At 37.8% G+C, this 288,358-nt stretch overlaps 10 protein-coding genes across 11 annotated transcripts in view; 7 read left to right on the top strand and 3 right to left on the bottom strand.

The window, feature by feature from the left end:
* Positions 1–4,064, top strand: part of LOC102232352 (pre-B-cell leukemia transcription factor 1-like) — a 9,012-nt gene extending 4,948 nt beyond the window's left edge. The window contains exons 4-8 of the mRNA XM_005801828.3: positions 1–41; positions 692–827; positions 1,719–1,860; positions 1,977–2,065; positions 3,296–4,064. The exon at positions 1–41 is cut by the window's left edge and continues 150 nt beyond it. Of these exons, the coding sequence (XP_005801885.1) occupies positions 1–41; positions 692–827; positions 1,719–1,860; positions 1,977–2,065; positions 3,296–3,376 (489 nt within the window). The 3' untranslated portion in view covers positions 3,377–4,064. The remainder of the gene's footprint in view (positions 42–691; positions 828–1,718; positions 1,861–1,976; positions 2,066–3,295) is intronic.
* A 3,666-nt stretch (positions 4,065–7,730) lies between these two features.
* On the top strand, positions 7,731–8,626 carry LOC102218188 (transcription factor HES-7.1-A-like). The gene is made up of 3 exons (XM_005801858.1): positions 7,731–7,775; positions 7,903–7,995; positions 8,105–8,626. Exons 1-3 carry the CDS (start codon positions 7,731–7,733, stop codon positions 8,624–8,626), a joined length of 660 nt encoding a protein of 219 aa, XP_005801915.1.
* Positions 8,627–20,928: 12,302 nt separating this feature from the next.
* Positions 20,929–28,560, top strand: LOC102218446 (probable myosin light chain kinase DDB_G0282429). The gene is made up of 5 exons (XM_005801859.2): positions 20,929–21,015; positions 22,907–23,053; positions 24,423–24,561; positions 25,130–25,237; positions 26,651–28,560. Exons 2-5 carry the CDS (start codon positions 22,908–22,910, stop codon positions 27,476–27,478), a joined length of 1,221 nt encoding a protein of 406 aa, XP_005801916.1. The 5' UTR covers positions 20,929–21,015; position 22,907; the 3' UTR covers positions 27,479–28,560.
* Positions 28,561–36,666: 8,106 nt separating this feature from the next.
* LOC102218696 (tripartite motif-containing protein 16-like) lies at positions 36,667–38,768 on the top strand. The gene has a single exon (XM_023330402.1). It carries the CDS (start codon positions 36,673–36,675, stop codon positions 38,332–38,334), a length of 1,662 nt encoding a protein of 553 aa, XP_023186170.1. The 5' UTR covers positions 36,667–36,672; the 3' UTR covers positions 38,335–38,768.
* An 852-nt stretch (positions 38,769–39,620) lies between these two features.
* Positions 39,621–41,718, top strand: LOC102229991 (E3 ubiquitin/ISG15 ligase TRIM25-like). Its single transcript, XM_005817482.2, has one exon. The coding sequence runs from the start codon at positions 39,627–39,629 to the stop codon at positions 41,292–41,294; it is 1,668 nt and encodes a 555-aa protein (XP_005817539.2). The 5' UTR covers positions 39,621–39,626; the 3' UTR covers positions 41,295–41,718.
* Positions 41,719–67,165: 25,447 nt separating this feature from the next.
* LOC102218962 (neural-cadherin-like) lies at positions 67,166–212,064 on the top strand. The gene is made up of 34 exons (XM_014469793.2): positions 67,166–68,738; positions 125,748–125,936; positions 128,843–129,068; positions 132,430–132,634; positions 136,151–136,262; positions 136,810–137,059; positions 137,412–137,554; positions 142,548–142,720; positions 142,804–142,966; positions 143,664–143,834; positions 146,421–146,593; positions 147,417–147,584; positions 155,952–156,201; positions 170,562–170,689; positions 170,776–170,962; positions 171,122–171,265; positions 179,852–180,135; positions 182,959–183,588; positions 184,461–185,457; positions 188,492–188,585; positions 191,336–191,520; positions 191,793–192,031; positions 194,335–194,612; positions 196,065–196,279; positions 198,742–198,869; positions 199,252–199,379; positions 200,126–200,237; positions 203,419–203,599; positions 204,330–204,496; positions 205,484–205,748; positions 206,577–206,757; positions 206,898–207,148; positions 207,922–208,079; positions 208,639–212,064. The coding sequence occupies exons 1-34, from the start codon at positions 67,781–67,783 to the stop codon at positions 209,317–209,319; spliced, it is 8,814 nt and encodes a 2,937-aa protein (XP_014325279.1). The 5' UTR covers positions 67,166–67,780; the 3' UTR covers positions 209,320–212,064.
* Positions 212,065–216,089: 4,025 nt separating this feature from the next.
* On the bottom strand, positions 216,090–223,271 carry ccne2 (cyclin E2). The gene is made up of 12 exons (XM_023330407.1): positions 222,858–223,271; positions 221,032–221,071; positions 220,812–220,893; positions 220,678–220,728; positions 219,793–219,935; positions 219,422–219,557; positions 219,193–219,339; positions 219,019–219,114; positions 218,659–218,793; positions 218,472–218,583; positions 218,225–218,382; positions 216,090–217,526 (listed from the first exon to the last, which is right to left on the bottom strand). The coding sequence occupies exons 2-12, from the start codon at positions 221,043–221,045 to the stop codon at positions 217,416–217,418; spliced, it is 1,185 nt and encodes a 394-aa protein (XP_023186175.1). The 5' UTR covers positions 221,046–221,071; positions 222,858–223,271; the 3' UTR covers positions 216,090–217,415.
* Positions 223,272–224,820: 1,549 nt separating this feature from the next.
* tp53inp1 (tumor protein p53 inducible nuclear protein 1) lies at positions 224,821–239,795 on the bottom strand. Its single transcript, XM_005801862.2, has 4 exons — positions 239,400–239,795; positions 235,763–236,125; positions 230,409–230,934; positions 224,821–229,465 (listed from the first exon to the last, which is right to left on the bottom strand). Exons 2-4 carry the CDS (start codon positions 235,890–235,892, stop codon positions 229,243–229,245), a joined length of 879 nt encoding a protein of 292 aa, XP_005801919.1. The 5' UTR covers positions 235,893–236,125; positions 239,400–239,795; the 3' UTR covers positions 224,821–229,242.
* A 6,583-nt stretch (positions 239,796–246,378) lies between these two features.
* nagpa (N-acetylglucosamine-1-phosphodiester alpha-N-acetylglucosaminidase) lies at positions 246,379–265,934 on the bottom strand. The gene is made up of 12 exons (XM_014469796.2): positions 265,775–265,934; positions 263,450–263,655; positions 263,101–263,368; positions 260,572–260,711; positions 257,751–257,859; positions 255,098–255,226; positions 254,816–255,021; positions 254,660–254,707; positions 251,895–252,023; positions 250,563–250,694; positions 249,502–249,583; positions 246,379–248,622 (listed from the first exon to the last, which is right to left on the bottom strand). The coding sequence occupies exons 1-12, from the start codon at positions 265,855–265,857 to the stop codon at positions 248,370–248,372; spliced, it is 1,785 nt and encodes a 594-aa protein (XP_014325282.1). The 5' UTR covers positions 265,858–265,934; the 3' UTR covers positions 246,379–248,369.
* A 686-nt stretch (positions 265,935–266,620) lies between these two features.
* On the top strand, positions 266,621–285,851 carry ndufaf6 (NADH:ubiquinone oxidoreductase complex assembly factor 6). Of its 2 annotated transcripts, XM_005801864.2 has the most exons (9): positions 266,621–266,828; positions 267,793–267,892; positions 268,060–268,182; positions 268,268–268,324; positions 269,056–269,158; positions 269,654–269,787; positions 276,550–276,651; positions 281,052–281,108; positions 284,348–285,850. In XM_005801864.2, the coding sequence occupies exons 1-9, from the start codon at positions 266,638–266,640 to the stop codon at positions 284,474–284,476; spliced, it is 996 nt and encodes a 331-aa protein (XP_005801921.1). In that variant the 5' UTR covers positions 266,621–266,637; the 3' UTR covers positions 284,477–285,850. The 2 variants fall into 2 exon arrangements, with proteins under 2 accessions (XP_005801921.1, XP_023187312.1); XM_023331544.1 differs by lacking the exon at positions 266,621–266,828 and having other exon boundaries at positions 267,795–267,896; positions 284,348–285,851.
* Positions 285,852–288,358: the final 2,507 nt, after the last annotated feature.

The following is a 288,358-nucleotide window of genomic DNA, read 5'->3' as shown; positions in this document are numbered from 1 at the left end:
GAGGCCGTCATGATCCTGAGGTCCCGCTTCCTGGATGCCAGGTGAGCGGTTTGTGGCCACTTTTCTTTTGGAGTCCACCATACAATGGTCCTGATTCTCCATCATTTCTTTATATTTAATGTTCAAGCAGCCCTGTTTCAGTCATCTTTCATAGTGGTCTCACCTCACTACACAACTTCTTGCTAACTTGGTTCTGACCGCTTCTCATTGTGGCTTAGATGATACAATATCTAGATACTAGAAGAGAAGAGTTTCCAAGTCTGACTTAAAAGGGTTTTATGAAAGCATTGCCAATGATTATTTGATGTTTATAGCAGGATTTGTAATAAATGCATAATGTAAAGAGGTCTTTGAAATGTGCAGTCTGAAAAAATGTGAACTTTTAAGTGTTTTCCAGATATTGAAGAATATACCATTTTGTTGTATCCATCCATCTCTTTTTCTGATATATTCCATGCATTTATTGTGAGCTTTTGTATAAAATATGTTTTTCCATGAAAAATGTGTAGAAATCCTAGTAGTTAAACTTTGAGTACATGAAAAAAATGAGAATAATACAGGTTTGATTTGGTCAAAGATAAAAAAAAAACAGTCAAAGATGGCTTGAATAGTTATTTGTCCTGTTAGATTTTTATTTTTTAATTTCTTCAGTTTTTATTCCGTTAGAGCTCACATGTTTCTCTCTCCTCAGGCGTAAGAGGCGCAACTTCAGCAAACAGGCCACAGAGGTCCTCAACGAGTATTTCTACTCCCACCTGTCCAACCCTTACCCCAGCGAAGAAGCCAAAGAGGAACTGGCCAAACAGTGTGGAATCACCGTCTCTCAGGTCAGCCGCTGTCCGCATGGAAAGAGACGAGCTGGCAGGATGTGACGGAAAATTTGATCAAATATATTTTAAAAAATTGGAAAGTAAATTTACACCAAAAAGTCTGAAATACTGTGATGATTTCACATATTTACAAGAAAAATTTGGATATTCTTTAATGTTGAAAAGTTGCATATTTACAAGATGCAAATGAGCATTTTTTTATGATTAAAGGCTTAAATTGATCATGTTAAACAAAAAGTTTCTCTGTCATTTTATAGTCAGAAATTTGTAACTTTTATAATTATATTTAGAGTCAGACATTTGCAACAGCAAGATTGAGGTGATAAATGTCGAGATGAGCTCACAGCTGATGTGTTTCTGACCTTTCTTTTATCTTTAACACCTTAAGAAAGTGAACGTTCACAGAGGAGTCTGCTGAACTACATATTTTATTTATTTGGAGAATAAATCTGTGTAATAAATTTCTAATAACTGCCTGAATTTTCCAAACTTAACAGAAAATTATGTTGAAAATGGGTAAAATAGCAAGATTTGTTTGTCAGAAGTTGCACATTCCTTTCCTGTAGTGAGGTGTTTCAAACAGGATTCTATTCAGACATTGAGTTGAAATAATAGGATGATTTTTATTTCTTTGGTTTTCATGAGATTATAATGATGCTGCTGATACAAGATGCCAATTCCTCATTTCAATTTTCTTTCTGTTTTTGTTGCCATAAATCACAAACGTTTGTTATTCGGCAGGTTGTTAAAGTCTTCATGTATAAATAAACCAGCAGAGCTTTTTTAACAAATCTGTTATTCAACGCTCATAGCTGAAACCACGTTTTGTATTTTTATTTGTAAGAAAACTATAATTTGGGTGTTACTTCTTCAATCATTTTTACCCAGGTCTCCAACTGGTTTGGCAACAAACGAATCCGCTACAAGAAAAACATCGGCAAGTTCCAAGAGGAGGCCAACCTTTACGCCATGAAGACGGCTTTAGGAGCCAGACAGGGAGACGATTCTCCACACACTCCAAACTCCACAGGTACGAGACGGTAAACTTCCCACTGTTAGGGAGCTAAGCAGCTTCCTACACAGAAAAAAATCTACAGAGATGTAATGCTGTGGATGAAAACGAAAGATTTTTTTCTTCGTTTTCAGGGTCGGGGTCGTTCTCCCTGTCGGGCTCAGCGGACATGTTCCTCGGGGTTCCATCTGTGAACGGCGAGCAGTCCTCCTACCAGATGCAGGTGCTGCAGATCGTGTCTTTATTTTGTGACTTGCTTGTCAATCATTTAAAGATCAAAACCAGTAAAGTTGCATGCAGGCATCTCTCTCAAGGCAAAGCTTGATGTTACTCAGATCGATGTTGTCCATCAACCCGTCACAAGAGGGCGACAAAGATACATTCCTGAACAGACATGCATGTGAGCTGCTGCTTCATACATTTAGATGGAATGGGAGAGAAGTATTTTCTGTTGAGTTTTGGGATCAGAATTAGACATGGAGGGCATAAGGAACTGATCTGATGTTAATATTTGAAAATATTTTCAAGAAGGACCCAGATCTTGTCAAATCTGACACTGTGTGGCTGTTTCCATACCTATAGTTCCTACAGAAACATACTTGTTTCTGGGTTTTGTTTCAGGTAAAGTCATATGAATAGTAGTTCTGAGAAAGCATCCAGAGTTTGTTTTAAACTGACTGAACACCTCAGGTTTGAAAGCACCTGATTCAAACAAAAACAGTAGACTTTCTGATCACTCTTCCAGTAACTAAATAAGAAAGCTGTTGGAATATGATAAGGGGTATGAGTTTTGACAGAAATTGGGATTAAGTTTGTTATTAACACACTAATACATACATAATTTTACTTGACAAAAAACACTTAAACCTGTTACTGAACTGAGGGTTTGCTTAGCATTACGTTTCTCTTACTTCACTGCCAAAGTGCCAGAAAACCAATATTTTCTTCTTAGCGACATTGATATAAAAGCTTGTTCATACTTTCTTTTCATACTTTCCTTCTAAATATTGTCAGATCTTTTCATTTTACATTACCTTTTGCTTAGTGCCACAAGAAGAAGAAAAGAAAATGGCAGATGTTGACATTATCCAAAGTCCTTCACACCAAAGACATGCATTAATGTGCAGAGGCCAGTTAGACCAATCAGGATTTAAGTGATACCAGTTTCTAAATGCAATGTTTTAAAGGTCCGACCTGCAGAATTTTATTTTCTTTCTAAAATCAAACACCTAATAAAACTAATTGACCAGAGAGTAAAAAAAATGTTGCAGGTTCCTTTTTTACAGAGGTGGGAACTTTGAACCCAACAAGAAATGGAGGAAAAAGAGATTATATGCAAATTCATAGATTGATTTTCAGTATACTTGAAAATCAAGTATACCGATTTTCAAGTATACTTTTTATTGCACAATGCGGTTTGTTGATGTTGATTTTGTCTCTTTGGATCCCGCAGACTAACGGAAACTGGCAGGGTCGGACCTCGCCCCCCTCCGGCACTTCGCCCCGCACCGACCACTCGGATAACTCCGACTGATGGCCCCGCCCCGCCCCGCCGGCACAGAACGACAGAACGATTGACGAGGGAAAAGACAGACAGAATGATATCACCCTTCCCACTTGGCTGCAGTTGTTTTTGTATAATGTTTGGTTATTTTAAATGTTCGTTGTTTTTTTTTTTTGGTTTTGTTTTGTTTGGAAAGCCGCCCAGCGTAGGTCATCGTTATGTTTGTATGATTAGCTGAGTGCACAGACGGTAGAGTGAGTGTGTGTTGAGTGCATGTGGGTTTGGGTTTTATCATCGGGGCTCGTAGGGTTTGTTTTCCACTTGTTACTAAAATGTATTTGTGGTGGGGAAGATGTGACAGGTGGGATCGCATTATCTTTTGTTTTTAGCACACTATATCGTTTTTATTAATATTATTAATATTTTTATTAGTTTAACAAGTGTTTTGGTTTTAACAGCTCAGAGAGGGAGGTCATTTAGTGAATGAGAGGGCAATAGAGAAAAATCCAAAGATTTGTGTGTTTGCTTCTCTGTTTCGTGTTGTTTCGTTCCTCCTTTTCTCTTTTTTACTGGCCTGTCCCTGTAAATGAATGAGGCGTGTCTGAGTCCATATTATTGGTTTGACTGAGTAAAAACAGTGCTGTCTTTTTTCTGTACAGTGAAACACCTGTATTCTCTCTACCTCTTTTACAATAAAGACTCTCTGTATTCACAAGCAGCTGCTGAGCCACTCATCCTTTGTGCAGACCTTGTGGTCGGATTAGAAAAAGATACACCAGAGGTCATGAAGGCACATTTTCACAAGAGCAAAAAGCCTTAGAACAACAAGAATTTTGCTTTCAAGCAGTCACACCTTATGGCAATCTGTTAAAGAAGTTTGATTAATCCTGAAAATGTTTGATGTATTGTTTTATTCAGTTTGGATAAGACAGTATGGCTGAATAGAAAGGGAAAAAAAGAGTTCAATCAAGCTCTTTCTTAAACAAAACTGTAAGTCCAGGAAATTAAATAAAAGAAAGATATTGGGCTTGTGTTACGAACCCAAAGCTGGGCAGGAAACTGACGCATGATCTTTTGAGCTTGTAGCTTCACATGAGGTGTTTGTGCTAAAAATGCTTTGATTTCTGGGAACAACGTCTGCTTTATCATTTTTTAAACATTGCACAGTCTGACCTTGGGTATATTTTCCAGCAGGTTGACTCCCAGGTGTTTAATGGTGAATAATGTTTCTATCTAGAATGGTGGACATTTCATCAGTTTGAAGTGTTTTACTCTTCCCAGGTTGGTAAGCTGCAGCAGGTTTTTGTCTAATGTCTATTGCTAAGGTCTTTTCACTTTGGCATTGTGCTGATTGACACCACAAATTGCTAGAAGTTTAGCTTTTATATAAGTTTACAGAATGATTTTGACCAGCTAGTTAATTTCATTTTGAAACTAGTTTTTCACAAAGCTTATAGTTAGACATTATGCTGCCATAGGCTTAGGCTACTGGAGGACTAACTGACCACTTTTCCTCACTTTCTTCTTCTTCTATTATTTGCTATTATTTCAACTGTTAACTTTTTGTTTGCTCTCAGTCATTTTTCTCTCCGTAGAAACTACATCTGGTCTGGCGTTGCTTTTGGTTGTGATACCTTCCTGCAGGAGGGCATCGACTGACATAATGCTGCCATCGACTAATCCTTCTCCCTCCTCTGGTATTAACGTTGTACTTTAATGAACATCGAAAATGATCCTGCATCAGTTCATCTGTTTTGTCCGTCTTGCTCTGTCTTCTCAAACCTCCAGTCGGTCGTGGCAGATGGCGAAAAGTCGAAAAATGTTCGACTTTTGATAATTTGAGATTAATCAGGGTTTTTTTTTTCCACGCAAATTTTCGACTTTTCAAACTCAGAAATTTTCATGTTTTCTTTAAAGAAAATTTCTGAAATTAACTCAAAATTTCGGAGTTTTTTGTCGTACGAATACGACGTCGTACCCGGGTACTCCCAACCCACTTTCCTGTCAATTAACTGTCTAATAAACGTCACTAGAGCCAAGGAAGAGATACAGCCTAGAATATTCAATTCAAGTTGAAAAAATACTTTATTAATCTCAATGGGGAGTTAGATTAATTGTAATATTAGTATTTCTAAGTCTAAATTTGGGTTTCTATTATTTTTGGAACTTATATAATGTTCCAAAAATATTAAATCTTGTTACTTTCATACAACATTAAGTTTATTAAACGCAGTATTAAACTAGAAAGTAGGTAACTGTGAGCAGTGACGCGTATGATTGCAATGTGTCGGACTCCACGTGTTTGAATGTCGATCTGCATCTGCAAAGAAGTGCCAGGCTCACCGGTTAGGGAAGTAAGGGGGCTTCAAATGATGAATTTAAAAAAGGAGTCACGCGTGCATAATCACCTCCTCTGTTTTTCTCACGGCGATCCTCCGCATCATCAAAGGCGAACGTTAAACAATAGCGGCGCGCCAGCACGAGACAGTGGCGCAAACGGCACGTGTGCACCCCAGTGACACGGAGGCGCGAATGCAAAACCCGCATTTACAGCCTGCGTGCGGAAACGCAAAAGGCGTGAAAGGAGACGCGTCGGCACTCGCCGGAGGTTCGCGGACAGAGAGAAGTGAAAAGATGAAACACTCTGAGGAGTCAAAGGAAGAAAGAAGAAGAAAAATCAGGTTACTGTTGCATATTCAGACATGAGCTGCAGATATGGCCATGAAGTGGAAGGGAAGCTATTGTGTTTTTTCAAATGATTTAACAAGTTATTTAGAAAGTGTACCCACTTATCTCTAATTCGCCAAAATGAAATCCGGGACAGCTATTCACTTTCAGTAAAATAAGAAAGAGGACATACAAATTGCTGCGACAGACTGGCGACCTGTCCAGGTGACCCCGCCTCTCGCCCGGAACGTAGCTGGAGAGGCACCAGCACCTCCCGACCCCACTAGGGACAGGGTGTTAGATAATGGATAGACATACAAATTGCGATTTGATTCGCAATTTTTAGCCATAGCTACTTTGAGACATGGTGGTGGCATTAGAGTGCTGAGGGGATTCTTTTCTTTAGCAGGAACTGAGAAGCTGATGGAGAATTAATGGATTAAATAAATAAATATTTTGGGGAAAATTTAGTTAGAAGTTGCAAAAGATTGAAGATTTTCATGCAGCATGACAACAGCCCTAAACATACAGCCAGAGGTCAAATAGATGAAAGCATATTTATGTGTTAAAATGTTCTAGTTAAAGTTCAGGAGGTTTTTCAGTTTCTTTTTTTTTTTTTTTTTTGCAATTAAAGTCTCCAAATGTGCAAAGTTGGCAAAAGGTTTGCAGAAGTAACAGTAAAAAGTGGCTCAACAACACTTAGATTAAGAATAAGAGGATGACTGAAAATGCAAGCCACACTTTTAATATATTTGTTTAAAAATTTAAACTATATATAATTTCACTTCATCTTTACAAAATTATTTTTGTTGATCTGCAACACAAAACTCCAATAAAATGTGTTTAATTTTGAAGTTGTACCAACACTAAGCCAGTGTTAAAGTTTTGTAAACGTGTTAATTACACCATTCATATATAGAATAATTTACAAAAATAATTTCAGATTTAAAGTCATACTTAATGCGCAATGGTTTACAACATTTCCAAACCCACTGATGAAAATGAAGTCTTTTTTTTTCTTCAGCTGCTGAAACCACAAAGAAACCAGTTTGTGACAAACCTGAAGTTGTTTGTCACAAAGTGTCAGAATGAGAATGATGCTTATTTTTATTTTAACTGATTGCAAAATTGAAAAGCAGATGCATTTTGAACATTTTCAGCTTTGATTTAATGAAGAAATGGTCATTAAAAATGTTTCAGATACACAAATTCATGAAGTTTAGTTTCTTTCTATTCCACTTTATTGTCGTGAAGCAAAATGCTTTTGGTCAGACTGAAATGCACAAATAATTTGCAAAGGGGGAAAAATCGAAAACCTGAGAGCGTATTTCTTGTATTGCACTTTTCTTTTTCAATTGTTTGGTCATGTTTTCATATATTTATTTGTGCTCTTGTGTTTTGTGGTAAAAAGTTGAGATAAGTGGATTTTAATCTGTAGGATTTGCTTACGTTTATCATAAAAACAAAACATTGTGAGGAACTGGAATGTAACTTGACTGATGAGGAGTTGGTGGGTGTGGGGGGCCAGGGGCGGATCCGGGGGCTGTAAAGGTCTGCAGGGGCTGGAGGAAGGAGGGGCCTGAACAGGAGGCAGGGGCCTGCTGGGAGGTGGTAAAAGCAGAAGCAAGAGGCCTGAGTCTCAGTACCTGATCAGTCACAGACTGGGAAGGAAGCAGCTTTTCCTGGATTAGAACAGAACTTTGGGAGGTCCAGGAAAATGAAGCTGCTGCAAGAAACTGACGATGCAACAAGGAAGAGAAAGGTACCACTGAGAATGCATGCAACTTTTGCAGCAATACTAACATTTTTGGTTTTATTTACAGAGAGTTAAATGTAAGGATGTTTAAATGAGATCCCCAAACTTGGGTCAATCCTCTTCTTGCTTCCAGCTAATGAAATCTCAGGTGGAGAAACGTCGAAGGGAGAGAATGAATTGCAGTCTGGAGCGTCTGAGGACCATGCTGCTGCAGGAGCCTCAGCAAGTAAATAAGATTTAAAGTGGAGACATGTTTAGTTTCTGTATACAACACAAGAACGATCATGTTTTCTGCAGCGCTTGTTATTAAGTCTATTTAACTGTAATTGCTGCAGGGAGGGATGCAGCAGAAGGTGGAGAAAGCTGAGATTCTGGAGCACACTGTTCTCTTCCTGCAAAAAAATGCCAAAGAACGCAGGGAAAAGATGGGAGGCCAGAAATACTCCTTCCAGGACGGGTTCTCCAGCTGCCTGCAGAGGGCGTCGCAGTTCCTGGGGCCTGAAGGGAAAGGCCTCTGGCTCGGACCGGTCCTGGGCGCCACCTTCTCTGCCCGCTTCCCACGCTCACACAGCCACTCCGCAGATGCCCTCATCAGAACCTCCACCTCCATGACCCACACCAAGTCCCTGCTCCACATGCTGAGGCTGAGATCCAGGTCCAGTCAGCAGACGCAGGCCTCAGAGGCGAGCACCTCGGCTTGGCCGCGCAGATTCTCAGCCCAGCAGAGCTTCCCCACAATTCCCCAGCAGCCTCAGCAGGAAAGCGGGCTGGAGATGGGAGCGGAGAGGCCGGGGAGCAAAGAGAGCTCGTCCCAGAGCGGGACCCTCAGCCAGACTTTGTGGAGACCTTGGCCCTGATCATCAGAACCCTCAGAACTCTCAATAACCATCCACTCTCCATTAAAACTGCTTCTGTTTTCATGTTGCTCTCAAAAGAATATACTAACTCTCGTCTCTCTCTAAGCTCACACCTGAAATCCTGTAAATAATGTAAAAGAAACTTCATGTTTTGTAGTAGTTGTGCTGTAGTATTTTTTGATAAGATTGACTCCCTCCAGTAGCTCAGCCAGTGTGGCGGCCATGTAGGGATTTTCGTGGACCAGGACCGGATCTGGATCCTCTGGGTGGGCCGCCTGGCACCGCTGCTGTGCTGAAGAGCGACTGGATAGGTGAGTATCCCTGACATCCGTCCTCCCCGTGCCTTTAACTATCAGACCTGTGTGATTAGAGTCAGTGATACTAGTGTGAATAATGATCGAGTCTCCGTCCGTCACATTTCCAGGTGTGGAACCTGGAGGTTTGAGTTTGGGAGAGAGCCCCTCAGTTTTTCCAACTAAGTGCCGTCATATCTGCCGGCACGAGCGACATCTGTAGCTCTGAGTACAAAATAACACACACCCCGTCCCAAAGATATTCACATTTATCTTGTCTGTTTTGCACACTAATTTATTCTGCTGTTCTCCCTATGGTGAGCATTATTCTGTTTTTTTATATATAAAGAAACCAATAAAACTTTTTTTAAAATGTAAAAAGACATGTAAAGTGATTTTTTCCCCCCTCTAACATGGAGGCTTTTTGTCTGCAGTGGTAGATCTCTTTAGGTGTGAAGCAGAACTTCCTGCTCAGCTAAAGCATCCAGGTGTGAAGACTGTGTGCAATAAAAGCTCAGGTGAAGTCGTCACCTCAAGGACAACAAATAGTCTTCATTTTCTAATGATGAAGAATAGCAAAAATGTTACCATATATAGAGTCAAATAGAAAAACAAGTTAATATTTTCTCGTGACGAATCACTGTAGAAATAAGTTTCTCAGTTTGTAGATGAGACTGTTCAATTTTAACATTTATAATGGATTAGTGTCATTGTTAAAGGCGTATAACATCAAAAATAGAATTGTTAGTTGATTTCGGTAGATTTAGAAACCCTCAGTTCACAATAAAAGCCGTAACTGCAGGAAAAGCTACAGTAGTTCTACAAAGTGTTAACTCACAGGGGCTGAACTCAAATGCACCCCACACTTTTCAGATTTATATAAATAAAAAATTTAAAGAAAACCAAGTAGTAGTAAACTGTACAAAAGTGTTTGTCTCCTTACAAATTTGTCAGTTGTTTTTTTTTGTCACAAATGATCAATCAATAAATCCATAACACATTTTCCAAATTATGGTTTTGTTCATTAGGGAACAAATTCTGTCTGAATCAAACTCACCCTTGCATTAAATGCACTTATCTATTAAACTCCACAAAATAATGAATTTTTAAGTAGAATGAAAGTTTAAAAGTTTCACTTTTTTTAGCATATTTCTAAATTGAGTTCATTTAACTCATGTCTGGAAGTTGACTTTCATCAGTTTTGAGGCGACTTTTGTTTCTAGTTAAAGGACTAAAAATATATTACAGTGAATGGGAAACAATGTTTGTGTCAGCATGATTTATAGTTTATAAGTCACTGAATGGCTTTAAAGACCTGTTGTGCTCTAACTATGGATTCCATTCTGCTGTGTCCCCAGAACAAACCAGAACCAAACATGGAGAAGCAGCTTTAATTTATATGCTCCTCTAATCTAGAACAAACTTACAGAAAACTGGAAAACTGCTGAAACACTGAGTTCCTTTTCAATCAAGACAAAAACCCTCTTTTGCCTAGAATTGCCTTTGATTAATAACATGTAGCTGTTTGTTTGCTTGTTGTTTTATTTTCCTTGTAATCTTGAAAAGAACTTTGAATTGTTCTGTTGATGAAAATGTGTTAAATAAACTTTCTTTTCTCGTCTGAAGATGGCTTTGTAGCCCTTCCCAAACTGTTAGATTTCGTTGATTTTGTTTCTCATCTGTTCTTGGATTTCTTTGGATGAGGATCTGATGTGTTGCTTTTACCCTGCTTCATATTGTCAGACAGGTTCTTGATTTCTATATATATCTACTCAAGTTATCTTTCTCTGATTTTGTTTTCTATGAATCAAAACATTTAAGAGTGACAAAAAACTAAATTGGGATTTTTTTTATTGTACTTTCTTCAAAAGCTTATTTTATAAAACTTTTCTTTAATCTTTAATTATCTTCTTTCTCTTAAGATTAATTTTCTAAATTGCAAAGTTAAGTTTAAATCTTTTTATGGAACAGGCATCCTGTAAGGTACAAATGCTAAGCCGGTTTATTATTCTTCTCACTCTTGACTTATAATAAACATCTTAAACCCAAACAGCTTGTGTTTCATTTATTCATCAGCAGGGAACAGCTTCTATGTAGCAGAAACTGGTTAGGTTCTGTTTTCACATTTAGGTCAAACATGTTGGTGAACAGCAGAAAAGAGCCCATTTCAGCACAAGGAGCATAAATTTCATTGTAAAAAGTAAAATTGCATCGATTTATCTTCCAGCTGATTTATCAGAGTCTATTTCCTTCATTTTGGGAGCTCAGTGATTGGTTGATCTTATCCCCTGATTTTATCTTCTTCACCAAAGGTCTAAAATCCAACCACTGTCCTCTTCTGCTCTGCGGTGAGAGGTTTGACTGACAGATCATCATTTTGTTTCCACTTGACAATTGTTCTTTGCTTGGTGATGAACTATGTCAAAAAATATATAAATGGAATAGGAATATTAGTGGTAAGGATCAGGGAGTGTGAATACTTTTTTAAGACAATGTATTAAGTATAAGTTATAAACTTTAATACATTTTCACAAACATTTAGCTTTTAAACCAACCTGCTAGTCTGTGTCTAATTAAAGTCAGCAAATATATTTTTTGATGTACTGTCTTTATATCCAAATGTATAAATGGCTTCACTTCAAGGCTTTACATATGCAAAATAAACATTTGATACCAACATGTCAGTGGAAATGTTCGCCTTTGTTTCCATGGTAATCAGCCTCCATCCTAACATCAGATGTCTTTTAAGGGTCCGTTTGTTTTCCACTTGTGTCTGCTGACAACTGCATTTCAAAGGACATGAAATGTTGTCCTTAGTTTGGTGGAGAGCAGACTAAAGGCTTTAAGGCTTTAAAGTTTGAAAGATCTGCATGTAAACCTTCCCATAATTGTGAAAGTTTACTACTGAATGTAGCACAGTAGACTATGATAAAAATCATGAAAGCGAAACTTTATTATGTGATATTTTCAAAATAAAAAGTTGAAGAAATACTAAAGATCGCTAAAGTACGGAGCCCTCTAGGGGACATGGGGAATTTTTTTTCTTTTGCGTTCCCTCGCAATACTTTTGCGTTCCCTCGCAAAACTTTTGCGTTACCTCGCAATACTTTTGCGTTCCCTCGCAAAACTTTTGCGTTCCCTCGCAAAACCTTTTCCGTTACCTCGCAAAACTTTTGCGTTCCCTCGCAAAAGTTTTGCGTTACCTCGCAATACTGTACTGGTCAGTTATGCAGCATAATTGAATACTGTAAGCCTTTCCTACGGTGGGCGCCGTACTTTATGCTTTAATATAAGGTTATGTGAGGTTTTTCCATGAATTTTAATATCTTTTTGTGAAATATCTGAAGTTTTATATCTTTCTTTAGAAAGGCACCACAAACCTAAACAGAAACCTTCCGTAAGTAGGAAAGAAATAAAAATACATTATAATTTGGACTATTTCTGAGTTATTATCGCGGGTAATAAATCATCTTACAGTTTTGATTGTGTCTCTGCTGTGTTCGTAGTCTGAATGGTTTAAAGAGCTGCTTTCAGTGCCGCTCCATCTTAGCCTTAACAGACATAAACATGCAGTAAAAAATAAATCGATTTTCAATTTGTTTTTTGCACCAAGCAGTTAATAATAATAAACAAGTTTTCACTGAGGCTTTGTAAGAGCCATATGAATGAAATAAGTAATTATTGATATGACAGGAGCAGCGGCTTTGACACTTGGGTGTGTCGACGTGGGAGTGACGTCACCAGGTATGAATGGGAAGGATACTGGCTTTGTGTGTATTAGGAAGCGGTGAGTGGGGCGGTCAGTCCTTGCAAAGTTTGGAGCATAATCATCAAAATGGAATAAATTGATAATTGTGACAGAACAAAGAAAAGGTTTGGAGCTGATTGATACACGGACAGATGAGATTCCCCGAGTTAACCCAGTGCGGCCCTTTACCATCATTAGTTTGTCGTGTTTTTAATAATAAAACTTGTTAACAGTAAAAACTGCTTGGTGCAAAAAACAAATTGAAAATCGATTTATTACTGCATGTTTATGTCTGTTAAGGCTAAGATGGAGCGGCACTGAAAGCAGCTCTTTAAACCATTCAGACTACGAACACAACAGAGACACAATCAAAACTGTCAGATGATTTATTAACCGCGATAATAACTCAGAAATAGTCCAAATTATAATGTGTTTTTATTTCTTTCCTACTTACGGAAAGTTTCTGTTTATATCGTAGGTTTGTGGTGCCTTTCTATCCCAAGGAAAGATATAAAACTTCAGATATTTCACAAAAAGATACTAACATTCATGGAAATACCTCACATAACCTTATATTAAAGCATAAAGTACGGCGCCCACCGTAGGAAAGGCTTACAGTATTCAATTATGCTGCATAACTGACCAGTACAGTATTGCGAGGTAACGCAAAACTTTTGCGAGGTAACGCAAAAGGTTTTGCGAGGGAACGCAAAAGTATTGCGAGGTAACGCAAAAGTTTTGCGAGGTAACGCAAAAGTATTGCGAGGTAACGCAAAAGGTTTGCGAGGTAACGCAAAAGTATTGCGAGGTAACGCAAAAGTATTGCGAGGTAACGCAAAAGAAAAAAAAAATCCCCATGTCCCCTAGAGGGCTCCGTACTAAAGCACTTCGGCAGTCGTTTTTCAGTATTATTCCTAGTTTTATTTTTCCTGGAAGTTTCTCTCGGAACCTTTTCCTGCTTTTTTTTTCTCGTGGGAAAGCGAAACACCAGCTTCCATTTGCGCTTTGATTACCTGTTGGAACTGACGCATCGCTAACAGTCCTTCTGAAGCACACTTTACGCGCTCTGGTGCGAAGTCGGGTTCCGCTAAGTGCGCATCTTCATTTAGACCTGTGGGAAAGTCTCTGTTCGGTCCTTCCCAACAAAATGTCTCTCAGTTGGCTACATTCTCACACCTCTGGTTTTAAAGAAGAAGAGAACCTGTGTAAAGTCCTGCAGTGCTGACATTTGCTTCAGTGGAATCTGGGAACCAGATAGTAACACCTCAAATTGTTTTAAAAATGATTGAAGTAATGAATATCATTATTTGCGCACGAATGCGATTTGACATCTCTTTTATTTTATGGTATAGTTTTTATTTATTTTCTTTTCTGTTTTCATTTAGCGTTTTTATTCAATTTAAACATTTACGTGTCATTTTCTGCATATTACTTCATCGTTAGAAGGTTTTTCGAGAATCGGGTCATGACCTTAGATAAAACTGTAATTAAAAAATAATAAATAGAAACGTTTTGCCAGAATGTCAAGATATAAAGGAAAACATTGAGGTTAATGAAGAGTCAGAACAGCTGCCTTCCCTTCACAGTTGTTGTAGGTAACTATATGTTCTCGGTGCGTAAAAAGCAAACGGCAGAAACACTTTGCAACACGCAGACAAACGCCGCACAGGCTGGAAGTGTGACAGTGGGAGCGTGTCCTGCGGCTCTGTTCTCATCGTGGAAATGTGGATCGGGAAGCTTCAGCTTCACTTTTATTACCTGCTAAATCTGATGCATCACTGACAAAGTCTGTCTGCTGTGAAGAGACTTGACCCCACTTTCCCACACCACGCACACGCGCGATATTAACGGTATTGGAGAAAAGTTGTGATAATTTTTATTATTTTTAGGCGGACGAGAAAGATCGATGTAAACAGACAAAACAAAACAGATTTTTATGTTTGGCTTAACCTGTTAACTACTGATGAAAGGTTAACTTTGGAACCTTGCGCGTAAAATGACGGATTGTCTGACGTTTGACAAAAGCCAGCTCCTTTTTAAGCTAATTTACTTAAAAAGAAAAAAACCTAATAATTTTGTCGGATATTTTCTTACGTTTTTATGACACAGAATTCAATCTCAACTAAGTTTATCTATTCAATATTAATATGTAACATTTCTGAGGTCATTGTGATCTAGAATTGACACACGCCCTACAGGTTCACTTTCCATCCTCGCCGAACCAGAACCATATAAAGTCTCCTGAAGTTGTACTAGAAAAGAGATTCTAAAACACTTGATTGCTACCTTATCTATTTGATTTTGTATGTCTTTCATAGCGTGCCACATCTAAATGTATAGTAATATATATTTAGAAATATATAATATAATATATATTCCTGGCTGTGTCACTATCATCTGTCAGAACAATAAAAAATCTCCCCAAAATTTTAGCAACAACCTTAAGATTTGAAATGGCTGCGATTTGAAATCTGTTTTAAGTCGCTCTTAATAAAGAAAGTAATTAAAATAACCGAAGAAAACAAACAAAAAAATATTTCAAAACCTGCAAGTACATAATGAAAACGATACTAATATAAATTAAGAAAAAATACATGAAAAATAATAACATATTGATAATAATGAATTGAGTATTATGAGTTTTATGATGGTATATCTAATTACTACAAGTTTAAAACAACAAAACTGTTAAAATATATATTACATAACAAATGTGGTCATGTGAAGATTGAAATGAAAAGTTTTGTTTCCAGAGAAACAAAATCCTCACTTTTTGGTTTTACGCGCCAGTGCAGACGTCTTTAAATCCCTACAGTGCGCAGCTTTAACAGTCGGAAAACATCATGTAAAAACTGTGTTTTAGATGAGAACAGCTGCGCACTCGTTACCTGAACATGTTTTATATAGTTACATTTCTTGGAAATGTTCTTCAGTTCAGTCAGAACTGGGATCGTGTGAATAGAATCCTCCAGTTCCACATCTATCAGATTTCCCTAAAGATCTGAAGAGTCGTCTCCATTTATCTCGGAGCTCCCCACTGGGTTCACGGATGTTTGACATGCATGTAAATCAGTTCCGCACGAGCTTGTGACACCTTGGGGGCGCGTGCTGTTCACAGTTAGGGGTACCTGGACGCCACCAGCTCAACAGCGGGGAGTGGGAGGGGGGATTTGATCGGGGTCCTCCGGAACGACCGGTTGTTTGCATTCTTCCTCTGGATCTCCTCTCAGAATCAATTCTTTGTTTAATTTAGTTTTATTCTATGACAATGATTCATTATAAGCATTTACAAAGTCCACACCGAGCTGTTCAAGAGTTTAAAACAGTTCAAAAAGTTCTAAATACAGTTATCATCAGTAAAGATTTCCTTACGTCCTTCAACTATCTGCTCCTCTCCAGATGTGAGTTTGGACTGCATGAATTGAAAGCAAGAAGAAATAGTGTGAAAACAGTCAGTTTTATTGGTTTTAAATCTAAAAACTCAAAACTCCATGGTATGATTTTGTCAATCTCGATGCCTGGCTGTTTGCTGGCGCGAGTCGGAGCTGAGAGTGATTTGAAAATGACGTATTTCATACGCTGTAGCAAAACTGATAAATGCTGGACGATGTCCATCCAAAAATACTCATTCCGGGAAATTCACTCTTCTATCTTAACTACATTTGATCAAGTGATAACAAACTAAATACAATGAGATCCATTTCATTTTGTGCGTAAAATGTGCCATATCCGTGCGTAACGTGGGTTCTCCTCTTGGTTGGACATGAAATAAGAACAACTGGCATTAAATCAGCCCAAAAGGCATATGATTCTTGCCTTTGGATCCACAAAGCATGACTTTATCCGCAGCTTTTTGCAGCAGCTCTATACATTTGCATGTCACCTGCCGGAGAATGCGCGTCGGTCCGTGGGAAGCATTAGCACCTCTCTGTGCGCCAGCCTTTTGTCAACGACCTACCAGTTTCAGCAGCTAATAAAGCTGTAAACGAGACGCTGTTTTCTCAGTTCCCACGAGAAATTCACGTTTTTGTAATGATTGAAGGAGACCGAAATGTTCAGGCATGAACTCAAAATCAAACAATATAGAGATGTTTGAAATCAAAAAAGATTTTTATTGAATTCTTCAGATGTTTGCATTAGTGTTCGATATGCAAATGGTAAAGAAATGTAATCGCCTCTACTGGTTGCACTGAATCCTGGGATGGGTTGAGATAGCCACCAGAGTTCCAGCATCTCTGCAAGGAAAAGCGGGTTTTAGTTATATGGATAAATTAATTACATTAGTTATTAATCAATTATTGTAGAGAGTTGTTGGAAGCCACATTCAAGCAGCATCAGCCTCCCAAAAATATTAAACAAACACCTCTAATAACAAAAAAGCTGTTTTAAAAATCCAAACTATAAAATTCTCCAATCTGGCTGAATTTAACTAAAACACTGCAAAGGACAGTCCGCCAAAACTTCTTCTCAGTTACAAAGACAATAACAAAATCGTTAACCGACTTTGTCTTTATTTGTCTTTGAAGTTGCAGGTATATATCTATCACTACATCCAGATCTCAGGAGTTTCTGTAAAAACTGAAGCCTCGTGGTGACTCTTGATTATTCCTGTTAATATTTAAAGATAGTAAATTTTGTTTTGTTTCTGCTCAGACGGAGAAGGTTTTGGCACATTCACGCATTGATTATTGATTTTCTTGAAAGTTCAATCTCTTCTAACACAAAGATAACCAAGTTATAGAATAAATGCCCAACAGCTTAATCAAGTTCTGTTCTTTTTTTTTTTTTACCGTTGAAAACATTGTGTTCAAAAACACAAACACGACAAAAATACCGTGTATGAGTTTATATAATAACGTTTTCTTTTCACTTTTAACAAGTTTAAAATACTTTTTATTTGAAACTTGTTGACGTATTACCTGCAAGAGGAACATATTAATTTAAATACTTCAAATCTGATGTGACAATTACCGTTGAAGTTATATAAAAACTTTAATAAAAATAGATTTTATTTAATGTTTATTCTGATTCTCGGTTTTATATAGTTACATTTCTTGGAGATGTTCTTCAGTTCAGTCAGAACTGGGATCGTGTGAATAGAATCCTCCAGTTCCACATCTACCAGATTTCCCTAAAGATCTGAAGAGTCGTCTCCATTTATCTCGGAGCTCCCCACTGGGTTCACGGATGTTTGACATGCATGTAAATCAGTTCCGCACGAGCTTGTGACACCTTGGGGGCGCGTGCTGTTCACAGTTAGGGGTACCTGGACGCCATCAACTCAACAGCGGGGAGTGGGAGGGGGGATTTGATCGGGGTCCTCCGGACCGCCAGGTTGTCTGCATCCTTCCTCTGGATCTTCTCTCAGAATCAATTCTTTGTTTAATTTAGTTTTATTCTATGACAATGATTCATTATAAGCATTTACAAAGTCCACACCGAGCTGTTCAAGAGTTTAAAACAGTTCAAAAAGTTCTAAATACAGTTATCATCAGTAAAGATTTCCTTACGTCCTTCAACTATCTGCTCCTCTCCAGATGTGAGTTTGGACTGCATGAATTGAAAGCAAGAAGAAATAGTGTGAAAACAGTCAGTTTTATTGGTTTTAAATCTAAAAACTCAAAACTCAATGGTATGATTTTGTCAATCTCGATGCCTGGCTGTCTGCTGGCGCGAGTCGGAGCTGAGAGTGATTTGAAAATGACGTATTTCATACGCTGTAGCAAAACTGATAAATGCTGGACGATGTCCATCCAAAAATACTCATTTCCGGGAAATTCACTCTTCTATCTTAACTACATTTGATCAAGTGATAACAAACTAGATACAATGAGATCCATTTCATTTTGTGCGTAAAATATGCCATATCCGTGCGTAACGTTGGTTCTCCTCTTGGCTGGACATGAAATAAGAACAACTGGCATTAAATCAGCCCAAAAGGCATATGATTCTTGCTTTTGGATCCACCAAAGCATGATTTTATCCGCAGCTTTTTGCAGCAGCTCTATACATTTGCACGTCACCTGCCGGATAATGCGCGTCGGTCCGTGGGAAGCATTAGCACCTCTCTGTGCGCCAGCCTTTTGTCAACGACCTACCAGTTTCAGCAGCTAATAAAGCTGTAAACGAGACGCTGTTTTCTCAGTTCCCACGAGAAATTCGCGTTTTTTGAAGGAGACCGAAATGTTCAGGCATGAACTCAAAATCAAACAATATAGAGATGTTTGAAATCAAAACAGATTTTTATTGAATTTTTCAGATGTTTGCAATAGTGTTCGATATGCAAATGGTAAAGAAATGTAATCGCCTTTACTGGTTGCACTGAATCCTGGGATGGGTTGAGATAGCCACCAGAGTTCCAGCATCTCTGCAAGGAAAAGTTATATGGATAAATTAATTACATTAGTTATTAATCAATTATTGTAGAGAGTTGTTGGAAGCCACATTCAAGCAGCATCAGCCTCCCAAAAATATTAAGTAAGCACCTCTAATTACAAAAAAGCTGTTTAAAAAGAATGACAATTTCATTAATTAGTAGAAATACTATTTAAAAAATGCCAAACATACCAACATTTCTCCAAGAGTACATCAACAATTCATCCAAGACGTCAACAAGAGCCCAGATTACCATTCAAAACATTGCAGCTTGGCTTCCAAACCAGAAAATTCTCCAATCTGGCTGAATTTAACTAAAAAGCTGCAAAAGACAGTCGGCCACAACGTCTTCTCAATGATGGATTAATTTAGAAAGATAATAACAAAGTCGTTAATCGACTTTGTATTTATTTGTCTGCAAGAAGAACATATTAATTTCAGTAATTCAAATTTGATGTGACAATTGCTGTTGAAGTAATATAAAAACTCTAATAAAAATGGATTTTATTGAATGTTTTTCTGATGCTCGGTCGACCAACAGATGGCGCTGTTACACCGTTCATTTTTTGATGTGGCAGAATTTCTGAAACTTTCCAATTACTGCTGAATCAGAGCAATGCCATACAACATGGAGGGAACACGTCATTCACATTTCAGTTTGTGATTGAAAGCTACAGAGTGAAAGAAAAATTAAGTCTTGTGTATTTTGAGTTTTGTTTTCTGCAACAGAACAGCCTTACCAGTTTAAAAAGGAATGATTGTTTCCCCAGATTTATGTTTACATCCAGAAAAAAGATATTTGAAGAACTGTGGCTGGTGCTTCTGTTTTTACAGCCTATAAATATTCATACTTATCTAAATATTTATAAGCACTGTTGCCTTGTGTACACTATATTTCAATATTTATACCAACATACAATGTCTTGTTGTAATAACATGCATGATGAAATATTTAACAAAATATACCTGATCAAGTCTTTTTGTTTTTACATTTTAACAGACATATATAAATATAATCATATTTTCTGAACAGTGTAAATATTAATATTCTACTTAAAGTTTTTTTAAATAACCCTTTTTCACTCTCCATTTAGTTTGAACCCCTTTAAATTTGTCTAGATCCAAAAATGAAACAAGTTTAACTTTAATAATAAAAGATTTTGACCTTATAAACTATTATTCTTGCTCTTTTTTTATAAGGTAGCTTTGTTTCTGTCACACCAATTGTTTGCACAGTAATTCAAGGATGATTAAAACTGTGATATAATATAGAATATCCAATAATAATTGTCTATTTTCCCTCACAGTAATGCTCCGGTGGTATTTTTCTACCATATTTAGAAATGAAAGTGAAAGAAGAAAAGCTAATAGGAAGATCTGTGGAATATTTTTAGTCTTTGACCCAGAGAGTCTGGAAGTGGAGAGCAGAGTTTCGGTCTCAACGTGACTCAAACTCACTCAGTGAAACAAGTAGAAAACAACATGGAGGCCAAACACCAAAATAAGGAAACATCCAGACTGAAAATAAACTCTCCCAAAGGTAGAATCTGTTTGAAAACATGGGGGGAAAAGAGATGCATATTTTATATTTATATATATATACAAACTTTATCATCAACTTAATTTTATTTTCAAGCAAAATAATCTCACAAAAGGGGTGAAAAGGCAAAAATAAGACCTCCATTTATTGAGAACTGTACTTAATTATAAATACTGTTTTTCTCTAGGTGTATTTTCCATGAATCATCTCAGGGAAACTCACTCCTTTACTCACCTGACCGTGACGCACCTGCTTATCATTGGTTTAGCTTATTTACGGTCAGATCCTTTGAAAACCCGGTTACAGCGAGCAGGTATTTCTGTTTCAGGAAATGGGTCAAAAAAGAAGGTGTGGTTTGTCAGGGATAAAGAGAGACAGCTATGCAAAATCATGTTCAGACCTGACGGACCTTCTTCCCTTCAAGAGCAAAAAGGTAAGAGAAGATCAAGACCTGCATTTTTAGGACAAATGTTGAGAGAACAGTGGATTCAGTTTATTGTTCAGTACAAAATGTAGTTAAGTGTTTTAGATATTTCTGTTGTTGTAAAACTCCTCAATCTGGCCATTTTGTATAAATGAACTCTATTAGAAATTGTGTCTTTTCACTTTTATACCATGAAACACAGATCAGCACGTCAGCTTTTCCTGTATCGGCCTGTCCAGTGACAAACTTTTCATTTCTGGGTTTACCAGTTTGTCTGCTTTTTTTTTATGTTGATATGCACAACTGACTGTGTGAAATTTGCCACAGAAGACTGAAGATTTGTGTATTTTTAGATCACGGCTGATCTTATTTACACAACATTCAAAGATCTGGTTTCTGTTTCCCAGATGAAAAGCTTGACAACAATTTTATTTTTGAAATTTCTTTTGTTTACTTACTTTATGCTTGTGAACATTATTCTTAATGTTTTACATATTTATCCAGTTGTTTGGTTTCATATTCACCTAATTTTGAAATATTGTTTATTTAAACAAAAGTAGCTCAGGAAGATGTTTGATGTGTTGGACTTTACTTTCTTCTGTGCAGTTCCACAGAAACTCTGGACCCGTTTATCAGAAATGACACGCCCTTCTTTAAAAACTTGATCCAGTTCCTGGGAATAATCTGCTCTGTCAGCATATCTTACAGAATGTATATAATCAATTAATTATTAACAGTATTAATTAATCATTTATTAATTTTTATTTAGAAAATATTATTGTGATTGAAGGCTTGCATATATATATATATATATATATATATATATATATATATATATATATATATATATATATATATATATATATATATATATATATATATATATTTATCTTGGACAAAATTAATTAAGTCCGTCTGTATTTATTTTTTTAGTCATAGAACGTACAAAAAGAGAAAAATAAAGAACTAAAAAAATAAAAACGTGGAATACAAAAACGGATAGTCAAAATAACTAACAAAAAGAAATTAAGTTTTTAAATAATGTGTTATGCATTAAGAAGAAATTAAATATGCTGAAATGTGCAATGACACATAAGAGGTAGAGAGAAAAATTAGATAAACGTCAAGAATGTTTCTTTATAGATTCTAAAATCTATATAAAAAAAATTACTTAAAGTTTAAGTTGTAAACTTTAAGTTTACAACTTAAAGTTGTAAAATTAGAGTTAGAACTTAAACTTTAGATTAGAAAAAATGTGGAAATGAATTAAATAAATCTCTATCTCAAACAGCTGGCATTACAGTAAATACATCTAGACAATAAAGTTAAATAAATGGAATAATTTCAAATCAATAAAAGGCTACAGAAAAAGTTAACTGTAATGTAAATATTTATTTTACCTACGGTAACATTTGGTTAGGAATATCTAATAGTAAAAATTATAACTACTATGTGAAGCTGTTCCATGAGCATCTGATTGGCGTCTGTGATTAAATCAGATCTAATCAATATGTTGGATTAAGACCATTGATGCTATTAGATTAGAGTAACACAGACTCTGTTTCTGGTCTCCATCATCCTTCATGCAGCTGAATGTTGTGGCGTCTCCAGAGTCAAATGTCCGAATCAGAAATGTCCACTTCATTCTGTTTTTATAAAAATATCCTGAAAATTCCTGAAGGCATTGCCACCGCTACATGAACGCAGCTTTTCCACTTTCACAGCACGTGTTTCAATTTACACAGGAAATTACATCACAGTAGGACATACCATAGCATCAGAACATCGAATCAAATGAGACGGTGCAGCTTTCACCACATAGTAATTCTAGTTAGAGTATTTATTGAGGTTTTAATGGTGCTGCTCTGTTTTAACTCTCCCGTCTTGCCTGTTCCTCCAGCATGGCCTGGTCCACAGCAACGCTCGCTAAAGGCTGCTTTGGGAAAATCTACCGGCAAAAATACAATGATACCTGGGCTGCAGTGAAGAAAGTCCCTCAACATCTCATCGATCGGAAAGATCTGGAGAGAGAATGTGAAGTTTACAAGTAAGGACAAGATTCTGAGTTATAAAAACACATCCAGCCTCCTTTATTTCCTCAGGGGTCGATTCATGCATCACTTCCTATGATTAACTTCTTATCTTGATAAAAGTTTAGATTTATCATTGTCATAATAAAGTCCAGTTAATCATGCTTAAAAACTGTTAATTTGACTATTTTCTCCACTGTTTAATGAAAGCATTAAAAATACAAATATATTCAAAATATAGTTAAATACAGTTACTATGTGCAGTTCAATGTTACAAATCACACTTTTTAATGTGACTGGTGTCCTAAAGAAGCATATTAGGAAGGTTTTTCAAGAGAAATATTTGTGTTTGTGGGGCTATAACTGCAGTCAAAGTCATGCAGTTATAAAAAAAAGTAATGAACAATATTTATGGCGTTTTATTTAGCTGGACTGAGAGCAAAAATGGCTCCTTGTCTTGTCAAGGTTGCAGACTCCTGCCCCTTGCAAAACCAATCACCATTTTATGACATAATAACCATAAACGTCGACGTGTGTTCTTGAGATTTTATGTGGCTGACCATCACACAGTAGTGCATATTTGCACAATAGAAGGAAAATAAAACATGATTTCAAGTTTACAATATTCAATATTGGCTTTTTCTTTTGCTAAACATGGTGAGCTCAGGCAGAGTGGATGGAGATTGTTTCTGAACATCAGTCTTTAGGAATGCACCTTATATCTGTATCAACATTGTTATTGGCTGACATTAGTCATTATGTACCAACTCTGTTAAAGTCTGATAAGTAAACCTGGGTCCATCATTTGTGTCCATTATGTGTTTGTTTTTCAGGAGAGGCAGGGACCGGTTTGGAACTGTTTGTTCAGTCATGTGACAGAGATAGTGATGCAGCCTGGGAGTTTAGGGTGTTTAACTGAAGGAGAGAAGCAATGCTGGTGTTTCACAGTGTTGCAAGTGTGCAGAAATACACAGAGTTTATAAATAATATCAGCAAATACTGATTATCGGCAATAACAGTAGTATTTATATCGGAAAATGATATCGGCCCAAGTTTTCATATCGATGCATCCCTGATCAGTTTTTGAATCTCGCCTCAGAATCTAAACATGATTTAGATTTGAACAAAAGTGAACTCTGTTGATTAATGAACGTCTGCATTCAAATGGCTGTGCTGCATTTTAACTAAAGGGTTAAATAAATATGTAGGCCAAACATTTTAGCTTCAAACTGATAGAACAATTTGATAATTGTTTTTCCCTTCAGCTTCCCTACTGTGCAAAACTTTATAAACCAGATGATTTCCTGCCCTTTTGTCAGAGAATGTTTTGATTTTCTTTGATTTTCAATCTTCTGTTTCTTCTTCTCTTCTCCATTTGTTGTGCAGCAAAGCAGAACATCCCAACATAGTGAAGCTTCTGGGCAACATAACGCTCACTGATGGTAAATGGATTATTCCACTGGAGTTTATATTTGGAGAGGATTTGGAGACAACTATCTTCCAGGCAGCAAAATCCAAAATACAGGTAAAGATACTTTTAAAACCAAAACATACCTAAAGTTATTTTATGTCATTCAGTCACACACTGCTGCATCCTGGTTGCACAAAGAAGCAATGTCATAGATCCTTCCTCCCTCCTCAAAAAGTGTTTATAACCATGCTGACATTTGCAGAGTTGTTCTACTTTTATGTATATTTTGTGGAGTTATCTGTTATTTACATTTACATATCATTTTCTGGGTTTTTCTTTAGTCTCTCAGTGACCAACACCTTCAAATTGCTTTCTTCAATCCTAAATTTCTTTTAGCCTCGAGAGAAATACAAATGTGACACAAAATAAAAACATCCCACTGGAATTAGCTTCTGCCTTTATTATAAATTCCTGATCTAACAGTTTGTGTTCTTAAAACTGTGTTTATTTAATTGCTTCACTTGTGAAAGATGAAAGCTGTCTGGTTATTTTAGAGTTAATGTGTATTGCTTCACTACCAGTTTGCATGTCCTGGCAAATTCACATTACATTCTTCCAACATGCAGCTACATTTTGGCCTTAAGGTAATATTGGTTTGAACTTCATCTTCCTCCTTTTTTAGTTGACTCCATCAATTAGAGCCACCATCGTTAATGGTATGTGTGAAGGGTTGATGCACCTCCACATAAACGACATCGTCCATCAAGATCTCAAGCCTGAAAACATCATGGTGAGTCGACACTAAGATCAGCACCAAAAGTTAGCCCAACATGAGCACAGAGTTGTACAAAAGGAGGTGGAGTAAATACATTTTGTGGTTACTGTAAATGGTAAGAAAGATTTAAAAGCCACAATTACTGCTGTTGTTTTTTAACCTACTTCAAGTTTTGTTGAATACAATAACTACAATGTCGTTCTTAACCTCCTGAGACCCTGCATCCTCATATGAGGACATTACATTTTTGTAAACACAGATGTAAATAATAACATTGATTGAATGGTCTTATCGTCACACAGATAGACCCAATGTCCTCATCTGAGGACATTGGGTTTTGAGATAACCACTTATTGTAGAAAGCTAAAATTTAATTTTTAGGCTAATTGGGTCCTGACAAGGAGAAAATGTATATGCAAAAACAGACCCATTGTCCTCATATGAGGGCATTGGTTTTGACATAGTTCAAGAGCACATAGAAAGCTAAAATTTAATTTCAACTAAAGTTAGGTCATACTAATCCCAAATAGTAAGGAGACATAAAAAATGCACATCACACAAAAGCCCGGGTCTCAGGAGGTTAAAAAAATCCCCATTTTTAGCCTCGTTCAACAGGATGAAGTGATTTAATAGATGTGTAATAAATGTGCATTTTGAAAATTTGATATTGCATCAGATGACTCTCCTTAAGGTGAGTGAGATAAAAAGAGAGCAAAGGAGCCACTGGACTTTTATGCAAAGAGGATATGCAAAATTTAAAATAAACACAACTACCTTATTAGCCTGGCAGCAAAAACAATCTCCAGGCAGCAGAAAGTTGTAAAGCAAATATGATCTTTGGAGATGAACACAAAATACCATTGAAGTAATGAAAGAAGCAGCTAAGGAGACTTACAAAACCGGCACCCTCAAGAGAAATTTTAAAAGCTTTCTTTAATGCGTACAGGCCACCTAAAGAAAATCTGTAGCTAAATTTATTAAAATTCTGGCAGAATTCAGTTGTAGTTTCTGTAGCAGTTCTGACCAGCACTGTTACTCTGATACATGTTATATCAAATACTATCTTCTTTTACCGAAAAGAAAAAACCTCACCATACTTTATCCTACAAACACAGAAAACCATAAATAAAAATTCATATAACAAGGAATTTTTCACGATAAATGATAAACATTGTGATAAATGCCCCTCCTGTTTACAACTTATCCAAATGCACATTTAGAGCTTCAAAATAAACTTTAACACTATTTCAGGGAATTACTTAAATACTTTCAGGGTCGTTTATTTTCAAGATTAGGATATTTTTTTAATGCATATGTTGCTTTTTCACCAAAGTTTATTGCAAAGTTATAAACTGTATTTTTCATCTCATGAAGGCATTTTTAATTGAATTGATTTAATGTATGACTTCCTTAACTGTTTCCTGCCAGGTGGAACATAGCACAAACAGAGCAGTCATCATCGACCTGGGACTGGCAAAGTTTTTCAGACATGGCCTGAACTCGGCCATAGACATGGGGAACGAGGCGTACTCAGCTCCGGAGGTTCTCCGGGGGAGAAGCCAGCGAAGTCAGCGTTCAGATGTCTGGGCCATGGGGAAGATCATCGCTGAGCTCCACGGCCGGGTCCGGCTCCACACGCCCTCCGTCTGTCCTGCCAAAATCAAGGAGACCATGCAAGGTCAGCCCTACTGTGACATTGTGTGCAAGATGGTGGAGCCGGACCCCAGACAGAGGGCCACCATGGTTAGCATCATAGACGAAATTCGAGTAACTGGAAGAACATTAAGAGATAGCAGTACGCCGCCTAAACAAGACCTCCTGAAGCCACCATCACATGATCACGCCGCCAGACCCAGACCCAGATCTGCATCACCAATGAGAATGAGGGGAAATCAGTTACCAGGAAAACGAGATAATAAAGGCACAGATTTATTGAAATGGGAGCGGACACCCAGACCAGAAATCAAACCTCCTCGTGCCCAAATTGGACTACCCAAGTCTCCCGTCACAAAGCTGGCAGAGAACAGAAACAGACAAGCGGCTGCAGGCGGGGCGGACATCACGGCCGGCCTCACGAAGCTGAAGTTAAACCACGAACCCGCGAGGGATCTTCCCAACAAGTTACCGCAAACAGGGAAGGTGAAGGTCCAGCGCGTAGAAAGGAAAAACGGGAAAATTGAAACGTGGGAGCAGACTGTGGTGACTCAGGATGGAAAGATTATCAAATATGATGATATTAAGATTAGCAGCACATAAGATATTTAGGGTTGAAACTGTTATGAATCGATTATTGAGATAATCATTACAGTAGATTCAAAGATCAGCCCTTCCAATTATTTGGAACAGTTATTAATCCAAAACTGTACAAAATGTACACATTTATACTTAAAATAAAAAAAACAACAACAACATTATTTGTCTGTAAATATGCTCAACCCAGAACTTTATAAAAGGCCATTTTAGCTTCACTTGGTTAAAATGTAGTAAAAACAAAGAATAAAAACATAAAAAATCTTCCATATCCAACTTGAATATTCACTATAGATGCTATGTTTATAGTTTTAGGCAATAAATTATGTTCTTACTTAAAAAGAAATTTGTATTTTATAATACACTTCCAATATTATTTAAAACAAACTTAAGCAGTTAAATGGAAAATGTGCAGAATGTGTAATTTCTTTAGCAGACTAATCATCAAAATTATCAATAGAAAAATTGATTACTAAAATAATCATTAGTTACAGACCTAAATATCTTTAGGACAATCTGTATCTTTAAGGACAATTGACTTAAAAAAAAAACAAAAGAACTTTTAAGAAAACATGCAAGTGAAGCTTTCCCGTTAAATGTTTCTCAGAAACACGAATGTAACATGTGAGGGATAAATGTTTACAATATCTGCAGCCTTTTTATGACACAACGATGGTTTATAGAAACATAACCAGTAAAAGATCTGGACATAAAAAGAGTGAATTGTTGAAGAGGAGGAAACTCATCTGCATAGTTCTGCCCTTCAGTTTGTTCAAGCCTCCACAGTGAGCCTAATGTTTGTGAAAAGAAAAAAAAAAACTAAAATATGTCTTGTGATCTTTTTTTCCTCAGTGTGTCAACAAGAAGCTGTAATTTTTTATTTTTTATTTTCTACGGTTGTGTTTTTTTCATTTTACCTGTAGTACATCTACATGTGTCACCTTTGTCTCTTTTGTGTTTTATTTATTGTCTCTCATCTAAAACTTGTTCTACATGCTAGTTTTTTCCATTTATCTTACCTGGCATTTTTTTATTCAGTTCATTTGTAGTTGACTCACCTTTTCTGAATAAATGCAGTTTCGCTTTGACTAACACTTAACTTGTGAATGCTGTTAGACCTGTCAAACCTGACGTGTGTGTGTGGTCAGAGATCCTGCTACTGGTTTTGGAATAAAGTTAAATCTTTCTTAGCATATAGAGATTCACTAACCAAAAATAAGTTTATGTCTTGATAATAACTGTCATGGGGAATTGCTTTTAAAATAGGCAACATTTTTCAGCAGATAATCTTTGTGATGTTTTTTTAAATTTGGTCATAGTGTGCCCTCTACTGGATCATATGGTAAACTGCAGTTTCTCCTAGTCAAAAAAAAAAACCAAACAAATTTCAATGCCTTGCAAAATTATTCACACCTTTTCCCCATTTTGTCTCCTTATAAACACAAACTTTAGGGTTAGGCTATCACATGGAAATCACATGGTTTGACTTTTCCACAAGCCATGCATTTCAAACACATTTAAGAAGCCTTATTATGGCAAAATATAACAAATTAATCCTCACAGATTTTTAAAGATGCTCTCAGTCCAGTTTGACTGAGACTGAGATATTTTGCCTAAAAAACAATGGACAGAAGTTTCAGTCTTTAGAGGTATGCCTCTGCAGTCACACCTCTAAAGACTTTCACTGCAGCTGTAACTGCAGTGAAAGGCGGTTTGACAAGGTGTTGACTCAGAGGATTAAATATAAATAGATGCCACACCTTAAGAATTGTTCTTTGCAAAAAAAGAAAAAGAAATCAGGTTTCTTTTCCTTTAATTTCACAATTTAGCCCTGCTTAGTCACATGGAATCTAAATGAAATGCATTAAAGTTTTAGACAGTAATGACACAAATGTGGCATTTGTAATGGCACACAAATGCCACGGTAATGACTTTTACTAAATACTTATTTTTAGACTTCCATTTTTTCTTTTTTATTAATCGTTATAGCTGGCAGAATATCCTTATCATCTCTAATTTTTGTCCTAGTCAGGGTAGGCAGGGTAAACCCTGGATGCCACTGCCTTGCTCCTCATTTCTTTCTTTATTTTTACTTTTTCTGCTGCATGTTCAGTTGTGGACTAAGAGAAGCAATGGATTTCCTTCTTTTAAAGCAAAAGCGCGACCGGCCATCATGTTGCATCATCTTCAAACGCTGCGTTCAATAAGGTCGCGCCGGTCGTTCACTCAGCTGTGTAACCAGGGCCTGATCGGCTGCACGATAGGCCTGATGGGTAACAAGGGAGTGAATCATAGAGCTTCCTGGGACAGAAAGGCTACACAAACACACATCTTTATGCTCTGACTCACACACGTTCTTTTTTCTCCCAGCACACACACAAACTTTTCACATATTCCCTTTATTACTTATACATTCATGCAATTAGTGGAGACCTACATTGCTAAATATATGTATGTGCGCACAAATACATATAAACAGAATGATATATGACACAAGGTTTATGTTTTCAGGGTTTGATAGCTCTCTCTGGAAAAAATCTAGCATAAAAATTTTAAATGTTTTTCCTTTGGAGTTGCGTTCATAATCGTTTAAAAGCCGAAGCTCTTCTGACATACACCACAGTTTAAAGCAAACACACTCCTCTGCTGGTTGGGGCCACTAAGGTTTCTTAATGTCTTAATGCATGAAAGACATTGAGAAACAACATTGAGATTTATGCAGGAATTTGTAATGATTGAACTGAGAATGATTTAAACTGATAAACAACTTGCACATCTAATTGATTGTAAGTTTCTGAGTATTAAAAACACACAAAAAAGTACTTTATTAGTTGGTAATCCAAGAAATTTCATGGTCATCAAGGTTCATTATAATGGGATTTTCAGTAAGTCAAGTAAAATTCAGAAAAAGTACAGCTTCAAAATTTGGCCCAAATAAGATTCCATATAAATAGTTTTAAATTAAAGCTGTTAGATCTTAAAGAGACTTAAATTTAATGAATTTATAATAATATTACAATAATAGTCTGGAAAATAGCATGCACTGACACTGAAAATGACTGCAGACTGGGAAAAAAAATATTGCCAGCAGTAAGTCACACATGCACACCCACACCCAGTGTGGACCAAGTTCACAGCTGATTGGACACGTCTCCCTCTGGAACGGGAGTCTGCTAGAAAGTGTCAAATCGAAGTTCATCCTCCACGCGTTCACATCCACTCACACTCAGTCGATCAGGCGTCTACTTCAGATGCCTGATGTGACAAATGTGGGCAAGTGAGGAATGCGAGCTGCGTTCACCGTCTTTGTCACATCGCTGTGTGTCTGTTCAAACTGCGCGCCAGACGTCTGTCTTCTCTTATCGTGCAGATTTGACGTTTCTGCACTCAGATCCTTCTCAGTCTGCTCCTAAACATCTAGCTTTAGGTGAAGCTTTTGTAGATAAGCTGTTTGATTGTTTGGATGAGCAGAGTGTTCATATTTAGCTGCTTTGCTGAAATGATTAATCGTGATTAGTTGATTATTGAAATCATCGTTAACTATTTAGTAAATGATTAATCATTAACTGGAATATACAGACTCTAAAAATTGCCATTTGCTGAAAGAACAAAACACTCAGAGCAGTAATTAAAACAAAAATGTACAATATATATATATACATGTATATATACTGTATATACATTTTGCATTTCAGATGAAAATCTTCTTTGTTTGTAAATATGTTATACACAAAACTCCTCAAATGGTGGTTCAACTTCAGCAAACAAACAAACAAACAAACAAACAAACAAACAAACAAACAAACAAACAAACAAACAAACAAACAAACAAACAAACAAACAAACAAACAAACATTTCTATTAAGTACCTTTTGCTATCATAAAAGCATCAAACTATTGTTTTTGGCTGCAGATGCATTCTTCTCTACAAATTATCAAGCATACACTAAAAGAACTTTGTGTTATTGAAAATTAGGCTATCCAATTTCTTTGTTTTGTTATTTAAAAAAAGAAAGTAAATTATTTGCTTATCTGTATCTTTAATTTATTTCTAATATTGTGAAAAAAAGCCTTTAGTGGTTAAGTGAAAAATCAGCAGAAAGTGCCAAATCTTTCATACGATTAATCGATTAATCGTCAAACTAATTGATAGAATAATCATTCATTTCAGCTCTAATGGACAGATGGTAACATAGAAAACATGAGAACTTCAGTTTTTATATGTCTATCCTGAGTAAAAATTGTCCTAGTTTACAAAAGAAGTTCTAAATATCCTCTTATGACGTTTCCAGTGACCCAGAGAGCGATCAAAGTGTTTGGTTTATATCGACTCCTGCGGTTTCTTCTGCCAGCTCTGATTTAATCTGGTGTGTTATTAGATGTTTAAGGCAGAAATAAATTAGAAAAGAAATGTATTAACAGCAAAGAATTAAAGCTGTCAGAAGCAGTTTCATAAAGTCAGTCAGAAGTCTTGATCAAATCTTTGTGATTGTGGATTCAAAATGGCCTCAAGGCATGATGCCGCCGCCGTAATCTTCCTTACTGAGGATGCTGTTCTCTCACAGTACCTTACAATTCTTCTCTGCATTTAACTGTTATGGCTTTTGGTCATATTATTCAATTCAAGAACACAAATTTGACTTTTTATTTTCATTTAGGGCAAAATTACAATGAATTAAAAATATTTGTACAGTAGCATTAATTGGCTAGAACAAAAGGTACTTCATGTTTATAAATTAGGCTCAATCTGTAGGGTTTTTGTGCTCATTTGGTTGAGATTTTTATATTTATTCTGTAAGTTTAACACTTGAGGACTACATAATTCAATTTCACTTGTGTAAAACTATCGCTAAATTAAACAAAACATACATTTATTCTATGTCCACTATAACTGAATGTCTGAATAACAAAAAGAAAAAGTATTTTTCTATGAAGAACCAGAATATTTTGCTTTCTCCTGCAAATTTCGCATATATGTAACTTTTACTCAAAAGCAAACTTTGTTTTTATTTGCTGGGTGTATTTAGCCACTTTAAAAAATGGCAGAAAAGAAAGCGTTTTAAAGAAAGGGTGACCTAAATGCTTTTTTATATATTTTTTCTTCAATCAATACATAAAACATCTGAAAACTGGACACTTTTCTTTTAATGACGTAAACCTGACAAATCTTTTTAAGTTTTGGATTTACAATAACTTACATACATTCCAACCATAAAAATTAGACTAATTTATTTGCTTAATTAAAGTACTGCAGCTTAGTTTGTTGTTGAAAAGAAAGAAAGACACTTTTGTTTAGGCCCATTATTTTGATCCATGTGGTAAAAAGTTTGGACACTTCTGCCTTCCAAGGCCTCCCTTCCACCAGCATGATATTTTCTTTGTTGAATAAGCTTTGTGTGTGTGTGTGTGTGTGCGTGGGCGTGTGTGTATGTGTTTCATAGCAGGCTGCTTAGGATGAGGAAGAAGATGCAGTAAATCCTCATTCGCAACCGCTGCCTAACCGTCTCTGCCTCTTTTTCTTGAGATTAGACTACGTTAGGAAAGCATGTGCATGCGGCGTGTGTGTGTGTGTGTGTGTGTGTGTAGTTAACCCTTCTCATGTGTCAGTTTGTGTTTGTGTGTGCCACATGTGTGCTCAAGTGTGTGAGAAAAAAAACACTTTTAAGCTTTCTGCATGTGTGTATGTGATAATATTAATCCCCTTTTGTGTGTTTGTGATAACTGTGTGTGCTTGTTTGCAGTATCTGTGTATTTTTAAACGTATGCATATGAGTGTGAGTATTTGTAAGAAAGCTGCACCCATCTCAATGACAAAATTTGAGGAGAGAAATCCCTGGTATCATATTTACCCTGAGTGTGTGTCAATGTGTGCGGTCTTAACACAGTGTGCGATAAGACGCTTCATCGTATGCATGTGTGTTTGGGTAAGCACGCATGTTTGCATTTGATAAACACTCTCACTGACTCTCCAACTCAGTGGGAGTCTGAGTTGGAAAATCCTTGTGCTCCAACACTGAAATCCAGGTTTATTATTATGAGAATGCGAAAGAAACATAACAATGGACTAATCAGATGAGGTAGAGGAGGAGGAAGAGGTGCAGGGAACAACCAACACCTGGTGGATCAGAGAGTTTCTTGTCACTCAGCCATGTGTAATATATGGATATTTAGATTTTACACTAAAACACAACCACTTTCAATCACAAAGGAAACTTAAACGTACTTCATATCATCCATGTTTTTTGAAAGAGTTGCTGTAGATGTTGAAGCAGCAGTCTGTGTTACAGTGTAACTGAAGATGTCTCTGACTGAGGCGTAGCGCACGCAGCCTATAATATTTTATAGTGTCATATTTACATTCTGGGTTATTTGTAGCTCTACAGATTAGCAGGTTCATCTCTAAATTCTCAGCCTCTCCTACTGGCCAGACATTCATGTTGGCACAAGTAGTTTTATGCACCAATTTCAGAATGAAAATGACAGATTTATTGAGGTGCAACATGCTTTCATTCATAAATTCATTCATATTAGAAGGAGAATCAACTTTATCCTCCACGTTTCTGTACACAAACAACGAATTTGACTTTGGTTCTGCTTTGCTCTCAATATAGATATTTAAAATATATAAGTACAAAAATCAAAATAGAGTTTTTCTATTGTGGAATATGTACAGATGCAGAGCTTTTAAAGGAGGAAAACACAGTTGAATTTGTGCAACTATGCAAGGTATCAATCTGGGTATTAATATGCTTTTTATTTCATTTATAGAGACAATTTTAAATGTGTGACTCAGTCACTCTCACAGGATTACACATCTGGGTCAAAAGTTCAGAGAGTTTTGCTACTATGAAAAAATGGACATGTGGGCTAAAAATAAATGTTTTAAAAATTCCAAATCAGCAAATGTTTGGTGTATAAGCACCTGGAAACATGAATTTGGTAAATAATACAGGGAAAAATAAAATGGTAAAATGGTAATGAGGAATTTTTTTTTAACATTTTTTCATTGCCTCTAAATTTCCAGTTAAACCATATCAAAATATCATATCAAATATCCTAAAACCTTTGTTTTTGTTGCATCACCTCATGATTATTATTAACCTCATGATGACCCTTCCATCCCCTCAATTCACTAGTTTAATAAAGCTTATCATCCTTTCATTGTGTTGTGATCCATCTGTGTTTTGTGAAAAACAGAGAAAAACTGGTTGGTTATACTGGTTGTAAAAATCATCTGATTCTGTAAACAAAATAGCAGAATTCTCTACTTATTTAACCAAAAAATTAAATACCTTTGAAAATGATCCTGTTCATCACTCAAACACATTTCTTCTCTCTCTCTCTCTGTTTTGAGGCCCATTTGGAGGATGAGGTTGAGGTTTGACAAACTCCTGCGGGGAGCAGCCGGGTGGAGGGTGTGTGACGGGAGAGGCAGAGCTTGTAGAATAAAGAGCATGGTGACAGTTTCTGACAGAGATCTGACAGCTGCTGCAGGTTCACATCAGCCATCTGCAGCAAAGCAGTTCTGCCGAGTCTGCACACCTCGCGTCGCATCAAGTCAGCTTTTTACCCACAGATCCCAAAAGTTCAGGACGGGTCTCTCTGTATGTGTGTGTACCTGCATTTATGCATGTGTGTGTCTGTGTGTAGGAGTGAGGGAAGCAGAGGGAGCTTCTATATGCACATTTGCAAAGTGATAGTACAAGAGCTGCAGAGTGTGTGTGTACACCAGAGAATTAGAGATGGAGAGGTTGTGTCTGTCTGTTTGAGATGCTACTTTATACACTCTGGGGTGTGCGTGTGTGTGTGTGTGTCTGCAAGAGATACAGAAAGGAATCAACTCGTTGTGTGTCAGTGAGGCATTACTTTTCTTTTGTGCATGCATGCATAGGGGTGTGTGTGTGTGTGTGTGTGTGTGTGTGTGTGTGCGTGTGTGTGTGTGTGTTAGCTGTCGACCAGGATTTACCCTCACTGAGACGTAATCTGAGTGTCGGCAGGATTCTCTAAAGGTTAGACAGAAACAGAGGAGTGTGTAGTAAACGTTGGTACTGACCTCATTTCCAAACCTCAGCCCTTCCTCAGGTCTGTAATATTGAATTTTTATGGAGTGTTTGTGTCTCAGGGAAATAGGAAGAAAAAAATCAAAAGAAAATACTTTCTTCTTTGTTCTAGTGAAGTTGATAAAATGTTGTTTTGTTCTCATTTTATAGAAAAGAAAGAGGTTAAATACTTTATTACAAAAAGATTGGACAGTCATTTAACTCTTTGGAAACTAGAATCAGATGTTAATATTTTAAGAGAAATAACGGAATTGTTTATTAATTGTAATATTTTAAATTTAAGCTTTTCAAGTAATTCTAAAATTTTCCACATATATATAATTTGAGTGGGACATTAAAATTCACTTATCAGAGCTAGAAATGTCAAATATTTGGCTCTTAATGTTGCATCCAACATTTTTTTTCGGGGAAAACAATGCAGACAAAAAAAAAAAACTGAATGCACAGACATAAATTTATTATAGATTTTCTCTAATCTCATAGTGATTAAAATTATACAGACAGACTAAAATCTACATAGCCATAACACCTTGACTGTCCATATTTTAAACAAACTTCTGGTTCATTCTGACTTTGGCATCTGAACACACATCTTGGAGCAGCATCAGATTTAACTTAGAGTGGAAATGAAATATCTGCAGCAAAAGCAATCCTTAAGGATGGCTGAGATTTGGGATGTTGAAATGAAAATTTCTTAAAAGTGTTTTCCAAGTGAATTTTCAAAACATGAATCACAATATTTATTGTTTTCAACATTTTTGGGAAATTTTGACCAATTCTTGTCCAAACCCCATTTTTACTGTATCATTCCTACCATTTATGCTGCAAGATGACAAAATCTAGTTTCTTCAGGAGCAATGATTCTTCCATATTATTCTCTGAAGCTGCCTGACTCAGTCAGTTGTTCTTAAGAAAAAACTGTTATGAAGACAGTTAAACTTGACATTTTATTACTTTCAGAGCCCTCCTCTTCCTGGTCTCAAACAAACACTGAATCTGGGTGGAACCAGCAGCTGCTGAAGGACGAAGCTCATTGGCTGTAGCCTCTCTGCCCTGACATGTGATTGGTGGATCAGAGCTCAAGCTTGTTTCTCTTCTCAGGAAATGAAACTAACACAGTCAGTGTGACTGAGAGGAGAAATGGAGCAGCTGGACCCAGAAACCTTCTCCTGTTCCATCTGTCTGGATCTACTGAAGGATCCAGTGACTACTACCTGTGGACACAGCTACTGTATGAACTGTATTACTAACTTCTGGGATGAAGGTGAGAAAAAGAAAAACTACCACTGTCCTCAGTGCAGGAAAACCTTCACACAGAGGCCTGACCTGCAGAAAAACACCATGTTAGCAGCTTTAATGGAGCAGCTGAAGAAGACTGGACTCCAAGCTGCTCCTGCTGATCTCCACTATGCTGGACCTGAAGATGTGGCCTGTGATTCCTGCACTGGAAGAAAACTGAAAGCCATCAAGTCCTGTTTATTCTGTCTGGCCTCCTTCTGTGAGAAACACCTTCAGCCTCATCATGATTCAGCTACATACAAGAAACACAAGCTGGTGGAGCCCTCCAAGAACCTCCAGAAGAACATCTGCTCTCGTCATGATGAGGTGATGAAGATGTTCTGCCGCACTGATCAGAAGTGTATCTGTTATCTCTGCTCTGTGGATGAACATAAAGGCCATGACACAGTTTCAGCTGCAGCAGAAAGGACTGAGAGGCAGAGAGAGCTGGAGGAGAGACGAGGAAAAATCCAGCAGATGATCCAGGACCAGGAGAAAAATGTGAAGCTGCTTCAACAGGAGGTGGAGGCCATCAATCACTCTGCTGATCAAACAGTGGAGGACAGTGAGAAGATCTTCACTGAGCTGATCCGTCTCCTCCAGAAAAGAAGCTCTGAGGTGAAGCAGCAGATCAGATCCCAGCATGAAACTGAAGTGAGTCGAGTCAAAGATGTTCAGGAGAAGCTGGAGCAGGAGATCACTGAGCTGAAGAGGAAAGACGCTGAGCTGGAGCAGCTCTCACACACAGAGGATCACAACCAGTTTCTCCTCAACTACCCCTCACTGCCAGCACTCAGTGAGTCTACACACTCATCCAGCATCAACATCCGTCCTCTGAGACACTTTGAGGACGTGGCAGCAGCTGTTTCAGAGCTCAGAGAGAAACTACAGGACGTCCTGAGAGACTCATGGACAAACATCTCAGTGATGGTCACTGATGTGGATGTTCTACTGTCAGAACCAGAACCAAAGAGCAGAGCTGGATTCTTAAGATATTCATGTGAAATTACACTGGACTCAAATACAGCACGCAAACAACTGTTACTATCAGAGGGAAATAAGAAGGTAACAAGGATGAATCAGGATCAATCTTATTCTAGTCACCCAGACAGATTTACTTATTACTGTCAGGTTCTGAGTAGAGAGAGTCTGACTGGACGTTGTTACTGGGAGGTGGAGTGGATCGGAGAACATGTTTATGTAGCAGTGGCATACAAGAACATCAGCAGAGTAGGAAGAAGGAATGAATGTGTATTTGGATATAATGACAAATCTTGGGCATTAGATAGTTCCCAAAACTGTTTTAGATTTGGTCACAATAACATCTGGACCTCCATTTCAAGTCCTGGTTCCTCCAGAATAGGAGTGTACCTGGATCACAGAGCAGGTATTCTGTCCTTCTACAGCATCTCTGAAACCATGACTCTCCTCCACAGAGTCCAGACCAGATTCACTCAGCCGCTACTGGCTGGAGTTTGGGTTTGTAACACTGGAGACTCTGCAGAGATCTGTGAACCCAAATAGTTTTTATCTCTGATTTCTGATCAGGGTTCATTGTTCTGATGTCTCTGCTCTACTGTTCTGTTCTTTATGTTTCTGGTTTAAATGTCGTTCTCTTTGTTGTAAGAAAAATAAAGGAAATCACTGCTGTTTTCTTTCATTCTTATGGCACAAAAATATTTCTCCACATGAAAATTTAAACTTTTCTGTGCTCTAATATTTTTTTTGTATTAATATGGTTGTTGTTTTTCTTGTTAAATCAGTTTAGATTGAGGTGATCTGAACCTCAATCTCATCTGCTTGGGGTTACAATATTTTCTTTATTGTAATCCAAAGAATAAAAATTAAACTATCGTCGACATAGAACTAATGCTTTATTCTTCTAAATTTTTAGATTTAGATCATAAAATAAAGTGTCTTGTTCTGTCTCTTTGGTTTTGTTCAATAAAACAACTTGATTACAGAGAAATTTGTGGAGTTTTCTCTTCATTATTACAACTAATTGTGAGTATTGCTGTCTTAAGTACAGAAACATTTCCTTCAAAGCGTCTTGTGATGCTGGAGAAGATCAGATGTTTGGTGTCACCATCATTCATCAACAGCAATCTGCATCCACCACTGCAGAGAGATTACAGAAAGAAAACTGAGCTCGACATCCTGATAGCAGAAATAAAAAGGAGGTTAAAAATCCTCCATGTCAGCCTGTTGAAGATTTAGCGTTAAACATGTGAGCGAGATTGGAGACATGTCATAAAACACAGAATAGATGGTCAGATGTTGAACCTTGAATTAAATACTTTTTTGAAAATGAAAGGCAGAAATAGACTTGTGTCACGTTTGGCTGCAGAACCTCTGCATGCTGTGTTTTGTTAAAGTTTTACAGCTTTATACAACGATGCTTTATCAGCAACACCAAACAAACTGGTATGAATATGATGCAAACTTTCTGTGCCGTGTTGCCATTAAACAGCAGTGAGGAAACAGGCAAAAGACTTCAATGAGCAACTTAACACATCTAGTTTCTTCAGGAGCAATGATTCTTCCATATTATTCTCTGAAGCTGCCTGACTCAGTCAGTTGTTCTTAAGAGAAAACTGTTATGAAGACAGTTAAACTTGACATTTTATTACTTTCAGAGCCCTCCTCTTCCAGGTCTCAAACGAATACTGAATCTGGGTGGAACCAGCAGCTGCTGAAGGACGAAGCTCATTGGCTGTAGCCTCTCTGCCCTGACATGTGATTGGTGGATCAGAGCTCAAGCTTGTTTCTCTTCTCAGGAAATGAAACTAACACAGTCAGTGTGACTGAGAGGAGAAATGGAGCAGCTGGACCGAGAAACCTTCTCCTGTTCCATCTGTCTGGATCTACTGAAGGATCCAGTAACTATTCCCTGTGGACACAGCTACTGTATGAACTGTATTACTAACTTCTGGGATGAAGGTGAGAAAAAGAAAAACTACCACTGTCCTCAGTGCAGGAAAACCTTCACACAGAGGCCTGACCTGCAGAAAAACACCATGCTAGCAGCTTTAGTGGAGCAGCTGAAGAAGACTGAACTCCAAGCTGCTCCTGCTGATCTCCACTATGCTGGACCTGAAGATGTGGCCTGTGATTCCTGCACTGGAAGAAAACTGAAAGCCATCAAGTCCTGTTTATTCTGTCTGGCCTCTTTCTGTGAGAAACACCTTCAGCCTCATTATGATTCAGCTACATACAAGAAACACAAGCTGGTGGAGCCCTCCAAGAACCTCCAGAAGAACATCTGCTCTCGTCATGATGAGGTGATGAAGATGTTCTGCCGCACTGATCAGAAGTGTGTCTGTTATCTCTGCTCTGTGGATGAACATAAAGGCCATGACACAGTCTCAGCTGCAGCAGAAAGGACTGAGAGGCAGAGAAAGCTGGAGGAGAGACGAGGAAAAATCCATCAGATGATCCAGGACCAGGAGAAAAATGTGAAGCTGCTTCAACAGGAAGTGGAGGCCATCAATCACTCTGCTGAGAAAGCAGTGGAGGACAGTGAGAAGATCTTCACTGAGCTGATCCGTCTCTTCCAGAAAAGAAGCTCTGAGGTGAAGCAGCAGATCAGATCCCAGCAGGAAACTGAAGTGAGTCGAGTCAAAGATCTTCAGGAGAAGCTGGAGCAGGAGATCACTGAGCTGAAGAGGAAAGACGCTGAGCTGGAGCAGCTCTCACACACAGAGGATCACAACCAGTTTCTCCTCAACTACCCCTCACTGCCAGCACTCAGTGAGTCTACACACTCATCCAGCATCAACATCCGTCCTCTGAGACACTTTGAGGACGTGACAGCAGCTGTGTCAGAGCTCAGAGAGAAACTACAGGACGTCCTGAGATACTCATGGACAAACATCTCAGTGACAATCACTGATGTGGATGTTCTACTGTCAGAACCAAAAGCACAGCCAAAGAGCAGAGCTGGATTCTTAAGATATTCATGTGAAATCACACTGGACTCAAATACAGCACGCAAACAACTGTTACTATCAGAGGGGGACAGGAAAGTGACCAGGATGAATCAGGATCAGTCTTATTCTAGTCACCCAGACAGATTTACTTATTACTGTCAGGTTCTGAGTAGAGAGAGTCTGACTGGATGTTGTTACTGGGAGGTGGAGTGGAGCGGGACACAAGTTTATGTAGCAGTGGCATACAAGAACATCAGCAGAGTAGGAAGAGGCTATGAATGTAAATTTGGAAATAATAACAAATCTTGGGCATTAGAGTGTTACCAAAACAGTTTTAGATTTGGTCATAATAACATCTGGACCTCCATCTCAGGTCCTGGTTCCTCCAGAATAGGAGTGTATCTGGATCACAGAGCAGGTATTCTGTCCTTCTACAGCATCTCTGAAACCATGACTCTCCTCCACAGAGTCCAGACCAGATTCACTCAGCCGCTACTGGCTGGAGTTTGGGTTTGTAACACTGGAGACTCTGCAGAGTTCTGTAAGCCCAAATAGTTTTTATCTCTGATTGTTGATCAGAGATGTTGTTGATGTCTCTGCTCTGCTTTTCTGATCTGTATATTTCTGGTTTAAATGTAATTTTTTGTGTTCCAAGATCTATTAAGGAAATCACTACTGATGATTTTGTTTAAACTCATGACAGAAATATTTCTTCTCATGGAAATCTAATTTTCTCTGGGCTTTAATAGTTTTACTCTTATATTTGTGTTGCTTGTTTTTGGATGTTTTTGTTTTTTAAATCAGTTGAGTTTGAAGTGAACTGAACTTGATTCTGTTTTCCTTATTTTGATCCAAAGAAGAAAATTGATACTAACATTAACTCAAAACTGATGCTGTTTTTTAAAATGTTCATATTCAGATAAAAAAAATTATTTTGTTCTGTGTATTTTACCTTCTTCAATAAAACAACTTGATTACAGAGAAATATGGAAGGTCTTCTCTTCATTATTACAATTTGTCATCTAAAATTTAAAAATATTTCCTTCAGAGTCTCATGTGATGCTGGAGAAGATCAGATATTTGGTTTCACCTTCATTCATTAACAACACTTTGCTTCCACTGCTGCAGAGAGATGACATGAATATAGATTTTATTACAGGAACTGGTGAGTTAACCTGTCAATATAAACAAATATTTAATTAAAGATTTATAGTCTTGGTTGCCATAGTGATCTACTATCTGCTCAGTCAGCTCATTTTATTATTGTTGTGGCCCTTACATTTACTCCTGCACTCTCCTGTGTCCTGATAATCACAATATAGCTCTTTTTTCACACCCAGTCAAATTTTTGTTTAAATCCTGTACATGTCTCTCTGGTCCAGCACACCTAAATCAATGGCTGAATTACCTCCTCTTTACTTCACCGCCACCTAGTGGCGATTTAACTGTGTCAAACATGACCAAAAACAAGGACGATGGATGGACAGATGGACAGACGGACGAACAGATGGATGGACAGTCATTCAGTTCAATATGGCGACCTGGTAGAATCCAGACTGAGCTATGTGGAGCTTTACAAACATGAAGGAAATTTATATCAATGAAACTCACTGTGTCTATATGTGATAGTCTTAAAGACTTTTATCAGGAAAAATATGTCATATATGTCTGAAGAGACAAAATAACTGTCTAAAAACAAACTCATATTTAGGACAAGGGAAACCTGAAGAAGCAAACAATTGCAACATGACATAGATGTAAAATGTAATTTTCTGAAAAATGTTGCAGAAAGAAGAAGAAAATGCAGCAAATATGTTAATTTATGTAAAACTGATAAAATATAAAAACATGATTTGTAACTTTCATGTGTTGAAACAATGTTTACATACTTCACATAAACTCCGTGTGTATTGTGTCTTTGTCATATATAAGTTAAATTTTTCAAACTGAATTACAGAATAAATTAACCGTTTACTGAGGTTATAATTTACTGAAGTGCATTTGGGCATCTAGTTGAACTTTTCCTGTTGAGCAGAGTGATGATCTTCTTTTGTCTGAACCTTGGTGGTTTGGTACCCTTCATGTGTCCGTAACTTTGATGGGAAGCCAAATGGCTCAGCTCCCCCGATCTCATCCACTCTCCAAACAGTGAATATTAAAACGCATAATACATGCAGTTTCTCCTTACTTGCACTTTTCCCCCTGTAATTCTTTGTCGTGCACTGGTGCCTAATGTGCTGATTTAGATGTGGGGTGTCAGCCAAGCTGCCCTCAGGCAGTTCTACCCTCTGCGACCCAGTTTATGGTGGCTTCCGCTTCCCCCTGTCAGCCTGATGGCGTGCCGACCACGGAGCAGTCAGGTGGCTCCATGCGCCGAACCACAGGACTGAGGCCCCAAACGGTTCGCCTGCAAAGTGCTTCCACATTTACTCTACTTAACTTCCTCAACTTTCAGCCAAATTACTCTGATAATAAGATTAGGGAATTGTCAAAAAGTTATGGAAATGTATTGATAAACAAGCAGTGAGTGTGTTCTTTACTTTCAGCACAACCCTTTATTATCATTATATAATAATGACAATAATTTAAACAAATAGTGAGTGTTTTTGTCACTGAGCAAGCAACCAACCTTTTGCATGCTCAATTAAGTAACAAACAGTTTGTTCCAGACCACTTCTCTCGTCCCCTGCAGGTTATGAGTATCTATATTTATAGAAATACAGAAAATAATAAAACAAAAATGATTTACTTTGTTTGCAACTTTTGTTGTAGTTGCAAAAGTTTCCCCAAATTGTTTTGATGATTTTAGTAGCAACTTTACAAGGTAAAAACTGGCACAAATCCAGCCTCTATAAATAAATGTACAATCTAGCACCGCAAGAGAAGACTGAAGCCCTTATCAAATATTCAGCTATGCAAGGAATTTATTAAATCCACAGTTTTCTACCTGGAGCTTTCTTAAAGGAGGCTTATTTTATTATATGATTTTCCTTATGCATGTTCTAAAGAGCATCTCTGTCAGTAGCTCAGGAGACCTTATGTAATAGCTTTTTGCAAGAGTATTTTGTCTATTAAAAAATGTTTTAATTTATGGCACAAAATCTACATTTAAAAAACAAAACTAAAGTTATGTTTTTAAACAAAGTTAAGTGACAAACTAACAGTTTGTGTATACTTAAGGATCTTTTTTGCATGGCATCCATCCAATCTATACATTTAGTCCCTGCTGTGATTGGCTGATTTGATGTTTGATTTCATTTGAAAACATTTAGCCAATGTGACTAGTGAGCATGGGTTGTCTGTTGATTTCAGTTTTTGAACTGAAAAGTGATGAAAAATGACATCACTGTTGTTTTCGATTCAAAAAATATAAATACATGCAAGTATCAAATCTCATTTTTTGAAACTTTCCATGAATGAAACTGATCACATTTGATGCGACATCTGCAGTGACTTCTTAAATAAATTATCATGAATCTGAGCGCGCGCGCGTGTGTGTGTGTGTGTGTGTGTGTTGCAGTTATATGGCAGTTATGGCCGTATCCAGAGATTTCAGACGGTTCTGGGACTGAAGCATGCAGGACCGGTGCTGATGTGTTCAGGGACCCCTGAGTGTCAGTGTCACCCGGTCTGTCTGCTGCATTCAGGCCTGCTGCAGAGATGAAAGGCTGACTTCTGATAAAACAGACGGGCAGAGGGTAAGAGCGCGTGCACGCCCACACACACACACACACACACGCCCACACACACACACACACACACACACACACCCACACACCCCCACACACATTCCCACACCTCTACATTAATATATGCTGTAGAAAGGTGGCTTCTGTGCCATTTCTACCTTAAATTTAAGTTTGATTCTAATAACGTACAAGAATACATAAGTATTGACTATTTAAAAATCTCTACACATTAAACATTTAGAATCCAAAATGGTTCTCATGAGGAAACCACAGGCATACATGCAAAGTTAATACTGAGTCAAACTTTTTCACAGGCTAACGTCATTAAAGTTAGAAAAACAAAATACAAAACCCAATTTGCATCATAAATGCACTCAATCTATTACCTTTGTTTTTATGTAATTTTGCATTTTAATTACTTCACAAATATGAAAATCAACATTTCCTGATTATGCTGATTGAACATTTAATCCGGCTGCAATCATGTTTCCTTCTAAACATGTTTAACAAATTAGTCGTGATTGTTTTTGATTATACTTTTAGTTTTGTTTTTTTGCTTGTTGTTGCTCTGGGTGTTGATTATGTGCCTATCTGGGTAAATAAAGTTGGAAATAAATTACAGGAGGAACATGAAGATGACTGGAAAGCAGGAGGTTACACTCACTATTATTCTTCCTGTAGTGAAAGCAATAAATCATTTCTACAAAGATGAATCAGAATAATTAGAGAAGGCAGTTTCTCCCAGAGCTCTGGCTCAGTGTAGTTAAATGTATGGCAAGATGTTATACCTTTAATATAGCTACATTTTTTCAAGTATCTTCTCAGCCTTTTTTCATTGTGTTGTTATTCACTGTCACTGTAAATTAAAAACCATTTCAAATGTGTTTCCTAAAAACAGTGTTTTATGCTTATTGCCAAAAATTGGTTTATTTGGTGTATAAAAAGCATGTTTAATTTCCAACGGTTCATTAAACCTGGAGTGTGTCGGTGCTGGCAGTGCTTCTGTGTCTGTTTTCTGAGCAGCACGGTTCCTTTAGTGGGCATGGCAGTGAAGGCTGCAGTGTCCACACCTGACTGCAACCACTTCGTCAGCCTGCCGGGAAATAAAAGGCAGATTTCTGCTCTTGATGACTGAGAGTAGTTGTCTAATTAAGCCTACCTTTGTGCAAATAGATGACTTACCTTAGAGAAATTCAACATGCGTGTCTTCTGCTTCTCTCCTCTGAGACATCTCACCTGTTTTACCTGCGGAAGCAGAAGGGAAACAATAGTGTTGATAATGACAAAAATCTAGGTGGTTGTCATAAGTTCTCAGTATGTGGAATTGCTGCAAATTTAATGACTCCGTGCGATCAGTTATCATGAATTTATTGTGAATCAGCATTGTGTAAGTAAACTGAATGAAACTGAAAGCCCAACCCTGTAAAAGTTTACCACAGTTATATCAAGGACTTTACAAATTGATCATTCTTTCACCTTAGTGGACATTTTGATCAGATTTTAACTGTTTATGCATATTTAGAAAAATTGCAAAATGTAAATGTTTTCTTCTTTTATTGTATGCTCTGCCTTAACTTCATAGCTTTTACTTTCTTGTCTCACTAAATATTTCTGATCATCAAACACGTTTTAGAAGATAAAACATTTTAAATTGTGATTTTAAAGTGTTTGTGATAATTGGTAGTGTAATTGTTTTAATTCAGCCACACTGAAGTCCTGAAATGGTATCCTGCTTGGCTTTGATTTCAGGAGAAATCGAACTCAATGGGAGAAATTCAAGATGGAGCAATGAAGGGAGATGAGAATTGAGCAGATCTGCGTAGGAAGGCATCAAGGTCATTAGCTGCCTTCTGCCATTCCTGAACTCTCACCAAAGTCCATATTTCTTAATAAAGTCCTAAAATGCACTTCATCCTGTGTTGGTAGCCATTACAAGATCTGGGCATGATGTGCTTTCTAGTTCTTGTACCCTACTTCATGTTGTCAGAAAGGTTCTGTTTAAACGCTTTGTTGATAGTACAGGTTTGTTACAATTAAGTCATGATTTAACTGTGATCAGTAATTTAACTGATTACTCTTTCATACAGCACCAGATTAGTTTGGGACGTTTTTTGTTTTTTACCATGTTAAGTGAAATCATCATTTGAAAACCACATTTTGTATTTACTTTGTGATCTTTGTATTTGGGATCTGAAATATGTGGGGGGGAAAGCAAAAACAGAAGAAATCCACAACTTTTGACATGATGATATAGATTTTTCAACATTGTTCTATATTATTTACAAATAACTTGTTCTCATCTCTTCTTGCTTCCTTGTGACGGGTAGCAGAATAAGCTCCTTCAGATGTGAAGACAGCATGTAAAACTTCCAGCAGATTAATGAGAAGGTCTCCATGACTGAAAGCACTTCTGATATTGCGCTAATGAATATGTATTTATGCTGTTTGTGTGTTTGGAGAGGCCTGATTTTGTGTGTGACCTGCAGGGAGTAATGCTGATGAGCACTGACGGGGTGTGTGTGTGAGTGTGTGTCCTTGGTGGCATCGGTGTTGCACATGGGGGCAGTTTTCAGCCCCCGTGGCCTGCATAAATGTTTTCAGCCCAGTGCATCACCGTGACAACAGGTATTAGGGTATAATTTAAGCGTGAAGCTTAATGGAGCTTGAGTAACGAGGCCCAGAGCTGGTGTCCTGCTTGTCTCTCGCATCATGTCAGCCGGGCCGGTGGACTTCGTGGCTCCATCACCCTCAGACACCCACATCGTCTTCATAATGTGGTTGAAACGTTTCTGCTCTTCCACCTACTGACTGGAAACAATAGGGCAAATTTTAACTCACACACGTTACAGAAACCAAACCAGAGAGCGTCGTTTTTAATGCCATTAATGCAACGGTGATGAGGGAGTGCAGCCGGTCTAATCTTAGACAAGGAGATCCCAAGTAAAGAATGAAAGGACAGACAAAATAATTTGCAAAGTAGTGTGAATCTTTTAATTCTCCACATACATGTGAGTGATTATTAAAAAAAGATGGAAGGGAAATCCTTAAATCTATAAGCCAAAACTACGCTTAAGTAATGAGAAATAAATTTTGTTGCAGCCGGATAACAGAAGCTTAAAAAAAGATCTTTGAAGTTGTTGTTTTTCATCTGATTTTACTTTCAACAACTAAATGATTTATGAATCTTGTAAACATCCCAGAAGCCCGGTAAATGGCATCCATCGAAGAAGAAAACACTTGTACCATTAAATTTGCATAAATGACCTTCCAGAAGCTGATGATTTTATCTGTAAAAGAAAATCTACACTTCACTGGTGAACCTTCCAAACAAACATGATAAAAGTGGAAATCTTACATTTATCTGAATTCAAGTTGGAGTCTTGAAGCACAAATTAGAAAAGTTTGCAAAAGAAAGAAAACAATTGTGGATTTCAAGGAGAGCCCCAGATTTGTATATTTCTTGCTAAATCTTTCATGACCAACTCTCAATTAAATTCTTTAGATGTGTCCTGCTGCGACACTAGTGATTCAAACAACTGAATCACTAGTGACCAGAAAAGGAGCATGTAGGAGTATGTTCATAAACCATCGCTGGTTTCAGATGTAGTGGACCAGGGAAAAACCTAAAACATACAGGAGACTGGCTTTTGAGGACTGCAGTTGGTTACCTTTGTCCTACCTGAACTAGGAGAGTGTTGCAGAGCAGAGGGATGTCAGGATTTCCTTTCTGGACTTCAAATGAAAGACAATGGAGAAGAAAAAGAGAAAAATCGGAAAGTTAAGAACAAACGGACATGAAAAAGGAGCAGGATAGAAAATATAAGGATGTAAGGCATGTAGTGTAAATAAAAGTAAAAAGATTAAGACGAGAAGAAAAGTACGACATTAAGAAAATAGAAAATAAAATTACAAGAAGAAAGTCTTAATATTACAACTTTATTCTCAAAATATTGCTTTCTTCTCATACAAGTTTATTCTCGTAATTTTCGTTTAAACAAAGAGGACTGCAGGAGGAAAAGAAGAACGGCACAAGATACAGATAAAAATCAAAGGACAATATTCAGGACAACGATCTAAAAGACCTGCAGGAATGATAAAAAATTAGAGTGTAAAAAGAGAAAGCAGAAATCTCCAAACAGACTGAGAGGAGTGATCGAGGAAGAGGAGCGGGAGGGAAGAGACATGAGGATGAAGGTCCAGGAGGGAGGAGGGGGTGAAGGATTAACAGCCTGTCAGTCGCAAAGCTCTCACACATGTTGGTGATTCACTTAAACTCTCACTACAGGGTGGCAGGAAACAGACTGACAAGCTCCAAGTGTATCAATGTGTGTGTGCGAGGACAATAAACTAGATTGAGTTTTTATTTTAAAGCCATCTGACCATTGGGAAAAGTGGCACAGGGATTAAACAGCCTTAACAGTTTTAATTGAGGAAAAAGCACACACACATTTTTTCTCACAAGCCCATTAAGGCTATTGTCGACTTTCCTATTAGAAAATGTATTGACGAGTTTTTTAAGCCTCTACATGTGGTATTTACAGGGGATTTAGTTCATGTCTCCAGTTTTCGCCAAGATTTTCTCATTTCCAAGAGTTCGACAGAATTAAAACAACATTTATTTTACTCAGAGTGACTTAAGAACAGGGACTGGATAGCGATGCATTGGGTAGAACTTCTACCACATGATAAAAAGGTTTCTCCTTGTTCTCCATCTGGCTTCACCTGTACTCCAAAAACATCCAAAAACAAAAATGTAACGTTAATCATTGTGTACATACTGTATATGCCAATACAGAAAACAAATGAGTATGAATAGTTTGGTTAATAAGGCAGTTTCTAGGCCAGATGACAGACAGCCTGGTAAAAACCAACTGCTTGTTTTAAGCCTTCGTATAAAGGATCTGAACCCTCACCATTAAAAAACAATTGCTTCTTGGAGGCTTGAACTCTGTTGAAGTTTTAAATACAAAATCATGGTTTTGTAGCATAGTAACTGTTTGTGGGGAAATAACAGTAATCTAATTACCTTTTCTGGAATCATAATCCTTTACTCACAATTGGATTACAGTAACTTGTTACTACCCATCACTAGCTGTAAAAAAAAACAATTCTAAAACAGTGCAGAAATTTGAAGTCAGCATTCACGCCTTCACCTCCGGTCTGCTTATTGGGTCAGTTAAAATTCTACTGGACAAATCTAGATCAATGGGAGGAATCCTAGACGGAAAACTGAAGGGAGATGAGAATCAAGCAGAACTGCAGTGAGTTCTGGGTCTCCTCCCAGTGGGATGTTTCTGGAAATCCTCCAAAGGGAGGCACAAAGGAGGGATTCTGATCAGATACTTTAACCATCTCAACTGGCTCCTTTTAATGGGTATAAGCAGCATCTCTACTCTGAGCTCTCACCAAATGATGGAGCTCCTCACTCTGTTCCTATATAAACCCACATACCTTCAAACGTAGTTCATTTCAGCCATTTTTCCTTCTTGTATTGGAAACAGTAACAGTCTCTTTAAAATCTCAAGATCCTACATTAACCCTGGCTTTGATCCTTTATGCACTGCTGGTATCTTACTCTCCATCAAATCAGTCTTACTTGATCTGCTAGAGACGTAACGCAAAATACTTGCAGCTTTAATTGCATCAAAAGGTGGTTCAATAAGGTATCGACTCAGAGGAATGAAGCGCAGACTAACATCTAGGAAACAAAAACTGATGAGAGCAATAAATCCCTTTTAAATCACTGAGTCCCAACATTCTTTCAATCACATTAAGAGCTCTAAAGACTGCTTCACGTACACACATGCATTTATTAATGCAATGTAAGTTCATACCATAAATCTCTCTGCTGTGTCAGAAGGCATCCATATATAAAAGTGATGGTTAGTGAAGAGTGAAGCCAACAGCTCAGAGTTTAATCCCTTTATTGTGAGGGATAGACGCCCATAATCTTAATAGTCCTGGATTGAGGACATAAAACATATTTTTTATTAAACTCAGAACAACCAATTTCCACTAAACTCAAAAACTAAGTTGTGTAATCACTTTTATAGTCTGCCAGCATGCAAGGTGCTTTCAGATTCAGTCCTTTCACTCCCACCCATCCCCCCATAATGGCGAAACTAAACACTCCAAACAGAGCTGCCATAAAACAGGAACATTAATCCTTCTCCGGTTTGTTGGAAGTTATTGACTGAAAAGCGCCTGTGTTTGATTGTTTGAGCTTTCAACGTGAACGCTGAGGTTTATGTGAACATAACGGCCATCAGTCTTATCACACAGGGTAATAAAAGTCTACTGCAATAGCGCTGTTCTCTGATAGAGTGGAAACATAATAAGAGAGGAGAAGGAGTGAAGTGACAATTTCAGTTTTTCTGTTTCACTCAGCCATTTAACCTGTTGAGAGTTTAATGATCCCTGACTCTAGAAATTGTTTGAATCTCCATTTTATGTCCCCAAAATCCCCAGTGATAATATCCACAGTTTTCCATGCACTGTCTGTCAGATGAGGGTTTTTTCTCCGCTGGTTGACTACTGCAATTTCACAAAGTGCTGCACAGAGAACTTTATGACAGAGAAAGCTATCATTTGTATCCAGACGGTGAAGGTAAGTCTAACCAGACCAGTATATGAGTGTTGGTGTTAAGGATGTATTTTTTAGCAGGTCAAACAAGAAATCAAGAAGGTGCAGGTTGAAGGAACCCATGGCAAAAAATAGAGTGTCACAGACACATACTGGTTTTATTCACTCAAAGGTTCTTCATCCAGTATGTAAAAATGAGAGAAAAGATGCAATAAATACTTTTAGATTTAGTTTCACGAATTTATCACCCTGCAATGGAAAATCACATAGACTGCATAGAGAATGTACGCCCTTCAGATTTCTATTCTTTTTACCTCATAGTTATAGATTGGAAACAAATTTTAGAAAACAATAATAGTAGTAGTAAATGCAAAATGCAGCATTTAAAGGTTTTCATTAAGTAAGAGGAAAAAGGCTATCCAAAATCAACCTTAAAAAAGAGTTTAACAAACTAACCATCATTAACCAACATGTTTCTGGTTCAGTTTCAGTACATTAGACACTTTTCACATAAGGCTAACTGGTTTTCTTATCTAATTCTCTAATTTGCCAGAATTTCATGGGTTGTACTTATAAGATCATTTTCAAATCACCCATCTAATAGTTTATGTAGCTCATGATAAGTTTTTTTCCAGCTTCTGACAGATACATTTACGTTTAAGATGCTAAAGAAAGTAACATGTTTGTTTATTAGTTGAGATTTTACAGTAACATTGTTACTGAAAACTTTACTTGTGTATAATGTTTTTAATTTACAACATCGTTCCATGTAGCTGCAAGACCTGGCCATAAGATGGCAGTGTTTCAAAATCGCCAACCATTTTCCGAATATTTTCCCCCAAAGAATTTTGGTTCTTCCTGTTGTTTTGCTTGGACACGAATGGAGACACAATGTTTGTCCCACTGCAAGGAAGAAAGGCAAACAAAAGCTTTCACATAACGTGAGGAAATAATGAACTAAAATGAGAGGTAAGCAGTATCACTATAATCTAATGGTGCATTTCCTGGCTCAGCGGCAGCCATTTTCCAGGTGTTTAGATATAAAACATCTTTGTAGTTAAATTGAAACGATACTGCTGTGGAAGGTTAAAGTCTTGTAAAACTTAGCATCTCCCTTACATGTTTGTGGGTTTTGACCAATTTTGTGCTTTAATTCTGTTACAGTTCTTTGGATATTATTTGTCTATTTTGTTTCAGTGAAGAATAAAAGATGGCGACCCAGGAAATGGAAATTAATTTCCTTTGCTCCATAAAAAAGCCTACAAAGCTTTCAGTTACAATCAAGTGATTAATAATACAGAGGGATTTAGGGAAATCTGAAAACAGAAAGACAGTACTGCTTGTATTCAGAAGTGTTTGGGAGTATTTGGCTTGTGGATCCTTTGGCTTCTTCAGAGGTCTGAACTGATCAAGGACAGATGGTAAAAAATTATTGCTCAGACCAATGGCACTACATGTCAACGATAGAGATGTTTTACAGCTCCACAGCTGTGAAGGATGAAAATATTTCATGTCACAATAGAGGGGTGACTGTAGGTTGATGTAATCACCCATCAGGTCTTCAAGACAAACAGAAATGTTCACATGCAGCAGGTAGACGGTGTTTACAGAAGACTGAAAATATTCTGGGGGATCCAAACTTTCGTTGGATTTAAAATGTGATCAGATGTTTTTTTTTTGATAACTTCTCAATAAGCATGGTAAAAAGAAATTTATGGCTCTTTTTGATCAAATGGGGATTTATAGATTAGAAGTTTGCAAATAAGTTAGTTATTTTTATTTAGAGTTCAGTGAGAATGCAGTGGATATGTAATGTCGTATCCAGCTTTTGTGTGATTTACAATCAATACCTGATACAGATGTAAACAGAAAGAAATGCAATTTGTTTGTGTTAATGTGTTAGTATTTTTGTTAAAAAAGTACAATTCACTGTTCTGCTGCCTCACTAAGAAGGGAAGTTGCTGCTGCCTTGGCTTCACTTTCTAATTGTTTTATTTTGTTTTCCAGACTGACTGATTACCTGAACATTTAAGTATGAGAGGGCTGCAGACCATTTATGGACTAAAGTGGACTAAGTGACATCAGTTGAAGCTGCTCCAAGCATTTCACATGCTGAGGTGAGTGACTTTCATCTCTCACAGACAATTCTGTGAGAGAGATGTTAAAAGAAATCAGCTCATCTCCTTAATCCAAAGCAGAAGGATCAGGTATACCCTGGACTGGTTGCTAGTCCGTCACAGGGTCGACACAGAGACAAACGAGACTAAAACTGTTTTCACACCCAATGGTCTGGTAGACTTAATTCAAATTTAGACCAAAATTGCAGCATTTGCTACATTTTCAGCTGCTGCGGTTTTCTTTCACACTGCACTGTGTCAAAAAATCCAAACCAATTGCAAAACCTGTTCCACCAATCGCCTGTGGTGGCGATTCATCAAGAACCACTGAATGAAACAACACAAATGACTCTGACATGAGCAAAATGTCCTTCTTCACACTGTGTAAACAACAAGTAAAAATAGTCCCAGTAATGAAGATCTCTTCATTACACGGACTAAACAGGGCTTGTATGAATGCACCCTAGTTTCATAAGTTTACTGCCTGATTGATGTGAACTTGTTGAATCAAGTCAGCTGTTATTGAACATACAAAAATGAGCCACAGCACCTTCCTTTGTAAGAACGAATCAATGAGAAAGAAAGAACCTGGAAGAAACAGATTTATTTCTGGCTTCCCTCATTCCCATACCAGCTCTTCTGCTTGCGCTCCATCACGTTGTCACACTTGGCCCTTTTCATTCGGCCTCGGCCCCTGTGGCCCTCCGCTGAACCGAGCGGCAGCCTCATTACTGCTGCGGGCCTTTTGAGGAGCAGGAGCCGATGTTTAGAAGCTGAATCACCTCCTGCTGCTTGCGTTGGTTTTATTCTGTTGAGGCGGAGAATGTCATTCATCAAGAGCCGTCAGACCGTCAGTTTCAGCAGCCGGCAGGATTGAGAGGCCATTAAGCTTCCTGTTGGCTTCACACTCACCATGAACGTGAAAGAAAACTGGACTTATGGCTAGAAAGACAAATATTTTTAGAAATATAGCACATTGCTCGGCTAAAGTAATAATTTTTATAACAGAGAAAGTCACAGTTTAACCACAGTGTTAGTTTTTACTTTAGCAATTAGTCATAAAGTTCAGGTGTAACTGTAGTTAGTGTTAAAATGTTTGTAACAAAATTTCAAACTAACAGGCTCCTTCTTCCTGAATTTTATCATGTTCTTTCACCGATGCATTTACTTGTGTCGTTGACATTTGTCCATAGCAGGCAGTAGAGGCCTACTTTTTGTGTTTCTTTTAGCCTTGGTTTTGTCCTGTCTTCATAAACAGAAAGAAATAATGGCAGAAAGTCAGCAGAAGTTTTCTTTCTCAAAATAACTAAACATCTAAAGCAAAGTGACTATTGTGTCATCATGAAACACAGACATTCGCATTCAAGACCGTTTAAAAATCAACAGTCTTGTAGTAAATTGGACCAACCCAAATGTGTAGATGGATTGGAGTTGTATGTGTTTGCTGTTGTAGAGTCTGTAGATTCCCAGCAGAATGAAAATCACAGTTACCAACATAACGAGTGGAGAAATGGTTTCTCAAACGATGAGGATGTAGAGATGGTTCTGGAGTCCTGGAGATCACCGCAGAGAAAAGGAACAGAGCTCTTGGCATGAAGATGCAATTTGTGAATATGAAACATGAGTCGAAATTAAAAGGAATATATATATATATTTCTTTGCTATTGTTTGGTAAACAAATCAAATAAACAAAGTCCAGTGCAGTTCTGTAGGTATTCATAGTAAAAAATGCGTTTTTGTTTATGTGATTCATAAATGAGAAAGAAAAACAGAGAAAAAAGCATTGTATAGTAAGGAGAATAAAAAAATAAACTCATAAATGTCCTTGATGACATTATTGATGACAATAAAAATAAAAACAATAAAAATGAAAATAATAGGATTAAAGCTAAATGTATAATTTAGTTGTTCTTTAGCTGTTTCAGTAACTCCATGCTGATATTCTACAGTCGACAATATAATTTCTTCTACCAGTATTATGTTCTGATGGATAACAATGGAGCAGTTGTAAAATAAATGTAAAACTTAGCCGGTTTCTTACAATGTCCTAAAAAATGTGACTGTCTGGTTTGAGATTTCTGAAAGCCTGATATCTCATCCTGGCTTTGTGTTGACAGCTTCAGGATGCCCTGCAGCAGATAGAGGAATGACTGGAGAGATGAGATCTGTCTCTTGGAGAAGAAGATCTTAATATAGAATATATAGTAAAAATAGTCAAATCACGAGGCGGACTGTAGAGCTGCATTTCTGTTTGCTTCACTGTTTATCAGAGGAGACGTTTTTAAAAACAATTTCACTGAGATTTAAGTCATAGGTGAGGAAATCCTGCTCTGTGATCAGGATTATGGCTCAAGGTTAGAGTGACCACAAGATCTTCTAACTAAAAAGTGATTCTTCACAATGAAAGTTGGTAACATTTACAGATATTAAATCATTAAAGCCAGAACAAAGCAGCATCAAAGTACCATAACATTTAGCAATAACACAGACACATTACACTACGGACGATGTTTTCAGTTTTGATTTAACGAATCAATTAAGAAGTTAGGATAACGTCTTGAGGTATTTCTTTTCGTACGGCAAAACTGTCGCAGCAAATGTATACAAAAAGTTTCTCCATATGTTATACCAAAAATACAGGCAGGATAAATGTAGAAAATAGCAAATTATGACTTTCAAACTGAATTATGTAGCGAACCAAGGTTGATGTGTGCAGTTACAGTACTTTAGTTAAAAGTTTCTGTTAAATGAGGTGAAGGATAAATGATTTGTGTTTATAAGTCCTAAAGGAAGATCAGAGATCATACATTTGATGTAAGAAGGACCTTGAGACCTGACTTACAGATTAGTGTTCATGAAAGCTTTATTTGTGAACAGTTAATCGTCTTTTGTCTTTCCATAAATATCGTGTTTTTCACATTATGTGGGCTGGACTGACTGCAACCCCTCTAATAATTTTCTTAGTGTTCACACATTACATCATTTTGAAAGGAGCTCAGATAACTGGGTTTGATTATGTCAGCATTTACAAAACGAAAAAGAAAACATGTTTTGATCTTTAGGTTTTCACTCAGTCCATCTAAACAAGCTGGAAGTCTTTTTTTTTTTTATAGGAAACGAACATTTCACTTTTTCTTCTATCTGTAGGAGAACACTGTTTGATTGACAGCTCTTTCAAAACCACCGTTATTGGAGACAGAGTGGAAAGAAAGTTTCAAAACCCTGTGTGTGTGCATGGGGGGGTGTGTGAGGGAGAGAGAGTGAGTGAGTGTTTGGAATATTTCCAACTCTGAAAAGTTGAACAGTCATCAAGCATTTTGCCTCACAGCTTTCACCATTTTTTATTCTTTCCTCAGGCATAATTATGACTGCTGCTGGTCATAGGTGTGCATGTGTGTGTGTGTGTGTGTGTGTGTGTGTGTGTGTGTGTGCAATAATCACATAGTTTGTGTCTGTCAGAAACTCGTCACTCACATGTCACAGTGAGATTCAGCCGTTCACTTAAAGGGAAATACCTCTCATTTTAAAATGTCACTTGGAGCTTGTTATTCATCGGCTTCGCGCGCACACACAGGAACACACACACCGACTCGCATGTGTTCCCCACTTGTTGGTCAGGTTGATGGTTCTCAGATTGCTGCGTGACATTTTGGACAGATGGAGGGCGGTGGATAACTGTCACTCACCTTCTTCCTCCCGCTCGGCTCAATTTAAACCATCTGTCCTGACTCTGTGTGTCTGAGGATGATGATTCATTCAGACTTCACCAAGATGTACCTCAGTGTAGACGTCTCGCATTTCCAAGTTTGGTCAGACTGCAAGTTATTCAGTAAACTTGTTTTTCTTTTTGTATGTTTTATGTACCTATTTGTACCTGTGATTGAGCGAATTACAATGGAGTATTATACATTTATGGCTTGCTATAAAATTCTACCAAAAAACTCATTTTGAGATTAATCTGTTTGAAATGTCAACAGTTTTCTAGAAACAAACAAGGAAATGTCTGACCTCCAGAAGTTGAAAAGTTGGGAGAAGTTTTGCTAGTAAAAATGCAAAATGTTTGAGGTTTTCTAGAAAAATTTGGAAATTTCTGAATTTCAAAAGTAAAAATGATCATCAGAAAATTTTCAAAGATTTTTTCTATAAAATTTCTGAGATTAATCTTAAAAGTTATGAGTTATTACTAGCACATTTTTAACATTTCAAACTGAGAAATTTCCTAGTTTATTTCTTGAAAATTTCTGAGATTATTCTAAACATTTTTTGTGTTTTTTTTTCTAGCAAATATTTGACTTTTGGAGCTCATAACATTTCCATTTTTTCTGGAATATTTCTGAGATTAATATAAAAATTCCATTTTCTCCTTTTTTATCAAGAAGTATCTAATTGTGTGTTTTTCTAATATTAAAAACCAAAACCAATGGTGTCATTGTACTGCTGTGACTGTAAAAAAACAAGTTTTTCCATTTCCCCAAAAGTCAAATGATTGTTTAAGATGTATTTTCATTCCGCTTTTTAATTGCTAGTTCAACTCATCATTTTTGCTCTAAAGTTCATTTTGGTCTCTAGTTGCCGTGGGAAATCCACAAATGAACATAGATGGTGGGGGTCATTAGGGTCCCAATTACCAGCTTTAGCTCTGGGCCCTGCATGAGGTTCAGCTGGTGGAGAGCAGCCGGAGAAAAAGATGTGATGTCACAGTGTTAATGTGTGTTAATGTGAGTAATGCACACTTTTTCAGCTGAGTGAACGCGTTTTTTAGAGTTTAGAGAGTTTTTAGCCTACAAGCGACTCTAAACAAGCCCTCATTTTCTCAGTAACAACAAATTGAAATCAAAGGTCAAATATAATGTCAACCCTTCCATGTCTCGGATGTTTTTGTCATGTCATGAAAAAGGAGACAGGAGCATCAGATATTTACTCCTTGCAGGCTCACATTGTGCTTTGTCCTGTAAAGACTCATTGTTGGAGTAATCAGACTTTGTTGTGTTTTGTTGTTTTCTGTTCGGATGCAGCATCAATGAAAACAGACTGTTTGCTTTATTAATGCATTGGAATTTGCATTGATGTGACGCAGAGCATTTGTGCTTATGGGCAGGATGAGGAAGGAAAAAGCAATCCTGCTTATAAAAAACAAAGATCATGTAATGCAGTTCTCTTGGTCTTTATGAATCCCTGACTGTCTTAAAATCTGTTCACTCCTTTTTCTTCTAACACATTTCTGATATTGTTAATGGTTCGGGGTTGAACTAATACAGTTGTAGTCCATGTGGTGGACACATGTCAAGCTGCAGTCCAAACCTTATGACTCTTTCCTACATTCCTGAACAATTATTAAAGTTGCTTCTGCACCTTTTCCTACCACAGATTGCAGCCAAAGGCACATTACTAAATACTGACCTGAACATTTATGCAGTCACTTATCTTATGTTTTATATCTTTATCTAATTGAAATTGTTTTATTGAAATCAGTTTTCACTTTAATATTGAAGAATCTTTTTGTCATTTCTTTTGTCAGAAAAGCAACATTTTGCCACTCATTAATGATTTGTAAAACATTTTTATTTACACTGTATAGATATATAGTTTTTTGATCTACCTCATAAAGCAAAATACGTTAAAATCTGTTGGAAGGTGAGAAGAAGTGAGATGTTCTGGGTGTATAGTGTTGTGTTAATCTGATGTTGGTGTTCAAAACCGTTATCGCATAAACAATTCAGAGTTTTCACAATTTGGATATTGAAACCATTAACCTCTCCACCTCAGCTCCTCCTCCTCCTCTGCTTCGATCTTCTATGTTTGACAGATGTCTGAGGTCAAATCACAGCAGCCCAGGCCAACGCTGAAGTGGTGTGATGGAGCTGGTGGTGTCAAATTTCCTGTCAAAACCACTCACTGCACTCTTTCATCAGACATTGCTCACTTTCTGCATTCTCTCCCACCGGACAGAGAGTCTGTTCAGGATGAGGTCTTTGTCTTTGTGCAGGTTGAGATGAAACGTGTTGAGAAAAGTGATTTATTTTTCTAACGCCAACATGCTGGGTGAATTATCTTACAGGATCTAATCTCCCTTATCACGGCGACCCCCAAAGTAATCATATTTACATGGCGGTATCTATTTAGCGGCTAATGACATGCTGCAAGCTCACCATTGTGCTATTACACCTCTTTATCTTCCATCCTATTATACATGTGATCTGATTTCATCCGCGCTGCTGCACATTTACATATCCATTCAATCACACACCACTGACTAATAAGTTTCAGCTTAATTAAACTCGTTTGCATGTGGTGAAATCCCATCATGCGGTATAATAAAATGAGCCCAGTGTGATAGCAGGTTGTCAAGGTGTGTGTAGTACAACGGGTATATTTAGCAAAGACGCCTCTGGGTAAAAACATACATCATCATTGAGGGTAACAGAGCCACATTCTGCTGTGGACTAAATACAAATGACTACTGTATCCCTTCATACAATGTCTTAAATTGAAAAATTCTCCAATAGAAGATACAATTTCTTCTATAATTTATTTCAAATTGTTACATTTTTAAGATGGTGAATTTCATCATATTTTAGAACCAGAAAACCAAAAAACTAAGGAGCACAAATTATAAATGAATCACAATTGTTTTTTTTATTTTTATTTTATTTTTACAGGATAAGAGCTTAGCCTAAAAGGAGACTTTTTAAAACAAAATCAGCTTTATATGTTCCTATAAGAATATGCAACATCAGACTGGACAGATTTTTTAAAAACAAAATGTATATTTATGCACACTTTGAAGTATTGTATCAGAAAAAGTTGAGAAAAATAACTTCCTCAACTTCCCAAAACAAGTTGTACACTCTCAGGAGGTGGTTTGGCTTTTCCGAGAAAGAGTTCTTGCGCTAACAGGGAAAATATTTGCAGATTCAGTTCAACTTGTGGGTCTGTGCCTTACCAGGGGCCCAAACATCTGAGCGATTTCTAAGTTCAGCCCTCTTTCTGTTTTTTTGGGATGTATGGTCCATGCTAGTTTGGAAACGCTACTTCCTGTTTATTAGTTATGCCTCAACTTCTGGTGAAATTACGCTTTCTGTAGCCTGGTTGATTAGCTCCATTTGTGACATTTTAAAAGTTTGCTCAAAATTCACATAATAATTGGATGGAAACATAATCTGCATTTCCATTAAAAATGTTCACAAACCTTTGTCGGTATTCCGCTAATGTCAGAAAAACACAATTCCATCATTTTCTGTGTTTTCATTAATTACGAAATGCAGTTAAAATCACGCAAGAATTTATCTTTCTTCCATTTCTTGTCTTTGTCTTTTCCACAAGAAGTAACATCCGGTTGTTGATCACAGGACTTGCGTAAAGTGTTTCCATCGGAGTTTTGCGAAATACACGTCTTTCAATACAGTCGATGCACACCTCATCCTAGCGCAAAAATGTTTTGGTGGAAAACAGTGTTTTTTTCTGAATTGACGTGTTTCCGTTAAGATAATTTATTTTCATATTTCTGATTAGCACAATCTTAAGGTCAATGGAAATGCTATTAATTTGTTACTCTTTGGGTCTGGCAGTAATCATGCCTTGCTAAATTAAACCAAAACTATGGGATTAATTGCAGTAAATTCTTATTTAACAGTTTACCATTTTTATTGAGAACTGAATTTTGTAATTTTATGATCTAAACTATTCAAAAATGACATAGAAGAAATATGGATGGGGGTAAATATGTTTTTCACTACTCTATACAAAATATGCAGTACCCTTTAATTTAAAGTATGATTATTTATTTTTGACGTGGATTTTAGGTGCATTTTAAGTACACAGACTGCCTAATGCAGTAACATACTGTGAGAACATTTTCTCTCTCTTCTCTGAGCCTGTGTAGTGAGGTGGTGGAGGCTTTTTTCCCAGTTTAGTCTGCTTTGAAGGTTTTCTGATGGAAGGCTTGGAAAAGCGTGACCAATTGATTGGAGGCTGCAGCCAACATGTCGCCTGGGTGTAAGTGAGGGTACTTAGACAAATCAACAAGAAGAGGCACAGCCTTGAAGCAGTGGATCACAGCTTCATGAGCTGCAGAAACCCGAAGCTAAACCACAGAAGGAAAAAATGCTGATTCTCCTGACCTCGTCGACAAAGTTTGACCCATGAAAGCTGTCTTTAAAAGCAGAAAGATCTGCTTTAGTTCAAGTTGAAAAGAACACTGATTGAAAAATAATCCAGCATTGATTCATGAAGACAAATGTATTCAGCAGTGGGCTTCTCATTTTGCTGCCAATCATCTCTCATCATTTAAACATAATCAGTAGCTTTGGGAGGAATATTTCCTCCATCTGTCTTCTTTTTGTCTTGATTTTGTCCCTTTATAGAATCATATCTTTCATTAGCTGCATTTCCTTTACAAATGTGCACAAACCTTCATAGAACAAACACAAATTTTTAATTGCGGTGTCTCCAGAAGAAACACAATTAAAATCATGCATGAATAAGTTTTTTCATGTGATGTCATTAAAAAACATGCTGTGCCATCATCATCATCATCTTCCTGTCATCTTCTTTGTCTTTTTTGCCAGTAGTAACATGTGGTTGTTGATCAGTTGACTTGTGTGATGCGAAAAAATACAGCCGGAAAAAAACGCCTAAAAAAAACTTTTAATCAAAAAACTTCTTTTTTTTTTTTTTTTAAATTGCATGTTTCCATTAAGCAAATGTATTTTTGTTAATTGGACAATCATATGGTCAATAGAAAAACATTTGTTCAGAGATTAGCATTTGACTTGTTTTTATGCTAACCTCTGCTTGTGATTTGCAGCTTCTCAGATTTGCTGGTTTTTAATAAATTAACTTCAACATTTTATAATTTGCTAAAATTATAGGAAAACAAGATGGAGACTCTATTCCAACTACTGAGAAAATTTACTCAAACCTCAGATTTAGGAAAAGCCACATGGCTTTCCTTCCTGCTTGTGGAAAATTGGAGTAAGTCCTTACCTTTGCAGATTTGCTTTGGCAGCCATGTAAGTCAGGTTGTCTGATCCACATGAGCCTTATTCAGGCTGAACTCTTTGACAGGAACCACCACAAATCCTATCTGTTGTCTCCTTGGACAGGATCTCTCAGCGAAAGTCAGAACCTCTAAGCAGCGATGGAGAAAATACTGAAACACTCTACTTAAGTATACGGACAAATAAACTACAAAAATGAACTTCAGTGAACATGAAAGTATCACATTAACATTTGTAGTTGAGTAAAAGTAGTTCAAACTTGTAATGGGTCAATAGTAAACAATATTTTAATTCCTTGATACCAGTTCCTAAACTTCGACTCGAGGACTTGGACTTGAGCCACATGGTATTGTTTTTTGAACAATTCATTGATTACTTTTAAGCTCATAAATAATCACAATGTGTATTTCAACACATTGTAGTGGAGTAGAACGTAAAAGTACTTAATGTAAAATGCAGTAAAAGTCAAAGGTACCCACGCAAAAATCTACAGTAGAGACATGAAAAATGTACTTAAGTACAGTAATGAAGTATTTGTACTTCCCTACATCCCACCATTTCGTCTAAGCCTGAGGTCAAAGTTGAATTGTTCCGTCTCAATAAATCTCTGTTTAGGGAGAAGTTGAGCTGTCTAAGTCTGTGATTCTTCAGTGATAGTGGAATGGAGCAAGAGATGGAGAGCCAATCAGGGCCTGCAGCAACTCTTCTGGGATGTGGTGGTAAAAAAAATTAGCTGAGCTAAAAAAGTAAAGTGATCTATTAACCTAACATTGCAGATAAAAGCAGCTGAAATGAGACTGAAAGGGGCAATTGACTTTTTTAGCTTTACATTGTGTTATAATGTATTTCCCTCACCACAAACATACTTGGAGTGTTACCTTGATTATTTTATGTTTAAGAAATCCTTTAATCTCCATGGCAACCATTCAGCTCTTCAAAATGCCTGGGTGGACCTAGCCCCTCCTTCAAGGCACAGCTCCTCCTCAGAGCTACAGTTTCCAAGTTTCAGAGCTTCTGCTGTGCAGAACTGCTTCCCCAGTCAGCCCCTTCAGACTAGCCAGCAGCAGTTAGTAAACACCTGAAAACAAGCGAAGGTAATAAACTAGTTACCTGATTGTGCTATAAAATGACTCTGTGTGGTTGGAAAACACATAATGCAGCCCAAGATAAGGCAAGGTGCTCTGTCATCCAGGAGATTTTAGAGCAGGACCGCTGCTTCTCTACATCAAATGGAGTCGGTTTGGAGATTCGGGGATCTGATCAGGAAGCCTCTTTTTCCCTGGAGCAGACCTAGAACCTGCTAGAGGGACAATATACTCTTCGGGAATGAGAACACCTTGGGGACATGTGAATGAGCTGGACGGACAGAGATGTGTGGAGTTTCCTGCTGGACGTTTCCCCCAGAAATCTGATCATCGATATCTGGAAGACAGAGGATGGATAGAACTCTAAAACAAATTTAAAGCAAATGTAAAGCAAGCTATATTTGTAAATGTTTTATTCAAAGCCTGATTATTGGTGAATAACGCAGTTTTTTTTTGTTTTATATATATATTTACTATTGGAAAACAGGCAGGAAACAGATTTTAAGCAGAGAGAAACTCAAAGTTCCTTCCAGAACAAATTCACGGCAATCTTTGTGTTTCCTGATTGACGGGAGCAAAGTGCTGTTTTCTGCTCCAGTATTAAAGTGATTACTTTCATTCTGTTGCGGCTTTTTCCATTCCTTCATTTCAACCACTTCTTCTCCTCCTCCAGTCTCTGATCAAAGGCTTCAGACAGTTTTCACTCCACTTCTATGCAGTAATGAACAAAAACAAAAACCCAGGAAGACAATTTCTTATTTTAGAAAACTTCAGAGGGATTCCCCGAATTATAAAAACACACAGAGATGACATTTTTTGAAGAATGAAATCTTATATCGCTTTTAATCCTCGAAGCGGTAAGAAAGAAAAACATGGTGATCTCAACAAATTGTCCTTTTGTTAAACAGGTTCCAGAGGACAAATTACACTGCAGCTTCCCGCTATTATTACTGCATTCAGCAAAGAGAGAACTAAATGCAAAGTACTAGTTCTGTTAGTCTTAAAAATCTAAGCTTTGTTGACATTTTTATTGCACTTTCATCTTTTAATCGCTTTTATTATCTTTATTATCGTATCTATGTAACCTCTTTACGTCTTCCTCCCTTCATTGTTTAGATGTTTGCTTAAAAGAGAATTACTCTGGTTGTGTGGTGGCATAGTTGTTGTTAACACTGTTGTCTTGTAGCAACAAGGTTCAAATTTTCTCCATGAATTCCAGTTTTTCCTCACAGTTTGATAAAATATGCTGGGTAGATTTGTGGGAAACTCTAAATTGTTCTAAGGTGGTGAGTAAAAGATATGTGCAGGAAAACAAAGGAAAGACATTAGAATAAGAAAAATCCTTTATTGTTGCATAAAATGAGACCTGGATGTATACAACAGCTGGATATTAACTCATATTTTAATATTGTCCAACAGAAAATTTAAAATAGTACAATAATAAATCAGTTTTGACAGACCTGCTTCTCCTCTTACCTTGCAAATACACTGCTATTAAAAAAATTAAAACACAAAACGTAATTAGTTGCTTGATAATCCGTATTTTTAAAATAATACGTAACAAAATGTCAATAATTGACTGGCTGCTGAGAGGAAGCACTAACTTGGCTATTTAAAATATGAGGTTAACATAGTATTTTTGAATTTTTGCAGATGTTTCTGAATAAGAGAGCCTTAGTCCTGGCAGTCAGAGTGAAAAATTTAACCCCAGCCCAGCCGCAGTTCTCCAGATGTTAGCAGGTTTGATTTTCTTGCATGACTTCTATTCTGTGTGGAACAAAATACACAGTTTACCCATATTGTTGATGGGCTATTGACTCCTGCTATATACATTTTCTTATTGTGGAATTTTCTGTGAAGAAGAATTTCCTCTTTGCCTTCATTTTTGATTTATTTGCTTCCCTCCCATACATTTCTCCAAACCACCCTCATTTCAGAAAAAAAAAAATTCTTAAGTTAATTACAGAAATGTAAAAGTGTGAAGTATTTATAAAGGATTAGGAGTTTATTATGAAGATAATCCTGCGGAAATTTACTTTAAAGTGCCGTACGTTGCTGTTCCGTTGTTTTTTTCTGTTATATCTCCGCAGACCGCTGTTCCAAAATATCCACCTTTCATGCTAAAGTAAACAGGTTTATGACCTGGTACAAAACAAATGTTTTGGTCTCTATAGCTGTCACTCTGTATGACAGAGAAGTGCTGTGGCAGCTACCCAATGCTCCGCTTACATGTCAGTCTTGCGTCTGGAAATCCAAGATGGCAGCAGCCAAAGGACAAACTCAAGACTTCAAAACAGCAGTCCACAAGCTAGTGGCTGATGTCACATGACTTGTATCGGACTCCCTTATGTATTTTGTGACAGTGATAGAGGTCAAACCTATAGTAATTTGTTTTACAGATCCTGTTGTGCTGTTTTTTAAAATCATTTTGACTCTGACACTTATTCAGATACATATTTTATGCCAGATATGGGAACGATCTTGCCACCGGTTGCTGGTGTTTCTCTGCCATTATGCTGCAGCTGGCAAGTAAAACTGCAATGGCAGTCGTGTTCAGCTGACAGACATCAATCTCCATCAAAGCAGCTGTGAATAATGGAAGGACAGCGCTGCTGTAAACTGCACCTCTACAGCTGTTTTACTGAGATGCCACCACTGGACCGAACACTGTGTGTAGAAACATTGAATATTTAATGAATGCAGTGCCCTGCGAATGAATTCCTGCCCCGTCAAGTTGTTTACATCATATCACGTTAAAACAAACAAACAAACAAACAAAAATCAATGTCAGTAAGCAGTACATAACTATTAGTTGGAGGAAAATTGATCCAGGGATTTCAGAAATGTTTTCCATATACTAATCTGAAAAATGTTGTGTATAAATATTTATTAACTCTTTGCTGCTCCAATCATTTAAATTCAGTTTATTTCAATTCAAAATGTTCACAACTAATGTTATCTTGAGGCACTTTACAAAAAAATGAAAAAATGATTTCAATTTAATTACACAAGCATTACATTTGATCCTGATTATTGAACAGGTCATTTAATTATTCAAAGTTGTTTAAAAAGTTTATATCTAAGGAAACCAAGCAGATTGCATCACCTCAATGCAATTCAAAAACACTTTATTGATCCCAAAGGGAAATTAAATGTTGTTGCAGCTCAGAGTTATTTTAGATGGTAATGACAAGTCATTGACTTGCAGCCTTCAGTCCTTCTGGGTGAGCATATAGAGACGTAGACAAAAAGTCTAGACCTGGACTCGGATAATCGTGTTGAGTTGAAAAACAATGTTCAAAGATTCTCCCCATCCAACAAAAAATTAAGCGCATAGATGTGCAAAACTGCTATGGACATAATCCAAAAGGATAGAAGATCAGATTGTAGCAAAAATTGTTTTAAAGTATTTACTCTGAAAATTAAATATCTCAAACAAAGTATCTCTATAGACTCACAGCTTTACAAATAATATATCATATTAAATCTTATTTTGGGAAAAGAAAATGTTCAAGTCTGTGCCCAGAATAAAACGACTATGTTCTCTTTCATTATAGCCACTTTGTGTACAGAGTTACTGCTAAGGCTTCATAGATACCTTGGACTGGTTTTGCCTTAATAATGGATTTTTTCTTCCATTACTGGGAATTACTATTAAATTAATGCTTCAGTCCTTAATGACATATTTAATAATTGTTGCAATGATTTTAAATTTAGACTCTAAATGCAGCAACATTTAATTTTGAGAGCTAAGCTGCTTTTTTGCTATATACATAAATCACTTTGTCATCTTTACCATATAGAGTTTGATCTGCATCTGATTTTTGTGTGTTGAATGAAAGATAGAGATGATCACATCTGATCAGGGCTAATAAAAAAAATACCTTTTAAGCAGTTAACCCACATATAGAAAAAGATCTTGTCTCCTTTCCTCACCATCTGTAGACCCATTCTTCCAGAGGGCGGGCCTCGCACTGTCACTCATGTCAGTCCGGCGTCCTGATTGGTCTCTCTCCTGCGAGGGGCCAGTGAGCGGTGCGATGCAGCCACATGGAGCCAGCCTGATGCATCTGTGTCCGTTAGTCTGTTCCATCCTCCGGAGGAGTCAACCCGGAGAGTGTGGAACACTTTGGCGCATCATCAGCATCTATATGCTGGAACTTTCTTTTTTAAACTGAGCAGAGAGAAATTATACTCCAGAATATATTTTTCGTCACTGTTCTTTCTATTCATGCGTCTTTCGTGTCCCCAAGAAACGTTGGGAAATAGGACCAGTTTGATCCATGCGTAAAAGTCCTTGTTGGGTAATTTATCCAGAGGACTGTCGGATTCCGTCCTGCGCTCTAGATGGAGGTTTCTTATCCTTCATGACAGTGGATCTAGGTCTTTTTGAGCCTTTAAAAGGAATAATTTAATAAACTTAGCTGAAAAAGACTTGTGCTTCATCTAGAAAGATAATTCCTATTTTGCGCTGTTTTAAAGTGGATCTATGTGAGAGAAGTGCCCGTTTTTGTGGCTCCCGTGGACATTTTGCTGTCTTTTGTAAGTAAAACTGTTTTAATGGAAACATGAACAAAGGTGCAAGAGAAGCGGTTCTCCTGAACACCTTCCACCTGCTGCTGCTCCTGCTGCTGGTTTATGCTCCACCGGTGAGTCTCTCCGCGCAGCGCAGGCATCCAGCGCGCTACTTTGGCCACATCGCTGAGAACTCCCCGGCTGGATCGCCCGTTGATGGGGTCGCAATCCCGCTAGAAGCCGGAGTCTGCTCCGGTGCAAATCTTGACGGCAGCCTGTACGGGAATTATCCCTCTGATTTCCGGATCGTTTACGACTCTGAGCGTCGGGACCGTTTGATTCTGGTGTCCGCCAAACCGCTGGACCGAGAGTTTATAGCGATGTACGAGTTGACGGTGGAACTCCCGCCCATGTGCCAGACGAGACCGGCGGTCGTCCAGGTTGAAGTGTCCGACAGGAATGATAACATCCCCCAGTTCCTCAGCGGGAATAAAACGGTGGAAGCGGATGAGCTGGCGCCGCTTGGAACCGTCTTGGCTCGCTTTGACGCAAAAGACGGCGACGCGGAGAGAAATGGACGCACAACTTTTTACGCATCGCCACAGTCCCGTTTGCTTCACGTGGTGTCACAAACCGGCCAGGTGAGGCTCGTAGGGTCGCTGTTGGGGGTCAAGCAGCTCACCCTGCGGCTTTACGTGAAGGACGGCGGGGACGTGGAGCTGATCGGTGACCCGGTGTTCCTTCGCGTCGACGTTCGCGGCTCCGGCAGAGCGCGGCGCAGACCCCGTGCTCTGTCCGAGGATCTGAGCTACACAGTGACCGTACCGGACCACATCAGAGTGGGTGATCTGGTGTTCACTGTGCCGGACCAGAGGTTCGACCAGCGGTGGTTCGAGGTGATATCCGAGGCCGACTCACCCGTACAGATCGAAAGGGACTCGGGGCGCTTGTACCTTGCGCGCAGTCTGCGGGAGCCTGCGGAGGTGGTGGTGAAGATCCAGAATCTGCGAGGTAAGACACAGACCCTTCATTCGTCCCTGCGTAGAGACGCAAAAGTAGCTTTACAGGATTCGATTCAAGCTGGTGTTTTGGTTTCTGGCTCAGTTGGTTTCTTAAAATTCTGTGCTTAAGATCATGAACAGTGCTTTTATTGTTGGGATCTAATTGTTTCTAAAGTTTGTTTGCTTTAAATCGGTGTTTTTCTGGGCGTAAAGCAGGATCTGAAGAGAAATAAAATCCGGATGCTAAATGTAACTTTATCAAAAATAATCTTTTAATTTTGGAAGAATTCATCTTCTGATCGGAGGTCAAATGAACGTATTTGAGTGGCACAATTGCAGTCTGGATTTGAACCTTTGGAAGCAAAAAGATTAGGGTAATGGTTAGGTGCTCTTCCCACCATAAAGAGTTGAAGCTCATCACCAAAGATAATTTGGTTCAAAAAAGAGCAGAAACTCGCAAAAAATATGACAATAAATGCTTTTCAGCTGATTTTTGACAAGTAATTTATCATAAATAACTTTTAAACACCCCACTTTTGTTTACAATGTAAATTAAAAGCAATTCAATACTTTTTTTATTTCAAAATTGTGTCTGGCCTTATTCCGCCAGAGAACATCTTGATTGAATGAAAATAATTTCAAACCTATATCTGGAAAACGTTTGGATAATTCAGGGCCTGTATAACAAGCAACCATCGGCCACTTTGTTAGGTACACCTGCTTAGTTCTTCTTTTTCACAAGTGAAACAACAGATTACATGTCAGCAACTCAGAGCATTTAGGTGTGGTGAAGATGACTTGCTGAAGTTCAAAGCCAGCATCAGAATGGAGGGAAAAAAAGGAGATTTAAGCAAGTTTGCAGTTTTCAGAAACTGTTGATTTAATCGTAACCATCTGTCAGGTTTACAAAAATGCTTTGTTGTTGTCAGAGGTGAGAGGAAATGGGCAGACATGAGGAATATGACCGCTCCGAAAAGCTCAACGTGTCAAACGGTGAAGCAGATGGGCTAAAATTGGACAGTAACAATGGATGGTATCTTGTTTGTAGCTCTTGATTCAGACAGAGAGTAAAGGAGCATTGGAATTTAGCCAGAGGTTGTGAGGTTTCCATAAAGGAAGAGTGTAGAAACTCTTTACTAGAGTTATCCTTGTTCATATTTTAGGTTTCATGCAGCTTCAGAAAGTTTCCTTTCACAGTGCTGTGCAGATTTTTCCTATGTTGAGAAGTGAGAAGTGTTCATTCAGTCGGTGTGTGTGTGTGTGTGTAACGGCCCATGTGTTGGCTCTTCTCCAGCAGTTTGAATTGACCCCAACCGTCAACGGCTACTTTTCTGCTCTTTCATTCATTCTTCACAACTCTCCACAGATCCCTGCCAAGTGTGTGTGTGAGAGAATAGAGGGAGTGTGTTAGGTTGTGTGTGCTGCCAGCAGACTGTTAAAGGACAAACAGTGTTTAGTTTGTAAGGTGTGAGCAAGCACACCCCAAAACACTTCACACACAGATTTTAGTTTTCCAGTTAGGAGAGGAAAAGACACACACACGTCGCTCCAGAAGCTTTCACTGGAGCTGAATGTTCAGATGGTTAAAGGCTCCTGATAGAGAGGATTTATTTTTGCTGCATGTTTGACTTCTGCAATGCAGCAGGAATTCATTTGCATTGTTAACTCCACTTAATCTACACAACAAATTAAGTTATGAAGTACTTATCTCATCTGCCAGTGTTTATTGGAATCCAGATGGAGAGTGGGTAGTTATTATTTTTTTCATTCTTCAGTAAAAACATTCTCATTATATCACATGCAGTATGTATAACCTTTGACATTCAGCTCATATAACGAGGAATAAAAAATCTTTTTCTTAAGCATATCTTAAGTTAAGTATCATGTCAGTTTTTTTTAATTTTTTTTTATATTTTGTGAATTATCAGTTGTAACCATGAGCAGCTGATATGAGTGGCATGCTCCATAAAAATAACATATATTTCCAGTGTTCACTAGTAGTTTCCTACTAGTCCTTTTGTTTCCATTCAGTTAAGTTAAAACAGTTACACTCAGATAAATAAGGCTAGGTGGGGTGATCAAAAGATCATATTAATCAGAATATTTCCAGAAAATAAATCATGATAACATTCCAACATTGGCCTTTTTTCAGAGCGTGAATAAGTACAAATGTAAAGTTACTGACGAGGTTCATGTTAAATTTAACCTCCTCAGTCTGAAGAGCATGTTCTCTTCAGTTTATTCTGTATAATGACAAATATACTCAGCATAGAGCACAGCTTATAGTGGAAACTATACCTTTTTGTAGCTCATTTTGCATCTTTAGATGTTCAGCTATAACAGGAAACCAGCTAGTCTCATCTAAACTGGACAGGAACAGATTGAAAAAACTAACAACTCAATTTCAGCAGAAACACTGGAGTTTGATTTTCATATAATCAACATGAAAGACTTGATTTAGCCAAATTTCCTCAGCTTTTTGGACTGGTATCATGAACAAACTGTTGGCGGCTGGTCTTCTAATGACAGGGGATGGTAGTCTTACATTACTTCCTGTAATAAGAGCCCTTCATAAACGAGTGTTTGTTAATTATACTCTTAGGTTTTTGATAACAGTAATTTATTTTGTTAAAAAATATACTTTCTGGATATTTGTTTTAGTTGTCTAGATGTTTGGTTCTTGGAGATGTCAATTTATTGAAAGTTTCTTCTACTTTGCATGTAGAGTCATTAATTTTACACAGTCTTGTTTTCATCGTCTTTACACACACATTCCTCCAGTTTTGAACATTTTCTTCTTGGTCACAAAACTTATCTTTTGGTCTTTTGTATTTCACATGTACAGGAGGAAGATTGTTGAAATTGAGAATTGTATCCATCGTGATTCATCAACATACTTTATTTGACCATTTATGAATGAAAGTTGTGGTCAGAAGTTGCATGATGTAATGATTATTTAAATAATTGTCAACTAATTTAGTCAGCAGTTAATCATTAACTTGAATAAAGAGATTTTGAAAATGACCTTTTCCTTTCCTACTAATGGTCACTATAGGAATGCTGTTATTGCATTTTAGGTAATAAAATGTGGTTTCGTATTTTATTTGTATCTTTTAATGTGTTTCTAATATTGCATAAAAAAGGCTTAAGTGGTTAAATCATGACAATAATTAATAGACTAATTGATTACTAAAATAACCTTTAGTTGCAGGTTTTGTCCTGAATCACTTAAGATTAAAGTTTACAATATAATATACATGCTTTCCAAATCATTTGGGTAACTGTGGTGATGTCTGAATAAATATTTCAACTTTTAAATCAAACTTCTCTCCAATGCCTTTAAGAAAATCTGATCGTCTGTCCATCACAATAAACAGTCAAAATTTAGGATAATTAAAACAAATCAAGGGAAATATTTGGGAGCAGCGTTAATCAGAGCTGCTGGCCAATATTTAGTCAGTCTGAAGTGTGCTGATGGCCAGCAGCTCTGATCTGGTTGACGGGTTGAAATGTCATCCAGATGCTGCTGTGACCCCGTCACACTCAACCTAAAGTAAATGTTTAACCAAGAGCCTAAAGTCCTCACATCTGGACAGCCATGGTGGCAGCTTGATGTTCTGGTGAGGTCTGGCTAATCAGTCAATCCAAACAGCATCTTTGGTATTTATTTGTAAAAATTAGTTGTGTTTGCTCACCTGGAGCTCTCCCAGGTCTGAACACATGGACGGCAGCAGAACCAGAGCTCTGGACAGGAAGCTGTGTTTGTGTTAAAACAGAACGACAGGGCCCAGGTTGGCTGCGGTCTGTGGCCACAGAGGAAGAGAGTGGGATTTGGGCGGAGCGGGCTGTAAACTGTCCGGCTGATTGAGACGGCCTGTCTTTCGTCGGCTGCGGTGGAGATTTAGATGTGTGGGAACGAACTCCGAGCAGCAAACGTCTGCTTTGAATTGTCTTCAGGCATTCAGTGAGAAACATCGGGCCAAAGTTTGGACATCAGTGACTAAATCATTTTGGTAAAAAAAAAACAAACATATTTTGATATCAGTATCTTTCTCCTTCACATTCATCTGCTCTCACACCAATCACTTGCATTTATTCAGGCCTCTTAATTATTTAAAAATCAAAGTGGACTCTGTATGTTGTGCATCACTGCAGATTGAAATGAGTGGAATGATGCTGAATTGTTCTCGACTCTTTGGTAAATGAAAAATGTTTTTTTTGTTGTTTTTGATGTTTAAGTGAGCCTTAAATATTATTTATTACCTTAACACATAAATATATTAATGGGGGCAAACTGTTTGTGGGTCAAATGAACAGTATGTTTAATAACTACTTAAGCTTATTTTCATAAGGTACTTTTATCCCAACTAATGAGCGCATAATTTAATTTACTGAATATAACTGAATAATTCAGTTTTGTTAGATGTGCACTTAAAAATATGCTGTAGTTGTTAACAAATGGCCATGCAAAACTGCAACGCTGCCAAAGGAATCTGGAGCTTTTAAAAATAGAAAAATAAAATTCTGAATTCTGCTTTAAAAGTCAGGAATGAATGGAAACATTCTAATCATTTAGCTGGCCTCATATTAATGATTTTAAAGTGTTTTTTTTTTATTTGGACAGAAAGCCTTTTGCCTTGTTTTGAGCTGCATTGATCAGGTTTCACAAGGTCTACCAGTGTATAAACCTTGATCTACTTCAGATAATAGACTGTGTACCGACAGAAATGAACTATTAGAAATGTTTGAAAAACATTTTCACATCTAACTTCACTCAACTTTATTGTATTTAAGCAGACTACAGTTTTATTAAGGTCAAAACTAAACTTCAAGACAAACTGAGTGAGTTTAGATATAACTAAGGTAATTTTAGTCCAAATATAAAACAGTGCAGTTTTTCCTGTAATTAAGCAACTATACAAATGTAAATAATTATTCTTATGATGGCTTCTGTGAAGTTTTGGATGCGCTGTTTTGCGCTGTTTCTGCGCTGTTTTGGATTTAATGGCCATGTCGAATCATTTTCCAAATCTCATTCTGAACCCTTTATTTCTGTTTACCCGCTTCTCACTAATATATGAAACACAAAGTTAAGCATTTGAAGTTGTCTGAAGTCCGTGTTTTGTCTGCATGAATGAACAACCATGCATCTTCTGGGGTGAAAATAAAAGATTCACTCATGTTAAATCACTCTTGGGAGGATGCAACCCAAAGTTAAACTTTCATGACTGTATGGTCAAGAATTTTTCACTCTATAAACCGAAAAGCTGCATGTGTCAGATACTGTTTGTTGCTGCACTCTGAGCATCTCATGGATTGTCTTTGCGTTTTCAACAAGGCAAAATGTCTTTTAGATAATGTTCTTTTTGGCGTTTCTAGAAATATCTTTAACTGAAAAACTAGGAAACTAAAGGAAGAACTCTAAAAAAGGAGGATGAAGGTTTTGCAGTGAATAATGTATCACAATAAGTTTGTAGACAGTTAAAGAATAAGTTAGGCAGAGATTAAACCAAGAATCAAAGTGAGACAAATCTGATTCTTGAAAAGAACAACTAATTTTGAGCAAATCCTTGTTTTTTTTATAATTTACAACTTGAAAGCAAAATAATTTCCTTCTAAAAATTGAGCACAAAACTGACAGAAATCAAGGTTAATAAAAAATAACCTACATAAAAATCAATTTTCAACCACATTTATTGGAAACAATTAATGTTTTTAAGCTGTTAAAAGTCAACTCTTTGGTTATCTGTAAATGTTTTTGAAATAGAAAAAAGCATCATGAATGTTTTATTGAAAAGTAAATATTAGTTTTGCAGTTTTATTTTGGACAATAACTGATATCTTGTTTTTTTGGACTGTGCTGACAGTGTTTGCTCTTATTTATTCATTAATACATTATTCTTTCAGAGATCCACTGATGTTTTCTAACACTAATGACTTTGGTGTGTTCCATCAATAAATGATTGAATGATTGAATGAAAGTTTGATTTTAAGAATGGCTGCCCAATAGTCTTTAAGTTAAGAAGTCAATGACAGTCTAATTGTAACATGACAACCTCCACCACCAGTGCCGGGCCCTGGGGGATGACGTTCCTAACAGCATCAGGATGCTCATCTGAAGCCTATCGCTAACGCTGCGATAACCGTTATCCCCAGCCGGGGCCCGAGCGCCAAAGACTTTAAATTCTGTTTGTCAATAAACTCTTCTAATTGTCTTCTCATCTCCGTCTGAGTCTCTCCAGATTGAAATGACAGCATAATCTGCACATATCCATTATTTATAACTAGTATAACTTTTAACAAGCACTGCAATTGTTTACCCATCAGCATTTTGTTGATTTACTATGTTGATTTTTTTAAACTGTATTTTCTAAGGAAGCAAAGTCTCATAAAGGAATTTAAATTAATTTAGATTTATTAAGTAATTTAAATAACATGTTTAAAGGCAATGAAATAAAAAGACAAACAGACCCAGATTGTTTTTTGTTGTACTAAAAGAAGACTAAAAATATTCACACAGGGAAAAACACTGTCTCATTAAAGGTAATAAATGTGTTTATTTGCATATTTAAATGAGAAACTCGTTACTGTTGACTGCAATTAATTCATCCGCCTGCACACTGACGGGCCTTTTTTCCTCAGCTCCACTGTATTTAACTGTTATTAATTGTTTAAGTTTAATATGCGTTGAATACGCACAAACACACACATGGACACACAAGGCACATAATTACCCAGACATGGTCCTGTTCTGTCAGGTTTCCGTGCAGATCTTCGGTGCTTGGCAGCCCTGAGGTGACAAACACACTTACAGCTTTTTTTTCTGGTTTATTCTATTGTCTTTATTTCTGGATTCAGCCTGCGGCCCGAAGCAACCTGCCACAGCGCCACATGTTTGCATGCGTGTGTGTGCGTGTTTGTGCTTGTGTGACACCAAACGCAGTAGTATCCTCCAGGCTGCTGTGCTTCACAGCGGTTGTGAGTCTGTCAGCGTCACACAGATTGATCATAATTGTCTGATATTTAGTTGCAGTTATTTTCATTCTGCACACAGACTTTTAATTTCTTTATGAGGTTAATTATAAGTTACAATGTTAAAGTAAGGACTGGCCACTCAACTTATAAAGATTATTTCAGGTTAAATATTTAGTAAGTGTTGTGGTTTGACATGCTGTGGTTAAGGTGAGAGGGCTTGGAGCTAGGGAATGCATTAGATTAACGAATCCCCTGAAAAAAGGTGTTCATTCAAGCATATTTGTGTGCGTAGGCTGTGTTAGCGGCAAACACTGTGTTTGTGTAAAGAGCTGCAGGACAAATTATTATGACCAAACAGTGAAGCTCTCAAGCGTGGCCTTTTCAAGGCAACAAAACAGCAACATGCACATAAATAATGAACATTGTTGAAGCTATTTCAGTATTTTTGAATTTCATAAATGCTACTTTGATAAGGTCAAATGCACGGCTGTATCTTGAAGCATTAAGTTGTATATTTCACATATATTTGAGGCATAACTAGATTATTTAAAACAAGGTCGAGAAATAAGCTGATGCAAAACTATATTTAAAAGTTTTTGTAGAAACTGAAACTTAGCAAATTTGTTTTTGTTAGATCCAAGCCACCAAAAATCACTGAATTAATTTTCAGTAGAAAGCAACTGGACATTTAGTTTTCTATGTTAAATAATGAACACAACTTTATAAGAACCTTTCCAGAAACTTCTGAAAAACAGATAAAGACCAAAGAAGAATTTTTCAGTATCCATACAGTTGAATAGAAGGAAGGTTATTTCACAATAACACATCTGTTGCTGTCATCTCTGAAACCAACATTTCCCAAACTGCACTTTGCTCAGATGTTTGAGTTGTTAAAAGCAACAGAATATCCCAAAGTAAGGCTGTAAATAAACCCACAGCCTCTTGGGGGAGCTAATCATACGATAAACGTTATTTTTTAATTTCCACTCCGCTCTCATTCTCGCTCTGTAGCTTTCCATTACTCTCCCATCCAATTGTCTCTGTTTCTCCCTGTTGTCCTAATAGCTTATTGACAGCCAATCAGCTTTGTCCTCGGGCAACATTACTCACCGATCAACAACTAGGACAAGGTCACCTCATCCAAACTGCAGCAATAAACTCTCGACCAAGCAACCATAAGCAGAAGAATGCTGTAGCATTGAAATATTTTTAATATTTGAACTGTTTTAAATCCTACCTTTACTAATTTACTAAACGTTTAGATTCTGTACTTATCAAAATTAGACAAAAACTTTAACAAATGCTCATTGAACTATACTGACTTACATTGCAGAGTTCTGCTTACTTGAGTTTATGGTTGTACTTTGAATGAATATTTGGTCCATTTAAAGTTGTTCAACTGCAGCTCAATTGGATTTAAGTCCAGATTTTACTAGACCACTCCAAAACTTTCACATAGTTTTTTTTGTGCCTTTCAGAAATGGACTTGTTGGTGTTATTTGGATTTTTGCCCTGCTGCATAATCTAATTTTGTATGATTTTATGCCACTGAGCAGGATTCATGGTTCTATCGATTACAGGAAACCTTGTAAGACTGTTAATATAATGTACATTTTCCAAAATGCATTTTGCTGTTATTTTTAGTTTTGTTTATTCATAATCTTTTGATTAAAATTAATTTTTCCTTGCACAGTTAAAATATCTAAGAAAACAACCATAAGATGCCTTTACTGCTATCTCGGTGCCAGTAAGTGCCTACATGTAAAATTACATTTCAGGTAAGCATAAAGTTTAAGAAATTGAAAGCACTTTTTGGCACATCTAGTCCTCTCATATCTTATTTAGTACCTCTACCACTTATGGTTTCCTTCATTTGAGTATTTTTCAGATTTATTAATCATCTGACCATCTGAGGGTGATAGTTGATGAGTGCCCTCAAGTGGTCACATAATTGTTTGCCAGATTATTCAGAAAGTAAGTCAGACCACCATCAGTTGGAGCTCCTCCAAGCATTCAGCATGCCGATGTGAGTGAATCCTCATTAGTGCAGACAGAGCACCTGCTTTGGTAATTTCTAAGAGATTTGAGAACTATTTCTGGTGATATTTATGGTGTCTCAATGTTCCAAAAAATTTATGCCAGTCTGGCTTAGCTGGAGATAAAGTTGTATATACTAGAGTACCAGATGTGCAAAAAGTCAATTTTGGAGTGCTATTATGTAAAGTTACTGAAACACAAGGCAAATGCACATATATTAGACAAGAAATTAGTATGAATCAACTCAAAACCATCTCTTTTCTGACTATTTCTATTTTTTCTTCTTGGCTTTTCTGACCTTTCTAATCCAGACCCTGATTTTACAAACTGAGCTACTTTCTTGTGAGACAGACTGAAAACAGATTTAGAAGGAGTCTAGCAGAAGAATTTAATAATAAATCACATGATTATGTCTTTGTTCATTTACACACGGAAAACTTACACCAGTGCATAAAAAGAAAAGTGAATCATGAGCACAGTTTGACAACTAAAGTTCTTGAGAGAAGACACTGCCTGCTTTCTTCCCCATTGTTTTGATCTGTTTTGTTAGTTTAAAAAAGACAGAAATTTTATAGTTCATATTACATAAAAATTGTATGTCCATCTCCTCTCCTCTCGTTCATCTCTCCTGCCTCTCAGGTGAAGGATAGGATAAATAGAGGCGAAGTGAATAATCTGCAGTCAGACTTTATTTCTCCTTCAGTAACTGAATTAAACAACAAATCCATCACAAATGACCTGTGCATGCAGTCAGCTTGCACACATCAATGCAAGCAAAAACACACAAGCGCACGCCTGAATAATGACCTCAGTTTGGCGTGTGTGTTGGTGTGTTTGTGAGAGATGCTGCGTGTCTGTTTCATGCATGTCGACCCACTCCCTTAATGCAAACTCACACACACGCTCGGAGCCTCAGGGCTGCTACACGTCATTGTGTGTGTGTGTTTTGATGTGTCCTCGCTAATTGTCTCACATCACACTCTGTTGCTGCTCTTTTCTTCCAGCTCAGGACGGATGGGTGGTTGCACAGAAGGATGTAGCTGCTAATGCAATGTTGTTTAGTTTCAAAAATATATTCAGAGATTCTTTTATAGTTTGTGTTAAAGTTTTACCTGATATGGTTCCACTCTTGGTTAAAACACAGCTTTTTCTCCCTTCAGGCACCACATACTTGCTAACAGGCAGTTTTTATTAGTTCAGTTGGATATTTACACTGTACTTGATGCTATTGTATATGGTTAAAATAGAAATATTTTGTAAGAGGTTTGGGAAATCTTACAATACTTCTCTGATCACTGCCATGTAAATAGCTTGAAAAGAATGAAAACCCTGGTGAACAGAAGTGAGGACTGTTTGGACACTAATCATTGTGTCAGATTATGAGACAAGACAATGAGTGACAGTGGATTACGGTTCAGTACATTTAGATTGTTCTGTAGAACGTAACTCCAAACTATTGGTGGAAAATCTGCCTATTGGCAAATTTTTCATTAGAGCATAATTTGAATATCTAAAAGAAACCATAGTTGCTGGCAAGTGCTGCTAATCCACCTCACTTGCTTTTTCTTCTCCTCTTTAAATCTTTGGCTGGTCGTATAGAAAACCGTGCAGTGAGATGTTGTTCAATATGTTCAAGTTGTTAAAATTACAATGCAGTTGTTGGCATTCAAATCAATTTGATGTATTTAGGTAGCACCAACAACAGCAAATGTAAAAGACACAGCGGTCAAATTCATATTCAGTTATGTAGAATTAATCAGATCAGTCCAGGTCTTATTGACGCAATGTCAAAATCAGTTGAACATGAAATAGCAATTGGATAAAAGTTATCTGTCTGAGGAGGCAGAGCTGATTGCATTAAGTCATTGACTTTGCATCAGGAACTCTAGCAGAACAAGCATGTGTTCTGCGTGTTGTCACATTTCTATACAATAAATAGAAGGTCTAAGTTTTGTTTTATTGTTTTTTATTGTTTTGCAAGAATTACACAAACTGACCACATGGTGAAGCTTTTAGATAAGAAACACTGATAAAACCCAAGGAAATGTTCAGATATGCGTTGACTATAAATTCACAATGTCTTTGTTTTGTGCAGTAAATATGAAGGTGAATTATTATTCTAATCTTGAATTACCCATTTGCAAAATTTCAAAGGGATGCTGCTGCTCTCTACTTCTTTTTTCTGAATTAATTGATGGGCATCGATATTTTTACCAAAGCACCTTTGAACAAAATTAGATTTGAGTTTGACAGACAAGAGCAAGACCAAAGAATGCTAATCTTGGAGAAAAAACCCCGTTGTCTTCAAGGATAAAAGAGGTCGTTCCACATGTAAGTGATGAGGAAAACTTTTAAGGACCAAGATAAACTGTGGAACTCATCGGCTCTTAGAGCTGTGATTTGTCAGTTTCATCCATCAGCACTTTATGACCTTCACTGATCCCTGAAGCGTGGAGAATCACCTTAAAAACCTTGACGTCTCCTGAGCCCAGGCTTGTCCATCAATCCCCACCATGACACCACTTGTGCTCCCTTTGTCCTCCGCTTCCTGCTCTCCCCTGAGCTCTCCATCCCTCTCACCCTTGCAGTCTTCCCCAGGGGAGATCGGTTCTCCGTGGGCTCAAAAAACTTTCAGAGATGAAGGAACGCTCTTGGCTCACTCTTCATTTGCTTCCAGCCAAGGTCGCCCTGCTGATTTGAAAGTATGCTCTGCAGCTTATCAGCTCTTTGCTTGTCTCCTTAGGGGATGAGAGGAGGGGAAATGGTGATCCCTGTCCTCCCCATAAAATATAAAACTTTAGGGGTTACGTATTTTATTATTCATGGGCTGCAGCTTTCATTATGTCCTATATATGCTGCTCTATTTGCATGCACACCAAAACAGGTGCCTACATTGTTTTAAACTGTGTGATTGTGAGCGTGAGTGGGAATAAAAATAGCAATAGGTATTTTGTTCCAGATAACACAGTAGGAGTGTAACAGGTAAACCTTATATGGATGCAAACTCAACTAAAAACCCACCTGTTTAAGATTGTATTTGAAACGTAATCAATTACAAATTTATTGATGGAACCTGAATTAATGTCGTGTTGTGATTGTTGATTCTATATTGCATTGTGTTTCTGTGTTTGATATGATGTAAAGCACTTTGAAATGCCTTGCTGCTGAAATGTGCTATACAAATAAAATTTGATTGATTGATTGAAACAATACAACCCTCGAGAACCAATTTAATTTTTATATTATAATTTACATGTTTTACAATGCCTTAAATATTGTATTTATGTTTATATCAATTTCTCTAGTGTCTGTGTTTTATTTTGTTCTTGATTGTTTCTTGTTTGAAACCAAAGGAACTTCTACGTAAATGGTCTTTATCCACTTTAATAATATAAGAGCATGAAGATAAATGTCTAACTACCTGAAGAATCCTTAAAAGTCGACAAACAAACTTTATTGAACTGAAAGTTTATACAATATCCAAATAAATTTGTGCTTTAGAATTGACATTTTCAAATTAATAAAACGGTAAATAAAAAATTTGCTCTTACGCTATTAGCGTTTTACTGGATTAGCAGAAGAGTGCCCACCACAGATTTAGCTCTTCAATTCAATTTGATACAATTCAGTTTTATTTATATAGCATCAATTCACAATAAATGTTGTCTCGAGGCACTTTGCAGAAAAATGATTTCAATTCAATCCTACCTACAGTCGTGTTGATTCAAATAATCGCACTTGTAGCTTTAGCTACGGACTTAGGGGTCAAAGTTGAACCGTTACCCAAATCTGAAGTCTTGTGCAGCCTCTAACAGTTTATTTTTTCCCAATTAGCTTGAATTTAACTCTCACCTGCCAACCATGGGTGTCTTCATGTTGATGCACATTGTTAGTTTAAATCCTCACATATCACTTTGTACGCAGGCGAAGAAGTTAAAATTGAAGTCTCGTCTGAACACTTTGATCTAATCCAAATGATTTATGCATTTCCTTCATGGCTTGTAGCAAAACTAGAAACTAGACTTTTAATGGATTTCTTCTTGTTGTTCCATTATAAAGGTCAGGTCTGTGGAGAACATGGTAATCGCTGTCCTGTTGACAGATTCAGACACTTTAACTATTATTTATGCTGCTATATAGCAACCTCTAAGCACTGATTGGTTTTGTAGGTATGGATATCTGTTGTTTATACACTTTCTGGTGAACAAGGTGTATTTTCTTCAGATGTCTGTCCCTAATGACTGTTTTATTGAGGCATTTCTCTAATACCCAGCTAAACACTTAGCTGGAGCACAGGGGACCTGTGCAAGCAGTAGTAAATCTGTGCGCCGTCACAAAGTAGAGCTAATCTGTTTGTGAGTACTCTGCAAGGAAAACATCTAAAAGTCAGAAATCTAATATCAGAACATAAAATCAAGAATTTGTGATTTAAAACTTAAATATTTCATTATTGATGCAAGATTAAAATAAAGCACGGTAGAAAAAAAAATGTTTTTCTAAACTGAGCAAGTAAACATCTCGTGCAGAATGCAGCGGCAGCACTTAGGGAAGTGTGCTTTAAGAAGAGGAAGGGCTTTCATTATGGCCTCATCTGTGCACACACTCACTCACACATCTTGCTTAGTTACTACTTATCGCCTCTCGCTAAGCTTTGGGAGAGAAGATATTGGGGACATTCAACATTTTCAGGAGGCAGCTTGGTTTCCAGCATTAAAAGCACTTTTCTGCATGTGTAAGCAAGATTTGCAGTGAACTTCCTGTCACCTTCTTTTCCTGCTTCCTCCTCCCTCCACCTTCTGCGTGATACAACCTTTTTCTCATTAATGCACTGATAATGAGAAATGTTATAGGAATACACTCTTAGCCTAACAGTAAGCTTTTTTCTGACATTTAAGACAGGCATACAACCTTACTTCCTGTTTAAGCAGTTTTGAGTGTGAAGCAATATGTTTACATTTGCTTTGATTTACAGGAATACAAAGTGTAATGCTTTAATAACTAGGAAAATATTGATATACTACTTTTTCCAGTGCTTAACCATAGACCTGTATGAAATTAAATTATATATTGAACATTTTCTCCTTTACATCTACATAAGACTAAAACTCTTAATATTTTAGATGTTATTTTTTTGGTGATATTAACAAAAGTGAAGCATTTTAATTGTTTTTTATATTGATGTTTCAATATCAATGGAGATGTTCTTGTGCCGTGTTTGCTCTCATTCTTAAGAAATACAATTTTACCTGGAGATGCAAAACAAATTTATCAAGAACATCTGCTGTACATCTGAATATCTGTTATGATTAAAAACTAAAAATGGATTTCTGTTTCTTGGTTTCAGCATGCATATACTTTGACAGTAAGGACAGAAATACTGTTTTCAGAAGAAAGAAATTAGTTGAGTCAGTAATTTGCAACACCAAATTATTTGCAGAAGATTCCCTTGTCGTCCAGAATATGAAAGAAGACAATAAAGTAAGAAAGCAAAATATGGTAATGAATGTAAATGTGGTGTAATTCTTTTGATTTGAAGATCCCAAGTTAGTGGTGTAATACAGTAGAGTAATAGAATAATAAAGGAACGGTATGTGCTATTTTTAAAAACCATAAGTTCCAAAAATCTACATTTAGTGCACAAAGCTTCATTTTGTGGTTTATTTTATTGTAAGTAATGTGATTAACCACATTTCACCAGGTTTTACCAGCACAACAGTTTACTACCACTGACCTGTTGTACTTGATATTATTGCTGTTATCATAGCTTTTTCAGCAGGTGGCCACACTTTATGATTTACACACTTTATACTGTATATCCTCTGATCTTCCAGTCTGATCAGTCCATCTGCCGCACACGGCACAGACACCACCAGCTGTCGCCCGGCAGTCCCAGGGTACCTGACCCACATGCCTTCTTCAACACACATTCTGCAAATTATAATAAGACTAGAATCAGCACTTCACAGGGATATCCCACAGAAATCAGTCACCATTTACTTTGCATCACATTGGCTTTCCTTAATTAGGATTAAATAAATGCTGTGTAGAAAGAACCAGGATATTTTTTTATTCTGCAGAACATGGTGATAGCAAAAGAAGTTGATTTTGATGACATTTTTCACTTTTTCCTCAAAAATATATTGTATTTCAGGTTCCATAAAATCTAAATGTAAATTATTTAGAAAGCCCATTTAAAAACAGCAAGTGTACCAAAGTGCTTTATGTACTAATAAAAAAATATATGAAATATAAGCGAAACAAAAATACAAACATTCAACAGAACTAATCAAAAGAAAGGATTAGCTTTTAAAAGAGACTTAAAAACAAGAAGAAAAGACGTCTGTGTAATGAAGCAGTTAAGTACCGATTTGGTAAGAAATTAAGGCATTTTTTAATTTTGAAGTGAAGCAAAATTTATTGGAAATTGTGGTGTTTTTCAATTTTTTTGTATTTACTTTTTAGAACCTCTGTTAAAAACGAAAGGCATCTTGAATAATCATAAAATTGATAAAACTACGAACACTAAAAAATGATTAGATTTGAAGTGAATAGATATGTTATACTCCAGGAGTCAAATGTTTGGACAGAAGAAGAGACCTTTACTATGGCAGCATTATTTTTACATTTGAAGTAACTCTTGATATATTGAAAGGTTTTGCAGATTAAACTGATGCACACAGAGGCAGAAGAACAAGTGAACCACATGCAACTGTGACCCACTGACCTGACAAACGAGACTCTGTCAGGTGAAAACACTTTCACAGAGAAACATAACATGACAGTCAGCCTAACCCCTCACACACACCTAAAATCAGAGACACAACAGGAATGCACTTCGTCTCGAAGTCACATGGTGCAAAGTTTAAAAATCCACACAAGCAGACCTCTTCAGAGCGCAGGTAGTAATGCATTGTGAGTCAGCTTTGTGTTTGGAGCGCTGCAGCCTCCAATGAGCTCTGACAGGACGGGCGTCACTCGCGCTCACACACCCCGAGGGTCCGCCACGTTGTCGTGTGAAAGAAGCCACCATGGCCCCTGATTCCTGGCTGAGCTGTGTTTCTAGATTTTTCTATGTTTCATTTTGCGTCCATGTGCTCATTTTGTTTCGGTTCTACTTGACTTTTCTCTTTAGTAATGTTTGATATGTAAATGTATGGTAATCCATATATGATTACTTACTGAATCATAATCTTTTGTCCAATTTACTCTTGTTAGTCAATAGCTACACGTATCACAATAAGCAATAAATCAATTAATCGCATGAAAAATTAAAAGTAGCTCAATAATTTCCTCTTGATTTATCATTTTTCTTTTTTTTTCTCTATCTACCAAAAACTGGATGACAAGAAGTCTTCAGTCTGGTGCTTTGGTCTCAACTATTACTTTTTTTGAAGAACAATTTTGTTTACACAAACATCATAATTCATTATTTTGTTGTTTCTGTTGTTTTTTTTAATTTATTTTGGATATTTAAAATGTCTTCCAGTTCCAGTGTTGAGTGATCACCAAAATTTAAAGTTGATTGATCTTTGACAAAGTGATCTTGTATTATTATGCCATTACCTTTACATTACTTGAGAATGGTCTCAAAACAATAATATATATTTTTCTCTGAAGAGTTTTTGCGGCGCTAGTGGCTCGTATACTTTTTTGTGACAGTAGGCAGACAGGAAAGAGGGCGAGGACATGCGGCAAAGGTCACCGGAACCGGGGGTCGAACCCACGACGTCCGTGTCGAGGACTAAGGCCTCCAAACGTGGGGCGTGCTAACCCCCTGCGCCACCACAGCACGCCCCTCCAAACAATAATATTAACATTTATTGCAACAATTTCCGGAACAATTTATCGACCAGCAAAATTTGTTATTATGACAGGTCTATCTTCACATACAGATTCTCTATATTGGCAATTTACTTGAAAACAGTTTTTTGTACATTTTTAGTCATTGGAACATCCTCAAAGCAATACTATTAAAATCTGTGCCATCGGTTCGTATAAACATTTCAGTTTTGTGACATTTTTCTTCAGTTTAAAGTTCCTTGAGTCATTCTTGTCTGTCACGTTCTGTTAAATAATTTCTTTCTCTCCTTGTGTTTCTTTTTCTCAGCTGTACACCATTTGTAAACACTCACCTGTTTTCTGTCTACTAATCATCCTCCACAGTATATATACTCCCTGAATTTTTCAGTCACTGTCAGATCGTTCTGCTGCTGACCTCTGATATGTGTGCCAGTTTTCCTCTTTTTTATACGTTATCTTTCTTTGGTTTAGTTGTATTACTAATTAAAACACACGTTGCACTTGAACCCGTCTTACTACGTTTTGGTCCTCCTACACTCTGTATACAACAGGACAGTCATGGTGTGGAAAGTAAATGAGTGCCACCAATCTCTCTAATTAAAGTAACACTTAGAGCAAGATGTTTGTTACGCAGCCAAATGCTGGTTCGTATCTGCTTGGAATAATAAACACCTTATTATTCCAAGATAATAACGTTATTGGGGTGATAAATTTATGTGTAAATATTCTAAAACATTGGCCACATTTTTACCTCAAGGTTATATCGTTGGTCTCATTTCTAAAGCAAATATTCAAACTCTCCAACATTGCTGCAGTTTTCCATCCAGCCTGAAGAACTTTAAACCAGGGGTCTCAAACTCCAGTCCTCGAGGGCCACAGTCCTGCAGTATTTAGATGTGCCACAGGTACAAAACGCTGGAATGAAATGGCTTCATTACCTCCTCCTTGTGTAGATCAGTTCTCCAGAGCCTTAATGACCTAATTATTCTATTCAGGTGGTGCAGCAGAGGCTCATCTAAAAGTTGCAGGACAGCGGCCCTCGAGGACTGGAGTTTGAGACCCCTGCTTTAAACCCTTAGCTAAATTCTTGCTGTTTAGTGTCTTTGTTGGCCAGATTTAAGCATGTCGTGTGTGAACAGCAGCTCTGGTTTTACTCTTGTATTAACTATTAATAAAATATATGAATGGAGAGAGGGAGAACATGCGTGAAACACAAAAGTGGAACAGCTATGAACACGGGTGCACACACGCTCCCCGCTGAGTCCCAATGTGCTGGAGGTGCGAGGACATTTCTATCTACACGTCTGCTGACTTATTGATGCCACTTGTCAAATATAAATGCATCGCTGTGATCCAGGAGAGACAGAGTAGAAGAAATGTTTTTAAAACCAGAAATAAAGAGGAAGTTTCTCTGTTAGCTCTCCCCTCTGGAGCATGTTGGTTTTTCCGTCTGATGTTTAGGGGGCTGCAGGATGAAGAGGAGGAGGAGGTGGATTTCAAAGTGGCTTCCAGGCTAGAGAGTGTTTTACTGAAGATATGTGGCAGCCATTTTGTTGTTTTGTATGTTTTCCTTTTATTTTTGTGCTTTCAGGGCAGGAATTGTCATTTATTTGTCCAGACAAACATACACTTGTTTTATTTTAGGACAAAATGATTCATGAAAACCTTTTGGAGTTTTTTGACTGTTTTCTTATAGAAGCACAGACTGTGAGTTTTTGTGTTATTTGGTTAAAACCTTTAGCACATTTTAAGTTTAGAATTCTTATGTTATGTATTGGACCTGGAAAATCTTGAATAATTTCTTGTTTCTTTAGTAGCAAACATCTCAAAGATAGATATAACATACAATTCCACTTCTGTCGTCAGAGTTCCTATTTATTAGACTGTATCAATGTAAAACAGCGCAACCTGAGAGGTTATAAATGGCATTGTAGCAGCTCTTATTCCAAATTTTATTAAATTAATGTTTTTCATCAAAACTCAACATACAACCCACTATGACAATATGGAATACTTTTAGGAGGATTTAGTAAATTTATTACAGATAGAAAAACAAAAAAATCAAACTGCTCTGTATGAGTTTGTTCTGCAGGTGTCCTTATAAGTTTTAGACTCTAAAACAAACAGCCGGTGGTTCTGTCATCGCTGTGGAGCTGGAAACTCAGAACCTGCTTTACTTTGTTTAATGAGACGTGAAGAAGCTGCAGACGTTCCTGCGTGTTGCTGTAGGTGTCGGGGGTCGGCTCTAACACAATCGATGCTGATGACAGATGCCATGCTGGAGCCCTGCAGCTGCATCGCTGTCTCGTCTTCCTGTGTTTGCTGTTTTTATAGGAGGCTTTTTTCCCAAAGCTGAAATACCAAAGGGAAAAAAGTATCAATAAAGCAATTTGAGAAACAAACTAAAGTGGAACACACAAAATGGATTATTTGTATAAAAGTGTAATTTTCCTTTAAAGTGAGTGAAAAGCAGGTCAGTGAATTCCTGTGTGTCAGCAGCGCCGCATGTTTCACTCCAAAACGCAGCAGGGTGACGCAGTTCTGTCAACATGCCCAGCAGAGACTCCATTTCCCAGAAAACACTGCTCAGAAGTGACTTCTCGATTAAGGTGGGCGATGTCAAGATTTGAGGATGTGATGAAAAGCAGAGGAATGTGATGAATTGGAGGGATTTTCTGGTTTGGGCATGTAGGGGCAGGTTTATGTGGAGACTGAGGCCAACTGTCCTGAAACTAAAAGGACACACAGACAGCTTCTCAGTAAATATGCTTGAAGCTAAAAAAAAAAAAAAAAACTTGGTACAAAGGCAGAATGTGGTACCAAACTAGATATGTAGTTGTTGCATATTCAGATTTGATGTTTTTGTTATAATTCCCTCTTAAAAATTGTCAAGTTTTTGTCTGGAGGCCTTTAGATGTTTCTGCAGTGTGACAGTAATGCAGACACTTCAGTCTGAATATTTTAGCTTTTTTGAAATTTGAAAATGTGTGTATTTCAGTTTACTTCTGAAATATAGCTATGTGTGTTTTGTGTGCATGCTTTATGAGATTTCTAACTTTCTCATCTACATCTATCATGTAGATGATAGATGCAGAGATTACATCTGTTGGACTTGATAGATTTATTGTTTTCTTTTCTTTTCTTTTTTTCTTTTTATTGTTTTATTTTCTTGATAAAGTCCCACTGAATAGAAAATGTATCGTCATCCCAGTAAGCTATATATTAAGAAATGCCAACCCATAGTGCTTTATATCTCATTTGCTATAAACCAGACTTTTGCTAGCTTTTTCATCAGTAGTTCATTGGACTTTCTGAAAGCTATTATCTGTATTTTTACAACTTTTCCAGTTGTAATCCTACCTTAGACTTAGACTTAGACTTAGACTGACTTTATTGTCATTTTGCATGCACAGGGTGTACACAGAACGAGATTTCGTTGCATACGGCTCAGGACAATGTTTTGAGGTTCCAATGTTGTGAGGTTACTCCAGAATAAAATTGGTGAGGTGAGGTGTCCAGGTGAGGTCGTTTGTGATGTGCACCCCCAGGAATTTGGTGCTGCTGACCACCTCCACAGCCGAGCTGTTGATGAGCAGTGGAGCGTGGCTGGGCCGGTTCTTCCTGAAGTCGACGATCATCTCCTTTGTCTTGTCAACGTTCAGGATCAGGCTGTTGTCTCTGCACCAGTCCACCAGCTGCTCCACCTCCTCTCTGTAGTCCAGGTCGTTGTCGTCTCTGATGAGGCCCACCACCGTTGTGTCGTCCGCGAACTTCACGATGTGGTTGGTGGCGAACCTGGGGACGCAGTCGTGTGTCATCAGAGTGAACAGCAGAGGGCTCAGGACGCAGCCCTGAGGGGAGCCTGTGCCGAGGGTGATGACATCGGAGGTGTGTTGTCCGATCCGGACTGACTGAGGTCTGTCGGTGAGGAAGTCTAGCAGCCAGTTGCGCAGGGGGGTGCTGAAGCCCAGGTGTCCCAGTTTTTCTGCCAGATGCTGTGGGATGATTGTGTTGAACGCTGAGCTGAAGTCCAGGAACAACATCCGCACATGAGTGTTCTTCTCCTCCAGGTGAGCCAGGCTCAGGTGTAGGGCGGAGGAGATGGCGTTCTCAGTGGAGCGGTTTCGGCGGTAGGCAAACTGGAACGGGTCGAATGTGGAGGGGAGTCTGGAGACGATGTGTTCTTTTACCAGCCTTTCAAAGCACTTCATCATGATGGGAGTCAGTGCCACAGGCCGGTAATCGTTGAAAGAGGTGACTTGAGGTTTCTTTGGCACCGGAATGATGGAGGCAGTTTTGAGACAGGCTGGCAGTTTTGACCCTGATTGTTCATTTTGATGTGTTTCTTAGAAGAAATATAATAGTAGAAAAGTGAGAGATGTAAAAGACTATCATGGGCTAATCAACAGTAATGAGGAAGCAGAATTGCACACAAACCCAAAACGGAGAGTCTCTGAAAGTCTGAAAGCCAATTTATCTTTCAGACTTTCAGAGAGAGAAAGTCTGAATGTCTAACAGAATGAAAATTTAGATTTCTAAATGTTTTACACAATGAACAAACCACAAGAAGCAGAATGTTTGGTATAACTCAGAGGTGTCCAAAGTGTGGCTGGGTGGCCGTCTACGGTCCTTGGAGTAACCTTGTCTGATGGTGTGAATTTTACTCACCTGCAAATCGAGCTGACGCAGATACAGCAAATTCTCCTTTTAGTTGCTGAAAACTTAATAAATACACATTTTGGAATTAAAGATTGAAATTTAGATTTGAAAATTTAAAATGTTTGACCCAAAAAAATCAAATGTCTGAGACTCTTTTTCAGATCTATTATAATTTGTTCATACAAAACTGCATGTCTTTATTTATTTATAAGAGGGTAAAAAGAAACAAATTCAAAATTTTATTATTTTTGTATTTTTAGTTAGAGAAAAAATATGACCCTTGTCTACTTTCAACTTCAATTTTGCAAAAGGTTTGGACACCCCTGGTTTAACATATGACTAATTTCAGCTTTATTCCCACAGATTTGTATTTTAATCCTTTTGAAGATGTAACACAGTGTGTAAGGAAAACATGTTCTGGTTTAAATCTTCACCCCCAAAACACACACCTGACTCAACAGAGCGCCTTGCTGAGCCCAGAACAGCCTTCATCAAGTAAAGCTGGACACACACCCTGAGGCCAGGCCTCCACAACACCTCCTGCTGGGCACTTCCTCCTCTTCAAACCCTCCATTATCCTCCCCCTCTACTTCTTTCTTCCTCTGTTTATACACCTATTCCTCCTCTTCTTTTTTACATTTAAATCATCACTTTTTCTTCTCTTTTATATCTCCTGCTTATTCTCATCTCCATTTTCTTGCTCCTATTAAGTCTCTGTTAATAAAACTTAATTAAATAAGTGAGAAAGTAAATTCCTGGTCTCCCTTTGGACCATTTCTCTTAATTATTAAGCCATTTCAATTTGTCTTCCTGCTCTGCTTTCTTCAGTGTTTTCTTCCGTCTCGTTCTGAATTTCTCTATTCTTCCTCTCTCCCTCCCCTGACCCTCTTCCTCATCTCCTTCATCTCTGTGGGCCGTTTTTTTTCTGCTCCCTACAACAAACACGCTCTGTTTTCAGATTCCACCACCTACTGATGCCTGATTTATGTAGCAGGGTTCATGTTTTCTATCTTTTAGAGGAAGTCGGGTCGCTATGATTTGACTCTTCAAACAGATTTGTGTCTCTTCAGCAAGGGTAATAAAAGGTCGTACACACACTGCTGATGTCAGGAGGTCACAGCAGTTGAGGTCAAGGGTCAATATTCAAAGAAGGGTAAGAAAGCTTTGATCAAAGGGGTTCTGAGGATGGAGATCATTTTTTCTTTTTATGCTTTTATTTACTTTTGAATATTTTATTATTTATCACCATCAAAAAAGGGAAGCAAATAATTCAATATTACTAGATTTCTGTGCATTTCTTTGTTTTTGTATTTTAGGTGACTTTTTTCCCTTTCTTCTCTCTGTATCCTCAGTCTCCTCTTTTCTTTCTTCTCCTCTGCCCTAATTCTTCCTCTGTCTCTCTCTCTTTTCTGCTGTCGGACGCCTGGGGTGCATGTATCCTCAGATGTGCGAGGGCCAAAAGCTGGGTTTTGTGAGGCTACTGTGGATCTGCGTGTATGAGTGTGTGTGTGCCAGCTGGCGATGTGTTCAGAGCTGGTGGAATGTTCTGGAGGGTGTCACAGCCTGCGACTGGGACAGATAAGGCACCAGACACACACACACACACGCACACGTATATACCTCAATGAGAGGATTCTAACCCATAAGCTCACATCAGTTGTAAATGTAGAATTGCCTAAATTTCACATATAGATGAGCAATATTGAGGTGTTACTCTTTTAACTGGTGTACATTTGTGAACCTTTTAAATACCAGAGCTGTAGTTTGTTCGCTAAACTAACATTTCTTTTTAAATATTTCAAGTGTGAACCTTCTAAATTAACATGTTTTAGACTCTGTGGTCATGCTTTGCTACTTTGGTTCAAAGCCAACACAGGCTCGTCGTAAACACCAACCAGGGAACAAACTAGGATGTTTTCCTTCATTAGTGAAATTAGTGTTTAAATTTGTCTTACGGCATCATCTTTTGACCAGTGTGAAGCAAAACTGTGAATCTGGAAATAACCGAGTTAGTGTAAAAGTCAAAGCCTCTGCAGCTCTGAGCCTCAAAGGAAACGTTTTTGCTCTTTTAAATTGGGTTGTCGTTGCGTTATAAGGTATCTATCTTACCTGTATTAGAATTGAGTTCAATTTGATACTAACTTTTACATCAGTTAAGATGTTGTCTCATTGTATCTAATCTCTCCTTTTCTGCTGGATTATCAAAAAACATGTTTAATTTCTAAACATCTGAAATTGAATCTCATTTTGGGAAATCTAACGCCTTCTTGTCTCTTTGAAGTAGCTTGTCGTCTCTTCACCCCTCTATATTTGTATTTTACATCCTTGTATAAAATATGCAGTCTGATTCTAGATCAGGACAAATAAATTACTTTTGACATGACACCACCATATTGTTTGTTTTTTCCCTTCCAAACATAATGATTGATGAAAGTTTAATGCTCAAAAGCCATAGTTGGTCCTTGAGTACCCCCAAAATCTAATAATCATTAATTGAATTGATCCAAACACAAGTTAGATTGCCAAGCACTTGGAATGCAGAGGTGAGTGAATGTTCCTCAGTGTAGTTAGAGTGTCTGATAGGATAGCATGAGATTAGAAAATACTATATTTGAAACATTACTGTGACATTTGAGCAGCAGTTGGTATAAAACTGCTATAGAGCAAATTTGATAGCAGATATTTACAAATACAACAAATGTTTTGAGAAGTTTTATTGAAATTAATAAATAAATTAACTCAGATACACATACATTTTGTAGTAATGGCAGAAATATGTTGTATTTTTGTATTTCTAAGTTATTATAAAGTTACAACACTTACACAACTTAAGAGTTTGATGCAGCATTTCCAAATACTTAAATGTAGCAGCCCGGTTTTACTGGAGTTCAGATTACATATGTTAGCTTTTTTACTTAAAGAAATGTATCTTTGCATGCTGTGGAAACACAAAGGATTATGCAATAGTGCAATAAATATTCTTAAAGTCTGAGTCCATGCAGATTTGTTTGCATTGCGGCACTATGGAGGTCTTACCAAAAGTCAGTATTTTGCCTGAAGTAAACTGATGTTTAAAAGACTTCAGTTTGTAGAAACTAACTTCTTGCTTTGGTCCCAGTTAGTTACCCAGGCTGGGCTTAAGATGTTTGATTTTATTATGGAAAAATTATTGTTAAGTGCCAATGCAAAACAAGTTTTTTAGTATAAGTACATATGGACATGGAAAGTTTTAAAAAGCTAATTTTGAGTTTTAGGAGTCAAAATCTGCTTATGTCAGTTGTCCTGTCAGGACATGTAGACTACCAGTAAGATAATGACTGCTTACAACCATGTAGAGCATCACTTGAAAAGAATCCAAAGTGTCCATTTGACCTGCAGCAGCGCCCTGAGGCACGGTCAAAAAGTGAACACTCTCCAGAGCGTCTTCCCTCCCAGTATGAAGCTCTCAAACTGCTCCCCGCAAGCAGAAATGTACAAATAAGCAAATGAAAGCTGTCTACACAGACAGTTCCAAATGTGTGTGTGCACACAGAGCTGATCTCCCAGTGACACACTCTCACATATCAGCTTGGATCAGTCAGCAGCCCAGTGAACAGGCTGGAAGACGTTTGCCAAGATGGGTTCAGAGACAAGAAAAACTGAAAGGAGCAATTAGAGAGAAAATAGTGATGCAACATTACAAACATGACAATAAACAAGTTCAGCTTTATGTTTTGCAGCAAAATGACCCCAAAGCTGAAGCTGCCACCTTATGCTGTTACAGCAAAATCATTGCTGACGTGGCCTTCAAATTTCTGTCAACACAGTGAAACTCAATCCAATTGTTTTTATGCAATTATTCATCTGCCTCTGGAGACAAGACGTCCAAAATAACTTGTTTGCTACTAGAATTATTATTAATGCAAATTTCAGGTGTGTCTACATACTGTACATACTTATTTTGATGGCATGTTACAGATACAATCCAGAAAACAACGTAATGTTGTACAGTGACCCATGTTAAAGTAGCAGTCGTGTTGTACAAACAGAAAACGTATGTTGTGCTAACATAAAACATGGTTGATTTTGTCATATGTTTTGTTTTGTTTTTACTCAGTTTCTTATTCCTTAAATATTCCAGTTTTCTGTTTGACCCAGAAGCACATAGCTATCAAAAAGTTTGGAATCCAATCTTGATTTAGTTTTCCAAATCGTCCTATTTGTTGCTGCTTCACATAAATGCATTTGTTATTTAACAATAGGCGTTGGCCAGTAATATACTGTTCCAAATTATTGTCATTTATATGCCTTTAGATCCAGTTTAATAAATACAAATTAAATGCCACAGCACAGGATTTTAGAAGTTGCAGTATCCACATTTCCTTGATAACAACAGACACTTAAACGTAACAGAATATTCTGTTGGATGGCTTTTTTTTTCTGAAGATACATCTGACACATTTTTCAATCCTTGCATCAGCATTCAGTTTTCTGAAGTGTTAGGCTAATGTTAGCATGTTTTTCTCTGTTTTGATATGACTCATTGATAGTTCATCTCAGCAAATATTTCGTCATTTCCGTTAATAATTTGCTGACAAAATTTACAGAAAAAAGTTGTTCGACAACTTTAGGCAAGACGTCTTATTTGCATAGCACATTTTTAACAAGACAGTTCAGGCTGCTTTACATAATCAGATGGAAAATGAAACAATTAAGCAAAAACATTACATTGTAGACTACACTTTATGATGTTCCAATTGTTATTGTTTGTATAGCACATTTTTGTGACAAAGCTGTTGAAAGCGATGCACAACATAAAAACATATGCAAACCAATTATGAAACAAGCAATACAAATTACAATCTGTCAAATGCCATCATCAAAATCAGCATGTAAATATTAATCAAATATGTTGCTCAAAGTTTCAGTTTCTAGGAATCAAAGGCAACAACGTGGACTATAAGTATTTCTGACCATTTTTCTCCTCTTTTGGTGCCTACAGTACATCAAGACAAATGAATATTCCTAAGCTATCTGGTGTGTGGTGGGTCATACTGCAGTTTTTCTTATTTGGCCAGTCAGTGACCTTTCATCAGCTGCAGCCTCCAGACTAAATGTCAAGATATCTTATAATCTAATTGGCAGATCGCCATGAAATTCATTAAGTGCGCATGTTTCCAAGTTTCCCTTTGATTTTAATGCCCCTATGACCTTTTCCGTCTCTTTGCCTTGAGGTCACAATTTCCACATGCGCACAAAAAATTTCTAGTCAGAGCAACTCAGCATTCAACCCAGAGAGTGTAGAGACATTTACCAACTACACTTTATGATTCATGGTGTTGCTTATGTTCATTTTTATACTTAAAGATCTCAAAATGCATTTTTTATTTCCACTAAGACAAGCTTTTTTATTAATTTATAGTTGCTAAATCTAATTTGTGTCACCTGCCTTTTTTGTGTTTGCAACAGAGGGAGACAGAAACAGAAAAAAAGAGGAACCTACTGCCTACAAATGCAGCACCCTTTGACCTTCTGTAATTAACTAAAGTTCACGGAGCACACACTCTTTAATGTGCTTCTTTTCGCATATTCATCAGCATGGTACACGGAGTCAGCAGCAGCTCGCCATGGCGACACATTGCCAACACCCAATTTGTCCACATAAAGCTCAAAGATCAAATGAAACAGAAAAGAAATGTAAAAAGGGAAAAAAGACGATGCAAATTTGTCACTAATAAGAAGAACAGGAAGTGCCACGCTGGCTGCACTAATGACTTCCTGCTTTAGTAATTGGGTAAAACTGAGTAAAGGAAGCAGAAACCCTTAGTACAGCATGAAAAGATAACATTACATTTGTTTTCATCGTCCTCATTTTTCCTCTTAATAATCCATGCCTGCATGGTCCACCTTCTGATCCTCCTCTTTATGTTTTGCTCTCTTCTATCTTTCGCTTTACACAACTCCCTCTATGTTTCATTTATCTTCTCATTCACATCCTTTTTGCTTATTATCTGAACCATTTTCACTCCTCTCCATCTTCAACCATCTGATCCCTCTTATTTATTTCTTCTCTATTCTTTTTTCTTTTATCTTTTTATCTCTGTCTTTACCATTCAACACACCAGCTTTGTCTCATTCATTCACATTACTGCATTTTTGTACATTTTTCTTGCTCTTGCGTCTTTTATTCCTTCCTTTTTTTCTTATTTGTTTGTTCATCATTTTTGACAACTTTCTCTTCCATCTTGTGATCAGCCATTATTGTTTTACATCCATACTACTTGGGTTTTGTTTTTGTCCTACTTTATCATCTGTTATTTTTTTGTATTCAGTCAGTCTGAAATAATGTCTCTATGTCTCTTTTTTCCTATTATCTCATTTTCCCCTGCTTTCATCGCTTCTCCATCCTTCCATCCTATCTATATATCCTTCCGTCCCATCCAAAATTAGCTACACATCAAATTATGACCACAAAACTTCAAAATATTGTCTTGTGATAGACCAACACAAAGCAATGTATAATCAGAAGGTAAATAATCCATGAGTTTTAAACTTTTTATGGATAAAAACTCCGCTCACTGAGTCAGTATTTTGCAGAACCACTGTACTGCTGTAAATCTCTGCCAGCTTTGCACATCTACAGAACATTTGCATTTAAACTGAGAATAAATGGCAAACTGATTGATTAAATAATTAGTTGATTGTTGGTTGCACTGCTTTCTATTTTGAGGTATCATACTCAAGGGGGTTGAATGCAATGTATCTATTATTTCCTTTCACGTTACAATTATGCACTACTTTGTGCCTCTGTATCAGTTAAAATCACTGAAATAAATAATGTGAATACTTTTGAATAACAATATATATCATATTAATTTCTTTTTATTTCTTCTTGTCATGTTTCAATGTCCGTCTTTCATTCGAACCTTCATCTCATTTTGTCCTCTGTTCTTCCTCCTACTCTAACCTCTTTTCTGTCATTTTCATCCCTTCATTTTTCTGTCATCTGCCATTATTCCTCTTTACTATCATCTTCCCTTCATCCCTCAACTGTCACCCTCCATGTTAACAGGCTTAGCACTGTGACTTAACCATGCCGAGAAAAATAATTAGTCTTGTCAGCGATAACATTTCCACACCTCATTAGAGGGCTAAAAGTCCTGCTTCTGACTTCCTACTTTGTCTTCCTTCTTCTCCCTCCGTCCTCCTGCCACTCTCCCCATCTCTCCTCTCCTCCCCTAAATCTGGAAGGACACAACTCATTATACACTCAGTTCCTCAGTTGGTTAGTGGTGGTGTTGTAGTTTTATGTCGGCTTCTTTTACACATCAATCAGTCAATCAAGTTTTATTTGTATAGCACATTTCAGCAGCAAGGCATTTCAATGTGCTTTACATCATATCAAACACAGAAACACAATGCAAGATGGAATCAACAATCAAAACACAGCATTAAGTCAAGTTCCATCAATACATTTGTAATTGATTACATTTCAAATACAATCCTAAACAGGTGGGTTTTTAGTCTAGATTTAAAGGAAGTCAGTGTTTCAGCTGTTTTACAGTTTTCTGGAAGTTTGTTCCAAATTTGTGGTGCATAGATGCTGAAAGCTGCTTCTCCTCGTTTGGTTCTGGTTCTGGGGATGCAGAGCAGACCAGAACCAGAAGACCTGAGACATCTGGAAGGTTGATACAACAACAGCAGATCTTTAATGTATTGTGTTGCTAAGCCGTTCAGTGATTTATAAACTAACAACAGTATTTTAAAGTCTATTCTTTGAACTACAGGGAGCCAGTGGAGGGACTTTAAAACTGGTGTTATGTGCTCCATGGCACATTCCTCCAGATAAATGTAATTTTTCTGCTCAGCTGTCCAGAGTGAGACGCTAACCTCTGCTACATGTGGTGTTTGTGTTATTAATCTGTGTCTGGCTGGCTGCATCATAATTTACCTAGTGGTGGAGCTAATTGCAGGATCTGTAATTAATTAATCACATTTTAATCAAACTGTATATTGTCAAAATAAGCAACACTTTGAAAAAGCCTTTTTGTTGCTAGATTATTGAATTAATAGACATGTAAACTCAACAACAAAGATATTTAAGATTTTTGCTTTATTTTTTTAATCAACCATCAGATTGGTGTGATCTGCTATTATACCTATTCAGCTTTCAAATGTTTTATGAACCCCTGAACATTCGTGGAGCTCCTTTAGAAAAGGATGAAAGGATGCAAACAAAAACATTTAGCGTAGTTGAATAAAAAAGGTGATCAGTCATACAAAGTGGTTATCTGTAATATATGCACTTATTATTAAATTCAGCTTTCTCCCAAATCTTTGTAAGTGGCCACAATATGTGGATTATGACTATCTGAGAGCAGTGAGAAGATTCCTGGTTGTTTTAGTTCACCTTTGCCCCGCTGGACCGACGGCTACACCCACATTCTCGCTTTTCAGCGGATCAAGCTGCTCGTGTGAACGAGGCGCTGTGAAACAAAACCGTGTCTTCCCCATCAGTGTGGGCAGGAGGTGCTGCATCATTTCATGTGCAAATGAAGCTCTCTAATTACAGAGTCTTCAATTAGATTCAGCACTGAAAGAGATAGGAAAAAAAAATAATTTAATTTTCCTGGCAGGACTGGGATGAAGAGTGAGAAAAGCAGAGTTACAAAACATTCACTGCTCTTATTTTTTAACATTTATTTAAGTGTTTCAAAAAAGTATTATATACATGCAGAAGCCCTAATTTGAACTCCGTAATAATTGCTGTCAATCACGCCCTTCAAACCCGCAAACAAAAACAAAGCCTCTGCTCCTTCTGAAGTCTGAGGACCTACAACGCCCCGAAAAACACCCAAACACGCCCGCGGATCTGACGGAGGGGCGACACCTCGGCGCTTTGTGAAACAAAAGCAGCAGCAGTCTGAGTGGAAGGTTGCCTGTCAGAGCTGCTGAATGGACTCATTGTCTCGGTCTTTTGCCCCGGTTGTCGGCTTAATTGGCCCCTTCAGAGACGAGGTCGGGAACTCCTTTTGCAGACGAGGGCCCCAGAGAACCGCCATGATGTTTTAAAGGGATGCGACGTAAGACAGCAGAGGGACGGGGTCATGTTTACTGCACACCGATTAAATGGGTTTATGTCAAAATGAGGCAGTTTTGCAAGCACACTGTCGCCATCACAGCCTTTGTTCACTGTATGTGTTTCACTGGGAATGTTTACATGTTGTAAATCAGTGCATGGAGAAAAACTGGGGATGCACCGATCCACTTTTTCTTGACTTGTTTCAAAAAAATGTATAAAAACTCGTTTCACCAAGGTAGACAATAGATTGACTAGCTTGATAAAACATGTAGAAGCAAACTCCAACTTCTTTCAATCGGTTCAGAAAGTGCAATTAGGATTTCTAAATGTAATGTATAATAAATCATTAATGACATCGCTCAGAGCACAAAGAATAGAATTAGACTGAATAAATCTGCCCTCTTGGATTAGGCATATTGTCACTGACAACAGATCTAGATTTTTTTTTTCAATATCAGGACTGATATGTATTTATATCAACTGTACTAAAAAACATTACATTACATGACCTCTTTTGCTTCAAGTTGCAAAACCTTGAAACTTGGTTTCAAGGTTTTGAAACCTTGGACTTGGACTTTATATAATCCTGCAATATAAAGTTGCAGGATTGAAAAATCCTGCAACTTTATATTGTTCATCTTGGACTGTTTGCTCCTGAAGAGCTTCACCGCTCTGTGTTTTGGTTATTTATTGAGATAAAATTAATCATCCTCATTAGTTTTTTTTTTAATCTAATCGTTTTATAACCAGATGAGCCCTGTAAATCCAACCAGATGCCTGGTTGGGTAATCTGGCGTTGAGGTCCTGCAAGAATCTGTGCAACGCCGCATGAAGCTGCAGACTCAGAGTGGGTTTGTTCACACGGTTTCAGGGCTCTGATGCCGTCATGCAGCAGATGGAGCCGAGCATTAGTCCACTGTCACTGAGTGTAACAGGCTGCTGGTGTTTAATCTGTTGTTAGTTCAGTCAAGCAGATAAACAAGACGGAATCTGTCTGTGTTCATGTGAGCAGGATTATACGTATAGGATTACCACGAGTTCAACTACTGTTTAAATGAGCAGCAGCTGCAAGCTGACAGGAGGACATCATACACCTTACTGAACTATGTACATTTGTTCACAGACTTTTAATCTGAATTTCTCAGTGGCCAGAGGTTCAGTTTTCACCTGCTGTTGATTAATTCATATTCTGTCATTTTTAAATAATACCTATCAACTAATCCAGCTACCAAACTTTACGTAAACTGTGAAGCAGTCCCTCCAGGATGTTGCGATTGTTTTTGTAATTTTTACAATGAAAATAACTGATTATGATTTTATATTACTGTAGAAATATTAAGCCTCTTCCAAACTCTACATACATAAGAATAAAGATGGGGAAGAAATACCAAGCACACAGATTGGACACACAAACATTTTATTCTTTAAAGAACTTACCTACCTCGAATTTTGTTACTGGCCATATTTATCAAGTGAGGCCGAGACAGAAGTGTAGTAGAAGTAAGAAATGCTGCCACCTGTAGGTTGGAGTTAGCATCCACTTCATACCAATGTTTTTTACCAATTTTGTGGAAAATTAAATAAAGTCACAATTATGCATTAGCTCAAGAAAATGCAGAGATCTGTTGATTTTGGCTGAATTTACTTGATCGTGAAATTGCAGACAACTGGAGGGACTGGTTAAGATTATAGCTGCATTGTTTCATAAAACTGGGTTTTATGAAAATCTAAATCTGAACAAATAAAATGCAGTGAAATTGAACATTTATGCAACAAAAGGTATACTGGGTATTTCTTCTGTTATGGTGAAGAATGAGTTTTAATACTAAGAAAATTGAGGCTGAAGTTTTATTTTGGTTAAAACTACATATTCATTCACAATTAAAATGCTAAGATACTGACTGGAGCATTAGGACTTTAATAATAAGTCTGATATTTGGAATTTTTCTGATTGGACTTTTAGTATATGACATTCTTTTTTATGTCCAACAATCCCCAATTTTCCAGGCGAATATATGCAAACTGACTTTGATTGTGTTGTACTTATTATTACTCGGGATCAATTATGTGTACACTGGATTGATTAAATTGAATGTGGACAGGATTGGATTCCCATACAGTCTTCTGTCAATTGAACCTGTTTTCTGATGTGAAGTGGCACATTATAAGAAAACTGAAATGAGCCAAATATAACTTCATCCCTTCTAGTCTTGTGCTGTACTGTATTGTTGGTTGTTATTTTACCATTACTTCCTTTACTTTTAAACACAGACACAATAACAGCTTTAAATTCAGTCGGTGTCTCGGGTTGTCAGCTCGTCTTGTTGCCCTTCTGTGCCCTTTCTCTGCTGCAATCATTGTTTCCTCCCAACCGTCCTGTCCTTTAACCCGAACTGCCAGTCACCATAGAAGAGGGGGCGGAGTCTCAGAGGTGGGAAATAACAGGATGACAAAAAGGGAGGTTTTCTGAGGGTTACATGGGTGATGACTCACAGCGGGCCGGAGTTGTTCTGATGGAAATTGGTGTGAAAGTGTCTTTTTATTGACAGCACAGAAAGCATAATCACTACGGTTGTCATGGTCGCAGCTTCCTGAACGCTATCTTTCTTACTGCTTTTACTGCATTCTAAAAAGAATGTTAGGAAACTAAATGTTATGTGGAAGTAAAATATATTTTATGATATAAATCCTTTTCTATTTTTATACGATGCAAGCAGAAAAGAGCAGGAAGTTTGGTGTGAGATTTCTCATTTATTGTTGTAAATATTTCTCCAACAGTCAAAGTTAAAGTCATTAAATGCACACTAACATGAATTCAACTTGTGAAAAAATTATAAAAGGAGGCATAAAATAATATATTTCAGTCAGAAATTCACACATTTAGTGAACAAAAAGCTGTTCATTATGTTCAAATTCTACATTTTATGGCAAGTAACGGTTTGTTTGTGAATGTGGCATTATTATTATTATTATTATTATTGTTATCACTTTTTGATTTGATAAGGGCAAAACATTTTTTACTGTCAAAAAATATTTTTTTATGTTAGAAGTTTAATGCATTCAAGCAAAAGGTTCTATTCTTTTCTGTATTATGTAAATATCATGCATAGGTAGATTTTAGTAGAAGTAAAACATGAAAATATGACTTTATAACTTTAAATAAGAGTTTCTTTCTTTGCAGATACTTTAATAATATTTATTATTTATTAATTATTCAGTAATGTTTTTTGTTTTTTTTTTCAACCTGTTTTGCTCTGGAAATTGAACCTTCAGTCTCTCTCATCCAAGCCAAATACCTTCATGTCTCTTTTGTTGATTCTCTGAACCTGTGTGCCCTACACTGGTTGACTGACTCAGAGCATGGGGAATTTTTGCTGACCTTTGACCTTTTTGAATCAGCTTCTTGCATGAAATACTGAATATGTGACAGCTGTCATGGAGGCACATTTGAGTATTTTTCTGTATTTCTACTATTGACTTTGACTTCATCTTATTGAGCTACAAAAGTAAAACTGAACTTGTGCGTCCGTCAGTATAGTTTATGTTTCAGGGATATTCAGACTACATTCAGACCGGAAAAATTTATTTAAATGTTTCAAACTCTGTTTAAACAAACAGCTGCTTAGTTTCTGTAAAACATAAACAAGTTATAGCTTTATATTTCCAATTTTGGCCAGAGAAACGGATATTGCTGGTCGCATTTTTCTCCAGACTGATGGAAATTTTTACTTCGTTTATGATTCCATGTTTCATAATTTTCCTGAGAGCCCATTTAAAGCTTTTGTGCCGATCCGCTTCATTTTCTCTCCCTTAACAAAGCAGCACACGTTTGCTTGTAATTTAATTGCGTCTCCCTGACAACCCTGCATTCTGGTGCATTTCACTTTATTCTGATCATGCTTCGAGTGTTACCAGACACACGTGCACAGACACACACTTGTGTAGCAGTTTAATTAAATCCATTAAAAGCCTTGTAGGCGCAGAGTGGCCTGGATCAATCCTCACCTGAATGGCTGCTGACTAATTGTTCCGTTAACGGAGGGTTAACGGACAGATCAAAGGCTCCAGCGGTGTAATTAGCAGAGGGCAGAGAGAGAGAAGAGGAGCAAATTAATGAGAAACAAAGGATGCTGGGATCTTTCTTGCTGAAATGTTAAAATAAAAGACTGACACATGAGGGAGGATTTTTTTCCCCTGACTATAAACCACGTTTTTCACTCCAAACTGATTACTACATTTCCCATCATCCTTATTTTTCCATCATTTTCGTCTTCTAAAAAAGAGTATAATCTCGTGTGAGGTTCTTTAATTCTCTTCTGAAGTGAAGAAAGTCTGTGTGCATAAAGAATTATGGCCTCAACTTTCTGTCAAAGATGCAAAACTGTTTATCTAACCACACATTTTATTTTTCAAAGAACATCAAACTGGATAGTGAAACATATACTGCCTTGCAAAAATATTTTCACTCTCCTTGAGCATCATTTTACTTTAAGAAGTGTAAAAAGAACAAATTCCTCATCACAAAATCAACCAGTGTTTAGGATTTGTGATGTTGGACCATCAAACTTTTTTCCTTTTATTTTATTTTTTTTAAATCTAACAATCACAACTTCAATGTATTTAATTGTGTTTCTATATATTTGTAAGGTGGAATTAAATGATGCATGGTTCTCACAATGGTAAAGCAAATGAAATCTAAAAAGATGTGCATTTGTATTAAACACCTTTTACTCTAATACCCCTAAATAAAACCTATTACAACCAGCTGCCTTTAAAAGCAACCCAATCAGTAAATACTGTCCAGTTATTTAATCTCCAGATGTTCTTAACATTAGAGAACAAACAGCACCATGTAGAGTGTTAGTTAAGTTATAAACAATATCCCAAGCTTTCAATATTTCACAGAGCTCTATTTAATCCATCATCTGAAAATAGAAAGAGTTTAATTATAAACCAAGAAATGGGCAACACTGGCTGGGTTGTGGAAACAGAAATTTGCCCAAAGGCGAATGAAGGAATAAAAGTCAAGACATAAAACATTTAAAAACATACACAATCAAAGACAAAATATCTTATCAACTTACACTGTACAATCCGTTGAAGTGGAGATGACGGTCTAATACTCAAAGGAAACAAATTTGAAAAATGAAGATGAAGTTTGGGAGCCATTAAGGAACAAGCTCAGTCTCTTCTCAATTTCCGTGTAGCTTTTGGGCCAATTAAAAGAAGCTGCAAAGAGGCTCATAATGTGTCTGGAGGAGCTGCAGAGATCCACAGATTTTAATTGTGCTTTCACAAATTTGGTCTTTTTGGAAGAGTGCCTAGAAGAAAACATTCTCACCCACATTCAAAATGGTGAGTGTATTCACCCTGAAAAAACCCCTCACCTTGGTGAAGCATGAGAGTGGGAGCAATATATTTTGTGGTGCTTTTCTTCAGCAGACACAGGGAAGCTGCTCAGGGTTAGTGGGAAAATGGATGAAGCTAAATAAATGGCAATCATAGAAGAAATGATTGGAGAAGTTGGATATGTACAGTATGTGGTTGTGCAAATCTGGTAGAAGCCCCAATTACCTGCGACTGTAATGGAAGCCAAGTTGAGCCATAAAATGCACAGCACAGTTTTTAGATTAGAAGACACTTTAACTGCTAAACCTGCACTTGTTCTGTTGCAATAAAACCTGACCATGAGATTAGCCGTCAGCTTAAGTGAAAACATAAAGGAAGGCCTTAGAGCAGAGAAATGAGTTGAGCCGTAAAAGGGAGAGCTGAAATGAGAAGCGACTAAAGCGGAATGGAAAGTTCTAACATTGTGAAGGAATGAAGCAAGATCCATGGAAAGAAGGCAACATCAAGATCAAGAATATAATGAAGCAGAACAAAGAAGAGAAGCACAACTCTGTTTCTCCCCATGGGTGCGTGAGACTCAATGTGTGTGTGTGTTTTATACATCACAGCCTGCAGGGTTGCAGCAACTTTTAGCCCCGATGTCCATCCGGCCTCGATTACAGCAGAGCCCGACAGGCTTGCATCACACACATAGACACACACATGTGCACACGCAGGATGAGGCTGCAGGCTGTGTGTGTGTTGTTTAGTGTGAGTCTGCCTGCTCTCCTCTCTGATCTGAGGAGATTTTCCAACATTGTGCATTCTACCTGACACTGTCCTCCTCCTCTCCTTCTTTATTCTACTCCTCCTCTTCTTGTTTTCCTGTCAGCTTCTCCTCCCCTCTTCTAATCTTTCATCTTTTCCTCCTTTCCACTCTCCACTCCCATCCTCTCCCCCACTTTAGATCTCTTTCTCTATAATCTTCCTTCTTTACCTCTCATCCCTTTTTGCAGGATTTTATTTCTCCTTCCTTGGTTTTGGCAATTTCCATCTCACTAGTTCCTCTTATTCTCTCTCTTTTTTGCCTCGTTCTGTCATCTTCTGTCAATTTCTCTCTCATTGGCCTTTGGTCTTTTCATTTTCTTCTCTTTTTGTCTTTTATTATGATGTCTTTTTCCAGCCTTTGTTCCCTTATTTTTGAAATATCATATGTCATCATTGTTATATATTTTCCTTTTCAGTTGTGTTTTGGCTTGTAGCTCAGAGTAGTTACATTTGTTAAAATGTCCTGAACTGAGATATACAGATAAAAATGGAATAAAAATGCAGAAGATGCAATGAAAGTTACTAAAAAGTGATGATGTTACTCCATTATAGAAAGAAGAAAATGTTGATAAATGTAGATGATAAAGTTTAGATTTACATGCTTGTTCATCCATGTGGAGACCTATCAAACTAGAATGCCATTTTCCTGTTTTAAAGTCTTTTTAATCGAGAAAAACAATGTTTTCAGGCAGTGCTGTTGAGGATGTGATTGGTTCAGAAAAGTGCCTTTCAAAATTACTTCTCTGCTTTAAAAAGCCATTAGAAAGGTGATTATATATTATTTATTTTTCATACTTTTTTGTTGTTTTTCTGGCTCTAAACTATATTTGGACTCCTGTATGTCCAACTCCATTCTGAAAATGCCATTTTGTTTCTGTGAATTTGTCATTTTATCTTCTTTCATCTTTTATCTCATCTCTTCTTTCAGATCGTCTTAACTTCAGCTTCTTTTCTCGATCCTCTCTTTCAGTCCCAATCCTTGGCTTCACTCTCCTTTTTCTTTGTTATGTACTTTTCATTTTTCTTTACAACTCCTTTCTTTTTTCTCTGCTTCCCTGTTCCTCTTAGTTCAACATTATTTTTTTTCTCATGTTATGAAAACGCTTCAGATTTAATTTTTAAAGTTTAATCTGTTTGCTCCTTGCCTTTCTATGGAGGAGAAATCTGTGATCCACATAATCTTTTAAACAGACAGACCCATTCTTTGGAATTTCAGCTTTGCTTCTTGGAAGCAGTCTTCAGCACCTTCAGGCTTCATTACGGACAACAGCAGCGTCTCTCTTGCGAGCCGAGCTCCATTAGACAATCCTTGGTGTGTCATCTGAGTCCTTCTGTCTCTTCCTTTGGGCTCTCTTTGTCACTTCATAGCGTTATCTTTATCACTCTAACTGATCTCCCCTCTGCTTCCTTCACTTCGCATTTGTCCTCCTCTCCACCAGTTTTCTTTTCTTCTGTCTATCCCTTACTCAAACATGTTTCTTTTAAGATTCTTGCCCAAATTCAGAATGTTATAATCATCTCTCTGACAACAAATTGTTTGATTAAACAGGACCATTTTCTTCCACCTGCGGTTGTAAAGCAACCAATTTTTGTGTATTCTGTATGCAAATGATTTGTCCATAATTTTTTAACATCAGAAATGAACAGAAAGTACTTCACATGAAACTGAAGAACTGACAGAAATGATTCCCATCAGCTTGAAGGAGCCGCTGTTCGCCTCTTATCCTGTTTGCTTCCTGTGTTGTTGTTTGAAATGTAACAGCCATTCCTGGTTGCACGCTGCCGTCTGACCTGCTATTCAGCTACAACTGACGAAATAAAAGATCCGCACAGACAGACAGTTGTAGATTTTTCTCTACATCTGTCAGGAAGCGTACTCCAATATTCATGCTCAGGCTCTTGAGGCTTGGCTGCTGCATGATGTTACACCACCTTGGATTCTTCTTCTTCTCATAATTGCATGTACACTGTTGCTACAGAATCAGATATTGCAGCTTAAACAATATTACTTAATCTCATGCAACACTAATCTCCTCAGCCTGAAGGATGCTTGAACTGATGTAACCAGAAATAATAAAATAATTCATAAATAAAGCCAAATTAAAGGGCGACATCATGAAAAAAGTAACGTCCCCGGTCATAACAAAGCAGGACACTTTGAATTCCACACTAATGATCCCAATACGGACAATATTTATGTCAGGACATAATGCGATACAAAACTGCCCTCATTTCGACACATTTAGTAATACATTGATAATGACGTAATATTGTAAGTTCACCCTCTCAAACACTGAAAAACTTAAATTTTGGAAAGAACACTTAACACTGGCTATCCAAAATAAAACATATTACAACCAAAAATATTCAATGTAGCACAAATTAAAAACACACACAACCAAAACAAATATTCATCATCAGAATAGAATTGGAGTCCTTTTCAGTTTATTGTGCAATTAACTGATTACCTGCGACAGGCTTATCTTTGGTTAATGGATGGATCTGTGGAAAAGCATTTTAGTCTATTGTAAAGTATGGTGAAGGACCTATGTTGCTTTGGGCCTGTTTCTTTTACAAAGGTTCTGGACCAATGGTTATGTGCGCAAGAATTAATTAAGTCTTTGAAAAACCAGGACACACAAAATAAAATTCCCAGAGACTCTAACAGAAAGCTGAAAATAAATTATCTTTTTAGTGTGAGGTATTTGCAAGAAAGATTGACCTACTTTAACGGTTTTACACATCTTTACCAGAGGTGCCAATATATGTGGCCAGCGGCACTGTAGTGAGAAAATGACGGCTTTTGTTGAGCTTTGTTTCGAGAATTGAGTTGTTTTGTGTCTGTTTGAGCACCAGGCCCAGCGAACCAGAGACAACCTACAGACGCTCTCACAGACAAACTGATGTATGCCATCAGTTAAAATGAGTCAGGCGTTAACATTTCCTTGACCGTCTCTTTGATGTTAGTCATCTTCACTCTGCCGTTGAGTCCAACAGGGGGGGAGAGAGAAAGATCAAGTGAGACATAATGAGAGCACACGTTTGTCATGTGGAAATAAAACTCGTAACTCCAATTTTGGTCATTTTCAAGCCTTTCAGTTCAGTTTAAGAACAAAGACGTTTCACTGACGACTGCAGGAAACTCAGCATGAAACCAAGTCAAAGTCAGACATGTCACAATGAATTGAGCTGCCTTGAACTTCACCAACGATGTATGTTTGAGACAAAGCCCTGGTTTATAAAAAATAATGACATTTCTTCTCTAAAATGTTCAGATATTTGCATCAGCAGTAACAAATAGACACAGGTTGTTATTAAGACCGTGGCTGATGCATGGATATCCATAATGTGTAGCTGGCAAACAGGTTTATCAGAAAAACAGATGAGTTGTCTTCAATCTATCTGTGTTTTTATCTCTTTGCTTCTCTTTTAAATTGAATCTTCTGTGTATGATGTTTAATGACTTATTCTAAATTCACTGTGTTTAATTTATACAGTTGTGGGCACACTTCTGCTACTCTGCGAATGTGCTAATGGTGGAGAAAATTTTTCATTTAGCACTTTTGCTGTTTTGCTGACTGAAAACATTTAGCACTCTTCACTTTCTCTATGTTTTTGGGGTGAAAAATTTTAAAGTTTGAAGTTACTCGTCTGTTTTGTAAACTTTCAGCTGTTCAACATCTGTGTTAAAACTTTTTTATTGACTAATAAGAATTCTTCAAGAAGCTAGTTGTGTATATTCATGCTCTTATTTTGAAGAAGGCTGTTTATGCAACAGCTTAATTTCCTCTCGTCACATTCTCACATTTCTCACATTAAACCTTAATAACCAAATGAGAGGTATACAACAAATGAACAAATGAGGTATGCAGAAGAATACAATACCCACATAAACAACCAGAAGTATTGATTAAACAATACATACAAAAATCCATACATATGAATTGTTTTGAAAGCCTCCTAATGTTCTCCAGCCATTCTTCTTCTTTCGTAGGTTCAAATAAACAAAATATATAGCTTGACTTACTCAACCATGAGCTTGTTCAGTATGACCTTACATAAAATATTATCTGTAATTTCTGTGGATGTTATAAACTGTTAATCAATATTTCTGAATTTAGAGCCATTTTTAGCATGAATAAAGGCCCATGAATACGTTTTGACCCTGACCATGTCCTCTTCTACTGATGATTTCTAAAGCAGTTGAAAATGAAAACAATTGAACATTTTAAATGAATACTATTACTGACACAGGGTCAAAAATTACCTCTGACGGTTATGAGGGCTGTTAAATCCATTTTTTGGTTTGGCTGCTGGCGAGGTCAGCAAGCAACTGAATAGAAGATAAATAAATCAGTACATGTTTAAATGTTTGATCCAAATGTTGAGTAGCAGAATGTTTTTTTTGTAAACCTGAATGTCCTCCCTCGGGCTGTGCATTGACCTTTGACCCCTGCAGAAATGCAGCGGATGGAGAATCTCGGGATGAGGTGATGATGAAGATGTTGCGTGGGTTTCTGTATCAGTGGAAGTGGAGAGGGCATCGTCACAGAGATGAGATGGGAGACAGATTGAAGTTGACAGAGACTGTGATGAGAGAGAAGTGAAAGCAGAGTTCCCTTCCTCCTGGGACACACTGCGCTCGGTGTGTGTGTTTGTGTGTGTGTGTGCTGCAGGCTGCTGCACTTCGACAGATGCTCTCATTAGTCAAACAGGCGCTCTGTCCGCTCTGTAAGGCTCATTAACCAGCACACTTCGACACAATTAACCCGACCTGCACCGTTTCTCCTCGTCCAACCTGGGAATAAAATGTATTAATTTAATAACTTTTCCTACACTACAAAAACTCTTCACCAACATGTTGCAACAAATAGATACATTTGTTTTATATTCACCTGAGTGAACTTGACCTGTTGAGTCCTTTGACTCATTTCTGCTGAGGATTGTTATCAGACTGAGTCAGACTAAGCAGCATGAATCTGCTCCATGATGCTTCTCATCCCTAGTGCAGAAGGCTGCCTCGTATTTGAGGTTTTATTCTCCAAACAAACACAATGAACCTGACAACTTCGCTGTGATGATGAGACTCTACAAAGCTGCAACCAGCCGCTGCACCGACTGTTGTTCTCTCTGTAATGAAACAAATCAAACACAACATGTTCAGAGAGCTCAAAGGCACAGCAGCGCGTTGCTTGTCTGTGTGTGACAAATGGATCTGGACCAAATTTTTTTGTTTTGTTCTGGATCTTTGACAGTAGGTAGATAAAATTACACTGTGTGGGATGTGAAACCTGGTAACAGACTCCTTCCCGCTCCCACTTGTTGGATATTTACATTTGACTACAGTTTGTAAACATAGACCCTATGACATAAAACAGCTTATGATTCGGTTTATTCTTTAAGTCCAGTTTATTTACACACTTGGTTTAAACGACACAATAGTTTGGATATTGAATAAGACATAAATGACATATCTACTGATTTTGCTCCATATTTGTATAGCTGCTTTGCATTTCCTCAAGAAAACCTCACAGCTTGGGCCGATTTTGTCGTTTTCGTTTGTCAGACGTTTTAAACCTCATGCAATGAAACACGGGCTTTTCTGGCTGTTTTTCTGCAGCGTATTTCATGTGATTTCAACAGTCTTAAGCCTCACAACAGCTTTGCTTTGCTACAATAACATTAGCAGTGAACTCCACTCTTGCCTGCAATGGATTTATATTGATCTGAAGACGGCATGGAGCTCAGGAGATCCACAACCTCCGTAACAAGTTTCAGCAACCCTCCTAGAAGTGAATTAGCCAAAGTAGCAGCTTTTGGAAGATTGGGCTAAAATTGTTCATTGTGTGTGTGCTTTGTGCTATGTTGCTGCAATGCATGATTGTGTTGCTGGATGCAGGAAAAGCTGGGTGTTTACCCACACAATAGAGCAAATCTAAGCCTTTGATCACCCGACTTAGTCGCCAAATCTGCTGGAAAATGTGTGAATGACGGTGTGTGATTCTCTTTCTGTCTTTGTGGGGACCGTTTACATATTTAGATCATAAGTAAAGCTTAGTTAGGTTTGGAAATAGAGGCTTGGAATGGAATGTGTCAATTTGAGTGCTAGAATTACTGCTTAGCTGTGGATCAGATTGCAAAATTTGAGAACCTAAAAAGGAAACTATCTTAACTCTATTGACTTGGCCTAAATATGCTGTAATTTTTCTATTAACCTAAAAGGTGTTGTGGTACACAAAACTCATAATGTCTTTAAAAATTGTATATCTTTATTTAATTTTTTACATTGGATTGAGACAAGTTTCTTCAAAGTCTTCACTAGTTAAACACTAGTTTGTAGTATTATCAGCAGAGGTGGGGTCTGAAGTCTTTACCATACTACCCACATAAGCATAACATCAAACTATCCAGCTTTACACCTTCATTGCTTTTTAACAAATATGCTCAATAAAGTTGGGTGTTTGAGACATGCACACAAAGAAAGAGAGAGAGACAACATTAAAAGCTCAAACATTATTTACACACACTCACAGATCATCAAAACTGAGGATTCGTCACACTGAGTGACAGACACACTGAATTTAAAAAGCTCACAGCGACGCACTAAAATACATGCCGTTACCCAGATGCAGAGCCAGGAGCTCCACAGCTGCACTCCGTTATATATAGGCCCCACCTACAAGCAGAGAGCCTCCACCAGCTGAGAGGAGACGGATCATTTAAAGAAGCATGAATTACCTAACTGATTCTCAAATGCTGTCACAATGCACCCATGTCCGTGCACACACCGAGGAAGAGGCCCACATGGTTATAAATTTGAGCAGATGCAACCATCACACCCCCACATTTGTCATCCAAAGAGATCCTCCATCAATAATCAAGGAAGTGCCGCATTAAAGTTTCACCACTTTATTTTTTAATGGTTGACAAAAGTCCTCAGATATTCATAATTTAGATGACAGTCGCTGTTTCTCAGATTACACTGGACACTCTTAAGTTAGCATGATGATGCAGAGAGAGAGATGAGGAGCTACCACAGAAATAGCCCACAACCAGCTGGCTCCTGTCCCTAGATAGACTCTTCCCTTCCCAAAGCTTTTTAAATGCTCCATAATCCGAGTTACTTGATTTATTTGTTACAGTACAGGGATGGTGTAAGACCAGGCCGTTCTTGGCCTTGGTCCACCTCAATCTCCAAATTGAGGTGGAGATTGGAGAGATTGGAACCATAACAACAGTAATGATGCTGACCCAAAAAGTGATGACCCTAATTTTTGGTCATGATTAAAAGAACAAGATCCTGTAAACACATGATTGAAATGAGCTAGGAGGGAGCTAAGTGTGGAGCCACTGCTTCTCCACATCGAAGGAGTCCACTGTTGGACATCAGATCAAGATGCTCCCCCCATCAAGATGCTCTCCCCATAACCCCCAAAATCTTCTTCTTTTCTTTGCTAATGCGACTCAGATACACATTTTCTTTTTTTTTTGCCCAAATGTGACTTGTATCCAGATTTTTCACTGCAATGAAAAAGCCGGAGCCCAATTCTAAACTTTTCGCCCCCCCAAAATCAAATTTGTGCCACTTCCATATATGGTACTAACACAGATACTTATCAGATTGTTTTCAAAGTGTCTGCAGTCTGTCTGGTCATGTTGCATTTTATCCAGCTTTTATGTCATTCATGTGAGAGATGCATCATAATTCTGCACCAGAAAAAGCCAGACATGGTAAATCTGGATGTAAACAATGCCTGAAAATTATGAAATTATGAAAGAAGTATGCGTCACTGAAGTGAATCACATCACAATCCCACCACTCATGTTTCTGATTATACATCAAACAGACTTTGAGGATGTAAATTATGCCCACAGAAGTCTCATTGTGATTACATTTAATTAGTAGTATAAAAAAACCATGCAAAAAAATTGGATTTCAACAAAGGATCAGAATTGGGCCACAAGATCTTTTGTGTGAACGCAGTCTACGTCCTTGAGCTGGTGTCCTGCATGTTTGATTGTGCCTCATATAAAATTGTTGGTCTCTGAATGATTGAGAGGAAATGCCATCACTTAAATGAGGGGTCTTGGAGCAGGGACACCAACCTCAAGGACTCGACTTGGACACCACTGGTCTGGAAAGATTTGACGCGACTTTGAATGTCTGGTCTGGTCTAAGATGTTCTGATTTGTCTTTCCCTTGTTGAGTCTTATGTATCCTGGATTGATCTTGTTGGGGGTCTTTCTTGTCTCACTTCCATCCCATTTAGGATGTTCTAGCTTGATCTTCAGGTGTAATCCTTATAACCTGTTGTGATTTGATTTTTTTCCCAGTGTTTTTTTGTGTGTCTTTTTCTCCCTTTATATTCTCTCTTTTTTGCCATCTTTTCTCATTTTCTTGCCCGTTTTTTTAACTCAATTTTCTCTTGCTTGATTTTATCAAGTTTGAGCTGGCAAATGTTTGATTTTCCTTTTCCTTTCAGCAGTTTTTACCCTCCCTTTCATGTTCTCTGCCTTTCTAGTCATCTTTTCATCTTCTGGTGTAACTCTTGCAGAACCAATCTCACTGTCTCTCACAAACACAGAGACACACACATCAAGTACGTCCCTCCGCTTGTTGAAAGCCTTTGTTATTTTTTGACAACGCGTAGCAGCACTCTACCTGTCGACGCCACCAGATTAAAACAAACACTGATCTGGCCGTGTATCCTCTTCTACTCATCACACTTTTTATAATACTTCTTTTCTCTAAAAAAGACATCAGGAAGATACATTTGTTGTTGTTGATTTTCCCTTCTTTTAACAGTGATTGTGTGTGTCCGTTGCCACTTTTTTCTCTCCCTTGTTGTGTCTCTTTCAATGTTTTTCCTCCTCACCCACCCATCTGTTTTCCCTCCTGTATTATTGATCCTCCCAGCAACCGTGTCAATACAAATCAGGCCTGTGGATCCACTTTTTGCCTGTATTGATTGGACTCAGCGGCCATGGTGCTCCTGAGCAAAAAGCGGCACCCCTCGACCACCACCCCTTGCCTCCCCCCAGGGCTATGCATTCTCCTCCGTGGGAAACAGAGATCCTGATTGCCAACTGGAGCAAAGCTGCGCTTAGTTTCAGCCTCGACTCACTGGGAATTGAGTGATGGCGGCTGATGCAATGATGTCATCACTTCGCTCTGTGGACACAGCGGCCATATTTAATTTATGTCGCTTTAAAGTCTCATCTGATCCCCCTTTTGATCTCCAAACCTCTAGTTTGTGTCATTACAGCCCCTGGAATTTTTCTGCATACATATTCTAACCGCCCTGCATAATTCAGTACATTGCAACATCATGTTTACATTAATTTGACTTGTTTTCAATTTGGCATTTGCCAAGTCAAATAGAATTTCAGGTGCAATCAAATGCAATCAAAGGAGTTTTGTCTTAGTTCTCTTTAATCTTATATTTTGTCATGTTCACACAAAGGTAGATAACTTCAGGCTATGATATTTAAAATAAATCAGTTAATTCAACTCCTGTATTATTAAACGGGGCTGAAATAGCTTGAAGGTAAGTGGTTAAAATAGTTAATTATTAACTCAGCAGCAGGAATGAAATCTGGATCCAGAATATATCTTAAGAAAATCTGAGGCAACTGTAGTTATTAGCTCTATGTCATTTAAAACCTCCAAAAGACTTTTATTTATTCATTTATTATTTTTACATACAAAATACAAATTAAATCATGAATGTATTAAAGTCATAATTTAATTCAACATATTCACATTCCACTCTCTGTTTAATAAACTTTGCAGGATTAAGTCAACACAGAGAAATGCAGCCATGCATAGTCAGACTAAAGGGCAATATAGAATAGTTAATTAACTTAATAAACATGGTTTTGGACTGTGGGAGGAAGGTGGTGCAGAAACTCCAATCAGAAAGAATTTGAACCCAGGACCTTCTTAATGCAAGGTAATGGTACTACTGAGCATCTGGTGGCTTTTCTTTTGGTTTTTATAAAAATTGATCAAATGACTTCAAATGACTTCTTTGGGTACTGATTCAGAATGATTGAGAAAACCAGAAAACATTATCTCTCAGTTATTTATTTTCTTCTAGTCATTTCTAACCCAATCAAAACTACTTCAACCTGCATCCATTCTGGTCTTTTTTTTATCTTTGTCGCTGTTGAAAAAATAATGTTGCTGCATTCAACTCATCACAGATATCTTGCCTCTGCGCTTTTAATTTTTTCCTCCTTCGTTTCCACTCTAACCACAGAATCCAACTCTAATTGAGTTTCTGTGTAGCTGTTCGCTCCTCCTACACGCTTTCCTGAGAGCCCAGACGTCATTTTTGTCTCAGTGAGGACTCGTTGTGGATTAGGTTAGTGGTCAGGAAGAGGGCACTATGCACTAACACACACTGTGAAGCAATGACAGATTTTCTTCTGTTATGTTCTGTAATATAAATTTTACATCAGTTTTGTTTCCATGTATTGCTATTTTGATTCAACTAAAATTTAAAAAAAGGACCCAAGGGTATTCTTAATACTCTCACCACAGCAAGCTTAAAAATACAAATCAAGAAAAATTTAAAGTAGCTTTTTAAAACAGAAAAAATAAGCCACACAAAGAATGCAAAAATAAAAAAGGATAAGTCAGCTACTGATAAATGTGTATAAGAAATTCTAAAATTACATTACCAATAAATTATAACAAAAGACACTGAACAGGTTAATTTTTTTTAGTTTATGACTAGGTTTATTTAGAAAACTTGAGTGATGATGAGCAACAAGGTTAGCATCTCTGTTGCAGATTGGTTCACCTGTAGTCTCCACCTGCAAAGACATGCAAGGTCTTCCACTGTATTTTGTCTAAATGAGATAAAGAACAATTAAAAAACTGATTGGGATTCTGTCTACCTTTTATCTCTGATGACTTCTAAACAGCTTTTATGCAATTTGCTTTTTGTGCTCAAAATTAGCTTTTTGTGCCTGACATTAGGAAATGCTAAAGTCAGGGTGTCTAGTTGGTTATACTCTTAACATATCAGCAGATTATAGTCCAAACATTTCTAATGGAGACAACAGAAAACTGAGGATTACGAAAGGAAATAGAGAAATAGTCTTTCATGAGAAAAAAAAATTATTTGATTTGCTAACTTTAGTAATTATTGCACATTAGTTGGTGTTTTGTATTCTGTCCCCAATAGGAAAATTTATGGATTGATTTCTCAAATTCTTGTCATGTGTAATTCTCATCATTATCTGCCTTGTTATCTTAGCTCCAAGCTCTCTCTCTCTCTCTCTCTCTGTCTCTTCTCCTTCCTTCACTGGTCTTCCTCTTTCATCCCCCTCTCTTCATCAGTAGTGAAAAATGGGGCTTAATTAACTGAGTGCCTGCAGGACTTTGGCTTTCTTCGCATGTGTGTGAGTGTGCTGAGGTAAAGTAGGCCATTCTATAAGGTGGTTAATTAGGATGCAGCAGGCCTCTGTCCACTGGCTCCAAGGGACCAGATGGAGAGCTGGGTTCACCAACAGAGGAAGGTTTGTTCAATGGGTTTGCTTTGACTTGATTGCAGAATGACAACATGGGCTTGAGTTTCTTCTGCAGCACATATCTTCTCTTTTAGTTTGTTTTTACACATAACTATAATTTTCATGCTTAGCATAGGTTAGACATGAGCATACTTCTTTCAACTCGATTGTTGCATATACCAACAACTAAAAAAAGCAGCCATTTGAACTCAGTAATAGCTCATTTCAACTTTCAAAGCAATCAGAATGGAATATAACAAACTCTAATGCAAACGTAAGCAGGCTGGAAACCTTAGAAACATTTTCTTTATAAATTAGAAAAGCTTGGGTGGGTGGTATTTGAACATAGCTTAACAATTTATACATATTTACTAAAATGAAGTGAAAAACTAGAATGACTGGTTGTGTATGCAACAGGTAGATGGACATAAATTACATACCACAGCACAGTGACAGAAAGTTAAAAGATAACATTATGTAAAGACTTTGGACAATATTTGAGGAAAACATGCACCTTTGTGCTCAAGGAACAATAACTTCCCTCCATCCATCCAATTTATAATTCATTTCACTTATTTGTAGCAAAATAAACTAGCAGACTTAGATTTAATCCAATCTTTTAATAATACTGGCACATTTCTTGTTACTGTGAGTTTTATTTACATTTTGGAGTGACCCAGAAAGCATCCCAACTTGAATCTGGTAGAAAATCTGCTGAGGAGCTAAAGATTAGGGTGATGGCAAGAGGCCTTCCAAGCCTTTTAGGTTTGGAGCTCTTCACCAGCGATAATTCATAATAATAAAAGTAGAAACAGATAAAAAGAGATTTGACTGCTGTGTATTTTCTAATGATTTTTCAAAAGGTTACAAGTAAATTTAGAAATGTAGTGACATTGATTTTTGATCTTCTTTTTGCATTGTTTTACTTGAAATATGTTTTTCTAGAAATCTATTTGAAGGAAATAATAAATTGTTTTAACATAAACAATCAAAGGCTGTCAGAAACTCTTCAATATATCTGTTTAGCTCAGAATGGAACATCTTGCTTTTTCCAACCCTTGAAAAAAAGACATTGTGTCAAACAAAAGTAAAACATAGTTGGAGAAAGTTTTTAAAAAATCACAGACACAACAACACAAAGCTGGGGTGCATTCACATTCTGAAAACATAAGTTTTGTTGTCCTGGCAACCAGTCCCACAAAAACACCAGCAGGCAGCAAGTCAGCACAGAAATATATCCCAAACTGTCAATCGAACACGTATAAACACCAGGGTCAAATACACATCAGTGTGAGCATTTGCACTTATTATGGGTAAAATGCATGGTGGCAGACATAGCTATAATGGTTGGGCCTTCCACTCAGACAGAAACATATTGCTGTCATGAGTGTCATGCAGCTCGCTCTGATCCTTCTCCAGAGCCAACACAGCTGTGTCTCTGTTTGTGTGTCTAAAGTCACCTGATGCACACACAAACAGCAGGCTTTTAAGGAGTACGCTGATCTTTTGTCATTCTGTCAAGGAATAAAAACGCTAGTGGCATCAGATTTTAGCAGTTGCAGGATTTCACTTTTGTTGTTGGTAAAAGATCAAAAGCCAATTCAACTGCTAGCACTAGACACACAAGTTTGTTTTGGTTGTATTTACCCAGAATTCCCTGTGCTGTAGTTCGCTTCCTGCTTTGGAGTGGCTTACACTCCACTTAGCATTCACATATGCATTTGAACTGGACAGAGTTCACCATATAATTGATGTGAGACCTAGGTTTGTAAGCGAACCAGGGTTTGATTGTGCATTTACACCTTTGCAAACAAACTGAACTTTCTGGACAAATGAACCAGAGTTTGATTAAAGCGGTCTAAACAGGGCTGGTGTGAATGCACTCTTAACAATCAAGATGAAAAAAAGCATTGCAAAGCAGCTAACTAGGTCAACCTTGGTGAAATCCAACTCTCACTAGAAATAAGCCCGACTTCCTGCCAGCATAAGGGACCACTCTCTGACAACGTTTGATCAGGGTGCGACTGTATCAAGAGGCCTGGTCCACCCCAAAGGACTGGCTGAGCGACATGGTCGAACGCCGTCACTAAGTCCACAAAACACATGTAGACTGGTTGGGCGAACTCCCATGCAGCCTCTATTATCCTGTGAATGTAGAGTCTTTTTGTTCTTTGAATAAAATATGCTGTAAAGACCTAAATCTGTTTCTTTTCTGCTTTTATATTTTAGGCCCAAAAGCCAAAGAGTTTTTAGGAGAGTGAGATGACGGCGCTGCATTTAGTTTCTGTTCATGCGCTCTTAGGCAGCTGATTGCAGAACTCTGTATTTATTCCTCTTTGGAAATGTTTTTTACAGCAAATACCCTTTTTATTTTTATTTTTCTCTTTTGAAGCCTTCAAAAAAACAACAACTTGAATCTCGGAGTTTTGAGGGGGTTGTCGTGCTGTTTCTGGTTTGTGCTTGCTTTTGCCTTTTATGTGTTTTAGATCTTCTTGCACTTTCCTTCTCATCTTTAATGTCTCTTGCGCGTGCTGATCACAGATGTTTTTCTCCCCCTGTTGCGCTGCATAGCAGGTTGCAACAAACAGGTTTGTTGAAAGCGCTTTATATTGAAACTTGTCTTTCAATTTAATAGTTTTCATCGGCTTTGTGACAACCTGTAGGCGTGACTGTATTTTAATTTCGTCCCCTACATGTTGTTTTCCTTCCCTCTCCTAATTGAAGCGAAGCACTCGCAGCAGAAGCAGTTTTCTATATTTGAAGCCGCGGTGGTTGGCTGCCACATCTCCTCTTCACGCTAAATCCATCAGCTGCCATTCAAATCAGATACTCAGAGGAGAAAGACAGAAAATAGCTCCTCTCATTGTGTCTCTGTCCCCTCGATTCTGTTGCCTCCCGCTCCAATTCTCCAACGATGGTTGTAGCTGATCCTCTGTGAAAAAAATGGAAATTGGAAGACAGCAGATTGGAGTTTGGCGTAAACAAAGCTCAATTCTCTCCCTTTTTTTTAGCTCCGTTTTGCGGAACAAGGCGTGACACGCTTTGCATTGAGATTCAAATGAATAAGTGGTGGCTTAAGATGGACTTATCCGCACTTCACTGGGACTATTTATCCGCTTGTGTGAAGGATGTGTCATTCTTGACTCTTTCTGCGTAAAAGGCTAAAGACAAAACAGCGTTCTCTGTTCAGCCCATCTGACTGGGAGGAATTATTTCTGTTCAGAGCTTTATGAAACTTTATTGATCTCTGCCAGGAAGTTAGGCCATCCCCTCAGCTGAACTGATCTGGCAGATAAGCGGAGGACAATCAATTCACAATCAGAACACAGAGGAAAAGCTCAAATCTGAGCCAATAGTTAAACATATCAGAGTGTTTGTTTCCCCAAAATGTTCTCTTTTGAGATTGAGGAGAAATTGTTCCAAATATGAAGGCTGCAGAAATATTATAACAGCAGAGGACTGACAATGAGAGACAGATCAGGGATAGCAATAAGAGGATCAAGAGGAAAAAGATGAAGGCCTAAGTACAAGTTGGACCCAAAACAAAGACTACAACTCCGATAGATTCAACAAGTTTTACTCACAGAAAAGCAAATGTGTAAATTGAATGGCTATTTCTTTTTGGGTTCAACTCTCAGGTCAGACTCAAACTGGAAGTCATCAGGAAATGGAAGTCCGACTCTCTTCTGTAGAGACTTTAACCTGGAGGAAAGCAGAAACTATTATTTTCTTAAAATATTTAATCGTCTCCCTGTAATCAGTCATAATGTTTGATATTAGACATACATTGTGCACAACTCTGAAGGTTTTATCCTTACATTTCAGTTGGATTGAGGGTTTTATAGCACCTCAATGTGCCTCTTTTTGATTCCTTTTGTTTCTTTTTATTAGGATAATAATGTTCATGTTGCTTGACCCATTTTGAGTCAAACATCCCCTGTTGGACATATGACCTTAGAGCCAACTCTAGAATGATTAATGCAGCATAAAGAAAGGAAATGAGAGGCTGGTTCAATGACTGCAGGCTGATCAGTCATTTAACCTCACTGCTGTTCCTGACAATCTATTGAAACATTTGAAATTTTCCAAACATGGCAAAAAGTAAAAATGAAATTAAAACAAATATCAAATGAAGAACAATAAACAAAAGTGTTGTTGTGCTTTATGGCAAAAGAACTGCCTACGGTTTGACACGTTTGTGATTCCGTATTTTTCTCACATTTCTCATCTCTTATCTCTCTCAGATGCGTTGATCACCTTTTTGCATTGCTTATTCGCAGATTTTGTTCATCAGTGGCATTGCAGTAGCAGAATAACAGAGTGGTTCAAAGCCTCAAACTGTGTGGTACAGAGCTGCTTGATCAGTTAATTAACTGCAGTTAATTAGCTGTGCCTTGCTGCCCTTGACTCTCTTAATTGCAAGGGAAAGGCTGCAACTATTTCTTTTACGCTGCTTCTTCATTTCAGTTTTGTTTGCTAAATAAATAGTGACACTGTGTAATATCATTTACTGTTTATCTCAGGTTGTATATATCTTATATTATTTTAAACCATTGAGATTAATTATAAATTAGTGCATATTAAGCTTTGTTTTTCCACTAGTTTAATTTGTGCCAGAAACAGCAACAACTTGATTTTGGCAAAAAGTTCACCTAACTGTTATTATTCAAACATTCAATGAATGTAAAAGTGCAAATAGATTTTATAAATGCGCCACCTTCCCATCTTCTCACCTATAATTAGCTTGTTTACAGAGTTTTTCCTCCTTTTGTTGTTGGATTTTTCTGTTTATCTAAAACCAAATCTTTCTTTTCTTGACTCTTCATTGATGTATCTCCTCCTGGATTGTTTTTAAGACACGCTGCTGTATTAAGTGTTTCCCCCAACCCCTCTAACCTAAAAACAGTGCTGCAGTTCAGTGCCAGGGACAAATTAATCTCACCAATGAAAGGAACTTACCCCAAAACTCAGGGGGATATGAGTTAAAGCAGAGGGATGAAGGAAATCATGGATAAAAAGCTGAGCAGAACAAATTGAATCCCATTTTGAGGCATTTCTTCACGTGTTAGACAGTCCAGAAAGTCTGAGAAAACATCCTGCAGCTGGTGTGGAGAATCTGGCTAACGAGAAAGTGAAAAAACTCGCTTAAATAGCATCATTTTACATCTGAGATGAGGAAAAAGTTGGACACATTAAGCCATGCTTGAGACATCCATTCAGTGTGAAAAGTGATGCTACGCGACGCAGGTTCTGCTCCTCCGGAGCCTTGGCACGCCAGCGTGTGTTCATGAAGCTCTGGCTTCAGCTCAGTGCCTCACATCAGGGATCTCTGCAGCGTTCAAGCTGTGAAGTAAATTTTCTGTGCTGAGAGGGATAAGTGCAAGGATATGAAAGAGTGCTTCATTTAAGAGGAGCTAAACTCAGATGAGATGAATAGCTGTTAACACCTGAAGGCTAAACGGTGGTCTCCTTATTCAGCACAGATAAAAAAAATCTATTTGACACAGCAAAATAGGTACAAAACCAAGTGAACTTGTTTTTACGTCATTTTGTGACGCTTTCAGATTAAATTATTTATCTTCTTCAGCTCTATCCTCCTGAAAACATGTTTTATATTTACCAGCTTGTTTTCATAACTACATTTAATTAGATTGCGACTTTAATTTGGAGCAGAAATGCTTGCAAAAATTATTTATACACCTAGAAGATTTTCATATTTTGCTTTAGTTGTCCTGGATGATGGATGTGGCAACTGGATTAAATGTCCTACTTCGAAATGAATAAAGTATTCACTCTTTCATTCACATCCTTGTATTTATTTCTATCTACAAACTTTAATATCATTTTTTGGGTTTTAAGTGATGGACTGATAGTAGTTTGACTTGTTTAAGTGGAAAATCAGGATACGTGGTTTCCAAAATCGTTGGTTTTTGATTCACATTTGATTGCCACTGATCCTCGGTTGGTAATCGAACTGGCTTTAACTAGACCACACAAACACACTTACAATTGAAACCAGATATTTAAATATAGCAAATAAATAGACATATGCATATTACTGTGTGAAGTTAAATCAGACCAAACTTCTCTTGTTTTAGGTTAGCTATAATTACCAAAATTATTTCTATCTGCTAAATGCTGTCAGAGTTTTTTAGAGATTTTTTGTAACTTTCTTCAGATTTAGACGTTTACAAACATTTGGTCAGAATCAGAGATAATTGTCTTCTAAATTGTATAACTTGGGTCAAACCTTTTGGGTTTCCTTCACACAGTTCACTTCAGAGAGTGAGAAGAAAAAAAGTGCCTTTTTATTTGATGTATGTAAATATCTGGTTTGAACTGAGTTCATGATTTCCAATGATTGGTAGTTGTCCTGTCAACAGTTTGTACATGAACTGTGGATCACTGCAGCTCCTCCAGAGTTACCATGGACTTGTAGACTTGCAGATTTCTCATACTCTTTCCATTTTTAGGAAAGCTCTTAGAGATAATCTTTAAACTTCTCTATAACTTTCTCTCTGACCTGCCTGCTGTGTTTCTTGGTTTTCATGATGTTTGTTCTCTAACAAACCCAGAGGCCTTCAAACAACATCTGGATTTCACCACATGCACACATAAATTTTGCATCCTTAACCCCCTGGCAACAAGACAGATAATCAATCCGCCTCCTTCCTCTGAGTGATCAGGAACCCAGAGTGCTTCATTGTCGATATGAAAGGGCGTCATTCTGTAATGATGTTCAGTGGTTCCCCATCTGCAGGGAAGAAAAGTCTTCACAAGTCATTATTCTGGTGTCGGTGACCTCTGATCTGCCCGGAGGCATGGCGGAGGCTCTGCCTGCTCCCAGATGTTTGCTTTTATTCGGTCAGATGGAGTTTTTAAAGTTTGCGCCGCGCCTGATGTCTGCTGTTGATCTGTGGTGCTGCATCTGAATGTGTTAATATTTATTATGATAATGGGACAGATTTTATTTCCCTTTCATACACAGGCCACAGCCCAGCGTATGTTAAACAACCAACAGGAATGGAAGTGATTATTCTGGATTTTATGCTTTGACTGAAGACCAATGATGCATACAGAAAACAAGAATGTGTGCCTCTTCCTTATTATCACCCTGTCCTCTTTCCCAGTGCTTTTAAGTTGATTTGTCTCCTTTAATCTACAACTAATATTTAAATCTCTGCTTTAATGCGACATTCTGTAACATGTAGCGCTATTTTCAGATGAAGATGGCCTTCTTGTTGGGAGACTCTGTTATGGTTTAGGATGTTTTTCATGGTTATCAGGGAGTTTAAAGAACCAGAGGGACTGAAGATATACTGTGAGCAGCATCTAGTTTTTATTTAATTAAGACTGTTTCAGTTTTTCTCCTTTATTTATTTATTTTTTTACATCTATTTCTTTCTTTGGTCTTTCTTTGATCCCCTATATGTTCTTTCATATTCACTTTTTCAACTTTCAATGTTGTTATCTGAGGATCAGTATTGGCTGGCACTAATACGGTACAGAAAAACCTTAACTCTAAATTGACTGAATTATAAATTTATTTGATAACTTTGCACTAGAGCACACTTAAATACACCAATAGCTTCACCAGCTTCGTCAAACTTAAAAACAAAACAAAACACAACTTTAATTTGTTCAGTCATTGCAATTAGGAGTATAACAGCCAATGTAAAATAAATAATAAGGAAATTGAAACTGACAAAAATAATAGATTTATCTTGGTCAAACATGCAAAAATAAGCTGAAACAAACCTGATTCTAAATATAGCTTAAAATAAATAATAAAGCAAAATGTTGTTCAAAGCAAAAATTATTGAATTCACAGATACTCGATCAAAACTTTTTTCAAAATCAGGTTCAATACAGATATTAATGTCGGATTGATACATCTCTAGTCTCTTACCCATTAATTTCTTCCTTAACTCTGATTCCCATCTCAGTGGATTGATGTGTGGAGGGACCTCTTCCTCCTCACCTTCTCATCCTCCCCTTTCTCTCTCCCCTCCCTCTCCTGCTCTCAGTGTGTTGACACACCTTCAGAGGTGATATAAAAAGACAGAAAAAGACACTGTTGTGTTGGGTTGTCATCTCCTCTCCTCCTCTCCTGTCACCTGCTCATCCTTCCTTTCTTCTCTGCTTCCTCTGAAGTGAAGTTTCTTCTCTTGTCAGACTGTTGTCTCCTGCGCTGCTGTGAAACGACACGGGAGTCAAAACAACAGCAAAGCACCGAGGCACCCCCCAAACTGAACAAATCCCCCTTCAGAACCAGGCGACGTGAAATAATAAGAATAAAGATGGAGAGCAGAACCGCAGACATGACAAGCATGTGTGTTTTTAGTGGGCAGGTGGGAGCACCTGCTGTGCTCCTTCCTGTGTTCCCACTCTCAAAAGTTTTGTTGTTTTATTTTGGAGGAGCTGCTTCTTTTTCTCCTTTTTCATCCCTTGCTCCTTGGTTCTTGTCTTCTCGTGCAGCAGGGTGGAGATGAAACACAGGGAAACATGAGAGACGTTGAAGAGAAATGTCACCTTGTCCCCTTTGGCTGAGAGCTGCTCCCCTTTTAGACCACTGCCTGAGCAAGTGGAGCAGGTTTAGCTAACGAGCTACGTTGCTGCAAAGCTGAGACAACAAAAGCAGCAACCAAAATACACAAAATTGTTGTTTTTCTCAAGATATATATATGTAAATTCTTCTATGGTATGGAAAATAATGAAGAAAAATCTGTTCAGTTGTTCACGTTTACAGACAATAATGTTCCCATACTATAAATAATTATCTTCTTCTTTATCCTTTCTCTCCACATTCAGGTGATGACTGGTATTTGTGCAGGCTGACTCTGAGCATGCCCAGTCAGGCTGACCTGCAGTGGGGGATGTTTCCGTCGCCTTACCTGGGCGCCGTGGGTCCTGATGCCACATCTGGCTCTGTGGTCTACCGGCTGTCAGCGAGACAACGAGACGGCGCACTGGGACAAGCTCAGTTCCTCCTACTAGATGGTACTTTCCCCTGATATTTTAACAGAATTGTATTAGCTAAGCATATAAAATACAATTTTGCATTGCTGTTTCAGTTAGGATCATCAAATGAACTCAAAACGTGTGAAATGTATGAATGAACCCCCAGAACGAAAGCAGAATATCTTATGAAGATGTTAGCTAAATCTGTTAAGAGAGCGTCATCATCTACAGTGAACATGGGCTGAAAAGCCACTTATAGAGGAAGAAGTCAACCAAATTTACAATTACACTCAAAGACAAAGATCTTAATTATGGATGATCTATCTGTCTGTCCATCTGTCCATCCAGTGGTGGCACCGCTAACTAATATGTTAGCTACAACTAACCCTAAAGAACTAATCATTAAACATTAGCTCCATTAACACTTTGCTAATATGGCATTTAGTGGAATCTAATGCTAAATTGAAAAATTCAACCATTCAACTGTAGGTTTACAAAACAGCCAAGTAAATTAGTGGCTTAGAAATTACTTGGGAAAATTGTTTTCAAAGTTATCAAAAATTCTAACGTGCTAAGCAAAATATTGGCTGTTTTTTACCTGTCACAGTCAAACCTTGTTTTCTCAGTCTATTTTTCTCTAAACCTGTCGTGTCTTTGCTTTTATCTCCTGCCTGTATCTGTAATTAGGTCCGCTCCTACTCTGCCAGGCACTCTGTGACAAACCTGTTTTGCTCAAAGGAGTGATTTATAAATAAAGATTGACTTGTTGGATTTCAATTACTGTCGAGAGGGAAATGGAGAAAAAAGGTGCATAAAAAGCACAGAGCTGCACTCTTAATCGCTCCCCGGGGCAAAGAAATGCGAATAATAGCAAAGACTCAGGAGAGGAAGGTAGCGAGTGGGAGAGTTAAAGGGTGGGCGTACGTGTGCCGGTGGCTGTGGATTTTTATTTTTAATTATTATTATTTTTACATTTTATGAGAGAAGAGAAGAGGAGGAAGAAGAAGGAATGATATTTATAGAGCTAATTTTTAATGCTCCCATATTAAAAGCTTCCCTTTGGGATAATGTGAGCACGTGTGCACTGACGAATAATCCAATAATTTAAGTTAAAATCTGCGTTTGGCATCATGTCAAAGAGAAAATGTGTTGTCAGTGTGTATGTGTAGCGAGGACCTAATCAGTGGCAATGATAGGATTTTACCCAATGCGAACATCAAAAATGTACTGTTTATTATCAATCTTTTTTTCCCTACTCGCCACCAAAATAAAATAACTTTTATAACATCACACAAAAGTGAGCCATAATGGTAGCTAGCTTTTATTACCCAGTAAGATTTTTAGATTTACTTCACTTCTGCAGAAAGTCAAAAGTGATTGCTGGCTTTAAGAGAGTCTATTTATGCTTTAAATTTGCTTAGCGCTATGTTTATTAACTAATTTGCAGTTAGTAAAATGCAAGAGGTTTTAGCATGTTTTGCATTCAGTAAAGTTTACATGTGATCACGTAATTTTGCAGATTCGACATGTTTGTTTTTTGTGTGTATGAGATCAAACTTTTTTCTGAAATTACTTTCTCATCTGGTGTAATGCTAAGGAGATATGGAATAATGGAATAGCCTGAGTTCGAAAGTCTGATCCACCTTCTACTTAAAAACACTAGAAAGAAACATCAAACATGAATTAAAGCGATATGAACTTGCATCCTTATGGGTTTTTATGCAGGTTTGTCTTATTGAAAGAACAGAAAGGACGCTCTCTACCTCCTGCTGTTCCTCTGTTGCGTCGCACCGCAGCACAAAACTTTGCAAACACCTTCAATGTTCCAGTTTTCTCAAAAGATTTGAGCTTACAAAACACCTTCATGTCAAGTTGGAGAGGGTTTTACGGTAGCCTAATCAAAATGGATAGCAGCTTTTGAAAATAATGAAAGAGCTGAGCCGTAGGAGGAGATCAAACAGTTTAAGTATAGTTTTTTCCCACTGGAGGTTGTTAATTTCGATACCTTTCGTAATTAGTGACAGCTAATTGGAAGCATAGAAAGAGACAATTAAAAAATAAAACATTTTTATAATTGAGACAATCAAATCTTTGAAGAGCTTTAATGCTGATTTTTTTTCTTTTGCACACACATTGTTTTTATAGAGACTGAAATAAATCTGTCACAGAAAAAATATCCAAGAAGGAGGCGATGATTGACAGTCGAGCTGCAGCTGCTGCTGCAGAACCCTCTGGTCAACAGCTGGGGATTCTTCTCCTTTTCTTCCCCTCGTCTTCGTTCTCATCTCCTTTTCCATTATTCCTCACTTCCTCCACATCTCTCACTTCCACTGTGCTGCCAGTTTTCCATCCTTCCTTTTCCTCCTTTTCTTCTTTCTTTATTCCTCATCGCTCCATCACTTATTTCCTCCTGCTTCCCGCTCTCTGTCTCATAAACCCAGAGGGACGTGAGTGAAAATGAGCCCACTCTTTTTTTTCTTTTTCTGCGTCTTCAGAGAGCGTTAACTAGCTCATAGAACACACATAAATAAACACACAGCCAGCATGCCTCCAGCATCAATTTGCCTCAATTGGCTTTTCATAATTGGACAGCTGGGACTCCGTCTCTTTATTTATACACAAGTGGACAAGTTGAAAGATGGTTGTTTACGTGAAAAAGAAAATCCACAAATGACTGTATTCTTTGAATAATGGCAACATTTATTACATAGTTAGAGAACTATAAAGGCAATTTATTCATTAAAATGCTTTAAACTGAAAGCATGATCAAAAAAGAATGACTCATAGTTCAAAGTACTGAAGTAAATATGAAATTTAGTAATAATGGCAAACACCAGTCCTGTGTAGATACAATGACAATTCAAGCAAAACAGGGAAATTTTACTAGATTTTTCAGCATATAATATTTATTTTAAAATAAAAAAAAAATATTTATTTTTTTTTAGGTGGTGAGGAGTGCTTTGAAGTGGACCGTCGCTCTGGGCTGATTAAGACCACTGGACGACCTCTGACCCCAAGCAGGGAGTACCATCTGCGGGTCCAGGCCGTGGACGGACGAGGCCGTAAAGGCCCACCGGCAACTGTTTCCATCCTTGCTGGATACCGACCGCCACAATTCACCAACTCCACCTACAGCCTGAACGTGCTGGAAAACACACCTGTTGGCCAACCGTGAGTCCCGCCAACACAAATATTATCAGTACCTCTGATATCCAGTAGATGGTCAAACAAGCCTGAAAACACAAGATCTTGCTATTCAAATAGCATGAATAGCATAAGTATTCACGCTATTTGAAATTTTCAGTATATTCTTATGCAACACCCACATCCCTTCAAATGCCTTTGATTTGACAGGATTTGCTGTAATAGAGCAGCATAAAGTTGCATGTTATATACTTTTGTTAGTTTATAAATCACTGAATGACTTAGCACCAAAATACAATACTGACCCGAACCAGAACCAAACATGGAGAAACAGCATTCAGCTTCTATGCGCCACAAATCTGGAACAACCTTCCAAAAAACCTGCAAAACAGCTGAAACACCGAGTTCCTTTAAATCACAGCTGAAAACCCAAATGCTTAGAGTTGCCTTTCATTCATAACAAATGGAACATTGATCAGAATATTTTAGATGTGTCTGCTTGATGATTTTGATGATGGCATTTGACAAAATGTAATATTTATTGCTTGCTTGTACTATGTTGTTTTGATGTAAGGCGCTTTGAACTGCATTGTTGCTAAAATGTGATATCCTAATAACTTGACTTGATCTATATTGTTAAGGGGAAGAAAAATGATACATGTAAGTTTGGGGTTCATATAATTTTTAACACCCCTAAATAAAATCCGGTTCAACCAACTGGCTTTGGAAGTTACCCGAGACACGGTCGTCCACCTAAACCTACAAGACAGGCAAGGAGATCATTAATCAGAGAAGCAGCCAATATGTCCATAGTAACTCTGGAGGAGCTGCAGAGATCCACAGCTCAGATGGGAGAATCTGAGCTATGGCTGTTGACTGGACACTTAATAATCACATGCTTTACAAATCTGAAAATTATGAAAGAGTGGAAAGAAGAACATTCAGTCAGAGCTACTATATTCATCTGTGGCCTAGTCAAAGTCCATGTGTAAATTCAAAGATATTCACTGGGGCTTCTCACTGATTTTGAGGTAACATGTCAAGAAATTCTGCAACTGAGGATCGGACCGCCAGGGTCCCCTCCCTTGGCCGCCACCCATCACACAATGCACCCGACCCCTTTGGCCCCTCTCACGGGTGGTGGGACCATGGGAGGGGGGGCCATGTTTCCTCTTCGAGCTGAGCCCGGCTGGGCTCCATGGGTAAAAGCCCGGCCACCAGGCGCTCGCCATCGTGCCCCCCCTCCAGGCCTGGCTCCAGAGTGGGGCCCCGGTGACCCGCGTCCGGGCGAGGGAACACAAAGTCCAATGGTGCCGTTCATCATTGGGGTCTTCGGGCTTCGCTTTGTCTGGTCCCTCACCTAGGACCTGTCTGCCTTGGGTGACCCTACCAGGGGCGTGAAGCCCCAGACAGCATAACTCCTAGGATCATTGGGGCATTCAAAGCCCTCCACTACGATAAGGTGGCAGCCCAAGGAGGGACTCAGAGTAGAGCCGCTGCTCCTTCACATCGAGAGGAGCCAGTTGAGGTGGCTCGGGCATCTGGTCAGGATGCCTCCTGGACGCCTCCCTGGTGAGGTGTTCCGGGTATGTCCCACCGGGAGGAGGCCACGGGGAAGACCCAGGACACGCTGGAGGGACTATGTCTCTCGGCTGGCCTGGGAACGCCTTGGGATTCCCCGGGAAGAGCTGGAAAAAGTGGCCGGGAAGAGGAAAGTCTGGGCCTCCCATCTGAAGCTGCTACCCCCGCGACCCGACCCCGGATAAGTGGAAGAAGATGGATGGATGTCAAGAAATTACAAACATTCTAGGGGCTTGTTGCACATTTTTAAAGGTGCCAATAAATAAATAATATAAATAAGCAAAAATGTCTTGCTATGTTATGGAGAACTATTGTTCAGAGTTTATACTGCATTCACTACTTCAGTGGGTTTATACTGCATGCAGGCCACTGTGCACAACGCTATACTGGCATCATATCAATGAATGCTAAATTATAGAGCCATGAAAAGGTTATTAACCCAAATTTATGTTTTACCTTCCACATCTGCAATCCCATCATTTACATTCCAATGCCATAAAAAATGAATGGATTTTGCGATTCTGCCTCGGTGAGTTTTTTTTTTTTGTGTGTGCTCGTTGTTGTGCTTTGCATGTCATGTGATGCATGAAAAGATGAGCCCCGAAGAGCGAGAGAAAAGAAAAGAGGAAGAGGAAGGAAGAGGTAGAAAGACAGAAGAGAGAAAATAGAAGAGAAGAACAGGATGGGAGATAGAGGGATGAGGAGGAGGAGAAGGAAGGGGGTGGGATGGATGAAGAGGGCCCAGATGTATGAGTGTGGCCTGAGGCTGAGAATTTGAAAGTGTGGCAAATTCAAATATTTATTAAAAGTGAGGTCTGGATAAACATGAAGGGGAGTGTGTGAGTGTGTTGAATCCCCCAGGGCTGCTGGCGCAAAGCACATTGTATTAATATCCAAGTATCCATGCCACCCTCTGAGCGCTGTGTGGGTGTAGCTCAGTATGGGTTTTTTCTGTGTCTCAGCCTTCCATTATATATCTTTTGCATGCCCTTGCGTGTGTCTGTGTGTACGTGTTTCTCTTTTAATCAAATTGGTTAACCAGGTCTGAGCATGGCACCTTAGAGCTCAGAATATTCCATGAAGGCTGCAGAGTTTAAGAGCAGCACCAGCGTGTCACCAAGTCTGTTTGGAGACGTACATGAAGAACAGCTTCCCTCTGACCTGTGCTCATGTTTTCACTGTATTCAAGACAAAATAAATGAGCAAACACAGCATCATTATCATTTACGAGTTCACATATGAGGTAGATCATATTCTTATAGAGGTAATACATTAACATGTTTTAATGTTGGATGTCCACATTGTCATTAAAATGACCTGAGTCAAAGTTTGTTAAATTAGGTGCTCAACAACATTTCTAAATAAACTCAAAAGAATAATGTCTAATTCTCTACATTTTCTTGGGCTTTGCAGTGAGAGTACAGCAATGCAAGTTTATTTGTTTGGCACATTTCAGCAATGTGGAAGAAAACAATTTAAAGTGCTGCATAAAGAAAACATTAAACACAAAACACAAAAAATATATAAACTTGATGCTGCTTCTCTATGTTTGATTCTGGTTCTGGGGACGTTGAGTAGATTGGACCTAGAAGATCTTATCTTTTTTTTTTTTTTATCAAATTCAACTTTATACGTTTTACCATGAATTAGACAGGGAAAATATGTTTTTATAAAGGGGGAAAAGACTGAGACTCATCTTGGTGTAATTTCAGGGACCTCCAGCAGAATCAGCCTACAAATGGTTCACAGAAATAAAATGAGTTTTTTCTGGCTCATCTCTAACCTTTCTGTGTGTGTTTGTGGTCAGTGTTGCTGTGGTTCAGGCCGTCTCCTTCCAGAAGAAGAGTCTGTCCTACATGTTACTAATTAACCCCGGAAACCTATTCAGCATCAACCAGGAAAGCGGCGCTCTGAGCCTCACCAGATCGGTCGACTACGAGAGCGGTCACAACCTGCACACCCTGCAGGTCCGAGCCTCCGAAAGTGACACCGGCCTCAGCGGCGTTGCAGAGGTACGCAACAGCGCCATCAGATTTACTGAGTCCTGTTTTTACTGGTTTAGTAAGAACCACCCCAATAACTTCAACAGAGCTCATGTAAAACTGAGTAAATTGAGCATTAATTATGTCATGAATTCTTTGAGAAGCCAAGGACGTGATGAAAATATTCCCATCTATTCATGAAAAAAGTGCATTTTTATCTAAACTTTTATATTGTAGACAAGTTTTTTTGGCTAAAAAATATCTGAGCTCAGGAGAGATTTTTTTTAATCTGAAGGAAGATGATTTTCATTGTCGCCTCTCCCAAAAACATTACAAGATTGTAATTTTCCTTGTGTTTTTTTAATTATACGCCTCAAATTATTGACAGAAATAATGTATTCAACTCTTTGTCATAATTGTGAAAATCTATATAAAATGTGGCAATGAGTGGTTCCTGTAATGACTTTCAGGGAATCATGTTTTCCATTTCTGTCAGGTGGAAATGCACTGGTCTGTACTTTAATCCAGTGAAAACAATGAACAAAACATTTGACTCTGGAGCGGCTTTATTTCTTTATCATGATGAGCCTGTCAAAATATATAACACAACACTTGTAATGGTTCGTAACTAGTCCTACTATAATAACAAATCTTACTGGAAAGTAAATTGTCCCAGAAGTTATTGCAATAAACAATAATATCTTTGTTTTGAGACCAAAATATGCACCACCTTTGCATTTTTCTGCAAAAGCTTTTGGATGTTTTTTCAAAAGCAAACACTTTCAAATGTCCGACACATTTTTTTAAAACATGCATCACGTTCCAGATGGAAACTACTTGCATTCACTATCCAACATGGTGAGTAACTTTTCTTCAACAGATTTGTCCTTCCAGTGATTTCTCACTGTGACCTAAAGACCAATGATGTTCACCTTGTTAAGCGATCTGGTAATTTTGAAGCTCAGGACAAAATATGAATGTTATCCAGGGACTCAGATCTCACCATGACCTCTGTGTATCGCGTATGCATTCACACCTGTAGCTGAGGCTGAGCTTGTGATCAAATCACCCCAGAGGCTCGACAAAGTCAGGCGCGAACAAGGTCACAGTTTACTGACCTGTGATGACAGTGACTGTGAAGTGTTATTCTGTGAACGCAGTGTCCCGGCACACTTTGCCAAAGCGCATTCATTTCAGAAAGCAATGCTTGACAACTAAACAGTATTGCAATTAATTAGACACAAAAAAGCTATTGATTCAGTAAGTTACCAACCAATATTTTAAAGTTAAGATTGAAGAATATTGTCTTGCATTTTCTACTTTCTAATCTATATTGTAAACAGTGAATATCAAGCCAATAAAAAGAGAGGTTCACATAACAATAGCCAACTGGTTAAGGTTTGACAGAACTGTTTAAACCTGACTGTCTTTTAGCTGGTATGCAAACCTCTCTATGAATAAAAATTCACCACCATCACAACTTACCAACTCTCACTTTAAAAAAAGCATCTGAATGTGCTGACGCCCAACTGTTAAACAAGCTGCTCTCTGATGAAAACATGTTCATTTCTGAATCAGATGCTATGATGCAACCATTAAAATTTACATCTTATTGTGCATACGGCACGCATACTTGAATTGGAAACAGCAAATTAAGCTTTTTTTGATGAAAACTCTCAATTTCAATGTTGTATGAAAAAAACTAAAAAACTACTAAAATTGACTTTTTAATCTCCTGGTAAGCTATGCAAATTATATGAAGCAAAGAGCTACGCTTTCCCTCTAATGCATATTAACATGCAGTGGACGCATGGCATTTTGTTCCATAAACTCATACTGAAATTAGTGCTTTTGTTCAATTTGGAGTTTTTGTTCAATATTACAGGCTGATTGAAGTTTTAAGTTTCATATTTAAAAATAGCAGTCAGGACCGAAGTCAGGAATACTTTCCACTTACCACTCATTGGACTTGTGTTCACACCAAGCATCAATAAAGTTGCTCTTTATGATTTGCACCACATAATTTTATAATTGTATGGTAAAATCTGTCAGCTGCTCTCATGTTTTATGATGACGGTACTTCTTTAACAATGTAAAGAGTACATTTTCCATTTAAGAGCGTTTCAAAATCCAGTTCTTATAGTTACAGGAATAATGGTGAGATCTAATGTCCTTCATTCAAGTTCCTATGGAAAACAAATATTTTGTTCCGAATAGAAAAATATTTCTTTTACAAAGACAAAAATTGTCACCATTTTCCTTCTCTTTAGAAAGAAATCAAAAACATCACCTGCAGATAACACAAGGGCTTAATTATGCTTCTGGTAATTACTATTGACAGGTGATTACTGACTGCACCACATCACTCAGAGTGATTTGTGCTTCACATTTTACCTATGAAGTAAACACCATAAAGCCATTTGTTTTTTTGTCTCCTTCAAATTACCGTAGTCTTTTAAAGCAAAACTGTTATTTTCTGGAAAAATCCAAAATTAAATGGCTTTAAACTGAAAATAGCGCATTTTTTCCTTGTTTAGACGTACGTCTTCTTTATGCTCTGCGCATATTTACAGAGGCAGCTACACATCTAAATCCTTTCAGCCTCACCATTGCTGCCCTGTTCTGCAGACTAAACAGGTGGCGTGTTTGAGGTTCAGGACTGCAGAGGAAGTCTGTGCTCAGGTGGTCATATCAGCGGCATCAGCAGTTAATTCATTTTTTATGAGAATAAAAACAAAAAATTATGTTTCATTTCCGGCATGTTGGATGGGGAAACAGGAACAAAGGTGAGATAAAGACACAGAGAGGATTGAGATTTAAGGGTTTAAAGGAAGGACAGAGAGACAAATGGTCATAAATTAGTTTCTCCTTAAGCATCAGATATATACTGTAGCTTTACAGTGGCATCTGTATCTGCAGTTTTCCACACTAGAACATCAAACAAACACTGATATGACTATAGAAGGTAGTGAGAAAATCATATTTGCCATTCAGTTACCACAACCCAGATGGATTAACAGACACCTAAAGCAGAATTTTGAATTTGTGACGTTTTTGTGGTTCTGTTTGATTTAAAACAATTTTATTTCATGGACTGATCACAAGGCACACAAACCTTTCTCCACATGGATGATGGATACCTAACATGAATGGTTCTAGCTTTACTTCTGATTGATCCTCTAGTCTATGGTGTTATTATGAAGTTCCACACAGTTATAGAGAAATACTTCACAGACAGAAATAACAATATATCTGGATTAAGATCAGAAACGGCTGATGTTAACCTTTTTTTTTTTTAACATATTGGTGTCATTACAATAAGGAAAACTGGGCTTATGTTACATATTGTCGCAGTGTCAAAAGGGTAGTGAAATAAATGTAATATTGGTTATTGGCCAAGGAAGTTTTATTAATATCAATATTGGCTCAAGTTTTCACCCCGGTGCAGACATTACCTGGATTTTTCTGATTCATCTGTAGATCCTTACAGAGATGAGCATCTATTTGCATAAGAAACACCAAAACTAAATGAGCTGCCTCCTCCAGGTCGTTGTCCACATAACGGATGAGAATGATTGCACACCAGAGTTTCTTCACTCCATCTACACCAGAGATAACATACCTGAAAGCGTCGCACCTGGAACCTCACTACTGCAAGGTAACACAAACTGACGAGTCTGCTGAAGTTTTAACATCATGCATCACGATGAGACCAGTTATTTCCTTTAACCCTGTTGTTTTTTTCCTTTTGTGTATCTACATTTATAGTTTTTTCCTCCTGATTCCTTACATTCTTTTACTCTCGGACCTTTATTGTTTTCCTTTTGCTGTGTTCTCCTTGTTAAATCTTTTTTCCTTTTTTCTTGGGATCTTGTTTTCTTTCTTAACATTTCCTTCTGGTTATAACCTGAACTTCTCAGGTTTTTTTCCTTTTCATCCCCTCACATATCCAAATCTCTTGTTTTCAGGTTCTGCTTCTCTTTTGAGTGGCTTTCTATTTCTTTCCCTCTATCTCCTTAATCCACCATCTTTTCCTTTTCCTCTCCTTTCGCTAATCTATATCCACATTCATTCCTTTTTAATTTCCTCGTCTTTCTTTTTTCCACCTCATTTGTCTTCCTCCTTTTACTTCTTTCAGCTTTTTTCTTCAACCATTTCCTCTTTCAGACGTTTCTCACCACATTTCCTCTTTTTATTCCCATCAGTTCTGGCTCGCGACTTTGATTCCGGGGTGAACTCCGAGATCTCCTACTTCATCCCGAGTGGCGATTTTGACATCACATCCGGGGGTGTGGTCAGCCCTGCCCGTCGCCTGGACTATGAGCGGCCCAATCACATCTATGAGTTTGTAGTTGTCGCAGTGGACGCAGGGACGCCTCCTCGAACTGGGACTGCCTCTGTTCGTGTCCGTGTGGCTAACACCAACGATGAGGTGCCGGTCTTCTCCCAAAGCGTGTAAGAACCTCCGTCTGTTAGTATCTGATCAGCTTGGTGTGGATGTTACTTTACTTAATAGTAAAGAAGTCGGATGTCAGCATCTTTCTTGTTTTCACTCCTTCTGTCACCCACAGAGTCAATCTGCTAATTGAGTTTTTTTTTAAGTCAGAGTTTAGTTTTATTTTTGTTTCCTCCATCTGTTTTCACTTCATCTTCACTTCTACAATCAATCCAGGCTCTTTCCTTCACAGTACCATGTGTTTGTGCATTTTTCCTTGCACTTCTTACTTTGTTACTTTGTGTAACATGTCATCCTACCTTTTCCAATGTCCTCCAGTACAGTTATAGGTTGTTTCCCTCTTTTTTGCAGCTATAAGACCTTCCTCAGTGAGGACGCTGGTCCCGACACGCTGGTCGCCATTGTTCACGCCAATGACCCTGATGGGGACGGCGTCTCTTACGCCATCACAGGTGGCAATGAGGACAGCAACTTCCAACTAGACAACCAAAAAGGTGAGATAAAAGCAACAGATCTTTTGTCAAGTTGAACCTCTGTTGAAACAGAAGATCCAGATCAAGATTTTTTGTCTGATACTGTTCTATGTCATTTAAATTTGGAGTGCCAATGAAGAACAACCCAACTCCTTAGGTTTCTTCTTCTTGCTACAGGTGACATTGCTAATAACTGCAAGTCAAATTAAGTTTATTTGCATAGCACCAGTGGTGGACACTGCTAGTTAAAAAGTTAGTTGTGCTAACCCTAAAGTACTAATCATAAACATTAGTTTTGCTTACGCTAACGAAAGCTGCTCCAGAAAGGATACAGCCCTTCAGAACCAATTTAATTGTGATATTATAACTTACATATTCTATAATAGCTATATTGTACTTTACTGTCTGTGTTTTATTTTGATCCTATGATCCATTTGCAGTAATGTGTGGAACTGTGCATAGCACATTTCAGCAACAAGGTGGTTGGATTTTACATGATAAAAAATGTAACACAATAACCAATTATATTCTAAACAGCAAACAAGAAACAACATTTTAGTCAAATAATTTACATTTTGCTGTACCTCTATGGACCCTATTACATTTTAAGCTGTTGTCCTACAGATTAACACTTCAATTTTTATCCTTTGTTTTTATATGACTGTCGTAATTCAACTACGTTTTTCATTGCATTTCTATTTTTAAGGCTATATGAACAAAAATATATATTCTCTCAAAAAACTCAGGCTGCATTTGAAGGACATCAAAATAGACAGATTATAAAACTGCTAGAGTGCATCACACCAAACTATCAGTCCTTTCTGCTGCTGGACATGTTCCCTCTGGTAACAGGCAGCAAGCAAAGCGTTGAAATAACATTCAAGTGGATTAAAAAAAGCTTAAATTTGGTCTTGAAGAATGTAAATAGCTAACTCAAATTTAAAATGAATGTGAGCAGTAGATTAAGAGTTTCTCTAGGCAGTAGATGTTTTTGTTCTGAAAACATTCCTCCTTTTCCAGCTCTGCCTCTAATGGGACAGTAATGAATGTCAACATGTTGTTGTTTTTTTAGCAAGCAGAGCGCTCTGACACACACAAACAAGGGGAACAATCACTTTTACACATGTACACACACAACAGCAGTGTTCAGATCACTTACAATTACACACATATGCACACAGCAAAGTGGTTGTTTCCATAGTAACAAGTATTTGGGGATAAAGTGTGATAGTATTAACGAGGCCAGTGTACCCCCTGGAAGACACACTCACCACAAACGCATAAATAAGAAAACAAACACACATAAATAATCACTGCAGCTCACACACACACACACACACACACACACACACACACACACACACGCACACACACACACACACACACACACAGCTGTCCCTGATGTACTTCACTCATTTGAATATTTGTGCACCTATGTTTGTGCGGACCGTTTCATCCTTCTGTGACTAAAAAACAAAAGCTTATGTGCCAAACTAGACACTTAGTATGTGGAATTCACACGTTGTTTTTCCATTTTTTTCTCCAGTGTTTCAAGAGTGACAGTGACAACGGTTGCTGAAGGCATTTTGTTTTTGGGCTGTGTCTCTTTGCTGTTCATCTCAGCAATGCTTTAAGGGATGCTTTAAAAAAAATACAAACTTACCAAATGTTCTGTTGGACTCCAGTGGCAGAAGCTTCCATGTTTTGGCATCTCTGCAGCATCATTCAGTGTCTTTCATTATGACATTTTCAATATTGTCAGTGTATACTTTCCTGCAACATACAGTATATATCTTGAGTTATGAGTTGTTTATATTGTTTTTCAGTGGCTCTCAACAAAGTGTAAAGAAGAAGTGTGCAATGTTTCATACTCTACAATGAACACTAGACAATATGCTCAATATACCTAGAAAAAATGGTGATAATGGTTTACTGCACCTGGTGGACTGCATCTCAACAATATAGTCAAAAAATAGACAAAAATATCTATACACAATTGTTTGAAAGGTTAAATTAAGACAATTAGAGTGATGTTAAGATTCTCTCTCTCAAGCAGCTCTTATTATTTAGGGCATTGAGAAAGAACATCTGGAATTTGGGATCAATTTCCTTCTTCCCTGTTGATTGGAGGAATGAGGTTTGCCCTAATTCCCACAGAGTAACCTGATCTCAATAGACTGGTTCCCAGTGTGAATCGATGGTGCACTTGACTTGTATTTGGAAGCCCTAAAACGTCTCTTTGATAAATCAGAAATAAAATAAAGTAAGATAAATAAATAAAAAATAAAGTGACCCCTGAAGTTGAGTTCAATTTTAGTGTGATTTCCAGCTTGATAAAACATTGAATAATAATGAGACATTAAACCAGTGTTGTGCACACTGTTGTACTTTGAAACAAGGCCCTGAATCCCATTGCAAACGACAGAGAGGAGACAGTTCTGGTTTTAATACATGTAAAGCAGAGAAATAAGATGTTTGCAAAGGACTGCTAAGAACAGTTAGCGCCACAAATGTGAGTAAATCCCTTCTGTTTTCTGACATTCCACTAGAAATCACTCATTTCTGGTGTGATGTCAGTTCCAGATCTGAACTTTGACGTCCAAGACAATTTCATTGTAGCATGACATTGACACACCAGACTCTTTGTTGTTCATGTAGCATAGCTGCAGAAAGGCTGTATGTGGGAGTCCACCTCTTGTTGCTCTAGCAGTATCATATGATGGCCGGGGTCCTCCACAGTTTTTAGTTTTGCATTCTGGATTTCCTGCAACTTGTTTTGTTTGACAAAATGTGTTTTCCTTGAAAATTACCTCAGTTTGTTCCTCCTACTGTTTCTCTCTTTCAAGCCTGAAAAATGTTGGCACGACGTTCTTTCATTACGTCCCAGGGGCCGTTCAAAGAGGGCCAGCCACAGCGTCATCTCTTTTTAACGTGCAGGTGTTTGAGCTGTGGGCTCTGCTTGGCCTGATGTGCAACACAGGAGGATGTTTTGGTGAATTTTCCTCTGTATCGGAATGGGAAAAAACATGGTCTCTTTCTTCAAGGTGGCAGAAATAAAACAGATGGAACAGACACACACAAAGTGGGTTCCTGCTGGTTCCTGTTGGTTCCTGTTGGTTCCTGCCGGTTCCTGTTGGTTCCTGTTGGTTCCTGCTGGTTCCATTTATGGGAACATAATCTTTACACATAAATGATATCCTAAGACTGTCTCCCAGATGTCTGTGTCATGTCAGCAAGAGCAGCAAATCAGAAATCATTAAGGTGTTTCTTTTGGCAACGGTGAGATAGTCCCTTGTGTGATTTGGCCTTGAAATTCTCCCATGGATGATATTTTTGCCCAGAATCTCTTTTTTATTGTTGAATAATGAGAACAAACGTTAGGTAAGTGAAGTCTGCAGTGCTTAAGATGCCGTCTTGTTTTCTCCGTTTGTAGATAATAGCTCATGGTGTTTACTTTGATGTCAAAGCTTTAGAAAGGGTCTTTTATGGCTTTCAATGACTTTGTTTCTCATCTCAATCTTGAATGTCTTTAGATTTGGATATGATATGTTGGTTATTGAGGTATTTTAGCCCACTTTGTGTTATCAGACAGGTTCTGTTTAAATGTCTCTTTTTATTCTGTTCTTAAATTCGACAGAAAATCTGTGCAGGGACCTAAACTTTAAGGTGATGATAGTGAGGCTATTTTTTTTTTACCAAAAATAAATTGTCAAAATATCAGTAGAAACATAAACAAAAGTTGATTGCTGTCATACCAAAAAATACATTTGCAATGGTTGTTGAAAAAGGTATAAATAACTTTTGCCCTTGTTCTAAACAAATGTCTTTTGAATTGATAATCACTTTACATTATTTTAATATCTCTTGGGAGAAGATTTTATATCAAAAACATTTGCAACACTTTTGTCCCTGTTTAGCTTTTTTCTGACTCTTTTTCTTTGCTCAGTCTTGAAGAAAGTTTGTACACAAGCCCAAAGCTTGGAAAAGTAACAATATATACCCTACTGCTAACCTACTTTTTGTTGGTCAGAGTAAATTAAATGCCAGTTAAATTTGAAGCCCTTGGTTCTGTTGTCCATTCTTTTCTGACACTTTAAACTTTATTTCCCCTTAGGCTCTGTTTGAACATAACTTTTTTTAAGGAGGGTCAACATTTTGGGGGTCAGTGCTTTGATGTAGCCACATACACTGCTCCACTGTTCTCATGCATCCGTGCACAAAAAAAAATAAATGTGAACATTTGCACATAAATGTTGTATTAACGCTCTTTTTCACACACTCAAGCACACCCCCACACACACACCGGCACACACTCATCTGCACTCATGCAGCAGATGGCCTTTGGCTTGCTCGGATGTTCTGCTTTGTCACTTCAAAGCGTTGTGAAGTATTTTCATGTAGATGTGATCGCGCCCTCTCAGCCTCCGTGTCTATATTCATGCTGCTACCAAAGCTGCTTGTTTGTTTGTTTGCGATGCCTCTGTTATGTTAATGCCGCAGCGATTGTTAGCACAGAAAAATGGCATTTGTTTTACACCTGAGTTGGAATAATGTGAGGGTTTTCCGCACGCTGTTGCTTCAGTTGACAGTTGCTGCTGTTGTTGACCCACAGAGCAGGAAACATCACAGCGCCGCTTTTCATCTCCAGTGTTTTTTAAACTCAACACGTCCGCTGTTATTTATGCTCACCAGCAGGATTTTCATTGTGGATGCTGTGGCTCAGAAACAACCGTAGCAACTTGAGCAGTAGCTCCTGGGTGCTTCGTTATACTTTCTGTTTGCGGAAACATTTTTAATTTTCTTTTTCCTCCAGAGAAGTTTATGTATTGCCATCTGGCACAAAAGATAAACAATCCAATGATGCTGCTGAACAGGATTTCTAAAGCAAAAAATTTTAAAGTATTTTTATGCATTCAATATTCCCTATATAAGAAACCTTATTAGTATGAAAACATTTGGCTCTTTAAAAAAAAGAAAAAAGATTCAGTTAGTATTTTTAAATTTTTGTGTCTAGGCATCATCAAGCTGCGACGGAGCCCACCCCCCAGGCTCAGGGGCCCGCAGTACGTCCTCAACATCACCGCCACAGATGACAATGCTTCCGGCGGTCCCTATCCACTCAGCAGCGCCGCACAGGTCATCGTTGGGATCAATGACATCAACAACAACAAGCCTGTGTTTGATGAGGTTCCACATTTTATCCCATATTATGGATATAAATGCATCAACAGCTTTTTCATCTCCCTGACTGTAACGTTTGTTTCTGTCAGTGTCAGAACTACAATGCAGCGGTTCTGGAGAACCAGCCGCCAGGGACGTTCGTGCTGCGCGTGGAGGCTCATGACGCAGACATGGGGGTCAACGGAGAGGTCAACTATGGCATCATGCACAGAGACGGTGTGTCGTCCGGGTTTGATATTGATCCTCACACTGGTAAGCTCTAAAGAGGGACCTAATGTCCCAAAATAAACTAAGAAGCAACCAGTTAGATAAAATTGTAATATACACAATGAAATGATTATTCTATAAATAATTTTGACAATTAATCAGGTAAAAAATTATACATTCTGCAGATTTTCCATATAACCACAAACTTATTTTGTAACATATTAGAAATAATTAAACTAATTTTCAAATAACAAAATAAACTTTTTTCGACTTAAATGCTATATCATCATTCCTTTAGTGAATGCTTAATCATTTGTAGCAAAGGATGCATCTTCTGCTAAAATAAATGCTTTCAACATTTGAAAAGCTCAGCACTTTTTAGTGTATTGACATCAATACAGCGTAGAGCTGATCTATTGATGATTGTATTCATTAATCAATTAATAGGTGGACAGCACAAGTTACTAAATAATTTTTTTTGTACTGAATTTGAACCGGGTGAAACTAAAATGACCACTTGAAGGATTCTAGGTTGAACATATTTACATCTTAAATGCAACATGTATGTATATATTTTGGCTTAAATACTACTCTAACTATGTTTTTCTTTTAGCAAATTTCCTTCCTATTAGGCCTGTATAATCCAGTGAATATTTAATCAATCACTACGTTAGTTGACATCTTAATCCAATTAATTGTTTCAGCCCTAACGTAGTGTCTTGTGTAAATTGTGTCTTATTAGGTGTGATCACCACAGCAGTGAGATTTGACAGGGAGCGTCAGAGGGAATTCACTCTTTCTGTGACGGCCACCGATCAGGCTGAGGAGCCACTGATTGGCATCTGTCAGATCACGGTGCTGATCCTAGATCAGAACGACAACGACCCCAAGTTTGAAAACAGCCGCTACCAGTGTAAGTACTGCTGGAAGACATTCCCATTCCCAGCAGATGAGCTGGAGGACATGTGTGGACTATTTGTCCATTTCCAGCTCAACACGTAGCATCACCTGGTCCAGAATATGTTTATAGGAAAAAGGTGAAGTGAAAGCCTCATGTTTGTTGTCACTGACGTCTGCTAATCTGCATCTTTGTAATCCTGGAAAGCTCTTCATACTGACGAAATATTTGCAGCGAGCCTCCGTGGATCTCTGTTTGTTTACTGTCTGTGGAAATATGTGTTTTGATAAGCGTCTCGTCAGAAGTTCTCCGCGTCCGATACAGAGACACGCAGAGTGGCTCATTAACTATTTAAGAGGCAGATTTAAATGTTTCTGGGACATGAATTTATTTACCACTGGTTAGTGAGTGTTTGCATGCTCTCCTGCCAAAAAGCACTTTTATTTAGTTGGCTTATTATTCATATTGTGATCTTAATACACATGCAACACCGTGCAAAGGTTCTGGGCTTTCGGGGCGGCGATAAGCAGCTGGTGTGTATTTTCTCCTTACTTTCTAATAGCTCTAACATATTCAGCACTTCCCTTTTCCTGCAGAGAAGTCTGTTTACTGGGAAGTATCCTCCGGCTGCAGAAACGACTTTCAGTGATCTGTGAACATGAAAGTAATTCTAAACTTAGGATAAAGTATAGAAATCCAGCACTTGCGTTAAAGTTTTGGATTTTGCAGCAAATATTAACAAATAGAAGTAGCAAAAACAGCCTGTGCCAAACTTATATTCAATGTTTGTAGCCACTGTGACTCAGTGTGGATTTGACTAGGCTAGTCCAGAACATGCACCTTGCTGTCTTTGAATCATTTTTGTGTAGTTTCAGCTGGATGCTTCAAGATGTTATCTTGCTGGAAAATAAATGCTCTCCAAAGCAGCAGTTCTCTTACAAATACAAATGTCAACAAACTGTCCTCCAGGATTTCCCAATATTTTACTGGATAATCTGCAATTTCTGACTTTTTACTCTAAATTCTGAATAAATTTGGAGTAAAGAATTCTCCAAATTCTGATTTCTTCAAAGTCAGAATATTGATTAAAGTCAGAATTTGGACAATATTTACTTTTTCCCCCCCAAATTCTGACTTTAATCTCAGAACTCTGACTTTTTTTCTCACTTGGATATCAGAAGATATTCAAATGATAAAAGTCAGAACTCTGAGAAAAAAAAAGTCAGATTTTCTTTTTCCAGTGGCCCTAATCCTTTTCTGATCATTTCACCTTCAATCTTCACAAGCCTTCCAGGACTGCTGCTGAGAATCATCCCCACAGCATGATGCTACTACCACCATGCTTCATAGGAGGGATGGTGTGCATGTTGTGACTTGGTGTCCACCAAAACCTGTAGACATTGTGTCCAAGCCCAGTTCGACCCGGCTCATTAACTTCAATTATAGGTCTGAAGTAAACCTGACATGCCATTTTAATAATATTATTTTTTAGACCATAATTTGAGTGAGCAGTGTAAATTCTCCTGTTTTTAACATCTTCCAGTTCCAATTTGTCGCTTGATATAACCACAGGTTGAGTCAAGCGCAAATCATCTGGAATGTGTGATTGAAGGACCTGTACATTTATTGTGCTTGTTACTGTCTAAACCTTCTGCACCTTACTTTCTTTTCTTCCTCTACAGGGTAAGCTGCCAAGTCCTCCATTTAGACTAAAATAAGTAGATTAACACAATTTACACATTCTCGTTTAGTTTTCTCTGTGCTGTATGAATTGTACGTGCCACAGAAGACCAACCCCCAAAACTTTCTATTATTTTGTAGGAATCTCTTTTCACTTTGACATCAAGGGGATTATTTTGTCAAAAAAGCTACATTTTGTTGATCACAATTAATTTGTGAAAGCAGTAAAAGGGGTAAAACATCCAAGAAGGTGAATACTTTTTGTAGTATTCACCTTCTTGGTGACATTTTTGCTGTTATGGGGATCTAGTGATTGCTTGGTTAGAGCACCTGCTTAGAAAATTACTATTTTTAACAACATTTCCTAAAAACAACTAAATTACAGTAGAGCCTCACAGTCCAAGCTGTTTGTCAAGGTGAAGGGTTAAAGACTCTGTTTTTTTATTGGATTTCTCATTATATTTAACAGAATATGAGATGATTTTTCAGTTGTAAATTCATTCACAGAGACTCCCAAATATGCAAAGGAAAATATTATCGACATAATGGTTGAAAAAGCAGCATTTCAGGGAGAAAATGCAGCAGTCGACCTCCTTTCCTCTCGTTGTTTTGGTTGTGTGATCAGCACTGACATGCGCCGCAGTCAGCAGGATTTGAGGTTATATTCATAAATATAAAAATGCATGTTGACTTTGTGGAATGAGACCCAGAAATGACAAAATGAGGTGACACTCTGCTGACACATCACAATGCTGCGTTCCTATTATTATAATGTCTGCTTACAGCCACACAATGTGGTGGTAAACTTTGTTCTGTCAAATTTAATAAAATATATTTGTCATGGTTGAGTTTGTGGTTGAGCACAATGGACTACATCTAGCATCTTTCTGGATATCAAACCAAATCTTCTTCTATTTTCAGACTTCCTAAGAGAGGACACTCCAGTTGGAACTAGTTTTTTACGGGCGGCGGCACACGACGACGATCAGGGGAGCAACTCGGCCATCACCTACTCACTGTCCAACCAGAAACCAGCTTACCTGCACATCAACCCCAACACAGGCTGGATTTATGTCAACTACCCAATCTCACAGGTCAGAAACACAGCAGGGGTCCGCAGGTTCAAACTTAGTCTAACTTCATGCCAACCTTCAGTCTGCTCCAAAAGCATTCATACAACCTAGAGATTTTCCACATTTTGTACAAACTTTAATTATTGTATTCCCTTGCAATTAATTGTATGTGAATCAACAAGACAAAGTGCAAAATTATTAACTGCAAAGACTTCTGTTTCCGAGTTGCAAATCCAGCTGTAACTGAATGGTTTATGTTGCAGCTTATTTGTGTGATAGAATGGTCCAGTCAAAGTCCAATCCGAAATCCTATAATCGTAAGTAGCAGGTAAAATGCTTCCAAAATCCAAACTGACTTGAGTTTTAGTTTTTTTGTGGAATGGGCAGAAATTTTAGTGCCCATGTGCAAAAATGTAACTCAGATGGGCTAAATAAGACTTAATGTCACATTTTTCAGAATGAAAAACATATCAATAATATTTTTACAGTAAATGGTGTTAACAACCATTGTTGTAATGAACCAAAATATGAATAATATCCAGGCGTATGAATTCTTCTGGAAATAAATTCTTCATTTTTTCCTTAAATTGTGTTTTCCACCTCCTGTTTAATGAAACTTAAATTTTGCCTTTGTAAATGATGACAAAATATATTGATAATGATTTTGCACATCATCGTCTTAAAATCTAAATCTTACACGTCAATATGAATGACAATATTACTGACTTGTCAATATTTTAACAATTATCTCCTTATGTAAGCACACGTTTGGTTCTCCACAGACCAAATAAATAGTCATTTTACTTTATTTAATCTCTCTACCTTTGTGTGTGTCTCCTTACAGACGTCCCGGATCAACCAGCAGATCTTGGCCTCAGACGGAGGAAACCGCAGCAGCTCTGTGGAGCTGACCATCATCATCACCAACGTTCACAACCAGCCGCCCCACTGGGATCAGCCCGAATACTGGGTCACTGTGCCGGAAAACACTGTCCGAGATGCTAAGATAGTGGTGAGTCAGAGACCACGACACTTTCAGATTACAGATTTAAACTGAATAAATGATTTTACAACAACTATGACTTTTCATAATCACCGGGCAAGACTTAGGGATAATTTTATCCAAGCTACACAGGAAAATGGCTGCATAATTATTTTTCTGCGGTTGTCAGGATTTATTTAGGCATTTATCACTTGCAGACAATGAGTATTGATATGAGCGTGGTTGCAATGCTATTACACTTCTTGCAATTATTTTGAAAATATATTTCCAATCACATTTTACTTAGAGCACACTTTGTGTATTTTTTATGATTTTAATGCAAAACTATTTTTTTACTAAATTTAAACATTTACTCCATTTGTTTTCTTTTTGAACACTTTTGCCTCATCAGTTAAATGAAGCTTTTCATTTGAAGTTATTCTCAATGTCTTTGTTTCTACAGGAATCCCTGAGACAGTTATCATGCAACAAGCCTTTTAGCTTTTAAAATAGAGAAATATTGCTTTGTGGGACGTAACTCGAATGTTTTTTCAGCAAATTTGTGAATACTAAACCACAAACAGGCAAAGGTTGACTTTATAATACATGTGACAACCCAACAGTTTGCATTGCTCTTGGTGGTGAAAGGTTTTGTTGCAGCTGCTTAGCGATTGAAACCAATTCCATGAAGCTCTTTATGAAATGCTATTGAGCTAATATGAAGGTAGAATAATTTCTAGAGGTCTGCAACTGTTGACTGCAGAACGTTGATGAACTCTGTGCACTGCTCACCATCTGCTGACCCCACTTTGTGATTTTATTTGACCCACCACTTCATGACCGCTATGCTGTCATTTCTGATCACGTCCATTTTGTTATATCATCACTAACAGTTGACTGTGGATTTTCTAGAAGGGAAGAAATTTCTCATCTAAACATCTTGTCATGGTACGATGCTGGAATTCACTGAACTGTTAGTAGAGGCAGTCTACAGCTTATGTGCTTGATTTTGTACACCTGGAGCCATGAAACTGATTGGGTCAACTGTATTGGCAATATAGTCAAGGTTTCTTTGTGATAATTGTGATAACCAAATAATTCAGATTCACATTTAGACTAGTTTCACACATCAAGCGAATGCGACTCAAATAAAAAAGAATTTCCCATATTTGACCCATATCCAATTTTTTCACAATTGTCTGAAAGGCCCTATTCTGATCTTTTCACCCCCAAAAAAGGAAAAATGTCTGATTTGTGCCAACTCCATGTGCTACTCATTATGTTACATATCTGATTGATTTCAAAGCATTTGCAGCTATTTAATCCAACTTTTATTTCATTGACATGACACATGCATCATAATTCTGCACCAGAAGAAGCCACACACTGTAAACCAGCACACAAACAGTGACTGAAAACTATGAAATTATGTATTAAGTCTATTCCAATAAAGCACATCACAGTCACAAGCATGCCGCTCCTCACTCATCCAAACATCCAAACTGACTTCTCTACAGACATTGCAAAGTTCCACAAAACACTGTTGCTACTTGTTGTGCTTTCTTTTTTTTTATCAGTTTTCTTTGTCTGGCTATGATTTTGTGGTAATACTGTCAGCTCCTGTTGCTGAACAAACTTTAAGATCAATCTATAAATGGCAGCGTCCATTATTACTTTCATAAGCGATGCACAGTTTGCATATTAGTTTAATTAGTGGTATGAACAACCATGCAAAAAAAAATTTAAAATGCGATTTCAGCCAAAAAATTAGAATTGAGCCTCAAGATCTTTGAATGTGAATGTAGCCTTAGAGCAGGGGTCTCAAACTCCAGTTCTCGAGGGCCGCTGTCTGCAGCCTTTAGATGTGCCTCTGCTGCACCACACCTGAATAGAAGAATTAGGTCATTAGCAAGGCTCTGGAGAACTGATCTACACAAGGAGGAGGTAATTAAGCCATTTCATTCCAGTGTTTTGTACTTGAGGCACATCTAAAAACTGCAGGACAGCGGCCCTTCAGAACTGGAGTTTGATACCTGTGCCTTAGAGACTTTCTTTGCTGTTTACTAGGAAAAGCAGTTTGCAACATCCTTTCTCTAGTCCTGTTTTCTGTTTTAGCTTGAGTGACATGGGCAGGACTAATACATTATTCATTTGCTCTTTGAGATGGGTTGAAAAAGAAAATAATGAAAATTGAAAGTTTTTGCTTTTCATCCCAGATTTTTTGGCTGTTTTGGGGATATCTTTTATGACTTCTTCAAAAAGCTCCCAACTATCCCGGTTGTCCCCAATTGTTGCTGATTAGGAAATTACCACTTGTGCTGATCCGAGTTGTAAAGCGACACGTTTTGCGGGGAAACGTAAAAAAACAGGAATATTTGTTCTCCTGCAGCAGCGAAACAGCTCTCTTTCATTTCCATCCCTCGCCATGCCTTTGCAGAGCGCCCCGAGGAGGCTGGAAACACTCTTTCTTCCTCTTCATCCTGCTCTCTCATCTGTCCCTTCCTTCTTCTCCCCGTCTCTGTGTCAGCACGTTTAGCCGAGCTCCATTAAGCACTTTTCTGCCGAGTAAACAACAAACCCGCCCCGAGTCTGTCTCACCTGACTCACAGCAACCAACACACACACGTACTGCTTGTAGACCTCAAGGGTTTCTCTTTTTTCCCCTCTTTTGATCCCCCCATCCTAATTTGTTCTCTCTTCCTAAGCCTCTAGTTTTGGAGGTGGAGGAGTTTTCACCCTCCAGCTGCTCGATTTCACGGAGGTTAGTCAGTTTTCAAACAGTGTTTTTGGGCGTGTATCTGTGTGTTTCTGTGCTCCTTTTAGAACATTTTGCACTGAAAGTCCTGAAAAGTGCTGCTGGTGATTGGAGGTTGTTCCACCCACACGCTCCATCTGTCAGAGATGATTGAGGGGAAGGGGAAAATTACACCTGCTGTCTGAGCATCACAATGGACTCCCATCACCTCCGAAAAACAGACATTTAATTATTGTGTTTAACCTGACAGAGACGGTGCAAGGAAGGCGGGAGGGAAGGAGGGTGGAGGGAGAGGGAGTCGAAGGAAACGGACTAACACATTGTTGATTTCACTCTTTTTATAGGATTTGTTGACAGCATGAAAAATATAAAAAAATATGTTTTTTCTTTCTCTTGGATGAACAATTGCAGCCACAAGTTTTTATTGCATTCTTTCTGAGGAGTGAATTTGTTTATATGGCTTTAGGAATGATGGAAATGTAAGGAAGATATGGGGATTTTTTTGCACATTTTCTGAGCATTTTATAATCTAATTTTTAGGTGAATTTACTGGGACATCAACTGGAACTTTTGTTTTTTTCTTAAATGTTTTTTCATGTTTTACAATGATGAAATTTAAATAGTTTTGATCGCCTCTCTAAGGTCACTGCTGATGTCTTTTCAACTTGGCATTGTGTCACAAACACCTGTATTCTCTAAACTATTAAATTACCAAATGTCCAGCTGTTATAGAGGGTTTCACAGTTCTTCTGTATTAGTTAAGAGGAATTTTTATGTTAGGGTTAGTCTCAAATTGCTTTAACAAAATTGTTGTATTCATGAAAACCAGGTAACCTGGAGGAGTTGTGAGAATATTAGTGATTGTTTCTGTTTGAACTGTAGTTAAATTTGACCATTTATTACAATTAAAACCCCATTTTTAAGATTTCTCAACTTATAATTGAGTATAAATAATCTTAGAAAAGAAATACTGATTTGAGGCATGGTTTATCCTTCAAAATCTTCAATGTAAAATAAAAAAGAAAGCAAAAGAAGCAACAAAAGAAGATAGATGTATAGAACTAATAAGCAACATTGAACAACTAGCTGCGTTTCCATTACAAATGTGCCAAAAATACACAATTTTGCAATTACTGTATTCCTATTAAATAATAAACAATATTAAAATTACACTTGAACAAGTTTGTTCGCGTGATAAGACATTAAAAAGCATGCCGTCCCCTGATCTTCCAACCACTTCTTCTTAACTTCTTCATCTTTTCCAACAGAAGACACATCCAGTTATTGATCACATGACCTGCTCATGCGAAAAAAGTGTTTGCAGTTTTGTGAAATGCACTAATTTTGAAACGCCTGAAAAATCACTTCATCCTAGCACAAGAACTTTCTATCGAAATTCTTGTTTGTTTGTTTTTTCAAAATTGGAGTGTTTCCATTAAGCAGATTTATTTTCATTATTCCATCCAATTTGCGCAATTAAATGATAAATGGAAAAAGCAGCTGCTATCTGCCATCTAAAAGAAAATCTAACAAACAACCACAAAACCTGTACTCAGGTTAAGGTGGCAATATCCCTTGTGCATGAAATCAATTTAGCTAATTAAAATGTATAAGATACCAGAACTGACAACTTACACAAATCACTCAAAGGACTGAAATATGTCCTCCTCCGCCTTCCTCCTTCGTCTCCTCTGCAGTGGGTAATTGCACCAAGGAGAAACTGTTGTTTTAAATTTAGCAGCCTTAATAAGGTCTGTTAATCACATTGTTAACGAGGCAGAGGGAGAAACATGCTGCAGTGGTGGAAGGTGCTGTGTGTTAAATCTCCATATCAATAAGCTGTTGTCATCTCCCACTCAGGGTATAATAGTCTCCTCATCAGTTGACTTCCTCCTCTTGCTTTCTTCTCCATCCTGTTTGCGTATTCTCATGGAACAGGTACTTTTATCTATAGCTTAACCTTATAATGTTTCATTTTAGTAGCCCAGTATTGCTTTCCAGTATCTTTTTTTAAGAAGCTGACTGCTGAAAAAACTTTATTGTCCCTCAGTGGGGAAACTCAGGTGTGCCAGGGTCAAAGTGACAGGCAAGCAAAAGCATGCAGGTTTTCACCAACAAAGTAAAATTATAAAAAACATAAAGTAAAAATTTGATTGTACAGTGATTAGAAAACATGATCAAAGATAACCCTCACTCTACTTCCAGATTTTATGATTCAAACCTAAAATGAAAAAAAAAACAATTAATTAAAAGTACAAATGCTGAAGTATTTTTGCTATATCTTCCATATTGTCTTGTTGCAGATCTGCTGTGTAAACTTTCTTCACCCACTTCTAAAATCCAGATTAACTCTGGTAGTTCATAGATCATATTATACAGTAGTCACTTCCGTATTGCACCTCCATCCATCCAGTCACATAAAACTGAAGTACATATCAAACCAGGACTTTAGGACCAAAGTATTTATTTATTTCTGTGTTCTGATACACCCCTCAACAAGCAAAACACAATACTCATCTGCATGAGAGATGTAACTATAGGTGAAAATAAAAGGGAAAACTTTAGTTTGACCTTACTTACCTTGGTTCAGCATTTTGAACTAACTAACTTTTAGCAGTGAAGCTGAAAGTATGAAGTGCGTTGCAGCTGCTGCCTCAGTCCCAGCACCAGCCTCACCAGCTGCCAGTGATCTCTAGCCATTTTTCCACGGGCATTAATCTGTGTGGGAGAAGATGGCAGACACTGATCAGTTTAGCTTCAGCACACTGCAGTGATGTCTAATGAGATGATTCCTCATTAACACTGATTCCATACGCTCCGCTGCCCTGGCCTACTGCAGGGCTGAGCCACGCTGCACCAACATGTCAGGACATGACTTCTCACCTGGAAACTCAAACACACCTTGAACTTAAATGTTTTTTTAAGAGTCAAACGAAAGAGGAAAACCTATTTAAGAATATAAAGAGATGTAAATAACATGTTGGGGGAAATAATTGAAGCAAATATGGCGTGTAGGTCATGTTATCTAAAGTAGAAACGCTAATTTATTATTCCACTATGAACTGACCTTTTAACCAAGAATCTTTGTGTTTTCTTACGGCATATGTTTCTCCAAATTACTAAGTCGATAACAAAGACACGGGAGTCACTGTTGCTTGGAAGGAGAGGGCTGAGAGGGTTTTGGTGTTTAAAGTTGTTGACAGCATTTCTCACTCAGGGAAGGATGTTAACTCCAGGAAATGACAGGAATATACAGAGTTGCTTGAAGGTCATGTTTTCTTTTTCAATTGAGCAAGCCAGTTTCTCTACGCATCAATTCTTTGTGCTGAAATAGATTAAGCATGCCCTTTACCAAAGTGAAATGATTTTACATCGACTGCACACTGGGGCACCTTCCACAAATGATCTACAGATAAACAAGGTGAAGTATTTATAATTGGCTTCTTTTTCACTTTAATTATCCCATTAATCATAAATACATGTTGTCTAACGTTGATATAAGTCATGTTACATGGTGCTGAGACTTGTGTAAAAGATGTCAAATTTTAATGCAGCAGCATCCTTCATCAATTTTCTACAATTTTTAGGAAATTCTAATTCTATAATTTGAGTAGATCTATTGAGAATGGTAATAAATCTTTTGAAGGCTGTTACATTAGATGGTTTCTGTCTTGATTTGCTACAAAAGACATAGATCTGGATCTCCTCTGGAGTCTCTTCCTGCCAGCCAAGAAACCCTAGAGAGGGAACCAGTCTCATTCACTTAGACTTAGACTTAGACTTAGACTGACTTTATTGTCATTTTGCATGCACAGGGTGTATACAGAACGAAATTTCGTTGCATACGGCTCAGGACAGTGTTTTGAGCTTTCAATGTTGTGAGGTTACGCCAGAATAAAATAAAATACAGTATAAAATATGAATATAAATATAGAATATAAAGTGCAGGACTGACAGATGCCCATACTACCTTTATATTATTTTAATGGACATTTATTTATAAATTATGTTTCCAACGCTCTCAGTGTGTGTGTTTGTGCTGCTTAGGTCATAACCCTGAACTGTAAAGTGAATTGACATCACTCAACTATGGAAACTGGTTATGCAGCACGGATGGGAATCTCTGAAGGACAAAATACTTAAAAGCCTTCTCTCACAAATACAAACATGCACACAGACACAATAAACTGTGACTTTAGGAGCAATTCTCCCATGAAAAAAAATATAAAAAGCAACAAGAAGTCATAACTTCTACTTTCAAAGTCATTGTTATGAAATAGACAGTCACTGTGTTTTTTAAAGATGCCTTACTCTGCTATGTCATGATTATAGCTTTTAATCTGAAAACTAAACTGAATTTTAATTATGATTTGAATTTTATAATTAGGGCTGTCTTATAATTATACCAGTGAAAATCAAAATTGAGTTTTAATCTCATAATTATGACTTTATTGTGAAATTATGCTTGTGAATCTCAATTATGCCTTTGAAAGTCAAAATCATGACTTTGAATCTCCTAATTATGACTGGTGTCACCTAATTCTGGTATCACATAAAGTGAAAATTATGACTTTCTATCTCAAAATTAGGGCTAAAAGGCAAAATTATCACTTTGAATCTCAATTATTACTTTGAATCTCATAAGTATGATTTTATCTTAAACTTATACCCAACAAGAAGTCATAGTTATGACTTTATATCACATAATTATGACTTTGAACGTCAAAATTAAGACTTTCTATCTCAAAATTAGGACTGAATGTGAAAATTATGAATTAACTCTAAATTATAACTTTTTGTCAGGGTTTTATTTTTTCTTATATGGTGGAATTGAGGGTCTAGTTTCCTTGAGACCTTTGGTCAGCCAGTAGTTGAATCAATCTAAGCTTAAAGCAAGATCAGTTTATCTTCAATTAAGCTCCTCTGCTAGTTGATGACCAACTTAAGACAATTTAAACTCACAGGAGTTCACACATTTTGCTTACTACATAAAAAATCAATAAAAAGTAAGTAGTGATGCACTCAGGGTTCCTCTCTAAGGGCTTTTTCCATAATAGTACTGAAATTCTGCTCTGGTCACTAAAATCCTGCATTCTTTGAAATGTAGATGTGTATTTTAGTTCATTTTTCTGTTGTAATAGATCAGGAAGCTTTTGGATCTGTTTCATAATGAAGGGCTGTAAAGACGACACCAGCTGCATCGCATCGTCACGAGCCCACACAATCCTCTTTGGCTTGATTTTCTGTATGAATTATGTTGAGGTTCACAGTGAAAAAATGGAACTTGTCTCTATTTCTGGACTTTAATATAAACTCAAAGCTTAAGATGAATACACAGAAGAGAAGCTGATTCATTCAGTGGCTGTATAAAGACGTTTCACATTTTTCCTGAGCATTATTGAATGCCTCCTTCTCTGTCCACCGCTTACCAAATAATAAACTTTAAGTAGATTATTTAAACAAGAACAGTTTAAATATATCATTAGAGAAAACCAGAACTAGCTGATCCAACCTGCAACATCAAATGTGAGGAACATAAAAGCAGAACCTGGTAACCTAAAAGTGAACTTTAATCCCTCTCTGTGATCACATGTTTTTTTGCTACTGGCACTTTAATAAATAAAATCTATTTTTCTATTCAGACCGTCAAGGCAACGTCTCCACTTGGCGATCCCAGGGTGACCTACAATCTGGAGGAAGGCCTGGTGCCAGAGACCAACATGCCGGTGCGGTTTTACATCAAACCAAACCGGGTGGACAGCTCGGCGTCGATCCTGGTGGCCGAGAACCTCGACTACGAGATGACACGCTTCTTCACGCTGAGAGTGCGTGTGCAAAACGTCGCTGCCGTGCCTCTCGCATCCTTCTCCACTGTTTACGTCAATGTGACAGGTAAGACTGGCTAAGGTGAGGATAACATGAATTGCTTTGCAAACCAAGGATTTTCAGCTGTGTTTTCACCTTTCATCTTAATTCAAACTCAGTTTTTGATTTTGAACTTTCCTCACCTCTTTCATTTTGAGCTATTTCATTTCAAATTTAAATGAAAGTCAATGTAGGAAACATATTTTTTTAAAACCTTACAAATCTTTAGCCTATTATCATTTAGCCTTGCTCAGAATCTTACTTTTATAAGTTCTGAAGTTGGAAATATTGACATTCTTGCCCCCCATTGATGTAAAATAGATATTACATCATTTTTAATAGACTCAAAACAGAGAAAAAAAATTTGGGATAAATGCTTAATTGCATGATCCTTCATGCAGACACCGCCTACGTCAGGATCTTTGTCACCGATGTCACTGAAGACATTTTCAATCATGACAATTTATGGATGGCCCTGACACTGAGAAAAATTAAAGATGATGAGATGATTCAGTCCCGATCAACATATTTTAAAATAATTAATGTTAGAGTTTGTAAATAAACTCAACTCTCGATACTTGTAATTGATGTCATATTTTATGTCAGCGACATCCAAATTGTTAATCAAGAAGCCAGTATTTTTAAATTACACCCTATTTTTAACTTACAATACTGTTTTATAGTCCATGCATGTTATGTTACTAAGCTAAGCAATTTGAGTTTTCTTTTAAAAAATATGCGTTTTTGCCCTTTACAATGACATTAACAGTAAAGGACAGACTGTTTTGGTTGGTGCAGCTCACTGTGTGGAGATGTTAGCTGGTCTATCATTAATTTCACATTGTTCACAGAAAGTTTATGAAGCAGCAGAAAAACATTTTTCTTTAAGTTTTATCTGCACATGATTAACTAAAACTGAACTGAAATATGTTACACACTTAATTACAAAATTGTGTCCAAACAGAGTAAGCATGTTAGCGTTAGCATGCCATCTTAATAAACATCAAATAAAAACATAGTCCACATTCACAAGAAATTAATTTATTAAAGACTTTGGAGCTTTATTTATATAGTCAGATATATCTCAAAAACAAATAATAAAGCTATGAGTGTTATGTCAGTGTTTTTCAAAGTTCAATGTCTTCCAAACCACAAGCAGCTAGCATGAAAAGACGCAATGGCAAAAACTAAATCTTTGATAAACTCACGTAAGCATAACAGAAATGGGACAGTTAATAAAATCTATTTTGGTTGATCTTCTGTTTTTAAATCCAGAACTCCAGTTTTCTAATTTACTGCAGTTTGAACCATATAAAAGTAATTGCATATTTACTTTCATGTGAAAAGTCACAGTTTATCTGAGAAGAGCAGAAGCCATCAGTAGGAGCAGCTCAGACGTAACGAGCGACAGTCCTGGAAAACGACGAGGACTGAGAGTAATGAGGTTCCGTGGTCGTCTGTGGCAGAGAAAGAAAAGAGGAAAAACATTAACGGTGTGATCTCCATGCTGCCTCATTTCAAAAGTGACTCATTTCTCAATCAGCATCTGTGGGCGGGAGGGTGGAGGGAAGAAAAGAGGAGAAAACACTTTCTGACTTTGACTGGCTTTGAACAAACCCACTCTGGATGCTCTAATTGGTTTAGCGGAGCTTGAAAGTGAGCTGACAAGCTTCTTTGTGGACATTTCAGGGTGTTATGAGTATAATTCCTCTCTAATAACTGTCAAGAAAATCCGAGCTCATCCCACTTCCCCATGCTGGAGATTTTAGTTTAACAGTAATAATAAATAAAGTTATCTTTAAAATGAATCACTCAAGTGACATCAAGGCCCAACAGTAGACTTAAGTGTCAATAAAGTTAGTTTAACAGTAATAATAAATAAAGTTATCTTTAAAATGAATCACTCAAGTGATATCTAGGCCCAACAGTAGACTTAAGTATCAATAAAATAAATCTGGTTGTGTGTGTTGTTTTTGTCTCATGCAAACTTTGCTTTAATTCTACTTTTTTCTATCTAATCATAAGAAATCATAGTCAGTCAGAAAGAGTCATTAAACAGGAAAAGCAGGTTTCCTGGAAAAAGAGGAAGTAAGTTCCAGCCTGCAGATTTATAAAAAATAGCTGAGACTATTCCTTATTTTAAATCATGAAAGTTTAAAGAATGAAATCTAAACATTTTGGTAATTTGATAAGATTCAAAGTAAAATACTTATATTAATATTGGTTTACTTGTAATAATATTTACACGAACATTTGTGGGAACAGTTACAAGAAAAACAAGTAACTGTAACTTTGGCATCAAATAATTAGAATCATGTATTATTCTTGGTTTCTTTTCAGAAAAACATCTGTAATAACTCACATTAGGATTATAATAAGTATAATTAATAAGTTATGGTTATAAAATCATAAATGAATGATAAATCAGAGAAGCTGAAGAAAATAAATGTGATATAAGTTATGGTTATAAAATTATAAATGAATGCTAAATCAAAGAAGCTAAAGAAAATAAATGTGATATAAATGTGATTTTGACATTGAACTTGAAATGGTGTAAAAAGGTGTAACTGCAATTAAACATCACTGATATGTTGGAGGTAGAGAGTAGGTGAAAGGTGAAAGGCAAGGAACTAACAGGAGAGCAGAGATGATCAACGCCTTATTTAGAGAGTAGGTGAAAGGTTGTGCAGGCAATGGACATAGGAGGTTGAGCAACCCTGAGACATTAGCACAGACATCAGGACATAATGTCTGTAAGACAGTGATGGATATGAAATCATCTGAGCAGTCAGCCAATGAAACAAGCCCAGCAACAGTGCTAGCCAAAGAAACCCTATAAAAGGTGAGTGCAAAAGAGGAACCGTTCGTTGGATCCTCCGGGCAGCTTCGAGCCAAGATCGAGATGGACAAAGAACTCTGCAGCTGAAGAAGAGCCGGGGCCACGGAGCCGAAGACTGTCCTTCTCATGGAGACCAACCCGTCAGCCCCACAACCTGTGGCTTCAAATCGCACTTCTCTCATCGGCTGGGTTCAGACCCCAAAGACAAAGATGAAGACAAAGGCAAAGACAAAGAAGAAGAACTGGTGCCTGCCTTCCTGCCAGCACCAAGTCCTGTGTGACCTCAGCATCCATGCGGAGAAGAAGCTCATCAGACCTACAGAGATTCCTGCCTTCGCTGATCAACGTCTTCCTCCTGCTGCAACACCTTCTTCATCATCAGACCTGCGGAGATCCTGGCCTTCATCGATCGGCGTCTTCCTCCTGCTGCAACACCTTCTTCATCATCAGACCTGCGGAGATCCTGGCCTTCATCGATCGGCGTCTTCCTCCTGCTGCAACACCTTCTTCATCATCAGACCTGCGGAGATCCTGGCCTTCATCGATCGGCGTCTTCCTCCTGCTGCAACACCTTCTTCATCATCAGACCTGCGGAGATCCTGGCCTTCATCGATCGGCGTCTTCCTCCTGCTGCAGCACCTTCTTCGTCGTCGTGCCAGGTCTGGGGTTTGAGGCGCCAGGCTCCGTCCGTCTCTCTCAAAGGTTTCCTTTTTTAGTTTTCAGTGTCAGCAGTAGGGAAAGATAGACTAGATGATTGATTTTACTTATTTGATTATTTCTGCTACTGAATTAAGCTGTACTGACCCTTGCAAAAATGCCTTACTAATAAAATATTTAGCATAAAGAAAATCTAAAAGATGTTGTGGACATTCAGTTAATGAGTCACCTTAAAGTTCTTTGATGGTTGTAAAATAGCTGTGATGTTTGATTCTGGAGAGGAAGAGGTGGAAAATGTTTTATAGGTTGCTGGTAGCCCAAATTTAAAACAACATCCTTGGGACTCGCCCGAGTCACTAAAACCTACCTGGTTCAATAACAAATGCAAGTTGTGAAATAGAGAACGAGCGACCGTTAACAGGTGTGCTCTGTGAAACTAGTTGGCTGTAGGCTGCTCAGTCTGGCTAATTCACAGAGGGAAGAAGGGTGAGACACCTGGATGTAGGCCGTTAAAAATCAGGTGAATCGTTTCTCGAAACCAGCTTAAACAGAGTTTACTTCAGTTCTGGACAGGGTAAATCCCGGCAGATTTAGGAAACTCAATTAACCCGTTAGATGGAGAGCTGGTAGCACATCTCCCCTCTCAGAAGAGGAAGTAGAGAGTGAGAGAGTAGAGACAGAAAGGAGGGGGGGGGTGTTGCGCAACAACAAGTGGCGCCCAACGTGGGGCCCAGACTAACAGAGTAGGAGGGCCCTATGTGCCAAGTCAGTGAAAACAGATGTGAGGATCTGAATAGCTCACTTGGTTTGTTAACTCTTAGGGAATAGAGTTAATGGTGACTGATAAGGCCGTCAGTCACACCCCTTGCAGTAACTGTATGGCATACAGGTGAGGGAAAGCTTCTACTGAGGATAAATGACCGGATCCAGACAGTGAAGCTAGTAGCCAACATAGTCTAGACCCATCCCTGCTCGAAGCGCAAAGAGAGGCTTTGGGGGATAGACAACTCGAACCGACAGAGAGACGGAGTGATGGATGATCACTTCGAGGAGGAAAATCTGGGGAAGAAACCGGAGGAAGCCGGCCGCCCAGATCGTTTGGAAAAGGAGGAGACCTCAACAGAACTGCATCAGCTTCTACACAGCTACTGTCACTCAGACCTGAAGCAAGGGGGGAAGTTGGTTCCAAGAATGAGGAACTGAAACATCAACCCCTGACAAAGAAAAGTTGGCTCAGTCTTGCTGGAGTGGTTCGTGATGTAATGCTGACAAGAAAAGAAAAGACCAGCCAGCAAGCATGCACAAGAAACACAGAAAAGTATCATCAGCTGACGATGGATGAGGAAGCACACCGCGTCCTCCACTGCAGCCATCGAGAAGACATCCGGCAACAGAGGAACAAACACCAGCAGCTGACATCATCACACAGACGCAGACATGGTTAAAGACATCCTGCTGGACCCGGAGCTTGAAATTGGGCCAGCACAACCCACCAGTAAGAAACGACCGCAAGCGACATCTGAGAAGCCAGGACAACTGGAATGGGCAATCTACACCGATGGATCCAGAAAGGGGTCCGACCAGTCGGCATACTGGGGATTTATTCTGAAGCAAGACGGCAAAGAGAGATGCCGTCAGAAAGGAAAAGCTCTCGGTAGTGCTCAAGCCGGAGAAGTAACGGCAGTACTGGAAGGATTGCTGGAGCTGGTGAAAAGGAAAATCAAGAGTGCCAGACCCGAGAGAAGCAGCTTGAGAGTGCGAGAGGGAAACAAGTAGCTCATCACAACTTATGGAAGAAGAAAGCAGAACTGAGGCTCCGCCCGAAACTTGAGGTGCAGCGACAAGGCGCACACCTGAGAAGAAGCCCTATGGAGGGGCAAAGATGACGACCTTTCGTGCCACTAAGAAAGGTTGTCTCTGCCGGTGTCGAGGTGGGACAGAACACCTAAGGACAGGTGGTCCTAGAGTAACACGGGGACCAGGTAGTACGGTGCGTGCATAAGGCCCTCGAATATGCAGGCGTGCTACACCCCCGTGAAGAACTGAGCAAGCAGGACTGCTGGATGTCCCTTCAGCCCATCCGATGCAGCTGTGTGACTTTGAGGTATGTGGTCGATACGCAGGGCACCCAGGGCAGCGGATGGAAGGTTTGTTCATCAAGAGCACAGTCCCATGGGGTTCAGTCTGCATGGATGTAGCAGAGCCAATGGGGATAACAGGAAAGAGAGGTGAGAAGTACCTCTTGGTGCTGATGGACACAGTGACAACTGCTAGAAGAGCAGGTCTTCCCCTGCAGAGGAACTCCGTTCACGTCACAGAAAGCAGGGAGGCGAAGACACTTCTCCTTTTTGCTCAGAGAAGAAAAAGGGAAGTTGCAGCTCAAAGTGTCACTGAAAACAGGGCAGAGAGTTTGGATTAAAGCTCAAGATCGGCCTGCAACTACGGTGATCAAGCTGAGATTCAACGCCCAAGATTTTGTAAAGTGAGTACTGAACTTCAACAGTACTACTGATGAAGAAAGGGGTCCATGAGGAAGCAGTGCTCAAGCCAGTTCTTAGCTACAGCGAACCAGAACATTACGAGAAGATGGCCAGAGAATCAAGCACCATGCCATCCTACAGTAGACTGGCCACTATTACAGGAAGGTTGCCGTTCAAAGAACAACTTCAAGGCTTTGGACTGGGAGGGCCGTGAAGAAATTGGACTTTGCTAAAGAAGAACTCCTGTCACAACCTGATGGATTAAAATGGAAAAGGATCATGATTACGGATAAAGTGTCATGATGCTTATGCTTTTTGCTTTGCTCTGCTGAACAGTCAGAAATTTTTTTTTTTTGAGGCCTTCTGTCTCAGCCCATCTTCCCTTCCCTAAAGAATCATCCCACATCCTGAAGAACTGACAGTTCATCCAGCGAAGGTTCCTGTAGAAGAATCAAAGCGATCCAAGTTTTCTTCGACATTCATCACCTCATGGGGGAAATCAAAACTCCAAGGAGGGGGTGTCAAGAGAAGTGGAGTTTTGATGACTACACTGAGCCCTCTGTGACAACTGAGGATGAAGAATCTGCATCTTCACATCCCAGACGAACATCTTCTCTTTCCAGGGGATGAGGACGGCGAACTGCAGGAGGGTGATGGACTCCCAGCATGTGAAAGGTCTGACCTCGTGGAGGGGGTGTCAAGAAAATCCGAGCTCATCCCACTTCCCCATGCTGGAGATTTTAGTTTAACAGTAATAATAAATAAAGTTATCTTTAAAATGAATCACTCAAGTGACATCAAGGCCCAACAGTAGACTTAAGTGTCAATAAAGTTAGTTTAACAGTAATAATAAATAAAGTTATCTTTAAAATGAATCACTCAAGTGATATCTAGGCCCAACAGTAGACTTAAGTATCAATAAAATAAATCTGGTTGTGTGTGTTGTTTTTGTCTCATGCAAACTTTGCTTTAATTCTACTTTTTTCTATCTAATCATAAGAAATCATAGTCAGTCAGAAAGAGTCATTAAACAGGAAAAGCAGGTTTCCTGGAAAAAGAGGAAGTAAGTTCCAGCCTGCAGATTTATAAAAAATAGCTGAGACTATTCCTTATTTTAAATCATGAAAGTTTAAAGAATGAAATCTAAACATTTTGGTAATTTGATAAGATTCAAAGTAAAATACTTATATTAATATTGGTTTACTTGTAATAATATTTACACGAACATTTGTGGGAACAGTTACAAGAAAAACAAGTAACTGTAACTTTGGCATCAAATAATTAGAATCATGTATTATTCTTGGTTTCTTTTCAGAAAAACATCTGTAATAACTCACATTAGGATTATAATAAGTATAATTAATAAGTTATGGTTATAAAATCATAAATGAATGATAAATCAGAGAAGCTGAAGAAAATAAATGTGATATAAGTTATGGTTATAAAATTATAAATGAATGCTAAATCAAAGAAGCTAAAGAAAATAAATGTGATATAAATGTGATTTTGACATTGAACTTGAAATGGTGTAAAAAGGTGTAACTGCAATTAAACATCACTGATATGTTGGAGGTAGAGAGTAGGTGAAAGGTGAAAGGCAAGGAACTAACAGGAGAGCAGAGATGATCAACGCCTTATTTAGAGAGTAGGTGAAAGGTTGTGCAGGCAATGGACATAGGAGGTTGAGCAACCCTGAGACATTAGCACAGACATCAGGACATAATGTCTGTAAGACAGTGATGGATATGAAATCATCTGAGCAGTCAGCCAATGAAACAAGCCCAGCAACAGTGCTAGCCAAAGAAACCCTATAAAAGGTGAGTGCAAAAGAGGAACCGTTCGTTGGATCCTCCGGGCAGCTTCGAGCCAAGATCGAGATGGACAAAGAACTCTGCAGCTGAAGAAGAGCCGGGGCCACGGAGCCGAAGACTGTCCTTCTCATGGAGACCAACCCGTCAGCCCCACAACCTGTGGCTTCAAATCGCACTTCTCTCATCGGCTGGGTTCAGACCCCAAAGACAAAGATGAAGACAAAGGCAAAGACAAAGAAGAAGAACTGGTGCCTGCCTTCCTGCCAGCACCAAGTCCTGTGTGACCTCAGCATCCATGCGGAGAAGAAGCTCATCAGACCTACAGAGATTCCTGCCTTCGCTGATCAACGTCTTCCTCCTGCTGCAACACCTTCTTCATCATCAGACCTGCGGAGATCCTGGCCTTCATCGATCGGCGTCTTCCTCCTGCTGCAACACCTTCTTCATCATCAGACCTGCGGAGATCCTGGCCTTCATCGATCGGCGTCTTCCTCCTGCTGCAACACCTTCTTCATCATCAGACCTGCGGAGATCCTGGCCTTCATCGATCGGCGTCTTCCTCCTGCTGCAACACCTTCTTCATCATCAGACCTGCGGAGATCCTGGCCTTCATCGATCGGCGTCTTCCTCCTGCTGCAGCACCTTCTTCGTCGTCGTGCCAGGTCTGGGGTTTGAGGCGCCAGGCTCCGTCCGTCTCTCTCAAAGGTTTCCTTTTTTAGTTTTCAGTGTCAGCAGTAGGGAAAGATAGACTAGATGATTGATTTTACTTATTTGATTATTTCTGCTACTGAATTAAGCTGTACTGACCCTTGCAAAAATGCCTTACTAATAAAATATTTAGCATAAAGAAAATCTAAAAGATGTTGTGGACATTCAGTTAATGAGTCACCTTAAAGTTCTTTGATGGTTGTAAAATAGCTGTGATGTTTGATTCTGGAGAGGAAGAGGTGGAAAATGTTTTATAGGTTGCTGGTAGCCCAAATTTAAAACAACATCCTTGGGACTCGCCCGAGTCACTAAAACCTACCTGGTTCAATAACAAATGCAAGTTGTGAAATAGAGAACGAGCGACCGTTAACAGGTGTGCTCTGTGAAACTAGTTGGCTGTAGGCTGCTCAGTCTGGCTAATTCACAGAGGGAAGAAGGGTGAGACACCTGGATGTAGGCCGTTAAAAATCAGGTGAATCGTTTCTCGAAACCAGCTTAAACAGAGTTTACTTCAGTTCTGGACAGGGTAAATCCCGGCAGATTTAGGAAACTCAATTAACCCGTTAGATGGAGAGCTGGTAGCACATCTCCCCTCTCAGAAGAGGAAGTAGAGAGTGAGAGAGTAGAGACAGAAAGGAGGGGGGGGGTGTTGCGCAACAACAAGTGGCGCCCAACGTGGGGCCCAGACTAACAGAGTAGGAGGGCCCTATGTGCCAAGTCAGTGAAAACAGATGTGAGGATCTGAATAGCTCACTTGGTTTGTTAACTCTTAGGGAATAGAGTTAATGGTGACTGATAAGGCCGTCAGTCACACCCCTTGCAGTAACTGTATGGCATACAGGTGAGGGAAAGCTTCTACTGAGGATAAATGACCGGATCCAGACAGTGAAGCTAGTAGCCAACATAGTCTAGACCCATCCCTGCTCGAAGCGCAAAGAGAGGCTTTGGGGGATAGACAACTCGAACCGACAGAGAGACGGAGTGATGGATGATCACTTCGAGGAGGAAAATCTGGGGAAGAAACCGGAGGAAGCCGGCCGCCCAGATCGTTTGGAAAAGGAGGAGACCTCAACAGAACTGCATCAGCTTCTACACAGCTACTGTCACTCAGACCTGAAGCAAGGGGGGAAGTTGGTTCCAAGAATGAGGAACTGAAACATCAACCCCTGACAAAGAAAAGTTGGCTCAGTCTTGCTGGAGTGGTTCGTGATGTAATGCTGACAAGAAAAGAAAAGACCAGCCAGCAAGCATGCACAAGAAACACAGAAAAGTATCATCAGCTGACGATGGATGAGGAAGCACACCGCGTCCTCCACTGCAGCCATCGAGAAGACATCCGGCAACAGAGGAACAAACACCAGCAGCTGACATCATCACACAGACGCAGACATGGTTAAAGACATCCTGCTGGACCCGGAGCTTGAAATTGGGCCAGCACAACCCACCAGTAAGAAACGACCGCAAGCGACATCTGAGAAGCCAGGACAACTGGAATGGGCAATCTACACCGATGGATCCAGAAAGGGGTCCGACCAGTCGGCATACTGGGGATTTATTCTGAAGCAAGACGGCAAAGAGAGATGCCGTCAGAAAGGAAAAGCTCTCGGTAGTGCTCAAGCCGGAGAAGTAACGGCAGTACTGGAAGGATTGCTGGAGCTGGTGAAAAGGAAAATCAAGAGTGCCAGACCCGAGAGAAGCAGCTTGAGAGTGCGAGAGGGAAACAAGTAGCTCATCACAACTTATGGAAGAAGAAAGCAGAACTGAGGCTCCGCCCGAAACTTGAGGTGCAGCGACAAGGCGCACACCTGAGAAGAAGCCCTATGGAGGGGCAAAGATGACGACCTTTCGTGCCACTAAGAAAGGTTGTCTCTGCCGGTGTCGAGGTGGGACAGAACACCTAAGGACAGGTGGTCCTAGAGTAGCACGGGGACCAGGTAGTACGGTGCGTGCATAAGGCCCTCGAATATGCAGGCGTGCTACACCCCCGTGAAGAACTGAGCAAGCAGGACTGCTGGATGTCCCTTCAGCCCATCCGATGCAGCTGTGTGACTTTGAGGTATGTGGTCGATACGCAGGGCACCCAGGGCAGCGGATGGAAGGTTTGTTCATCAAGAGCACAGTCCCATGGGGTTCAGTCTGCATGGATGTAGCAGAGCCAATGGGGATAACAGGAAAGAGAGGTGAGAAGTACCTCTTGGTGCTGATGGACACAGTGACAACTGCTAGAAGAGCAGGTCTTCCCCTGCAGAGGAACTCCGTTCACGTCACAGAAAGCAGGGAGGCGAAGACACTTCTCCTTTTTGCTCAGAGAAGAAAAAGGGAAGTTGCAGCTCAAAGTGTCACTGAAAACAGGGCAGAGAGTTTGGATTAAAGCTCAAGATCGGCCTGCAACTACGGTGATCAAGCTGAGATTCAACGCCCAAGATTTTGTAAAGTGAGTACTGAACTTCAACAGTACTACTGATGAAGAAAGGGGTCCATGAGGAAGCAGTGCTCAAGCCAGTTCTTAGCTACAGCGAACCAGAACATTACGAGAAGATGGCCAGAGAATCAAGCACCATGCCATCCTACAGTAGACTGGCCACTATTACAGGAAGGTTGCCGTTCAAAGAACAACTTCAAGGCTTTGGACTGGGAGGGCCGTGAAGAAATTGGACTTTGCTAAAGAAGAACTCCTGTCACAACCTGATGGATTAAAATGGAAAAGGATCATGATTACGGATAAAGTGTCATGATGCTTATGCTTTTTGCTTTGCTCTGCTGAACAGTCAGAAATTTTTTTTTTTGAGGCCTTCTGTCTCAGCCCATCTTCCCTTCCCTAAAGAATCATCCCACATCCTGAAGAACTGACAGTTCATCCAGCGAAGGTTCCTGTAGAAGAATCAAAGCGATCCAAGTTTTCTTCGACATTCATCACCTCATGGGGGAAATCAAAACTCCAAGGAGGGGGTGTCAAGAGAAGTGGAGTTTTGATGACTACACTGAGCCCTCTGTGACAACTGAGGATGAAGAATCTGCATCTTCACATCCCAGACGAACATCTTCTCTTTCCAGGGGATGAGGACGGCGAACTGCAGGAGGGTGATGGACTCCCAGCATGTGAAAGGTCTGACCTCGTGGAGGGGGTGTCAAGAAAATCCGAGCTCATCCCACTTCCCCATGCTGGAGATTTTAGTTTAACAGTAATAATAAATAAAGTTATCTTTAAAATGAATCACTCAAGTGACATCAAGGCCCAACAGTAGACTTAAGTGTCAATAAAGTTAGTTTAACAGTAATAATAAATAAAGTTATCTTTAAAATGAATCACTCAAGTGATATCTAGGCCCAACAGTAGACTTAAGTATCAATAAAATAAATCTGGTTGTGTGTGTTGTTTTTGTCTCATGCAAACTTTGCTTTAATTCTACTTTTTTCTATCTAATCATAAGAAATCATAGTCAGTCAGAAAGAGTCATTAAACAGGAAAAGCAGGTTTCCTGGAAAAAGAGGAAGTAAGTTCCAGCCTGCAGATTTATAAAAAATAGCTGAGACTATTCCTTATTTTAAATCATGAAAGTTTAAAGAATGAAATCTAAACATTTTGGTAATTTGATAAGATTCAAAGTAAAATACTTATATTAATATTGGTTTACTTGTAATAATATTTACACGAACATTTGTGGGAACAGTTACAAGAAAAACAAGTAACTGTAACTTTGGCATCAAATAATTAGAATCATGTATTATTCTTGGTTTCTTTTCAGAAAAACATCTGTAATAACTCACATTAGGATTATAATAAGTATAATTAATAAGTTATGGTTATAAAATCATAAATGAATGATAAATCAGAGAAGCTGAAGAAAATAAATGTGATATAAGTTATGGTTATAAAATTATAAATGAATGCTAAATCAAAGAAGCTAAAGAAAATAAATGTGATATAAATGTGATTTTGACATTGAACTTGAAATGGTGTAAAAAGGTGTAACTGCAATTAAACATCACTGATATGTTGGAGGTAGAGAGTAGGTGAAAGGTGAAAGGCAAGGAACTAACAGGAGAGCAGAGATGATCAACGCCTTATTTAGAGAGTAGGTGAAAGGTTGTGCAGGCAATGGACATAGGAGGTTGAGCAACCCTGAGACATTAGCACAGACATCAGGACATAATGTCTGTAAGACAGTGATGGATATGAAATCATCTGAGCAGTCAGCCAATGAAACAAGCCCAGCAACAGTGCTAGCCAAAGAAACCCTATAAAAGGTGAGTGCAAAAGAGGAACCGTTCGTTGGATCCTCCGGGCAGCTTCGAGCCAAGATCGAGATGGACAAAGAACTCTGCAGCTGAAGAAGAGCCGGGGCCACGGAGCCGAAGACTGTCCTTCTCATGGAGACCAACCCGTCAGCCCCACAACCTGTGGCTTCAAATCGCACTTCTCTCATCGGCTGGGTTCAGACCCCAAAGACAAAGATGAAGACAAAGGCAAAGACAAAGAAGAAGAACTGGTGCCTGCCTTCCTGCCAGCACCAAGTCCTGTGTGACCTCAGCATCCATGCGGAGAAGAAGCTCATCAGACCTACAGAGATTCCTGCCTTCGCTGATCAACGTCTTCCTCCTGCTGCAACACCTTCTTCATCATCAGACCTGCGGAGATCCTGGCCTTCATCGATCGGCGTCTTCCTCCTGCTGCAACACCTTCTTCATCATCAGACCTGCGGAGATCCTGGCCTTCATCGATCGGCGTCTTCCTCCTGCTGCAACACCTTCTTCATCATCAGACCTGCGGAGATCCTGGCCTTCATCGATCGGCGTCTTCCTCCTGCTGCAACACCTTCTTCATCATCAGACCTGCGGAGATCCTGGCCTTCATCGATCGGCGTCTTCCTCCTGCTGCAGCACCTTCTTCGTCGTCGTGCCAGGTCTGGGGTTTGAGGCGCCAGGCTCCGTCCGTCTCTCTCAAAGGTTTCCTTTTTTAGTTTTCAGTGTCAGCAGTAGGGAAAGATAGACTAGATGATTGATTTTACTTATTTGATTATTTCTGCTACTGAATTAAGCTGTACTGACCCTTGCAAAAATGCCTTACTAATAAAATATTTAGCATAAAGAAAATCTAAAAGATGTTGTGGACATTCAGTTAATGAGTCACCTTAAAGTTCTTTGATGGTTGTAAAATAGCTGTGATGTTTGATTCTGGAGAGGAAGAGGTGGAAAATGTTTTATAGGTTGCTGGTAGCCCAAATTTAAAACAACATCCTTGGGACTCGCCCGAGTCACTAAAACCTACCTGGTTCAATAACAAATGCAAGTTGTGAAATAGAGAACGAGCGACCGTTAACAGGTGTGCTCTGTGAAACTAGTTGGCTGTAGGCTGCTCAGTCTGGCTAATTCACAGAGGGAAGAAGGGTGAGACACCTGGATGTAGGCCGTTAAAAATCAGGTGAATCGTTTCTCGAAACCAGCTTAAACAGAGTTTACTTCAGTTCTGGACAGGGTAAATCCCGGCAGATTTAGGAAACTCAATTAACCCGTTAGATGGAGAGCTGGTAGCACATCTCCCCTCTCAGAAGAGGAAGTAGAGAGTGAGAGAGTAGAGACAGAAAGGAGGGGGGGGGTGTTGCGCAACAACATAACTCAATTTTCATTTGCAAGGAGAGACCCATTCCAACTTTCTTTTCTGATGGACTTCAGAGCAAAGACGTTTCTGTTTTCCTTGTTTCTCTGTTATTCATTTCTGGTTCTCTTTGATTGTCTTTGGTAAAGTAAAATGTTGCAAAAGCCAAACAATTGGTCTGGATTAAATCCAACTTTTGTAGACACAGCAGTTTGTGTTCTGCCAACAAGAAAACTAATAATATTCAGAAAAATTAGGGACAATAAGTTGCTCTTTTTTGTTGTTTTCTATTACAGATGTCAACGACAACGTTCCTTTCTTCCTGTCTTCCACCTACGAGGCCACGGTGCCTGAAGGAGCACAGATTGGCACATCGGTCGCTCAGGTCTCAGCGACAGACCTCGACTCGGGTCTGCATGGGATGGTAACAAGCACTTACTCTGATCCCTTGGCTGAATTTTTACATCCTCTTCTTACTTTCTTAACCTGTTCTCTGCGTCTTCTCTTCAGATCCACTACACGATCCTGAAGGATGAGAGCGGAGACTCTCAGTACTTCAGCATCGACTCCCGCAGCGGCGTCGTAGTAACTCGTGCTTCTTTTGACCGTGAGCAGAAAGCTTCTTACCTGATCGAGGTGCAGTCGCAGGATGGCTCCGAGTCAGCCCGACCGGGCCAGCAAGGCCAGCCAAACACAGGTACGCCCCAGAGTCATCATCTCATTCACTGATTGCATACACCTAATAAAAATACAGAAAATTTGGCATGTAGATATTTGATGCAGCAACATCCTGAAGTTCCTAAATTCAGTGATGATTTAAGTGTACAAATACACTCTGTGTTGATCCTTCATGCAGACACCGCCTACGTCAGGATCTTTGTCACCGATGTCAACGACAACGCTCCGGCGTTTGCCCAGCCGGTGTACGAGGTCAGTGTGGAGGAAGACAAGGAGGTGGGCTACGTCCTCATCACTGTTACAGCCAACGACGAGGATGAAGGTCAGTCTGAATCTGGCTTTGTTTTTTGGATCGCTCTCTGCTTGGTTGTGGCAAAGTGACATAAATTATGTTTTTATTCCCATTGTTTGTTTTGTTCTTTAATATAAATCTTTTTTTCTACCAATGGAGTTTTGTTCCCTTCATGTTTCACCTTAATCTCAACTGGTCTTCTTTTATCTTTTCATTTTGTTGGTCTCTTCCTACTTTTGTTTCTTATTTATTCCATTGTTTTGTTGTATTATCAGACTTTTAACAACACATTTGTGCCCTTTCAGGTTTATTTAAAGGTGTTACTTTTTATTTTCAGACCTTCTCAGAAAGTTGCAGACATGTTTGCTTCCTGTTACCATCATGACCAATAGAAATGATTGCTAGTCCCACTGATCCGGTCATCTTGTTCTGCAGGAGTAACAGAACCACTTTGGTCCGGTTTTATAAAGCCTCTTTCTCTTCTTTCCCATTAAGGTCCTAAACTGATTCAGTGCAGACAATAAACTCCTCTCTAGCTGGAGGACAGTCAGCGCTCTTGGCTGAGTTAAAAAAGACGTAAACACAGACACACAGCTGTAAAAGCAAACTGACATGTCCTTATACAGCAGAAGTTATGATTGTAATAAGACATTACTTGCACGCATGCTATGTTTTTGAATATATACAGTCTGAATAATGTGTTGCATTACAAGGCAGCACTAATAACTCTGTTACATTTCTACTGTATTCCAACGCAGCTTTCGTAGTGAATTATTTAGCCAAATGCGTTGCCAAAAATGACACAAATGCAACTGATGAACTGGGAGGTGAAAGGTTGAAGTGTGTGTGGTTTTAGTGTTGTGTCTGACTATAAATATTGTATGTTGATTCTGGGACTGTTGTGTACAGCTGGCCTCCTTCTGGTCAGTAATAGGAAGATGCATGAGCCGTTTTTGGTAGAGTTGCAATTTTTTGTACTATGTTTATGTGCATAAATCAGAGCTAACTTTATCTTAATGCTTTAAATTAGCTGAAAAAATCAGGTTCCTGTTTCTTGTCGTCTTGCCACTTTTTCCTTCTCCTCTCCTCGCTTCCTTTCCTTGTTTTCTTCTCCGTGCCTCCTCTGCACATTTCCTCCCTCTTCTTCTCTCGCTGTCGCAGCTCGTTAGCGAGCGATGCTGCTCCCTTGAGGTCGACAGTTTTGATGTTTGTCTCTTTGTTTATGTTTGTCCCTCATTCCTCTTCCTCCTCTGCTCAAAACCAATAAGCAGCAGCAGGAGAAAGGACAAAAATATCAGAAAACAAAAGCATAGCCTCTCTTTCTCCATACTTTTGTTTTTTTCTGCTGTTTGGTTTCAGCCTCTGAGATTCTGAGATTGTCTTTACTAAGACTGTCAGTGGAATAAAGTTGGTGAGCGAGTTATCACTTATTTTCTTTTTTAATATTTTATATTTATGTCTTTCTTATTGACTGCTAGCCACATACACATAATCGTGTTCTGTAGTCCTCAGAGTTTCATCTCATCAGTCGTCACAAATATTTGTAGTTTTTAACTAAGTTATTAGATTTAAAAGGTACATTTGGGTTTGGCATGATTAACACTACTCAATAGTTTGATTTTTGTTGATCTGATTGATTTGTAAAAACAATAAAATAGGGAAATTCATCCAAGGGAGTGAATGCTTTTAATTGGCATTTAGATCTTTTCGAGATTATCAACAGATCATAGCTGTGGCTAAAATACCTTGTTTTCTTTTATCACTATCCATTTAATTATGTTTACTTCAGCTTTTAGTGTAAAGTATACTTTAAAGATGTTTGAGTGATGAACAAAGCCAATATAAAATAATTGTAATAAAATAAGTTAAATAACAGTAATTTAGGATCAAAATGCTCTAATGATGTAAGATTTATTTGCAAAATTGGTAAAACAAATATTATATGAAACAAAAATGATTAGTAGGATTAAAGCACCAGGTAACAAACTAAGAATTTTTAAAAATTCTTAACATTTTTAAGAAAAATTCTTAAAAGGCAGGTCAATAAACATACATTAAAAATGAATAAATACCTGAGTTTATAAACAAACTACATATAATGAGGCTTTAGCACAAACAATGGGAATGACGTTGCAGTTGTTTATCTTTTCTTTTTTTCCCGTTTTTGCTCCTTTTTACTCTGAGTGAGACAGAAAACAGGCATAAGGGGAGGAGCGCAGCAGAGTACACATGCTGTGTTGATTAAATATGTATATACCACAGAATTTCATTTTAGTTTTACAAAGAGAAAGCATCAGTAGCATTTGCACTTTTCTATGACAAAAAAACAATAAACCTTAGTGAAATATTTAGTATAAAAACACATCATTCAGCTACAAGTAAAAAAAAGACAAAAAAAAACTGACATCAACATCTAGTCCACTCATGTAAAATGAACTTATAAATTTTTTATCAATATTTTATAATTATTTAAACTCAGGTATCCAAATAGTTGAATAGATGTTAATCCAGATCTGACTTTGTCATTTCTTATTATCTCATTTCACGAATAAAGTGAGTTACTTCAGTTAAAACTATATTTAAAAAATGAGCCAGTGTTCATGACAGTGGCATCCAGTCTGAAACTGTCAGATGTGATTCTACGGTTATGATTTTTGGTTATATTTAGAAGGACAGCTTTATAGAAGTCCATAAATTGCTGTGCTGACAGATGGTAATTCTTTATTCAACAATTATAATTTGGGTCAGATCACTGACCTTTTAGGTTTGACTTACAATCAGGCCAGTGAATTTGTTTAATTTACTGCTGATGATGAAAAGCACATTATTCCTTATAGAGAAGTGAGAGAGATTCGAAAACAAGTTAAATCCCAAACAGATACTTCTGTCTGACACTCCCATTGCTGACTCAGTGAGGATCAGATTTAAGGTTTGAGTTAATCCCAGTAGGCCCACCATCTAGCCACCAGTTAGGAAGGTTTAAGGGGATGTTTGAGCTTAGATGGCTGTTTCTGCTGATGTTGGTCTCTGTGCTCCCGAGTGGTCCAGAGCCGCAGGCCTTTTAATTCCTACATGCAGTCACTGGTGTGGCAAAAACAACGACGATACCGGATCAGGGATCGTGAGAGCTAAATGTTTTCAAAGTGCTAAACAAAAACCAGCTCAGGTCCTTCTATCTCTCTGTTAATTTTTTCCATTTTCACTCCTCTATTACAACATTAATGGGTTAGCGGAAGTGTGCCCACTACTGTGTGGAACGTAATGCTTAGGCTGTAACTTAAAATCCCACTGAAATACAAGGGCATTTGTGATTAAAATGTTATGATGTGAAAAATGTTAAATGAAGCAAATAGTTTCACAGAGCACAGCTGGTGTGTCTTAAACTACAGGAAGAAATTTGTTATCTTGTTCCTATTGTGATTAAATTCAAGGTTGCCTTTCCAGTGAGTCAATTTGTTTCTTGGCTTGAGGCATTTCCCATACACACCTGCTGATTCTGATGTAAATGCTGGCTGCATGTTTTCCTGAAGGTCACACAGGATGAAGAATCAAACTCCTGAAAGAGTTAAAGCCGCACACTGAGACTTGATGAGCTATAAAATGTACTGAAGGTTTTATCCTCCAGCTGTACTGTCACCTTGGCTTTTTCAGTGTGTGTGTGTCGTACATTATGAGCACAGTTTGTTGTTAAAGCTGACAGGTGTTGAAGGACCAGTGACCTTTCAGCCCTGGTATAAACTAGGTACAACAAACACATTTACAGTGGAAATACACACACTGACACTTTAGATCAAACTCCTGCTTTCATTTCAGCTTGATTCAGTGTTTGTTGGAATTAGCAGAGGTGAGGTGAAGGGGATGCGAGGGGTGGGTGTAGATTACCCCTCTTCACCTCCCCACTCCCCATAAAGCTGATTAGATGCAGCAGCTTTTGTCGCCCGTCGTGTTTTCTGGCTTCATTTGGTCCTCCTAGTGGAAAATGTGCCGAACTAAGAGTGTTGGGTAATGAGATCAAGAGGCTTTTTATCAGTTCTGCTGAGTTCAGTGTTTCAGTTAAGTGTCGCCTCGGGGTTTAGTAAACACGAACAAGCATCTACCGCAACAGAGAAGTGGAGTGATAATAAGCAATGTGTGATTGGAAGTAACTGGTCGTGTCATGCTGACCAGAAGTCATGTCACTGTGCAAACATCTGCCTCACAAAAATCACTGTTTTTAGTTCTAATACAAAGCAGTTAAAAGAAATAAAACTTTAATAAATGAAAAGGTCTGCTATCCAATATTACTTCATTACAGCATCTACTTCTGCTTTAACCGGAACACATCTTTTCAGTCAGTTTATAAATGTTACTTTCACATTGTTCTCTCCAAAGTTCATGTTCATATTATTCAGGGTCATGTGCAATGTGAGTTTTACGTTATACAAGGTGCAAAATAAGTAATTTAAAAGAATTTTATTGTGTGTAATTCTTTGCTTGTAGCTTGGTAAAAGTTTCACTGGTTCCGCACCCGGACCGTACTGGATTCAGTATTTCTTTTCAGACAAGAACATTCAAAACTTAAAAATGAGTAAGGTACTATATCTGCAGTACATGTCTGTGCTCTTTTAAAAACTTCAACAATGTGTACGCACATCCTTAAAAAGTCTTAAATTAGTAACCTTAAATTAAGGCCTTAAAATGTCTTTTTAGATTTGAAAAAAACCTAAGTTGGCCTTAAATACATTAATCACGTCTTAAAATTTGCCATTGCAGAACTATTCAATCATATGTTCTGTCAGGCAAAAGTTTGAGTCACACGCAGGCATCTTCATTATGCTCTGCAATGTGAGGCAGATGGTTACAAGCTGATAATACACCTTGGCTAGCTAGCTAGCTTCTATCATGGGTGAGTGCAATGTTCATTTTTACCACTGCTCACCAGACCATGTGAGCCCCTACATTTATATTTTTTTCTGTCTTAAATGTCATTCAACGTGGCATTAAAATTAAATTCTTGGACCTAAAATTAAGACCTTAAAATGCTGTGAATTAATTTTTAAAAAAATGTAAGTTGGCCTTAAATATGTTTTCCTTTTTCTTGTGGGACTTTTCTGTCAGGCAATTGTTAGAGTCGCACACAGGCATCTATATTGCGTTTTGTGATTTGAGGCAGACGGTAACTAGCTGCTAATATACCCTTGCTAGCTAAGTAGCCTTTTTTGCGTTTTATCAGTGGTAAGCGCATCAGCTGTTGGCAGGACGACGTTTGTTTTTACCACTGGTTGCCAGCCCATACAAGCCCTTATATTAATAGTTTCTTCTGTCTTAAATTTCATTCAAGCTGGCATTAAAAAGTCTTAATTTTGACTGAAACCTGCAGACAGCCTGGTAAAGAATTTCCCCCATTTGAGGTAACATTCAGTTCAGAATTTTCTTACACAGTTTTAAAGTGAAGAGTTTAGTTTGTCAGAGTGTTGACCTGCAGTCGGTGCTCACGGACGAATTTCCCCTCCGGTCCACCTCATGAGAAGCAGAGATCTGACCTTAATCTCAATTTTGGGTCCTCTGCTAGGCTGTGAATTAAATCAACCCTGTCCCCTAGTGTGCAGGCGTGTGCGTGCACATGTGCTGTTGTGTACGTGTGGGGAGGGCAACACCATATGGCCAGGCTGATCATTAGGGAGGCTGCCGGAGGCGAAAAACCGCTGTAGCTACTCCCCTTACACACATTTACATGCACTCCCATTTACACACGCACACCGAGCCGCTCGCTCAAATGTCACCACAGATCGCGCTTCGAGGCTGAGACGGACCGGTGCACTTAAACTTTTCCTCACAGACACAGAAGCACACGATGTCGTAATGAAGCTCTTCCATGTCTCCACAGATGGTGTTTGTCTCCTAAAGTCTCCTTGGTGCCGGTAAACAGAGAGCAAGCTGGACCCAGACAGACCTGCCTCTGGGCTATGAACATGCTTCTGTGTGTGTGTGTGTGTGTGTGTGTGTGTGTGTGTGTGTGTGTGTGTGTGTGTGTGTGTGTGTGTGTGTGTGTGTGTGTGTGTGTGTGTGTGTTTACCTCATCCATGTGTGTGTTGGCATTTTTTCACTTCGTCAGGAGAGAAGACGAGAGGCCAATAGAGGGAATGAAAGAAGGGATGGAGAGGAGTATGAATGGGAAAAGAGGGGAAAATATGAGAAAGCTGAAAATGGAAAAGAGATAAAAGGAAAAACAAGATGTCAGGGGAGACACAGAGATCGAAAGGATGGGGGAAAAACAGGAGGAAAAGTTGAAGAAGGCAAAAGGTGAACTAAGGAGGATAGAAGAAATGGTAATAATGTAAATGTTGAGTGGACAGAGCGGACAAATAGTTAAGGAAAAGAAGGAAATATGCATGAATAAAAAGAGTAAAAGACCTAGCGGGAAGGCTTGGAAGATAACAAGGAAGTCAAGGTAACAAGACAAGAAACCAAGGACAAAAGGGAAGGATGGGAGGGAGTAATGCCAGAATATGCAGGAAGAGGGAGATTTATTCATCACTCAATAATGCATTCATCTATAAAAATAGCAATATTTAAAGAAAAGATTCACATCGCTTTAATTTCTTTCAAATGAAAGGGTCATAGTGGGTGAAGTAGTGTTGCATCCATCTCAGCCTTTTTTATTTGTAACGTTAAACTGATGACTTTGACATCAATTTTGCGTCATTAACCAACTTCAGTTTTGGAGCAGATTTTCATTCAGATATATAGTCTGAAATGAAACATTTAGGATATTTTACTCACATTCAGAGACATTTATTCTGTGTGGAGAATCAGCATCGACGTGGTCCACCCAGTCCAGATATTTGACGTTTTAATTTTAAGGGTAAAATTATTGCTGACATAAAGTCTTTTAAATTTTCTATAAATTTTCAAAAGCAGGCTTTGGTGCACCCACATTAGCTTGAATTAATTGATAAAAGTTGGCTAAATACAGCAATTGTTTTTAAAGAAAGGTAGCCTAAATCCTGTTATTGCTGAGACTATACAATTTTTGCTCCATTTTCTTTTTTTCAAACAATCCCAAAAATAATTTCAAACTAGATGTTTTCTTCTAATGTCAGTAAAATCATTCTTAATGATGCTGGTTGGCGTACAACTAGCGTCATGTCAACAAAAGTCAGAGAAAGCGCCAGAGTCCAACGTGGGATTACTTTGAATATATTTTTGTTTTAGACAAAAGGAAGTGCCTTATAGTGGAACACGGTAAAATATATGGGACATTATGAAGAGAGAAAAATGCCATGAACCTTAAAGTTTACTTGAAAAGCTCTATGTTATTGTGTTTACCGAGGTTTTTTAAATCATTCCCCCATCTTTTATACTTTCCTGGAATGTATGGTCATTCATTTGCCTTAAATTAACATTTTCTAAAACCAGTTTTGTGCCTTCTATGAAACTTGTATCACAAAAGCACTGAAACTAATAACACCTCAATTGAAACTAAGCATTTTCTAAGAAAATAAACTAAGAAAAAAAAACTATAGCAACAAACAAATTAAAACTGAGTAGTGAAATGGAAAATCTAAAGTCAAAACTAGATAAAAATTAAATATTAAAACCTTTGTCTCAGTTTAGGAAAGAGACTCTTGAAATGGTCACATAATAGATAGTCAAAGCTTGTATTAGGTAAAAAGGCCATTTTTGCGATTCGGTTAAGGTTTAAATATCAAATTCATGTTAAATCTCCAGGAAAATAATTTCAGCCAAGGTAACGTTCTCTGAAGTACTGCATCACAACTCGATGAGCGGATCTGATGCAGACAAGATGTGAAGGCGTGAGCATCTAATGAGCCCCACTGTGAGGAAGATGCTTGTTTTCTTCTGAGATGTGATATCTGCTGCTGCTGTCCACATGGGTCATCAGCGTGTGTGTGGGTGTGTGTGAGTGTGTGTGTCTGTTTCCTCTGCCAATCAAAGATAATCTTCTTTTGCCAGCAATTCCTGCAATACTATTCAAAAAGTAAAGTTTCAGACTAAGAGATACATGCAACTCGGGTTGTGTTAAAGCAGTGATGTCCAAAGTGTGGCTGGGGGGCCATTTGTGGTCTTCTGGATGATTTTGTTTTGCCCCTCAGTCCACAATTCAAGAATGTAGTGAAATTGTGATTTATTTTCACAGACTAATTAAAACTCTTAAAATCTTCCTGAAACATATTTTTCTTCAATTAATCCCAAAAACTTTTAAAATATTTACTTGTCATTTAAAACACCAGCTGTGCAAGTTTATAGTGTGTTTATATTTTGGAGCGACAATGACTTACAGATTCCTTTACTACTCAAATTTGACTACTGTGATTTATTAAAATATTATATGTTTAGTATATTATTGAATACATAAAAATAACAAAAGCTTCTGCCCCATGACTGTCATCAATTTGACATTTTTGGCCATAATGGCAAAAAGCTAAAGGTTGTGTTAAAGGTTATTTGTATTTTTTTTCTGATCATGTCAAAAATAAAATAATATTAACTGCCTATTTTTCATCAACTGACATTTGAATACACAGATAATAATAAAATGCCAGGATAGAAAGTTTTTGAGAGCAGAAACTGAAACAGCTCAAACTGACCCAGACTCTTATTTCTTCCATCCAGGCGCCAATGCTAAGCTGCGCTACCAGATCACTTCAGGAAACGCCATGGGGACCTTCGACGTGGAGCCAGAGGTGGGCACCATCTTTGTAGCTCAGCCGCTCGACTACGAGATGGAGCAGCGCTACGAGCTGCGGCTGGTCGCTTCTGATGGGAAATGGGAGAACGAGACCCTGGTGGTGGTTCAGGTGGTCAACCGCAACGACGAGGCGCCGGTGTTCAGTCAGACAGAGTATCACGCCTCTGTGATGGAGGAGCTTACGCAGCTTCCTGTGTTCATCCTAGAGGTCAGTGAATGTGAAGGCTTATTTGTTTTGGGCGTATCACATGGTCAATATTGAGTTTTATTCCAATCTTCTGATTTGATGAAAAATAGAAGTTTCATGCTGCATTTGCATTTCCCCTTCAGGAGCAATTATGGTTAAAATGGCAGAAAATAACATAATAACACTTACAATAAAAAACATACATTAAAACAAAAGCTACATATTGTTTGAGAGAGAAATTAGAAATTGAGTTTACCAGACTATTGGGTGTGAAAACAACCTAAGACCCTAATTAACTAGATCAGAAAACAACATATGTAGCATATTATACACTTTTGCGAGCAATCTACTCTGACCTTGTTAAGTGTACAGCAAGTGAGGAAATGAGTGAATGTTTTGATGGTGATGAACATGTTTTTATTGTCATGCTAAATCATTTAGACATAACTGGAGATGCGATGTTCACTCATTCCTAATCAAATTATTTAAAATGTAAACCTGAGAAAGTATCACCTTTGACCAGACATACATAATGTACATTATTGTTCAAATGTTAATGTTTATATGAACAATATGTGAAAATATATCAAGTTTTATGGAGAAAAATCTAATAGCATTAGTTACGCTAAAAATTAGCCTGGAGCAACACCTCAGCAGAGATTCGGTGTCAGTCCACTAACACATTGCACATGTATGACGGCATTTAACACAAAAACTGGTAAAAGAGACTCCAGGGTGAAATATTAGGCCAAAAAAGTCTAACAGCAAGTAACCATCGTCTTCAAAGTTGCCTCTAAAATGTTCGTGTTGACCTCCTTCTCCTGTTGATCTCATCCACCTTTCGTCACACCTATCTCCGGTAATTCACAATAATTTGCATGTGCTGCCAAGCTAAATAAGATTAAAAAGGTGGAAGCTGGGAGGGGAGGGAAATAATCTCCGTCAGAGGCGCATGTGTCACCCAGTCCTCAACCTGGGCCTGCTTCCCCTCGCCTGCTGGAATTGATTTGATGTGCTTTTGGTTCCTCTCTGACGCTTTCAATAGTCTTTCTGCGGCACGACGGACGGGTCCTCCCTCATCGCGCCGCACTCTCAGCCCTGTGCACTAATGCAATTCAGTAGATAGCGAACGGAAAAGAAAATCCAATTTGAAATGAATATTTTTTGACTTCACCTGCCTCCTCTGTGGTGCCAGCGCTGCTCATCTTCAATATTGTGTACCTGCGTCACGTTGTCAGAGGATGCAGAGAGGCGACATGGGGGAGGAGGCTGAGGGAAGGTGGGGAGGAGGACTTCAAAGGGTTCAGTAAACAAACTCTGGTGACAAAAGAGGAGAAGAAAGGGTAAAACTGTACTTTTTTTTCTTGCCTTTGTCTGTGTCTATTAACTTTTAATTGCATTGTGTGTCTCGGTGACAGATGTGAAGGCTTGACTCATTGCTGCTCCTCTCGTCGCCTCGCTCAGAGAGATAGCAGGAAGGCAGGTTAATTAAGCAAACAGGACAAAGCAGCAGAGAAATGTTTATTCCTGTGTTGTGAAGTCCCAGCGCGCGGGGCCAGCTGCTGCAATCACTTCCCCGCTGCATGTCCTAGTTGCTGGGCTTGACATTTCTACATGATGGAAAAGCAATTTACCTGTTTTGATAAGAAATACGTGATGAGGAAAGAATGGAACAAGATGAAATATTTGCTTATTAAGGAAGGTGTTATTGAATTGTGATGAATGTACTGCTGTTGTACAAATTGTCAGCATAAATAAAAGGTGTGCCTTTTGCTACAGTTTTGATATGGAAAGCAATTAATTTTCAAGAGAAACAAACGTTGGTGTTTTGCAATTATTCAATACCCATTTGAAAGGCTATATGTCATAAAAGCAATCACTCCACGAGCAAAATGTTTATTAGAGGTTTATTTTTAGACATAGCTAAGGTTATCCAATTATGGTGGACGTTTCATTTCTTAAAGCCAACTGTGATCATGATCATCAGGAATGTTCCCACCAGCCCAGTTTAGTCCACTTTAATCAAACTCTGGTTCGTTTGGCTAGAACGTTTGGTCATTTGGGGAGGAGTGAATGAGCATCAAACTCTGATGCGACTCAAAAAAGCAAACTCAGGTCCGCCTAAAAATCTAGCTATCGGTTCAGTTGAAGTGAACTGTGGCGCGGTTTTAATTTATATGTGAACACCAGGCGAACCGGAGACCGCTCCAAAAGCAGAAAGCGGATTACAGTACAGGGCATTCTGGGTAAATACAACCAAAAGAAATGTGAGAGTATAGCGCCAGCAGGAGAAACGGTTTGTGATCTTTTACCAAAGACAAAATAGCAAAAAAATCTCACACCACTACATTTTTGTTTACATTTTGCAAAGAAGGAAGTTGTGCGCATGTTTTCTTCAGTGGTTTTATTTAGTGGTTCTTGCTGCAGCGCCACCACAGGCAAAGGGGTGAACAGGTATTTCAAAGGAATTGGTTTGTTTGGAACAGTGGCGTGTTAAAGTGAGCTGCAGCTGCTGAAAATGTACTAAATGTTGCAGTTTTGGTCTCCAATTAAACCGAGTCTACTGGACTATCGGCTGTGAAAACACTCTAAGAAAACCCTCTGACCAGGTTCCATGTAATATTAAAACATTTACAGTTCCACTAGGTTAAAAAAAAATTAAATATGAGGTGTTTGTGGCAAATCCCCTAACAGTTTGATTTAAGTCATATTAAATATCAATAACTGAAGAGAATCTTTTAACAGTTTACCTTTGCATAATGAATAAGTTAGCATTTTTCACATAAAGGGAGAGGGAAGAATTCTTTGCTCCTTTTTCACCTTTTCCCTCTCGTTTTTTTGTAGGTGTCAGCAACAGATCCCGATCAGGAAGCGGACCAGACTGCCCTCCGCTACTCCCTCCATGGCCAGGGTGCCGGTGGCGAGTTCACTATCGACGAACACACTGGAAGGATCTATGCCCAGCGCCGCTTGGACCGGGAGGAACGCCCCGCCTGGAGATTTCTTGTCCTCGCCACAGACGAGGGCGGAATGGGGCTTACAGGATTCGCTGATGTGCTGTTAGAAGTCCGAGACATTAACGATAACTCCCCCTTCTTTCCATGCTCCGCCCTAGAGGTAGACGGATGTTTCATTGGCCAAGTGCCTGAAAACTCACCCGCCGACACCTCCATCATGGAGATGCATGCCATGGACCTTGACGACCCAAACGAAGGCAGGAATGCCATGCTTACCTACAGCATCATCAAGAACATTCGCAATGAGATCAACCTCAACTTGTTCTCCATAAATGCCACTACTGGGACTATCTACACAGTTCTCCGCTCACTGGACCGGGAGGCAGAAGACAAATATCTGGTTGTGGTGGAGGCCCGGGATGGCGGTGGTTTGTCTGGGACGGGAACAGCCACTATTATGGTTTCAGACGTAAATGACCACCCACCTATTTTTACTCAGAGGGCTTACACCACTCAGGTGAGTCAAACTCTTCAAAGACATCTGTCATTCTCTTCTAATATTTTACATTACAAGGTTTGTGCAGGTCCTTAAAAACATCTAAATGAATTTCAAGCATTTTCAAGTTTTGGAAAGGTCTTGATTTCTGTATAAAGTTGGTTGATATTCAAACAGTTTTGAATAAAAGGTAATCTAACGTTTGATTAAAATCCTACATTTGGAGAGCATTATTTACAGCTGAAACAAGATATTTAAATACTCAGACAAATTTTTTTCTCACTGTCTGAAGTCAAATTAGACTAAACTTTTCTTGTTTTAAGTCAGATACAATTACTTAAAATATTTATATTTGCTAAATCCCAGAAAACTTTTTTGACATTTTTTTGTAACTTTCTTTGTGTATTATGTTTAAGCAGGATGGTCATATCTCAACACAATTTGTTTGGATTGCTTCAGTGTAAAGAATACTTATTATTCCTAATGACTCAATGACAATTGATCAGTGTAATTGAAATAAAGCTTGGCTTACATGTGATATATTTAACAACATTATTAAAATTGGGGGATTTTTTGTGTGTTTTGTTCTCAGACCAGTCAGGTGCATAGGGTGACTGAATGAGAGAAATTTACAAACTTAAAATTTTGTTTACCTTGTCCCTGATGTAGAATGTAGAATTGTGTCACAAGACATTAGTAATAACATCTAATAAAGGATATCACCTTATATTGAGTTTAAATTGTTTTTTAGTTCATTTGCATTGTTTTATCTCCAATGTGCGATGCTGGAAAGGTTCGAAAATGCTTGAAAAAGTACTTGAATTTCACTGTGGGAAAAGTGTGCAACCCCTGAGATTAGTTGTCATAAAAGAATGGCTTTATGTGTCTTCCAGATGAATGAGGATATGGAGGTAAACAGCGAGGTCCTTGTGGTCTCTGCCACTGATGGAGATGAGGGTGAGAATGCTGTTGTCACCTTCAGCATTGTTGGCGGAGACGAGGAAAGGAAGTTCTTTGTTGAGACGGACAAAGTAAACCGACGTGGCGTGATAAAGCTGAAGAAGAAGGTTGACTTTGAGAAACTCCATGAGCGGACCTTTAATCTCACTCTGAAGGCTGAAGATGCTGACTTTTTCAGCCTGGCCTACTGTCTCGTCCAAGTAGAAGACTCCAACGACCACGCTCCAGTCTTTTTCCCACAGTTCTATGAGTCGGCTGCCATGTCTGAAGATGTCCCAGTGGGAACGATTGTCGCTCAGGTTACAGCATCTGATTTAGACTCTGGCCTAAATGGACGCTTCTCCTACAGTATTTCGAAGGAGTCCGACCCTTACGGTCAGTTCCTGGTGGATCAGTCCGGTTGGGTGGTAGTCGCTCATTCTCTGGACAGAGAAAAAATTTCCCAGCACAGGATCATGGTTCTTGCAACAGATGCTGGTATCCCACCGCTAACTGGCACCGCTATCGTTATGGCAACTGTTCTCGACATTAACGACAATGGGCCAGAGTTTGAAGCTGCCTATAAGCCTGTTGTTTGGGAGAACACTGCTGCTCCGCAGGCGGTGCGAATGAATGAAACGTCCATGCTTCTTCACGCCGTCGACCGAGACACGTCCGCCAACGGTGGTCCATTCTCCATCCGACTCCTGCTTCTAACCTCTGATGCCACAAACTTTAACCTGACAGACTTTCGGAACGGCAGCGCAGCCATCACTGCTCTTCGCAGCTTTGATCGCGAGCGTCAGAAGGAGTACCGCCTTCCCATTCTCATGATTGACAGCGGTTCTCCTCCAGTGAGCTCAACCAGCACGTTGACAGTTGTCATCGGGGATAGAAATGACCATCCACACTTACCTGGACACGCCCATATTGTTGTCTACAGTTTCGAAGGTATGTCCTGCTGTTTTTGGCACCTGATTTGTTGTAAATTTCACATTTGCATGTTCTTATACTTCCATTTGGCTTTACACTACTTCTAAAAACAGCTCAAGTCCTTAAAAAAACACCCAGCCATATTTTGAAGTAAGTTCATGTTTTTCAGAGCCATTTCAAAATCCTTTAGAATATAATGTCACACATCAGCAGGCACTGCTCCTCACGTAGCAACGCCATCCAACCCCTAGCAACCACAGCAAAGTCCAGCCTGTCACCTAGCAACCCAAACGTTGAGTTGGGGGCGTGGCCAGCAGCAGCTTATCTGGATTTAAAGTGACAAGAGGCCATAAAACAGCTCACTCTGAAAGGAGCTCAAAGCAGAACCGCCCAGACAAAAAACTCATTAATTAGGAACGATTTTGTGCAAAAAACGTAATGAACATGTTTTGTATAACCTATATCCTAATCTGTACAAGGAAGCACAATAGGTCACCTTTAAGATAAGTTTGCTTCACACTGTTGTAGATTTTATTAGTAGGAGCCTTGGGTTTAAATAACAGCAGGGACCTTTTGGTGTGGAGTCTCTGACTTCCCCACTTTCATTCCACCATTAGGAACTTAATTGAAAATTGCAAATTGGTGTGAATATTTATGTGAATGGTTGGTTGTCCTGTGTCTCTCTGTGTTGGCCATGTATTGAACTGGCATTTTGTGCGGGCTGCATTCTTGTCTGCCACTAAAAGTGCAAAATCTTGCAAAGGTATCTTTGTGTTTTCTTCCTCATCCTTCAAATTAAACTCTTTTCAAGGTCTTGTATTGACTCAGTCTGTAATTTTTAATGCTTTTTAGCAGACAATTCACTAACATTCAGTGAAGACTTTCTAATAATTTCTTAGCACTGTTTTATAGTGTTATGTCCCTTTAAGATCTCAGTTCTGAGTTCAACATGTAACAACAACCCCCCTGTTTATTGATCCTTTTATCATTTAGATCATTCAAGTCAATGTTCTGAGGTTGTGTGTGCTTTTAGAGCATGCAGCTGGGATCAAAAGGGCTTGATGTAGACCTGATCAACATTGATCTGAGCAATATGCATAAGATGTTTGTCAGAAATTTCCCTTATATTTGTCAGAGCTCTGTGTTGTAATCCTCATGTGGGCTGTATGCCTTCCACAAAATGTTATTAACTGCATCTGATTCTGCTGGATGATACATTTTCCAGATCAGACGAACACTGGAGGATCATAAAGTGGTTCCGCTCTGTTTGCACCTGTAGCTTGTAATGCTTCTGCTGCTGCTGTCTTTGCTTTGCATCCTTAAATCTCATGTTTTAAGTAACTCTATGATTACCTCTGTGGTGGATCAGAGGTGTAATATCTGCTGGTCAAATTCAACCTTTTGTTCCATATCAAAAGCTATTCGCTGGCTGCGATGCGTGAAGAACACATGTAGATACCAAATTGAAAATACGATCTGATAGGAGCTAAGTGCAGCTCCCAAGGCAGCTAAGTGGAATCTGGAAAGACGTTTAGATTTTCCAAAATGTTTTCTGTTTTTTATGGTACAATGGAGGGATGAATGCAGTTGTGGGCACATTTCTGCTAATAGTGCTGTAGCTATTTTGCTAACTTTGGAAACTTTTAGTGCACTCCCCTACATTCTAAAGCCCTAAGTTACTTGGCTGTTTTGTAAACTTGAGTTAAATTAACTGAGGTTTTGGTTATTGGAATATTAAGTAGATGTTTATATTCATGCTTGTCTTTTGTGAAGATAAAGATTTTCAATTTGACAAAATCAGGAATAGAGTAAGCAATACATAACAACTATAAAAATGAAAGTGAGTGTTCAGTTCTGTTCCAAAGAATCTCTTTCTGAGACACAACCAGATGAAAAATTGTGAAAGAAAAAATTTAATCCTGTTGAGGACACTATACTTAGTTGTAAAGCATGTTGTGCTTTAGCATTAGCTTCTAAATAATAATGTTAGTCTAACACCTTAGTGCTAGCATTGCTACTATTTATAATTAGTGACTTAGGGTTATGTGCAACTAACGTTTCAATTGGATTGCTGTTTTATCACATTAAACGCATCTCAGTGAGAACGTACCAACCAAAGTTAATAAACAGACAAATTTAAATTATATTATTTAATATAATATAATCATAAACAGCATAAAAATATTACTATCTGCAGAGTCAGAAAATGCATATATATCACAAAAGGGAAATACAGTATAAATACAACAAAAATGTTGCTGTTAGAAAGGGGTCACAGTATAGTCTAAAAATAAAATAAACCACATAGTGATGCATTCATTCTTAGACACACGAACAAAATAAGAGCCGTTTTAGAATCAAGGATTTACTTTTTGACATTTTGCTTCACATGTTGTCCTTAATGCATTATTTTGAACCTAACAAACTCCACAAGAAAAAAGAGAACATTTGTCCCTCACAAATCATAACTGTCATAGTCATTTCAAAACCTTCTGAGCCCTTTTTGCTCACGTTGCAAGAACTGTACATGACACGGTCGACTTCTCGCAGCCTCCCACTGCAGCCCCATCACTTATTTAGCATTTCATACCATCTGTCAGCCTGCTGTAATTTACTGGAAAACTAAGGTTCTCCGTAGTGTATTTTGATGAATTTCCTCTCTGGGGCTTTTCCACATGAACAGACATTAACCTCCTAATAGGAATCCACCCTGAACCTCGAAAACATGTCATGAAGCAAACAATTAACTCCAGCTTAACTCCCAGCTTTGATAGGGACATGAACAGGAAGTGAGTTTAAATGGCAAATTATTTCATGGATAAAGTGATTACATTACTGCTCCTGGGAAAAAACAAAGTGAAAGTTATTCTAATGCGACTCTGTTCCTGATGCGCTATTTAACCATGACCGTGTGTGCCAATAAGATGTCACCTATGCATGTACCTTCTGGTGAAGCTTTCAGCCTTTACTCCTAATATTTGGGCTGTAGCACAGGGATGCATAATGCATTTTTAAACTTTTTCTTCTTGCTTTACTTTCTGCATCCTCACAGGGATTCTCCCAACAGCAGCTCTTGGACAAATTCAGTCCCCTGACCTCGATGACTGGAGTGAGAAGGTGTACTGCTTCGATGGCAAACCAACCAGGTAATTTGATCGCATTTGATGAAACACTGAAAAAAACTGCAGAAAGAGGATTTTTGTGAAAGTTTTCCAATAATTTCTGCTAGTTAGTATGGAAGAGTTGAGGAACATTAGGAAGAACAAAGTGTAGAAGTGATGAAAATGTCAAGAAACAGCTGAAAAGTCATCAGTGAATAGCTTTGATTCCTGGTGAGTAAATGTTCACTAGTAGTTTGAAGGTTTTGAATGCTTCAAGGCATATTAAATGTTAAAACTGACATGAATCAGCAGGATACAGTAAAGGACAGATTATTTATAAAGCACTTTTCACATACAAAAAGTCACAGCGCTGTATAAAACCAAGGATAAGCAATGCTCGGTACTAATAATCAGTAATAAAAATGCATACAAGTTAAGCTCAAACTTAGGATCTGTCTCTTTTGGACTAATTTCAATATTACCAGCTGATCAACCAGCATTTAGCTGTTGGAACAGCACATCCACATTCTCAGCTGATACACAGAATCACTATGAATGTCAAGTGGAAATGTACTGCCATACTCAGTAACAAATGTGCAAAATGTCTTAAATGAGGTAAATTTTTAATGCAATAAGATAATCTTAGACTGAAAAACATTTTTTATTTCAGTCTGAAATCATTTCCCACTTTCATTTCCATCTTTCTGACAGTCCTTTGTGGCAAAATAAACAGCTTCTTCATCAGTTTTAAATTTAATTTATCTGTCTGCAGAAGGAGAAAATTTTAGGCATGTATATTTTTTCTTGTAAACATTTTTCTAATCTGCCTTAGTTTAATGATAAGTTCATTTGTTTTTTATTTGTCGGAGTTAATTAGAAAAGTGCAGCTGTGTGTCATTTCATATTAGATACTATGAGAACAAGAAAATATTTTTGATATTGAACACTATCCCAACACTTATTAAATTAAAAAGCAAAACATAATTTTATTTTAATTTTATTAAAAAACATTTAAAAAAATATTATTTTTAAATTACATTTGTATTAAAGTTTTTTTTAAAAAGCTTGATTTTTTTCTGTATTTATTTATGGGAATATTGAGGCCTGCCAGTTATACAGTATGTACTCAAATTATAGCATGGAGTTTTTAAAATGTTTTATGTCTGACATTAGCTACTACAATAAAATCTGAAACTATTTTGACATTTTATTGCTGGTTGGGCAAAAGGTGAAGCAACAAAATTAGGCACCAATACAGGTAAGTAAAATAAACAAGTATAACAAATAGAAAGTTATATTTGCAAAAGGAAGAGAGAAAGAAAGATTAAATCTACACATAACTTTAGACGTAATAGATTCAGTTTTGTGTCATCTAAAAACAACAGGTACAAAAAGATTAAGATGCTAACTCCATCGCTTAGAGCATCTTTAGTTCAAGCATGCAGCCTGTTGGATGTGTTGGATAAAAGAAGTCAGAGGATGGAAGATGTAAAGCAGTTTTATCATGGGAGGAACTCACATGAAACAGATTCTTGAGTAAAGTTTCCCTTCTTATGTGACACAGAGCAGGAAGAGCAAAAAGAAAAGGAAAATAAAAAGTGCACAACGAGTGACAGTTTTGAAATACAGAGGGTGAGAGAGTACAAAGGTGCAACAGAAAAAAGAGAAACAAAATTGGGCCGTATAATACAGGCAGTTTGAAGGAGGAAACAAAGAGTGGAAGAGACTGAAAAGGGAGGAGAGAGATAGAAAAAAAAGATCTGACTTGTCAGGAACAGTGCTATTAATACTTCATAACCAGCGGTATTGAAAATTCCCAGTGAAGCACAGCGAGGGCGAGCTCATTTTGTTTGATGAGGCGCGGCTTCACGCGGACGCATTGAAAGGAGAGTCTGATTGCATTCCCCGCCACCTTTTCTTCTAACGAGATACCTACAAGGGGGGACGACAGGAGACAGCCGAGAACAAAGGAACCACTGGGGACAGCATTACCATAGTTACTCGTGAATCACATCCCATCATCTGCGCATCCAGCAGATAGCAATTTGTTTCACAGAATGGATTAGGTTTAGGCTGATGGTTATTTACATATAGAAAAGATAAAACTCAGAGCAAAATAAGAAGCTCAAAGAGTTCAGATGAAGACGCATCACTTGGATATTATTAATGTCACTTTACAGGGACTCAGTAGAAGCAGCAGCCTAGATGTAAGATATGAGGATATCAGCTTCAAATCTCTGCAAACAAATTGTTGTAGAAGCAAATGAGCCTTATGTGTTTCACAAACGTTTACATTCAGCCATTTTTAGCATGAATCATTTATTTGTGCAGCTGCTTTTTCTGGACGGAACATCATACAGCTTCAATGATTTAAAAAAAAAAAGAGTAGTGGATACAGCTAACTAAAAGTTTAGTTGGGATAATCCTAAAATCCCAGTCATAAGTTTTAGTTCTGCAAGAATTTTTACAGCCAATAACCACAATGTCAATACAGATTAACTAAAAGTTTACAAAACAACCAATGAAGTTAACGCTTTAGAAGCTATCCAGAAAAATTAAGCTAAGACTGCTAAATGTTTTTAAAATTAGCAAAAGCGCTAAACGAATCATTAGCTACACTTTTAGCAGAATAGCAGAAAACAAAATAACTGACACAAAATAAAAGGAAAAATTTACATTTTGTCTCTTTAAGTGTTATCAGAAGATCCAGTCTACTTTAGTTTCTTGAGATGATTACTTTCATGATGTTTGACAAATAAACATCTAATGATAACATAAATTTTTTCCTGTTGTAGGTTGTTCGGTCTGAATCAGAGCTCAGGTCAGCTCAGCATCAGGGAGGGAACTCCTCCAGGCACGTACCGCCTGCAGGTACGTGTGTCCGACAGCACATGGCCTGATGTCATCTCCACCGCTCAGGTGGATGTCACAGAGCTGCACCAGGAGGCCCTGCAGCAAGCTGGCTCCGTGCGCCTAAACAGTGAGTTCCCACAACATGCTGTGTTAAAAAGAGAGCTATTTTACCACTAAAGGCCGTTGAGAGATGCACATTTTTATGATCCCAATCTTCAGTTAGTTATTTTTCTAAGAATAGTTATCCAACTTTTAGACCTTTAAGGTCTAAAAGCTTTTGCAAAAGCAAAAACAAGAAAAAAGCAGCTAATCTAAAATAAGGCCTCCCTCTTCTGTGTTGTCATTTTTGTTCCCAAAGAACATTTAAAATACAAGCAGGAACATCTGCTCTTCTTCCAGATCTTACAGTGGAGGGTTTTTTCCAGAGTAGCAGCGGAGGTCAGGGGAGTCGGTTTTCCCGTTTGGGGCGAATGTTGGCTGAAATCCTGCAGACGTTGCCAGAGAACGTCCAGATATTCTCTGTAGGCAAAGCCGACCAGCTGAGTTACAGAGCGCTGGACGTCTGGTTTGCTGCACACGGCTCACCGTACTACAAGGCGGAGAAGCTTCATGGATACGTGGCGGCAAACAAAGCCAAGGTAAGACTCAAAAATTACTTAAAAACTACGTCTATAAATATCCTTGTATGAGACACCGTTTTTCAGAAATACAAACATAAATCATTATTTTAGACAATTGAGATTGAGGTAAACAAAAACTCTTAACAAAGCCACTTTATGTTCGGGGTTTGCTTTTCAATTCGTCTAAAACAAAATTAAAAAGAAGAGAGTGGAGAATTTATTTCGACTGCTGGTGAAGTTTAAATGCATATTGAAGTGTTCACACTTGGACAAATATGTGGTTATGAAAATAAACTGAACATGTTGTGTAAGCAATGATTTGGTTTTGTAATAGATTCCAATGTTCCACAGAATCACATGCAAACAACATGGAAATGAACATTTAACATGCATTAAAAGCTGAGGAGCTGCATCTGACGTCTACTACCACGACAGGCAGCTCATCATGCCAGTTAGTGAGCCATGCATAAAACACATACAGAACATGTGTGCACACGTTGACTGGGCAAGGTCATATGCAAATGTGTTACTCTGGGCTGCCTCACTGCTCATGTTTTCTTAATGGAACCATTAAAAGGTCATAAAATAGCAAGAGAAAAAAATATGTTTATATCTTTAAAGAAAATGAGGTTTTAGTTGAAAGACAGGGACATTAAATTATATTGTGTTTTGTTTTAATTCAAAGTGGAAGAGTTTTTATTTTTATTGCAAACAGATTAATCTAGATGTATGTTAGCAAGAAATTATCTGATGAGATATATTTTGGAAAAAGTAATGGCAGTTCAGAATACTACAATTTTTGAGATTATAAATTTAAAAATTTAAAATATGCATAAATGCAACTAATTTCAATTAGTTAACTTTATCGGCTGCATACAGACAAATGATGTTGGAAAGGAAAAAGTCTAAAATGTTTCACGTTCTCATATCACTGCAATGAAGGATGTATTCCTAATGGCTATAGGAATGATGGGAATATGAAAAGTTCGAGCAAACTAACTCTTCTGATATTTCATACTGATGATTTCAATTATACTTGGTTCGTAGGACTTAAAAATTCAATTGTTTTTCCAAGTATGTTGTTTTTCCATGCATAAATTCAACATTATATTAAATTAGCAAATCCAAAGTCATTACTATAACAGTAACTATTTCAATGGGAGCTATTTTCGTTCTTCTGACCTAAATAAACTGATGCAGCCTGGTTCAAAAGAGTATTCAACAACAAAACAAGGTCACCAAAACAATAAAAAAACATGTACAAATCAGTTCAAAGCACACATAATGATAAAAACAAGTTAAGCATCAAATACCAAAGAAAAAAGTGTGTGTTTAACTGTAATAGGCTGGAAAAAAAATTGTTTTGTCTAATTTAGAATAGCTAAAGACACAGAGTATGAAGTTAAAAGATTATGTAGACATTTTGGATTCATAAGTTGAAGCTCTGCATGAGGAACATCAAGTTCTTTGAATAAAAGTTTCAGATGGATCTTTAAAAACCTCAAAAAAGCATAAATAAATGCAGAGAAACCCTGAGGGACTCTGATTGGTGGGGGAAAACGCTCTTTGAGACAAAATAAGAGAAAAAGAGTCCAAATGACAAGCAGAGAAATTGAGTGAATTTGGCAACAGAGAGAGGAAATGACAACAAAACAAGAAATGACAAGAAAAGCACCAAAGTGCATAAATAATATTACAGAAAATGAATCAAATTCAAAAACTGTTGATGCAGTTAGACATGAGATCAAAGTCAGATGCTCTTATTCTTTGAAACTCTCTAATTTATGTTCAAACAAAATTCATGTCACTTTGTCTTGTTATACTAGTGTTGCATTAAAATCCCATTTGTCTTCTTTTCAGATTTATTCTTTACTTGCATGTTGTTTACATAAAAGGCCACTTTGTGAGTGTTCAGTTAAATTTTGGGATGTATTTAAAGTGTCTGGCAAAGTGTTCTCACCTTGGAGCTTTTTCTACATTATGTGTTTTGAAGTAGGACTTTTTTTAAGTGGATAAATTCTGTATTTCACTTTATTTTTTGGCAATCTGGCATTATTTTTTTAGGTTCACCTTTATGTGCTAGTTTATGTTGCCATAGCACCTAAAATCCCAGTAAAATACCTTAAATATTGTGTTTGTGATGTGAATAAATTTGGGAAACATCAAAGGATATGAATGCTTTTGCACTGTGATAATTTAAATATTTATTCCTACATTTTGGCAAATTTTTGTCCCACTGAGAGCAAATAAAGTTACATAAATCAAATGAAAAAAAAAAATTTTTTTATCTGTTTTGATCCTTCTTTCTCCGTCCTGCCCAGCTGGAGGCCATGTTGGGCGTGTCCATCAGCCAGGTGGGCGTGGATGACTGTCCGTACACAGACTGCAGTCAGTATGGAGGCTGCAGCAGCGAGGTTTCATTCAGCCAGGTCCCGGTGGCTCTGAGCTCCGGTAACGTCTCTCTGGTTTCGCTGTCGGCCTCGACGACCGCGCGCTGTGGCTGCCGAGGGCGAGAGGCGACCCGCCTGACATGCTCTGCCTATCCCATCAACCCCTGTCTCAACGGAGGCATCTGCCAGGATGGCCCTCTGGGATACCGGTATAAAATTTAAGACAAAAATACACTTTTTATGTATAAATTTATTGTCTGACATTTTATGAGAACTGAAATTTATTCCATTAGATAATAAATCATACGGAAGTGATTAGGGTCACTGAAACAAACAAACAAACAAACAAAAAAAACATATTCTGACTTCTCAGAATTCTGACTTTAAATTATGAGATTATTAAAACTGGCCATAATCCTCTTTGGTAAACCCACCACCCTATACCATGAAAATTAAATGTTGCATCTCCGGCACATTGGCATCATTTATTTTCTCTGTAGTTCTCCTGACTTTAAGCACGGCTGTCCTTGGCAGCTAACTGGCGTCTCAAACTGTTATCATCACGGTTTGAAGCTAGTAGAAATTTCCCATTTGTTAACTGAAGAACTCAGGCGAAATATGTCAAACATGTTAAAAGATTTAAGAAGCGAGCCAGCGGTTTCCATCTGCAGTAATAACACTCTGAGGCTCTGTTTTTCAGCTGCTTGGACTGCAGCTGACTTTGAATTGTCACATAACTATATTAGTTTAGATTGGAGCCGAAATATTGCAGCTGCTGAATCCCGACAGCTGGTTTCTCTTTCAAAGGTTTGTAGCTCTGGAAAATAAAACCAAGAAAACTCCTTTTTGAGAGCTTAAAGGTTTCTTTTTCTTGTTTACGTTTTCATCTATTTTTCTTTTTCTCTTTAATATGACAAGCCACAAAAGAAAACTACCCTGGGGGCCTCAGAAGTTTCCATTTTTTTTAAAAAAAAATCTTTCTTTTTTATTCTTCACTTTTAATTTTATGTTTGTTTGTTTGGCGCATTTAAAATAAGAACGACCAATGAAAAATTACTGAAATTTCCAAAAGAAGTTCAATAGAAAACAGGAAATGTTACTTTTGTTACCATAATTTTATGCTTTAAAGGCAAATATTCTTACAAAGTAGTGAAACAGCCCTCAATTAATTTCTTAGTTTCACTTTTAATTTTTTTTGTTTGGGGTATTTAAAGTGAGAACAAACACTGACAAAATTTTACTGAAATTTACCAAAGAACTTCAATTTTAGATAGAAAATGCTACTTTTGTTATTATAATTTTATGCTTTAAATTTAAATTAATTTATAAAGTACTTAAACAATCCCCATTAATTGCTTTTATGTATCTAATATTCATTCAACTTTGCCCTGGAGAATATCATTTATGTTCTAAATTCAAGGAAATCTTGCAAACCTTTTATGTGGCCCTCTAGACTCATAAAGTAAACCTTCACCTTTTATCACTCAGATTAAAGCAGTCTGTATTGTGCCAAATTACATCAATGTGAAAAGATGTTCACTGTTATTTAATTTTGGAGAAGTACTTATGGAATGGAGACACATTTATTTATTAATGTTATAACCGTTTTTATAGAATATATTGATCATTTTCTTAACCTATCAGCTTCTGCTTCCCTTCAGATGCAAATGTCCCCCCATGTTTGACGGGCCGGAGTGCCAGCAGACTAAACACAGCTTCGGAGGTCAGGGTTATGCCTGGTTTCCTCCCATCAAGCCTTGCTTCCAGAGCCAAATATCCCTGGAGTTTCTCTCCGAGTCGGCCAACGGGCTGCTGCTCTACAACGGGCCGCTTGGCCTCGTCCAGCCTGGGGAGCCGGAGGACTTCATCGCCGTCGGTGAGTTTAATGTGTTTATGTCACTAAAACAATCTGGACTTAAAAAAGAAAGAAACACAAGGGATTAATTTCACAATACACATGTGACGTCACACTTCCGTGAACTTTGTAGCTGACAGCCATTTTGGTAGGCAGTTGCTGTGGAGTTGCTATGACAACAATAAACAAGCTTAGAACTACCTCAACCTTGTTCCCATCTAACATACAAACAACATAAGTAGATTACAACTATTACTCGATTACAATTTTTGAGTACTCTACCCACCTCTGCGTAATACGAAGATAAATATCAGTGATATTTACTGTAAAACTTACTGCTCAATTAGCAAAATTAGCTTTGTCAATGTAGCTATTATCTGATCTAAGACTGATATGAAGCCTACGTATAGAAAAAAAACAACATATTTTGACTTACAAGAACCTTGTTATTCACATGGAAGGTTTGTGCGTCCTTTACAAATCCATTTAAAAATGTATCGTATTCATCCATAGATTTCAGGCCATGAAACTCTCTTTGTGTTCACTAGGTAGTTAACTAGCCGTAGTGTGAGTCCACATCGTCTGACATGTTTTCTTTCTCCGTCTCATCCGGTTCGATCCTGATGGCAGCCATTTTCTTTTTGTTAGTCCCGAAGCCATGGGTCCACTGTGCATTTCGCATTTGCCTACTAAGATGGCACGGAGGTGATCCGTGCCATCACAGAAGTGATCCATATGTGCCATCACATAGTTTCCATCAGATTTGTGGAAACTATGTATTGACACTAATGATGTTGCTTAAAATGCTATAGTTCAATGAGTGATTGAAGCACAGATGAGGAAAGAGAGGAAAGAAGAAAATAAGTAATTATGGCAACTGATATTGTCATTGTAATATTTAGTGAAATTATGGCTGTTGCTAAAATCTAGCAACAACCCTTAAGTCCCCTGTACTTTTAATACCATATTCTAACGGGATTATTTCTAAATACTTCAGCAGACATATTTTCTTTTACTGTTTTCGTCGGTGTTATCTTTAAATTATCTGTTGGTTTCTAGTGATTTAGAGTCAGAACTAAAGCTAGAAACCTAAAAGCTTAGCAAGCCAATAAAAGGTGAGGAAGAGCATTAATACTGATGTTTTTACCTCTGACTCTGATGCTTCTTGGAGGTTCTAGGTATTCTCTCTCCAACTCCCCCGCTTGCTGCCTTGAGACTTCAATTTGAAATGTGACACTCGTTTGATTAAAGTCAAAACATTATTTTAACTTCTAAGCTCTCTAAGACACAGTGTGATCTAACACTCCCAGTGGGGAAGCTTCATCAGCGCGTCCTTTTCAACAAACACAAAGCGTTCATCAATCTGCTGCTGTAGAACAGCATCTCAGCGGAGGAAACGCTTCATAAACTCTAACGTCAGCTCCCGGCGGTTCTTATGTGGTGTTAATGGATTAGCCCGCCGATGGCCTTTCAAGCGCTCCTTGCATAATCTTGTGGCATTAGCGTTATGTAATTATCGAACCCGGGTTGTTGCCAAGCGGATCTGGGGAAATAAAAATCAACGGTGACGGCAGCATTGATGTTTCTGAGCCATTTTTCACTTAGATGTTCAATATTACGACTGACCCAGTCACAAACTCGCACACATACACACACGCTTTGGCATGAATACACACATCTTATTGGGACAGACGGTGATTGACTGAGGGGATTTCTGCTGCTATTGATGGGATTCAGCAGCTTACACAGCAATAGTCATGATGGCATGCATCAACTTTTCAGACCCAACAAACAAAGTCATCCTCCATCTTATGTGCTTGGTTTGATGTGACGATAAATTAATACAAACTCACTGTGCAGGATGCTTTTATTCATATCTATTATATTTAGAGATGCATCAGTGAGAATTTACTGGCCAATTTTTGATCTCTGGTTTTGTAAAATTTGGAGCCACCAATCCTATATTTCCCTTTAAGAACTATGAGAAAGTATAAGAGCAGCAACAAAAATGTATTTTTCTAACCTTCCTGCTGTGAACACTCTTAGTTGTTTGTCTGAGAGAGAATATATTACCTTCAACGAAATATCAGGGCCAGGCTAAGAAAAACATTTTTTAAATTTGGACATTAAAGTAATAATATTATGAGAATAAGGTCACAGTAATAGGAGAATAAAGTTATAAACAGCTAATACTACCAGAATAATGTTGTAATAACACAGGAATAACATGATAGTAATGCAAAAATAAAGTTATAATTTTACCAGAATAAGGTTGTAATATTAGACGGATAAAGTAGTTATTTTATGAGAATACTTCCATGAAAATAATAAAATATAAAAGGAGCAATGCCTGTGCTTCCTCTACCTGTTTCAGTATTCAACTCTACGGATTCTGAGATTTTTGTAGGTTATTCTTGTGATGTTTGAACACAAAATAAAAGTTTGCAATCAGAATCCATTTTTTTTTTCTCCACTTCATCCAGAGTTAAGGAATGGAGTTCCAGTTCTGAGCATAAACCACGGATCAGGAACGCTGACCCTTCAGCTCCCACCCAAAGCTACGATCAACGACCGGCGCTGGCATCGCCTGGACATAATCAGCGATGGGAAGGTAAGACAGAAAAACAGATGGATGGTGATAAAAAACAATACCATGAGTGTACGTATGAATTTAGATATTTAGAATACTGAAAAAATACTCCTATGTTGAACAAACATTGACAGTTTAGCATGACCTAAATATTTAGCTCAGAGATAAATATTTAGTTAGCAAGCTAAATATTTAGTTTGCCAACAAAATATTTATTTTGAAACTTTGACATTTATAAATAAGTAACATGGTGAAAATATGACTTTAAAAATGTAATACCTTTTTCAAAATCTCTTTAAAAATGTTGTCTCAGTTGCTAATAGTCATTCAGTATTTGATGAGTAGCACCAGGCTGCTAATCAAACACCAGTGACTGTTTATGTCCCTTTCCCTCTCCGTTCAGCTTGTCCAGCTGATCCTAGACCAGTGTGGTGGGGTTCCTGTGAACGAGATGGAAGGTGTGGGAGGGGAGACCCGAGAGATCGATGAGTCCGACTGCAGAGCTGCAGGAGAAACGCCCGGGACCCAGCGGTATGAAATAACCTGGAGACAGTGGAAAGAAATCTCCACCATCTGCAGAATAGTGGTGGTTAATAATTGCGTAATTAACTATTTTGCATAGTTTATTATGCAAAATTTGCATTTTGAAAGTTTTTGGACTTTCCTTTTTTTGTCTCTACTGCTCCTGAAAACAGCCCAAAAGCTTTAAAAAAAACACCCAACCAGTTTTTGGTAATAAGATGTCTGGAAAATGAGTCATTTCAAAAACCTCCAAAATGTAACTTCACAAATCAACAACCACTAAACCTCACTTAGCAAGCCCAGTGAACCTCAGCCCGTTACCTAGCAATACTGTACAAATAGAGCTCCAGTATGTTTGGTCAGCTGGTTTTATCTCTGTATAATGGCTGCTGGAAAAGACAAGTGTTTTGTTGTTGACTTATCATCCAGAAACTACTTGCTGCATTTTTGTTGTTTGTGCAGAAGGCTCTGCATCTGCTTTTCAAAAATGTAATTCTGCATCTGTTTTCACATGCGAGTGTAAATGTTGAGTTGGGGAGTGTGATTGCGCTAAAACGGCTCATTCAGAGAGGAAACTAAACAAATTAAAACCTCATTATCTAAGAATGATTTTGTGCTGAAACTTTGAACAGGTTAGGTTTGGTAAAAATAAAGCTTTTACCAAAGACTTTATTTTCTAAACCTTCTTTAGCTTGTTTTTTGGTTTTTTTTGCTCCTTTTGCTGATATATTTCTGCAATGTGTGCTTCCTATCAGGTATTTAAATGTCTACCAGCCTCTTCAGTTGGGAGGAGTGAAGGAAATGTCTCCCTACCGCCGTTACCGAAGTTTTACTGGATGCATCCGAAACCTGGTGGTGGACAGCCAGGTAACACAGCTCTGCATGTTTCAGTGTGTACTTTAAATATTCATGGGGTGAGCACAAAAAAAATCTGTTTGTGCTGGAGCAGTTTAAATTTGAATAACCTCAGGTTATATTTAATGGTCAGAAACTAATGAGTAGGATTACCCATCATTCTCCTCCAAATGGAAATGAGTCAATAAAAGAAGTGAAGGAAACACAATGTGTTTGTGTTTTCATCCTAAGAATCATTAGGTTTTCCTGGATGTGTTTCTTGCCTTGAAATGCAGCTGCAGTGTGTATGTGCCTGCATCTCTCTGTTTGTGCATGCATGAATTCACTCCCACCGGCTCCTGTGTGTTTGTGCTCGCGCGCCGTGGGGTTGGTGGTCGGACAGATGGTGGTCTGAGCTCGGCTCATCAGCCAAGGCCAATATAACAACATCACAGTCCAAAAGGTAATATGAATGAATAGAGGCTCTCGCTTCCCTGCAAGCTGCTGCGGTTCCTCTGCTGCTGAAGGAAAAACCTCAACAAGCTCCCACAGATCCCAGAATTTTTCCCAGGAAAGAGTTCAGTCAGCTTTAAAATGAGCAAGTTCAAGATGTTAGCATCAGCGCTGTTATTTTTCCCACAATCCCCTGTGTTTTGAGGCTGTATCTGAAATTTGTTAAGAGGTTAAGACAAAGTTTTCCCTGTTATTACATTTTTTCTGAATGTGAAGGACGGCAGAAAAGTGTCATGACGACAAATTGTGAATTTCTTTATTCAAATTACACAAAACATAACATCAGCATGTGGGCTTGCAATTAGCTCTGAAAATAAAATAGATTTCAGATTTCAGATTTATTTCTATCCCAAACTGGGCAATTGATGTTGCAGCAAGAATAAAAACTAAAAGACTATCAAAAACTATCAAAGATTAAAAAAATAAAAAAACAACAAAACATACCAAAAGGACATGAAATACAAATCAACACATAATAGGAAGAATACAGCAGTGTATTTCATTATTGACTGACAGTTGCTACAAACACTGAATCAGGTGCAAGTCCTTGTCCTGCATTAAAAAGAGATATTGCTGTAGGAACAAAGGAGAGCTTGTACATGATACTTTTTATACCAGGAAGTCTGAGCCTGATGCCAGAAGGCAGAAACTGGAACTCAGCATGTAAAGGATGAGAAGTATCAGCAATAATGGCTTTAGTTTTCCTAACAATTTGTTTTTTACACAGTTCTGTAAGTGAGCATTGTTCAACCCCTAAGATCTTATTGGTAGTATGTATTGCTCTGCTAAGGGCATTTTCTGATCTAATACTAAGATTTCCAAACAAACAGAGGAGGGAAAAAGTCAACACAGATTCAATCAATATATGATCTATAAAATAGGATAATTAATGACTTATCAACTTGAAACTTTGCGAGCCTCCTTAGATAAAATAATCTTTGCTGGCCCTTTTAGTGGAGGTTGAGTTCTGTAGAGTCCTGAGCTACTTCAGCATTTCTTTCTGCTGAAGTTCTGGAAGTCATTTGCCAAGGAATGTTATATCTATCTTAACTAATTTACTATGATCTACTCATAGTTCACAGCAATGATGAAGAGGGACATTTGAATTCAAGTTGAACTCAAGTGACAAAAACAACCACTTAGCAGCCAGCATTGGCTTTTCATAATTACTGCTTTTTAATTTAAAGCTCTACAGACATAAAGTAGAAACAGATAATTCATTTTTGTAGTTTTAGAAAATTAGGTCATTTTATGGATTTAACTGCCAAAGACTAAATTATTTTGGACAGTGTATTAAATTCTTACATGTATTATTCGTTAAGATGAAGGTTTTCTAAATGTACCAAGATGAAAAGCTAAATCTAAATTGATTTATGATGTTTGCCTCCTCCAATCCAGAGGACGCCCCCAACCAGCAAAATGAGCTGTCTTTAATTAAAGGTCACGCATGATGAATGTCCTTTAATATTCTCATAAAATAATGATTCAAATAAGCACTTTTCCTACATTAATTACAATTTTATTAGATACGCGAGTTGATAAAACTGGTCCACAGCCCATCTGTGCTTTCAGAATGGTGAGAACCCAACACTCCATTTCAAATGATTAGTTACTGAACTTCAATTGAAATTCGCTTTTTACAAAAATTGAGCACATTTTAACCTTTAAAGTAATCTAAATCTGAAAACATGTATCCTTCATTTGATTTAGGATTAAGAACTATTTCTTAATTTTTCAGGTTTGATTGTGCAGTGATAATATCAACTCCTTATGGTAAATGTGCTGATTAGATATTCACATATTCACATATAACCAGTGGATGGAAGTAAAAAGGAACAAAGTGTAATTTAAAAAAATAGCATTACAGTATATATTAATTCAACTTGAATGGATATTTTATGCATAGCTCAGTTGGGTAAGTTTTAGGTTAGTAATCTAAAGGTCCAGAGTTGTAAACTGTGATGTCACTGTTTTTATGAGCTAGCATGTCTTTGCTAAAACACTTCTACATTTAGACACCTAAAGAGTCTGACTTAAATTCTCGATGTCCAACAAATGTTTATTTTTAAAAAAATACTTGCCAACTATTTAAAACTACACATCTATGAACCATTTATGCCAATTTTCGGTGTATTTTGAACAAGTAAAAGTGTTTTTCTCTGGCACAAAGATGTAAAGGTTCCTCAGAACATTATGACGGGGATGTTGTGACATCCTTGCTTCTAAAAACGGGAAACCTTTTGAATTTTAGAAACTTCACATCCCCGCCTTACCTTCTTTTCCTAAGATCTTGTGGCAATACAAAGCTGCTTTCTAAACCCCCAAAAAGAGAGAAATAGTGAACTCAAAAAACACGCTTGTCATTGCTGTGTAATCAAAGCCGATTTCCCAGATTTCTTTAGAGGAATTCAGCTCACATTTATGTGTTAACACAGACTGACACACCACAAAATGCTGCCGCAGTGCGCCTGCCAACTGAAACAATGGGCTTGTGTGAAAATTTAGTGCATGTCGAATTAAGTCTTATTGCATTCTAAACTCAGGGGATCAAAACAGCGGAATTAAAAGAAAATCCAATCTAATGTTGGCCGTGAATACAGCCTGGAACTCTTCAAACGTCACGTTTTATGTTTCAGTGCACTGCTTTTGATGAAGCGTTACAGAGCAGAGAAGGAATGTCAGCTTTCTCGTTTCGTCTCAGGTGTACGACCTGGCGAGTCCAGGTGAGAGCGTCGACAGTGCGCCAGGATGCAAGCTGACAGACGGCGTGTGTGTGACGGCGGCCGGTCCTTCGTGTGGCGTTCACGCCTCCTGCCTCGCCGACTGGGGCTCCTTCAGCTGCGAGTGTCGTCCAGGATACAACGGACACAAGTGTGAGAGAGGTGAGAGACCCTCTGGTGTAAAAACTCTTGTGGATAAAGCGTAGTTTTAACTCAGGGTTATAATACTGCTGGGTTTTTCATTAGAGTTCAGTTTTATTTGATTGTGACTTTTTGTCTTGTTCGGTTAGCTTTAGTTTGTTTTTATAGTGTTTGCTAGATTTTAGTAGTTAAATGTTTAGTTTTTATTAGTTATAGTTTTAGTTTTTTCATACTTTGGTTAATTTTTAGGTGTAAAATTTCAAAAATGATTACCATGGGCGTGCTGTGGTGGCGTAGGGGATAGCGCGACCCACATTTGGAGGCCTTGAGTCCTCGACGCGGGTTTGATTCCCGGACCCAGCGACATTTTCCGCATGTCTTCCCCCATTCCTGTCAACCTACTTTCATTTAAGGGACACTAGAGCCCACAAAAGTCCCCCTGGAGGGGTACAAAAAAAATAATAAAAAGATTACTGTAATTTGCCGTCACTTGACACAAACTGCTTGTAGGAGGGGAAAAAATCTAATTCACAGCAGTTCGAAAGGCTGATAAATACATTCAGAAACACAAAACAAAGGATATTATATGTATACTTAAAATATGTTTTAGATGTACGAATATATGATGTAATTCCAGTTAGCTATAGTTTTTATTTATTTCAGTTAACAAAAATGTTTTCTCAATTCCAGTTTTGGTGATTTCCTTAGTGTTCGTTAGCTGTAGTAACCTTGCCCTCCGTTCACTGTTCAGCTGTGCAGGAGTTCTCCTTCGACTCGGACAGCGTGATGCGTTTTCAGCTCAGAGGAGGCGGCAGCTCCCGACGCACCAACATCCAGATGCTCCTCCGGACCAGAGCCACCTCGGGGACCCTGCTCTCCGTGGCGTCCCGGGACTCCAACGAGTACATCATTCTGGAGGTCAGCCTGACTTTCAGCTTCAGTATTTACCTACTTTACTGCTAAATGACCTGTCCATGCCAACATAAACAACAGCTACTAGTTACTGAAATCCCATTCTGGGTTTTAGTGTCATTAATACCTTTTATAGTAGACACATAAATCACGGATTGGCCCTTTTTCCTACAGTAGGTCTTGTTTTCCAGGTGATTTGGAATCAGATTGAATCAAAACTGGTGGTGGAACTCCATTAAAATGTTTAACTGAGGTAATTTGATGCTAAATTATTGAATAAATAGACATATGAGGTCAACAACAAATATATTAGTTGTTTTAATCTGTTATTTAGATTATTTAATCGTCAGATTGGTGCAAAGTGCTCTTATACCGATTCAACCTGGATGTTTCAGGAACTTCTTTGATAAAAATCTATTTTGCTTTTTAGGTTTTAAAGCTTTACTGATTAGCTATCTCCTTTTAGCACAATTTGATCACAACAATAGTCTTTTCCAGCGTCCCATCAAATGATTTTTTTAACCAAAAATTGATGCCCATAGATAACATAACAATGCGTTTTATCCTGAATAGTTGTAGTTTGTGGATGTCGCTGTGTGTCAAATTTACTGGCATACCAGAAAAACACCAGCACAAAGGTTCTGCTCTAAGCTTTTGTATTTTTGTGTTGTTTCTTCAGTAGTTCTTGGTACAGCGCCACCACAGGCCAGTGGTTGAACATGTCGCTGAGGAGTTTGGTTTCAGGAGACTACGCGTTATCCTGATGCTAGATGAGAATTGGACAGGATATTAAAGAAATAGTGTAGCACCAACAATTTTGTAAAAGTAAAAGTTTTCTCAGTTTTCTGCACACTAAATAATTGTAAATAAATTAAAGACTAGTTCTTATCAATTATTCAGTGTGCAATTGCATTGAAACATTAATGTATTCTTCATATATATTTTTTTAAAGGTCTTTATTACTTTTCCTCCTTTAACTTTTCTGCTTTTCAGATCAGTGACGGTCACATCTCAGTGTGTGCCAACCTGGGAGACGGCGCTCACTCTCTCCAGCTCCCCGGTCACAGAGTGGACGTCGGACTGTGGGTCCTGGTCAGCCTCGGTCGCCACGACAACAGGTTTACCCTGCGACTGGAGCAGGGAGGGGGCTCCCGGGAGGTTCAGGCGCAGCTGGGGAGCCGCAGGGAGATTGTGGTTCATCCGGCCAGCCTGATGGTTGGCAACAGACCGAACGCTGGAGACAAGGCTGACTTCCAGGGTGAGATCTTGCTCTCATCAGTATTCATCTGCCAAAAGGATTTTATTTAACCTTAATTTTAAAAAATTTATGCGAGTTAAATAATTAGCTGTACATGTTATTGGGACTTTTTGGTTTTGGTATTTCCTTTACAGAGTGTAGGCATAAAAATAGATTATTTTGCAAGCATTTAATAATTATGTGCTTTGCCAAAGTTTTCACATATTGTGAATTTGTGAATTCACAATATGTGAATCTTTTCACATATTGTTGCTTTACAACCTGTCACTTGTGAGTCCAAAGAATCAGGACGAACTTCTGAGCTGCAAATAGATTTTAGCTGAAATATGTCGTAAGTTTTGGACTCTGACTGCAAATGCATGCCACACTTAAACTTTTTCTTTTCAAAAAATGCTGTAAACATATAAAATCTTCTGTCTACTTAAGATTTATGCTTTACTTCATGGTGGTCCATCACATAAAATCTTAAGAAAACAGACGATAAACAGTAGGAATACTTTTGCAGGGCACAGTAACTGCAACACTAGTTAAAGGACAAGAAAAACACCAATTTATACTTTATTAATATTCAGACCTTACTAAGCATTTTGAACAAGTGAGAAACGGTTTTATTTTGGTTTGGAAAGCAGCAGAACTACATTCTGATAACAGTTTGACTTTCAAACATTGAGTTGTTTTGATAGACCTTCATGATTTTACGTGATACACTTTTTACACCTTGTTCAACAGCTTGTTCAGGCCTGGTGAAGTCATCAAATCTTTGGTCTGATACCTCAAGTAAACTGCCAGTTTGTCTTTTCAATCAGATGTTGCTGTTTTTCCGTACAGGCTGCCTGCGGGACGTCCGTTTTAACGGCCACATCCTCCCTCTGGACGGCCAGAGCCGGGACCTGGTGACGCTGCTGGAGCGGCGGGGGGTCACCTCGGGTTGCTCCAGCGACGCATGCAGAGGCCAGCCCTGTCGCAGCCCGCTGCGCTGCATCGACCTGTGGAGAAAACACCAGTGCAAGTAAATAATGCATGAACGCAAACCCACACAGAATAAAGTGAACTGAGTTAAACATATTCAGGTTTGATGAAGCTTTTTTAGGGTATTTGTGCCAGTTGGTGCTCATCCAGTCATCTCTGCTGGACTCTGACCCGCTGCAGGTGTCCGGGCCCTCAGGTGACCGTCACCGATGAGTCCGGTCTCCAGCGCTGCGTACCGTCACCCTGCGGCCCCTCCTCCTGTCGTAATGGCGGCACATGCCATCCCCTGTCAGCTGACAGCTACCAGTGCCGCTGTCAGGAGGGATTTAGGGGTCAACATTGTGAGCTGGGGCAGGTCAAAGGTCAGAGGATGACTGCTCTCAGCCCCAGCTCCATCCTCGCCATCAGCATGTGCCTGCTTGTCTTTATTGGTAAGAACAAGTGATTGTTAAAGTGAATTTTTTGTGTTGCTTTATGTGATCTGAGCATATGTTTTGCCAATATCACACTCCTGCACCTTAAAACTGCAGTGTTAAATTTTTACAAAAATATGTTTTTTTCCATATTTGTTAAAACTTTCACCATGTTGCAACAGTTTGATATGAGACACAAAATTTGAAAGATTGATGTCCACCGTCTGAAGAAATGCACCGATCCTGACCAACAACAAACAGTCAGAGGCAGGAGGAGGGGCTTAGCGCTGTCCATCAACTTCATGTACTGACTGCTAAATATTCTAATGGTGGAGAAACAGTTCACTGTTACAGGAAACTGTTTATCAGGTGTCATCGGTGGCTATGCTAACTAGCCTTAGCATTCGTGGCAGGCTATGTTGCATAAACTCGGATGATTGTTAGCAGTAAGACCCTCCTCCTGGCTCTGATTGGTTGTTTTTGACCAGGAGCGGTGTATTTTAGCAGACAATAGTAGCACTGCGAGGAGATGAAGGAGCTTGATCTTTTCACAGATTATCTGTCTCATATTGTCAGGTTGGGGTGACAGTTTCAACAAATATGAAAAAAAATATTTTTTATTAATAATTGTTTTTATAAAAGTTGCATATAGCAGTGATAAAGCAAATGTCTGGTTGTTTTGTTAAACTGTAAAGCTTTAAGGTTTAAATATGTTTCATTTTGACGAGATGCTCTATTCATTTCTTCTACCTCCTATACCTGTGTGGGGGTGCATGTGTGTGTGTGTTTAGTGGTGTTGGTGGCAGTGACCGTTTGGAATCAGAAAGGCAGCCGAAATAAGTTCAGGAAGCGAGGAGTTTACCACATCCCTGCTGAACACCAGAGCTGGGAAGACATCCGAGAAAACATCCTGAACTACAACGAGGAAGGAGGAGGAGAGCAGGACCAGGTACCCAGTCACACACACACACACACACAACGCTAAACATGTTCAACCTTCTGCTTTTAAAGTTTATACTCACCTGTTCACATTCAGAACATTTCAACAGAGAACAAGTTGATCCAGGAATCAGTTTTGTTGATTTACTATCCAGAAATCACCTGCTGCATTCTTGATGGTTGTGCATGAGGCTCTACTAATGCTTTCCAAAAATGTACGGTATAATTGTGCATCACTTTGCACCCTTTTCCACTTATGAACGTAAACACTGAGTTGGAGGGCGTGGCTAACAGCAGCTTATTTGGATTTAAAGTGACAGAGGCCCTAAAGCAGCTCATTCTGAAAGAAGCTCAGAAGTGAGCAAACTGAAACCTTGTTATCAAAGAATGATTTGTGCAATGAACATGTTTTGTATAACCCATAGACCTATCCTAACCTCTTCAAGGACGCATAGTAAAGTCTTGGTTGCTGAAGTTCATCCAGAAACAAGCTCATGTCTTCAACAGAGCCCTCACTATAATGAGATCTTTAATTCATGGACTACATGTTTTTGGTTTCTTCCTTTCAGAATGCATATGACATCACGGAGCTGAAGCGTCCTCTGTGCTCCAGCTTGTCCCAGTCGTCCTCCTGCACCACCGCCCCGCTCATCAAGTCCTCCCCTGGCTCCCAGGAGGAGGTGCATCCGTCCGGCTCCTCCTGCAGCTCCGGCGCCCCCTACCTCAGCATCCCGCACCACCACCATCACCACCACCACCATCAGCACGCAGCCGGCGCCGGCTACAGCAGCGACGCCACCTACGCCAACTATTCCTCCCACGCGGGCAGGGACACAGAGATGAGTGACACGGGCAGCTGCGTCGATGCTCCGCCCGCGGCGCGCTCGCATGTGGACTTCAAAAGCTACGTGGAGCGAATCATCTGGGAGGCAGACAACGACAGCGGTGCGTTTCCAGCCGACGCCTACCACGTCTGGTGCGTGGAGGGCTCCGGGTCCTCAGCAGGAAGCCTCAGCTCTCTGGGGTCGGCCGTTTCCTGCAGAAGAATGGCTGCCGGGGACAAAAAGAAGGAGGCAGAGGAGGAGGAGGATGAAGGGGGTTTTGTGTGTGACAGGCTGTCACGGTGGGGGCCGAAGTTTCAGGCTCTGAGTGAGATGTACGACCGGCCACAGCTGGGCCTCACGTACAGGGACGCAATAGCCTACATACAGAGGAGCCACAGCCATGACCCGCTGCCTCAGCACCACTAGGGGGAGCCACTCAACCACGACCACACAGTCCTACTTTGCTTATCGGGTCTGGAAGTGCTGCATTCACACAGCCTCAGAAAACAAACGAGAAATGTTCAGGTTATATTCACTATTATGGTCCTGTCAGGGATATTTACTCAGGGCAATATGGCTTCAAAATAAAATCCTTTTTTTCATACCAGATCACATTTTCAATTTTAATTTCTTTCTCACTTTGTTTCTAAGAAAAAATAATGATTCACAAAAGTGGCTTTTATTTCAATCATCTTTTCTGTGGGTTGTAATACAGAGTATTAGAACCAGCTGAAGATCATTTTTTGTTGAATTATGAGAATATAGTTGTAATATTGGCAGAAAAAAACTATTTTAGTAGACGTAACATCTTAAAGTTGCGAGAAAAAAGTAATTTTAGTGAGAAAAAAAAGCCTTGATAATTATGGAGATCTGACGTGGCGACCTCAGTCATTGTGGTTCTCTCTTCGAAATACTCGGTTGTGTGAACAATCATTTAAAAAGTCCTGCTACTGATAATAATTTGAGGCTGATATGTAAAAGATTAATTGTTTTTATTAAGTGAAACCATTACAAAAGTATGATTTCACAAGATGATTAACATTCCTTATGACTTTATTCTTGTAATGAAGTCATTAAAAAAATTGTGGCCTGGCCCTAATATTCCGACATAGAGTTGACCTGAGTTCAAAGTTCAGATAAATAGACGCTGTAAAACACGCTTATCAGGCCAAATGGCTGCTGTGTGTGCGCACTGACATCACTATGAACTATAAAAACTCAAGAAGTGGTAAAAAAAAAACAACAAATTTTCCAAAAATAAAATCTTCATAAACCAAAAATTTGATTAATGATCCAGCTGTAAATTATGGTATTTTCAGTCCCCAAATATTTCAAATTTAAGTCCAGACATAAACAAGAAAGTTTTGCTTATTTCTGCTTCTTGGTTGGTCATTTTAAGAAAAGAAGGAATAAAACCAATGAAACTCTAGTTTATGAGTAATCAAACAGATACAACAGAGCTCATTTTAAAAGGGTTAAAAGATTATAAATACCAAATATTAATTCTGTTACAACTAAAATGTCTATAAATAACAGACTTTGCTTTAATGTGTTCATATTGGAGGGTTTTCTTTTTAGTGTTATTTGTGTATTTTAGTTGAGTTTGAATTATCTTCTGCAAAAGGACTCATCTGATGTTTTGCACTCATCTCATAGTTTTATTCCCACAGTTCTTAGGTTTTTGCTGCTTGATGTTTACTTCTCTCTTTTTCTTGTCAGAAACGTTTCCATTTCCTGCTAACTAGCTAGGCTAGCTTAATGAGCAGAACAGCTTGAGAAATTTGACTGATATCAGAAATAACAAACAACATTTGTTTTATTTTATAATAATGATTGGAAAACAAATTATAATCAAATTATAATTACATTTTATTTTTATTTGCTTTTTCCTTTCAACTTTCAGAAGCCCCCGTAGCGCCCCCTGGTGGCCCCACTTTGAAAAACTCTGATTAGGAGATGAAGTTCTAAGCGGCTCTATGCAGCAGGTTTTAGCAGCAGATTTAGCTCCAGAACATCTAATCCAACAAAAAGGGTTTAAATGGGATGTTGTGTGAATGCAGCAGCTCCTCTCCCCTGTGTTCACCAGTGTTAGGAGAAATTCAAAGACACATTCAATGTTAGAGGTTCATTGTGTCGCGCTCCTTTTTTCAGAGAAGCTGTGCTTCAGAAGAAAAAAAAAGCACAGAAAACTCGTTACTGGTTCACCAGCTTTACACAGAAACATTCTTCCTCTTCCATTAAAATATCTTCTTTGTGATGTAGTTATTCAATTCGTAAGAGGCTTCTGGGTCGCTGTGCTTTGCTGTTTGCGAAATGGGACTTTCGGGGTCAAAGAGTGTTTTCTCTGAAGCAACACCACCATCAAATGATGTGAGAAACTTTCAGTGGCTGGAGGTCAGAGTGGAAGAATTACACTGCTACACTTGAAATCTCAGAAAACATTAAGGCCTTGAAAATGACTCAAGTTCTTCTTTCACTGCATTTTATTTGAGAATTTTTGGATCGGAAAGTTTTTCCTTTGAAATTTATATTCAAAATGTCAAACATGCTAAAAGTCTTTCCAAGGATCTTTGCAGTTTTTTGTAAATAAACATAGACAAACTTAGATTTTTAAACTCCCAGGTTCAAAAGATGTGTAAACACTCAAAAATAAGCTTTTAATTTCTCTTTTCTACCTTCTTATTGCACTAAAAGAGGATTCAGTCTTCATACAGGACAAAACAATCAATTTGAAACAGAACTTTTGTAATATTGGAGGGTAAAACACTTTTTCCACCTTGTAAAATCAGCTTTACTGGTACATTTTTAAATAAGATTATTTTTCTACTCCCTTAAAGAAGTTCATTGAGGATCCTCTTTGATGGTTGTTGGTTATGCTCTGCTGACTTGCTGGTTACTCCACTTTTTCCGTCCTAGAACTCACTTTTTTACGTACAAATTTGATCTTCAAGCAGCTTTGAAATGTCCATTCATTGAAACAAAATCGGAGCAAACCTAATTTGCAGTTGAAGATGAACTTATTAGTCTGCTTAAATGTTTGTTGACACAAACCTCCGTTTTTTTTATTACATTTATCACCCAGACACTAGGTGGTGCTAAAGAGAGAAGAGAAGAAAGAATCTACTGAGATAAATGTGTTTAAATGTGAAAAATTAGAAAAACGTGAGGCTGATCCAGATAAAATTTTGAAAATAAATAAATACATTTTGGAAATTATTTACCTTTTCACACAAATTTTAACAGTTTTAGATTTTATATCCAATCTAAAGAGAAATTAAGTGTGTACAGCATAAAGCCAATCATATAACCTTCAAAAATACTCAAATTTTGGGATCAGATTTACCTTTTAAAATTTACTTTTCAGTCCTGGTTAAAGTTGTTGGCTTTGCTGGTAAATATATGTGAAAAAAACTTAAAATTAATTTGTTTTATAGCAGATTTTCAGAAAAAGTGATATTATGAATCACAAACATGTGATTTATAATTTGATTTAATATAATCGGTGGAGATAATTATTCATACTTCTAAAAATGTTATTAAAATTAAGCTTCATAGTTTATATATGGAACCCTTAAAATTTGAATTTATGACTTCCTGTTCCCAGGAGGTATAAATACGATGTGACACCAGAGCTCATTTATTTTTAACTTTAGCTCTTTAAAATGGAAAAGACAAGCAAACATGTCATTCAAAGCAAATGTATGTTGATGTTGATAAGTCAAACTATTTTTTTTCAGATTATGCAACTTCCAGTATTTGATTAATTTATTCACAATCCTTTTATTTATGGTTCCAACAAACATAATGACCACATATAGGTATAGTTTTTATTATTTTTAGCATCTTGGTTTTGTATATTGAACTGTAGAAATTGGTTCAGTTCTAAAGAACGCTGGAGTATTCTCATATTGTGATCTTACACTTTAAAAGTCCACATTTGTTGCATTTTCTTTTGTTTTGCTCTCATCAAAGTTTGCAGATACAATCAAGCAAATCCAGAGTTAGATAAAGGGACTGAAAAAAGCCAGGCTGCTTTCTGCCACCCTAATCTCCAATCAACCCTACAGAGTTTATTTAGTGACCACTTGACAGCCTTTTCACAGCTCAGCGCCTGTAAATTCAGCTGTTATCTGGGCTGTGGTCGTTTGTTTCACCTGCATTAAAGCAGACGGTAAATTTGTCATCCTGAAGGTGAGAACAGAAATAGAAGACATTGCCCTGGACTTTAGTAGGACATGTGTTTTCTGCACATGACTTTTTAAAGTTTCTTTGCTATCAAAACAAAAATGGGTGATTAGTTTAACCCGAATGCATTATCTACCACCTGGTTTTCATTACGTCGCCTGATGAATGCAGATCTTCGTGGAGATGAGGACAGTCAGAGTAAAAAGGTTTATTTTAAACTCAATCAACTCAAATGTCTGCTGCCAGTTCAAGGTTTTATGACCCAGCTCTCCATTATTGTTCTATTAAATCTTATTTTGGATTCAGATGTCAGTTTTTGTTGTTGCTTTTTGTGCAGCTTCCAGTATGAATTAGTTAAAGTTCTTTCTTTCAGATGGTGAAACAGGTTTTGTGTTTCTCTTCTGGTGCCTAAAGTGAAATAGAATAAAAGTAAAATAAGCCCTGAAAGAACTGTGCTCAAAACTATGCATCCAAATGGAGTAACACAGGTGTGTGTGTGTTTTTATAAACTGTCGATGTGAAGCAGATGTTGAGTGAGTTTTGGCCTCTTCGCTGTTCAGCATCTGTTGTAAATCCAGAGCTTTTCGAGGCGGAGGTGTGAACATGTTGCAGCATTCCTGTAGGTTTAAACTGAGCAGAGATGCACCGTGTAATATGATGTACAAATAAACATTTTATAGCTGCCTATTATGGATTATTCCTTTTGTATGTGACTTTTAATAAAAAATAAATAAAAAAGCCTTTTCCCCATAAAGTTTGTCCTGTGTGTAGCTGATTATTTCTGTCTGCTTTGATGATTATGGCTCTCTATTGATGATTTCTTAGAAAATTGGAATCATTTTCTTCACAATCTTCTTAAGGCTTCACCTTTACTATCACACTTTTTCCTTTCACTTAACTTTCCATTGAGATGTTGCACACAGGAAACCTTCCACAGGAAGATTTGGTAAGGGTTAAGGTCAAATTACTTAAATCTGGTTCTAAACTGCATAGGCCATAAAAATATTTCTGTGATAAAAATCCTGTTTGATTTGATTTAATATTCTAATTTACACAGAAACTGAATTTTGGTTGGTTTAAAACTCCATGACACACAAGAAAATATCAATTTTGAAATAAATCTCTATCACAAGATCTTAAATTTATTTTTTAAAATTTAATAAAACAACTTCTGGGGGAAATGAGTGCTGGACAAGAATTTATGTATAAAACTCGTGTTCTGTTTTTGAAATATGATAAAATTAATTATAATTGCAAATTTAGATATTGATCTCACATTTTTGGACCAAAAAACCCCAAGAAGTCTGAAAATAAAATGAACATTATATTTTAGAAAGCAAAAATAAAACAATAAGAACAAAAACATTTTGGGAAACTGTAAATAGACGATGGAAAGCAATAAATATCAAAACACATATTATTTAATAATGGTGGATTTGAAATATAGAGTTGATTTTTTTTAACATTTTTTTCTTTAAATAACTCTTTCCAGACAAAATGTGTTTTCTGTCTATAAAATGTTTATGTTATATTTGACTTCCACATAGTTTTTATTCTGTGGTGGATTTGCTATGATTTGTTATGATTTCAAAGCATTAGCATTTTTTATTTAATCTAATGCCTTAAGTAGTATTTGTCTTTAAAATCTGGTTTTTAACATTAACCATTTTATGGTTTGTCATAAAATAAACATAATTTATGGCTTTATCTCTATTTGTGTTTTTATAGAGTCAAACCGGCCTCTGGTCTAGTTCATGACAATAGAGGTCTATTGTCATATATGAAAAGTATAACTTTTTCTGTCCTGTATTTTATGTCTAAATTAGGTAAAAACTGTTGAAACTCAGGTGTCGTTTGCTCATTTGATTACTTATAATTACAGGTCAGTCCTTGCAGAAATCTACATATTTTTTTAATACTATGTGTTGAAATACACACAGGCAGAGTCCATTTACTAAACAATGACCTTCATAAAGGTCATTATTGGTTTTGATTAATTTTATTTAGGCTAATGGAGGCGATTTCACATTTCAAAATCATGTCATTTTACTCCCTTTAAAACATTTATAGATTTTTTTTGTTTTGGTGCATCATAGACTCCCAGCAAAATACAGTGATGTTTTTTGGTTGTAATGCGATAAAAGGGTTTTGGCCAACAAGGTTTGCAGCTCTTGCTCAACGTGAGCAGATACCTGAAACCTACTGAGCTGAACCCGAGACAATCTCACATAGATTTGAGTCACAGGAAACCGTTTTTTCTCTCATGGAACATCAACGTGTCGCATCTGCAGAGTTTTACTGAAATACTCCTTTAGTGCATGAGTATGGAAATTAGGAGCTGATATCATAAATTATCTGACATAAAAGTGGAACAGAAACTAATCTCTATACCTTAGTTTGTAAAAGTGTGACCTTCCCTTCTTACATCTTCCAAACTCTTCTGCCATCTTTAATTTGTGCTGCAGCAACATTGTTATGCAGGATTTATTCTAAAACTACTCGTTTAAAAAGCCTCTAACTGGGTCGCTTCGAGCTGCAGTGTGAACGTAGAGTAAAATTCATGTTTCTTCTGCCAGTGATTTATTTTTACTTGACACTTTTTCACTCACTGCAACAGCAGTCTTAAAATGGTGGAACTGTTCTATTCGGGACGGTTTTTTTAAAATTCAAGGGGGGAAAAAATGAAATATGCATTTCTGTAAAGCTTTTAACAGTCATGTCCAAAACTTATACATTTAAATTTATGGTAGGCCACAAAATTCATCAAAATTAAAAATGCTTAATTAGTTTGTGATTTCTATTCAGGTAGAACTTTAAGTTCTAACTGATCAACAATATTTTTTTTAAATGAAATTAGCACATTATTTAATATGTAGAAGGCTTTGGACTGTTGCTTTATTAGAATACATTTTTACAATAGTTCATTTATCTTTTTCTATTTTGAAACAGCCTCCACTTTGACACCCTTTGCTTCGAAGAATCATTCAAAAAAAAAAAAAAAAAAAGACCAAAAACACTTTAAACATTTATTTAAAACATTAATACAAAAAGGAAATTACAATTTTCTGCTTAAATTGCTCTATGTACAAAAACATTCTTTAACATTTATACACAGTTCACATGGTTTAAGTGTTCACTGCGGAGGTTTACAGTCACAGGTTTGATGGATTTAAACTTTTTGGCTCACTCAGTTTTAAATTAAGTTCATGTACATATTTTTCTTATATAAAAAAGGCACTGAAGACATCCTTATGTACAACATTTAATGCTGAACCTCAAGTGAACAGATGTTACGGAGCAAAAGTCATAAATACCTTTTTGCCTTAGGCACTGAGTGACCAGACTAAGTTCAATCAATAAAAGATTTTACATATGAACATTTTTCCTTTACTTACGAAGGCTTATTAATAAATACAAGCACTTAAAATGAAAAAGCAAAAAAAAATAAAAATTAATAATTTGCACAAAGGTCAAGTTTTCCAGGAACGTAACAAAAGATTGCAACCAGATTGCAACAAATATACAAAATGTAATTTTTTTTTTTTTTTGCCACAAGCAGGTCAGGTGCATTAAACACCTAAATAGGAAAAAATAAAAAATAAAAATAATTCCTATAATTCTGGTCGCTATGAAATGCTTCTGGCATCAAAAAAAAAAAAAAAAAATTAAGCTGTTTGTTCTAAAGGTGACAATCCTCCATAAAGGACAGATTTACTTTCAGACATTAAAAAAAACAGACCTAAAGGTGGCACACGTCTAATTGTACCTGTTTAAAATGGAATGACTGTCGTAAGAACAAAAGCAGGTTTTTCTCATTTCCTGAGAATCAACTGAAGCACCATAAGAAAGCATCAAAGCTTCAAGTTTAAGATCAGCACCAGTGAAACTCCCAGATGACGGCTCACACGGAGGAAAGACCAGGTGGGTGAAAACTGTTGTAGCAAAATTATGACAGATTAAATCATCCATCACCAGACTGATGATTTAATCCAGTGTTTCCCAGCCCTGGTCCTCAAGGTACACTGTCCTACATGTTTTAGGTTCCCCTGCTTTAATCTGCCTGTTAATCAGTTATCAGCTGAAATCCTTGAGGACCAGGGTTGGGAAACACTGATTTAATCAACCTGGTGAATCATTAAACTGATCAATCTGAAACTGATTAAGAAACAGATCCGTTTCTTGTCTGATCTGTAATGGCTGCCAGAAGTTAGAGCTTAGTGTTAAAACAACCAAACATAAAAACTTTTGTTCTCCACATCACGTGTCGCTACAACGACTCAACTGTGGCGTCAAGTTGTCCTGAAGAGAGGTAGTGGGTCCTGTTGATGGGGTCCAGTTCAAGGATTGGTCGACTTTTCTGTGCTGCTGGGCGGGGTCAGAATCTTCCCCATGGCAACAGGTGACAGCTGACAGTCGGGGCTGTCGATTTGACGCTCCTGAGCTTTTCTCTGCACAAAGATGGAGGGGAAAATAAATAAAAACGTGTTAATTGGCTAAGAAAAACAATTTGTACAAACAAAAAAATCCCCACTTAGACATTTTATTGTTTGATTACTTACCAAGTAATCAAAATTATAATTCTGCTTTGACAATAAAAAAAGTCAAAGTGAGAACTGACTTCTACAAGATATTTAATGTAAATTAGGCTGCATCAATATAATACATGAACACAAACCACTGTTTAATTGGGTTCATCTCCTTAAGGGGCAAATATCCAAGTTTTAAGAATTTATTTTTTTCTTTTGACATTAATGATTTTGTCAAAAAAGCAAATTTTAAATGCTTAATTGCTATATTCTTTTACTTATTGTAATAAACAGAGTTCTAGTGGTCAAAAAGCACTGAAATGGCTCTTATTGAATGGAGAATCACAGCCTGCATCACAACATCAGTTCTTTGACAAGTTGTGATATTTATTAAAGAAATTAATTTACAATACATGTAAAGAGTTTGTTTCTATAAACACAATTACATTTTCCATTTTATAAAGAACTTGAGAGAAATAAGTTGTATACTTCAGGAATGTGTTGAATACTAATGCTTCAACAGTCTAAATTATTGTCAGTTTTCTGCACTTTCTCATTCTGAATATCATCAAGCAGGTCAGAATGTCATTACAGATTGATGAACAGATGCGTTTCCTCACCAGCAGGTCCAGATAGGCCACATGCGTCTGGATGTTGTGTCTGTCGTCGATTTTGACTTTGGGAAAGTTTTTCAGCTGCGGTTTGACTTCAGAGCGCAGCGTGTCCATGAAGGGACTCATCCACTGATAACAGGGAAACACGCTCTCCCAGGTCAGGCCTGCCAAACAGAAGCAGAAACTCACTGGTTATGACCTGGAATATTCATACACCGCCTGCAAAATGTGCAGAGGCAGAGTGGAAACCCACCTGAGACTTTATGAACAACGTCAAACGTAGAGAAGTGACAGAAGGCGGCAGCAGCAAGAATGCTGTAGCTGTAGTCCAACGAACTGATGTCCATCATGCACAAATCTAACAGCTGAAGGAGATGAAGGCAGAGGTCACACTCTGAACATTTAAAACATTTAAAGAGTTTGTGAGGAAGCGAAGATACCTGTGTGATCTGGATGTACGTCTCCTGAGAAAACTGCGGCTCCAGGAAGTTTTCTCCATCCTTCTGGGCTTCCACCTGAACGTACAGCTTGAGCCAGGAGATGGGAGTCTCTGGACACAAGTTCCAGTCCAATGCCTGCAGGAAGACCATCATGTTGGAGCAGAAAAACAACCATCATGTTGGAGCAGAAAAACAACCATCATGTTGGAGCAGAAAAACAACCATCATGTTGGAGCAGAAAAACAACCATCATGTTGGAGCAGAAAAACAACCATCATGTTGGAGCAGAAAAACAACCATCATGTTGGAGCAGAAAAACAACTTCTCCATTCAAAACGAGGACAGAAACCGCTGCTGTACCTTTAATATGCGAAGCTCTGTGCGCTGGATGTCCCACATGTTACACGCTCCATCTGTGACGTACGCAAACTCGTAGATTTTAGGAGGATAAATTTCCTAAAGAGAGAAAAACATTTTAGTGAAAACTATTCTGCTAGGATATAAACACCAGAAAAGCAAGAAGTGAAGACTAACTTCCGTCTTGGAGGCGATGAAGAGGGCTGTGATGCCAATGAGCTGCAGGTGATCTTTGTCGACGTCCTCCTGAGTCAGCATGAAGCGGTCAAAGTAGTCCTGGGCCAGGTATGCCGTCTGTCTGTGGAGGTTGTACACCTCACTCACCTGCACAAAGGCAACAACATAAAAATCCCACAGGTTCACCAAGAATGTGATGACATAAACCACTGCTCTGCTAGGTACTCACCTCCAGCAGCCAGTCCAACAAGATCGCCCTCATCTTGGGCTGCAGTTTGGGATGCCGCTGCAAGTAGCTCTTATCATGAACGTACTTCAGCTCCTTGTTGAGCATTTTAATCCAAACGTCGTCTGAACTCGCCCAGCTGGGATGAAAAGGAAAGAAAAAGAAACAAAACTTTTCAGTCATTTGCAAACCAAAAGATATTCAACTGGTTCATACCGTCTGACGACACTAAGAACTAAACCATTCACACATCCATCATGTGACCCTGTTTACCTCAGAGCTTATACTGACATTTTAAATTGTGGATCAACAACCATTTCAGTGAGAAGTGTTGAACTACAATGGCTTCATTGATGTGCAAAACCCAAACGTACCTGAGGCAAGGGATGGGGGAGGCCTTGATGAAAAGGTTCTTGAACTGGTAGTGCTTGAAGCTGGATGGGTCTGAGGGTTCCAGTTCCTTGTGGGGAGTTTCAATGAGAACACACGGACTGGGGCCATCCTCCGACCAACACGTCTGGAAAAGCAGGAACAGCAAACTTTAAATGCACACCAACATGGGACATTGCAGTGAAAATCAAAATATGTACAGTACAGACCAAAGGTTTGGACACACCTTCTCATTGAATTCAAATAGAAAGTGTGTCCAAACGTTTGGTCTGTACAGTATGTATGTGTGTGTATATATATATATATATATATATATATATATATATATTTTTTTTTTTTTTTTTTTTTTTATGTCCAAAGTATCACCTAAAAAATACAAAATATCTATGTATCTATTTTTTTTATAAACTCAGAATTTAAGAACAGATATTTTGCTTAAATAAATGTTTAGAGATTTTGTTTTTAGAAAACAATCAAGCCTCATGTGAATTCTGGAGATGTTACCTGTAAGATTAAAGCTGTTACAAACCCCAAACTAGGTATAATTTGGTTTTTAGTTAACTGAAATAGTGACCTCTTCTGGTAAAGAGGCGGTACTGCACCATCACAGTCTCTCCCAAGTTCAAAACTTATTCCCTTCAACTAGTTCTATTATAACAAAATCAATCTAAAAAAAAAAAAAAAAAGAAGAACAAAATAAAGTTATTTATTATAATCTACAACTTTGTAAAAATGGACATGGAGGGTAAAAATGCAGTTTACTGGGAGGGTTCTACTAAATGAAGATAAAGTAGTAAAACACATCCTGGGCAGAGCTCTTATCAGCTATAAACACACAATCATCTGGAGTTGACGTGCAGCAAACTGACCTGTATCTCATAGTTCTGTTTCTTGGCTGCAGGTTGAAGCTTCTTCTTTGGCTGAGGTGGAAAGCAAAGAAATGAATTCATGTTCAAGTAAGCTAACTGTTTACTAGCTAGATACAAACAAAAACAAGACAAACCTCAGACTTCCTTTTCTTTAGTGGTTCTCGGACTGCGGATTTGGCTGCATTTGAATTCCTGGCTTGAAGCGTGAGGCGACCACTGAGATGAAAATGACCATTTTAGGTTCCTCTTACTGATATACAATTAATAAAAACAATTTAAATCCATTTCTATTCAGATTTTTATTTTTAGCTTAGAAGTTTGAAATTAAGAAATTGTGAACTTGTAGATGCTTACCTGCGTCTAGACATAGTGCTGATTTATTCTTATGGCTCTCCTGGAAAGAAAAACAAGTTAAGATTTGTGAAGAATTGTAAAACAATATTTACAGAAACTACAGGAGAATTTGACACTGTACATAAAATTAGGATCATATTAGGAAGAAATCCTAACAACAAAATAAGCATTGAAACATCTTAATAAATACTGAAACTTTGCAACCTTTCTCAGATAATTAGTCAAAATTTTAATTTGCTCTTCATACTAGTCAAATTCAATCAATCAAATGCCTTAAAAATAAGAATTTAAAGCATTTCTGGTCTCCAAACACATTGTGTAGATGTTATGACACAAATGATTAGATTTGATAAAAATCTAATCAAGATTATAGTTATGCTTTGATGAATAAATGAGGATCATATCATTCCCTCCAATGCCTTTCATAGTTCTTAGAAAAACAGGAGTGGGTCAAAACTAAAAGGTCAGACCTAAAAGAAAAACAGGAAATCTGCTTCAGCCGGTAAAAGCCTGATCGGTGCATCTCTACATGAATCACTGATAAGGTTGCTAAATGCTTAAATTGTCTAAAAATAAAAAAGGTAAAAGTTATTAAAATTATGTTATATAAAGCTTGGAAACTATTGGTTGAGCAGGAGAAGGTTTCTTTAGAAGATGCAGAATAAAAACTCCTAATTTGAATAGTTGAGTCTGAACTTTGTGTATAATCTGTAGCTAATTTAGGGACAGCAGGGCTAGCTTGTGATTAATACACCCAGTAACCAACTTAACAATCCATAGTTGGTCTACTAACGCAGGCTGAAGAAGCACATGGAGATACAATGCAGATCTCCAGCTCATTGAAAACACGCTAAAGTAAATAAAAAGTGATGAAAAGAGAAACTAGCTGGCCAGGTTCTGTGAGCTATCATGGTAATGCCTGGAAGAAGGGGGGCTGACAACTCCCTCCGTTTCAGACAAAAAAGCTCAAAAATACAACATTTCAATTCCGGTTTATCGGCCTTAATGACGACCTACATGTCTCTAAACGTGTTCACTAAAGTTTGAGTCGACAAAACATCCAAATTATTGGGTTTTAGAGAGGTTGGAAACTCAAAGACGCGCCAATTTCGACAACGGAGAAGCGGGAGGATTTGAGCCCTGCCTCTTCGAAACTACCCCCAAATCTGCGAGGGAAAACCGAGAAAGAAGACCGCTAAAGATGGCTGTTATTAACCTTAGACAATTACCAACTGACAGAGCAGGGGTACGAGAACCACATATCTGAATACGATGAGTTTTATAACCAATGCAGCGCCAATAAAGACGGGTAAACTGCAACCAATGCGAGGCTAATCTGAGGAGGGCAGCTACTGTACTTAGCAAACTAACAGCTAACTAGGTCAACAATAACCGACTAAACCTTCAAAATACAGATAAACTATAAATCATCAGCTTCAATCTGAAATACTAGGAAACTATTTTTTTTACTTAAGATAACCGTTGAAAGGTCAGATGACACTGAAAACCTGCTTTTAAACACACCACCCAAACTACTGTTCAACGCTCTGAACTTGCTGTACTTTCAGGACAAAAATGTTATAGAGCAGATATAACACGATTTATGAAGTTCGTGTAATGCAGCAAAGCTGGAGTTAAAGCTACATGGTCAGAAGTTCCTCTCTTGGCCTATTGGAAAGTCACTCAACCCAAAACTTTGCTATAATAGGGCAATTTTCCAGCTAATCTGCCAACTAAAAGTCTAAAAAATGACTTAGCATTACTGAGCTCGTTATAAAATCATGTAGATATATCAGTAGACCTGCTCAGAGGTTCGAGGATCTTACCTCCTCAGCGAAGAATGAATGAATGCATCAGCTGTGGCGCCGGCGCCAATCCTTATATCCGCATCTGCCTGTCGGCGCCAGTGCGCATGCCCGTTCCCGGTTAACACAAACGCGCTAAATGTTCAAATCTGAACTGTGATTTTTTGCAAATGGACAGCACCGAGCGGGTAAAATCGGTTGCTCTTCCTTTATTTTGATGTATAACGACTAAAAACGACCCCAGAATGAAGCTTAGCGACCGTTTCGTCGTGTTTTTTCCGTGCCTTCGTTGGTTTCTAACGGTCACCGAAGCGAAGCGACGTTTTTAAGAGGAAAACCGAACTTTCCGTTTATCGCGGTTGAATTTTAACGACGCAGAAATCCTTTATGAAGCGATACACATAGGAATGAGGTAGCATTTCTTGACTTTGACGGAGTTATATTTGACTTTTTAAGCGATGTAGAAACAGCTTCTGCTCACAGGTCCCGCCTGTGGGAGGAAGCAATGTGACGTCAAGCCAATGAGAGGGCGAGTAGTGACAACCGCGTGCACTCTGTGCAGAATGTAAACAAAGTAAGCACGTGGGGCGGTTGTCAAACAGAGGAGCTGTGTATCTACTACTTCAACATGTTTTATCTCAAGTAAAAGGAATTACTCAAGTAAGAGTGGAAAAATATTGTTGTAAATTGTTTTTTTTTTTAAAGTACTGTGTAACTGATCAAAAATATCAATCACTTAATCATCAAACAAACCAAAAATATAGTTATGTGTAAATTTTGGTATTTTAAATACCGGAATGAAAATGATTCATATAAATGACATAATTACAAAATAACAAAATTTGACAAAAGAAACATTTTCTTAAATCAATTTCCTTTAATGAAAAAACCTTATAAAACAAAACTACAGGTGTCTGTGTTTGGTGATTTTTTTGTTTAAAACAAACTTGTTTTTCATTCATATCCGGGGTCGGGTTGCGTAGAGCATCCAGAAATGTTATCCAAGTAAGAGTAACAATACTCCATAATACAAATACTCAATCAAAAGTAACAGGTATATTGTAGTAAAAATATTCCTAAAAGTATATCTTCCAAAAGATTCCTCATGTAAATGTTACTAGTTATTACCCAACTATGTGTTTGTATATACAGTACAGACCAAAAGTTTGGACACACCTTTCTAATTCAATGGGTTTTCTTTATTTTCATGACTATTTATAAGGCAAGAAATTCCACTTATTAACCTGACAGGGCACACCTATGAAGTGAAAACCATTTCAGGTGACGACCTCTTGAAGCTCATCAAGAAAATGCAGAGTGTGTGCAAAGCAGTAATCACAGCAAAAGGTTGCTACTTTGAAGAAACTAGAATATAAGGGGTATCTTCAGTTGTTTTACACTTTTTTGTTTAGTGCATATTTCCACATGTGTTATTCATAGTTTTGATGCCTTCAGTGTGAATCTACAATGTCAATAGTCATGAAAACAAAGGAAACTCATTGAATTAAAAGGTGTGTCCAAACATTTGGTCTGTACTGTATGTCAGAAACTGATATTTAAGCAGTCCTCCTGATCCTGATGTTCACATTTTGACATTAGGAGGCCTAGAAAAAACCTAACAACAGTACACCAAACATTTCAAATTCAATTCTGTTAAAAATACTTAGAAAAAACTTGTCCCATAGGGAAATGAAATGTTGTCATAACTCATCTCATCCAAGTTTCTTCAAAGAGTTATTGTTGCTCATGATATTCAACAGTAACATAACTTATTTCTCTTATTCAACTCAATTCAGAAATACTTTATTGCTAAGAAAAATGAAATGTTGTAGTAACTCATATCATCCAAGTATCTTCAAAGTGTCGTTGTGAGTGGTGATTGTGTGGGCAGGAAGGATCTCCGGCAGAACTCTTGCAATGAAGCTAGTATGTATGACAATGTCATACATGCTACTGGAGTAAAAAAGGATCACACAGACAAACATTTGTTTATGGAAACATTTATTGTCGGCTAATGAGAGATCACATGTATTAACTATTACAGTTCAAAAACAGATGACCCCACTTTTTATCAGCTTTTTTTTTTGTTTCTGACATCAGAACAGAGTGAATTGATCTGTTATACATCCAAAATACGAAGAAGGATGACAGTTATATCGATAAATAAAACATTAGCTCCTAAAATTTCTACAATTTTTTTTTTCTTTTTGGCAAAGTGCTGTATTATTCCAGTAAACTACATAAAAACAAACATATCTAACACTCGGTGAAAAATGAAAATGCCACAAGATATTTTTCACACTTAAAATAAAAAGGAGAGAAAAAAAAGGATTTGCTACATTGTCATTCTGTCAAAGTTGTACTCAGGTTGGGCGGATGGTGGCAGCGAGAGCTGGAGCCTCTTCAAAGTGATGCATAGTTTGTTTCTGATGTCTGTGTTTTTATCCATTATGTCCAATCAGAACATTAACAAAAAAAAAAGTTCAAGTTCTTCATCGATGCATTGTCATTACAACATTTCAACATGGAAGGCACGTGATCTACAAATTTCAAGGCATTGAACAAAAATACTAGAAATCCCTGTTAGTTGGTAATAAAAGATGAGTTGAGCTCAAAGATTTTAACGCAGATAAAACATTTCAGGTTTCTGCCAGCAGGTGGAGCCTCAAACGTCGACTCCAAACCCTTCTTTCTTTAAACGTTGTCTTCTTCAAAAATATCGCAGTAACACAAAATAACACCAAAAGTGAACACAAAGGTTGAAAAGTCAAGAGTTAGATAGCGTAGATCTAAAAGACAAGCTTACAGAGGCTACAGTCAAAGTCCACCATTGTATTATGTACAGCAAACATTGAGACACTCAACAAACATAGCTACAGTCCTATCAAAAACAATCAGAGATCCTTCACCACACTGCAAAAAGTATTCTGAGTTTGCTCAGATTAAAATCTTTTAAAAATGAAACATACTCTATCTGAACAAGTCGATGGCAAAAAATGTTTTAAGTACATTTTTAAAATTGTTACATAAAAGGCATTGATCTGCATCAAGATTTTTCCAGAAAATGCAAAAAAAACAATGGTGTGTAAAACTTATAAGACGCAAAGTTCAACTACATTGTCAATTTAGTTGAATAAGAACAAAACACATTTTTATAAAACTTTAAACATGGAGATTCTGACATGTTAAGAGAAAAAAAGAACATTAACTTACAGTTTTTGGCCGTAAGAGCCTTCCATATGTTTTGTTTGTATAATAACTGTTTCTTTCTGCAGTGCGGGAGCTCATTCTGGTTTCAGCTTTGCTTACAGCGACACATTAAAACATAAAACTGTCTGCTATTTTATCCAAAAGCATTTAACAAACATTTCAATAACGCAAAAACAGAACATAAGTATTAAACAGAAGTGAAAGATTACAGATTGCCGCTACTTTCTTTTGGTTTAAATATCAGCTGAACAAAATGTAACTATTATAGCATAGAAATTAGAACAGTTGAACAAACATAAAGTACATTTCTAAAACCAAGTCAGGTACACTTGAGCAAAAAATAAAAATAAAAATATTAACAGCTCTGAAAAGACAGTTTGTCCGTGTCTTGATAGATTCCCAAACGTGGGCGATAGTTTGTTTTCACAAACCCGGGACTGAAAGAAGCTTTAGAGATACTAATCTATCAGGTAATTATTTCTCACACGCAATTCAGAGGCGGGAAATAGTATCATCATCCGTCAAGTAAATCTGCATTTTCCTAAAGTGTAAAAGGTGATTGGTTGTGACCCTGAGAAGTGGACTGCAGATTTATATCAGAACAAACAAGAAGAAAAACAAGTCCTTTCCATTATCTTTTCTAATTTTTTCCAACATCGTGATACTAACATTACAACCATGCAACAAACAGCACACTCATTACCAAACATACCAAAGCAAGAATCCATCGATGCGTACAACTTCATACTGATATGTAATTTGCTTTTTTTTTTCTAATTTGGAAGTATATATATATATATTTTTTACATACATGTTGTTGTTTTTTTACATTTCCATTCATCTCAAAGCTACCATTAAAACAAGGCATTTAGTGATATTGAACCCAGTCATTTTAACTACTTGTATTTATTTTTTTCTTCCAAAAACAATATGGTGAAAAGCACTGAACTGAAAGTCAGAAGCAGGTTCGGTTGACACAGCAGGAAGTCCTGAACTGAGCGAAAATAGTGGTGCTAAAGATTTTAAAAAGGCAGTAAATATAAGAGACAAATTCCCCTAGAAAGGCTCTTTAAGTCAGTTAAATTACTTGCATTGAAACACTATTGAGTGTGTTTGTAACGAGGAAATGAGAACACAAAGAAAACCTGAGATCAAGTATAAATGTTGATCATGTCTAAGAAAAAAAAAGAAAAGAAAGAGGCGATAGTCCAGAGGTGTGCTTCAGGATAATTTTGTTAAAACTCTCAGTTTTGTTTCTCTATTTTCAGTTACAACAGTCTACAGTTTCACAGGGTGATGTGTAATGTAACATCCTAATGTCTGGATTTACTTTAGGTCTGTTTAATGAGAAGAAAACAGTAAAAGTCCTGTAGATTTTTTTTTAATCCAGCAAGAAAAGAAATAATGTTAAAGCCTCCATAGAGAAGTCCTGCACACAATATCTTAAACCGGAGATGCACCAAGAAATCAGTTGTGGACCAAAATCCACAAATTTTTAGCTTGACTATCCCTAGACTGACAAGAAACTGGCCAGAAACTCAAAAATCCAATACTTTTTCCAATCAGTGAGGTGTCTGATGATAACACTCTTCAGACTGGATGTTGTTACTGAGTAAAAAAGCTGAGTGAGTTACTGATGTAAGAAGACATTTGAAAAGAAACGCGATTTTCTGCGACATGCTCGAGTCATGTTGAAAAGCATCAATGCCAATTGACAAATACATGTGGTGCATTCAGGGCGTAAGAGAGAGCAAGACCTGAAGAAGATACCATGTAAGTCATGTTTAACATGCTAACTGATAATACCTGCATGTCGGCTTTGAAAATGATTGAAATCTCTGAGTTACATTCTTCAGGGAATACAAACGGATATAGCGGTTTTAGCTAACAATGCTCATCGTTATTACAAAATGTCAAAAACAGTTTTAAATGTAAACATTAGTGGAGGGCACACTTCCCCTGATCCGCTAACAGCAGAGCTAGTATTTTCTTTACTAACTTTGAATAACGCTTAGCCTATTTAACTTCTCTGAAAAAAAAAATTTCTGGATAAAATCTAAAGCGTTTATTTACTTTTAGTTTTGTAAACTTTCAGTTGAATGAAGCTTACCAAAATAAAAGAATTGAGTCAAAGACAAGATGTGATAGGCTGACGCAACGAATCAATGGTGGTTAGCTGAAGGGATTCAATTAAAGCTCTCCAGATCACCTAATATCAACTAAGATAAATGATCGTTGTTTTTGAAGAGTAGTTGGTGTCCGCAGTTTGACATTTTACAAAACCCAGAAATCGGCCACAAAATTCAAACTACTGCATCTCTACACACATGAAAGCTAATTATAAAGTAAATATTTAAAGACTCAGTAATTTAGTATTGCACTTCACAAAAATATCAAATATGAGCTCAAATTGTTTTAACATTTCAAAAATTAAAAGCCTCCTGGCTCCTTGTAAAAGATTAGCTAAAGTAAACAAGAACATGTTGCTGATTAATTATAATAGTGTGGATGAAAAGAACGGAAATGCCCCTTTAAGGATTTGTACCCAAACTGTTTGAAGCCTCATCCGAACAGTACTGCAATGATTAAACTGAAGCACAGTCCTGCTGGACTGTACATATTCAAGTGATTTAGGATCTGCAATGTCTCCTGCTGCCTTGACAAAGTTACCTGTAAGTTTGCAGGCAACCAAACCATCATGTTGTGAGTCCCTGAAATAACACCACTGGACCATCCTGCCACGCTGTGAACCTGCCTCTGAATAAAGTGACCTACAGCATTGTTTCTACACATTAAGTTGCCCATACTGAACAAAACAATAGAAAGTGAGAAGGAAAGGGAGTCATTTTGACACCTCTTTCTCTCTGTGATTGGATATAAAGTAGTCAGAAATGGTAAAGGGGTACATGATGAGCTTTTTCTGCATCCCTTTCTCTTCTTTTCAGAAAGAATACATAAAGAGAAGGGGCGAGAATGAAAGGAGGGAAAGTGTTTAGAGTAAAAAAAAAGCCAGCTACTTTCCCCATTTCCCTGTCCAGTAAGGTTTTCAAAAGGATCAACCAGGACTGATGATGTAACTGGCTGCTTGCTGGTGTTCGTTTCTGAATTATAACAATGAAAAAGAAGTGTGAGTTTGTGGGAGATTGGCCGGTGTTGACATTTCCATCCTGACTAACTGTGATGCTGCTGGACTCCATCAGAAGTTGAGGTGCCTCTGGGTGGGCTGGTGCAGATGGAAGTGGAGGGTGCCGGGCTTCGCGGGGCGCAGCAGGTTGAGGCGTCGCAGGGCCTTGCGGGACAGCAGCTGGGTGCGTTGGGTGACGTTACCCGGCCGCTGCTGCAGGAGTCCGGGTTTGGTGGTGAGCGCTGCAGCGTAGCAGGTAGAGTGCAGGGTGGAGCGGCGCTGCACCACCTCTGGTCTGTAGGAGGCAGAAATGACAATGACATAGAACAGATGAGAACAGTTCATCACTTTCTTAATCTTAGCTAAAATATAAATTATTACCTGAATGACACCATCATGTCTTATATTTCTAAACATTATAATTTGACAAAATTATGAAAAGACTTTGCAAGTCCTTATCTTTAGAAAGCATTATTTTTTTTATTATTTTAAATAAAGAAAATTATTATTTTATAGCCTAAAATACAATAACAGCACTCCTTTAGTGAACACTTGATCATTTGTAGCAAAGGATGAATCTGCACCTAAAAAATACTTCTAATCTCAACAAGCTCAGATATTTCTGATTGACTTCATATCAGTATCTAGGGCTGATCTGCTGGTTAATTTTTAGATTATCCAATTAATAATGGGATGCAAAATAGGAAATCTTTTAAACATAAATTGAACCAGGGAAGCTAAAATTATGCAATTTGAGGAGTTTTGAGTGGAACATATTTACAGACAAAGAAGGTTTTTTTTTTTTTTATCTCAAATGCAAAATTTACATATTTTTATTCAGATTTTTTCTTAATTACTGCTCTAAATATGTTCTTTCAGTAAATTGTCTTTGTTAGCATCCAGTTAACAATTAATCATTATTAAATTAGTTATATTCTTTTTGCCCAGGTCCCTCTTGAAAATGAGATCTAGATCTCAGTGGGGTTTACCTGGTTAAATAAAGAAAATATATATATTCGATTAATCCAATTTATCGTCTCAGCCCTACTTTAGATGCCTCCTCGGCATGTTATCAGGTTCTGGAGAGGCTCGGTAAAAAACATCTAAAGGTCACAGGATAGTGACTATCAGCGACTGGCTTTGGTCAGAAAATCCAGATAAATTCAATGGACATACATGCTTGTTTATTCATTAAGACATATTTCTGTTACATCAGAGATCATAAAAAACATTCATACCTATGTCGAGGTCCTTCAAGTGTGGGTCTTGCCTTCTCTTTTCCACCTGCAGGCGTTTGGTTTGCAGACGTATTTCCAGACAGGAAGTCCATTTCCCGGTCGAGCGTGTGGTGTGGTATTGGGTCTCGGGCCAGTCGCGGCGGGCTGTGGTGGGCGTAGACGGACATGCTCGGGTGTTCGATCAGCAGGTTCTCCAGCGGGCTGGTCTCCAGGAGAACCGGCTGACCGCCATGGCCGGTGAAGCAGGGGGGAGGAGTCACGAACCAGCTCTCCTCCAGAGAGCAGGCATCCAGACGCAGGAACCCGCCTTCCTCCTCCTCCTCCTCCTCGTCCCCATCTTCATCGTCCTCCGCACCGCCGTCGGCCGTGGAGTTGAGGGAGGTGCAGGAGGGGAAGCGGACAGCGGGGCTGGCCATCGGAGAAGGGATCATCACCAGGTCTTCCTCTTCCTCCTCCTCCTCTTCTTCATGAGGGATGATGGTGGAGTCAGAGAGGCCGTCACCACAATGACTAGAGCAAGCTTCAGCTGCAGAGGAAATGTAATTATTTCACACATTAGTTCAGTAAAATCTGAAGAAAAAACATAATTCCTGCTCATGCTTTTTTTAATTTCTAATGAAAATATCTGCTTTAATAATAATGATAATAATAACTAAGTGTGGTTTTGTAATGGCGTTTGAAGCACAATTTTCATTAATATTGTGTTCTGTCATATTTGTCCAAAGAGCTCTTTGGCATGTTCTAAATCAGAGGCGTCCAAAGTGCAGCTCAGGGACCATTTGTGACCCTTGGATTGATTTTGTGTTTTCCCCAACTGCAAATCAAGAATGATACAAACGTGACCCATCCAGCACCGGTGGTCGATGCTGATGGAAACCTTTTATTTGTAATCAGGGTAAACTTATAATTTCTAATTTTTTTTTACAATGTTAAGTACAGCACAAACTATTTATCTTTTTAAAACCAAGCTTTTATAATAAGTAGCACCAGGTTTATCGGGAGACTTTTTATGAAAAGCAGACTTTGCAGCACTAGATCAGCTTTTATTTAATTTATTAAACTTGGCTAAATTCAAGCATTTTGAAAGAAAGTGACCCAAAGTCCTGTTCTTATACTTAGAATAAATTTGTCCAACTGAGCCCAAAAAAGAAGAAAAAAAACTAGATGTCTTTCTTTTAATTCAGCAAAAGTGAAAAATCCTTTTCAAGTTTTAGATCTACAGCAAATAACACCCCTTTCCAACCAAAAGTAAAATAAAATTGGACTATTTTATTTGCGTTTAAGTATTTCTTAATTATTATCATTTCTTGGCCCAGAAGTACTTTTGATTCTGTGGTTTGACACTACACCAGCCCTCCAGCAGGTGGCGCTGCACGCCGTCTATGCAGCAGCCGAACCATCTCCACATGTAAACAATCATTTTGAGAGTCACAGTCAGGCCAGCAGACCAACATCTCCTCCCTGCAACATAAACCACAACCTGAACGTGTTTCTGTTTGAGAGCAAACACAACTAAGACCTGCTAAACCCGTCTGAGAGTCTGGGAGCAGGTTTCATATCTGCTCCAAACCGCCTGATCCACGTTTCCTCCACAAAGTGCTGCCAAAATAACACACTGAGCATTCTTGTGCTCTTAAATCACCCGCAAACGCACCGACATCCTGCACTGCAAGGTGTCTAGCTGTGCAAAAGTCGAAGCTTGCTGAAAGCTACAGATCAAGGGGGGATCGGCCTTGTTTTCACCCCACTTCAGCTTTTAATAATTGACCAAGAATCAGGAAGTTCTGAGGTGGAAACATGATCTAATGCAAGCAGGCTGGGTGTTAAAAATAACTGTTGATGAAGCAGATGTCCCGGTTTGGGTCTGGTTCTGTTTATGGAGAGACTATTTTCACCAGCGCTCAGTAAAGATTGTAAATAACAAAACATATTTGATTTTCACCCGACACCTCGGCGTGCACATCAAACATGCATGCACCATCAACTTTAAGACATCTCCATTGTGATCTCTGGGCTGTTATTGTGCATGCATCTCAATGCAAAACGTTTGGGAGTGTCTGCAGCTCATTTCCACACGTGACGCGAACGCCACTCGTAAAAGTTCACAAAGTCATTCTTGTTTATCCACAACAGAACAGAGAAGTTCCAGCGTGCTGACTCAGAGTCTGAGAGCTGATGCACAGATATCACAACAGCTCAACGTTTTAACATTCTCCTTCTGAATCCATCTAGCAGAGGCTTTATGTGTGCTGGGTTAACGAGGCTCAAATTAACTCGCTGACCCGTCCAATCCTCCTCCTCCACAAACAAGCAAAACGATGCTCAGAGTCTGCAGGTTTTTATGGGGCAAAGCACTAACTTCACTGGAACACAATGTGAAACTCTGAGTCTCTGAATTATGCACTGGAAACAAAAGCTATAATACTGCATTTTCAGACATCTACAGTTAGTACTTTCATGCTTAGCTAGTCCTGTGTTTTTTTTTAAAACAACTTGAGTCATGCACAGTGCCATCCAAAAGCATCATTTGTCATTTAGTGTACTTTAGTGGTGGTGTGTGTGATAGTTCCAACACAAAGTAATGCGTAGCTGTGAAGTGAAAGGAAATGATGGATGGTTTTCTGGATTTCTTTCAAACAGATAAACAAATGTCTATGACCAGCAAATTTCAAATCTTGCCATAGATCCTCAGTTGCATTTAGGCCTGGACTTTGACTAGATCTTTCTAGCACACTTTCTGCTTCTGGAGGTTCCAGTTTTATGCGGCCTCAACAGCCACACCATCTACAATAACTCTTTATTTAAACACGTTGCAGCAACGTTTAATTTCCCTTTCAGATCATTAAAGTAGTTTTGAATTGAATTGAACTGAATGTGTGTTTAGGGCAGGACGATGTTCAGTTATAGTTTTAGTTTTTTTATAATTAGGTGATTTCTGAAGGCAACTGGTCACACTGGATTTTCTTAGGGGTATCACAGTGAAAGTGGCTAAATGCAAATGCATGCCACACGTTGCAGATTTTATGTGTTAAAAATGTTGAAAATCACGCAAGATTTCATTTCATCTTTATAATTATTCACTACTTTATGTTGGCTTAGCAAATAGGTCTGAAACCTGCAGCTCTGGAGCCACAAATGGATCTTTGGCTGAAAATGATAAAGAATCAAGTAATGTTTTTAAATATAGCAGCTTATTTATGAAAAAATGGCATTGACATTCCACAACAGAAATTTTTTTTAGATCTATTTAGATCAAAGCTATGCATTAACACTCTTTATGCTCTTTATAAAAGTAACTTTTCAGCAAGATATAGGAGTTTGTTTTAAGTAAATGATTTCTTAATATTGGCAAAAAATTACAAGTTCCACTATTAGATTAGCAGTACCAGTACCTTTATAAATCAATATTAAGGAATTATTTACTGAAAACTAGCTGCTATATCTTGCTGTTCTAGAACAGAAAATTCAAATAAAAGAACACAACCTAAAGTTTGTGTTTTTTAATGTTACAAAATGCAAAAAAGTTCAACTAATTCATATGGGTCACAAAAAGTCCTGAAAAACTTTAACCTTAAACCTACAAAACTGTGGAAGGGAGCCAGAAACCAAACTTTCTCACCTTCACTGGCTTGAAAATTAGACAACCAGGATCTATTTTTACCTCCTTTAGTTCCTTGGATGCTTTTGTTTGGCCCGTTTACAGGTCGACTTCTCCATTAACCACCTGATGCCAGATATCCTCCATCACCCACCCCCCCAGCCTGCCTCAAATATTCACACGGCTGCAGAATTGGAGCCTGGTCAAGTCGTGGGTGAACGGAGAGCTGAGGTAGAACCCACTCAGATCCATTTGGGAGTAACAGCAGCGCGTCGCGTTGCCGTATAAAGGTTGGGTGACTTTGTGAACTTCTCTCTGCCTGACTTGTCTGTTTTGACTGGGATCTGTTTTGGTCTCAGACTGCTCTGGAAACTTGGCCGGACTTCTCCTTGCCATTACAAAATGCTGAAGTTAAGCAGTATGTTTATCTCCAGCCTGCAGCTCCGTGTCAGATCGTCTTTCTGCACATTAAAAAGAACTGTTCCACACAACCCCTCGGTTTTTATTTTGCTGATTTTGACATGTTTTTTAAATTTTAAGCCATTTTCTCACCACACATATTGACATATTTAAAACATAACTTTAAAAAGTTCACAATCTTTGTTATATCAAATATATGTGTCATCTAAAGTGCTGGTCATAAGTTTACATACACTCAAGGGAATAAATTTAGTTGATTGGGCTTTTATTGATGCATGTTTTTCATGGTAGGGTGATGATTACATAAGAAATTTTTTTTGATAAATATAAAATAAACCAATTCAGACGAACGACTATAAATTTACTGTTGGTTTTCTATTTTCTGCACATGATATAGAGGCTCAAATATATACATACACCTCATGGAAGATAGTCTCTGCTTTAGTTAGAGACTATCTCAAATGCTTTCAGGAGAAAACATTTTGTCAGGTGAGGGATGAATTGACTTATTTGGCAAAAATAACAGGAAGTATACACTATCAACCATGGTAGGATGCCATGGTTTCATTTTACTTCCAGTAGATATGGTAGGCAAGCATTCAGCTTCTAATTGAACCCAACTATACCCTATTAAATGGGTATAAAACTAAAATCTGACACCACTTCATTTTTGTTGTAATTTTTTGTGAAAAGGGAAGTTACACGCTGAGATTCTTCTTCAGAGGTTTTTGAGTCATTTCCTTCAATGGCACCCCCACAGGTGAGGGAGTGAACAGGTTTTCAAAGTATTTTCATCGTTTTACACAGTGCAGCGTGAAAATGAACCATGTCAATTAAAATGCAACGAATATTACAATTTTGTTTCCTAATCAAACCGAGTTTACCGGACTATCCGGTGTGAAAACATCCAAAAATGCCTCACCTGCCAATTTCAATTTTAACGGATGCAGTTTTATTTCGCCTGAAAAGATTTTAAGTTAAGTTGCTAAAATATAGCAACTTAAGTTGCTAAGTTGGCAACAGTGGGGTGACTATTAACCGTGATTTGGTAGTCTGTCAGGCAGCCGTCTCTCATGGCAGAGAAAAGAGGTCAGTGGCTGATTTTAAGACCTTTGTGGAGGTAGATAATATTGGTTGCTCATGTAAGTATTGGCCAATCACCCAAAATTAAGGATATCGGGACAAATTTATCAGTGCACCTCTACTTTAGGCTCAACTTTTGAGCTCAAATCCATCATTAAAAGTTGAGAATTGGTTATAGTCATGCCAGTTACGAGTGAATGCAAACCTCTGACCTGTGTCCTACCAAATGTTTTTAACTGTGCATCAGGTTTACCCAGGTAGTTCACTAAGATCCAATCTTCTTCATCCTCCTCCTCTGCCTGTTTGCCGCCTCCCGGCTGGCTGCCTCGACTCGGCTCGTTCCCGTCGTCTCCAAACAGAGTGCTGGCGAACCTCTGGAACATGCCGGGACGTCCTGAAGGCCGAAGGAGGAGCACAGGGAGGAGGCGCGCGGCTCTGGGCGACGGCAAGGGGTTGGGGTGGTACTTTTGGTCATCAGCTGCAGGGGGCACAGCGAGTCGAAGGCTCCAGAAAGGTGCTAAAGTGCATCAATAGGGTGTGGTCAGGGATCACCTGAGGGCCAGCAGGGACATGCTGGACATCGTTCAACGTCGAGTGCAAAAGTAAAGAAAGAGCCCTGAGAAAAGACAAAATTTGTTGTTTTAGTGACTGTTATTTGTATTTGTGTGTGTTTTTTATGTCAAAGGTTACAACAGATTAACCTAAATCTGCTGCAGAATCATGAACAGGAACAAAGACGGAGGAGGTTATTTGAAAAGAATGAGAGATTTTTGTTCACACATAAAATATGGGTCAGGTGGGGCTTATGAAAGCAAAGACTCTATACAGCTCGCCAAGTGATTATTAAGTTACCCGTAACCTTATCAAGCTAAGCACATACTCCATATTCTGTAAACACTCAGTACAGCAGGGTCTCTAAAATACACTGAGCCGGTCAGCATTTTCCCCGTCACAAAACCTTCTGCTGATGAGTTTTATTCTTCTGTAACTAAGAATAAGATACAGATCTGCAAAGATTTCATATTCCATAACTGGTAGCAGTGTTTACTTTTTGCTTGTCTAATTACAAACATTAATAAATGCTGGGTTTATCCATCCAGATTCATCCTTTGATTGCGCTTAAATATGCAAGGACGAAGCTAAAAACAGCCACATGAAGACGCTATTAACTGGCTGGTTAATATTTAGCAGCGGATGGACATTTATCAGGCCGTAAAGCGCATCAACTTATATGAGCTGTCAGGGCAGATGGATGCGAGCAGCAGCTGGGACATATCTGATGGAAGCAAACACAGAGGAGCTCCTCTGTCTGCGTCTTTTATCGTGGCTGGGACATAAAGAGCTGCAGTGTCCTCAGAGGACACGCAGACACAGCTGGCTGGCAGCCTGAGCTCTGGACTTCACATTAGGAAAGTAGACAAAATGAAAAGTGATCAGTGTAGCTGTGTCCCGCTGCAGCTGCTGGGGTAACGACACCCGCTGGCAAAGTGTTGGAGGGTTTAGCAGAACAATACTGCACCTGCCCTTTTAACCCATGCCAATGTCTCAGTTTGCAGTTTTAGTTGAAAAAATGTCTTTCAAACTTCTTGATAGGAAATAATAATGTGTAAAAATCCATTGAACAGAGTTGCATTTCTCATCTTTTCTGCCTCTAAAGCCAAGTATAAACGGGTAACATCATTGCAAAAAAAATAAATAAATAAAAAAATGAATTTATTGGTGTGTTTGATGAATCAATAAGTTTACATCAACATCAACACTGTAAATAACTAAATAAATTAAATTGCTAACTCATGAATGTTGACAGCAGTGATTCCTGTGCAAGCACCTGCGCTAAAATCACACACTTCTGGAAAATAATCTAGCTTTATATTACATAACTTATGAAAAACATGAAAAACTAGACAAAATAAGCATTTGATTACCCTTGGTTTTGTGTTTTATAAAGATTTTTTGAAATATACAATTCAATACTTGAGGTTTTCACATGTATAGTACACGTTTTATAAATCAGTCTCTGAACTGTAGAGGAATACTTTTGTTCAGGTGTGTCCAGATATTTCCACAGTCTGAGCAGCAATTACCGTCATTAACATTCTTTTAACTTAGCAAGGATTAGTGTCAAATTAGTGTCTGTCTCTTCTAGTATGTTATCACCAGACGTAGTCAGGGATATAATTTAAGTCACACATGTGCTGCTGCCTGTGACATCTTACTGTCAGATATACTTTATTATTAACTGAAAACAATATTTTTAAAAGATGCTGAAGTTGACAAGTTGTTACCCTATTAGCTACCAATCAAAACTCTGTTGTAATTAACAAAAAATATTTTTATTTACATTTGAAATATGTATTTGTAAAGAATAGAGTGGAGTTTTAGCTAATAAAATGAATGTAAGCAATAAAACCTATTGAAAGTAGTTTTGAACATTAACACTCTAATATACGAGGTGTAGATGAATGCATCATCGGGTTATCTTAATAGTTTACAAGCAGGGCATATCTATTTAGAGAAGTGACGGTGAAACGGAGCTGTATAATGCGAATTAGAACTTTGAACACCAAATGTCTGATTTTTCTTCCTGCAATTGAAAGCGTGGCGCCGTTATGCAGATCGGCTGTGGTGCGTTCAAACAGTCCCCTACGTGCTCGTTTTTCCCAGCGACCCCCATAGCATTGATCAAACAAAAAAGAAAATCGAACGTGGGCCGCAACAGCGAACAAACAAAGGTTTTAAAGCTGTCGCCATCCTTAACAGCAGGCTGATAATCCTCTCCTGCACCTGTTTCACCCCTACACTCATCCTCCCTGAAAGCAGCTACTTTTAATGCTAAATTCACGAACATGAATAGCACCTAACTGACTGGAAACATCATACAAGGATAGCTCCCCCTCCATTTTCTTTTGACTGATTAATTTTCATAAACTGTTCTACTAACCCATATTCTGGTTGACTTTCTTGCATCTGACTTTATTAATTCATAATATACAGATGGAGGCTATATAGGGTGTTCAAATCTGTCTGTCTGGGATTAGGAATGAACCACAATGGATGCCCCATAATCAGGGATATAGCGGGGATAAAACACAGATTAGGCATGTTTTAGTTACAAACAGGGGTTTATAACCTCTAGAGCGCTGCAACACAGTCAAACTGAAAATAAAATATTACCTTTTTCCTATTACTAGTATTACATTCTGTACGAACATGTTCAATTGTAAAAAAAAAAAAAAAAAAAAAAAAAAAGATTATCAATAGATAATTTTGCCAAAATAAGGGCCGATGGCAATTAAAACATATTTTTCTGTTAAATAAGCTCATCAAAAATAAAGATGAATAAAATTTTTTATGTGGTATGTTTTTGTGTGATGCAAAACTAATCGGCTTCCAGCTCCTGCTAATGTGATTTGTCGACCAGTCTGCAGGGGGAAAATAAACTGGCCCAGAGGTAATGAGGAGCTGCAGCAGCAGCAGCCTCTGTTGGACGCTTATTCATGGTTAAGCAAGAGGAAGAGGAGGAGGAGGAGGAGATTGTAATTCTACACTCAGGGCTGAACCGCCTGGTAAAAACTTTTCATCTTCTGTATTATGTAAAAAAATATTTTTCAGAACAACACAGCACCCAAACTTGAATATATCAGATGAAAAAAACATTAAAAACAGCATTTTGAGCATAAAAGGAGAAAGACCAAGCTTCAGATGCCGATCAGAACTGTGATCGCTTTGCAATAAAATCATAAATGCGTGCGCTAACAAGTCAGTTATAATTACTTAGCTGATAAAACGAGACGTCTATCTAGTGAAATGCACATGAACACATGATTAACATGAGGATTAGAAAGCAAGAGAGTCGTTAATGTTCACCAGGAGGAAAACAAAGAACCCACCTGCGGCAGCGGGAGGAGGAGGAGATGTAAACGACGGTTGAAAAAAACAAATAAAACAAAAAATCCTTAAAACGGAGGTAGATGCGTTACTTTTCGAAAAATAGAAAAACTTGAGCTTTCTTCGCGGAAGAAATAAGATATAAAAATGTTTAATTTACGGGCTGTACATAGGGAGTCACAGTGAGGTTGATCGTCTTTTCAGCCCCGTTTCCTCGTCGGGTCCCTGTACTGCGACTTCTTTTGTTGTTGTTGTGGAGCTCCAACAGCTGATCGTCGTGACGTCACCTGGGGGACAGCCCATCATAGGGGCAGGGCCAGGAGCTGCTCATCCAATCAGAGCGCCGTACGAGCGCTGTCACTAACCCACGTGACTCGGCTCCCTCCTTCTTGGAAAAAGGGGAAAAAAGGGACATGACTGGGCAAAGCGCGCAGCTGAAGGGAGCAGAAATGTTGCTTTCCCTCCCTAAAACAGGCAAATGTTACATAAACAGACCTGCATCCGGGTTAAGCTGCAGAGCTTCCTGTTTTATTAGCATCCACCCAACATATCAAACTCTTACTGCTGCAATATCATAAGACAGCATAAAAGTAGTGTACCACATAGTTTTAGTTATGGACTTCAGTCCAGCCAAATAAAGCTGGCGTGGCGCCGCAATTGTGTGGAACATTAATTAAATTATTATAAGTACAAAGTGAAAAACTGCTAAAACATGCATATGCTTGAGTATTTTTTGACGATTTATTGCATTTGTTACATCTTCATTTAATTGGGCTCTTTATCATTTTTAGATAAAGTTATTAAGGGACATTATGTATGAAGGCGTTTTAGGGGCTTTGCAGATGGAAAATAAACACATAAAATTGGAGGAATAAATTATTGCCAAAAAAGTCTGATATTTTCTGGAAAAAATGTGGCAATTTATTTTCTAGAAAATTTTAAATTAATATGAAAATTTAAAAAAAAAATTCAAGCACATTTAAAAAAAAAAATTTAAAGAAAATTTCTGAGATTTTTTGGGGGAATGTACTTATTTCTTCCCCTGTTTTATGGGATTCTCAAATGATTTCCAGGCCAAAGGGGAAACAATGGGAATGCCTTCCCGATGGGACATGTGAGGAAAACCTCAAAGATTTATTAGACGACATTACTGAAAAAATAACTACATGGACATCTATAAACACAACAGACATGCCAGGAAAAAAAGTTTTGGAAATCTGAATGAGCTCTACAAACCAAAGTATTTTCTTGACCTGTTAGTACTTTTGACTTGATGATTTTAGGCCATGTGACAAAAAGTTTGGACACCTCTGCTTTAGACTGAAAAAGATTTGAGACTGAGGCGTTCACCTTCCAACAGGACAACGACTCTGAACATGCAACCAGAGCTACAACCTAATGGCTTCGATCAAAGAATGTAGATGTATTAGAATGACCCAGTCAAAGTCCAGACCTAAATCCAAAATGAGAATCTGGGAGAAAACTTGAAAACAATATTTTCACAGATGTTCTTTTGTCCAATCTGACTTGAGATTTTACAAAGAACGATAGGCAGAAATTTCAGTCTAGATGTCAAAAGCTGCTAAAGACATATTTAAAAAAACATTTTTGAGCTGATATATCACTTTACATAACGGGAAGCTAAACAGCTTTATCCTATTTTTTTTTTTGCTTTGTAATGCCTGTATTTTACATCTTTTAGGGTTAGGATTGCACAACTCTAGGGTTGTTTTGCATCTCTCCATTCAACTTTATGGGTCATAATGTTACAGATTGGGATGCAGGTGTTCTGTTGTACAGCAGCGATGTGAATTTTTCCAGCTAACAAAACAGAAACTTCTGCAAAAACATCCATGTGGAAAAATTATCCCACGCTGCTTAGGCAGGACAGAGGAAAAGCTATTTATCCCACATTTTTCCATTGCTAAATAAGGAACACCTGTCCTCTCATAGCACCAAAACACTGATAAGATGTGCCCCACTGCTCATTTCCTTTGGTGTTTTTTTGTTTTCCAGTGTTACATCATCACTGTAAAGATATTTCACAATGTTGTATAAAATATCTGTAAGTAATCAACTAAACATTTGAAATTGAAGACTTTTGAATGTCCCATAAGGACATGAAGAAGCATAAGTCTTGCTCCTTATCCACAGACCTACACACTCCTGTCATCATACACTGGACCTTATGCTGACATATGGCATTGAGTGTGAAAAAATAACAATACTTCTCTATAACCATATCTTGTCTTAAAGGGAACCAAAGCACATTGCTCTAAAGCAATGAACTTTATTCCAGATTCTTTAGTTTCTTCCTACGTCTGTAGTCCTTAGATAATAATACGGCTTGAAATTCTGCTTTATCAATGTTTGTTGAGTTCTCTGAAATCCTATATACCCCTCCAGCAGGTTCTAGTACATTTTGTCCCTGTGAGTCATAAAAGTTATTGTTAAGACGGCATTGAACACCCAACCCACTCAACCCTTTGACTCATCCGCACACACTGTCCAGCTACCTGAACATGACCAACTAATCTGTCTGTAAAAATAGTTCCCAAGGATTAAAATTGTACATCACTTTTCTTGTGATGTAAACTACAAGAAAAGTAATTTTCAAGAAATTACAAGAAAATTACTGGACTAAAGTCCAGGTAACTTCCTCAGGTTTCAGAAATAACAAACTTAAGAGGTTCTCTTAGACAGAAGATACAACATTAAAGGCAGAAATGTCAAAAATTGGGAAATGATTCACTTTTATGATCTGTTTGTTCCCTGGTAAGTGTTTCTTTTCTATTACGATCTAATGAAACAAGCAACGTCTGACCATGTGTGGAAACCTTTGCTCCTCATCAAGACAAACGTTCCATGAACAAAAACATGAGATTATTGCCTTTGTTTGTCACCTCTCCAGCTAACTTAAAAGAAAGTTTGCTGGACTTTAGAAAAAGTCCAGCAAACTTCCTTAGAGTTTAAGGGATAACAAAGTAGAGAGATATTCTTAAGCAGAAGATACAATCTTAAAAATGAAAATGTCAGCGATTGGGCAATGATTCATGTACTTTTACGATCTGTTTGTTCTCTACTAAGTATTTCTTTTCAATTATTATCTAATGAAATAAGCAACGTCTGACCATGTGTGGAAACCCTTGTCCTCATTGACACAACAAACATCCCATGAAGAAAAACATAAAATTCTTGGTTTCCTATAAGGTTTGGATCATTGCAGCTCCAGGAAATGTAAGTAAATCAATGTTCTGACAAGAAACAACTATCTGTGTCATGAGAAATAAAACCTACATAAAAGAACTTGCATTCATCCGTCACAACAACGCAGAGTTGCGCACCTTCTGCTTCGCCTTATGTAACATGGCTAATGTTTAAAGTCTGGGTTGCGCAACTCTGTTCACCATGGGCAGATAGAGAGATCAACAACTCTTCACTGATGAGTCACGGGGGGTATGCCGGGAAAATGTTTGTCTAATAGTGGTCATCTAAAAGTAACATTTGCTTGTTATTGATATAAAAAGGCGCCAGAGAATGTTTATTTGGTGCTCAAACTTTACTGGCATGCCCAAGTAAATTGATACCAACACTTCTCAAACTAAGGTTTTCAGACGTCCTGGTGAAAGGAAGATGTCCTTTTCCCGAAGAAGCAAAGCAGCTCCAGCCCACTACAATACCACCATATTTGTAAATCAGCCTAATGCTGTTCTGAATGTAATGTAATGCAGAATGTTCAAAAATGTCCACTTTTGTTTCATCAGTCAGCAGAACTTTTTCCTAAAAGTTTTGGGGTTTATCAAGCTGTTTTTTGCAAATGTGGGATGGCTCTTTGTGTTGTTTTGACCTTGGATTTCTCTCATGGATACTATTTTTGCCTAATCTTATTGCTGTTTAATGACCTCTGACCTTAAATGATGAACAATAATTCTGCAGTGCTTCTGAAAACTCAGTTTTGTCATGGAGACTTGCTCAGTTTCACTACAGATCTGATGTGGACAATAAAGATTATTAAACTTGTACCGGTGGAGTGAAGTTTTGAACTGTTTTTAATAAGGAAGGTACTTAGAAAGAATTTTGTTTGTTGAGGTGGTTCTTGTTATGAAGGTTTTAGGGTTAATTTCTTTAAAAGTTAAAAGGGTAATTGCCTTTTAATTGGTGTTCAGCCCTCAATTGCCCCCATCTGTGACTAAATGGATCATAAAATGTACATTTTGTATGAATTTGTTCACTTCTTTGAGGCATAAAAATAGATAACTACTTCTACGCTGAATTTGTACTGATTCGCAGATAGGGGAAAACTGCATTGTTCTTATCAGAGTAGCTGGATAAACATAAAGTTCCCCATTGTTTTGGAAAATAAGACAACTCCAGGAGTCGAGTGTTTTGAGTGTTTGATAGCAGACGGATTTTGGGTGGAGTGTCACTTGAAGTCACGATAAGCGTTGACACACAGGCCCAGAAGTGCAAGAGCACACCCAGAAAACATGTGCAGTGAGAGGCGGAGGTTTGATGAGCTGATATCTGAAACAGACGGCGCAAAAGCTGGACCTTTGGGAAATTCAAAAACTTCCAACTTTTCATCAGATCTATTTTTACTCCAGTATGAAGAGGAAAATCCTTTCACCTTAGCCTGGAAAGTCTGGAGGGAAAGCAGAAAACGTCATCTGTTCCTTGAGTTGCATCAGCTGAGCTGAGCAGACAGAGGGCAGAGCGATTCAGCAACGCCATTGGCTCTCGCTCTGTCAGTCATTTTTCTCTGTTCGCTCTCTGCTGGCTGTACTGTTTTCCTGTGGCTCATATAGCAAGTTAATAATAGAAGGTTATAAAACACAGGCTGTTTCCGCTAAGTTGATTCAGAAGGCAAAGCTGAATGTGGGGAAAAAATTAACTGCCTACAATTAAACTGGAAAAAAGTTAGACAAGAAAAGTTTCAGATTGAAATAAAGAAGCAGCAGCTCTGCAAAAAAAGTTCAAACAATAGGAAACACTTATTCAGGATGCTTTTTTTGGCTGAGACAAACCAAAAATTTCCATCGGAGTAAGCACTGAGAAAGAGGGAAACATTAACTTCAATCAAAAGAAAAATGATGGACGACATACAAACTGGAAAATAACATCTAGAATTAGAGGGAAAGATCTGGAATAAAGTGTCTTTATTTAATTAGATCCACATGTTTTTCCCCCAATGCTAAGTTTCTTTTGACCCGGGATACGGTCAGGTTTTTGGAATGAAACATTGCTTCCTGTGCTGAAATGAGTTCTTTGAAGAAAATAGTTTTTCTGCATTAGAGAAGAAGCAAAGCAAGCAAAGCACATCTTCATAGAATTGCCTAGTCAAAGTCCAGTCCTAAATCCAACAGAAATTTTTTCACACACCTTCTCATCCAATCTGACTGATCTTGGGTTATCACCTGCTGATGCTGAAGTAGTACCTAAATATATGTTCTAAATTCACTTCATGTCTTAATAAAATCATGCAATGAGTCTTGCTTCACTTAAAAAAAGAACAACATAAAAATTATTCTGGTTGTGGAATAGTTAGAGTTCAGAGTGGAAATCCAAATATAAAGATGATTAAGAACAACAAATATATGATTTTAATAAGAGAAAGAGGAAGAGGACATTCACAATATAATAACAGATTTAATAACTGATAACTTTTAGGAAAATGAGTGGGATCAAGTATACATTTCTTCCCTATGTTCTCCAACTTTGCAACCTAAATCAACAAAGTTGGAGCCAGATGGACATTTTTTTTTAGCTCTATTTGTTTTAATATAGTTTTTTCCATTTTTTTAATCTATAAAAACTGCTTTGATTTGCTTGGCTTTTCAAAACAACATTAATAGTTATAGTTATTATTATTTGCTATTATTAACAAAAGCAAATAAATTAAACTTCGAGTACAAATGATCTTGCATGTGATACATCTTGTAAGTTTTTTTTTAGTTTGACACAAACAAGGTTCGGCTTGAATTTTGCCAGAAGTGCCAAAGCCAACATGCAATTAAGACATAAAGCATGGTGTCGGCAGTATGATGTACATAGCCACACGTGAAAAATTGCTGGCAACAGGACAAAGTTGCCCCCCAGTCTACAAAACTATGATGCTGCACAAGGCCGCCTGCGAGCTTTTAAAGAGACAGAGCAAATAAATTCCTCTAAAGGGCGGCAGAGAAAACTTTAAAAGCCACCAAACATCTTTTGAGGAATATGTCCAAGATTGTTTTCATCATGTCAGCTGATGTATAAGCAGATATAATGCAAAAAACAAGGTAATATAAGCTGAAATAGGGAAATCTACAAAACAGAAGTTGTAATCTGAAAATAATGCCTTGTTTTTAATAAATAAACAGAAATGTGATGAAGAAAAGGTGGAACGTGACAACATTCTTCAGCTCCTCCTGCATAGTTGAGCTGCAGGACGACCGGTTCAGACAGATTAATACTTTATGGTGGATGTTTGCATGCAGGAAGTGGGGCAGACAGCAGGGGAGTATACCTGCAGTTCTGGTTCTTTCATGCATGGATTTCTAAGCTTTAAACTTTGTCAGGGGAAAGAGACTGAAACCCAACTGTTACATTTTTTTTTATTTTAAAGATCTGTGACCAAAAATCAGTTAAATTGGAACATAAAAATTAGGACAGGTTAACTTTAAAGATCTTTACATTCATTTTCTTTGCCAAATTAGGTCAAATGTCATAAAATGTTTTGTTTTTAGTATAAAAATAAACAAATCCAACTTTTACATAGATATCTAGTGTTGCGTGTGCAGTCCATAGTCAAGGTCAGAGGTTAAATAAATGCTCCAGAGCAATGGCACTTGGCAGAAATAGCTCTAAAGCTCCAGTCGCTTGCGGGTGAAAGTTCAGCGTACAATTAAATGTTTGCAGAGTGGAGAATCACCATGGTAACATGATGGTGTTGGAGGGTGTAAGATTGCTCCAGATGAAGCAGTCTGGAAGACGACAACACAATGACCTCAGACATGTTTTATTAAATATTAAAATTAATGGGGGGTTTCTGGTGACACCATGACCTCAACCTGACCCAGTACATTCTTAACTCATGTTGCTCAGCAGCCTACAGATTATTTAACATATAACAAATAACAGAGACATAACCTGAAGATTAATACGTATGAATCATTTCAGTGCATTTTCCTCGCTTTGGTTCAGGGTAAAATAATTTAACAGGCAGAAATTAAAAAATGCAAAATTACTGGTTCAAAATTAGATGATAAAGAATTATTATCCTTGTTTCCTTCCTTAATACTTTATTATTTTCACATTTATTATGTTTTTTTGCAGCTTTTTTTATGACATTGGGACATTTTTTTAATAGTTCCTTTACAAATAAATTAGATTTAAAATTTTATCTGATGTTTAACGCATGAAACCAGTGCAGGTAACATCATCTTCCTAAGAGCCAGAACTTACGCTTTTGTTTCATTCAGGGCAGAAACGTAATAAAAAAATGTTTGTTAATTTTCAGATTATCTCTCCTGGAAGCAAACATGATTGTTGAAATTGATTTCCTTGCATCAATGGGAAATCTGTAAAAATCATCTTAGATTTGCTATACTTTGCTTCTTACTACCAGCAAAGAAATGAACCCAGAAATCTCGCCTACCAACACTCAACATGTCAAGTAACTTTCATATTATATTAACTTTTGAAAACACTAGGACACTTTGGTTTTATACAAGGAGCAGTCCAGTCCAGTTTCACTGCGGTTGCATCATTTAGTAGTATGAACGACCACGCAAAAAAAAGAAGAAAAAATCGTATTGCACCGAACAAATCTGAATTGAGGATCAAGATCTGCTGTTTGAACATTGCCTACGTTGTAGGATAGTATCTGTGGTAGACCTCTGCTTTAGAGTTTCAAATTAGGTGTGAGCAACATGGTGACAATAGATTGTCCTTGGTAAACTTTCACAATCTGATGTTATCAAAGTATCTATTCCTTATTTTGCTCTTTGGCTTCATAAACTAGCTTCCATCTAGCAAGAACAGACTTCACCTGAGAGTTCAAACTGAGCAAATATTTGAGAGGAAAACCGAATACTTTACTTATTTGCTGAACATAATAATAACTTATGGCTGTACTTTGAACATGGTTTGCTTCGTACATTATTGTCTTTTAGATAAAAGTTTATCTGATCAAACAGGAAAAAGTTCCAACTTATAAAACATTTTTGTGCATTGTAATCTTAAATATATAGTAATTTCCAATCTATACAAAGGGCCCAAAGTTTGGAAAAAAACTTTTTTTTGTTTCCTGGAAGTATAAAATATTGAAAATTTAAACATTTTAAGTTCATTCATATGTTACTTTAGGAACATATAAATAATCTGCAATTACTGTAAAAAACTGCCGGTATAAAGAAAAAAAACAAAGTAAAAAACATGGCAGGTATTTTAAGAAAGCTTGTAAAACACTTTTAAGACCTTGAAGTAATTTTTAAGGCATGTAAACATCTGACTGCCAGTAAAAATACAGGTATTAACAGAGTATCTATTTTACTATTAGTACATCCTGTTCTAGGTTAGACTCTAGTAAGGAAGTAATTTACTGCTTGTGTGATGAAAGCTGAGGAAGAGGACGAGACGTTAGCATCCGTCTGTACAGGTTAGACCTCATGCTTTCAGTTTTAAAGAGAGTTAACGTTATCCTACCTGGAGCTGAAAGATTACAGACAAAACAAAAACCAAGCTTTTGTCACTTTCTATTCTTTTTCAGGTTGAAACAACTCAACTTGAAACAAAAATCCTGAGCAAACGTCTGAAAAGCTGCCAAAAGACTTTGGGAAAATCTGATGATATGTTCAATGTGAGGAATGTTGTAAAACTTTTGGGCTTTGTCGTGTTTCACATCAGCATTCCCGTATTAGTGGCAGAACGTGAAGTGAGTGTTTTTGTGCAATAACAGTGCTCTCACTGCTCATCCTCGATCTTCCAGGCAGCTACGACCTCCCTGAGTGTGACGGAGACCAGATTTCATCCTGGGAATCAGAGTCCTCCACTCCCAAGCTGCCCTTCCTAGTTTTTACGGAGCATGAAGGGGCTCCGTTGATGTCCCGTAGTGGGACGTAGGAGTAGTCCTGGCGCTCAGGGAAGCGCGATGTCACTGATCTGCGGCACACCTGGTGACATGAGACGATCAGGCTGGCCAACAGGAGACAAGTGAGGACCAGAGTGGTGATCAGCCATGATCGCCTGGGAAAAAAGCAGGAATTACATCAATTTCATGACACTACACTCAATAAATTAACTTACCCTGAAAAAGAGAAAGGATGTTTTTAAAAATCCAGGCACTGAAATGTTGAAAAAGCACCAAAAAAAAAAAAAAAAAACTTATTTTGTACTGAAATCATTTCTGAATAGGTTTTCACCAGATTGCGTTTGGGTCACATGACACAAATGGACAGGAAGCTGCAGCAGCCAGCACAGTCTCATTCACTGTAAACTATCTAAAAACACTTTGGTCAATTGTTTATTGAATTCCACGATTTGGTCTGTTTTCCACAGGATGTAAATAATTTCACAATTTAAATCCAGACTTTTATTAGGTCATTTTCTAATTTGTTTTTATTTTGAGCCTATTTTTACACTGTTGTCCTTCTGCATTATTCCCCTGTTTTCAGATGAAAAAGCACCAAAACAGTCCAAACATCAAGCCACTTCCAGTGTGTTAGACTTTCAGTGTGATTTTCTTTTCTCATTTATCAAAACATCTTGATCTTCTTCTTTTTACCGGATTTATGACTAGAGTAGACAGCAGAATGAAGACTTTAAAACTGTCCCCTAAATTTTCTCTGATGTTTTTATTTCCAAAGAAATGCTTCAGTTTAAAATTAACTTACAATTTTCTAGTGACACTGGAAAAAAACTATTATCTTTTATAACCACTGAGACTTGTTTGAACACATTTATTTACTTTTATTTCTTATTGGTAACTTTACAAAAGTTCAATGTTATGTTTAAGTGGAAACACTAAAGTTCTTTTTTGTTTGAGAGGACATTATGTTACTATTATGTTCACTGAAAAATGACAGCAGAGAAGAAAGGTCAGAGGTTTGACCTTTAAAACCTTACTCTGTTAGATAAGGCTGCTCTCTGTGAGATTCTTCTTCTTGTCTCCAGGATGTAAGCATCTGCTTGGCCAGGCAGTGTCCAGCTGTAGAGAAAAATAAAAGCTAATAAAAAGAAAGTAACTAATAGAAATGGTCTTTTGTGGAGCACTGACTGCGGCATCTTTAGGGAAGTTTGTTTGAACCAAGAGTGGTGGGACTGTGATGTGATGTACTTTACTGACGCAGACGTCTTTCATAATTATAATTTTCAGTCATTATTTACGTCTGGATTTACTGTGTCTGGCTTCTCCTGGTGCAGAATTATGACACGTTTCATGTCACTGACGTAAAAGCTGGATAAAATGTGACATGACATCTTCAGGCTGCAGTTGCTTTGAAAACAAACAGATACGTATCAGATTTAGTCCAACATATAGACGTGGCACAAATTGGATTTTTACTGGGGATTAAATTTTAGAAATTGGGCCTGTCAAACTGCTATGAAAAAGTCAATTATGTGTGAATGTAGCCAAAGGGAGAGCCAGCAAATCCTGCGGGCTTCAAACTCTTTTAAATCTGTTTAAACATATTTGGATCTTGAATTAATCAAAAACTGTATTTTTTCCTTCCAACTTCAGAGCATTTTGTCTTTCCATTCTGTTTTTTTCCAGGATAATGTCCACTCCTGTGATGTTCTTTGTCTCCTATTTAACAGTCATGCTATCTCTGTAGTAAGAGATGTGACCCCATGATGCCACTGACCTATATAACAACAGACAGAACATGACTCAGGTAGCAGTTTCTGTTTCATTCAGGGGAGTATGCTTCTGTCTTCTTGTTTAAAAATGAAATGTTAACTTCGGTTTTAAATAACATGCATATCCAAATAAACTACATAAAAGTCTGGATGCATTTTTAAAAAATCAGTTTAGCTGATTTTTGCTTATTTCTACTCTGTTATTCATCCTGATTTTTCTAAACAGGTAAATTTGCACTCCAGCAGCAGATGATGAAGTACAGACGGTGGTGTTTACATGCAGAAAACCACAAAGTCCCACGCACAAAATAAAGTTGGGTACGTACCTCTGTGTAAGGTGTTAGTGGTGTCTACTGGTAATGTGGTGTTACAGCTTCCTGTCTGCGGGTCACATGGGCACAAGTCGTCACATTGACACTCCTGAGCGCAAGATGCACCGAAGAAACCCAAAGGACAAGCTGAAAGAAACAGACACAGATAGGTTTTTTTTATCTGAATGACACAAAAAGTTGTATAAAAATGGTAAAATCTCAGGCAGTTTTATGATAAAATATTGCATTTACATTTTTTCTACTCAAACGAATTGCTTGAATCATAATCTACTTCATTTGCCAAGTTTGTGACAAGAACAAGGAATCTGCCTTTGCTTCATTTTGCTCTCAATGAAGATATTTTAAATAGGAATATATAGTATAATAAAAAATGCTGCTCTAACATCAATATAACCAAATTATAGGAAGCTTAAACGTTACCTAATTACTTTCTGCCACTTTACAGACACAATATGGACAGATGAATAAATTAAATAAAAATATTTTTGAAATATGGGGAATTTTGCTAGAAAGTATCCTTTAACAAGCAAATATTGCAGCAGCAATATTTGCTTTACATTTAGTGGTGACAAATGCATTGCCATTGTGTCAAAAAACTGTGAGTGAAAACAAGACCATTAAAGTCTTGATGGAGCACAAAAGACTTGAGTTGTTCGCCCAGACAGGCTGAAAGTCGGGTTAAAACTCGAGTCTGGTTGTTGTATTTTTAGACCTATAACTAAACCATGTTTGCAAAATGACAAAATAATGTTTACAGACAATGCATTTCAAAATAATAGCAGCCAAATATTTTCAGCAGCCTTCTCCGTGGTCCATGATGTAAAACAACATGTTTCCTTGACATACAGCGGTGGATAGCTGCTGTTATCTGTATCTGTGTGATCCCTTTTTCTCAGAACCAGAATGAACATTTTTTTAGCTATTTAAACTACAGCAGCTTTCTCTTTTGGAATGGGAACACAGATCAGCCTTAAGTCCAGAGGGTATTAAAAAAAGAAAAAAGGAAAAGCACCAGAAGTTCATGAATCTGTCATGGAGGCAGTGCTTATCCTTCTCTGGACAATTTGTGGTGATTCCCACTATAGAGAGGAAAAAGCTTTAACAATTTGGCCATTAAATTTTTTATGCATGTCATTTTTTATCCGCTTACTAAAAAAAGATCCTTGAATGACAGAAGGTTGAATCTCTGTAATATTATTAACAGGTAAAAAAGCCAAAATCCATTTGGCTTTTTGTGTAGTGGTTGGTCAGTCAACCACTACTGCCTGGATAAAGTATTTAGTGTGAGTTTATCTTAGCTACATATGAAATGAAACATAGCTATACCTTGTTCACAAGTGTCACCATGGAAACCAGGAGGGCAGACACAGCGACCGTTGACAGGATCACAGGAGCCGTTGTTAAAACAAGAGCAGGTTTTGGTGCAGCCGTCGCCGTAGAAACCTGGGAGGCACGCTTCAAAAAAAAAAAAAAAGAAAGACAGAAGCTAAACGCATGTAAAGAAAAAGAGTTTTACTTTATTTTTTTAGCATTTCTACTTATCCTGACACTTTCTAAATACATTTATTTCCCAGAATGCAGAGCCAGATATTCACATCATGTAGTTGCAGAATGGATAATGGTAAACATAACGTTAAAGGACAAGCCAACAAAACAAAACTGCTGAAAGACCCTTTATTTTTCTTTTAGACTATTTATGTTTGTGAACATCTGACATCAATTCTGGAAATGTGTTTCATTGTATGGCAGATGCAATCCTTCATACATTAAGAAAAACAGAATTAGAAGAAATATCGTAGAAATATCCTTTATTGTCCCACAATGGGGAAAGTTCTGTGCAACAGCAGCAAAGTGACAGGTAATAAAATCAAGTTGGCTCACACACAGACAGAATATAAAAATACCTAGAAATAGAATAAAAATACTGTACAATATGGGCAAAATTTCTTACATAACTAGTATAACGTGCAACGCCAAACAAGAACTCAGAGATAAAACTAATAAGTAAAATAAACCATGAAAGATTGCTTTCACACTTTACAAATGCAAATTAACTTCTCACATAAATTCTCCACTTTACTGCCCTCACAAAATTTTATTGTACCAAGTCAGTATTGTATAACTACAACAATCCCAAAGTGTGACATTATTGTTGTGATAGGCAAATAAAATCTTAACTTAATGTGCTGAATTAGTCTGCAAGTTCTAAGTTAGGTTAGCAGAAAAACTGAAATCGTCTGATTTCACTGTAGGACAGTTTCACAGTTTGACTTGTTTAAACTCTCATTTTAATTCCTGGCTACGAACAATACAATAAAAAAACAATCTGATAAATGGCTGCTGAGCTGGAAACTTATCTTTCAAGACAACATATAAAAGTTGCTGCAAACAAGTCAGGAGGAGTTCATGTACATCTTTCAGAAATGATGTGGGTAAAGGGCGTGTTGTCACTGAGGTACAAGCTTGATTAAAGGTTATTATTATTTAAGATTATCTTATTTATGAGACACTAACTTATATCTCATAATTATCTGCAAACTTGTGTCTATTGAAAATGTCTGCATTGACTGTTCTCTGAAAGTTTTGCTTCTACAATAAATTTCAAGTTTAGGGTAGTTGAGACTGACATGCTTGTACAGTAGGGTTTACGGTTCCATCCTAAAATATTATTATTCCTTGAACTTTTTTCACTTTTTGTCAATTGTATTTTATTTCTATCTCAAGAACAGAGTCATTCATAAGTCCAGAGTAACCTGTTTTCAAACATTTTGAGAAGTGTGGTATAAGTTTAGTTAAAGCTCAGTCAGAATGGACGGAAAGTGTCTGAGGGATGTTATTTTCAAGTTCTGTCACAAATTTCCAACTGGATTTAGGTTTGGACTTTGACTAGGCCATTCTAAGCCAAGAATCTGGCTTGTTGTAAACCATCCCCTGTAGCTCTGGCTGCATGTTTAGCATTGCTGTCCTGCTGGAAGGTGAACCACCACACCAGTGTCAAGTTTTTTAAAGTCGATCAGGTTTTTCTCCAGGAATCTCCTGCAGTAGAGTGCATTCACATCAGCCCTCTTTCGTCCACTTGAATCGAACTCTAGTTCATTTAATTAGAAAGTTTGCTTTGTTTGGGGAACTGTGAATGTGGACAAAAAAGTGAACTCCGGTCTGCCTACAAACTTGGTTCGATTGAGGTGAATTTTGGTGAGGATTGAATGCATATGTGAACGCCAAGCAAACCAGAGACTGCTCAAAAGCAGGAAGCAGACTACAGTGCAGGGCATTCTGGGTAAATACAACCAAAACAAATTAGAGAGTCTAGTACCAGCAGGAGAGATGGCTTATGGTCTTTTGCCAAAGACATAGGGAAATCCTACAATCATTAAAATCTGACGCCACTCCATTTGTATTTACATTTTGTGAACAGGAAAGTTGTGCTCATGTCTTATTCTAAGGGTTTCACGTCGTGTCCTTCAGTGGTTCGAGGAGGTAAACAGGTTTTTCAATTAGTGTGGCATGTTGGACATAGAGCAGTGTGAGAGCAAACCGGAGCAGCTAAAAATGTAAAATGTTGCAATTCTGGTTGTCAAGTGTGAAAACACTTTCCCTCAACTCTAACCAGCTTTCCTTGCCCCTACTGAAGAAAATCCATCCCGCAGCATGATGCTAACAACACCAATATTTCACTGTTAGTTTTCCACCACGCAGCATTTTGTATGTAGGTCAAAAGGTTTAGAGGTTAGAGTAACTCAATGTTCTCTAACCAACCTATTACTCCTTAACTGGACAGTTGCATTTATATTGAGGAAAAACTACTAATTAGGCAACTTTTGGTTTCACCATATTTTATTTAAGCATATTTGGTTAAATGAGACTGCGTGAAAAAGTACATCAGATTTTTATTTGTAAAAATCGCCTGATTGTTATGTTTCACATATATTGCATTTCACAATAATGGCCCACATTGTGTTTGTGTTTCACATTAAATCCCAGTGAAATACACTGATGTTTGTGGCTTAATGTGAAAAAAATGTTTTTCAAAGAGTGTGAATTATTTTACAAGCAGAGTGGATATGTGCTAGTAAATGATCTGTGTTTACCTTCACTGCAGTTTGTCCCTCTCCATCCAGCATCACAGATACAACCACCTGCAACACACAGACAAAGAGGTCAGGAGAAACAGCAGAAAAATAAAATGTTCCATAAACAGGAAGAAGAAACTTTAGCAGCAGCAATAAAGGTAGAAGTCCACTCACTGGCTGTGCAGAAACCGTGGCATCCGCAGGTGGGGGGCTGACACACCAGGGTGTCACAGGCTGCACCCTGCCAGCCCTCCTCACACTGGCAGCGTCCGTCAACACATTCACCGTGTTCGCTGCAGTTTGTCGGCTGGCATAGACGCTGATGAACACACAGAACAGTGGCAACTTCTCTGCTGCAGCGCCACCTGCTGTCGGAAGTGCTGGCAAGGATTAAAAATAAATAATCAGAAAAGGAAGAACTATCAAAAATATTCATGTGGGGGATTAGTGGCTCACCAGTGATCAGAGGGGTAGCTGGCCAGAGAGCCATTAACCACGTAGGTAGAAGACCCGCCTCCATCCAAATTAATGGCATTGATTACTCCGTTTTTCTTCAGGAACTCTGCTACCTGCCAGAGATTCATCCTGTTTGGAGAGGAAATACACTTAAAATGCTGGAAACAAATAAAAGACAATAAACATTTTTTATTTTTAATTAGGGCAAAATGATCACAGGCAAGGTAAAAGATATAGTTTCTGCATTCTCCTGTAAGAATTAAATCTATTCAGTGACCTTTACTCTAAAGTAGAGCTGAAACGATTTCTTGAATGACTCGAGGACCTCGATTATTAAAATTCCTCGAGGAAAATATATCTGCCTCGAAGCTTCGTTAAATTATGTTTTATTATGTAGCGCACCGTGTTCTGGCCGTGTTATTTGTGGTGGGCAGCGCTCTTACGTCTGCCTATGAGATATTGTGAAGTGCTAGCAGCATGGTGTTGAATTGTGCAGCGTTTTGGGGAACAAACAAGGACTGCTGAATTTAGCGGTGCATTGGTTAGACTACGACAGTTTTTGTGGTGTCTGAATAGCGTCGTCGCGGATCTGGAACGAATGGTAGAAAAGAGAGAGAGCCAGAGACAGAAAGAGAGAAAGAGAGAGACAGAAAGTGAGAGAGGGAGAGAGAAAAAATGGTGTTGAATTGCGCGACGTTTAGGATAATTATCCGATTCCTCAGATAACTGTAAAAGCATTCTATAGAGTACTCGATTACTAAAATATTCTTTTACAACAGCCCTACCCTAAAGCTGACTTTGCTGCACCCAAATCTGTTTTTAATGCATTTATTAAACTTGGCTAAATACAGCAAGTGTTTTCAAAGAAAGAGTGACCTAAATGCTGATTTCATTGCTCAGAAATGACTTCATTTTGTTCTATTTTTTCAAATTTATACCTAGAAAATTTTACAATTTTTATTTAATGAGGCAAACTTGCAAGACCCTTTTTAATTTGTACTTATAATATTTACATATCCCTTTCCAACAAAACATTTGTCTGTGTGGTTAATAAAAATATTGCATGCTTAGCCTATATTTTAGATGGTAAAAAAAAAACTTTTTTTGGCCTTCAGACATTTTGATTCGATCATTTTTGACCTTCTTGACCAAAAGTTTGTATACAACTTCTTTAAAGTAAAAGTTTATCATTTATCTCCACGTTAACTCAGATTTTCTGTTGTGAAAATGTGATCAAACTCTTCTGTTTATTTTTTGTATGGTTAAGGGAACCACGCTGTACGATTTGGTATTATTTTAAGTCATATTGTATTCTGGTGAGATGACAGAACTCAGCGGTGAGAAAACTGTTTGCTTCAGCTGTTTTATCGGTTCTTACTTGGTACTCACTGATTTATAGAGACAGGAAATGCACTAGAATTTATTTTTAAATCTTCACTTAATTTAATTTTAAAACATTAGTGCAAACTTGCAATAATAAAGCAGCTTATACTTTGAAGTAATATTGTTTAAAAATAAAGTAAATGAACCACCTGCATGTACACTCTGTAGGTGCACATGACTTGTCTTTGCTTCTTCATACCACCTACATAAAAAATATCAACTTAGGTGAACAATAACAATCAACACATATTTTTATTGCCGGTAGAAATCAGAAGGTCAGTCTGTTTGGTCCGACCTGACTTTAACACGTTTTATTGATCAGCTGGGGGCTGATATTGACAAGAAAAACACAGAAGTCAGAGGTTTAGACATGTCAGAGTGTTGTGCTATTCTTAGCTAAATCATTAACAGCAGAATATTAATCTGCAGATTGTCCGCAGGGACGTGGGGTTTCACAAGGTGAAGGGAAGTTAAATCCATATAACTGATTGGTGGAATTACCAGAAAAAAGGGTTGAAGACAAACAGGCTTTGCTGAGTTAGTTCATCTCATTAATGAAGTCTCTAAATATTTTTTTTAAAGTCTCCTGGTTCTGTTGATGTGACTGAGATTCACCATCATTAATGAATAATCTCATTATTTATTGTTGCATTTAACTACCATCTACACCATATGTATTATCCTTCTCCTATTTTGATTGCGACTCTCACATATAATGACTTCATGTTGGAGATATTCAGCTTCCTAGTAAAACACCTCATTAAACTAACAGCCTGTTTTATTATAATGACTCCAAGTGTTTTTGTTTGTTTTGACTCAGGACAAAGTCGACTTTTACCACATAGCAACAAGCCTTGCCACTGCAAACAAACAGGTTCACATGGAATAGCCAGGACTTCAAGTAATTATCTCAATATTTGGCTTTTCAGCCGAGTCTACTGCAATCTTTATGCCTTTTTTCAAAAACCATAAGAAATAAAATTTAATTGTGTTTCTTTCTTGCTATAAAGAAAAAATGTTTTTAATAGTGTGCATTTATATAATCCGACTAAGTCGATTTTTCAAGGTAGGTTTTGCAGATTAGTTTGTAGGAGAGAGGGCAAGTATGGCCATTTGTGAAGGACGCTGAATATTCCACACTTATTGTGTGGAATATTACAAACACCATATTCCATTTAATCAATATTTCAACTACTGTTTAGGTATAACTATATGTTCAGAGGAGAACATCAATCAATCGTAAACAGCTTTCAGCTAATTTTTTTCTTACCCTCTTCGGTTTGTTTGACCATCAATTTGAAAGAGGATCAGTCTTCCCTCTTTGTCGTGGCCCACTGCGGTTCTGGCCGACACCACATCCACAAAATACTTCAATGACCCTGACATAAAGAAGAAAAACATTCACTGATTTTATTAAAATGCCTTCTTCGCAAAACAAACCAAATGAAAAAGCAAATGTTTTTCCTGCACTCTTCGTGTTTAAAATAAAGGCAGAGAAAACATGGACAATTCATCACAGTGATATTCAATAAACTTGAATATGTTCTGAAGAGGCTCACGTGTCAGACTAAAAGTACTTTTTGTATTACACCTACAGTTTCCATTATGAAAACTGCAACACAATTCTCAGTTTCTCCAAGAGTTCACAATTGTTTTTTTGAATTTTACAATTAAAGAAAAAAAAAAATCACAAAAGATTTTACATCAGAAATACTTGCAAATAATTTTGAGATTTTTACCCTCATTAAATCCCTTCCAAAAGCTACAAAGATGAGAAAAAAATAACTTTCAGGCAGCTTTGGACACAAACATTTCTCTTCTTTAAAATAAATAGCTCAATATTTATAATTTGCCACATTGATAACTCACTTGACCTCAAGTTAGGAATGAGGAAGTAGTATAGTAGAAGGATTAATGCCACCTGCAGGTGGGAATTAGCTTAAACACAATGTGTTTGACCATTTTTGTGAAGATCTTGCAGTAAACACATAATTATGCATTAGGATCAGTTGATTCTGCATTAATTTCCATGATCTCGGAATCGTGAAAAAGACGGGTGGGACTAAATTGGTAAGAAACTCACGGTCCCAGTTTCTGGAGGTGGGACAGTTGCTGTATGTTTCTGTATGTTCCAGGTATAAGAGAGGTTGATGTGCCCCTGTAGGTCTCTATGTCAACAATAGCGAGGAAAAAACTACTCTGTAAAAATAAAACTTCTCCAACCAGCAGTGTGGCTGCAACTCAACTCATTCTGCAACTTCATCTTGCAGTGCAACATGATTATAAAGTGCAGAGGGTCTGTTTGGTCTGTGCAGGAAGTGAACTTTTTAAACATAAAGATTTAACTAAAACATCTGCATTCAATGTCTTTACTTAAGATGGATGTATTATTTGCCATCTATCACATGATAATGCTAAGATTCCACTGATGAAATCACAGAGAGATCAGTTTCATGCCTTAATCAGCTCCTAAACTTGCCTGCTGTTTAGAAAGCTGATGGCTGGAACACAGGCCCTCCTGCCACTGCTAACCAAACATGACAGTGTTGTGTTTTTGTGGCGCCAAAGTGTTTATTTCAGGTCACAGATGAGTTTGTGTGTTATGCAAACATTGGGAGGCGGAGAAACTGAGATACTGCTGTGTTTATTTACTGCAGGACTGGAGCTCGTCCAGTTGCTTAGGGTGAGCTGAGGTCAGGGAGTCTGATTCTCCAAAACGTGACTAGTGTGATCAGGGGTGGAAATTAAAATTTTTCTCCACCAGCCACAGCAGCAGGTAGAGAAATTTTTTTACCGGCCACTCAGACATTTCACCAGCCACTGATTTTTTCTTTTGATTACAAACCCCGCTTGTACAAGCAAATTATATAAAATATACGATTTACTGACAATAAGTTTACCATACATATGTACATATACAGACTAATTTAAAACATAACAAAGCATGGACACCTTAACAGAGGTGTAAAGCAATAAGTTCGCTTGAAGTAATTACTAACAGCAAACCTTAACTACACAACCCTAAAATTCTTGCAATCATTACCTATGTTGAACGTTTCCACATTTAGGCTACAACTAAGTTAAGATGTGTCTAGTGATTTTTTAAAGGTTTCAATAGCTGTTTTCTAACTATTCTATTTATTTTCCCTTACTTATTACAATTTCTATTGAAAATAACGTTTCTTATTTTTACTAAAAACATCTCAGAACGTGTTCATTATTAATTCCATGGCTGTCATTATTTCTGTTATCCCAGTGTTTTTCAGTCTGCCTGCTAGCTTAGCGTTAGCTTTCCCCACTTACTAACACTTGCCCTCCTGCCTCTTAATGAACATGTTCACTCCTAACTGGGCAGCAGCAGCTAATCTGAACTCTTCCTCAATCTGCTCCTCATCACGTTTCTCTCATCGTCCTCCTCCAACGATAATAAATCCCCTGAATTGCTAATTCTCCTCCTTTTCTGCTCCTCAATCTGCTCCAGCGGTCAAAAATTGTGTGGTAAACTTATCGGTTAGTTTGACAATTTTTTCTGAATGGGCTTATATGCTTTTTAGCTTTTGTTATTGTAGTTTTTGTAACTCGCCCGGTCTCGTAACCGCTCACTTTGCTCAGACTCCGGTTAGCTGAAATAACCCTATTTATAAACTTAGAGGGGAGGGGCGGACTGATTTCATTGGATAACCCCAATGTCCGTCAATAAAATCAACCAATGGGCTGTCGCAGTCGATAAAAATTATATTTCATGTACTTTTGTTGTTAAATTATAACAGCCTAGGGCAGCCCCACATAGAGTATGTAATTTTTTTTATGTTCAAATTGTCAATCCGCCACAGTGGTGGGTGCGTTGATCCAATTTACACGCCACTTCATACTTTTACCTGCATTTGGCCAGTGGCGGGTGCTAATTTCCACCCGAGTGTGACCAAGAATCGCATTCCTGAATTTAGATAGAGAAAATCTGGATGGTTTTCAGTAAAGCCTTTATTCCACGAGTTAAGCTTCAATTAGGTTTGGGTTAAACTGTGTCAAATCTTAAGAGTTGATGTCTGAACCAAAATCAATGAGCGGTTTATTGAAGATCCAGAGCGTACCTGTCTCCTGGGTCTCACTGCACTCCGCCTGCAGACTCTCATTGATGTATATCGTGCCGTTCCTCAGCAGCCAAATGACTCCACTGACCAACTGAACAAAGGGGTTGGACTCATCTAAAACATCTTCCTGTGACAGATACCTGCACATCACAAGACAAGATATACTGTATATATATATTCACAGTTTAGCATCCTCCAGAACAGTAAACCCCAACATTAGTGCCATTTTCACTCAGTTTAAATGGTTAAATGTTTCTAACAGATTTACCTAAAAAGGCCAATTTAAGTAAATGTCAGTTAATATCCCATTTGCAGAGTAAACACAATGCAAATGGTCCAGATTTGAAGATTAAGCTGTATTTTATATTCTTAATTAAATAACATTTCAGTTTGGGTTCTTAAAGCACATAAGCCCAAGTCCTCACTTGTATATTTGTTTAACACAAGTAAACGTTGAATCATGTAGATATTCCTGGAATTGGTGACCTCGGTTATCAAACAAAAAAGTTAAATAAACCTCTCGATGGTTTACAGATGACCTCTGAGAGCATGACAGCGTTTTTGCTTCAGAGTTATGCATTTTTGCTCCATCCTACTGTAGTAGCCACCAGATTTTATGCTGAAATCTGCTGTAGCCATACGGAAAAACGAGTGTGATTTTTTGGAAAGTGTCAAGCCATGTTGAAGTTAGCAAAATAAACAACAGGTGCCACGCTGAGTCATCAGACATGAACTTGTCACCGGTGAAACTGTGGGCTACATGAACACGCTAACAGAAAACCACTCAGCAGAAGTTGTGATGTACTTTACATAACCAAATGAGGCCATCAGCAGAGACAAGCATGATGAGAGATCATCCTGTACATGGGAAGTCAGGTGGAGACAAACAGAGTGGTTCAGAGGAATCTACTGTTTATGGGCTTAAATATGAAGCAAAAAAATATATAATGCACATTTTCTTCCAGAAGGTTTGGGAACCTTGCTAGCAGCAGATTCCCATTTCAAAACCTCAAATAATACCTGAACTTTGACCCCAAATCACAGAAGATTTTATACAATATTGCCCTTCAGTTAGGCTCCATTAACAAAAAACGCACTTGAATAAAAACTAAACAACATAAAGCCAAAGTGGAAATAAATACTGCATTCAACCAAAAGAATGCAGATTATGAAGTCTGTATATTATGTTGCCCTTCAGTAATAATTAGATTTAAATAGAGAAGATGTTCACATCGACTACCTGATGCAATAGTTCACACTACAGGTTTTTTGCCCCTATTTTTCCCCTTACAATCTTAAAACGTTGGTCGTTCTAAGATTGTCGCTTAAAATTTCGTAACCGATCATCCTGTAGTGTGTGGTGTGTTATGGTAGATCATCCTTGCCGCTCTGATCCAAATCAGGGTTTTTCCCCTACTGTTAGCATTAACAGCTTGTTGAATGTGACAGGTAGATAATCAGAAAGCAGGATTCTCCTCCTGCTTTCTGAGGGGAAATTACAGAGAGGAATCCCAAACAGCTGACACTATGCAACCCAAAGTCCAGCAAAAGATTGGAGATGATATGTGGAAACAACATTAATGTTTATTCAACATGCAAAGAATATAGAAATGACAAGAGGAGGAGTTGGAGCGAAATTGCTACCGCAGTTCATAAACCCGGTAACTTTTCAGCTGTTCTTCGTTAACGTGACGTAAATAGGTTCTAATGATTTTCATTCAGTCAGGACTTTACGCTGACACTAGCCACATGCATTGCAGGTAGATTGTAGTAAAGCATTGATTAATGCCTGGTTTTAAAATTAGTTAACTTTACTTGTAGCGATTATTTTGTGCCCATTGTTGGACACCACACGGCAGGAACGAACCCGATGGAACCGTTATACCTAGGATCTCTGTCGGCTAACGTGTGGTCTGTCAGGTTTTGAAAATGGACCGACGATCGGCGGACAACTCTAAGATCGTGTCGTGTGCGCTGGGCTTTACACTAAGGATATGAGGAAGGGAGGATCAGTGGAGAGCACCGGAGTTGAGCCTGTTTTCATTCCGTGTCATCAACAGAAAGAGAAAAAGGCCGGAAGAAACGATAAAGCCGATAATTAAGATGAGGTCGATAGTTTTAATTTATTGTAGGATTAATTGATTTATTGTTTAACGCGACAGGCCTACTCTCAATTAAAGAATTATGAATCATTCAGTCAAAATGTTAATTTTAACAGAATTTGAAAGACAAGAACTAAAGGCTCAGACTAAAAGTTCAAACTGGAGAAAATAAATCTTTTAATTTCACTAACTGAATACGGGACAGCCATCAGACCCACAACAGTACGAAAAACAAAAGTGAATCATTTTGGTTAGTTAAAGCTTTAGTTTATGAACTATGTGTGCACAATGATAAAACCAGAGTTTTAATACTTTCAACTCGCCTTTATTAATAATAAATCAATCCTGAAATAAACCCCAAGATTTTATCTGTCTTGCTTCAGGCCAATGCCTTAAAAGCAAAAACAACGACTTCAAGTTTTCTTACCCAAACACCAGGGTGCCATCCCTCCTTATTCCAAACTGGGCGTTTTGCAGCCCGCCGCTGTCCTGCACCAGCCTGCCACTGCTCACCACGTTCCCCAGACACCCCCCTGACTGTGTGTTGAAGAAACCACCATTTTGGGCATAAAGGCACCCTGCAGCTTTAGCCGTGTCCTCCACAGACACCCTGTGCTTCATGTTGCAGCCACCCGGCCCTCCTGGTTCCAACACAGACACCGTCTTCAGGGGGTCGTGGACCACAGTCATGTGACCTGGACACAGAAATCCAGCAAAATAAGTTGCATAGTTTTAGTTTTTGATTTTTTTTTTTTAATTATGCCACTCTTAGTTACCAAGAACCCATCTGGTGCCTTTCTCCACATCCGTCACAAACACGTTAGCGTCTACAACCGGCTGCCTGCTTCGGCTGCGGGAGGGCCAGCTCTCATAGGTGGTGTTGCCATAAATGAGGGCCTGACAATCCCGGACGTGGCGGTGAGAGTGGGCGGGGCCGTGACCCTGTGTGTAAGGCTGGAGGAGGTCATCGTCCAGAGAGCGTCTGTAAAGTACATGGTTTATTTAGAAGAGAGCCAAAGAAACAAACGGCAACATATCTGCAAATCCCAGAGTTCAACAGGTGAAAATTGGATTTATTTCCCCATGTAAAATATATCAGACAAGGGGCTAACTCCTCCAGTTTTAAATAATAATAAAAAATGTTGAATCTACTTATGAATTCTATGTTTTCGGAGATGAATTTCCGGTGTAAAACGGTTGCTGCAGAAATCTGTTCGTCACATGAAGGAATGTGTTTTCACAAAGAACTATGTTTTTTTTCTCAGTATTATTTGACATTTATAGTTGGTGTTCAGGTATTAATCTTCCAATCTTTCAATAACACATAATTATCAAGTGATATTTTCAAATTTCCTGTGAACTTTAAACATTTTTAACTCAAAAACACGACAGGCCACTGGATGAACGACTGTCCTACCACCCAACCACCAGGTTAGCAAGTTTTCTGGGGGAAGCCTTGCAATAGTTGCATCTTTTTTGTTCCTGATGCAAGTCCCCCGAAATTATTGTTTTTTTCTTCAGTTGAAGACCACTTCTTTTTTACGTATTGCTTTCATTTATATTCCATATATTTATACGATCCCTTTGCTTCTAGCCTAAAATATTCATTCTGTCTCTGTTTTGGATTGATAACTATTTGAGGGGTTTTGTCTGTTAATAGGGTTTCTGAATTTTTAAAAGTTTAATTTTATACTTTTAAGATCTTATTAGGATCAATTTGTGATAAATTTGAGATCTGCAAGAACAAATTAAATGTTATTTTATTGGCATTATTTCTTTTTAATTACTTGATAACATTTAATTTAATCAAGAGCTTCAGCCTATTACATTATTTTCAACTAAAAATTATATTTTTGAACTATGGCATGTGGTTCTACTTCTTTGCTTCCTTTTTTTGCTAAATAATCACATTTCAAGTTCGTACAAGATAACAAAACAAAAAACCCCCATTTTATTCTAATTGAACTCTGACCAGATTCTGCACAGCATGATGCTGCTGCTGTTTCACAGTATGGATGTTGGGTTCAGGCTTTTTGTCTCATCTGACCAGAGCGCCGTGTTTCACATGCTAGCTGTGTTTCTCACATGGCTTTTGGCAAACCAAAAAGACCATTTTTGCAGCATGCACTACTGATAGTGTCAAAAGATTCTCAGATGTTTTGACAGGTTTGAAGTCGTGCTTTACACTTCCCATTTTCAGATGAGGCATTGAACTGTACACCTTAAGAGTTTGGAGTATTTTCTTTAATCTAGCCCTTAATGATATGCTATATTTTTGACATTCTTGTTTTTTGTTTTGTTTTGCTTGCTTTTCATAATGATGTTTATTAACTACTCCCCTTTAACAACAATTCAGCAGAAGATACATAACTGCTGAATTAATACATTAGGCATTAATTTACATACAGATGGACTTACCCGTATGGGCAATTCGTTGTATTGGATTTCTCACTACATTCCCCAGTTATGGTTCTGTAGCCCATTTTTCTCCTACTTCTCAATTATGTAACTAATTTGAATATCACATAAAATTAAATTAAAATAGAGTAAACAAATGTACTATTGATACCTTTTCTTAGCTTGTGTAAATTTATGATTTGAATCGTGTTAGATCTGGTCTAACAGCACCACCTTGTGGTTAAAACATGGAAAACATTTCGGCAGAAACTATCAGCTTCCTTAAAACGTGACGTCGAGCCTTGTGACTTGAAGTTGGGTCGTACAAGTATTACTTTTATGTAAATAAACCTTAGTAAAACCAAACATTGCGCTTGTCTTATACAGCTTTTAACAGGCTTTTTACATTTGTCACGTTAGACTAAATGCCTTGAGCTTAATGATTTACTGTGAATTCAACATTTCAAATAAGAGTTAAAAACGAGAAACTGTTATCAAACAACTGTTGAGCAAAGTTCCGGTTAGTTTTCCTTTTCATGTGTGTGCATGTGGTGATTAACATTCGGTGTTAATTTAGAAATATCTTTGCCAAAAACATTTAACGTAAGCATACGTCACTTCAATAAGGTCAAAGTAGACATAGTTCTGTCAACGGACGCTGCTAACGACAGCTAACAGGCTCTGAAACAGGCCAGCGGTCTTACCGGGTGTTTCTGGACTCGGACGCCCGGATGCAGAGCCACAACAGCAGCCACGAATAACAGCATTTCACCCGCTCTGTTGCCATATGGCGGAAAACTAGCCTGTCAAACTAGGGTCTCCTGTTGAAGTCCACATCATCGTGGTGGTAAAGTACAACGTAAAGACAAAAATAGTGGGGCACACTTCCGATAACTGTGCAAAAATAAAAGCCAGATTAAAGTGTTGGCAAATCACGTCTTCTTGTATAACTAAATCTCTAAACATGCAATTATGTATGCCGATTATTGCCCTATTTGAGTTTAACATTAAGAATATAAAATAACATCTCAACATATCTCAATAAAAGAGAGAGAATTAAAATGATATTAATCTAAAAATGTATTGTGGTTTTATTATCACCTAATTTCCGGCCATGTGTCAGCAAGCTTTATTCAAGTCTTTGGTTTCTATTCTTTAGTTGCAAAGTTGTGCATATATCACAAAAGTATGTAATTATATCCCCTATCCGTGATATTTTTTTTAACAGTACGACCAAAATTTAGCACATTTTCTGTAAGAATATTTCAAATTTCAAGTTAATTTCTGCCGGATAATCATCGGAACGTTTTAATGTAACACAGGAGAGGACCTGCTCCATTCACGTAAATTGGAAAGAATAGTTTCATCCTGTCGAGTTAGATTTAAAAAAAATACAGGAAAAGAGTATCTCTTGACGTTATATATTAATTTACTAAATCAATTCAGCTTCCCAAAAAATGTATCTTTGTTGATTATAAAATACATCGACACAAACACAAAATTAAATTAGAAGTTCGAACGTCATATTTACGAGAGACAGAGAACGCAACACTAGGTGAAGGGGAACATGGCAGTCGGCGTCAGTGTTCAGCATGGATTATTTAGCAGAAAAGCGTCGCTAATTTACAGTTTTCCCAGAAAGATAGCACTGAACGGGGTTTGTATTCAAAGAGTGGCTGAAATACAAAGTGTGAGAGCGTCAACAAACACAGCAGGGGAGAATCAGCACAGTGAGAAATACTGTCTGAACCTGGTCAGGTGGGTCAGTTCTGCTAACAGGCATGATGAATGTTGTTACTAAACACATGCATCAACTGTGTTTACAGCAGTAAACACTTACATGGCGCAGCTTATTTGTTTTAGATGTAGCAAATTTAGTCCGAATATAGTGGGCTTAATTATGGCATTCTTCATTTAAATGTCTGCTAAATAATAAGACAACGCGCTAATTATGTGCTTATTGAAGTATTTAGATATTTTTATCTTCAGTTTGAGATTGTTTGCATTAGTTCTTGTAATCGGCTTACGCCCTGCGACAGACTGGCGACCTGTCCAGGATGTACCCCCCCTCTCTCCCGGAACGTTAGCTGGAGACAGGCACCAGCACCCCTCCCGACCCCACCGGGGATAAGGGTGCACAGACAATGGATGGATCGGCTTACGCCAATTGACTCAGTGCCCAGTTAAGCTAACAGTCATGTATTTGAACTGTGGGACGATCCTGGAGTACCCGGAGATAACCCACGCATTCCCAGGGAGAACATGCAGAAAACTTCCCCAAAACTTCCTTGCTGCAAGGCAACATTGCTACCAACTGCACCGCTGTGCAGCCCTATAGAATCATTCATTAAATTATTAATAATAATTAATACATGTCCTCATTTTGTCATCGTGCAAACACCAATTTATGTACTTTAAAACAATGTAGTTTGTCATCATGATGTATATATTTGTAAGTAGTGAAACTTTCCAATACTGTATGTAATAAGTTATTTCAAATCTAATAAAGGTTTTTATAGCTAATTTAGTCTTTTAACTGTGTCTTAATATCTATTCTTGCGCTTTTCTAAGATTTTATTTTCATAAATTAAAGTTTTTCCTGCTTGTGTTGTTCTTTTCCTTCCATTTTTTTCATGTACTTTGCTACAGTTAAAACTGAATTTGCTTCACGCTGACTTTAAAGTTCCTTCTGAGTCTTAAATCTCTTTTTGCTCCTCCTCAGGTCCAGAGACTATGAGGGCTTCTTGTCGAGTCTCCTCCTCCCAGAGGAGGCGCGGCGCTCCTCTCTGGCTCTGAGAGCCTTTAATGTGGAGCTGGCACAGGCAGGTATTCCTCCATAGACTGAATGGAAGGTTGTTTTTTATATTGAGGTCAAAACTGATTGTCAAACTAATGCTAGGTGTATGGAAAAGTAGATGTGTCTGTTACCAGCAGTTCTTTTAAACTAATGTGTTCAGCGTTGGACTCCCTGTTTTTCCATCTTCACTAGGTGAAGGACTCCATTTCCCAGAAGACCATTGGTCTGATGCGAATGCAGTTCTGGAAGACGGCCATAGAGGAGATCTACAGAGATGACCCTCCGAACCAGCCAGTCAGCACTGAGCTGTGGAAGGTAAATGTCATTACAAAGAATTTTGAATTGACACATTTTCAAGCATTTAGGGGTCAATAATCTTTACATTTATTTTTCTTTGTAGGCAGTGAAGACACATGGTCTTACAAAAAGATGGCTGATGAGGATTGTTACAGAGAGGGTAAGAAAGAAAGTTAAAAGAAAAGCATTCAGCATGTCCAGTGGGTATCATTGTGCTAGTTCAGATAGCATTGAGTAATTACTGTCAGTACAGTGAATACAAGTGTTTAACCGGGATCAATATATTCCAATGGGACTTGGAAACTTTGAAGCCAAAGGATCAAGAACTCTGAGCAGAAATGCTTCCAAGTTCTGAGACCACATTTTTATTTTAAAGTGAGTGTAGCTAAGGTTACACTTTTGTTCATGTTTCTTTTTGTTGACACATTTCATATTTCAATGGTTGTTTTCTATGGTTTTGGATTCTATGCAGTTGCAAAGAGTTTTACTCTAATTTATTTAATTTTTTTCATCATTCCGGGCAGTTCTTATGATGCAAATCCGTGGCTGCTAATTAGCATTTTAAAAGCTCAAATAACCTTTGAACTACAACTCCAAATCCCAGAGGATGCAGAGAAGAATTTCTTTTTCCAAAAAGTAATTAAATTATTTGCTTTTTTGCATTTTTTATGTATTTCTAATATAGTGTAAAAAGGCTTAAATGGTTCAATGAAAAATCAGCAGAATGTGCCAATTTCTTATCCAAATATTCAGTAAATTGTCAGAGTAATCGATTGCTAAAATAATCGTTTCTTGCAGCCCTAGTTAATAATTGATCATTCTCACTAATAAATGATGTTCCTGTTTCTTGATGTTAAAAGTGGAGCTCATTGAGTCTCTCTGTTTGACTAGGAAAAGGATCTGGATGACAGAGCCTACAGGAACCTACAGGAGCTTGAGAAGTATTCAGAGAACACACAGTCTTCACTATTTTACCTGCTGCTGGAGTGTTTAGGTACGTATTAATGAGAAATGGTGCTGAAGGTTAGACATGTTGCTGCATTTCTAACATCAACTTTCTTAGTGCTGCTTTCTTATTCTGCATTTTTTTCTTATACAAGTCTCAAAGGTGCTGAAAATTTAAAAAAAGGTATTTTTTCCTTCAGACAGCAGGTCTCTTTTCTGACCTTTTCCCCTTTGGCAGAAATATTGCATCTCTTAACTCACCAGATTTGTTGGCCATCTTCCTGTTTCCTCATTAGTGAATACAGGAGTGACATCAGGGTGAAGCAGTTTCTCATTCCAGCTACCACTCATGTCTACTCTAGATTAAAAATAGCAGCATCTCCATTTGTAAGATCATAATCATCCCACTGTCGGTCTAAGGATGCACAGGAAAAACCTGAGACATCGTCACTGCAAACAGCTTCTGTTTATTAAAACACTTGCAAACTTTGCAAGATTTCTCAGAAAGTAGGATTTTGTTGCTGATATTTTTTTCTGTTTGCAGGAGTGAAAAATGTCCATGCAGATCATGCAGCAAGTCACATAGGAAAAGCTCAGGGAATCACCACGTGTCTCAGAGCGACTCCTTACAACAGCAGCCGAAGGAAAGTCTACCTGCCCATGGATATATGCATGCTGGTGAGTTGCTTCTGTTCAGCCTTATGAAAACAATATCCGAAGCTGCTGCAGTTCAGATATTGATCCCAAATAAGTGTAAACACTGTCTGCATGTCTTTTCCAAAATGTCTATATTTATAATGTAGACATTATAACACAAAGCTGGACAAGTTTTGGGTAAATTATGAACTCTGAGATGTTCTGTTAAGAGTCTGAATTCATGTCGATTGAAACATGCATGGTAACATAAAAATCAAATCTGTTGAAAATAGCATTTCTTAAGGACCGAATCTGTGCAAAGACCTTTTTATAGAATTGCTATTTAAGGTTTTTCTATCTTTACCATCACTCCAATAAAGAAATGTTGGAGTTTTTATCTAAAAGCCTTTATACCCCATCAAGCTGCTAAGATCACTTGCTAGGACGGGACAATGTATTGGCATTAACATCAGTTGCTGTTGTAATGTTTTGGTATTGGTCCGATATTAATAACCGATGTTTATTTTCATCTTGAAGCAGAGAAGAAATGTAGGAAGTGCAGAAAGGTATGAAAAACCTAGATAATTAACTTAGATAATTAGTAAATGTCAATTATCGATCATAGCTGCAATATTGATATTGAATACCTGTATTGACACAAATTTTCTTATATCAGTCCATCCCAAAACCGGAAAAGAGTGAGTAAAGAAATGGTTGCAGAGACCATGGTTGGAGAAGTTTTAGAAATATGCTACCATCATGCAAATGTTTGTACCTTAGAGATCTGCAGATATTTGATTAAGTTAATGCAGAACTTCTCCTGCCTTCTTCTACCTGGCTTAAACTGCAAAATAAAAATATGGTGACAAGGTTTATATACATATTAGGAGGTGCACCGATAAATCCCTCATTGATAAATCACTCCAGATTTCCTTAATTTTAGGCGATGTCACCGTATTGTTGCAAACTTAGCAAATTTGTTGCTATATTTATTTTATATTTAGAGACTTTTCAGACAAAAGAAGTCGGTATTGGCGAAAATCTGAATTGGCTCTCATCTCTTAAAGGAGTTTCGGCTCATTTAAAGAGAGAAACTCCACGCAAAAATTCCCATCATTGTTTTGTAACTTCTATGCTTCAATGCTCCAAAACACCTGAATCAAATGTCTGAATTCCCTCATCAGCAGTTATTTGGTTCTTCAGATTCCTGGTAATGATTGATGCCTCTAAAAGTTGGGCACCCTTGATATAAATAATCTGTGAGGTAAAGGCCCCTCATGCCCCTACTTTAACAGAATCAAGGGAGGAAAAAAATCAAGGGGAGGAAATGTTACTCTGCAGCCGTTTGGCAAACATGAGAGCATTGGATTGAAATCATTGTGCAAAATAATGCCACAAACATTTTCCAACCTTGTCTGGGCTTTCTGCCCGGCGTGAGGACCAACTGCTGCTGCTGGGAAAGCCAACAGGGGGAACCAGGGCTGTTGTTTGAAGCATGCAAGCTCTGCCCTTAAAAAAATCCTCTGATGCAAAGATGACGCTTCTGACCCCAGGCTTTAATTCCTTACCGCTTCCAGAAGAGGGAGCTGGAGGTGTGTTTAATCACCCTGCAACACCCAACCAGTACTATCTACAGCATAACGTAAAACGAGAACAACTTTTATTTCTTCATTAAAAGATATGAGTAATATGTCCAGGATGCAGAAGGCAGATAACAGATGGAATATTTCTCTAGTAACACTTGACTGATTAAACATAACAGAAAAAAACAGAGGAGAGACGGATGAGTTGAGGGGGGAATAAGAAAAAATCAGCAGCATGACGAGCCACACTCATTTCAACACATTCATGAAAACGTCCCTATCAGGCTGCTTACATCAAGAATCTTTTAGTTTTTCCGTTAATTTTGCTTTGACATGTAAAACTGACACGTAAGACATTTAATGGCGTCATTATTTGATGGAGTTTTACTTGGAACATTGCTGCAAATGAATATGTCATCTTTATTTCTAATCTATTTTTATGCTTTTAGAAAAGCTGAACTAAAAAAACCCTAACACTTGTAGCATTTTAATCTGTAGATAAAAGTTCCCAGACAGTGTTTGTGTAATTAGGTCATTATTAAAAAGACTTTATTGCAAGCTGAGAAGGTCAAACTATTAGATTAATGTGTGTTGGACTTCCAGGTTGGCCTACGCACCACCTGTGTAGGCCAACCTGTAAATAATTTGGATAATTATTTATCCAAATTGTTTATCCAAAAAACACTTTGGATAAATAATTCAATGGAGGGAGAATTTTGGCTTCCACTGAATATTTATGTGTCCCATATTCCATGCAGATCATGATTACTCAGCTTGTTTATGCAGTACAGCCCAAAAGTTTGGACACACCTTCTAATTCAATGGGTTTTCTTTATTTTCATGACTATTTATAAGGCAAGAAATCCCACTTATTAACCTGACAGGGCTCACCTATGAAGTGAAAACCATTTCAGGTGACGACCTCTTGATCATCAAGAAAATGCAGAGTGTGTGCAAAGCAGTAATCACAGCAAAAGGTTGCTACTTTGAAGAAACTAGAATATAAGGGCTATTTTCAGTTTTTTTACACTTTTTTGTTTAGTGCATATTTCCACATGTGTTATTCATAGTTTTGATGCCTTCAGTGTGAATCTACAATGTCAATAGTCATGAAAATAAAGGAAACTCATTGAATTAAAAGGTGTGTCCAAACTTTTGGTCTGTACTGTATGTATAAAGCTCACTTTGTAAAAAAACACTACAGCAAATTTTTTAACTCTCCGTTTCCATCTTAAGTCACTTCACAATCCCACCACGCTTGGTTCTGACTCCACATCCAAACAGATTTCCTTATAGTTGTTGCAGTTAATGATCAACTGTGGGCCGTTGCTATTAGTTGTGCTTTGTTTTTATTAGCTTCCTTCATCTTGTTATGGTTTTGTGATGATGCTGTCAGCTTGCATTGTTGAATAAACTTTAAAAGTGATCCATAAATGGCTCCATCCATTAAACAATGCTCTCCTGTGTGATTTCTATGTTTGTCTTCATGCGGGTTGCTTTGGGATCGTAAAGCGTTGGCACAGTAATCTGATTGTGGCCGCACTTAATTATTTAGAAAGCTCGAGATATTGCTGTAGAATCTCACCCTGCTTTAAACTTCACCACAACTCTCTCCCTGGTATTTATAGACAGTTCAGTGTTAGTCACATACACATTTTGAGGTTCTTTTAATAATTTAAAGGCCTCTATCTGTATGACTATTACCATGACATCATACATTTACGTATTATGTAGTGTAAACCTTTGGTTTAAGAGTGTAAACTAGCATTTCCCGAGTTATACTTCAGTCCTTTTAAACTCTGATTCATGGTGTATGGGAAAGCAGCAGCTTGAGCCAATTTGCTGCTTGGTTTGTCCCTTTCTGACATGTCTGATGGGAGCTGCAGGTGTGAGATGAGGCACATCAAGTCTCCATAAAAATTTAGTTCTCAGTCGGGGCAACGTTGGCCGTAAGCCGTTATCCCATTTCATACCTCAGACAATACTGGAGCTAAAACCTCGCTCTCTGGTAAAACCCGATGTATAACATCTCTGGTTTTAAGAGCTCTGTCTTTTTTTTTATTGCAGATTTTCCTGGAAATGTAATTTTACTTGCACAGATGAGTCTAAGCTTTAACTGCAAGTTGTGTCACATTTATTTGTCACTTTATCTACTAACTTTTTTGACAATGTACCTTCAATGCACCTTCAATTTCTGTTGCCCCATTTACATCTGTTGAATTCAAAAGAAGCAAAAGTGGGACTCAAGCATGAGCTTGCGCTAGAGCTATTTTATTTAAAGGCAGATCAAGTATAATTGTGCATTTATTGAGGCTTAATATTTGTCAGAACCAGCAGATGGTTCAAAGCGAGGACAATGGTGCTTTCTAATAGCTTTGCAGTCCCCGAAATTATTTCTTTCCTTTATTGCTCGTCTGAAACGTTGGTCCTTTATCCTTTCATTTAATATTTTTCTTCTTTTCAATACCCTTTATTTCCTGCACCAATTTTTCTCATCATCTCTCAGTAATCTGGAGCTGAATCACCTCCTCGGCAAATGTACTGCATGTAAGCAGAATGGGAGGAATTTTTCTTCCAACGAAAATCGCGCTGATATTTTGATCCTTTGCTGGATTCAAAGATGAAGTCAAATCTCTTCACTAAGGTGCTGAGAAATGGTGAAAATCTGTATTATTAAACACAATAATGTATTGTCAGTAAATATATTTCTAATGAGCATATCAACATGGAAATGACAACAATCAAGTCCATTAGTTCCTAAGTTATGTTACGTTTGATCAAGTGAAAAGACTCAGTGAAAAAACATTGAAAATGTTTAGTAAAATGTATTTTAATACTTTGTGAAAAAGTCTTTTTCATTGATGACAACTTCAAAACACCCTCCATAGATATAGAAACGTATCGTCTGCTTTAATAAAGTGTCATTCATTAATATTTGCTCTCATCTCATCCAGACTATAATCTCCCAGGATTTCATTGACTTTAACTGTTTTTTTTCTTCAGCAGTGGAGTCTTGCGCAGTGAGTGTGCTTATAGGATACAACATTTGACCGAATTATTTAACTTCTTCATAGAAAAGCTGCAACTGGTAGTTCCTTTCTAAAGCTCCTTGCAAGTGGTCCTTTACGTTTGCACAGGTCTTCTGATAATTGTTGCTCCTCTGTCAGAAATCACCTGGTCAAAAAGGTTAGAAGATTATTACCCCAATGGTGCTTACTGATAAGTAAATATATCTTCAACCAATGTATGTTTCCTAACACAGCTCTTAAGAGAACTATTTACCTTTTCACAGGCCATCAGTTAGAGCTAAGCCTGCTTTCTAAATACTGATAGATTTCAGCTGGTTTCTTGGCTTTCTGGCTTTTTGCTTATTTTCTTTTTTTGTGCTGCATCCTTCCACCTCAGCAAATACTTTATGAACTTAGCCATACTGGTTTCTTTGCATGTGTATTATTTAGGATGTAATGTCAATGGCCCCATTAAAAATGGATTCACTGAGATAAAATGTTGATATGTTGAATACTTATTTTCTCCACTGCAGGATTTGTCGCTCTTAATTTCTTCTCAGCATCTTATGTAAAATGAAAATATCTGCATTCAATAATGGTTCAAACTTGCACTTAGTTATCTTATCAATCTTTATTTTCTTATTCTTTCTTGAAACACAACGTTTGATCGTCTCTGAATTCTCGAGGATGAAATGTTGAAATAATTAATCTGTTAATACTTAATCTGTCCATTTGAAGTTATGAATTCGGAGAAATTTCTTTTGGATTTAATGTGTCAAAATGGAAGGAAAGTTTAACAAAGAAGTTCCTAGTAGAATTTAATTTCTTTCAACAATTAAAAGTGAAAATATTTTCCGCTTGAAACAAATCTATATTGTATTTTATGTAAATATTGAATATAAATCATAAATCTGAAGGTGATATCTGATCCAAATACTTTTTTTCTTTCCTCTGCAGCACTCGTATAGAAATTTTCCAGCTTCAAGCACTTTTTTTGAAATATTCGTCCATATTTTTTGTCTTGTCGTCAGTCAGTGATATACTTTGATGTAAGGTGCATTTTCAGACAGACACACTTTTATATGTCATCTTTCTGTATAAAGATTCCTCCTACTTTGACGAGATTCTCGGAATGTCTTTCATGCGCTGCTTCTCTGAGTTTTATCTGCAGATTTTTGAAGATTTTGGCTCTTAGAGCTGAGTAGATAAAACTGGGAGCTGTTATCACTGCAGGTGCTGAGGGTCACAAAACGATTCCTGTGCTTCTGGCTGCGTCATAAAACTGAAAGGACTTTTGATTTATGTCCAAACTTCAAAATATTTCACGGGTTCTTATCAGAAAATTATGAGGTTTATTTCTTAGAACCTTTTTAGTGAAAACAAAACACTTGACCTGTTAGATTTAAGATTTAAACTCACTTTTTCCATAAAGTTTTGAAAGTTCATATTAACATGTTTCCCCTACGTCTTCCGGATGAAACTTTATCCAACTTCAACGTTCAACCCATCCTACTTCCATTTCATACCCATAAACAAACATTTTCTCACCTTTTGTCTTGACTGTTCTAATATGCCACATGTTGCATATTTGACATTTTACCACTTTAGTTTTTTAATACATTAGAAATACATTCAGAATACAAATAAACTTTTCTATTCCTTTTTAAGTAAGAAAATAAACATTCCTTTTGTGAATGCTTGGTTATTTATTAGCAAAGGATGCATCGGCAGCTAAAAACATACTTCCAACATTAACATGAGAAAAGCTTAGTCTTTTCTGCTTGACTTAACATCATTCACTGTACAATTGATATGTTTATTTTTTTAGTTTAAGCAATTAATAATGGGATACAAAACAGGATTTTTTTTAACATTATTTGAACCAGGTGAAGCTAAAACGTCTATTTAAGGAGTTCCGGGTAAAACATATTTACAGATAAAGAAAATTTTTCTGTTTTTGCAAAATCTGTATTTTTCATAAAGTTTTGGCTTAATTCCTTCTCTGATTGTGTTCTTCTGTCACGAATTGGCATTTTTGGAGTTTGTATACTCCAGTTAATGATTAATCGATTTCTAAATCAGTTGACTACTATTTCAATAATTGATTCATCCAGATTAATCCGATTATTTGTTTCAGCCCTGGATACTGACAACACTAATGTGTGATCTGGAAACAAACGCAGTGGATTCTGTTTCTGTTTTTGTTTTTTTAGCGCGGAGCGTCTCAGGAGGATTTCATCCGTGGCAGCCGGGAGAAGAACGTTCGAGATGTTGTGTTCGACATCGCTAGCCAGGCTCATGTGCACCTTGAACATGTATGTAACATGAAAATAATGTTCTAATTGTTTTTGTCTCAACTTTTACACAAAGCAAATTTACCGTTCTATCAAAAAAAAAACTTTGGAAATTGGCCAGGTTCAGCTTTTCTAATCCAAAACCTTAATATCTGTTCATTCAATACTGTATTGAAGGATATGCTCTGAACGGAACGAAGTCCAGCTAGAAAAAATAATACATGATTTTTATAGTTCTTTATAAATATCCTCTTTTAGAAATTTGTTTGTTTTTCATTCACCATTTTATTTTTAGATTTCTATAAAACTATTGCATGGATGGATGCATTTTCTGTAATGGAGTGTTGGTATCTTTGGAAAGTGAAAACCCAGATAGTTTCCAACCTAATAACCTAACCCTAAGAAAAATAGAGCTACAAAATATTAATGGGTACTTTAAGTTAAAAAAAAACCAACTTAAACAGTCCAATAACTATATTAAAAAAAACCTTTTTATTTAATTATTTCAGTTATTAAGTTAACCTGTTACTAGGTTGAAAACCCAGATAGTTTCCAACCTAATAACAAGAAAAATAGAGCTAAAAAATATTAATGGGTACTTTAAGTAAAAAAAGAAAAACTTAAAAACTCCAATAACTATATTTTTTTAAAAACTTTTAATTTAATAATTTCAGTCAAAGTTAGTAAGAGTTGTTGTGGAAAGTCCAATAAACCTAGAACCCTGGACTAGAGCTTTGTACTTTGTCAGTTTCAAAGAGACTCGCTCATTAAAAGCCACTTCAGAAATTGTTAGCAAGGAGGGCCGTCTGACCTGTAGAGGAAAAACCTTCAACAATTAAGGAGATGTTACTGTGAAAGCTCTGTCTCCTCTGGTTTTATACACATCTTTATGATTTTTCTGGTTTATTCACCCAAAATTTCTTTAAAATACCAAGTAATAGCCAGGAAGGTTTGGTTTGACACTTGATTTTACCATGACACGGCAAGAATCAGAAATTATGTCTACATGTTTTAGTAATAGCATCATGCTGGGTAATTCAAGAATTACTCAGCAGAAATCTGAACATGAAGTGTATTAAAGTCAAATCGAAAAAGGTTTATTTTCATGAATTATTTAACCTAAATAATTTATACCACACATACTGTACGTTTATTCCTTCTTCAATGGGTGAAATGAATGGAGGGGAAAGGAAGGACAATTATTATACACACTTGGTAAAAGAATGAATCTACACAACAAGTTCGGCACAGATAGACGGTCAGAAAATGAGTGGTCCGAAACGCCAATGGAAATGTGCAATTAGCCTCTTTTCTGGGGACATTTTATGTCGAAACGGTTTAAATGCTGCAGAAGCTCAAGAAGGATTTTCCTTGGGAGGACCTAAATTATTTTCAACAAGGAAAATCTTAATTTATTTCACCAATGATATCACCATTGATTGGATGTGAATCCTTTGCTAAAGCTGTTCGTTCAGCTCGTTCACATCCACTGCACTTTAGTTTCTCTCCACAACGTTTACGCCACTTGAACAGCAGGCATAGGTTTGGTATTTTTAAAATGAACATCACTGGTGACTCATGCTCTGCCATGCTGTGGGTTGCAGCTTGGACCTGCAACGCTGTGGATGACTCAACATGTCCTGCAAATATCTTCTGTTTACTTTTAAGTTTCTCCTAAGAGTTTGCAGCTAATTGGTTTGGAGATGTATTAGTCTCCACTTGCCTGCCTTATTGATTTTTGTCCTACGGAGACTTTTTCATTATGCAACTATTCAAACTCTTAAGTATTTTAATGTTGTTTGCTCATTGTTTGCACCTATTAGGAAATTCTGCTAGAAGCTAAATCACATTAAATTACACTCAGAGAGAGCAATTGGGAAGTAGGAATCCAAGTGCTATTTTTCATCGGTTTACTGTTTCAATGTTTTGTTTTTTTAAAAGTTATAATCAAATTTCTGTTTTAAGCAAACTTCCCAGGAATTCCAGTAAAGTAACATTTCATGAGTGTATAAAAACCAGATGAACCATACCGATTTAAAGATGAAAACACAAACAGTTCTTTGGACGTCTTACCACTTGATCCAATCACAGTATCTTGAGTTTGGCTTTTATCCCTCATTTTCAGGCTAGTTTGTGGAATATTTCTAAACGTTGTTTAATTCTACTCCATTAATTATAAATCCATGAAAAGACTATTGAATTAAAGGAATTGCCAGCACTGTCTACACCAATGGTCAGCAACATTTACATCTTTACATCTTTACACATTTGTCAGTTGTAGGAGCAAAGCACTGTTTTACTCCAGCAAGCCTGTGTGTTAGACCAGTCTGCAAACGCTTCCTTGGAACAGCTTGACAAGCACAGTTAGGACCCACAAATCCTTTGTTGAGTTGAGAATGTGTCGGAACATGTTTTAGCTCAGGGGATTAGTTGCTAACTTCACAAATTCAGACTTCAGTCTACACACCCACAGGTTCTTCCTTCCCTGGGAATACCAAGTAATTTCCGTTGAAAGAAAGGGCCTGCACCGGTTGTTTCACAGGTGATATTGACTGGTGTTAAAAGAAAAACAGATCGCAAGAGAAAAAAAGGGGATTTAAAAATCAACCTATATCATGTCTGTTAGAAATAATTCAGTGTGAAAGAAGGGCAGTTAAGGACAAACAAGATGAAACATATTAAAATCATTTGTCTAAATTAGGGAATATTCTCCTTTAAATAACTGTTTTTATTATATTCATGTAAAAGTTTGAGTAAAACTTACAAAAATGAGACGTTTGTACTAAAAAGAAAGTGTTCTAATTAATTAACTAATTGACTTAATTAGGGCTGAGCTGGCAGAGTAGAAACCTAATTTCTGCAGCCCCATGTGGAGCTGATGATGAGATTTTCTTTTGCTTTTTTGCTTCTATTTGCATATTTTGCAGACTGACTTCTCACAGTGGGGAAAATGCCTAAGTACTTAATAACAATCCAGCTTGGTGACTTCTATCCAGAACAATGCTTTTGCTTGGCCTGACTCTATCTTGTCAGTACTTAATCAAACTAGGTCAATTATATCTAAATTAGTTTTACTTCCTGCCATGACAAATTACTGCAAAATCTACCAAAACAATGAGACAGTTGCAAGAAAGCTGTAGAAAGTCATTTTTCAGGGTTTGCCAGAAATGAAGTAGGAGACTCAGCAAACATGTGGAAGAGTTCTGCTCAGATTAAAAAAAAAAAAAGAACTTCCTGGCTAACTTGCACCTGAACGGATCATCCTTGCAGTAAACCATGGAAGCAGGGAAAATATAAATGAATCCTGGAAGAAAATAAGTTGCATAATTTTCCTTCTTCTTCCTGTGGTTTGGCTAATATGAGATGACCACTAAAAATGTCCATTTTAGGCAGTGGTGGGCACTGCTATCTAAACAGTTACTGGAAGCTAAAGCGCTAATGTGCTAATTTCAGCCATACTGACTTGCCACTTGCTCAAAAAAGTGTCTTAAAAAAGAGACTTTTAGGGAAGGAGACAGAAATGCTGTATCAACAGGCTTCAAAATAAGATTATAAATATAAATTTCAGTAGTGATGTTCATCTGGAAGTTTACAAAGCAGCCAAGTAAATTACCTTGTTAGAATTTTACTGAAAAAAAGTATTTAGGGGAAACTAAACATTTTAGCTCCAGTATTAGTGAAAGTTTGCCCACCACTGATTTTACATTTACTTTATCATTTTTACTCTGTCTTTCTTACTGGTCCTCTTTATGCAACTTTTTTTACCAACACATCACTACTGGAGACGAGGTATGCTGTGTGTCAAGCTCACAGTTCTTTGGTTATGACGTTTTTGGCATTTCAGTACTATTATGTTTGTCATACTGTTGTATTTTTGTACATTCAACAAAAGTATTTAGGCTAAATAATGTTTTTATTTAATGTGTCCCAGAAAGACAATTTAGCTGTTGTTTGACAAACTGCCAGTTGCAGGTAAACACTGGTTTATTCGTGCCGTTTCCATTTGTGTGTCTAAGTGATCCAAAGGTCGGCGATGAGTGCCTGAGCAAAAACAGAATCCTCTTGAAATAATCGGTTGTAAAACTAGATGGAAAAAACTTTCAAAAGCTTAGAGAAATAGTGTCATAGATCCCTTCAGATATTATTAGAAAGTCTGACTCAGTCTGTGTTACTCAAGTATCATAGCTGCACGTATCTAGTAGCAAATTCATATCGTCTTTTATTAGAGATGTTAAGAATTTTTCTTTTTCAACTTTTTTGATGCTGGTGGCAGCAAATACAAACTCAGTATTTTATTATAAGTTGCAGCTTAGATTTCTGTGATTTCACAATCTTTTTGAAACATACTTACACAGGAAAAACATAGTTTTTTATTTATTTATTATTATTATTTCAGTTTGTTCTACTTTTTTCTGCTTCAGGCCCGATCGTTTAGCCACAATGTTCCAGCAGCAGCAACCCCGGCCTTCCTTCCCACTGTAAGTTATAATATTTATCTGCTATTCATCAAGATCTCATTTACATTTTAAAATCACTTTTTTCTCATATCACTGATGTTTGCCTCAGTAATCACCCTGAAAGTCAGCCGTCGTATGCTGACTGCAGATCTTGTTTGTGCAGACAACCAGATTTGTTAAGGCATTGAGAATAATCCAATTTAATCAGTTTTTTTTTTCCTTTTGTCTGTTTAGCTGAAACCAAAAATATTTGTGCACTGCATAAAAATATGTTTTCCTGCTGTCTGAAATAAAGCAGACTAAACTTTTTCTTTTTTCAATCAGTTGGGGTTACAAATATAAGCTGTAATTGCTAATATTCAAGGGAAAAAGGCAGGTAAATGTTTTAAAGATTATTACTTTTATATTAAGAAGGTTCCTTACACTAGGAGTATGATGCCTATTAACACCCTAAGGAAGCCAATCGGTGCCTTCAAAATGACTTTGTAACCGCCGACATCAGTCCGATAAGTAAAACTGGGTCGATATTAACAACCAATGTTTATCTTAATCTTGTTCCTGTTTGCGTTTCTTGCTTTTAGATGGTGTCATAAAAGTAGGGACATGTGTAATTTATATATTGTATAAATATCTGCAATATGTCAGAGAGGTTTCATTTAATGAATGAAGAGTTCACTTCAACCGACCCAGATTTACGGTTTTCGGCAAACCAGACGACAACTCCCTAAACAAATCGGACTTTCAAGGCAGACAAATCAGAGTTTGATTAAAGCAGACCAAACAGGGTTGGTGTGAATTTGTCCTAAATGTAACTCTAACTATGCATGAACTCAAACTCAGAGGTTGCTTTCTGCTGGTGGATAAAACATTTCTATAGAGTCCATCATGATGATCCATCACCGACCTGCTGCAACTACGGGATAGAGCTGAAAAATGGACTCTCCCTTCTTAATGACTTTGCAGTGAACCTTCTCCAAGCAGCAAAAAGGCCCCTTCATGCATGTGTGGGAGTGTTGCTGTCTATTTGTGTTCATGATAGCAATCCACATGGAAAGCAGGCACAGTCTGCATTGCTTTCTTCTTGTCCTGAAAATTACATTCAGATGAACTCAGGTTTGGATCATTGTGGCAGAATGAACCAAAAAAAAGAGGAGCACCAGTGAAGGCTAACGGACATAAATCACACCGACTCATTTCAAAACAACATGAAGAGTGACAGCAATAGACCTGAGGGTACATATCGAAGATTTAAGAAAAACAATTTAAAAAGATGTTACGATCTGCAGAATCTTTTTGATTTAAGCACTTCTTTAAAGAACTCAGCAGATTTTTTTCAAATAAAATATTCTCATCTGCTGTAAGGAAGCAGAAAAGCCTCCTCAAACAGTGTGTAGGTGGAAAATTGTTTCCATGTGCCCAAATAGAAAAAAACCTTTTGAAAACACATTTCCAGCCTCTGAATTACCACCAAATTGTTCAGAGACACGGGGGAGGGAGGAACAGACACCTCAGAGAGCTTTGCAGGCAGAATAAAGAACGTCCGTAACGTGTTTCTGCACCGCTCGCTCTTTGCTGGGGAGCTAAATGACAGCTGTGCATAACGTTGGGCAGAAGGATGAAGGGGAGAAAAGCAACAAGCTTTATCCTGTGGTTCTTGGGTTAACGAAACAAAAAGAGATGGTCAAATTTCAGCTTTGATTAAGTTCCTATTTTTAAGGTGGAAACAAAATCTGCCACAGGTTTGGCATGTTTTTGTTTTTCCTTTTTAACATTTACTCAGATTTCAAATAAAATGTGACGTCCCTTCCAGATGCTAACTAATCTCATGTTGTTACAGAAAAATGCATGTGGGTCCATTTTCTTCCGTCTTTTATCATTAAAATACCCTCGTTTCTGAGCAGGGATTGAACAGAAACAACATTCTACGGCCTCTGGGAAAAGCTTTTCCCTGAAAAATGGTTTTTATTTTCCTGCTTTATTCATTCCTTTCATCATTTTAAGACCCCCAACCCCTGATGCAGAAAAAAACAGTTTAGAAATACGCTGCAATCACAGTTTGTCTGCAGGGGTCACCTTAACGAGTGGCGCTTTTCTGGTTTCTTCCTCCTATGCTTTTACATGATGATGTATGCAGTGACTGCTCAGTTGCCCTTTGATGGAAATCCGTCTACAGCTCATCCGTCTTCACACAGAGGCTCTCGGTTTCATTCTTGGTAAATCCTGGGTGTTTTATTTCCTTTTTTCAATGGGGCTCTTCTAGAGCAATTACCCAGTTTTAATTCTTTTAGAGCTTTTATGATCTTCAGTGTAAATGAATCCATGACTAGTTGAACCTGTTGGCCTAAATATGTTGTAATTTTTCTATTAACCCCCAAAAATTGTAGTTTGTGATATGTAAAAACTAATTTAAAAAAAAATTGTATATCTTTATTTTGTCTTTTGCCTACAGAGGTCGACATTTTTTCACCTGCTCAGTGCATGCAGGCCCAATGAGGCGCTGAGCTAACAGGACATCGAAACAAATAGGAAGATGAGTGGATGTTTAAAGAGATAGTGAAGCATATTTAAGTCTTTGTATTCTAATATATTTTAATGTTTTGGTCCCAATGCTAGTCATAAACGTTTTGAATAAGAAATTGTAGCTTTTTACAGCATATGCTCTCTGTTTTGGTTAGCATTTCCAATTAGCAGCAGCACCAATATCATCTCTTTTTGGCCAAATCTCTCCTATTCAACCATTCGGTCCTTCTCATTTTTTCATTTTTGCACATAAATTTCTGTTCTGGTTAGTCTGAGCTACCGCTGCACCTAGCCTACGTCATCTACCCAGGATGCATTGTAAGCAACTTGGCGATATAAATGTGATAATATTTTATTTTAATTTGTAGAAACTAGACAGCCAACAGTATTTTTACTGCTCTGTTTTTTCTTTGAAAGTAAAGTTTTCCAAATAATGTGTATTTTTCAAACTCATTGTGGAAAAAGTTTTTTAATCAAAATAAGAGTCTCGAATATAGAGACTTGGTGCTTTTGAATCTCCACAGTGATTGATGGCCCACTGACTGACTGCTGTTTTTAGATCAGGTTTGCAAATGAAATCAAGTTTTTATTTGTTTTTATACATGCAGAAGTTTAGTAGATCGGGCCCTAAGAGTCTAAAAAGTGCAGAAAGTTTCAGAAACTGTCATCTTTGAGGAGGTGAGGCATGAATTCAGGACCCAAACTGAAGCAGCTTGTGCTTGTTTTGCTCTGTGCTCCAGGTCGTGTTAGAGGACTATCTGCAGAGAGTCAGGAAAGCTGATTTTGATGTTTTCCACAAGAGCCTGCTGAACAGAAACCCTCTGCTGCCCTTCCAGCTGTACCTCCGTTCCTGGAAGAAGACCTTCTGATTCCACCTCTCCCAGTTCAACCAGTTTGACTCTTAACTGCAGGACTGGCACGCAGAGACTTTATTTACTGAGATTCTGCTCTCAGAATGCTAAACAGCACGTTAATAAAGACACACAGACTTTGTGAAATATGAGCACTGGCACTGACATCCTCACGCTCAGAGAAACTACAAATCCCAGCTGCTGGTTTTCACTCCCATCAGCTTTGTATCTGGAGTTTTTTTTTCCTAGAAAACAGATGGAGGAAAGATACAGAGCTCTAACAGAGACACACTGGGCTTTGGAGAGAAAATACTGCAGTAAATAAATGCTTTTTATTCTCAACTGACCTCTATGTGACCTGATTGTCCATCATCTCCATTGATTTAAACTTTTAAGATTTGATTGGATTTATATTCCTGGAAAATTGGCGCCACTTACAGCTTATCTTGTTAACTATTGATCCAAAGAAACCCAACAATATGATGCCGTTATTTCTTTTACTTTTCACATATCAAAGAAATGATTTAGTTATGTAGCAACCTGGTGAAAAATTAGCAGTTTTTGTTAAAACCATTTATGTTTTTCCAGCTGTCAAGAGTTTCATCTCAGTCTAATTATTTGTCTTAAAATTAATAATTTCTTTCAGTTCTCAACAAATTATGAGAAAAAGTTATTAAAAGTGTCAGTTGTAAAGTTTCAAAATTTGCGTTGTTTTTGATCTTCTGATAAAGATTGTTTATCTGTTGTTGCAGTTCTCAAAACATAAAAAAATAAGAGCCTCTTTTCCTTTTGGAAAACTAGTAAACATCTGTTTTCCTACATCCACAACAGACTGCAGCTTTTACACGAGACGCTGAAACTTGTTAGTTTTCACCATCATGCAGAGGTTTTCTAATCGTAAAACATTCCCTAACATATTTAAGAGAATCTCTGCAAATCCTTCCTGGCTGCAATTGCAGAAGACAAAATAAACCAAACGCTCTGATGCCATTTTCCTCCCAGATTTTGATAGAACAGAATCTCAGGATAATAAGGCAAATTATATGAGTGCAAGCAGCATCAAATACAAACCATTTTATCTATGAACAATACAAATTACCGCAGTGGAGAGCAGTCTGAGGTGGCCTACTGCACAAACACACTCAGACTTGACTCACTGTGTGTCGCTGTTACAGTCTGTCTCACTTCAGGTAAATTGTGGGTTCTGCAGCTGCTGTCAACCCAGAGGTGCTGTGGATAGGATAGAAATAAAAAAAATAATAAAAAAAGCTAGTTTCTTAGTTTCAACCTGACAAAACCATAAAGGAAATGAAATCATTTCTTTTCTGTCTGTATGATTAAAAATCAGCAGTATATTTGAATAAATTATTGATTAAAGCTCTGATTTATCATTGTTTTTGAAGTCTTGTTTTTAATCTGTTTCAGTTTACAGATTTGCATTGACTTCTTCTGCCCTTAATATTATAACATATACTGTTACATTGAGTATCATAACATTCCTATGTATTTTATGGTCTGATAGGCCAACACAAAGTTATGTACAATCGTCAAGTGAAAGAAAAATACTTGTTTTTCAAAACACTTTGTAATTAAACATCTGAAAAGTGGGGGATATATAAGTATTCCACCACTTTTACTCTGATACCCTTAAAGAAAAGTTACTTGTGTGATTCAGGTGCGCTGATGCAGACGCGTCTAAACATTGTAGGACACCAGCCCTTCAACCCTTCAATAGTGAAAGTATGATTTTGAAAAATTAACCTCAATTTATTTTCTCTAGTGATCGACTGTCATTTGGTAAACAATGACACTTTTAATGCAAAGTTGCATCAAAACTTGTATTAAAAGTTCATTAAAACAGTCAACTTTGCTTTAAAAGTGTCATTATTTACCAAATGATACTTCATGACAAGTCATGGACATTCACAAAGACTCCATCTTCATGACAGATGTTATGTCATGTTTACGACAGTGTCATGTCAGTCTTATCACACCCTGTCAATAAAGTGTTACAGTTTTTGACTGTAACTTTACAAACAACATCCCACAATCACAGATGTTGTATGGAGTTTTATATATTTGTATGAGGTTTTCACTGAACAATCATTGATATGCTGGAGCAGAAAAGTCAAAGATTACCTACAAAAGACCCAAGAGAGGTGCAGCCCATCATCCTCCATAGTCATCAGAACTTCATTCTACCTGAAGTATCCAGAAGTACAAGATAGTTGGTGCTTAGGAGCAGAACCAAAGTAGGAAAGACCTGACCACTGATGGGTAGCTGTTAGCAAGATGAGATAGTTGGACCATTTCAGATTGAAGATGGACTTCAGATTCACCTACTGTCGGGTTTTAAAGGACCTTTTCTTCAAGCAGTGGTGCAGAAATGGAAGGTAACATAAAAGGAGATAAAATTTTCAATGCAGGACCATTTACCGAAATGCTCTGCACTGATTAAAAGCTCTTTACTTAGTTGACTCAAACCTTTGGAAAGCTGATCCTAAAACTGACATTCATGAATGAAAGATACAAAAGGAAGGGTGGTTGTTCTGCATATTGCACGTTGTTGATGTATTAGTGTTTATTTGTTGTGTTATGTCAGTTTTTATCACCTCTGCTCTGGTTAATCTCCCTGATATTTTGAACTTCACTCAGTAACGGCAGTGTACGTGTCTCAGAGGTAACCAGGTTCTAGAATAAGTTTGGCTGCTCAGTCCTTTTCGTCATTCTTGCATTATGTGACAACTCGTTTGAATATAAATGCAAGCCTGCTGTTAAGCTAAGTAAGCCAATTTTGTTCCAGTAAAAATTATTTTGCTCTTTGTGCTTGTGCCTTGCATAATTCAGGCAGCATAAATTATGGCCTAAAATGCACCTTGAAGCATCCATTGAACTGCTGAGTGCCACTGAAAACTGCAGCGATCTTGATTATAATTTTAATATTTAAACAGTTTGACTAATGACTGACTGCCTGGACTTTGACGCTAAAGTTTCCAGGAATGAGCAGACTAAAGGAAATATCAAATAAACAGTAGTTTTAAATCAAAATGCTAACATTTTTGTTTTATTTTGCAAAGATTGGTTTATACATACAATTCTGCACAGGTCATTATGTGCCTGAGAATCTGCCAAATTAAAATTTAGCCTTGTTATGGCCAAATATGCATATATAATCTCCGCTAAACCATTTTATATCAGAACTGCAGTTAACTGCAATCTGATTCAAACATCCATCTAGTTCTAACTTCCAATCTAAACAAATTAGATGTTAAAAAATGAGCTTTTCCACACAAGAACTAATCAGTTTAGAACCACGCAGCCACAGCAAGAGAGCAACTCTTTTCCCTGTCATGTGTTATTTTATTCCTCTAAAGTCCATATATATATTATATTGCAGTAAAAGTACCAATAATAAGTAATTTAGATCTGTTTTCCTTGTCCAGTTGTTGGAATCTGTGTTGTTTTTTTAATATCCATCTTCCTTTATATTTATCATTATTTTAAATTATAAAAATAGAAATAAAATGGTGCTTCTTTAAAAATGACAAATTTTCCAAAGTGGATATTTGTCTAAAAAGTAGTTTTTATTGAAAAAGTCATGTGATATTTGCAGCTCTAATATTAAAATATGTTTTTGTTCGGAGCTCAGTATAAACATTTGGGGGTAAATAGAGGTAATTATTATTTTTAAGACAGATAATAATATCCTGCCTTTTTTGAAGGATGTGCCTGCATGTTAGTTGTGAGCAAACAACAATTTCTGTAAAAATGAAAACGGTACAACGTCCCCACGCAATCCCCTGGGGAATGGTGTGTGTGGAAAACCGGTGATAAACCTCTGAAAGCTCAAAACAAACAATTAAATGCATTATTTAAGAAGGTTCTAGAAATGAACATTGA

This window comes from Xiphophorus maculatus, chromosome 3 (assembly GCF_002775205.1).
Source record: "Xiphophorus maculatus strain JP 163 A chromosome 3, X_maculatus-5.0-male, whole genome shotgun sequence".
In the NCBI taxonomy this organism is placed as follows: Eukaryota; Metazoa; Chordata; class Actinopteri; order Cyprinodontiformes; family Poeciliidae; genus Xiphophorus; species Xiphophorus maculatus.
This window is presented reverse-complemented; position numbering and strand designations above follow the sequence as displayed.

Bases quoted from the DNA above. Each gene is read 5' to 3' on its own strand.
- LOC102218188 (XM_005801858.1), top strand. From the start codon at position 7,731: ATGAAGCTGCTGCAAGAAACTGACGATGCAACAAGGAAGAGAAAG. The intron at 7,776-7,902 runs GTACCACTGAGA...TCTTGCTTCCAG, and splicing joins ATGCAACAAGGAAGAGAAAG to CTAATGAAATCTCAGGTGGA. The intron at 7,996-8,104 runs GTAAATAAGATT...TAATTGCTGCAG, and splicing joins TGCTGCAGGAGCCTCAGCAA to GGAGGGATGCAGCAGAAGGT.
- LOC102218446 (XM_005801859.2), top strand. From the start codon at position 22,908: ATGGCCTGGTCCACAGCAACGCTCGCTAAAGGCTGCTTTGGGAAAATC. The intron at 23,054-24,422 runs GTAAGGACAAGA...TTTGTTGTGCAG, and splicing joins AGAGAATGTGAAGTTTACAA to CAAAGCAGAACATCCCAACA. The intron at 24,562-25,129 runs GTAAAGATACTT...CTCCTTTTTTAG, and splicing joins CAGCAAAATCCAAAATACAG to TTGACTCCATCAATTAGAGC.
- LOC102218696 (XM_023330402.1), top strand. From the start codon at position 36,673: ATGGAGCAGCTGGACCCAGAAACCTTCTCCTGTTCCATCTGTCTGGAT.
- LOC102229991 (XM_005817482.2), top strand. From the start codon at position 39,627: ATGGAGCAGCTGGACCGAGAAACCTTCTCCTGTTCCATCTGTCTGGAT.
- LOC102218962 (XM_014469793.2), top strand. From the start codon at position 67,781: ATGAACAAAGGTGCAAGAGAAGCGGTTCTCCTGAACACCTTCCACCTG. The intron at 125,937-128,842 runs GTACTTTCCCCT...ATTTTTTTTTAG, and splicing joins TCAGTTCCTCCTACTAGATG to GTGGTGAGGAGTGCTTTGAA. The intron at 147,585-155,951 runs GTGAGTCAGAGA...TTTTCTATTCAG, and splicing joins TCCGAGATGCTAAGATAGTG to ACCGTCAAGGCAACGTCTCC.
- ccne2 (XM_023330407.1), bottom strand. The intron at 219,558-219,792 runs GTACGTTTGGGT...TTTTCATCCCAG, and splicing joins TCCCCCATCCCTTGCCTCAG to CTGGGCGAGTTCAGACGACG. The intron at 218,794-219,018 runs GTACAGCAGCGG...GTCTTCCTGCAG, and splicing joins CAGAGCTTCGCATATTAAAG to GCATTGGACTGGAACTTGTG.
- tp53inp1 (XM_005801862.2), bottom strand. From the start codon at position 235,892: ATGTTCCAGAGGTTCGCCAGCACTCTGTTTGGAGACGACGGGAACGAG. The intron at 230,935-235,762 runs GTAAACCTGATG...TTTCCTCTGCAG, and splicing joins GATCTTAGTGAACTACCTGG to CTGAAGCTTGCTCTAGTCAT. The intron at 229,466-230,408 runs GTATGAATGTTT...TGCCTCCTACAG, and splicing joins CTTGAAGGACCTCGACATAG to ACCAGAGGTGGTGCAGCGCC.
- nagpa (XM_014469796.2), bottom strand. From the start codon at position 265,857: ATGGCAACAGAGCGGGTGAAATGCTGTTATTCGTGGCTGCTGTTGTGG. The intron at 257,860-260,571 runs GTACGCTCTGGA...TCTTTATGTCAG, and splicing joins CAGTGAGACCCAGGAGACAG to GGTCATTGAAGTATTTTGTG. The intron at 252,024-254,659 runs GTAAACACAGAT...TTTTTTTTGAAG, and splicing joins AGGGACAAACTGCAGTGAAG to CGTGCCTCCCAGGTTTCTAC.
- ndufaf6 (XM_005801864.2), top strand. From the start codon at position 266,638: ATGGCAGTCGGCGTCAGTGTTCAGCATGGATTATTTAGCAGAAAAGCG. The intron at 268,325-269,055 runs GTAAGAAAGAAA...CTGTTTGACTAG, and splicing joins TGAGGATTGTTACAGAGAGG to GAAAAGGATCTGGATGACAG. The intron at 281,109-284,347 runs GTAAGTTATAAT...TCTGTGCTCCAG, and splicing joins CCCCGGCCTTCCTTCCCACT to GTCGTGTTAGAGGACTATCT.